We start from the raw sequence: 288358 nt of genomic DNA, 5'->3' as shown, positions 1-288358 counted from the left end.
GGGAAAGCTGACCGCTAATGTTAATACTCTGGGAGGGAGCAAATAGCCATAATGGTCCCCAGGCTATTAATATCAGCTCACGGCTGTTTGATTAGCCTTTACTGACTAGGTTACAGGGGGACCCCAGAAAAAAATTGATGTAGGGTCACCCTTTAATAACCAGCAAAGGCTAGAAAGATGTGGGCTGATAGAAATAGCTTAGGAAGGGGTCATGGATATTGGCCCCCTCCCAGATTAAAAACATCAGCTCTCAGCCACCTCAGAAATGGCGCATCAACAAGATGTGACAAATCTGGCACTTAGGCTCGCTCTTCCCACTTGCTCTGGTGCGTAAGCAAGTGGGGTAATAGTATTGGGGTTCTTGCCAGCGGTGGTGCCGTAAGCGAGATCACCGGCGCTCATCAGCTGAAGAACTCGTGCAGAGCTCTGACTGACAGTAGCAATCTTACCAGGGGAAGAGTCTTGAGGAGATCATTTGCATATTCCCAGTGCCTTCTGGGATAAGTGAAGAGTCTCCGTGAGCTCAACGATCACTGGGTTTTGGAAAAGAGGAAATCGGAAAACCTCGCGCCTAACGGCGCGCAAATTTTGGCTCATCTTTCATCGTTTTTAAGAAATCTCAAGATGGAAGAGGCCAGGAGCCATTTGGTGAGCTGCATTTCTTGCTACATGTTCACAGATTTACCAGTGGAAAAGCCAAACTTCACATGCCACAAATGCAGCTTGTGTCCCTGTTGGAGGAAAAGTTGCAAAATCTCGAAGAGAGGTTAGCTACGTTGAAGATCATTAAGGAAGGTGAAGAGTTCTTGGACAGAGCAGAATTATCTCTTCATGTTACAGAAAGAGAAGAAATTCGAAGTGCACCTGAAGAAACAGAGGAATGGAGACATGTGACCCAGAGAAGCAGGAGGATCAGGAGGCAGTCAGCACCCATACTTCTCAGGAACCAGTACCAGGCTCTCACGCAGGAAAACGATGAAGAAATACATCAGGATAAGACTTTGCCCACAAACAGCAACCTTGTACGCCCTCAGAGTCCTCCTGGATGGAGAAAGAAAAATGTTGTGAAGAAGAAACGGAGAGTGGTGGTCATGGGGGATTCCCTGTTGAGAGGAACAGAGGCCGCTATCTGCAGACCGGATATAACTTCAAGAGAAATGTGCTGTCTTCCAGGTGCAAAAATTAAAGATGTGTCTGACAGGATATCAGGACTCTTCAGACCTACAGATGACTACCCATTCCTGCTACTACATGTGGGGACAAATGACACCGCAAGAAACGACCTGGAAACCATCTGCAGAGACTTTGAAGACTTAGGCAAGAAAGTGAAAGAGCTGGGAGCGCAGGTGGTCTTCTCTTCCATCCTCCCAGTGGATGGCCATGGAACAAGGCGGTGGAATAAGATTCTGCAGGTGAACAACTGGCTACGTCGATGGTGCCGTCAGCAACGATTTGGATTTCTGGATCACGGAGTGAACTACTTATACGATGGACTACTTGCTAGAGATGGGGTGCACCTTACGAAGACTGGAAAGCAGGTATTTGGAAGTCGCCTTGCTACACTTGTAAGGAGAGCTTTAAACTAGAACAACATGGGAAGGGAAGCAAAAGACCAGAAAAAGCCATACACCTGACAAATGCTATTGAGAACTCTGCTATTAGAAGTGGAAAGGAAGAACAAAGACGAAAGAATCTAATTAATAAAAATATTGGAGAAAGAGAAACCAATCACAAACTAAAATGCTTCTATACTAATGCACAAAGCATGGGCAACAAACAAGGAGAATTGGAACTACTAACACAGGAAAAGAAATATGATGTCATTGGAATCGCTGAAACTTGGTGGGACGATACACATGATTGGAATACAAGACTAGAAGGATACAACTTGCAAGAAACAGACTTGATAAACGAGGAGGAGGTGTCGCATTGTATGTTAGAAACGCGTATATCTGCACAGAGATTGAAGCTTCAGAGACTGGGAGTTCTGTGGAAACTGTTTGGGTAAGAATACAAGGACAGAACAATGGAAAGGACACCATTGTAGGCATTTACTACAGGCCGCCTGTGCAAACTGAAGATGTGGATGAACTCTTTATGCATCAAATGGCCAAGTTCTCCAAAACATATGACATAGTTGTCATGGGAGATTTCAACTATCCAGACATTTGTTGGGAATCTCTCTCAGGCAAAACTAACAGGTCAAGGAAATTCTTATCCTCTCTTGCTGACAACTTTATCTTCCAAAAGGTAGGGGAGAAAACAAGGGGAACTGCTACCTTGGATCTAATCCTTATAAACAGGGAGGAAATGGTTGAGGAGGTAAAAGTGGCTGGGACCCTAGGAGGTAGCGACCATGCTATTTTAGAATTTCGGATAACTAGAGGCGGAAGACCTGTGAAGACTCAGACGTCAAGGTTAGATTTCAGAAAGGCAGATTTTAAGGGATTCAGAAAGAGAATTGGAGGGATCCAATGGCTGGATATCCTTAAAGACAAAAATGTCCAGGAAGGATGGGAAATCTTGAAAAATGAAATTCTCAAAGCACAGTTGTTAACAATTCCGAAAAGAGGGAAGAATAGGAGGCATTTAGGGAAACCAGGATGGATGAACACCGAACTTAAGCACATGCTAAAAAGGAAGAAAAAAAGTTTATAAAATGGAAAGAGGGAGGCATATCTAAAGAAGAATATAATGCTGTCTTCAGAACCTGCAGGGCACAAATCAGATTAGTAAAGCTGAAAATGAATTGAGGCTTGCAAGAGATGTCAAAAGCAATAATAAAGGATTTTGGGGATATGTCAAAAGTAAAAGAAAAGTCAAAGATGCTATAGGATTTTTACAGGATGAAAATAATGAAATGGTAAGACAGGATGTTGAGAAGGCTGAACTTTTAAATTCCTATTTTGCATCTGTTTTCTCTCAGAAAGGAAATGTAACATCAACTGTTCTTCACTGTCCTATTAAGGGAATAGAAGAATCCAGGATATCTATAAACAGAAAGATAGTGAGGAAACACTTAGCTAACCTAAATGAATTCAAGTCTCCAGGTCCAGATGAGTTACACCCCAGAGTACTGAAGGAGATAGCAGAAGAAATTTTTGAACCCCTCTCCATAATCTTTGAAAATTCTTGGAGAACAGGAGAAGTGCCAGAAGACTGGAGAAGAGCAAATGTTGTTCCTATCTTCAAAAAGGGGAAGAAGGTGGACCCAGGCAACTATAGGCCGGTGAGTCTGACTTCTATACCAGGAAAGATCTTTGAACAAATTATTAAACAACATGTATGTCAGTACCTGGATAAGAATGAAGTGATTAAACAGAGTCAGCATGGGTTTGTAACTAATAAGTCATGTCAGACTAACTTAATTTCCTTCTATGACGGAATCACTGATTGGGTGGATCAAGGAAATGCTGTAGATATAGTATATCTTGACTTCAGCAAAGCATTTAACAAAGTATCTCATACAATCCTTATTGAAAAAATGACTAAGTATGGAATGAACAAGGCAACTGTTAGGTGGATTCATATCTGGCTTAGTGATCGGACCCAAAGAGTGGTCGTAAATGGCTGCACATCCAGTTGGAAGAATGTCTCAAGTGGGGTACCACAGGGCTCTGTCCTGGGCCCTGTATTGTTCAACATCTTTATCAACGATTTAGATGAAGGAATTGAGGGTAAACTGATTAAATTTGATGATGACACAAAACTAGGAGGGATAGCTAATACTAGAGAAGAGAGAGAGAGGATTCAAAAAGATATAAATAAACTGGAGAAGTGGGCAGCAACTAACAGAATGGTTTTTAACAGGGAGAAATTCAAAGTACTACATCTGGGCAATAAAAATGAAAAAAGCATATGGGAGGAATAGGGCTAAGTGACAGCACATGTGAAAAAGACTTGGGTATACTAATAGATCACAGACTGAATATGAGTCAACAGTGTGATGCAGCAGTAAAAAAGGCAAATGCAATTCTAGGATGTATTAACAGAAGCATACAGTCTAGATCATGTGAAGTCATTATTTCCCTCTACTCCTCTTTGGTCAGACCTCATCTGGAATATTGTGTCCAGTTTTGGGCACTACATTTTAAAAAAGACATCAACAAACTGGAGCAAGTTCAGAAAAGAGCGACCAGAATGGTGACCGGTCAGCAAACCCTGTCTTATGAGGAAAGGTTGCAGGATTTGGGAATGTTTAGTTTGCAAAAGAGAAGACTGAGAGGAGACTTAATAGCTGTCTACAAATATCTAAAGGGCTGTCACATTGTAGAAGGATCAACTTTATTCTCATTTGCACAAGGAAAGACTAGAAGCAATGGGATGAAACTGAATGGGAGGAGACACAGATTAGATATTAGAAAAAACTTTTCGACAGTTAGAGTGATCAATGAGTGGAACAGGCTGCCACGAGAAGTGGTGAGTTCTCCTTCAATGGAAGTCTTCAAACAGAGGCTGGACAGACATCTGACTGGGATGATTTAGCAAATCCTGCTTTGAGCAGGGGGTTGGACCAGATGGCCCAGGAGGTCCCTTCCAACTCTACGATTCTATGATTCTATGATTCTATGGATATACCTTGATTACCTACCGGTGGTAACGTCACCGCCGATCAGAGCCGTCTCGCCGGTGTTTCCCACGTAGTAACACAGATGACAGGTGACAGAGTGGAAAAAACCAAAGGAAGTCCGTAAAAACACAAGCAGAAACTCAGCAAATCCACAAATATTTTTACATCTGTGTTTATGCTGCGGATTTGATGGACTCAACTGAAGTCAATGGGTGAAAAACACAAAAAATTAACACAAAGAATTGACATGCTGCAGAAAAAAAAACAGTGCAAAAACTCAAAGGAAAATTACTGATTATGTGCCCTGCACTTCATGATTGAATTAGCTGTGATAAGGATTCCCTAGTGGTATTTGCCCATTTTCGAGCCGAGAAAATGTACAGCCTAGTACACCGGTACGGAGGCCGCACATTATAACATCCAGCATGCTGGAGTAAGGAGACGCCAAATATTACAGCCAGTAGGGATAATAGGAGTATAATACACCGGAGTGGTGGCCGCACATTAAAGCACCTAGCGTGCTGGAGTCAGGAGACGCTGGATATTACAGCCGGTAGGGATAATAGGAGTATAATACACCGGAGTGGTGGCCGCACATTAAAGCACCTAGCGTGCTGGAGTAAGGAGACGCTGGATATTACAGCCAGGAGGGATAATAGGAGTAAAATACACCGGAGTAGAGGTCGCACATTATAGCACCCAGAGTGCTGGAGTCAGGAGACGCTGGATATTACAGCCAGGAGGGATAATAGGAATAAAATACACCGGAGTGGAGGTCGCACATTATAGCACCCAGAGTGCTGGAGTCAGGAGACGCTGGATATTACAGCCAGGAGGGGTAATAGGAGTATAATACACTGGAGTGGAGGCTGCACATTATAGCACCCAGTGTGCTAGAGTCAGGAGACACCAGATATTACAACCGGGAGGTATAATAGGAGTATAATACACCGGAGTGGAGGTCACACATTATAGCACCTAGCGTGCTGGAGTTAGGAGACGACGGATTTTACAGCCAGGAGGGATAATAGGAGTATAAAACATTGGAGTGGAGGCTGCACATTATTGCACCCAGCGTGCTGGAGTCAGGAGATGCCGGATATTACAGCCAGGAGGGATAATAGGAATAAAGTACACCGGAGTGGAGGTCGCACATTATAGCACCCAGAGTGCTGGAGTCAGGAGACGCTGGATATTACATCCAGGAGGGATAATAGGAGTATAATACACCGGAGTGGAGGCTGCACATTATAGCACCCAGAGTGCTGGAGTCAGGAGATGCTGGATATTACAGCCAGGAGGGGTAATAGGAGTATAATACACTGGAGTGGAGACTGCACATTATAGCACCCAGTGTGCTGGAGTCAGGAGACACCAGATATTACAACCGGGAGGTATAATAGGAGTATAATACAACGGAGTGGAGGTCACACATTATTGCACCCAGCGTGCTGGAGTCAGGAGATGCCGGATATTACAGCCGGGAGGGATAATAGGAGTATAATACACCGGAGGGGAGGTCACACATTATAGCACCCAGCGTGCTGGAGTTAGGAGACGCCGGATTTTACAGCCAGGAGGGATAATAGGAGTATAATACACTGGAGTGGAGGCCGCACATTATAGCACCCAGCGTGCTGGAGTCAGAAGATGCCGGATATTACAGCCGGGAGGGATAATAGGAGTATAAAACATTGGAGTGGAGGCTGCACATTATTGCACCCAGCGTGCTGGAGTCAGGAGATGCCGGATATTACAGCCGGGAGGGATAATAGGAGTATAATACACCGGAGTGGAGGTCACACATTATAGCACCCAGCGTGCTGGAGTTAGGAGACGCCGGATTTTACAGTCAGGAGGGATAATAGGAGTATAAAACATTGGAGTGGAGGCTGCACATTATAGCACCCAGCGTGCTGGAGTCAGGAGATGCCGGATATTACAGCCGGGAGGGATAATAGGAGTATAATACACTGGAGTGGAGGCCGCACATTATAGCACCCAGTGTGCTGGAGTCAGGAGATGCCGGATATTACAGCCGGGAGGGATAATAGGAGTATAATACACTGGAGTGGAGGCCGCACATTATAGCACCCAGTGTGCTGGAGTCAGGAGATGCCGGATATTACAGCCGGGAGGGATAATAGGAGTATAAGGCTGGAGTCACACACAACGTAGAAAAATGCGGACCGTATTGTATGTCTGTAATACGCATAAATGGTCCCTAAATAGTGCTCCGTATGTCATCCGTTGTCAGGGTGTGGCCGCGTATTTTTCTCATGTAAGCATCTGTATGTAATCCGTATGGCATCCGTATACCGTTTTTTACTCGCAGGCTTGTAAAACGGACATATAATGGAGCCCAATGACAGGTTTTAAAATCCAAACTAAAGAATAGATCTAGACACATAGAATACATATATATATATATATATATATATATATATACACATGTCATTGAGACACATATATATATATTTATATTTCACAGAGTTCTACATAGCAGAATAGCCGCAACATCAATTGCCGGTTTTTGTAAAATCATTCCCCAACCCGACATGAAATGACACATGGTTACATACAGTAAACTATTTCATTTCATGTTTGTTTTATATGTCTTTCACTAGTAATTAGATGAAGGTTTGTGTGTAAAATTTCGGAGGTGTAGGCGTTAATTCAAGGGGTTAATTCGTTGTCAAGAAATGCGTGGGCTCCTGCAGTAATTTCTCCACCAGAGAGGTAAAGCAGGTGAGTGAGGGCAGATTTTAATAGCCTTGAGAGGGACCATTGTTTTTGCCCCCCCCCGGCTACAAAAATCTGCCCCCAGACACCCCAGAAAAGGCGCATCTATAAGATGTGCCAATTCTGCCACTTATCCTCTCTATTCCCATTGCCCTGTAGTGGTGGCTAATGGGTTAATATAACAAAGGGTTAATGTCACCATTCGATTGCATGGTGACATTAAGCCGATTAATAATTGAGAGGTGTCAATAAGACACTGATCCATTATTAACCCTAGACTATGAAAGGGTTAAAAATCACACACAGACATTAATTAAAAAGTGTTTTAATGAAATTAAGACACCAAGATTTTGAAAAATTTTTATTACTCTGGTAATCCCAAAAAAACTATGACCTGCAAAAAAAAAATAACATAAAAAAATCACCAATATCCTTACCTCTCCGCTGCTCAGTCATGTCCCACGCTGTAATCCTTCACAAGGGTTTAAATAGTTTACAATGAGGTCCGGTGCTAATGCGACCAGCCCCATTGTAAACTACTGCAGAATGAATTGATTCAGCTCTGCGCAGCCTCACTGGCTGCCCGAGGATGAACTAATTACCATGGGAAAGTTTCTGACTTTTTTCCCACGCTCATTAGTTCACTTCAGGTCAGCCAGGGGACTCCCGCTGGCGTCACTGAGGCTGCGGGGAGTCCCCAACTGATCTGTGAATGAACTAATGATCGTGGGAAAAAAGTCAGAAACTTTCCCACTCTAATTAGGTCATCTCCAGGCAGCCATTGAGGCTGCGCAGAGCTGAATCAATTCATTTTGTAGTAGATTACAGTGGGGCTGGTCGCATTAGCACCGGTCCTCATTGTAAACTATTTAACCCTTTGTGAAGGATTACAGCGTGGGACATGACTGAACAGCGGAGAGGTAAGGATATTGTTGAATTTTTTATGTTTTTTTTTGCAGGTCATAGTTTTTTTCGGGATTACCAGAGTAATAAAAATTTATCAAAATCTTGGTGTCTTAATTTCATTAAAACACTTTTTAATTAATGTCTGTGTGTGTTTTTTAACCCTTTCATAGTCTAGGGTTAATAATGGATCGGTGTCTTATTGACACCTCTCAATTATTAATCGGCTTAATGTCACCTTGACATTAATGGTGACATTAACCCTTTGTTATATTAACCCATTCGTCACCACTACAGGGCAATGGGAATAGAGAGGATAAGTGCCAGAATTGGCACATCTTATAGATGCGCCTTTTCTGGGGTGTCTGGGGGCAGATTTTTGTAGCCGGGGGGGGGCAAAAACAGTGGTCCCTCTCAAGGCTATTAAAATCTGCCCTCACTCACCTGCTTTACCTCTCTGGTGGAGAAATTACTGCGGGAGCCCACGCATTTTTTGACAACGAATTAACCCCTTAAATTAAATCCTACACCTCCAAACTTTTACACAAGAACCCTCATCTAATTACTAGTGAAAGACATATAAAAAAAAACATGAAATGAAATAGTTTACTGTATGTAACCATGTGTCATTTCATGTCGGGTTGGGGAATGATTTTACAGAAGCCGGCAATTGAATTAGCGGCTATTCTGCTATGAAGAACTGTATGAAATATAAATATATATATACCTCGTATATATATATATGTATTCTATGTGTATATATCTATTCTTTCGTTTCTTTATTAAACCTGTCAGTGTGATTTTACTTTATCTCGCACTGAATTGCCGGCTTTTCTAAAGGACACCGGGCACGTATTTCTCGCTAGTCACACATCTGGTCCGTGTGTAATCCGTATTTTTTCCGCACCCATAGACTTGCATTGGCGTACTACAGTCGTAGTACGCTGACAACCGCAGCATGCTGCTATTGGCACGGACCGTAAAATATACGCAAGAAAAATATGGCTGATGGAGGCCGCACATTATACCACCCAGCGTGCTGGAATCAGAAGATGCCGGATATTACAGTCAGGAGGGATAATAGGAGTATAATACATCGGAGTGGAGGTCGCACATTATACCACCCAGCGTGCTGGAGTCAGAAGATGCCGGATATTACAGCCGGGAGGGATAATAGGAGTATAATACATCGGAGTGGAGGTCGCACATTATAGCACCCAGAGTGCTGGAGTCAGAAGATGCCGGATATTACAGCCGGGAGGGATAATAGGAGTATAATACATCGGAGTGGAGGTCGCACATTATAGCACCCAGAGTGCTGGAGTCAGAAGATGCCGGATATTACAGCCAGGAGGGATAATAGGAGTATAATACATCGGAGTGGAGGTCGCACATTATAGCACCCAGCGTGCTGGAGTCAGAAGATGCCGGATATTACAGCCAGGAGGGATAATAGGAGTATAATACATCGGAGTGGAGGTCGCACATTATAGCACCCAGCGTGCTGGAGTCAGAAGATGCCGGATATTACAGCCGGGAGGGATAATAGGAGTATAATACATCGAAGTGGAGGTCACACATTATAGCACCCAGCGTGCTGGAGTCAGAAGATGCCGGATATTACAGCCGGGAGGGATAGTAGGAGTATAATACATCGGAGTGGAGGTCGCACATTATAACACCCAGAGTGCTGGAGTCAGGAGACGCTGGAAATTACAGCCAGGAGGGATATTAGGAGTATAATATACCGGAGTGGAGGTTGCACATTATAGCACCCAGAGTGCTGGAGTCAGGAAACGCCGGATATTACAGCCAGGAGGGATAATAGGAGTATAATACACCAGAGTGGAGGCTGCAGATTATAGCACCCAGTGTGCTGGAGTCAGGAGACGCCGGATATTACAGCCGGGAGGGATAACAGGAGTATAATACACCAGAGTGGAGGCTGCAGATTATAGCACCCAGTGTGCTGGAGTCAGGAAACGCCGGATATTACAGCCAGGAGGGATAATAGGAGTATAATAAACCAGAGTGGAGGCTGTAGATTATAGCACCCAGCGTGCTGGAGTCAGGAAACGCCGGATATTACAGCCGGGAGGGATAATAGGAGTATAATACACCGGAGTGGAGGTCGCACAATATAGCACCCAGTGTGCTGGAGTTAGACGCCGGATATTACAGCCGGGAGGGATAAGAGGAGTATAATACACCAGTGTGATAAAACTGCTGGGGGGACGGAGGGGAGAGACAGTATAATACAGGCAGCTCAGTGTGGGGTAATATACAGGGGCTGCGGGTGAGAGGTGATGATATACAGGGGGCTGAGGGGGAGACACTATAATGTACAGGGGCTGAGGAGGACTCACTATAATGTACAGGGGGCTGCGGGTGAGAGGTGATGATATACAGGGGGCTGAGGGGGAGACACTATAATGTACAGGGGCTGAGGAGGACTCACTATAATGCACAGGGGGCTGAGGGGGAGACACTATAATGTACAGGGGCTGAGGAGGACTCACTATAATGCACAGGGGGCTGAGGGGGAGACACTATAATGTACAAGGGCTGAGGGGGAGACACTATAATGTACAGGGGCTGAGGAGGAGACACTATAATGTACAGGGGGCTGAGGAGGAGACGCTATAATGTACAGGGGCTGAGGGGGAGACGCTATAATGTACAGGGGCTGAGGGGGAGACGCTGTAATGTACAGGGGGCTGAGGGGGAGACACTATAATGTACAGGGGCTGAGGGGGAGACGCTGTAATGTACAGGGGGCTGAGGGGGAGACACTATAATGTACAGGGGGCTGAGGGGGAGACACTATAATGTACAAGGGCTGAGGAGGAGACACTATAATGTACAGGGGGCTGAGGAGGAGACACTATAATGTACAGGGGGCTGAGGGGGAGACGCTATAATGTACAGGGGCTGAGGAGGAGACACTATAATGTACAGGGGCTGAGGAGGACTCACTATAAAGTACAGGGGCTGAGGGGGAGACGCTATAATGTACAGGGGGCTGAGGAGGACTCACTATAATGTACAGGGGGATGAGGGGGAGACACTATAATGTACAGGGGCTGAGGAGGAGACGCTATAATGTACAGGGGCTGAGGGGGAGACACTATAATGTACAGGGGCTGAGGAGGAGACGCTATAATGTACAGGGGCTGAGGGGGAGACACTATAATGTACAGGGGCTGAGGGGGAGACACTATAATGTACAGGGGCTGAGGAGGGGACACTATAATGTACAGGGGGCTGAGGGGGAGACACTATAATGTACAGGGGCTGAGGAGGACTCACTATAATGTACAGGGGGCTGAGGAGGAGACGCTGTAATGTACAGGGGGCTGAGGGGGAGACTCTATAATGTACAGGGGCTGAGGGGGAGACTCTATAATGTACAGGGGCTGAGGAGGGGACACTATAATGTAATGGGGGCTGAGGAGGAGACGCTATAATGTACAGAGGCTGAGGAGGGGACACTATAATGTACGGGGGGCTGAGGAGGAGACGCTATAATGTACAGGGGCTGAGGAGGACTCACTATAATGTACAGGGGGCTGAGGAGGACTCACTATAATGTACAGGGGGCTGAGGAGGAGATGCTATAATGTACAGGGGCTGAGGAGGAGATGCTATAATGTACAGGGGGCTGAGGGGGAGACACTATAATGTACAGGGGCTGAGGGGGAGACACTATAATGTACAGGGGCTGAGGAGGGGACACTATAATGTACAGGGGGCTGAGGGGGAGACACTATAATGTACAGGGGCTGAGGAGGGGACACTATAATGTACAGGGGGCTGAGGGGGAGACACTATAATGTACAGGGGCTGAGGATGACTCACTATAATGTACAGGGGGCTGAGGGGGAGACGCTGTAATGTACAGGGGGCTGAGGGGGAGACTCTATAATGTACAGGGGCTGAGGAGGGGACACTATAATGTACGGGGGGCTGAGGGGGAGACGCTATAATGTACAGGGGCTGAGGAGGGGACACTATAATGTACGGGGGGCTGAGGAGGAGACGCTATAATGTACAGAGGCTGAGGAGGGGACACTATAATGTACGGGGGGCTGAGGAGGAGACGCTATAATGTACAGGGGCTGAGGAGGACTCACTATAATGTACAGGGGCTGAGGAGGGGACACTATAATGTACGGGGGGCTGAGGAGGAGACGCTATAATGTACAGAGGCTGAGGAGGGGACACTATAATGTACGGGGGGCTGAGGAGGAGACGCTATAATGTACAGGGGCTGAGGAGGACTCACTATAATGTACAGGGGCTGAGGGGGAGACACTATAATGTACAGGGGCTGAGTAGGACTCACTATAATGTACGGGGGGCTGAGGAGGGGACACTATAATGTACAGGGGGCTGAGGGGGAGACACTATAATGTACAGGGGCTGAGGAGGAGACGCTATAATGTACAGGGGCTGAGGAGGGGACACTATAATGTACAGGGGGCTGAGGGGGAGACACTATAATGTACAGGGGCTGAGGAGGACTCACTATAATGTACAGGGGGCTGAGGAGGACTCACTATAATATACAGGGGGCTGAGGGGGAGACGCTATAATGTACAGGGGCTGAGGAGGACTCACTATAATGTACAGGGGGCTGAGGGGGAGACGCTATAATGTACAGGGGGCTGAGGTGGAGACGCTATAATGTACAGGGGCTGAGGAGGACTCACTATAATGTACAGGGGGCTGAGGGGGAGACACTGTAATGTACAGGGGGCTGAGGGGGAGACTCTATAATGTACAGGGGCTGAGGGGGAGACTCTATAATGTACAGGGGCTGAGGAGGGGACACTATAATGTACGGGGGGCTGAGGGGGAGACGCTATAATGTACGGGGGCTGAGGAGGGGACACTATAATGTATGGGGGGCTGAGGAGGAGACGCTATAATGTACAGAGGCTGAGGAGGGGACACTATAATGTACGGGGGGCTGAGGAGGAGACGCTATAATGTACAGGGGCTGAGGAGGACTCACTATAATGTACAGGGGCTGAGGAGGGGACACTATAATGTACGGGGGGCTGAGGAGGAGACGCTATAATGTACAGAGGCTGAGGAGGGGACACTATAATGTACGGGGGGCTGAGGAGGAGACGCTATAATGTACAGGGGCTGAGGAGGACTCACTATAATGTACAGGGGCTGAGGGGGAGACACTATAATGTACAGGGGCTGAGGAGGACTCACTATAATGTACGGGGGGCTGAGGAGGGGACACTATAATGTACAGGGGCTGAGGGGGAGACACTATAATGTACAGGGGCTGAGGAGGGGACACTATAATGTACGGGGGGCTGAGGAGGGGACACTATAATGTACAGGGGGCTGAGGGGGAGACACTATAATGTACAGGGGCTGAGGAGGAGACGCTATAATGTACAGGGGCTGAGGAGGGGACACTATAATGTACAGGGGGCTGAGGGGGAGACACTATAATGTACAGGGGCTGAGGAGGACTCACTATAATGTACAGGGGGCTGAGGAGGACTCACTATAATATACAGGGGGCTGAGGGGAGATGCTATAATGTACAGGGGCTGAGGAGGAGACGCTATAATGTACAGGGGCTGAGGAGGACTCACTATAATATACAGGGGGCTGAGGGGGAGACGCTATAATGTACAGGGGCTGAGGAGGACTCACTATAATGTACAGGGGGCTGAGGGGGAGACGCTATAATGTACAGGGGGCTGAGGGGGAGACGCTATAATGTACAGGGGCTGAGGAGGACTCACTATAATGTACAGGGACTGAGGAGGAGACGCTATAATGTACAGGGGATGAGGAGGGGGCACTATAATGTACAGGGGGCTGAGGGGGAGACACTATAATGTACAGGGGCTGAGGAGGACTCACTATAATGTACAGGGGGCTGAGGAGGAGACACTATAATGTACAGGGGGCTGAGGAGGAGACGCTATAATGTACAGGGGGCTGAGTGGGAGACGCTATAATGTACAGGGGCTGAGGAGGGGACACTATAATGTACGGGGGGCTGAGGGGGAGACGCTATAATGTACAGGGACTGAGGAGGGGACACTATAATGTACGGGGGGCTGAGGAGGAGACGCTATAATGTACAGGGGCTGAGGAGGACTCACTATAATGTACAGGGGGCTGAGGGGGAGACGCTATAATGTACGGGGGGCTGAGGGGGAGACACTATAATGTACAGGGGCTGAGGAGGAGACGCTATAATGTACAGGGGCTGAGGAGGAGACACTATAATGTACGGGGGGCTGAGGAGGAGACGCTATAATGTACAGGGGGCTGAGGGGGAGACGCTATAATGTACAGGGGGCTGAGGGGGAGACGCTCTAATGTACAGTGGCTGAGGAGGAGACACTATAATGTACAGGGGCTGAGGGGGAGACACTATAACGTACAGGGGCTGAGGAGGACTCACTATAATATACAGGGGGCTGAGGAGGGGACACTATAATGTACAGGGGGCTGAGGGGGAGATGCTATAATGTACAGGGGCTGAGGAGGAGACGCTATAATGTACAGGGGCTGAGGAGGACTCACTATAATGTACAGGGGGCTGAGGGGGAGACGCTATAATGTACAGGGGCTGAGGGGGAGACGCTATAATGTACAGGGGGCTGAGGAGGAGACACTATAATGTACAGGGGCTGAGGGGGAGACGCTATAATGTACAGGGGGCTGAGGGGGAGACGCTATAATGTACAGGGGCTGAGGGGGAGACGCTATAATGTACAGGGGGCTGAGGGGGAGACACTATAATGTACAGGGGCTGAGGGGGAGACGCTATAATGTACAGGGGGCTGAGGAGGACTCACTATAATGTACAGGGGGCTGAGGGGGAGACACTATAATGTACAGGGGCTGAGGAGGAGACGCTATAATGTACAGGGGCTGAGGGGGAGACGCTATAATGTACAGGGGCTGAGGGGGAGACGCTATAATGTACAGGGGCTGAGGGGGAGACGCTATAATGTACAGGGGGCTGAGGGGGAGACGCTATAATGTACAGGGGCTGAGGGGGAGACGCTATAATGTACAGGGGGCTGAGGGGGAGACACTATAATGTACAGGGGCTGAGGAGGATTCACTATAATGTACAGGGGGCTGAGGGGGAGACACTATAATGTACAGGGGGCTGAGGGGGAGACACTATAATGTACAGGGGCTGAGGAGGACTCACTATAATGTACAGGGGGCTGAGGGGGAGACACTATAATGTACAGGGGCTGAGGAGGAGACGCTATAATGTACAGGGGCTGAAGAGGACTCACTATAATGTACAGGGGGCTGAGGGGGAGACACTATAATGTACAGGGGGCTGAGGGGGAGACACTATAATGTACAGGGGCTGAGGAGGACTCACTATAATGTACAGGGGCTGAGGGGGAGACACTATAATGTACAGGGGCTGAGGAGGAGACGCTATAATGTACAGGGGCTGAGGAGGATTCACTATAATGTACAGGGGGCTGAGGGGGAGACACTGTAATGTACAGGGGGCTGAGGGGGAGACACTATAATGTACAGGGGCTGAGGAGGACTCACTATAATGTACAGGGGCTGAGGGGGAGACACTATAATGTACAGGGGGCTGAAGGGGAGACACTATAATGTACAGGGGCTGAGGAGGATTCACTATAATGTACAGGGGGCTGAGGGGGAGACACTATAATGTACAGGGGCTGAGGAGGAGACGCTATAATGTACAGGGGCTGAGGGGGAGACGCTGTAATGTACAGGGGCTGAGGGGGAGACACTATAATGTACAGAGGGCTGAGGGGGAGACACTATAATGTACAGGGGCTGAGGAGGAAACGCTATAATGTACAGGGGCTGAGGGGGAGACACTATAATGTACAGGGGGATGAGGGGGAGACACTATAATGTACAGGGGCTGAGGGGGAGACACTATAATGTACAGGGGGCTGAGGGGGAGACGCTGTAATGTACAGGGGGCTGAGGGGGAGACACTATAATGTACAGGGGCTGAGGAGGAGAAACTATAATGTACAGGGGGCTGAGGGGGAGACGCTGTAATGTACAGGGGGCTGAGGGGGAGACACTATAATGTACAGGGGGCTGAGGAGGAGACGCTATAATGTACAGGGGGCTGAGGAGGAGACGCTGTAATGTACAGGGGGCTGAGGGGGAGACACTATAATGTACAGGGGGCTGAGGAGGAGACGCTATAATGTACAGGGGGCTGAGGGGGAGACGCTGTAATGTACAGGGGGCTGAGGGGGAGACACTATAATGTACAGGGGGCTGAGGAGGAGACGCTATAATGTACAGGGGGCTGAGGAGGAGACGTTATAATGTACAGGGGGCTGAGGAGGAGACGTTATAATGTACAGGGGGCTGAGGGGGAGACGCTGTAATGTACAGGGGGCTGAGGGGGAGACACTATAATGTACAGGGGGCTGAGGGGGAGACGCTATAATGTACAGGGGCTGAGGGGGAGACACTATAATGTACAGGGGGCTGAGGAGGAGACGCTATAATGTACAGGGGGCTGAGGGGGAGACACTATAATGTACAGGGGGCTGAGGGGGAGACGCTATAATGTACAGGGGCTGAGGGGGAGACACTATAATGTACAGGGGGCTGAGGGGGAGACGCTATAATGTACAGGGGCTGAGGAGGAGACACTATAATGTACAGGGGGCTGAGGAGGAGACGCTATAATGTACAGGGGGCTGAGGGGGAGACACTATAATGTACAGGGGGCTGAGGGGGAGACGCTGTAATGTACAGGGGGCTGAGGAGGAGACACTATAATGTACAGGGGGCTGAGGAGGAGACACTATAATGTACAGGGGGCTGAGGAGGAGACGCTATAATGTACAGGGGGCTGAGGAGGAGACGTTATAATGTACAGGGGGCTGAGGAGGAGACACTATAATGAACAGGGGGCTGATGAGGAGACGCTATAATGTACAGGGGGCTGAGGGGGAGACGCTATAATGTACAGGGGCTGAGGAGGAGACACTATAATGTACAGGGGGCTGAGGAGGAGACGCTATAATGTACAGGGGCTGAGGAGGGGACACTATAATGTACAGGGGGCTGAGGAGGAGACGCTATAAAGTACAGGGGGCTGAGGGGGAGACGCTATAATGTACAGGGGCTGAGGAGGGGACACTATAATGTACAGGGGGCTGAGGGGGAGACGCTATAATGTACAGGGGGCTGAGGGGGAGACACTATAATGTACAGGGGGCTTAGGAGGAGACGCTATAATGTACAGGGGACTGAGGGGGAGACGCTATAATGTACAGGGGGCTGAGGGGGAGACACTATAATGTACAGGGGCTGAGGGGGAGACACTATAATGTACAGGGGCTGAGGGGGAGACACTATAATGTACAGGGGGCTGAGGGGGAGACACTATAATGTACAGGGGCTGAGGAGGAGACGCTATAATGTACAGGGGGCTGAGGGGGAGACACTATAATGTACAGGGGCTGAGGGGGAGACACTATAATGTACAGGGGCTGAGGGGGAGACACTATAATGTACAGGGGCTGAGGGGGAGACACTATAATGTACAGGGGGCTGAGGGGGAGACACTATAATGTACAGGGGCTGAGGGGGAGACACTATAATGTACAGGGGGCTGAGGGGGAGACACTATAATGTACAGGGGCTGAGGAGGAGACGCTATAATGTACAGGGGGCTGAGGGGGAGACACTATAATGTACAGGGGCTGAGGGGGAGACACTATAATGTACAGGGGCTGAGGGGGAGACACTATAATGTACAGGGGCTGAGGAGGAGACGCTATAATGTACAGGGGCTGAGGAGGGGACACTATAATGTACAGGGGGCTGAGGAGGACTCACTATAATATACAGGGGGCTGAGGGGAGATGCTATAATGTACAGGGGCTGAGGAGGAGACGCTATAATGTACAGGGGCTGAGGAGGACTCACTATAATGTACAGGGGGCTGAGGAGGACTCACTATAATATACAGGGGGCTGAGGGGAGATGCTATAATGTACAGGGGCTGAGGAGGAGACGCTATAATGTACAGGGGCTGAGGAGGACTCACTATAATATACAGGGGGCTGAGGGGGAGACGCTATAATGTACAGGGGCTGAGGAGGACTCACTATAATATACAGGGGGCTGAGGAGGAGACGCTATAATGTACAGGGGGCTGAGGGGGAGACACTATAATGTACAGGGGCTGAGGGGGAGACACTATAATGTACAGGGGCTGAGGGGGAGACACTATAATGTACAGGGGGCTGAGGGGGAGACGCTATAATGTACAGGGGGCTGAGGGGGAGACGCTATAATGTACAGGGGCTGAGGAGGACTCACTATAATTTACAGGGGCTGAGGAGGGGACACTATAATGTACAGGGGGCTGAGGGGGAGACACTATAATGTACAGGGGGCTGAGGAGGAGACACTATAATGTACAGGGGGCTGAGGGGGAGACGCTATAATGTACAGGGGCTGAGGAGGGGACACTATAATGTACGGGGGGCTGAGGGGGAGACGCTATAATGTACAGGGACTGAGGAGGGGACACTATAATGTACGGGGGGCTGAGGAGGAGACGCTATAATGTACAGGGGCTGAGGAGGACTCACTATAATGTACAGGGGGCTGAGGGGGAGACGCTATAATGTACGGGGGGCTGAGGGGGAGACACTATAATGTACAGGGGCTGAGGAGGAGACGCTATAATGTACAGGGGCTGAGGAGGAGACACTATAATGTACGGGGGGCTGAGGAGGAGACGCTATAATGTACAGGGGGCTGAGGGGGAGACGCTCTAATGTACAGTGGCTGAGGAGGAGACACTATAATGTACAGGGGCTGAGGGGGAGACACTATAACGTACAGGGGCTGAGGAGGACTCACTATAATATACAGGGAGCTGAGGGGGAGATGCTATAATGTACAGGGGCTGAGGAGGAGACGCTATAATGTACAGGGGCTGAGGAGGACTCACTATAATATACAGGGGGCTGAGGGGGAGACGCTATAATGTACAGGGGCTGAGGAGGACTCACTATAATGTACAGGGGGCTGAGGGGGAGACGCTATAATGTACAGGGGCTGAGGGGGAGACGCTATAATGTACAGGGGGCTGAGGAGGAGACACTATAATGTACAGGGGCTGAGGGGGAGACGCTATAATGTACAGGGGCTGAGGGGGAGACTCTATAATGTACAGGGGCTGAGGGGGAGACGCTATAATGTACAGGGGGCTGAGGGGGAGACACTATAATGTACAGGGGCTGAGGGGGAGACGCTATAATGTACAGGGGGCTGAGGGGGAGACACTATAATGTACAGGGGCTGAGGAGGATTCACTATAATGTACAGGGGGCTGAGGGGGAGACACTATAATGTACAGGGGCTGAGGAGGAGACGCTATAATGTACAGGGGCTGAGGAGGGGACACTATAATGTACAGGGGGCTGAGGGGGAGACGCTGTAATGTACAGGGGCTGAGGGGGAGACACTATAATGTACAGGGGCTGAGGAGGGGACACTATAATGTACAGGGGGCTGAGGGGGAGACGCTGTAATGTACAGGGGCTGAGGAGGAGACGCTATAATATACAGGGGGCTGAGGGGGAGACGCTGTAATGTACAGGGGGCTGAGGGGGAGACGCTATAATGTACAGGGGCTGAGGGGGAGACACTATAATGAACAGGGGGCTGAGGGGGAGACACTATAATGTACAGGGGGCTGAGGGGGAGACACTATAATGTACAGGGGGCTGAGGAGGAGACGCTATAATGTACAGGGGGCTGAGGAGGAGACGTTATAATGTACAGGGGGCTGAGGAGGAGACGTTATAATGTACAGGGGGCTGAGGAGGAGACACTATAATGTACAGGGGGATGAGGAGGAGACGCTATAATGTACAGGGGCTGAGGAGGAGACACTATAATGTACAGGGGGCTGAGGAGGAGACGCTATAATGTACAGGGGCTGAGGAGGGGACACTATAATGTACAGGGGGCTGAGGAGGAGACGCTATAATGTAAAGGGGGCTGAGGGGGAGACACTATAATGTACAGGGGCTGAGGAGGGGACACTATAATGTACAGGGGCTGAGGAGGAGACGCTATAATGTACAGGGGGCTGAGGGGGAGACGCTGTAATGTACAGGGGGCTGAGGGGGAGACGCTATAATGTACAGGGGCTGAGGGGGAGACACTATAATGTACAGGGGGCTGAGGGGGAGACGCTATAATGTACAGGGGCTGAGGGGGAGACGCTATAATGTACAGGGGCTGAGGGGGAGACACTATAATGTACAGGGGCTGAGGGGGAGACGCTGTAATGTACAGGGGGCTGAGGGGGAGACGCTATAATGTACAGGGGCTGAGGGGGAGACACTATAATGTACAGGGGCTGAGGGGGAGACGCTGTAATGTACAGGGGGCTGAGGGGGAGACGCTGTAATGTACAGGGGGCTGAGGGGGAGACACTATAATGTACAGGGGGCTGAGGAGGAGACGCTATAATGTACAGGGGGCTGAGGAGGAGACGTTATAATGTACAGGGGGCTGAGGAGGAGACACTATAATGTACAGGGGACTGAGGAGGAGACGCTATAATGTACAGGGGGCTGAGGGGGAGACGTTATAATGTACAGGGGGCTGAGGGGGAGACGCTATAATGTACAGGGGGCTGAGGGGGAGACGCTATAATGTACAGGGGCTGAGGAGGAGACGCTATAATGTACAGGGGCTGAGGAGGGGACACTATAATGTACAGGGGGCTGAGGAGGAGACGCTATAATGTACAGGGGGCTGAGGGGGAGACACTATAATGTACAGGGGCTGAGGAGGGGACACTATAATGTACAGGGGGCTGAGGAGGAGACGCTATAATGTACAGGGGGCTGAGGAGGAGACGTTATAATGTACAGGGGGCTGAGGAGGAGACGTTATAATGTACAGGGGGCTGAGGAGGAGACACTATAATGTACAGGGGGCTGACGAGGAGACGCTATAATGTACAGGGGCTGAGGAGGAGACACTATAATGTACAGGGGGCTGAGGAGGAGACGCTATAATGTACAGGGGCTGAGGAGGGGACACTATAATGTACAGGGGGCTGAGGAGGAGACGCTATAATGTACAGGGGGCTGAGGGGGAGACACTATAATGTACAGGGGCTGAGGAGGGGACACTATAATGTACAGGGGGCTGAGGAGGAGACGCTATAATGTACAGGGGGCTGAGGGGGAGACGCTGTAATGTACAGGGGGCTGAGGGGGAGACGCTATAATTTACAGGGGCTGAGGGGGAGACACTATAATGTACAGGGGGCTGAGGGGGAGACGCTGTAATGTACAGGGGGCTGAGGGGGAGACACTATAATGTACAGGGGGCTGAGGAGGAGACGCTATAATGTACAGGGGGATGAGGAGGAGACGTTATAATGTACAGGGGGCTGAGGAGGAGACACTATAATGTACAGGGGACTGAGGAGGAGACGCTATAATGTACAGGGGGCTGAGGGGGAGACGTTATAATGTACAGGGGGCTGAGGGGGAGACGCTATAATGTACAGGGGGCTGAGGGGGAGACACTATAATGTACAGGGGGCTGAGGAGGAGACGCTATAATGTACAGGGGGCTGAGGAGGAGACGCTATAATGTACAGGGGGCTGAGGGGGAGACACTATAATGTACAGGGGCTGAGGAGGGGACACTATAATGTACAGGGGGCTGAGGAGGAGACGCTATAATGTACAGGGGGCTGAGGGGGAGACACTATAATGTACAGGGGCTGAGGAGGGGACACTATAATGTACAGGGGGCTGAGGAGGAGACGCTATAATGTACAGGGGGCTGAGGGGGAGACGCTGTAATGTACAGGGGGCTGAGGGGGAGACACTATAATGTACAGGGGGCTGAGGGGGAGACACTATAATGTACAGGGGGCTGAGGAGGAGACGCTATAATGTACAGGGGCTGAGGGGGAGACACTATAATGTACAGGGGGCTGAGGAGGAGACGCTATAATGTACAGAGGGCTGAGGGGGAGACACTATAATGTACAGGGGCTGAGGGGGAGACACTATAATGTACAGGGGGCTGAGGAGGAGACGCTGTAATGTACAGGGAGCTGAGGGGGAGACGCTATAATGTACAGGGGCTGAGGAGGAGACACTATAATGTACAGGGGGCTGAGGAGGAGACGCTATAATGTACAGGGGGCTGAGGGGGAGACACTATAATGTACAGGGGCTGAGGAGGAGACACTATAATGTACAGGGGGCTGAGGGGGAGACGCTGTAATGTACAGGGGGCTGAGGAGGAGACACTATAATGTACAGGGGGCTGAGGGGGAGACACTATAATGTACAGGGGCTGAGGAGGAGACGCTATTATGTACAGGGGGCTGAGGGGGAGACGCTGTAATGTACAGGGGGCTGAGGAGGAGACACTATAATGTACAGGGGGCTGAGGAGGAGACACTATAATGTACAGGGGCTGAGGAGGAGACGCTATAATGTACAGGGGGCTGAGGGGGAGACGCTGTAATGTACAGGGGGCTGAGGAGGAGACACTATAATGTACAGGGGGCTGAGGGGGAGACACTATAATGTACAGGGGGCTGAGGAGGAGACACTATAATGTACAGGGGGCTGAGGAGGAGACGCTATAATGTACAGGGGGCTGAGGAGGAGACGTTATAATGTACAGGGGGCTGAGGAGGAGACACTATAATGTACAGGGGGCTGATGAGGAGACGCTATAATGTACAGGGGGCTGAGGGGGAGACGCTATAATGTACAGGGGCTGAGGAGGGGACACTATAATGTACAGGGGGCTGAGGAGGAGACGCTATAATGTACAGGGGGCTGAGGGGGAGACGCTATAATGTACAGGGGCTGAGGAGGGGACACTATAATGTACAGGGGGCTGAGGGGGAGACGCTATAATGTACAGGGGGCTGAGGGGGAGACACTATAATGTACAGGGGGCTTAGGAGGAGACGCTATAATGTACAGGGGACTGAGGGGGAGACGCAATAATGTACAGGGGCTGAGGAGGAGACGCTATAATGTACAGGGGGCTGAGGGGGAGACGCTATAATGTACAGGGGCTGAGGAGGAGACGCTATAATGTACAGGGGGCTGAGGGGGAGACGCTATAATGTACAGGGGGCTGAGGGGGAGACACTATAATGTACAGGGGGCTTAGGAGGAGACGCTATAATGTACAGGGGACTGAGGGGGAGACGCTATAATGTACAGGGGGCTGAGGGGGAGACACTATAATGTACAGGGGCTGAGGGGGAGACACTATAATGTACAGGGGCTGAGGGGGAGACACTATAATGTACAGGGGGCTGAGGGGGAGACACTATAATGTACAGGGGCTGAGGGGGAGACACTATAATGTACAGGGGCTGAGGGGGAGACACTATAATGTACAGGGGCTGAGGGGGCGAGACTATAATGTACAGGGGCTGAGGGGGAGACACTATAATGTACAGGGGCTGAGGGGGAGACACTATAATGTACAGGGGGCTGAGGAGGAGACGCTATAATGTACAGGGGCTGAGGGGGAGACACTATAATGTACAGGGGCTGAGGGGGAGAAACTATAATGTACAGGGGCTGAGGGGGAGACACTATAATGTACAGGGGCTGAGGGGGAGACACTATAATGTACAGGGGCTGAGGGGGAGATGCTATAATGTACAGGGGGCTGAGGGGGAGACGTTATAATGTACAGGGGGCTGAGGAGGAGACACTATAATGTACAGGGGGCTGAGGAGGAGACACTATAATGTACAGGGGGCTGAGGAGGAGACGCTATAATGTACAGGGGGCTGAGGAGGGGACACTATAATGTACAGGGGGCTGAGGGGGAGACGCTGTAATGTACAGGGGGCTGAGGAGGAGACACTATAATGTACAGGGGGCTGAGGAGGAGACGTTATAATGTACAGGGGGCTGAGGAGGAGACACTATAATGTACAGGGGGCTGAGGAGGGGACACTATAATGTACAGGGGGCTGAGGGGGAGACGCTGTAATGTACAGGGGGCTGAGGAGGAGACACTATAATGTACAGGGGCTGAGGAGGAGACGCTATAATGTACAGGGGGCTGAGGAGGAGACGCTATAATGTACAGGGTCTGAGGGGGAGACACTATAATGTACAGGGGCTGAGGGGGAGACACTATAATGTACAGGGGGCTGAGGGGGAGACACTATAATGTACAGGGGCTGAGGGGGAGACACTATAATGTACAGGGGCTGAGGGGGAGACACTATAATGTACAGGGGGCTGAGGGGGAGACACTATAATGTACAGGGGCTGAGGGGGAGACACTATAATGTACAGGGGCTGAGGAGGAGACGCTATAATGTACAGGGGGCTGAGGGGGAGACACTATAATGTACAGGGGCTGAGGGGGAGACACTATAATGTACAGGGGTTAAGGGGAGACACTATAATGTACAGGGGCTGAGGGGGAGACACTATAATGTACAGGGGCTGAGGGGGAGACACTATAATGTACAGGGGCTGAGGGGGAGACACTATAATGTACAGGGGCTGAGGAGGAGACACTATAATGTACAGGGGGCTGAGGGGGAGACACTATAATGTACAGGGGGCTGAGGAGGAGACGCTATAATGTACAGGGGGCTGAGGGGGAGACGCTATAATGTACAGGGGGCTGAGGGGGAGACGCTCTAATGTACAGTGGCTGAGGAGGAGACACTATAATGTACAGGGGCTGAGGGGGAGACACTATAACGTACAGGGGCTGAGGAGGACTCACTATAATATACAGGGGGCTGAGGGGGAGATGCTATAATGTACAGGGGCTGAGGAGGAGACACTATAATGTACAGGGGCTGAGGAGGACTCACTATAATATACAGGGGGCTGAGGGGGAGACGCTATAATGTACAGGGGCTGAGGAGGAGACACTATATTGTACAGGGGCTGAGGGGGAGACGCTATAATGTACAGGGGCTGAGGGGGAGACGCTATAATGTACAGGGGCTGAGGGGGAGACGCTATAATGTACAGGGGGCTGAGGGGGAGACACTATAATGTACAGGGGCTGAGGGGGAGACGCTATAATGTACAGGGGGCTGAGGAGGACTCACTATAATGTACAGGGGGCTGAGGGGGAGACACTATAATGTACAGGGGCTGAGGAGGATTCACTATAATGTACAGGGGGCTGAGGGGGAGACACTATAATGTACAGGGGCTGAGGAGGAGACGCTATAATGTACAGGGGCTGAGGAGGGGACACTATAATGTACAGGGGCTGAGGGGGAGACGATGTAATGTACAGGGGCTGAGGGGGAGACACTATAATGTACAGGGGGCTGAGGAGGAAACGCTATAATGTACAGGGGCTGAGGGGGAGACACTATAATGTACAGGGGGATGAGGGGGAGACACTATAATGTACAGGGGCTGAGGGGGAGACACTATAATGTACAGGGGGCTGAGGGGGAGACGCTGTAATGTACAGAGGGCTGAGGGGGAGACACTATAATGTACAGGGGGCTGAGGGGGAGACACTATAATGTACAGGGGCTGAGGAGGAAACGCTATAATGTACAGGGGCTGAGGGGGAGACACTATAATGTACAGGGGGCTGAGGGGGAGACGCTGTAATGTACAGGGGGCTGAGGGGGAGACGCTATAATGTACAGGGGCTGAGGGGGAGACACTATAATGTACAGGGGGCTGAGGGGGAGACACTATAATGTACAGGGGCTGAGGGGGAGACACTATAATGTACAGGGGGCTGAGGGGGAGACGCTGTAATGTACAGGGGGCTGAGGGGGAGACACTATAATGTACAGGGGGCTGAGGAGGAGACGCTATAATGTACAGGGGGCTGAGGAGGAGACGTTATAATGTACAGGGGGCTGAGGAGGAGACGTTATAATGTACAGGGGGCTGAGGAGGAGACACTATAATGTACAGGGGGCTGAGGAGGAGACGCTATAATGTACAGGGGCTGAGGAGGAGACACTATAATGTACAGGGGCTGAGGAGGAGACGCTATAATGTACAGGGGGCTGAGGAGGAGACGCTATAATGTACAGGGGCTGAGGAGGGGACACTATAATGTACAGGGGGCTGAGGAGGAGACGCTATAATGTACAGGGGGCTGAGGAGGAGACGCTATAATGTACAGGGGGCTGAGGAGGAGACGTTATAATGTACAGGGGGCTGAGGAGGAGACGTTATAATGTACAGGGGGCTGAGGAGGAGACACTATAATGTACAGGGGGCTGAGGAGGAGACGCTATAATGTACAGGGGCTGAGGAGGAGACACTATAATGTACAGGGGCTGAGGAGGAGACACTATAATGTACAGGGGGCTGAGGAGGAGACGCTATAATGTACAGGGGCTGAGGAGGGGACACTATAATGTACAGGGGGCTGAGGAGGAGACGCTATAATGTACAGGGGGCTGAGGGGGAGACACTATAATGTACAGGGGCTGAGGAGGGGACACTATAATGTACAGGGGGCTGAGGAGGAGACGCTATAATGTACAGGGGGCTGAGGGGGAGACGCTGTAATGTACAGGGGGCTGAGGGGGAGACGTTATAATGTACAGGGGCTGAGGGGGAGACACTATAATGTACAGGGGGCTGAGGGGGAGACACTATAATGTACAGGGGGCTGAGGGGGAGACACTATAATGTACAGGGGGCTGAGGAGGAGACGCTATAATGTACAGGGGGCTGAGGAGGAGACGTTATAATGTACAGGGGGCTGAGGAGGAGACGTTATAATGTACAGGGGGCTGAGGAGGAGACACTATAATGTACAGGGGGCTGAGGAGGAGACGCTATAATGTACAGGGGCTGAGGAGGAGACACTATAATGTACAGGGGGCTGAGGAGGAGACGCTATAATGTACAGGGGCTGAGGAGGAGACGCTATAATGTACAGGGGGCTGAGGGGGAGACACTATAATGTACAGGGGCTGAGGAGGGGACACTATAATGTACAGGGGGCTGAGGAGGAGATGCTATAATGTACAGGGGGCTGAGGGGGAGACGCTGTAATGTACAGGGGGCTGAGGGGGAGACGCTATAATGTACAGGGGCTGAGGGGGAGACACTGTAATGTACAGGGGGCTGAGGGGGAGACGCTGTAATGTACAGGGGGCTGAGGGGGAGACACTATAATGTACAGGGGGCTGAGGAGGAGACGCTATAATGTACAGGGGGCTGAGGAGGAGACGTTATAATGTACAGGGGGCTGAGGAGGAGACACTATAATGTACAGGGGACTGAGGAGGAGACGCTATAATGTACAGGGGGCTGAGGGGGAGACGTTATAATGTACAGGGGGCTGAGGGGGAGACGCTATAATGTACAGGGGCTGGGGAGGAGACACTATAATGTACAGGGGGCTGAGGAGGAGACGCTATAATGTACAGGGGCTGAGGAGGGGACACTATAATGTACAGGGGGCTGAGGAGGAGACGCTATAATGTACAGGGGGCTGAGGGGGAGACACTATAATGTACAGGGGCTGAGGAGGGGACACTATAATGTACAGGGGGCTGAGGAGGAGACGCTATAATGTACAGGGGGCTGAGGGGGAGACGCTGTAATGTACAGGGGGCTGAGGGGGAGACACTATAATGTACAGGGGGCTGAGGGGGAGACGCTATAATGTACAGGGGCTGAGGGGGAGACACTATAATGTACAGGGGGCTGAGGAGGAGACGCTATAATGTACAGGGGGCTGAGGGGGAGACACTATAATGTACAGGGGGCTGAGGGGGAGACGCTATAATGTACAGGGGGCTGAGGAGGAGACGCTGTAATGTACAGGGAGCTGAGGGGGAGACGCTATAATGTACAGGGGCTGAGGAGGAGACACTATAATGTACAGGGGGCTGAGGAGGAGACGCTATAATGTACAGGGGGCTGAGGAGGAGACGCTATAATGTACAGGGGGCTGAGGGGGAGACGCTGTAATGTACAGGGGGCTGAGGGGGAGACACTATAATGTACAGGGGGCTGAGGGGGAGACGCTATAATGTACAGGGGCTGAGGAGGGGACACTATAATGTACAGGGGGCTGAGGAGGAGACGCTATAATGTACAGGGGGCTGAGGGGGAGACACTATAATGTACAGGGGCTGAGGATTGGACACTATAATGTACAGGGGGCTGAGGAGGAGACGCTATAATGTACAGGGGGCTGAGGGGGAGACGCTGTAATGTACAGGGGGCTGAGGGGGAGACGCTATAATGTACAGGGGCTGAGGGGTAGACACTATAATGTACAGGGGGCTGAGGAGGAGACGCTATAATGTACAGGGGGCTGAGGGGGAGACACTATAATGTACAGGGGGCTGAGGGGGAGACGCTATATTGTACAGGGGGCTGAGGAGGAGACGCTGTAATGTACAGGGAGCTGAGGGGGAGACACTATAATGTACAGGGGGCTGAGGGGGAGACACTATAATGTACAGGGGGCTGAGGAGGAGACGCTGTAATGTACAGGGAGCTGAGGGGGAGACGCTATAATGTACAGGGGCTGAGGAGGAGACACTATAATGTACAGGGGCTGAGGAGGAGACACTATAATGTACAGGGGGCTGAGGGGGAGACGCGGTAATGTACAGGGGGCTGAGGGGGAGACACTATAATGTACAGGGGCTGAGGAGGAGACACTATAATGTACAGGGGGCTGAGGGGGAGACGCTGTAATGTACAGGGGGCTGAGGAGGAGACACTATAATGTACAGGGGGCTGAGGGGGAGACACTATAATGTACAGGGGCTGAGGAGGAGACACTATAATGTACAGGGGGCTGAGGGGGAGACGCTGTAATGTACAGGGGGCTGAGGGGGAGACGCTGTAATGTACAGGGGGCTGAGGAGGAGACACTATAATGTACAGGGGGCTGAGGAGGAGACACTATAATGTACAGGGGGCTGAGGAGGAGACGCTATAATGTACAGGGGGCTGAGGAGGAGACGTTATAATGTACAGGGGGCTGAGGAGGAGACACTATAATGTACAGGGGGCTGATGAGGAGACGCTATAATGTACAGGGGGCTGAGGGGGAGACACTATAATGTACAGGGGGCTGAGGGGGAGACACTATAATGTACAGGGGCTGAGGAGGAGACGCTATAATGTACAGGGGCTGAGGAGGGGACACTATAATGTACAGGGGGCTGAGGAGGAGACGCTATAATGTACAGGGGGCTGAGGGGGAGACGCTATAATGTACAGGGGCTGAGGAGGGGACACTATAATGTACAGGGGGCTGAGGAGGAGACGCTATAATGTACAGGGGGCTGAGGGGGAGACGCTATAATGTACAGGGGGCTGAGGGGGAGACACTATAATGTACAGGGGCTGAGGGGGAGACACTATAATGTACAGGGGGCTGAGGGGGAAACGCTATAATGTACAGGGGCTGAGGAGGGGACACTATAATGTACAGGGGGCTGAGGAGGGGACACTATAATGTACAGGGGGCTGAGGAGGAGACGCTATAATGTACAGGGGACTGAGGGGGAGACGCTATAATGTACAGGGGGCTGAGGGGGAGACACTATAATGTACAGGGGCTGAGGGGGAGACACTATAATGTACAGGGGCTGAGGGGGAGACACTATAATGTACAGGGGGCTGAGGGGGAGACACTATAATGTACAGGGGCTGAGGAGGAGACGCTATAATGTACAGGGGGCTGAGGGGGAGACACTATAATGTACAGGGGCTGAGGGGGAGACACTATAATGTACAGGGGCTGAGGGGGAGACACTATAATGTACAGGGGGCTGAGGGGGAGACACTATAATGTACAGGGGCTGAGGAGGAGACGCTATAATGTACAGGGGACTGAGGGGGAGACGCTATAATGTACAGGGGGCTGAGGGGGAGACACTATAATGTACAGGGGCTGAGGGGGAGACACTATAATGTACAGGGGGCTGAGGGGGAGACACTATAATGTACAGGGGCTGAGGGGGAGACACTATAATGTACAGGGGCTGAGGGGGAGACACTATAATGTACAGGGGGCTGAGGGGGAGACACTATAATGTACAGGGGCTGAGGGGGAGACGCTATAATGTACAGGGGGCTGAGGAGGAGACGCTATAATGTACAGGGGGCTGAGGGGGAGACACTATAATGTACAGGGGCTGAGGGGGAGACACTATAATGTACAGGGGCTGAGGGGGAGACACTATAATGTACAGGGGCTGAGGGGGAGACACTATAATGTACAGGGGCTGAGGGGGAGACACTATAATGTACAGGGGCTGAGGGGGAGACACTATAATGTACAGGGGGCTGAGGAGGAGACGCTATAATGTACAGGGGCTGAGGGGGAGACACTATAATGTACAGGGGCTGAGGGGGAGAAACTATAATGTACAGGGGCTGAGGGGGAGACACTATAATGTACAGGGGCTGAGGGGGAGACACTATAATGTACAGGGGCTGAGGGGGAGACGCTATAATGTACAGGGGGCTGAGGGGGAGACGTTATAATGTACAGGGGGCTGAGGAGGAGACACTATAATGTACAGGGGGCTGAGGAGGAGACACTATAATGTACAGGGGGCTGAGGAGGAGACACTATAATGTACAGGGGCTGAGGGGGAGACGCTATAATGTACAGGGGCTGAGGAGGAGACGCTATAATGTACAGGGGGCTGAGGGGGAGACACTATAATGTACAGGGGCTGAGGGGGAGACACTATAATGTACAGGGGCTGAGGGGGAGACACTATAATGTACAGGGGCTGAGGGGGAGACACTATAATGTACAGGGGCTGAGGGGGAGACACTATAATGTACAGGGGCTGAGGGGGAGACACTATAATGTACAGGGGGCTGAGGAGGAGACGCTATAATGTACAGGGGCTGAGGGGGAGACACTATAATGTACAGGGGCTGAGGGGGAGAAACTATAATGTACAGGGGCTGAGGGGGAGACACTATAATGTACAGGGGCTGAGGGGGAGACACTATAATGTACAGGGGCTGAGGGGGAGACGCTATAATGTACAGGGGGCTGAGGGGGAGACGTTATAATGTACAGGGGGCTGAGGAGGAGACACTATAATGTACAGGGGGCTGAGGAGGAGACACTATAATGTACAGGGGGCTGAGGAGGAGACACTATAATGTACAGGGGGCTGAGGGGGAGACGCTGTAATGTACAGGGGCTGAGGAGGAGACACTATAATGTACAGGGGGCTGAGGAGGGGACACTATAATGTACAGGGGGCTGAGGAGGGGACACTATAATGTACAGGGGGCTGAGGAGGAGACACTATAATGTACAGGGGGCTGAGGAGGGGACACTATAATGTACAGGGGGCTGAGGAGGAGACACTATAATGTACAGGGGGCTGAGGGGGAGACGCTGTAATGTACAGGGGGCTGAGGAGGAGACACTATAATGTACAGGGGGCTGAGGAGGAGACGTTATAATGTACAGGGGGCTGAGGAGGAGACACTATAATGTACAGGGGGCTGAGGGGGAGACGCTGTAATGTACAGGGGGCTGAGGGGGAGACACTATAATGTACAGGGGGCTGAGGAGGAGACACTATAATGTACAGGGGGCTGAGGGGGAGACGCTGTAATGTACAGGGGGCTGAGGAGGAGACACTATAATGTACAGGGGGCTGAGGAGGGGACACTATAATGTACAGGGGGCTGAGGGGGAGACGCTGTAATGTACAGGGGGCTGAGGAGGAGACACTATAATGTACAGGGGGCTGAGGAGGAGACGTTATAATGTACAGGGGGCTGAGCAGGAGACACTATAATGTACAGGGGGCTGAGGAGGGGACACTATAATGTACAGGGGGCTGAGGGGGAGACGCTGTAATGTACAGGGGGCTGAGGAGGAGACACTATAATGTACAGGGGCTGAGGAGGAGACGCTATAATGTACTGGGGGCTGAGGAGGAGACACTATAATGTACAGGGGGCTGAGGAGGGGACACTATAATGTACAGGGGGCTGAGGGGGAGACGCTGTAATGTACAGGGGGCTGAGGAGGAGACACTATAATGTACAGGGGCTGAGGAGGAGACGCTATAATGTACAGGGGCTGAGGGGGAGACACTATAATGTACAGGGGCTGAGGGGGAGACACTATAATGTACAGGGGGCTGAGGGGGAGACGCTGTAATGTACAGGGGGCTGAGGGGGAGACGCTGTAATGTACAGGGGGCTGAGGAGGAGACGCTATAATGTACAGGGGGCTGAGGAGGAGACGCTATAATGTACAGGGGGCTGAGGAGGAGACACTATAATGTACAGGGGGCTGAGGGGGAGACGCTGTAATGTACAGGGGGCTGAGGAGGAGACACTATAATGTACAGGGGGCTGAGGAGGAGACACTATAATGTACAGGGGGCTGAGGGGGAGACACTATAATGTACAGGGGGCTGAGGAGGAGACACTATAATGTACAGGGGGCTGAGGAGGAGACACTATAATGTACAGGGGGCTGAGGAGGAGACACTATAATGTACAGGGGGCTGAGGGGGAGACGCTGTAATGTACAGGGGGCTGAGGAGGAGACACTATAATGTACAGGGGGCTGAGGAGGAGACGCTGTAATGTACAGGGGGCTGAGGGGGAGACGCTGTAATGTACAGGGGGCTGAGGAGGAGACACTATAATGTACAGGGGGCTGAGGAGGAGACACTATAATGTACAGGGGGCTGAAGGGGAGACACTATAATGTACAGGGGGCTGAGGAGGAGACGCTATAATGTACAGGGGGCTGAGGGGGAGACGTTATAATGTACAGGGGCTGAGGAGGAGACACTATAATGTACAGGGGGCTGAGGAGGAGACACTATAATGTACAGGGGGCTGAGGAGGAGACGCTATAATGTACAGGGGGCTGAGGAGGAGACGTTATAATGTACAGGGGGCTGAGGAGGAGACACTATAATGTACAGGGGGCTGATGAGGAGACGCTATAATGTACAGGGGGCTGAGGAGGAAACACTATAATGTACAGGGGGCTGAGGAGGAGACACTATAATGTACAGGGGGCTGAGGAGGAGACGCTATAATGTACAGGGGGCTGAGGAGGAAACACTATAATGTACAGGGGGCTGAGGAGGAGACACTATAATGTACAGGGGGCTGAGGAGGAAACACTATAATGTACAGGGGCTGAGGAGGAAACACTATAATGTACAGGGGGCTGAGGAGGAGACACTATAATGTACAGGGGGCTGAGGAGGAGACGCTATAATGTACAGGGGGCTGAGGAGGAGACGTTATAATGTACAGGGGGCTGAGGAGGAGACACTATAATGTACAGGGGGCTGATGAGGAGACGCTATAATGTACATGGGGCTGAGGGGGAGACGCTATAATGTACAGGGGCTGAGGAGGAGACACTATAATGTACAGGGGGCTGAGGAGGAGACGCTATAATGTACAGGGGCTGAGGAGGGGACACTATAATGTACAGGGGGCTGAGGAGGAGACGCTATAATGTACAGGGGCTGAGGAGGGGACACTATAATGTACAGGGGGCTGAGGAGGAGACGCTATAATGTACAGGGGCTGAGGAGGGGACACTATAATGTACAGGGGGCTGAGGGGGAGACGCTATAATGTACAGGGGGCTGAGGGGGAGACGCTATAATGTACAGGGGCTGAGGAGGGGACGCTATAATGTACAGGGGGCTGAGGAGGAGACGCTATAATGTACAGGGGCTGAGGAGGAGACACTATAATGTACAGGGGCTGAGGGGGAGACACTATAATGTACAGGGGCTGAGGGGGAGACGCTATAATGTACAGGGGGCTGAGGGGGAGACGTTATAATGTACAGGGGGCTGAGTAGGAGACACTATAATGTACAGGGGGCTGAGGAGGAGACACTATAATGTACAGGGGGCTGAGGAGGAGACGCTATAATGTACAGGGGGCTGACGAGGAGACACTATAATGTACAGGGGGCTGAGGAGGGGACACTATAATGTACAGGGGGCTGAGGGGGAGACGCTGTAATGTACAGGGGGCTGAGGAGGAGACACTATAATGTACAGGGGGCTGAGGAGGAGACGTTATAATGTACAGGGGGCTGAGGAGGAGACACTATAATGTACAGGGGGCTGAGGAGGAGACGCTGTAATGTACAGGGGGCTGAGGAGGAGACACTATAATGTACAGGGGCTGAGGAGGAGACGCTATAATGTACAGGGGGCTGAGGAGGAGACGCTATAATGTACAGGGGCTGAGGGGGAGACACTATAATGTACAGGGGCTGAGGGGGAGACACTATAATGTACAGGGGGCTGAGGGGGAGACACTATAATGTACAGGGGCTGAGGGGGAGACACTATAATGTACAGGGGCTGAGGGGGAGACACTATAATGTACAGGGGGCTGAGGGGGAGACACTATAATGTACAGGGGCTGAGGGGGAGACACTATAATGTACAGGGGCTGAGGAGGAGATGCTATAATGTACAGGGGCTGAGGGGGAGACACTATAATGTACAGGGGCTGAGGGGGAGACACTATAATGTACAGGGGGTGAGGGGGAGACACTATAATGTACAGGGGCTGAGGGGGAGACACTATAATGTACAGGGGCTGAGGGGGAGACACTATAATGTACAGGGGCTGAGGGGGAGACACTATAATGTACAGGGGGTGAGGGGGAGACACTATAATGTACAGGGGCTGAGGGGGAGACACTATAATGTACAGGGGCTGAGGGGGAGACACTATAATGTACAGGGGCTGAGGGGGAGACACTATAATGTACAGGGGCTGAGGGGGAGACACTATAATGTACAGGGGCTGAGGGGGAGACACTATAATGTACAGGGGCTGAGGAGGAGACGCTATAATGTAGAGGGGCTGAGGAGGATTCACTATAATGTACAGGGGGCTGAGGGGGAGACACTATAATGTACAGGGGCTGAGGGGGAGTCACTATAATGTACAGGGGCTGAGGGGGAGACACTATAATGTACAGGGGGCTGAGGGGGAGACACTATAATGTACAGGGGCTGAGGGGGAGAAACTATAATGTACAGGGGGCTGAGGGGGAGACACTATAATGTACAGGGGCTGAGGAGGAGACGCTATAATGTACAGGGGGCTGAGGGGGAGACACTATAATGTACAGGGGCTGAGGGGGAGACACTATAATGTACAGGGGCTGAGGGGGAGACACTATAATGTACAGGGGCTGAGGGGGAGACACTATAATGTACAGGGGCTGAGGGGGAGACACTATAATGTACAGGGGCTGAGGGGGAGACACTATAATGTACAGGGGCTGAGGAGGAGACGCTATAATGTACAGGGGGCTGAGGGGGAGACACTATAATGTACAGGGGCTGAGGGGGAGACACTATAATGTACAGGGGCTGAGGGGGAGACACTATAATGTACAGGGGCTGAGGAGGAGACGCTATAATGTACAGGGGGCTGAGGGGGAGACACTATAATGTACAGGGGCTGAGGGGGAGACACTATAATGTACAGGGGCTGAGGGGGAGACACTATAATGTACAGGGGCTGAGGGGGAGACGCTATAATGTACAGGGGGCTGAGGGGGAGACACTATAATGTACAGGGGCTGAGGGGGAGACACTATAATGTACAGGGGCTGAGGAGGAGACACTATAATGTACAGGGGGCTGAGGAGGGGACACTATAATGTACAGGGGCTGAGGGGGAGACACTATAATGTACAGGGGCTGAGGGGGAGACACTATAATGTACAGGGGGCTGAGGAGGAGACGCTATAATGTACAGGGGGCTGAGGGGGAGACACTATAATGTACAGGGGCTGAGGGGGAGACACTATAATGTACAGGGGCTGAGGGGGAGACACTATAATATACAGGGGCTGAGGGGGAGACACTATAATGTACAGGGGGCTGAGGAGGAGACGTTATAATGTACAGGGGGCTGAGGAGGAGACACTATAATGTACAGGGGGCTGATGAGGAGACACTATAATGTACAGGGGGCTGAGGAGGAGACGCTATAATGTACATGGGGCTGAGGGGGAGACGCTATAATGTACAGGGGCTGAGGAGGAGACACTATAATGTACAGGGGGCTGAGGAGGAGACGCTATAATGTACAGGGGCTGAGGAGGGGACACTATAATGTACAGGGGGCTGAGGAGGAGACGCTATAATGTACAGGGGCTGAGGAGGGGACACTATAATGTACAGGGGGCTGAGGAGGAGACGCTATAATGTACAGGGGGCTGAGGGGGAGACGCTATAATGTACAGGGGCTGAGGAGGGGACACTATAATGTACAGGGGGCTGAGGGGGAGACGCTATAATGTACAGGGGGCTGAGGGGGAGACGCTATAATGTACAGGGGCTGAGGAGGGGACGCTATAATGTACAGGGGGCTGAGGAGGAGACGCTATAATGTACAGGGGCTGAGGAGGAGACACTATAATGTACAGGGGCTGAGGGGGAGACACTATAATGTACAGGGGCTGAGGGGGAGACGCTATAATGTACAGGGGGCTGAGGGGGAGACGTTATAATGTACAGGGGGCTGAGTAGGAGACACTATAATGTACAGGGGGCTGAGGAGGAGACACTATAATGTACAGGGGGCTGAGGAGGAAACGCTATAATGTACAGGGGGCTGAGGAGGAGACACTATAATGTACAGGGGGCTGAGGAGGGGACACTATAATGTACAGGGGGCTGAGGGGGAGACGCTGTAATGTACAGGGGGCTGAGGAGGAGACACTATAATGTACAGGGGGCTGAGGAGGAGACGTTATAATGTACAGGGGGCTGAGGAGGGGACACTATAATGTACAGGGGGCTGAGGGGGAGACGCTGTAATGTACAGGGGGCTGAGGAGGAGACACTATAATGTACAGGGGCTGAGGAGGAGACGCTATAATGTACAGGGGGCTGAGGAGGAGACGCTATAATGTACAGGGGCTGAGGGGGAGACACTATAATGTACAGGGGTTGAGGGGGAGACACTATAATGTACAGGGGGCTGAGGGGGAGACGCTGTAATGTACAGGGGCTGAGGGGGAGACACTATAATGTACAGGGGGCTGAGGAGGGGACACTATAATGTACAGGGGGCTGAGGGGGAGACGCTGTAATGTACAGGGGGCTGAGGAGGAGACACTATAATGTACAGGGGCTGAGGAGGAGACGCTATAATGTACAGGGGGCTGAGGAGGAGACGCTATAATGTACAGGGGCTGAGGGGGAGACACTATAATGTACAGGGGTTGTGGGGGAGACACTATAATGTACAGGGGGCTGAGGGGGAGACACTATAATGTACAGGGGCTGAGGGGGAGACACTATAATGTACAGGGGCTGAGGGGGAGACACTATAATGTACAGGGGGCTGAGGGGGAGACACTATAATGTACAGGGGCTGAGGAGGAGATGCTATAATGTACAGGGAGCTGAGGGGGAGACACTATAATGTACAGGGGCTGAGGGGGAGACACTATAATGTACAGGGGCTGAGGGGGAGACACTATAATGTACAGGGGGTGAGGGGGAGACACTATAATGTACAGGGGCTGAGGGGGAGACACTATAATGTACAGGGGCTGAGGGGGAGACACTATAATGTACAGGGGCTGAGGGGGAGACACTATAATGTACAGGGGCTGAGGGGGAGACACTATAATGTACAGGGGCTGAGGGGGAGACACTATAATGTACAGGGGCTGAGGAGGAGACGCTATAATGTACAGGGGGCTGAGGGGGAGACACTATAATGTACAGGGGCTGAGGGGGAGACACTATAATGTACAGGGGCTGAGGGGGAGACACTATAATGTACAGGGGCTGAGGGGGAGAAACTATAATGTACAGGGGGCTGAGGGGGAGACACTATAATGTACAGGGGCTGAGGGGGAGACACTATAATGTACAGGGGCTGAGGGGGAGAAACTATAATGTACAGGGGGCTGAGGGGGAGACACTATAATGTACAGGGGCTGAGGGGGAGACACTATAATGTACAGGGGCTGAGGAGGAGACGCTATAATGTACAGGGGGCTGAGGGGGAGACACTATAATGTACAGGGGCTGAGGGGGAGACACTATAATGTACAGGGGCTGAGGGGGAGACACTATAATGTACAGGGGCTGAGGGGGAGACACTATAATGTACAGGGGCTGAGGGGGAGACACTATAATGTACAGGGGCTGAGGAGGAGACGCTATAATGTACAGGGGGCTGAGGGGGAGACACTATAATGTACAGGGGCTGAGGGGGAGACACTATAATGTACAGGGGCTGAGGGGGAGACGTTATAATGTACAGGGGGCTGAGGGGGAGACACTATAATGTACAGGGGACTGAGGAGGAGACACTATAATGTACAGGGGCTGAGGGGGAGGCGCTATAATGTACAGGGGGCTGAGGGGGAGACACTATAATGTACAGGGGCTGAGGAGGAGACGCTATAATGTACAGGGGGCTGAGGGGGAGACACTATAATGTACAGGGGCTGAGGGGGAGACACTATAATGTACAGGGGCTGAGGGGGAGACGTTATAATGTACAGGGGGCTGAGGAGGAGACGCTATAATGTACAGGGGACTGAGGAGGAGACACTATAATGTACAGGGGCTGAGGGGGAGGCGCTATAATGTACAGGGGGCTGAGGGGGAGACACTATAATGTACAGGGGCTGAGGGGGAGACACTATAATGTACAGGGGCTGAGGGGGAGACACTATAATGTACAGGGGCTGAGGGGGAGACACTATAATGTACAGGGGCTGAGGGGGAGACACTATAATGTACAGGGGCTGAGGGGGAGACACTATAATGTACAGGGGCTGAGGGGGAGACACTATAATGTACAGGGGCTGAGGGGGAGGCGCTATATTGCCTGTCTTGTAGCACGGGAAGCAGAGAGTCTGGGCGGGGAGCGGCCGCCTGTCACTGACGGACACCGAGAAGCAGCTCCATCCTTCCGTGAGGTGAATCATCCCGGAGCCGCAATGATGCTACTGGAGGTGAACAACCGCATCATCGGGGACACCCTCAAATTCGAGAACTCGGCGGCCTCGGGGTGCGGGGCAGGAGAGTCCCCTGCAGTGTGGGACCGGGTGCTGCTGTAACAATCCCCCGGTAGTGACCGGAATCAGCTCCTGGACTGTAGCAATGCGGCCATTCACTGACAGCAAGCAGAGATGTTCGGCTGATCAATACTATGGCTTAAAGTGTTTGTTTTTTTTTTTCTTCCTAACTGAAGGGTAAACTGACTAGATCAATGGATGTTTGACAGGTTATAGTTTCACTCAGCATGGTACTATGTTTAGTTTTATGGGGATATAAGCTCTCTCAGGTGTTCTGATGACAGACTGAATGAGTGGTACACGTGGATTGGCGGCATCAGGGCTCCTGCAGCAGGTCACCATCTCCTCATGGACCCATATTGCTGGTGTGAGGAGAGGGGACCCCCGGTACATCATACACTGACCCCCTGATGACTGATAGATCACTGCAGCCATCAGCCCGGCAGAACAACGCAGCAGCATGCTACAAGGGAACAGGACCTTCCCTGATGTCAGCAGCATGTGATCAGTCACATGCCTGGGAGGAGACAGGCTTTGGGTACAGGCGTTCTGCAGTTGGTAGGGGCAGCAGCATGCACATGTGAGATGCAGCAGAGCTGTGTCTATAGCCCGCTGCTGCAGCTTCCCCAGTGCTGTACACAGCAGCAACCTGGTCACATGGGCATGAGGTCACGGAAGGTCCCATAATACACCGGGTGATATTAGCTTCCATTTTGTTCTCCCATCACTACGTGTCGCTGTCCACTGTTGGCATAAAAGGAACGAGGTGAAGGTGAAGGCGTCGCCATTCTGATCACACGTGCGATGCAGTGAGGATTCGGAGCGGTGTGAGGGCAGGAAACTTGTCTGTGACGCCATTACACAGCAAAGCCAAGATAGCAGACAGCACTCCTTGCTTTAAATGGTGCTAGTGGGAATATGGTTTAGGGTTTTAGTGATGCCATGAGGTGAAATTACCTCACAAACGATGATTCCTGTGAAGAAAGCCGGGAGGCATTCTGTACTGTGGGGGGATGCTGAAGTGAGATATCTAGTGAGGGAGGTGGATGCGCATGATTATGCATGTGACGCATTTCATCCGCATCCCTTGCTCCACAAACGGGCAGTGCTAAGGCGGATCCGGAGAGGCCTCGCCGAGAAATTTGGTGTGCAGCTCTCTACGACCCAGATCCGGAAAAAGCTGGCGGACCTGCACGCATCCGGGCTCAAAGGCATGGTGGTGAGTGTTGTAGAGAGGTTCTGTTTTGTTGCTTATCACCGCCCCGGGGTGCCTGTCCTGCCTGCTGCTCTGATGTCCTCTACTCTCCCCGCCATGCTCCATAGCAGAACACATAACAGTAGCGAACGCTTAAAGTAGCCAAAGCCCCAAAAGCCCTAATCAACAAAGTTAGTTGGAGGAGTATTCCGCTCAAAAGAATTTTTTTTTCTATCCCTAGGACCACCATCTCCAGCAGCACCACCATCTCCAGCAGCACCACCACCATCTCCAGCAGCACCACCACCATCTCCAGGAGCACCACCATCTCCAGCCCCACCACCACCATCTCCAGCACCACCATCTCCAGCAGCACCACCACCATCTCCAGCAGCACCACCATCTCCAGCAGCACCACCATCTCCAGCACCACCACCACCATCTCCAGCACCACCACCACCATCTTCAGCAGCACCACCACCATCTCCAGGAGCACCACCATCTCCAGCAGCACCACCATCTCCAGCAGCACTACCATCTCCAGCAGCACCACCATCTCCAGCAGCACCACCATCTCCAGCACCACCACCACCATCTCCAGCACCACCACCACCATCTTCAGCAGCACCACCACCATCTCCAGGAGCACCACCATCTCCAGCAGCACCACCATCTCCAGCAGCACTACCATCTCCAGCAGCACCACCATCTCCAGCAGCACTACCATCTCCAGCTGATACTGCTGCTACCCCTTCGTCCTCTGCAACTCCTTCTCCAGCTGCTACCCCGCCTCCACTTGTGGGGTCATCGACGTCATCCCCCATAATGGGAATCTCTCCAGCGTCACTCCGTGACATTGGTGCAGGCTCGCCTTCCGGTAATTGAAGCACATAATATAAGCTCCATACAAGTTGGAAAAGATACTTGGGTGTTAAAAGATGGAGGGCTGTCGTGTAATTTTAAGTTTTGGGTGTTTCCCTAGCCGGTGGTGCCACAGGATCCGAGTGGGTTGTCAGCTCCCCATCAGAGCAAACAGAGGCGCCCCAAAACCGTAAGTGTTAAACATCAATCATGTACCTTTAGTTAGATGTTGCAACAGAATTAACCTGGTTAACTTTTACCATTCTCTCAACAGAAACCCCTACCTTACAGGACCTGCTGGCATCACACAGGCGGATGATGGCAGCTGTGCACCAACATGGAGTGATGCTGGAGAGGTATGTGGCGGCCCAACAGCAGAGTGGCAGACAATAATAGACAAATTTATGTTTTGTTATTTTTTAGTTTATATTGTTCACTTTTTCTAATTATATATTTTTAGTTTATATCCGCTGCTGTGTCAACTTATTTCAAAACCTTAAAAAAAAAACTTAAAAAACCCCTTCAAATATACATTTAAATAAAACTTTAAAAAAATATTAAAATAAACTAAAAAAACACACCCATTATATCTGGGCATCTGTAGCGGGAGTACTGCCCTGATGGCGGCCCTGACCTGACCTCCACCCAGCCCATTACCCCGCCTTAGTAGGCCAGCTAATAACTGTATGCAGAATTGATTAAAGCAGGCCACAAGTTTGCAGCAAAATAACATTTTTATTACAGTAAAAAATATGTAAACAATAAAATAAACACAACATGTCATAAGTAATCAGTAAACAAAAGAAAACATCACTCAAACTACAATTGTTAATAATACGAGTCGGAATCGTTAAATCGTTGCCTGGGCAGAGTGAAAAAAAGGGAAGCCTAAGGTAACATGGGATACTGTGGGGGCCCAAGGTTCAGGTTTTGCAGAGGCTCAATCCCCCTCCTCGTTGTGCTGTCAAGAGGCTCTTGCATATGTGTCCATGAGTACTGTGAACACGGATTTCGCTCAAACACAGCAGACGTGTCAGTCAGTTTCCCCACTGCCACTTTATTTAACCCCTTTACCCCCAAGGGTGGTTTGCACGTTCATGACCGGGCAAATTTTTACAATTCTGACCACTGTCCCTTTATGAGGTCATAACTCTGGAATGCTTCCATGGATCCCGGTGACTCTGACAATGTTTTCTCGTGACATATTGTACTTCATGTTAGTGGTAAAATTTCATTCATATAACTTACGTTAATTTGTGAAAAAAACGGAAATTTGGCGAAAATTTTCAAAATTTCGCAATTTTCCAAATTTGAATTTTTATGCCCTTAAATCACGGAGATACGGCACACAAAAAACTTAATAAGTAACATTTCCCACATGTTTACTTTACATCAGCACAATTTGGGAACCAAAATTTTTTTTTTGTTAGGAAGTTATAAGGGTTAAAAGTTGACCAGCGATTTCTCATTTTTACAACACCATTTTATTTTTAGGGACCACATCACATTTGAAGCCACTTTGAGGGATCTATGTACAGAAAATACCCAAAAGTGACACCATTCTAAAAACTGCCCCCCTCAAGGTTCTCAAAACCACATTCAAGAAGTTTATTAACCCTTCAGGTGCTTCACAGAAATATTTTGAATATTTAAAAAAAATGAACATTTAACTTTTTTTCACACAAAATTTACTTTACATCTAATTTTTTTTTTTTACCAAGGGTAAAAGGAGAAATTGGACTGCAAAAGTTATTGTGCAATTTGTCCTGAGTACGCTGATACCTGATATGTGTGGGGGAACCACTGTTTCGGTGCATGGCAGAGCTCAGAAGGGAAGGAGCACCGTTTTTCAATGCAAAATTGGCTGGAATTCAGATCGGACGCCATGTCACGTTTGGAGAGCCCCTGATGTACCTAAACAGTGGAAACCCCCCACAAGTTACCCCATTTTGGAAACTAGACCCCCCAAGGAACTTATCTAGATATGTGGTGAGAACTTTGAACCCACAAGGGCTTCACAGAAGTTTATAACGTACAGCCGTACAATTAAAAAATCATATTTTTTCCACAAAAATGATCTTTTCACCCTCAATTCTTACTTTCCCAAGGGTAAAAGGACCCTAAAAGTTATTGTGCAATCTGTCCTGAGTACGCTGATACCCCATATGAGGGTGTAAATGACTATTTGGGCTCATAGCAGAGCTCGGAAGGGAAGCAGCGCCATTTGACTTTTTTGGCTGGAATTGAGATCGGACACCATGTCGCATTTGGAGAGCCCCTGATTTACCTAAACAGTGGAAACCCCCCACAAATGACACCATTTTGGAAACTAGACCCCCTAAGGAACTTATCTAGATGTGTGGTGAGCACTTTGAACCCCCAAGGGCTTCACAGAAGATTATAATACCCGGGTGTGAAAATAAAAAAATCGTATTTTTTCCACAAACATGATCATTTACTACCCAATTTTTTTATTTTCCCAAGGGTACCAGGAGAAAATGGACCCCAAAAGTTGTTGTCCTGAGTGCCCTGATACCCCATATGTGGGAGAAAACTACTGTATGGGCCCACGTCGGGGCTCGGAAGGGAAGTAGTGTCGTTTTGGAATGCAGACTTTGATGGAATGCTCTGCGGGTGTCATGTTGCCTTTGGAGAGCCCCTAATGTACCTAAACACTGGAAACCCCCCACAAATGACACCATTTTGGAAACTAGACCCCCTAAGGAACTTATTTAGGTGTGTGGTGAGCACTTTGAACCCCCAAGGGCTTCACAGAAGTTTATAACGCCCGGGCGTGAAAATAAAAAAATCGTATTTTTTCCCACAAAAATGATATTTTTGCCCCCAATTTTTTATTTTCCTAAGGGCAACAGGAGAAATAGGACCCCAAAAGTTGTTTTGCAATTTGTCCTGAGTAGGCTGATACCCCATATGTGGGGGTAAAACACTGTTTGGGAGCATGGCAGAGCTTGGAAGGGAAGGAGCACCATTTGACTTTTTCAACGCAGAATTGGCTGGAATTGAGATCAGACGCAATGTTGCATTTGGAGAGCCCCTGATGTGCCCAAACAGTGGAAGCCCCCAATTATAACTCCAACCCGAACCCCAACACACCCCTAACCCTAATCTCAGCCCTAGCCCTAACCCTAGCCCTAACCCTAATGGAAAAATGGAAATAAATACATTTTTTTTTATTTTATTATTTTTCCCTAACTAAGGGGGTGATAACGGGGGGTTTGATTTACTATTTATGGCGGTTTTTATATTTGGCGGCTGTCGCACGCTAAAAGACGCTTTTTATTGTAAAAATAGTTTTTGCATCACCACATATTGAGAGCTATAATTTTTCCGTATTTTGACCCACCGAGTCATGTGAGGTCTTATTTTTTGCGGGACGAGTTGACGTTTTTATTGGTACCATTTTCGGGCACGTGACATTTTTTCATCGCTTTTTATTCCGATTTTTGGGACGCAGAATGAACAAAAACCAGCGTTTCATGAATTTCTTTTGGGGGGGTGCGTTTACACCGTTCCACGTGCGATAAAATTGATAAAGCGGTTTTATTCTTCGGGTCACTACGGTTACAGCGATACCTCATTTAGGTCTTTTTTTATGTTTTGTCGGTTTTATGCAATGAAAACTATTTTATATAAAAAATAATTATTTTTGCATCGCCTTATTCTGCGAGCTATAACTTTTTTATTTTTTCGCTGATGATGCTGTGTGGCAGCTCGTTTTTTGCGGGACAAGATGACGTTTTCAGCGGTACCATGGATATTTATATGCGTCTTTTTGATCGCGCGTTATTACACTTTTTGTTTGGCAGTATGATAATAAATCATTATTTTTTGCTTCGTTTTTTATTTTTATTTTTTAAGGGGTTCGCTAAAGGGGTTAACTAATGGGACAGTTTTATAGGGCGGGTCGTTACGGACGCGGCGATACCTAATATGTGTACTTTTATTTTTTTTTTTTATTTCCAAAAAATGGATTTATTTGGGGGAATATTTTTTTTTTTTTTCTAATTTATTTGGCGATTTTTTTTAAATTTATTTTAACACTTTTTTTTTATTTTTTTTTAACTTTATTAAATAGTCCCAGGTGGGACATCACTGTCCTGTGACAGATCGCTGATCTGTCACATCACAGATCACTGTGACAGATCAGCAATCTGTCACAGGCAGTGCAGAAGGCTTCCTCATGCCTGCGCTTTGCAGGCACTGAGGAAGCCAGCTTCCTGCAGGCCCCCGAAGGCCCCCGTCGCCATCTTGGATTCGGGGGCCTGCAGGAAAGGAGCCCCCCGCAGCAGCGCTGCACATTGCGCTGCCGTGGGGGGCTCAGGGAAGCACGGAGGGAGCCCCCTCCCTGCCGATGCTTCCCTTTAACCCCCGGTACACCGCGATCATGTTTGATCGCGGTGTGCAAGGGGTTAACGTGTCGGGTGCGGTCCGTGACCGCCCCTGACACATTGTGCAGGGTGTCAGCTGTGATAATCAGCTGACACCCGGCCGCGATCAGCGGCGCTCACCACGTGGGCGCCGCTGATCGCGGTAGACGTACTATCCCGTCCATGGGCATAGGGGCCCGGGTCCCATGGACGGGATAGTACGTCTGATGTCAGAAAGGGGTTAATTGGTAGTGATCTGCCACCTGATGAGGATAATGATTGGATCTCTGGAGTATCAGACTGGATATAAGACAGCCGACGCCCTATCCTGGTGCTGGTGATTCAGTCTGCTTCTCAGGTCTTGGACTTCAGCTCTGTTCCAGTCTTCTCAAGTTAAGTTTGTTTTTGCTTTTGTTCACACTTGCTCTTGTTGGTCAATTCAGTTTTTTGTGGTCAGCCAGCCCCTGCTGGGGTTGTGCTGAATTTCCACTCCTATTTATCTGTATTTGCCTTTTGGTCCCTTATTAGATTGGCCTCTTTTTGCTCTGTCTCAGAATATTTCAGAGTGCTGATATAGTGGGAGAAGTCTAGTGACTTCAGGGTTAATTTTGCTATCAGAAGTGTTGGACATTATTTTGGTGGGGGTTTTGGCAGATTGCAGACAGTGTCTTTCCTTCCTGTCCTTTCTAGTTAGTCGGACCCCCTCGTTTGCTCAGCCTATTTTTCTGCCTTTGTTTGTGTTTTCATCTTGTTTCACCGTCAATACATGTGGGGGGCTGTCTTTCCTTTGGGGTCTGCTCTGGGGCAGTTAGTTTTTCTCTTTTTCTGCTTTAGGCTTATGTAGCTCTCCGGTTGTGACGAGGCATCTAGGATCATCGTAGGTACGCTCGACGACTGCTGCTAGTTGTGTGGTAAGATCAGGGATCTGCAATCTGCATAGTTACCAACCTCTCTGGTTTTCTGAGACTTGGTTATTGTTGTTTTTTCCTCCTCGGTGACCCATTCATAACAGGGAGGTGTAATGGTAATGTAAAATATGACGTAAGATCCTTGGATTATCACAATCTTCTATTTACACAGTGAACTATGCTATGTCAGTGTGGGGGCGTGACCCCCTTCCTTTCCTTAGCTTGTCACACATTGCAGCCTCTGCCTGCAGCTTCATTTACAGCTTGTAACACTACCCTCGCTCTTTCCTGTCCCCCTCTCCTCCTCATTGCAAGGAATGTTAATTAGCCAGGAGAGAATTTTCCTTTGTCCTCAACATGTGTGTGGATATAAGTGTGGGAAATATTAAAGAGGCCGTAGCTCTGGCTCCATCAACGACAGAAAAATGAAACTGACGTATCTGAAACGTGTGGCGACTAAGCGTCATAGCCCATGTATTTCACAGTTCCAGTGCCAACAGAATCGGAGAAATGGATTTCTCCTGAAAGGTGTGGAATAACGAGTTCGAGTTTGGTCTTGAATTAATGCCAGCGACAAGCTGGAACAGATGATACTATGTGCGTGTCTATACGAGGTACCCTCTGCGAGATATGGTTATTATAAGATTCAGAACCGGATTATAACTAAGAGCAGGGGGAGGACTGTCACCAGACAGCCCCTTTGGTGATGTCACAAGCCCAGACTTATAAGTCGGCAACTGAGCCCCCCTTGGGTCCTTGCTGCTTGGGAGCTGTCACCAAAAGACCTCATCCATGAATTATGATGTCTGGCTCCTCCTCCACCCCCCGCATGGTTCTGCCTGAAATTATCTAAGCTATATGTAAGTTTCTCTGCTTTTAAATCCCTTTTATTTGTAATCGTATTGTACATATTTTAATTGTCTCATATTGTAGAAACCTTTTTATCTTCTGTAAACACTGCCCATCTTTTGGGAATAAACTATAACATTTATTAGTTCAGTCTCTTTGCTCTGTGACGAATTCATGTGCCTGTAAGCTAATTACGCTACTGATTTGGGTTTGCTTCGAACCCCTCTATTAATTTTAAATATTAATATGAGGAACCTGAAGCTGGTGACAGCGAAGTGTGTTCTGGCTAGGTGGGTAGCGCTGGTAGTGACTGAGCGGGTTATATAAGCTGATAGTGTGGCTGCGGCCAAACCATTTATAACTCCCTCACTGCAAGCGGGCCTAATAGCCATTGCACAACCTGTAGCTCGTCCAGCGACTAATTATCCTGGGTGTAGGTCCCTGACTGACCTGAGGGTAAGGAGGGCGCCGGAGAGCTGTGAGTTCCAAAGTGGAACTGAAAAGTGGGATATCCATAAATCCCGACAGCTTGTAACATAGTGTGGCAATGGTGGGATAACTAAAATAAACCCCCCTGCGGTAAATTGTTAGGGCAAGACTAGCTTGCTGTTTTTTATCACAAGGTGCCAGCGGAGGGATAATTAAGATAAGAGCCCGCTGTGCCTGTGATAGCCGTGTGCGGCCAAAGGTCACATCCCCGGTCCGTGACTTGTACATAACAAAAATCCAAGCTCGCTGAAACTCACTATCATAGATCACATCCGAGATTACGTGACAAATCATTATGAGAATTTAATTAGGAAAGAGAGGGGTTAAATCTTACAATTGAGAAAGCTAATTGAGGTCTGTTTTTTTTATCTTTTATGAAGCACTTTATTTATTTTTGTTTTTAAACAGTATTTATTCCGCATTTCTTAACTACATTGTGATTGCTTTTTTATCTGTCATGTAATTATTTTTATAATTTTACTTATAATAGCATGTTTTAATTGTTTGATGTAATTAATTATAATAGTAAATTATAATAAATTTTATTTCTATAGTGCCGACATCTTCCACAGCACTTTACATTTCGGAGGGGATTTGTACACACAATAGACATTACAGCATAACAATAATCACATAGATCATAACAGATACCAAGAGGAATGAGGGCCCTGCTCGCAAGCTTACAATCTATGAGGAAAAAAAAAAGGGAGGCACAGAAGGTGGGTGGTAACAGTTGCCCTGACTGTTTGGACCAGCCATAATGTTAAGTGTGTATCAGTACAGACACAGAGGGCTAATGGATGCATAAAGCATGTGGGAACATGATGTGGGGAACCTGGTTATGGTAAAACTTTTGGCTGTGCCACACAGGGATAGATTAGGTTAATGTGATGAGGCGGTAGGCCAGTCTGAATAAATGCGTTTTCAGGGCACGCTTAAAATTGTGGGAATTGTGGACTAATCGTATTGACCTGGGAAGTGCATTCCAAAGAATTGGCGCAGCACGTGTAAAGTCTTGGAGACGGGAGTAGGAGGTTCTGATTATTGAGGATACTAACCTCAGGTCATCAGCAGAACGGAGGGCGCGGGTAGGGTGGTATACTATAATTGCCTATCACTCCCCATTGGTCACTTCCCCTTTAAATACCTGCCCACTTTGTAATCTTGTATACTGCCACCTGAGGAAGACAGAATCATCTGTTGAAACACATTGTGGATTATTTGTAATAAAAAGATTTTCCAATAATTCATCTCCTGTCTTTGCGCTCCTGCTGGCCAAGTTCTACATGGCTCCGCAAATCTCCATCCCAGTCTCAGGTCTTTTGCAGACTCCAACAGGTTTTCTTCAAGAATGGTCCTGTAGTGGCTCCATCCATCTTCCCTTCAATTTTACCCATCTTCCTTGTCCCTGCTGAAGAAAAGCTGCCCGGTGTGAACACTTACTTACGGCTAATCTCTGAATGTATGGGTGAATCTAAACACCTCTTTTGGTAAAGCCTACATTTATGGGTTGGTCGGAACTTGATGTGATCAGATGTAATTTAAATCTCCGCATGGTGAAGGTGCACCTATTCAGACTAGATATATTTCTCTCTCTCTCTCTGTGTGTGTATGTGTATGTATATATATATATATATATATTAGCTTAAGAGCCCGGCGCTGCCCGGGCTTAGAATCATAGAATCATAGAATCATAGAATCGTAACTGTGGTTAGTTATAACAAATTATAATTATCCTCCATCCCATAGTCCCGTGCCCATATACCCATCATACATATCCTCCATCCCACAGGCCCGTGCCCATATACCCATCACACATCCTCCATCTCATAGTCTCATGCCCATATACCCATCACACATCCTCCATCCCATAGTCGAGTGCCCATATACCCATCACACATCCTCCATCCCATAGTCCCATGCCCATATACCCATCACACATCCTCCATCCCATAGTCCCATGCCCATATACCCATCATACATATTCGCCATCCCATAGTCCGTGCCCATATACCCATCATACATATTTGCCATCCCATAGGCCCGAGCCCATATACCCATCCTACATATCCTCCATCCCATAGGCCCGTGCCCATATACCCATCACACATCCTCCATCCCATAGTCCCATGCCCATATACCCATCACACATCCTCCATCCCATAGTCGAGTGCCCATATACCCATCACACATCCTCCATCCTATAGTCCCATGCCCATATACCCATCCCATAGTCCCATGCCCATATACCCATCATACATATTCGCCATCCCATAGTTGAGTGCCCATATACCCATCACACATCCTTCATCTCATAGTCCCATGCCCATATACCCATCATACTTATCCGCCATCCCATAGTCCCGTGCCCATATACCCATCATACTTATCCACCATCCCATAGTCCCGTGCCCATATACCCATCATACATATCCTCCATCCCATAGTCCAGTGCCAATATACCCATCATACATCCTCCATCCCATAGTCCTGTGCCCATATACCCATCATACTTATCCGCCATCCCATAGTCCCGTGCCCATATACCCATCATACTTATCCACCATCCCATAGTCCCGTGCCCATATACCCATCATACATATCCTCCATCCCATAGTCCCGTGCCCATATACCCATCATACTTATCCGCCATCCCATAGTCCCGTGCCCATATACCCATCATACTTATCCACCATCCCATAGTCCCGTGCCCATATACCCATCATACATATCCTCCATCCCATAGTCCAGTGCCAATATACCCGTCATACATCCTCCATCCCATAGTCCTGTGCCCATATACCCATCATACATCCTCCATCCCATAGTCAACCATTATGACGTCATAATGAGCAGTGGGGCTTGCAACCTATGATGACATCAGCGTATGATGGGTATATTGGCATGGGACTATGAGATGGAGGATGTGTGATGGGTATATGGGTACTCCACTAAGAGATGGCGGATATGTATGATGGGTATATGGGTATGGGACTATGGGATGGAGGATGTGTGATGGGTATATGGGCACTGGACTATGGGATGGTGGATATGTATGATGGGTATATGGGCACTCGACTATGGGATGGTGGATATGTATGATGGGTATATGGGCACGGGACTATGGGATGGATTATAATTTGCTATAGCTAACCAGTTAGTTACTATGCCAGGGCTCTTCAGCTAGTGTGTGCGTGTGTGTGTATATATATATATATATATATATATACATATATATATATATAATATGTACAGTACAAAAGTTTGGACACAGCTTCTCATTCAAAGAGTTTTCTTTATTTTCATGACTATGAAAATTGTAGATTCACTCTGAAGGCATCAACACTATGAATTACCACATGTGGAATTATATAATTAACAAAAACGTGTGAAACAACTGAAAATATGTCTTATATTCTAGGTTCTTCAAAGTAGCCACCTTTTGCTTTGATTACTGCTTTGCACACTCTTGGCATTCTCTTGATGAGCTTCAAGAGGTAGTCACCGGAAATGGTTTTCACTTCACAGGTGGGCCCTGTCAGGTTTAATAAGTGGGATTTCTTGCCTTATAAATGGGGTTGGGACCATCAGTTGTGTTGTGTAGAAGTCTGTTGGATTCACAGCTGATAGTCCTACTGAATAGACTGTTAGCTGCTTTTTTCTTGCCATAATACAAATTCTAAGTAAAGAAAAATGAGTGACCATCATTACTTTAAGAAATGAAGGTCAACCAAACAAGACAGAATACTAAATGATCTAATGCTTATGAGAATGTGTCAAGATATCCTGGGGTCAGCATAAGTGAAAAGTATGACTGGAATACCTCACATGATAATATGAAGATGGAAGGGAGAAATTTTTGTGGTCCAGGTTGAGCTACAGAAAGACTACTTACACTCCCAATCACCTAAAATAGGAAGACGTACAGTAATAAGGGATATCATCTGTGAACCATTTGGTGGTGTACAAAATACAAATTTACAGGTATATTCACCCGATCGGGTCAATATCAGACACCCCCGGGTTAGCCCCCCCTTAGTGAGAATTTGGGTAAAAAATGACTACATTCGTTAGATCTTTGTTAGATCCGGTTTGATCAACCAAAACTAACGTTAGATCACCCCTACAAAATGAGATATTTACGATCTTTTCCAGGGGGGCTAACCCGTAGCTAGCCCCCCCAACTATGAAATTTGCCGTTTTTTGGATGGATTCTGATAGATATTCGTTAGATCCGGTTTGATCAGCAAAAATTAGCGTTAGATCTCCTTTCGTTTCCGAGATATTGGGGGTGTCAGGTGGGGGGTTAGCCCCCCCTAATTTGAAATTTGCCATTTTTTGGATGGATTCTGATAGATATTCGTTAGATCCGGTTTGATCAGCAAAAATTAACGTTAGATCTCCTTTCGTTCCCGAAATATTGGGGGTGTCAGGTGGGGGGTTAGGTACGGGTTAGCCCCCCCTAATTTGAAATTTGCCGTTTTTTGGATGGATTCTGATAGATATTCGTTAGATCCGGTTTGATCAGCAAAAATTAACGTTAGATCTCCTTTCGTTCCCGAGATATTGGGGGTGTCAGGTGGGGGGTTAGGTACGGGTTAGCCCCCCCTAATTTGAAATTTGCCATTTTTTGGATGGATTCTGATAGATATTCGTTAGATCCGGTTTGATCAGCAAAAATTAACGTTAGATCTCCTTTCGTTCCCGAAATATTGGGGGTGTCAGGTGGGGGGTTAGGTACGGGTTAGCCCCCCCTAATTTGAAATTTGCCCTTTTTTGGATGGATTCTGATAGATGTTCGTTAGATCCGGTTTGATCAGCAAAAATTAACGTTAGATCTCCTTTCGTTCCCGAGATATTGGGGGTGTCAGGTGGGGGGTTAGGTACGGGTTAGCCCCCCCTAATTTGAAATTTGCCGTTTTTTGGATGGATTCTGATAGATATTCGTTAGATCCGGTTTGATCAGCAAAAATTAACGTTAGATCTCCTTTCGTTCCCGAGATATTGGGGGTGTCAGGTGCGGGGTTAGGTACGGGTTAGCCCCCCCTAATTTGAAATTTACCGTTTTTTGGATAGATTCTGATAGATATTCATTAGGTCCGGTTTGATCAGCAAAAATTAACGTTAGATCTCCTTTCGTTCCCGAGATATTGGGGGTGTCAGGTGGGGGGTTAGGTACGGGTTAGCCCCCCCTAATTTGAAATTTGCCATTTTTTGGATGGATTCTGATAGATATTCGTTAGATCCGGTTTGATCAGCAAAAATTAACGTTAGATCTCCTTTCGTTCCCGAGATATTGGGGGTGTCAGGTGGGGGGTTAGGTACGGGTTAGCCCCCCCTAATTTGAAATTTACCGTTTTTTGGATGGATTCTGATAGATATTCGTTAGATCCGGTTTGATCAGCAAAAATTAACGTTAGATCTCCTTTCGTTCCCGAGATATTGGGGGTGTCAGGTGGGGGGTTAGGTACGGGTTAGCCCCCCCTAATTTGAAATTTGCCGTTTTTTGGATGGATTCTGATAGATATTCGTTAGATCCGGTTTGATCAGCAAAAATTAACGTTAGATCTCCTTTCGTTCCCGAAATATTGGGGGTGTCAGGTGGGGGGTTAGGTACGGGTTAGCCCCCCCTAATTTGAAATTTGCCGTTTTTTGGATGGATTCTGATAGATATTCGTTAGATCCGGTTTGATCAGCAAAAATTAACGTTAGATCTCCTTTCGTTCCCGAGATATTGGGGGTGTCAGGTGGGGGGTTAGGTACGGGTTAGCCCCCCCTAATTTGAAATTTGCCGTTTTTTGGATGGATTCTGATAGATATTCGTTAGATCCGGTTTGATCAGCAAAAATTAACGTTAGATCTCCTTTCGTTCCCGAGATATTGGGGGTGTCAGGTGGGGGGTTAGGTACGGGTTAGCCCCCCCTAATTTGAAATTTGCCGTTTTTTGGATGGATTCTGATAGATATTCGTTAGATCCGGTTTGATCAGCAAAAATTAACGTTAGATCTCCTTTCGTTCCCGAGATATTGGGGGTGTCAGGTGCGGGGTTAGGTACGGGTTAGCCCCCCCTAATTTGAAATTTACCGTTTTTTGGATGGATTCTGATAGATATTCATTAGATCCGGTTTGATCAGCAAAAATTAACGTTAGATCTCCTTTCGTTCCCGAGATATTGGGGGTGTCAGGTGGGGGGTTAGGTACGGGTTAGCCCCCCCTAATTTGAAATTTGCCATTTTTTGGATGGATTCTGATAGATATTCGTTAGATCCGGTTTGATCAGCAAAAATTAACGTTAGATCTCCTTTCGTTCCCGAGATATTGGGGGTGTCAGGTGGGGGGTTAGGTACGGGTTAGCCCCCCCTAATTTGAAATTTACCGTTTTTTGGATGGATTCTGATAGATATTCGTTAGATCCGGTTTGATCAGCAAAAATTAACGTTAGATCTCCTTTCGTTCCCGAGATATTGGGGGTGTCAGGTGGGGGGTTAGGTACGGGTTAGCCCCCCCTAATTTGAAATTTGCCGTTTTTTGGATGGATTCTGATAGATATTCGTTAGATCCGGTTTGATCAGCAAAAATTAACGTTAGATCTCCTTTCGTTCCCGAAATATTGGGGGTGTCAGGTGGGGGGTTAGGTACGGGTTAGCCCCCCCTAATTTGAAATTTGCCGTTTTTTGGATGGATTCTGATAGATATTCGTTAGATCCGGTTTGATCAGCAAAAATTAACGTTAGATCTCCTTTCGTTCCCGAGATATTGGGGGTGTCAGGTGGGGGGTTAGGTACGGGTTAGCCCCCCCTAATTTGAAATTTGCCGTTTTTTGGATGGATTCTGATAGATATTCGTTAGATCCGGTTTGATCAGCAAAAATTAACGTTAGATCTCCTTTCGTTCCCGAGATATTGGGGGTGTCAGGTGGGGGGTTAGGTACGGGTTAGCCCCCCCTAATTTGAAATTTGCCGTTTTTTGGATGGATTCTGATAGATATTCGTTAGATCCGGTTTGATCAGCAAAAATTAACGTTAGATCTCCTTTCGTTCCCGAGATATTGGGGGTGTCAGGTGGGGGGTTAGGTACGGGTTAGCCCCACCCTAATTTGAAATTTGCCGTTTTTTGGATGGATTCTGATAGATATTCGTTAGATCCGGTTTGATCAGCAAAAATTAACGTTAGATCTCCTTTCGTTCCCGAGATATTGGGGGTGTCAGGTGGGGGGTTAGGTACGGGTTAGCCCCCCTAATTTGAAATTTGCCGTTTTTTGGATGGATTCTGATAGATATTCGTTAGATCCGGTTTGATCAGCAAAAATTAACTTTAGATCTCCTTTCGTTCCCGAGATATTGGGGGTGTCAGGTGGGAGGTTAGGTACGGGTTAGCCCCCCCTAATTTGAAATTTGCCGTTTTTTGGATGGATTCTGATAGATATTCGTTAGATCCGGTTTGATCAGCAAAAATTAACGTTAGATCTCCTTTCGTTCCCGAGATATTGGGGGTGTCAGGTGGGGGGTTAGGTACGGGTTAGCCCCCCCTAATTTGAAATTTGCCGTTTTTTGGATGGATTCTGATAGATATTCGTTAGATCCGGTTTGATCAGCAAAAATTAACGTTAGATCTCCTTTCGTTCCCGAAATATTGGGGGTGTCAGGTGGGGGGTTAGGTACGGGTTAGCCCCCCCTAATTTGAAATTTGCCATTTTTTGGATGGATTCTGATAGATATTCGTTAGATCCGGTTTGATCAGCAAAAATTAACGTTAGATCTCCTTTCGTTCCCGAGATATTGGGGGTGTCAGGTGGGGGGTTAGGTACGGGTTAGCCCCCCTAATTTGAAATTTGCCGTTTTTTGGATGGATTCTGATAGATATTCGTTAGATCCGGTTTGATCAGCAAAAATTAACTTTAGATCTCCTTTCGTTCCCGAGATATTGGGGGTGTCAGGTGGGAGGTTAGGTACGGGTTAGCCCCCCCTAATTTGAAATTTGCCGTTTTTTGGATGGATTCTGATAGATATTCGTTAGATCCGGTTTGATCAGCAAAAATTAACGTTAGATCTCCTTTCGTTCCCGAAATATTGGGGGTGTCAGGTGGGGGGTTAGGTACGGGTTAGCCCCCCCCTAATTTGAAATTTGCCGTTTTTTGGATGGATTCTGATAGATATTTGTTAGATCCGGTTTGATCATCAAAAATTAACGTTAGATCTCCTTTCGTTCCCGAGATATTGGGGGTGTCAGATGGGGGGTTAGGTACGGGTTAGCCCCCCCTAATTTGAAATTTGCCGTTTTTTGGATGGATTCTGATAGATATTCGTTAGATCCGGTTTGATCAGCAAAAATTAACGTTAGCTCTCCATTCGTTCCCGAGATATTGGGGGTGTCAGGTGGGGGGTTAGGTACGGGTTAGCCCCCCTAATTTGAAATTTGCCGTTTTTTGGATGGATTCTGATAGATATTCGTTAGATCCGTTTTAGCAGCGGTCCTGAGGTGTAGATGGAGAAGAGGAGGGGTCCAATTGGGGGAGAGCAACAGAGAGAGAGTGAAGTGAGGAGGTGGTGAGTGAGTGGGACAATCTGAAAGTTCGGTCAGCGAGTCAGTCATTCTCGTCCCCCATGATGCCTACAGGCTCGCCTCTTCGCAATCATCGCAGCACACTGTCCCCCTTCCTCGCCATGACACATCGCCAGTGAAGTCCTGATGCTGCCCACAACTGGCCCCCGTCGAAGTCGCCGCTGCTCAAACGGATCTAACTAATATCTATCAGAATCCATTTAAAAATCGGCAAATTTCAAAGTACAGGTGGCTTGTTTTTTGCATAGCTAGCAAGTTGTATTTTTCCTTGGCACCACTTTGGAGTGCATATAATGTTTTGTATAACTTTTATTTATTTTTTAGGAGAGGCAAAATTTTAAAAAAAATTAATTACGCTAATGTTTTTTGAGTTTTATTTTTAGTTAGTTTCCAGTGCGGTAAAAATAGCAGAATATCTTTATTCTCCGTGTCAGGTCGGACACACCGAAACCAAATTTATGTACCGTATTTTCCGCTTTGTAAGACGCACTTTTTTTCCCCCAAAATTGAGGGGAAAAAGGGGGTGCGTCTTACAAAGAGGATATACATTTGCGCTGCCACTGAGGGTACTTGCCGCGGCACTCTGTGCCCTGATGCTGCCGCTGCGCTGTCCGCCACCGCCGCGCTCCTGTCCCCCGGTGGTTTCTTCCGCCCCACCGCCGCCGCCGCGCTCTGTCCCGTTCAGCGTGGGGGGGTCTCTGTCGCTCCATGCCTGCTTTCTTCCTGGAAAATGGCCGCCGCGCATGCGCAGACGGACATCTCGGCACTGAAATCTCGGGAGATGAGATTTCAGCGCTGAAATCTCATCTCCCGAGATTTCAGTGCCGAGATGTCCGTCTGTGCATGCGCGGCGGCCATTTTCCAGGAAGAAAGCAGGCATGGAGCGACAGAGACCCCCCCACGCTGAACGGGACAGAGCGCGGCGGCGGCGGTGGGGCGGAAGAAACCACCGGGGGACAGGAGCGCGGCGGTGGCGGACAGCGCAGCGGCAGCATCAGGGCACAGAGTGCCGCGGCAAGTACCCTCAGAACGGGACAGAGCGCGGCGATGGCGGCAAACACCGGGGGGACAGAGCGCGGTGGTGGCGGTAAGAACCGGGGGAGAGCGCGGCGGTGGTGGCAAGCAGGCACCGGGGGACAGCGTGGCGGTGGTGGCAAGCACTGGGGGACAGAGTGCGGCGGTGGTGGCAAGCAGGCACCGGGGGACAGAGCGTGGCGGTGGTGGCAAGCATCAGGGGACAGAGGGCGGCAGCAGTAACAGACACCGGCAGCGGCACGCTGCACATCAAAACACCCCCTCATCCCAGCAGCAATGTTCCACTCCGGCCTCCTCCATCACCACCCCTGGAAAGCAATAAGACGCATGGATTATAAGATGCACCACCATTTTATTAAAAATAAAGTTTTTTTCCTATTTTTCTCCTCAAAATTTGGGGTGCGTCTTATAATCCGGAGCGTCTTATAAAGCGAAAAATACGGTAATTTTTTTTCTTTTTACTACTTTTAAAAAGTAAAATGTTTTTTTTTAAATAATTGGAGAGGATTTGGTCTCGCCGCATGCGCAGCCCCGTAGCGCTTTTATTTGTCTGACTACGGAGCTGTGGGATGCCTCATTTTTTGCGGGAAGAGTTGTAGTTCTTATTCGGACCATTTTGGAGTATATCCGATTTTTTAATCGCGTTTTATGCCTTTTTTTGTGACTCAAACAGTGAAAAAAATAGAAATTATGGCTTTTTTTATTTTTTATGGTGTTTACCGTGTGGAATAAATATTAAAATATTTAATTTTTGGGGGTTGGGATCCCAGCTGACAGTAGGACAGCTGGGATCCCGCGATTGCCGATGGGGCTAGCTGGGGCTGCCATTCCCCGCCCGACGTGAAAACTCTATGGCGGATGAATAAGGCCCGGCTAGCCCCGTTGGCAAAAGTCAATGGGCGGTCGTCAAGGGGTTAAAAAAGCCTGTACATAGACTAAACAAAAACTCCTCATGTGGTCTCAATTTTAATCAATTTAATTATCAAAAAAATAAATCTTATTAGTACAAAAACACAAGTAAAAGTAATACCTTACAGAAATAGATATTTAAACAGTGAAAACCTGAAAGTTTAGGACTGTAAATCCCTGTAATATAAATATAACATGTACATTTTAACATCTAGACGAAGTTCCTGAGTTATCGGTGTTTGAATTATACAAAAAACAAAGAAAATTACTAATGTGACTAGATATAATTTTATTCAAATGTTTAATCTCATAGAATACCAATAATAATTTACAATACATATTCACGAAAGATGTAGGCTGTATCTGAAGAAGAGAAGGACTGAAAATTCCCATGAGTGCAAAGTAACTCAAACAAAAGAAAGAACACTATCACCCCAACACCGGGGTGTTACTGTTCTTCTTCTTCTTTCCTTTGTTTGAGTTATTTGGCACTCATGGGAATTTTCAGTCCTTCTAATCTTTAGATACAGCCTACATCTTTCGTGAATATGTATTGTAAATTATTATTGGTATCCTATGATTAAACATATTTGAATAAATTTATCTCCATTTCCCTTATAGTTTTTCTCCACTCATACAAAAACCCTACTTAGGAATGGAGGAACAGTCTTTGGATAGAAAGAAGTGTGTGGCGGTCGGGGCGGTCCTCTGAGGCCGGCTTAGCTCCTAGTAGAGGCTGTAGCTGTGCTCAGCCTGTGAGGAGCTTGGCAAGCGCTGCTGTGTGTCACTGCCTCCTAAGCGTCCGGACCCAGACTGCAGATGTCGGATCAGCTCAGACAGCAGCAGCCCTCCTGTAGGTGATGAGCTCCATGCAGCCACTCGCTCCTGCTGCCATGTAAGCCATATTGCTGTGCAGCAGGTGGTGAGGAGTGGGACTCGGGACACACAGGAGAGCAAAACGAAGGCAACATTACTGACTTTGGGGGCATTATTGCTTAACATGGGGGTATGTGAGGGTTATTACTTGTATTACATGTATTGTCTGTAGAAATCCATGCAAATTTACATTTTTTTTGTTTCTTCTTGGTTGGTACAGTGTGGCAGTGAAAGCCACTGAGATTTGCATACTAACCTGTACTGTATTTATATGCAGAGTCTAAAGACTCTTGTAAGTGCCTTCAAATTTCCCCTTACAATTTCCACAGCTGTCCACTAGATTTCCTTTTCTTCCATGATCTGCATGATATCACGGGCACGGCTAGCACTGTGGCCAAACTCCTGATTGGCTGGCTGCTAGCTCTAACAGCAACCAGCCAATTAGGACCACGGTCACATTGCTCTCCCCTTTTCTCCCTTTTGTCAGTCAGGCTGATTAAGCCAGTCGGCTGAAGAAATAAAAATCCGGAGGATGGTTGGCGGTGTAACTTGGGGGCACTTTCAGAATCTGTAGACCCTACATCTATATAGAAGTAAATATATATGCCCCCTCCCTGCCCACTTATGAAATAGAAAAGTTTAGTTACTCTTTGAGAATTAACAGATAGTCCTCTTTTTTTTATTTTTTTTTTTTTACTTATTGCTTTTGACATATAACTAATTTTGAAATCTAGTTTGGTTTCAGTTACAGTATATGAAAATGGTCTGTAAATGCACTTAGCGTAGGCTGAGTTCACAAGGACAACGTATAGTTATATTCAGCTTCTCTGTCCAAAGGAGAGGCTGGACAGAACCAAATATAATAGTTTGCTTCCCTGTTTGCTGGAACGGGGACAGTAACTTACTGAACTGCTAGTGCTCAAAATATTAGCACTTTTTTTTCTTCCTACATGCAGGCCTTTTTTTTACCCCCCTATTTTAAAGCAGCCTTAACATTTCTAGTACGAGCAGTTCAGAAGGCTTGTATCCTTATTCAAGTTATCGGGGAAGCAAAAGTCTTTGTTTTGTTGTATTCAGCCTCTTATTTTTGACAGAGGAGCTGAATGAAACCCCCCTGACCCCCAGCCTTAGCTTTACAAGAAGTGTTTTAAAGAATAGCTAAACTTTCAAACCAGTTTAAATCAATTGGCTTCCCCACCCTCATTCTAACTTACCTTAGTCCTGCCAGTTTTGTGTTCCTACACTGTGGTATCAGCCATGGTTCTTGCCATTCACACCTGCTCTGCCTCCCTGACATCCACCCAATATTTTCTCTGGCAAGTGTCTACATGTGTAGTCACCCAAGATGGCATCAGCCCCAATCGGAGGCTTCCTTTTCCTGTGAAATCTGATTCGCAATAAGGAAAGGAAGGCTCTGATCAGTTCTGGTGCAATCTTGGGTGACTCCATATGTAGTCACCAGCAAGAGGAAATATCTGGTGGACATTGGGGAGACAGAGTGCGATGCAGCGGTCAGGAGCGCTGTACTGCTGCAGGACTAAGTAATGTCATAACAACAAGGCCCGAGGAGACAATAGAGGTAAACTTGCTTAAAAGTTTAGCTACTCTTTAAAGAGCGATTGTCTTTACTCATTTGTTATACCTGTAAACAGGAAAAGCTACATTTTAACATATATTACATCTTCTGCATTTCCACATAGTTTATGTGGGTCTACCGTTTTTACAGAGTAGCTCATGTCGTCGTAAACTTCCCAACAACTGTCCTTTCTTCTACAATATGAAATGTAGTGGTTTCCTTGAACATGCATTATAATGGCTCCTAATGTATAACGTATATCTGATATGATCACTTGAGTGGGGAATTCAGAGATTCGTTGCTTTCTCGGTAAACCAACACGTGGCTCTATTATAAGATGTGGTCCTGGTTTGTAGATAATCGTAGTACGTTGGCTGCAGTTGGGTGTACATGGTTTATTAATGACCTTAGATGAAATTTGCATAGCACGCTCAAAACCATGTTTTACATCATTAGTGTTGATTGGCCAAAAGATATTGCATCGTTCTTTGTTGTTTTTACATGTGACATTTTGACATGTAGATATTTCTGTTGAACTGGGGATGTCTTTTAAAAACAATTCTACTGTATGGCCAATGTAATCTTCTGCATCCAAACTCGTAATTCCACCTAGAAGTGTGTGGCTTGTGTAATTTTCCTGTATCAACTGAGCTCTCTTTCTGTACATGTTTTGATTTGCCCCAAATTCCACAAAATACTTAACAACACCCAAAAATGGGTTTTCTGAGTTAGTTATGAAGTTTCTGTATGAGTCATAATCAACAAACATGGTTGACAAACTATGAAGCAAAGAGTCAAATGGGCAAGTATTATTGACCTTATACACGTTATTATTTATATTAATGGTGTTCAAGAGATTCCCATTGCGCAGGATACCTAAAAGTTTTCGTGAACAAGGATCATCAATTATTTGACATATATTTGGATACGGCGTTAAATATGTTGGTCTCTTCTTGAAAGGTATGTTCAGTGGGGAAAGTAAATCCTTGGACTTCAACGATTTGTTATCACCTTCATTTTGTGCTATGGGAGTATGTACAATTTTCAATTGAGAGTTGGTTTTACCCCGCCAACATTCTTCTTCCCTAAGCTCTACCACACTCTGTTCCGTGTTCCTACTTTCTAAAACACTTGTTTCTTTCATAAATTGTTGAAGAGGCAGGAGAGTGTCTGTCAGTTTCTTTATGTGTTCACTAACAACTTCTTTTTCATTACTTTTTTCCTGCTGCCCATGTTTGTCTATGGCAGATTCATCGATGACCTCTTCCTTTTGCAATGTTACTAAACTGTTACTTTCTGTGACATGTACAGCAGCTGCCATTTTTGAGCGCCCACACAGAGCACTTAAATGCAATGCAACAAATTTGTCAACTCGCATTGGAGTTTGAATATGCTGAAGAATGGAGTTCTTCAAAAGGCCAAAATCTCCCTCAACTGATGCAGAAGAGGCTGTTTTATTTGGTGATTTAAAAACTGGTTGCATCACAGATGTCCAAATAGGAAAATACTTCAGAAGGTGAACTAGTTTATGAGAAAAATCTGGACAGAAGTAAGGGTTTGGCTGTTCCCCTTGTTCTAGACTTGCAGTTTCTGCTTCTTGCACAATGTCATTTAGCCATCCTGACAGTGGCTCACTATAGTTCTTTTCATTTTCATCACTGAGTATTTCAGTCTCCTGACAATTCTCCAGATACTCATCAATAATTCTCAAATTCCCAGTCTCAATGCAATGGCAAAGGTATGCCTTTGATGTTTTATATTTTGATGTTTCACGATCACTGATGTTACCTGTTGTCTCAGATACACAAAGAATAAAGGTACTGAGAACAAGCTGTTTAAGAATGTCAAATGATTCACACTTGACCAGAAGTCCAACACATCGTATATAGAACTTCCTCACAAGTTTTGCATTTTTTGGAAAGCACTTCCACCGACATACAGTTTTAATCAGGTGGGCAACATCTCCTCGTATATAGCATTTCGGTTTTTCACTTTTATTGCCAAGTAGGAGGAACAAGCAAGTCCTCAAGTATGTGTTAAGGCTACAGTCATTTAGAGCTCGTGACAATGCACCAAGTAATGCATGAGAAAAGTCACAGACACATTCTTTAGGCAATTTCTGCACATCCTTTATCCATTTTTCCAGCCAAAAAGTTATAGTTGGAGTATCTTGAGTTTCACTCAACATTTGAGATACACTCATTTGTGTATTCTCAAAGTTAATAACAATCTCATATAAAAAAATATGAGCAGACAATTTATTTTCTCTTTTTATTTTTAATACCAAACTCCCTGTGGCATCTACTTGAATGCGAGGGAAGCAATGCTTTGAACAATACTTCTTAAAAATATATATTTGTTCCTTTGACCAATAATGAACAAAAAAACCATCATATGAGATAGTATGAATATCTCCTGCATACTTATGAGTACTCTTCATCTGAGACAGTGATAAAACTGGATCTTTCAACTTTGGTGTACCAAACATCCTATCCATAGCTTCTTGCCTAGCATCTTGACAAATTCTTAGTGATGGTATGGTTGGTGGTTCCTTTTCTCCAAATGCTATTTCGGAATCAATTGTTTCTCGTCTCCAATTGGAGGGTAAAGTTTTTAACATTTCTTCTCCAAGTTTCCTTCTCTTCTCACCTGTCAACTGATTTTTTTTGGAGTGTGGTATGGGTCTTGTGTCAGGGGCTCGAACATGAAGAATTAAAGGGTTTCCCAGATTAGGTTCCTCTTCTGCAGAAATATACACTGCTGCTTTGCACTCTGTGCAATGCCCATTTGCAGTTAAGAACTTTCTTGCTTTGTCTTCACCCATACGAACTTTGTTCCTCCTAAAGGAGAAGGCACATGGGAGTCCATGCTGTTTATAAAGAACCTCTGTTATAATAGAAGTCCATGCGTGTTTTTTGAGCACCCTGCGCCTCTTTTTGCTGTCACCCTCATTATAGAACACTGTTTTGGGCTTGATCTCTAAGTATTGGTCATAAGGGATTAATACATGCCATAGAAGTGTTGGTTCTCGTCCCTGTGTGCGCACAAAGCCACCCTCTGAAGAGTGTTCCTCTGAAGAGTTTTCATCAGATGTGCTTGTGTCAGGCCACAACTCCTTAATTTCTGTATCTTTTGATTGAGGCAAGATGTTATGTTCCATACGTAAGAACGTCTGCAGATCATACCTATTTTGAAATACATAGTCATGTATCTGTTTGGGTTTAAATATAGCCTGGGAAGTTTCTGATTCTTCCATCAAGGAGCTATATTTCTGCAAGGAGGGGTGAGAACATACTTCCCTCCAGATAGGATCAGAGGCTGACTTTAACTCTCCATTAGCATTGAAAATGCCAGGATAAGATTTTAATGTGTTTTTTAATGTCTGACTATCAATAGAGGGTTTTCGTGGCATCTAAAAACAAAAATAGGAAAACAATTAAATGGATAAGCTAGTATGTTTTTTTCTTGTCACTAATAAGATATTAAAAGGTATATGTCTAGTTAGTGTTATGCCACCCTCACATCAGCCATAGACTCAGTCGCTCCTCTCATGCATGTTAAAGTGCGACAAACCAATAGGCAACCCTGGCACAACAACCTCACCAAAAAACTTCGACAAGCATCCAGGGTCGCAGAGTGGCGTTGGAAGAAAACACGCCTGCCAGACGACTTCACTGCTTTCAAACAAGCTACACTTGCCTTTAAATCAGCCATCACCTCTGCTAAACAGACCTATTTAACAAGCCTTGTATCTTCACTATCCCACAACCCAAAACAACTGTTCAGCACATTCGACTCTCTCCTCCGCACACCACTGCCACCTCCAACTCCCCATATCTCTGCTGAGGACTTTGCCACCTACTTCAAAAACAAGATTGACCAAATAAGGCAAACCTTCACAGTTCCACCACCCCAACCGCTCCACATACCAGACCTCTGCCCCTCCCTAATAACCTCCCTCTCCAACATCACTGAAGGAGAGCTTACTCATCTCCTTTCCAAATCACGCCTCACCACCTGTGCACTTGACCCCATCCCTTCCCATCTGCTCCCCAACCTCACTAACATGATCATTCCAGCCCTAACCCATCTCTTCAACCTATCCCTAACTTCTGGTACCTTCCCCTCTGCCTTCAAACATGCCACCATAACACCCATCCTCAAAAAAATCAAACCTTGACCCAACTGCTATGCACAGCTATCGCCCCATATCACTGATCCCATTTGCTTCCAAACTCCTTGAATAGCATGTCCATGCTCAACTTTCCTCCCACCTCTCATCTAACTCCCACCTTGACATCATGCAATCTGGCTTCCACCCCCCACCACTCCACTGAAACTGCCCTGACCAAAATTACTAATGACTTACTAACAGCCAAAGCTAACGGACAATTCTCCATCCTCCTCCTTCTTGACCTGTCCTCTGCCTTTGACACAGTTGACCACTGCCTCCTGCTATAGATTCTTTCTTCCTTTGGCATCAAAGACCTCGCCCTATCCTGGATTTTCTCATACCTTTCTGACCGCACATTCAACGTCTCCCACTCCCACAATACCTACTCATCCCGCCCCCTCTCTGTTGGAGTCCCCCAAGGCTCTGTCCTGGGGCCCCTACTTTTTTCTATCTATACTCTTGGCCTAGGATAACTCATAAAGTCCCATGGCTTCCAGTACCACCTGTATGCAGATGACATTCAGATCTACCTCTCTGGCCCAGATGTCACCTTTCTGCTGTCCAGAATCCCAGAGTGTCTATCAGCCATATCCTCATTTTTCACCTCTCGCTTCCTAAAACTCAACGTAGACAAAACTGAACTCATTATCTTTCCTCCACCTCATGTATCTTCCCTACCCGATCTATCTATTATGGTAAACAGCATCACGCTCTCTCCCACATCTGAAATCTGCTGCCTTGGAGTAACTCTCGACTCTGCCCTGTCCTTCAAACCGCACGTCCAATCTCTTGCCACCTCCTGTCGCCTGCAACTCAAAAATATTTCCAGAATCCACCACCCTCGGATCCTTCAAACAGAACCTGAAAACCCATCTTTTCAGGAAAGCTTACAGCCTGCAATAACCATTCTGCCGCCTCACCACCGCTGCCGCCTCACCACCACCAGAGCTGCTGCACCCCTGACCTTCTGTCTCTTCCCCACTATCCCGTAGAATGTAAGTCCGCAAGGACAGGGTCCTCTCCCCTCTGTACCAGTCTGTCATTGTAAATCTGTTTACTGTTAACGATATCTATAACTTTGTATGTAACCCCCCTTCTCATGTACAGCACCATGGAATTAATGGCGCTATAGAAATAAATAATAATAGTTTCAAATAAACATTACTGCATGTAACATGGAAAGTGATCCTACTTAATTGCCAATACACCATGGACATCTCAGTGTTTTGGTTGGAATTTCATTGTAAAGTTGAACTGTCATCAAAAAATAGATTTTATTTAAAGGGTACCGGCACCTTTTTTTTACACATGCGGGCCACAGCATGACAGTAAGGTATGTGCGGCAGTGCGGCGGGACATGTCCACCAATGCCGCTGCACCGGCCGGGGGCCCCCCTACCCCTGCCGAATCTGGTGAGTGGAAACCTTCAATGATCTGGTGATGAACCAGGTCTTTAGGCATAACGCCACTGCCGCTGAAGCCCACCCACCCACAGCCATTGAATGGGCCAAGAGCCAACATCACGTGACGCAGCAGTCTGCTGCATCATGTGATGTTGCAGGGGGCGTGGCCTTCATTCCAGGAAGTGACCGCATCGCAGCCACTCCTGGCCTGCCCCCGGCGCAAGGACCTTGACTCATTTAGCATTTTGCCAGATCAGTCAAGCGATTCCTGGCTCTGGTGGCGGTAGGAGGGGGGACGTTGCATTTGCAGCAGCACTGCGGGCTGCAGGAGGCCTCGGGCACAGCTGCAGCTGCACACCGTTTTCTGTCATGCTGTGGGCATCAGCCACAGCATGACAGAATGCAGAGTAAAGGTTCAGGTACTCTTTAAGGCTTTGTCCATGCTCACAATTTTTCCCCATCAATGACTGCCATCATGGCAGGAAAGAAAAAAAGGTGAGGTGACGGTCCCATTCACTTTGAATCGGACTATCATTACAATTTTTTGTTTCCCCACTACTTCACCGTCCCGTCATGTCATCGTAAGACTGGGTGGGAAAGTAGTGGGGAGAAAATGCTGCTAGCAGCCTTATTCTTGTCGTCATTCACTGATGGTCAGAGCACGGCCTGTCGTCTGCCCCTCAGAGAATTAATAATTTTCAATGCAGTTTCATTTCTCTGGCCCCTTCTCCTCTGGTTCATGAGCTGGAGGTGGTTGGATCGCTGACATCTGGCACACTCTCGTGTACTTGCAATCTGCACATGAGCCTGCATGGAAGAGAACAGTGCCACAGCAGGGGAGTTCCTCAAGTATACTGGATGATGTCCGCCATCTAAACACAGAAGCTGGAGGAGGAGACAGATAAGATAATTAGCTGCCTCAGACGGCATGCCTCTGCACACCCATCAGTCTGGGAATGCCTCTTTAGTGGTCTGTGAGTGCCTCTTTAATGGGCATCATGCTTTTCTTTTGGATTTATATATGTTGGTGTGCTTAAAGGGAATCTTCCACCTAATGCTACCCTATGCAGCTGGCAGCAGGCCTGTATTGTCCTGCAGACACACAGAATAATGACACCAGTGGCGCTCCACTCCGAGGTGCCGTCTGGGTGCTGCAGCGCCCGGAACTGGGCGCATGCCAGCTATCTAATAGCACGACTAGGCCGGTCATGTGGTCACTAGTCCCAGCTCTGCTGCCAGTTCTCAGCATTTCAGTGAAGCATTCAACACTCGTGTGAATGACTAATACCCTATATATGAATAAATTGGCCAACACAAATAACGTAATGGGGAGGCTTGAAGTAAAGGACTGGTGGCAGCTACTTGGCACATTTTCCTATTGTGCACTTATGTGCTTAAAGTGGGATTAAATTTCGTAACACACAGCTCTGTACATCCATTCTCCTGCCGCCATCCATATCTGCACACACTGACCAGCAGATCCATACACACAGCAGATCAGACCTTCCTGCATAGAAATATGCCATACATAGGACATCAATACCGACCTTCACATTTAGTGATCACACTTGTACGAGGATGTGTTTCTCTGCCTGCTCTTATGACTAAAGTGAAGCTGAACATCCAAAGGGTCACACACAGGGTCAAACAGAGGGTGGGATCAAAATCACTCAAAAGTTGATACATTGTGTTGATAAAACTACATGCAAATGTAAAAGGAGCTGAGTGGGTTTTCAAGCCATTGCCCCACCTGGTTTTTCCACATGTGGTTTTCAGTGGCATCATGCAGTGCTTAGGGAGCTGATGAGTATGTGATCGGCTCCATCATGCTCCGCTCCTCTGTTCCGCCGCTATGCCACCTGTTGCATTTCCTGCCCTGTATTTAGCTTTCAGGTAACTTTTGATAAGTCATAGACGCATATCAATGTTTATCTGCTGACGTAGGCTAAGTTCACACTGCTTAAATATGACACCTGTTTTCTCTGAGCCGGAATTAAACTCTGAATGTGGTACTGCAGGGGTTCCTTGGTGTCTCCTGCTGGCGGGGTGACGTCGCCCCTCCAGTTTCCTATGCTGGGGAAACGCCAGGGAACCACAGACAAGCCCTGCAGTACAAGACCCACAGGACAGCAAGGGAGGCCATGAGTACCGGTGCCGCTGCAGCGAAGCGGGAGGACGATGTGCAGGGGAGCACTGCTCTCCGGCATCCCTCTGTTGTGGCACTGTAAGGATTCCCTGAGCTTTCCCGCTGGGGGGGTGACGTCACCCCACCAGCGTTCTGCAGCCTGGGGAAATCCCGGGGAACCCCTTCAGCACCATACATCACATGCTCACATTGGATTACAGATCAGCTACTACCAGGGGTTAAGTTCTGGGAAAAAACTGTGGGAACGCACCAAGATTTCCTACTTGCCCCCACTCTGATGAGAGTTACACAAACGTAGTAATGAAACAATACTGCCATACTGTGACTGAATAAAACACCATGCAAAGACCAATATTACTCCTATACAGTGACCATACATAGGCAGAAACTAGCTACACGGGCGCTCTGCAGACCGCACTAGTGGTTATGTTACCTTTAGGCCTCTTTCACATGATCATATGCGTATGCGTGCGTTAAAAATGCAGCGTTGTCACTGCGCATTTCCCATCATATTTCATGCAGCCCAGTGATTTGTATTAATGGGCTAATCGTGTAATATGCTACAAAATAGAACATCCTGTAATTGTTTTTTTTTTTTTACACGCATTTGCGTATGCATGAAAATAACGCATATGAGGATAAACGCATCGGTTTCAATGGGTACATTTCATCGTGAAGTACACATGCGTGAAAAACACAGCGTATTACACGACAAAACTAAGATCATGTGAAAGAGGCCTTATATCCAGTGGTCACATGCGACGTTTGCTGGGGTCATTTGCTTTTCCTATTTCTAGTCTAGACCGCCACAATGAATTTTCCAAGCCGCTACTTGTCTCTGTAGGATTTTGCATTCAGACAGCTACGGGTTAGCCCTCCCCAGAAAATGATCGGAAATATCTCGGGAACGAAAGGAGATCTAACGTTAATTTTTGCTGATCAAACCGGATCTAACGAATATCTATCAGAATCCATCCAAAAAACGGCAAATTTCAAATTAGGGGGGGCTAACCCGTACCTAACCCCCCCCACCTGACACCCCCAATATTTCGGGAACGAAAGGAGATCTAACGTTAATTTTTGCTGATCAAACCGGATCTAACGAATATCTATCAGAATCCATCCAAAAAACGGTATATTTCAAATTAGGGGGGGCTAACCCGTACCTAACCCCCCACCTGACACCCCCAATATCTCGGGAACGAAAGGAGATCTAACGTTAATTTTTGCTGATCAAACCGGATCTAACGAATATCTATCAGAATCCATCCAAAAAACGGCAAATTTCAAATTAGGGGGGGCTAACCCGTACCTAACCCCCCACCTGACACCCCCAATATTTCGGGAACGAAAGGAGATCTAACGTTAATTTTTGCTGATCAAACCGGATCTAACGAATATCTATCAGAATCCATCCAAAAAACGGTATATTTCAAATTAGGGGGGGCTAACCCGTACCTAACCCCCCACCTGACACCCCCAATATCTCGGGAACGAAAGGAGATCTAACGTTAATTTTTGCTGATCAAACCGGATCTAACGAATATCTATCAGAATCCATCCAAAAAACGGCAAATTTCAAATTAGGGGGGGCTAACCCGTACCTAACCCCCCACCTGACACCCCCAATATCTCGGGAACGAAAGGAGATCTAACGTTAATTTTTGCTGACCAAACCGGATCTAACGAATATCTATCAGAATCCATCCAAAAAACGGCAAATTTCAAATTAGGGGGGCTAACCCGTACCTAACCTCCCACCTGACACCCCCAATATCTCAGGAACGAAAGGAGATCTAATGTTAATTTTTGCTGATCAAACCGGATCTAACGAATATCTATCAGAATCCATCCAAAAAACGGCAAATTTCAAATTAGGGGGGCTAACCCGTACCTAACCCCCCACCTGACACCCCCAATATCTCGGGAACGAAAGGAGATCTAACGTTAATTTTTGCTGATCAAACCGGATCTAACGAATATCTATCAGAATCCATCCAAAAAACGGCAAATTTCAAATTAGGGGGGCTAACCCGTACCTAACCTCCCACCTGACACCCCCAATATCTCAGGAACGAAAGGAGATCTAATGTTAATTTTTGCTGATCAAACCGGATCTAACGAATATCTATCAGAATCCATCCAAAAAACGGCAAATTTCAAATTAGGGGGGCTAACCCGTACCTAACCCCCCACCTGACACCCCCAATATCTCGGGAACGAAAGGAGATCTATCGTTAATTTTTCCTGATCAAACCGGATCTAACGAATATCTATCAGAATCCATCCAAAAAACGGCAAATTTCAAATTAGGGGGGGCTAACCCGTACCTAACGCCCCACCTGACACCCCCAATATCTCGGGAACGAAAGGAGATCTAACGTTAATTTTTGCTTATCAAACCGGATCTAACGAATATCTATCAGAATCCATCCAAAAAACGGGAAATTTCAAATTAGGGGGGGCTAACCCGTACCTAACCCCCCACCTGACACCCCCAATATCTCGGGAACGAAAGGAGATCTAACGTTAATTTTTGCTGATCAAACTGGATCTAACGAATATCTATCAGAATCCATCCAAAAAATGGCAAATTTCAAAATTAGGGGGGGCTAACCCCCCACCTGACACCCCCAATATCTCGGAAACGAAAGGAGATCTAACGCTAATTTTTGCTGATCAAACCGGATCTAACGAATATCTATCAGAATCCATCCAAAAAACGGCAAATTTCATAGTTGGGGGGGCTAGCTACGGGTTAGCCCCCCCTGGAAAAGATCGTAAATATCTCATTTTGTAGGGGTGATCTAACGTTAGTTTTTGTTGATCAAACCGGATCTAACAAAGATCTAACGAATGTAGTCATTTTTTACCCAAATTCTCACTAAGGGGGGGCTAACCCGGGGGTGGTTTTTTTTTCCCCATCTTATTTCTTTTCACAGGTTCTGTTGGACCGAATGGAGAATTTGGGGTGCTGATTTAATTGGTCTGCAAGCTGATCATACTGGCTGACGGCGAATTTGTGACTTCCAGGTTTATGGACATTGTGAGGTTTTCACAACCAAAAGACATATATAAAGTTGGGATAATGATGACCAGATGTGATGTATGTACTAGGTAGAAGACAAGATCTTCATTGAATGTTGAGGGGAGTATTTTGTGTTAAATTCAGATATCTTCCAGGGGAAAAGTATCATACATATGCTAGGTTCACATTGGGAGATATTGCTTGGGGGGATGAAGGGGGTGGGAGTAAAGTATTTTTATACCTCTCTGACATCAAAAAGGAGAGATAGAATCATAGAATCATAGAATCATAGAATCGTAGAGTTGGAAGGGACCTCCTGGGCCATCTGGTCCAACCCCCTGCTCAAAGCAGGATTCGCTAAATCATCCCAGTCAGATGTCTGTCCAGCCTCTGTTTGAAGACTTCCATTGAAGGAGAACTCACCACTTCTCGTGGCAGCCTGTTCCACTCATTGATCACTCTAACTGTCAAAAAGTTTTTTCTAATATCTAATCTGTGTCTCCTCCCATTCAGTTTCATCCCATTGCTTCTAGTCTTTCCTTGTGCAAATGAGAATAAAGTTGATCCTTCTACAATGTGACAGCCCTTTAGATATTTGTAGACAGCAATTAAGTCTCCTCTCAGTCTTCTCTTTTGCAAACTAAACATTCCCAAATCCTGCAACCTTTCCTCATAAGACAGGGTTTGCAGACCGGTCACCATTCTGGTCGCTCTTTTCTGAACTTGCTCCAGTTTGTTGATGTCTTTTTTAAAATGTGGTGCCCAAAACTGGACACAATATTCCAGATGAGGTCTGACCAAAGAGGAGTAGAGGGAAATAATGACTTCACGTGATCTAGACTGTATGCTTCTGTTAATACATCCTAGAACTGCATTTGCCTTTTTTGCTGCTGCATCACACTGTTGACTCATATTCAGTCTGTGATCTATTAGTATACCCAAGTCTTTTTCACATGTGCTGTCACTTAGCCCTATTCCTCCCATTCTATATATGCTTTTTTCATTTTTATTGCCCAGATGTAGTACTTTGCATTTCTCCCTGTTAAAAACCATTCTGTTAGTTACTGCCCACTTCTCCAGTTTATTTAAATCTTTTTGAATCCTCTCTCTCTCTTCTCTAGTATTAGCTATCCCTCCTAGCTTTGTGTCATCAGCAAATTTAATCAGTTTACCCTCAATTCCTTCATCTAAATCGTTGATAAAGATGTTGAACAATACAGGGCCCAGGACAGAGCCCTGTGGTACCCCACTTGAGACATTCTTCCAACTGGATGTGCAGCCATTTATGACCACTCTTTGGGTCCGATCACTAAGCCAGCTATGAATCCACCTAACAGTTGCCTTGTCCATTCCATACTTAGTCATTTTTTCAATAAGGATAGTATGAGAGACTTTGTCAAATGCTTTGCTGAAGTCAAGATATACTATATCTACAGCATTTCCTTGATCCACCCAATCAGTGATACCGTCATAGAAGGAAATTAAGTTAGTCTGACATGACTTATTAGTTACAAACCCATGCTGACTCTGTTTGATCACTTCATTCTTATCCAGGTATTGACTTACATGTTGTTTAATAATTTGTTCAAAGATCTTTCCTGGTATAGAAGTCAGACTCACCGGCCTATAGTTGCCTGGGTCCACCTTCTTCCCCTTTTTGAAGATAGGAACAACATTTGCTCTTCTCCAGTCTTCTGGCACTTCTCCTGTTCTCCAAGAATTTTCAAAGATTATGGACAGTGGTTCAGAAATTTCTTCTGCTATCTCCTTCAGTACTCTGGGGTGTAATTCATCTGGACCTGGAGACTTGAATTCATTTAGGTTAGCTAAGTGTTTCCTCACTATCTTTCTGTTTATAGATATCCTGGATTCTTCTATTCCCTTAATAGGACAGTGAATAACAGTTGGTGTTACATTTCCTTTCTGAGAGAAAACAGATGCAAAATAGGAATTTAAAAGTTCAGCCTTCTCAACATCCTGTCTTACCATTTCATCATTTTCATCCTGTAAAAATCCTATAGCATCTTTGACTTTTCTTTTACTTTTGACATATCCCCAAAATCCTTTATTATTGCTTTTGACATCTCTTGCAAGCCTCAATTCATTTTCAGCTTTAGCTAATCTGATTTGTGCCCTGCAGATTCTGCAGACAGCATTATATTCTTCTTTAGATATGCCTCCCTCTTTCCATTTTATAAACATTTTTTTCTTCCTTTTTAGCATGTGCTTAAGTTCTGTGTTCACCCATCCTGGTTTCCTTAAATGCTTCCTATTCTTCCCTCTTTTCGGAATTGTTAACAACTGTGCTATGAGAATTTCATTTTTCAAGATTTCCCATCCTTCCTGGACATTTTTGTCTTTAAGGATATCCAGCCATTGGATCCCTCCAATTATCTTTCTGAATCCCTTAAAATCTGCCTTTCTGAAATCTAACCTTGACGTCTGAGTCTTCACAGGTCTTCCGCCTCTAGTTATCCAAAATTCTAAAATAGCATGGTCGCTACCTCCTAGGGTTCCAGCCACTTTTACCTCCTCAACCATTTCCTCCCTGTTTATAAGGATTAGATCCAAGGTAGCAGTTCCCCTTGTTTTCTCCCCTACCTTTTGGAAGATAAAGTTGTCAGCAAGAGAGGATAAGAATTTCCTTGACCTGTTAGTTTTGCCTGAGAGAGATTCCCAACAAATGTCTGGATAGTTGAAATCTCCCATGACTACTATGTCATATTTTTTGGAGAACTTGGCCATTTGATGCATAAAGAGTTCATCCATATCTTCAGCTTGCACAGGCGGCCTGTAGTAAATGCCTACAATGGTGTCCTTTCCATTGTTCTGTCCTTGTATTCTTATCCAAACAGTTTCCACAGAACTCCCAGTCTCTGAAGCTTCAATCTCTGTGCAGATATACGCGTTTCTAACATACAATGCAACACCCCCTCCTCGTTTATCAAGTCTGTTTCTTGCAAATAAGTTGTATCCTTCTAGTCTTGTATTCCAATCATGTGTATTGTCCCACCAAGTTTCAGTGATTCCAATGACATCATATTTCTTTTCCTGTGTTAGTAGTTCCAATTCTCCTTGTTTGTTGCCCATGCTTTGTGCATTAGTATAGAAACATTTTAGTTTGTGATTGGTTTCTCTTTCTCCAATATTTTTATTAATTAGATTCTTTCGTCTTTGTTCTTCCTTTCCACTTCTATTAGCAGAGTTCTCAATAGCATTTGTCAGGTGTATGGCTTTTTCTGGTCTTTTGCTTCCCTTCCCATGTTGTTCTAGTTTAAAGCTCTCCTTACAAGTGTAGCAAGGCGACTTCCAAATACATGCTTTCCAGTCTTCGTAAGGTGCACCCCATCTCTAGCAAGTAGTCCATCGTATAAGTAGTTCACTCCGTGATCCAGAAATCCAAATCGTTGCTGACGGCACCATCGACGTAGCCAGTTGTTCACCTGCAGAATCTTATTCCACCTCCTTGTTCCATGGCCATCCACTGGGAGGATGGAAGAGAAGACCACCTGCGCTCCCAGTTCTTTCACTTTCTTGCCTAAGATGGAGAAGGACTTTAAGATAATATGGTTGTGAGTATTAAGATGTTAGGAAATTGGTATGATAAATTAAGGGAAATAGATGTTGATCTAAGATTTCGGAGTTTAAAGGTTACATGAGGGTCAGGGCGCAGATAGAGAATGGATATAAAATAGGTACAACATGATAAATATGGGATAATAGGCGGGCGGGAAATTATTTCTCTTGTTTTGGATAATGGCGGAAAAAAGAGGAGTCAACAAAGAGGTTGTTATATGGAGAGAGGGTGAGATGAGAAGGGGGGGGGAGGGAGGGAAGGTTAAAGTTCATGAGCCCACTACTATTGTACTAATTAATGAATTACTGACTGAGATGACATTGACTGGCAGTCCATACCTGAGAGGGAGAAGCTTCACTCGTCCTCGCAGAAGAAATCATTTTGCAATTAAAAATGGTTAGATCAATAACATGCAATGTAAAAGGGTTGCTCTCACCACATAAAAGGATGATGATACTTCGCCACCTGAAAAGATTGAAAGCAGATATAGCCTTGCTCCAAGAGACACACATGGGTAAAGAAGACTTTTTTAGAATGAGGAAATCATGGGTGGGAGAAGTTTATGGTTCTAGCTCGGTAGACAGGAGAGCAGGAGTCCTAATACTGATACATAAAGCATTGGCACACAGAGTTTCATCCATAGAAATGGACCAGGAGGGTAGGGTCATCTGTCTGAAATTAGAGATAAATAATGAACGTATGACCCTGTACAATATATATGCCCCGAACATAAATCAAAAGAAATTTATGTCCCTACAGAACAAAATACTGGCTGATAGTGGCAACAACATAATCATAGGAGGAGATTGTAATGAGGTGCTTAAGGAGGAAGAGGACAGGAAAGGGAGCTTAATAAGATTAAATCCAGGAGAAGGGAAGAGATATAGGGGGAAAAAGGTTATTTGGAAGATATGATATCGAATTGGCAGCTGAAAGATGCGTGGAGAACGTCACACCCTATGGATCGGGAGAGACATTTCTCTCATGCACACAAGACATGGTCGAGAATAGACATGTTCTTTGTGTCAGATAAGATACTACACAAAATGTGTGATGTCAATACTGAGGACATGGTGATATCTGATCATAGTCCTATATCTCTAGACTTAGCTGACGCACATCAGAAAGGGACGGACTATCTATGGCGATTCCCAGGAAACATGACAAAAGAGCAGGATTTTGTGAAACGGATGGGGGAATGGTGGACAGAGTTTGCAATGTATAATGAGGAGCACAAACCTAACCCGAGACTATATTGGGAAACAGCGAAGGTGGTGATAAGGGGAAACATCATTTCTTACAGAAAACGCAGAGAATAAAAAAACGAATAAAAGAGCAGTACTTAGCAGCAAGCAGCAAAGTTAGGAGCACCTATACAAAATATAAGAACTCTCTACTGGATGAGGATAAAGATAAATGGATGCGGGCCAAAAAAAATGTTGAAGAATGGGCGGAAAAAAGAGAGCAATTACATAGGAATCACTGGGAGGTAGAATTAAATAGGTATGGTGACAAAGCAGGGAGAATACTGGCTATTTTGGCTAGGGGAAGATATGTGGGTACATCTATAATGGCAATTAGAGATAAAAAAGGACAACGACTGACTAATCCCAAAGATATAAACAGAGTGCTGGGCAAATTCTATGCTAGGTTATACAACAATGAGGATCATCAAGATGTAGCGGGGTAGAGTTGATATCCCTAAACTGACGGAGGAGGAATTACAGGATTTAAATGGTTGCATCACGGAGGAAGAAATTAGTATGGCAATAAAAGGACTGGGGGCCGATGGATTTAATGGTTCATTTTATAAGGCACTGAGTGAGAAAATAGTTCCCACGCTTAAAGATTTATATAATCACATTTTGCAAGGGGAAGCTATGTCAGAAGGGATGAATACGGCCTACATAAAGCTTCTCCCGAAGGGAGGGAAGGATTTGGAAGACCCTTCGGGATATAGACCGATATCATTAATAAATCAAGATGATAAACTTCTCTCAAAGATAATGGCAGACAGGCTGGCTAGGATACTGCCTAGATTGATATCAAAGCAACAAACAGGTTTTGTGAAGGGAAGGTCGGCCATTACTAATATAAGGAAAGCCATGTTACTGCTAGACCAGATTAGAGGGAAGCATTTGGATAAGGGAGAGGATCCAGCGATGGTCACACTGGACGCAGAAAAAGCGTTCGATAATGTGAGGTGGCCATGGCTGGGTGAAGTGTTGGATAAAATAAATCTGGTAGGTCCGTTTAGACAATATTTGGCAGTACTATATCAGAATCCCAAAGCAAGGGTATACACGCAGGGGTTTCTCTCAGATGCCTTCGAGCTGAAAAAGGGAACGAGGCAGGGGTGCCCGCTGTCCCCCTTACTGTTTAATTTGGTGATAGAACCTATGTCGAGATATTTAAGTGATTGCAGTTTCTACAAAGGGATAAAGGTGGGAAATGAGACAGTCAAAAATGCCCTATTTGCAGATGACATAATTCTGTTCATGAGCAACCCAGAGGAAGATCTCCCTATGTTGCTGCTTGAAATTGAAAAGTTTGGAAAATTCTCGGGCTTTCGTTTAAATAAGTCTAAATGTGAGATTCTGTTCATGAGGAGTGAGGTTAAACGTGGCCAGGAGAGTAATATAATGGGTATCCCGAAAGCGACAACATCTATAAAGTACTTGGGAATGTATTTGGGGAGAACGCCGAAACAGATTTATGATCTCAATTATAAGCCTATCATAGACAAAATAGAGAAGGAGTCGGAGAGGTGGGAAATCTACCCCTCTGCTGGGTCGCTGCCACCTAATCAAGATGACAAGCTTTGCGAGATTACTGTTCCCAATGCAAACCATCCCAATGTTAATTTGTCACGCAGATGTTCTCAGATTAAACAGGGCCTTTTCTAAATTCATCTGGAGGGGTAAAAGAGTGAGATTGGCTATAAGAACTCTAATGCACACAAAGGAGGGAGGGGGAGTGGGATTGCCAAATATTAGGGGATATAATTTATCGTGTTTAATGAGGAATGTAATAGACTGGATTAAAATAACGGGGCGATATACTGACTACAAATTGGAAACAGAATTTTGTGGTTTGTGGGACCTGACGCGCTGCTACATACGCCGCTGTCACACATACCGCCAAACATTAAATATTCAGTAATATGTAAAGATACCATTGCCACATGGAAGGCAGTAAGAAAAAAACTAAAAATGTCGTGGAGAGTGTCGAAACATCTGAATCCTTGGGCATCTCCTGCCTTTAGATTAGGAAGAGAAAATAAATTATACACAGAGTAGTTGGGGAAAGGTATACAGACGTTAGGGGACTTACTACATCTACAAGAAGGCCGCAGGTTGACGGGATTGGAAGTGATAGACAAATTTGAGCTGCCGAGATTTCATCTGATGTTATATAGTCAATTAAAGCATTATGTATTAGACCTCCTTCAGGATGTGAGGAAGGAAATTGATTCAGAAATATGGGCGGACTTGGTTACCAAAGACAATGGAGAAATATCTATCACCTCAATATATGGGATGCTGATGGACATATTACGCCCTTCAGGGAAGGGCAAAATATTTCACAAATGGGAAAAACATATACATGATGAAGAACTTGAGCATAAGATTCTGCGGGGCTGGGAAGTGGTAAGAAAGCATATCATCAATGAACAATGGAGAGATAGTCAGTTCAGAATAATCCATAAAACAATATGTGGCTTCAATATACCTCCGACTCCGCAGAATCCTGATAGGCAGACAAGCTGCCCAAAATGTACAACGCCCAAAACAGACACAGAACATGGATTGTGGTCATGTCCCAGGACACAAGAACTCTGGCTAAAAGTCCAGGATATGTATCTGAAGATATGTGGGATATGGGTAGAAGTAGATCCACTGTGTTGGTTGTTTCACTTTACGATGGGTAAAACAAGAGGGGGACGGCTACATGACTTGTTTCACACCATTGCAATGGTGACAAAACGTCTAATTCTGCAACACTGGCTAGCTAAAACACTCCCAGGGATAAAAGAGATCAAGGAAGGTTTAACATCGGTCTTATTTTTGGAAAAAAGAGAAACAGAAAGAAATAAAGATAAAATGACGAATTTTTTTTTTTTTTAAATGGAGAATGTTTATAGAAACGTCACTGACCACCAGAGAAATTCAAGACTTAATGAGCGCCTTTGTGGATTCGGATTGGTATCTATTAGAGGATTTGAGTGGTAATTTGGGTAAACTAAAATGTGTGATATGAGCTATATGGAGGATAAGGTGGAGCTGGAGATAAGGTGTCTGATTTCAGTCAACGTAATCTATGAAAATGTGGACGTAAGGGGGTTCATAATTTTATATTTGTTAAGATTATTTTTGCTTCTATTCAGGCTTAGGTGATAAGCATGTTTAAATATGTTCTTTGTAACAATTCAATGCAATGTTTATAACTTGTAATATGCAACTTCATTACAAAATCAATAAAAATGATATTTAAGAAAAAAAAAAAAGAAATGAAGGTCAGTCAGTCCAAAAAAATTGGGAAAACTTTGAAAGTGTCCCCAAGTGCAGTGGCAAAAACTATCAAGCGCTACAAAGAAACTGGCTCACATGAGGACCGCCCCAGGAAAGGAAGACCAAGAGTCACCTCTGCTGCAGAGGATAAGTTCATCCGAGTCACCCGCCTCAGAAATCGCAGGTTAACAGCAGCTCAGATTAGAAACCAGCTCAATGCCACACAGAGTTCTAGCAGCAGACACATCTCTACCACAACTGCTAAGAGGAGACTTTGTGCAGCAGGCCTTCATGGTAAAATAGCTGCTAGGAAACCGCTATTAAGGACAGGCAACAAGCAGAAGAGACTTGTTTGGGCTAGAGAACACAAGGAATGGACATTAGACCAGTGGAATCTGTGCTTTGGTCTGATGAGTCCAAATTTGAGAACTTTGGTTCCAACCACCGTGTCTTTGTGCGATGCAGAAAAGGTGAACGGATGGACTCTACATACCTGGTTCCCACCGTGAAGCATGGAGGAGTAGGTATGATGGTGTGGGGGTGCTTTGCTGGTGACACTGTTGGGGATTTATTCAAAATTGAAGGCATACTGAACCAGCATGGCTACCACAGCATCTTGCAGCAGTATGCTATTCCATTTGGTTTGCGTTTAATTGGACCATCATTTATTTTTCAACAGGACGACTACAAATACACCTCCAGACTGTGTAAGGCCTATTTGACCAAGAAGGAGAGCGATGGGGTGCTACGCCAGATGACCTGAACTCCACAGTCACCAGACCTGAACCCAATCGAGATGGTTTGGGGTGAGCTGGACCGAAGAGTGAAGGCAAAAGGGCCAACAAGTGCTAAGCATCTCTGGGAACTCCTTCAAGACTGTTGGAAGACCATTTCCGGTGACTACCTCTTGAAGCTCATCAAGAGAATGCCAAGAGTGTGCAAAGCAGTAATCAAAGCAAAAGGTGGCTACTTTGAAGAACCTAGAATATAAGACATATTTTCAGTTGTTTCACACTTTTTTTGTTAATTATATAATTCCACATCTGTTAATTCATAGTTTTGATGCCTTCAGAGTGAATCTACAATTTTCATAGTCATGAAAATAAAGAAAACTCTTTGAAGGAGAAGGTGTGTTCAAACTTTTGGTCTGTACTGTATAAATATATATATATATATATATAGCATGATGGTCCCAGTTCCCCATATATATACTATGATGGATCCAGTTCCTCCATATAAAGCATGATGGCACCAGCCCCCATATATGCAGTATAATGGCCCCAGTTCTTACCATGTATACAGTATGATGGCCCCAGTTCCCCCTATATATAAAGTATGATGGCCCCAGCCCCCCTATATACACTATGATGACCCCAGTCCCCATATATACAGTATGATGGCCCCATCCCCCATATATACAGTATGATGGCCCCAGTTCCCCTCCATATACAGTGGGGCAAAAAAGTATTTAGTCAGTCAGCAATAGTGCAAGTTCCACCACTTAAAAAGATGAGAGGCGTCTGTAATTTACATCATAGGTAGACCTCAACTATGGGAGACAAACTGAGAAAAAAAAATCCAGAAAATCACATTGTCTGTTTTTTTTCATTTTATTTGCATATTATGGTGGAAAATAAGTATTTGGTCAGAAACAAAATTTCATCTCAATACTTTGTGATATATCCTTTGTTGGCAATGACAGAGGTCAAACGTTTTCTGTAAGTCTTCACAAGGTTGCCACACACTGTTGTTGGTATGTTGGCCCATTCCTCCATGCAGATCTCCTCTAGAGCAGTGATGTTTTTGGCTTTTCGCTTGGCAACACGGACTTTCAACTCCCTCCAAAGGTTTTCTATAGGGTTGAGATCTGGAGACTGGCTAGGCCACTCCAGGACCTTGAAATGCTTCTTACGAAGCCACTCCTTCGTTGCCCTGGCGGTGTGCTTTGGATCATTGTCATGTTGAAAGACCCAGCCACGTTTCATCTTCAATGCCCTTGCTGATGGAAGGAGGTTTGCACTCAAAATCTCACGATACATGGCCCCATTCATTCTTTCATGTACCCGGATCAGTCGTCCTGGCCCCTTTGCAGAGAAACAGCCCCAAAGCATGATGTTTCCACCACCATGCTTTACAGTAGGTATGGTGTTTGATGGATGCAACTCAGTATTCTTTTTCCTCCAAACACAACAAGTTGTGTTTCTACCAAACAGTTCCAGTTTGGTTTCATCAGACCATAGGACATTCTCCCAAAACTCCTCTGGATCATCCAAATGCTCTCTAGCAAACTTCAGACGGGCCCGGATATGTACAGGCTTAAGCAGTGGGACACGTCTGGCACTGCAGGATCTGAGTCCATGGTGGCGTAGTGTTACTTATGGTAGGCCTTGTTACATTGGTCCCAGCTCTCTGCAGTTCATTCACTAGGTCCCCCCGCGTGGTTCTGGGATTTTTGCTCACCGTTCTTGTGATCATTCTGACCCCACGGGGTGGGATTTTGCGTGGAGCACCAGATCGAGGGAGATTATCAGTGGTCTTGTATGTCTTCCATTTTCTAATTATTGCTCCCACTGTTGATTTCTTCACTCCAAGCTGGTTGGCTATTGCAGATTCAGTCTTCCCAGCCTGGTGCAGGGCTACAATTTTGTTTCTGGTGTCCTTTGACAGCTCTTTGGTCTTCACCATAGTGGAGTTTGGAGTCAGACTGTTTGAGGGTGTGCACAGGTGTCTTTTTATACTGATAACAAGTTTAAACAGGTGCCATTACTACAGGTAATGAGTGGAGGAAAGAGGAGACTCTTAAAGAAGAAGTTACAGGTCTGTGAGAGCCAGAAATCTTGATTGCTTGTTTCTGACCAAATACTTATTTTCCACCATAATATGCAAATAAAATGAAAAAAAAACAGACAATGTGATTTTCTGGATTTTTTTTTCTCAGTTTGTCTCCCATAGTTGAGGTCTACCTATGATGTAAATTACAGACGCCTCTCATCTTTTTAAGTGGTGGAACTTGCACTATTGCTGACTGACTAAATACTTTTTTGCCCCACTGTATATATTAGGATGCCTCCACAGCCTGTTCATATAAAAATAATGAAGTTTATACTCACCTTATCCTGATTCCCGGCACTGCAGCCTACGTTTTCGCTTCTGGCCTGTAGAGCGGTGAGACAATGACATCATTGCGCCCCCTGCATAAGCACACTGAGGTCTCACAAGCTGCGGTCTACGGCTTATGAGACAGACTGATGTGCATGGCCATTCTACCGCCGGCCGCAGCACAGCAGACACGGCCATGTGCAGTTTGCTGTGCGCGTCCATCAGGCGGCCGGCCCTGCACAGCTGCTGGGGTAGCGGCCCGGGCGGAATTTGCCTCTCTGCCACCTGGCCCAGTCAGTGCCTGCTTCTTGTCGTGTTTATGTTTGTTTCCTCCAGGTTCTCCCAATAATGCAACGGCGGAGCAGTTGCGTGCAGCTTCCAACAGGGGGCACTATAACGGGATAAAAGGGGTAGCACTTACTGTGTAGCACCTCGGTGCAGAAGTGCAGGCCGACACCAGGAGGTGGCAGAGTAGTCAGACAGGCCGGAGTCAGCAACAAACAGGAAGATGAAGTACCATAGGTCACAGCAATGCACAAGGTCAGAGATGAGCCAACAGTCAGAGCTAGAGGGAGCGCAGTATCCAAAACGTGAGACAAAAGGAGGAGTCAAAGTACAAGCCAGTGGGTCAAAAAGCTAGTCGGGAAATATAGTACCAGAGACAGAAAAAACGGAGGCAGCGTTCAGAGTTCAAGCCGAGTCATACACAGTAGGGAAATCACCAAACGCACACAAAGTCAGGGATAGGGAACCGGTCAGACACACACATGGGAAGTCAGAGTCAAAAGGATCACTAGGGTGTACGGATCAGCTGCACAAGCCAAGGACCAGAACTATCACTGACAAAGGCTACCAAAAAGAGCACCAATAAATAGCCACCCAAGAACCAAAGAGAGGCAGGAAAGGTTAACCCTTTTATGACCAGGACGGGGAACGAAAAGCAAGAAGCAAACCCTGACCTGGATCATGACACTCCCGTTTCCTTCCACGCTCCACAAACTGATAGGGAATCTAGATTGTGAGCCCCAATGAGGACAGTGATGATAATGTCTGTAAAGTGCTCAGGGATATGATGGAGCTATATAAGCAATGCACAATAAATCTCTCTATATATTTCTGAATGTGTGTATCACCAACCAATCACGAAGCATCTTTCATTTCACCAGAGCTGTGCAAAAGAAGACGAGCTGTGATTGGTTGCTATGATCAACAGTTTTCCTTGCAACCAATCACTAAGCATCTTTCATTTCACCAGAGCTGTTTTGGTTGCTATGAGCAACAGTTTTCCTTCTCCAGAAAACACCTCAGCAGACACTGACATGGTGGGAGAAATCTAGCATTCCCGGAAATATAAGCTCCCAGCCATTGTCTGTCCCCCAAAAAGGAGCAGAGAGCACGACAGAAATGAATCACTCCTTCCGTGCCCATATACACATCACACATCCTCCATCCTATAAGCACATCTTCCCTCTTAAAGGGATCATTGGTATGTAAGTCAGGGCAAATCCACTCAGTTCTCTGGTTCTGACCCCAGGCTGATGGGATGATGTGGGATATTAGGAGTAGTAGTCCGGTGGCTCTGGCTGACGGGATGATGTGGGATATTAGGGGTAGTAGTCCGGTGGCTCTGACGGGATGATGTGGGATATTAGGGGTAGTAGTCCGGTGGCTCTGGCTGACGGGATGATGTGGGATATTAGGGGTAGTAGTCCGGTGGCTCTGACGGGATGATGTGGGATATTAGGAGTAGTAGTCCGGTGGCTCTGGCTGACGGGATGATGTGGGATATTAGGGGTAGTAGTCCGGTGGCTCTGACGGGATGATGTGGGATATTAGGGGTAGTAGTCCGGTGGCTCTGGCTGACGGGATGATGTGGGATATTAGGGGTAGTAGTCCGGTGGCTCTGGCTGACGGGATGATGTGGGATATTAGTAGTCCGGTGGCTCTGGCTGACGGGATGATGTGGGATATTAGGGGTAGTAGTCCGGTGGCTCTGGCTGACGGGATGATGTGGGATATTAGGGGTAGTAGTCCGGTGGCTCTGGCTGACGGGATGATGTGGGATATTAGTAGTCCGGTGGCTCTGGCTGACGGGATGATGTGGGATATTAGGGGTAGTAGTCCGGTGGCTCTGGCTGACGGGATGATGTGGGATATTAGGGGTAGTAGTCCGGTGGCTCTGGCTGACGGGATGATGTGGGATATTAGTAGTCCGGTGGCTCTGGCTGAAGGGATGATGTGGGATATTAGTGGTAGTAGTCCGGTGGCTCTGGCTGAAGGGATGATGTGGGATATTAGTGGTAGTAGTCTGGTGGCTCTGGCTGACGGGATGATGTGGGATATTAGGGGTAGTAGTCCGGTGGCTGTGGCTGACGGGATGATGTGGGATATTAGGGGTAGTAGTCCGGTGGCTCTGGCTGACAGGATGATGTGGGATATTAGGGGTAGTAGTCCGGTGGCTCTGGCTGACGGGATGATGTGGGATATTAGTAGTCCGGTGGCTCTGGCTGACAGGATGATGTGGGATATTAGGGGTAGTAGTCCGGTGGCTCTGGCTGACAGGATGATGTGGGATATTAGGGGTAGTAGTCCGGTGGCTCTGGCTGACGGGATGATGTGGGATATTAGTAGTCCGGTGGCTCTGGCTGACAGGATGATGTGGGATATTAGGGGTAGTAGTCCGGTGGCTCTGGCTGACGGGATGATGTGGGATATTAGGGGTAGTAGTCTGGTGGCTCTGGCTGAAGGGATGATGTGGGATATTAGTGGTAGTAGTCTGGTGGCTCTGGCTGAAGGGATGATGTGGGATATTAGTGGTAGTAGTCTGGTGGCTCTGGCTGACGGGATGATGTGGGATATTAGGGGTAGTAGTCCGGTGGCTCTGGCTGACGGGATGATGTAGGATATTAGGGGTAGTAGTCTGGTGGCTCTGGCTGACAGGATGATGTGGGATATTAGGGGTAGTAGTCCAGTGGCTCTGGCTGACAGGATGATGTGGGATATTAGGGGTAGTAGTCCTGTGGCTCTGGCTGACGGGATGATGTGGGATATTAGGGGTAGTAGTCCGGTGGCTCTGGCTGACGGGATGATGTGGGATATTAGGGGTAGTAGTCCGGTAGCTCTGGGTGACAGGATGATGTGGGATATTATGGGGTAGTAGTCCGGTGGCTCTGGCTGACGGGATGATGTGGGATATTAGGGGTAGTAGTCCGGTGGCTCTGACGGGATGATGTGGGATATTAGGGGTAGTAGTCCGGTAGCTCTGGCTGACGGGATGATGTGGGATATTAGGGGTAGTAGTCCGGTGGCTCTGGCTGACGGGATGATGTGGGATATTAGGGGTAGTAGTCCGGTGGCTCTGGCTGACGGGATGATGTGGGATATTAGGGGTAGTAGTCCGGTGGCTCTGGCTGACGGGATGATGTGGGATATTAGTAGTCCGGTGGCTCTGGCTGACGGGATGATGTGGGATATTAGGGGTAGTAGTCCGGTGGCTCTGGCTGACGGGATGATGTGGGATATTAGGGGTAGTAGTCCGGTGGCTCTGGCTGACGGGATGATGTGGGATATTAGTAGTCCGGTGGCTCTGGCTGAAGGGATGATGTGGGATATTAGTGGTAGTAGTCCGGTGGCTCTGGCTGAAGGGATGATGTGGGATATTAGTGGTAGTAGTCTGGTGGCTCTGGCTGACGGGATGATGTGGGATATTAGGGGTAGTAGTCCGGTGGCTGTGGCTGACGGGATGATGTGGGATATTAGGGGTAGTAGTCCGGTGGCTCTGGCTGACAGGATGATGTGGGATATTAGGGGTAGTAGTCCGGTGGCTCTGGCTGACGGGATGATGTGGGATATTAGTAGTCCGGTGGCTCTGGCTGACAGGATGATGTGGGATATTAGGGGTAGTAGTCCGGTGGCTCTGGCTGACAGGATGATGTGGGATATTAGGGGTAGTAGTCCGGTGGCTCTGGCTGACGGGATGATGTGGGATATTAGTAGTCCGGTGGCTCTGGCTGACAGGATGATGTGGGATATTAGGGGTAGTAGTCCGGTGGCTCTGGCTGACGGGATGATGTGGGATATTAGGGGTAGTAGTCTGGTGGCTCTGGCTGAAGGGATGATGTGGGATATTAGTGGTAGTAGTCTGGTGGCTCTGGCTGAAGGGATGATGTGGGATATTAGTGGTAGTAGTCTGGTGGCTCTGGCTGACGGGATGATGTGGGATATTAGGGGTAGTAGTCCGGTGGCTCTGGCTGACGGGATGATGTAGGATATTAGGGGTAGTAGTCTGGTGGCTCTGGCTGACAGGATGATGTGGGATATTAGGGGTAGTAGTCCAGTGGCTCTGGCTGACAGGATGATGTGGGATATTAGGGGTAGTAGTCCTGTGGCTCTGGCTGACGGGATGATGTGGGATATTAGGGGTAGTAGTCCGGTGGCTCTGGCTGACGGGATGATGTGGGATATTAGGGGTAGTAGTCCGGTAGCTCTGGGTGACAGGATGATGTGGGATATTATGGGGTAGTAGTCCGGTGGCTCTGGCTGACGGGATGATGTGGGATATTAGGGGTAGTAGTCCGGTAGCTCTGGGTGACGGGATGATGTGGGATATTAGGGGGAGTAGTCCGGTAGCTCTGGGTGACAGGATGATGTGGGATATTAGGGGGAGTAGTCCGGTAGCTCTGGCTGATGGGATGATGTAGGATATTAGGGGGAGTAGTCCGGTAGCTCTGGGTGACAGGATGATGTGGGATATTATGGGGTAGTAGTCCGGTGGCTCTGGCTGACGGGATGATGTGGGATATTAGGGGTAGTAGTCCGGTAGCTCTGGGTGACGGGATGATGTGGGATATTATAGTGAATGTGGCTATGCGGAGTGGGCGGGGCTATACACTCAGCTTTATTTATATATAGATATAATCATTATAATTTGTTACTATGCCCAGGTAGCGCCGGGCTCTTCAGCTAGTAAATAAATAAAATAAAACTTGTGCTGCAAAAACAAAAAAACAAGCCCGTTATGCAGCTGAACTGACCAAAAATAGAAAACAAAATGCTACAGCTTTTGGAATATGATGATCAAAAAGTAAAAGAAAAAAAGAATAAAAAGGTTGCGAGGGTGCAAGATACATGGGTCCTTTAGGGGTTAATCACCGTCAGATATGCTTACATTAGATGACACATGCAGGGATTGCTTAACAAACAGGCTGTTGAACAGCAGCGGAGATTCGAACATATTTTTCGAGCACGCTGAAGACACACGGTTAGCACCCGAGCACGATAACACCGTATCCGAGCACATCGTCTCATCGCCAGTAAATACAGCAATAAAGGAACAGCAGAAGGAAAGTGAGACTCAGAACCATGACAACCAGCACAGCAGTCCTGGCACTGAGCCTCCTGGTCATGTGATCTCCTGACTCCTCCCACCCATGGTGACATCACCACAGGTCCTGTAAGCACAGATCAGCCGTATAGCCAGTGTGCGGCGCTGCAGGAGGTATGTAGAGATTCACCCCTAAGTGCGAGAACCCCTTCATGACCGGCTTATTTCTTATAGCTAAGCATTTATTGATATTTATTTATTGCTACATTCTTTGATTGGCGCCATTTTCAGGTACGTATAATGCTTATTATGAGGAGAGATCGAAAAAAACTATTCCACTGTTTTAATTGGTTTTAAATTGACACGAGTTGTGGTATAAGAAATGTGTTACTTCTCTTTTTTTTAGTTTTTTTTTGTCAGTCTGGCCATTTTCAGCTTTTGGGGGTGTGGTGCCTTTACTTTCCGAGTAACCCTTGTCAGTAGTCCCGTCTCCTGATGCCAGAACCCTGCCAACACCCCGCCTTCTGATTAGTAGGCTCGACCTGACGTCATCATTGCGGTGTTACACACACATGACTTCATACTGGGCCATCTAATCACAAGAAATAAAGAGCAAGGGAAACATTATTCATGCAGGGTAATATTGGCATATAATAATATAAGAACCCTGACATAAGTATATCACATGGACAGTCGGAAAAAAACACTAAAGAGGGGGGGCGGGGGGGGAAGGAGAACCGACCATAAAGTCCATATACACAATATAGAACAATTAGAGAAAAAGATCCATGCACAAAAGAGCGCACACCCATGAGTAAAAATATGTATAGACCATGATACGTAAGAAAGTGTATAAACCATTTTTATTAGTAGACAAAACAAACCACAATAAAATCAATTCAAAAGACAAAACACATCACATAGGTGCCATAAAGTAGCAATATAGCACACCACAATATAATATAATACGGGTGAAACAAGAATCCCCAAAACAAAGTAGTATATATATGAATCCTGAATACTTGCAGAAATAGTGCCGATCTGGGCGTCCCCAGAAGGCAAAAAGAGACAGAGGCCTGTATGAGATCAGAGTATTTGCATGAGATACGTGTAAAGATGGTGCCCCTCTGAAAAGGGAGGACCCCCTAAAGTGAAAATAACCTGCATAGAAGAAAGCACCAAGGTAAGGCTTAGGGCTAAAATAGCCAGCAAGTCACCAAGCAGGAGAGCACATGTCAGGGATGGCAAGGCAAATGGGACAGTGGTCCTAGGACCAAAGGTGATGTGGGGAGCCCCACACATGTCGCTGCTGACAGCAGCTTTGTCAGGAGGGGGAACAACAGTCATTAAATAGCCAGTCAATTAGGTAGGATAGCTAAATGGTGTGTAAAAAGCAATGCTTAGGCTAGTTTCACACTAGCGCATATTCCACGCAGCGCTCGGCGCCGCTAAGCCCCGCCCCCTGCCGACTCCCTGCCCGCCCCATCCGGTCATCGCCGCCTACTATCGCACATGGACGCATGCGATCTGCGCATCCTGTCTTTAGCATAGGGTGCGCAGATCGTGCGCTGGCCATGCGCTAGTAGGATTTTGGCGTGCGCTGTGCACTTTTGAAGGTGCGCCGAGCGCACCGAAATGCAACATGCTGCGTTCGGGTCACAACGGCGTACCTTCAAAAGTGCACAGCGCACGCTAAAATCCTACTAGCGCACGGCCAGCGCACGATCTGCGCACCCTATGCTAAAGACAGGGTGCACAGATCGCATGCGGCCGTGTGCGATAGTAGGCGACGATGACCGGATGGGGCGGGCAGGGAGCCAGCAGGGGGCGGGGCTTAGCGGCGCCGAGCGCTGCGTGGAATAAACGCTAGTGTGAAACTAGCCTTAGGCTGTGTGCACACGTAAGCGCTTTTTTCGCGTTTAAGCTTTTTTACTGGCAAAAACGCCTAAAAGACGCTTACAAGAAGCATCCCATTCATCTTAATGAATTTTGCACTTTTTGTGCATGTTGTTGCGTTATTTTTTTCCGCAAAAAAAAAACGCATCACCGTAAAAAACGCAGCATGCTCATTAATTTCGCTGAAAAATCCGCATTTCTAACTATATTCTATGAGACTGGGGATGCTCCGGAAAAAATTGTGGCAAAAACGCACAGAAAAAAATTTGCGTTTCCTGGGAAGGAGTCAGTTTTTTTTGTCAGGTACTTTCTACATAGTACGTAGCCTTTACGGTACATACCAGAGAGGTTATGCTGGCCAGGATAAACGCAGGCGCAGAAGGAGGTCACTGAAGAAAAAAGGGGTAATTAACAAGAGTCAGTGCAGGTGTGATGAGACCAGTGCAGGAAAAAAAAAAAAAAAAAGGGGGCAAAAGTAAGTGAAAACAGACACACAGCGGCGTCAGTGGACAGACCATAAAGTGACGCCTGTGCAGTATAACATAACCACGGGAGCCAGAAGATAAGGCTCCAGAGTGAGGGGCAGGCAGAGAACAGCGGCGTCACTGTGTATAGCAAGGAGAGAGCGTGGCACCTGCGCAGAAAAAACCCAGCCACAGAGACAATGCTGGCGAGAGAAAACAGGGTGACCCTGCCTCACTGCACCTGCATTGCCCTATGGCCAGTGTCATTAACTTTTATTCATGTCACACCCGTTTGCTGCGCAGTTTTCTCTCGCCAGCATTGTTTCCGTGGCTGGGTGCTTTCTGCTTGGTGACTTGCTGGCTATTTTAGCCCTAAGCCTTACCTTGGTGCTTTCTTCTATGCAGGTTATTTTCACTTTAGGGGGTCCTCCCTTTTCAGAGGGGCACCATCTTTACACGTATCTCATGCAAATACTCTGATTTCATACAGGGCTCTGTCTCTTTTTTTGCCTTCTGGGGACGCCCAGATCGGCACTATTATACTATATTGTGGTGTGCTTTATTGCAGCTTTATGGCTCCTATGTGATGTGTTTTGTCTTTTTAATTGATTTTATTGTGGTTTGTTTTGTCTACTAATGAAAATGGTTTATACACTTTCTTACGTATCATGGTATATACATATTTTTACGCATGGGAGTGCGCTTTTTTTGTGCATGGATCTTTTGCTCTAATTGTTCTATGTTTCTTTCTGTGCATTATGCAGCACCCCTGTTTATTTAATCTCTGATGTTATATGCCCTTCAGCTGTGCCCCCACCTTTTGTCCTTCTACATATACACAATTTAGTGAACCATAATAATTTATGTTTTATTATTACAGCAGGTGACAACTAAACATAAAGCAATGTAAATGATGAAAAGATCATAAACGCAGGGCTACACACCGAGATGTAAAAAATGCCATACTCAAGAAGGAGCAAATGAGAATATAATGTTAGTGCCTGATAAATCTATGTTCTTGAAACTATATAGCTGATAGTGGCAATAAATCTGTCACATACTGTATGTGGGGTATAAATTGTAGTGCAGCAGCAGCGGACTTCGGTCAGTGTGACAGACAGGGACCAAAGGAAAAGTTCACAGCAAAATGTGTTTAATTGTCCAAAACTCACGCAGTGTACACCTCACGGCATCCTCCGGATCCCAGCAGGGAATCAAGACAGTGCATGAATGTCTGGTTGCTGACGGCATCTGCATCACCTTATACAGCTGTGGGGTGCCAGGAGTTTGCTCTGCTTGGCTTTGTGTTTCCTTACACAGACGGAGCCTTTTGCAGAGCCGACTCCTCCACAGATTGCAAACTCCAAACTGACTCATCCAAACCCTTCCTAAAGGTTTTTCTTCCTGTACTTCTACTGTGTGGCCATGGGCCATTTATAAGATCCGGCCTGGAGGAAACCGACCGGCCTCACTACCTTCCTGCAGTCCATTTCTAAAATAAAAGCCCATACTGGGTTTTCCTGAACAATTCCTTGGTCAAATAACGTTACCAGGTTCAAGCTTACTTTTGTTCTGCCCTGTGACTCACAGGCATCCTGCTGTGACCACAAGGCACTCCAGTGGATCTAATACACTTCTGAGCGCATCCTGGGGCACATAGCGACCCTCGCAAATCACACCAGCTGCTGCCTCACACCCCGCAAAATTGGGTATAAACCAGCGATAGTACCCAATGATGCCTAAAAAAGCCCTCACCTGTTTGGCACTCAGCATCTTGCGCCAGTTTTAGATGGCCTCGATCTTGTTTACTTGGGGTTTGGTAACCCCGTGTCCGATCACATAACCTAAGTACCGGGCTTCCGTGAGCCCTATTGCGCATTTCTTTGGGTTTGCTGTTAAACCCGTGCTTCTTAGACTCCAGCACTGCTTGTACTTGGGACAGGTGGGTATCCCAGTTGGTATTAAAGATGATTATGTCATCCAAATAGGCAGATGTGTATTTCCGATGAGGCTCTAGCACTATGTCCAGCAGTCTCTGGATGGTGGCCAGAGCCCCATGTAACCCAAAACACAAGACCCCTGGCGTTATAAATGCGGTCTTTTTTTTTTGCCGATTCTGTTAAGCAGACATGACAGTATCCTTTGATGATATCGAGCGTGGTGAAGTACTGGACCTTCCCCAGTCTTTCAATTAGCTCGTCAACCCGGGGCATTGGATAGTCGAAGTCGTTACAGAAACGTAATGACCCCTCTGGTTTGGGTATTAGCACAGTGGGCCTATCCCACTCACTCTGGGACTCCTCGATGACTCCCAATTGAAGTATTTACTTCACTTCAGCCAGTATGGCTTGCCTTCAGGCTTCAGGCACACGGTATGGTTTTATCTGTACCACACCTGGGGCCCAGTCACAATGTCATGTTGGATCACCGAAGTTGGCCTCGGCAGCTCTGAGAATGTTTTGTGAGGACGTCTTGTACTTTTACCATACACCTGGCCGCATCCCTGCCCGGGGCCAGAGGGTTCCCCATTGGTACGCCTGGAGTCGCCTCTGTGACCAAGCACTCCCAGTTCTTCCATGCTTTAAGCAGGTTAACATGATACAGTTGCTCGGGCTTCCTTTTCCCAGATTGGTGCACCCTATAATTCATTTTGCCCACCTTCCCTAGTATCTCAAATGGCCCGTGCCACTTGGCCATGAGCTTACTCTCTGGGGTGGGCATGAGTAAAAACATGCAGTCCCCTTTTTTAAAGGTCCTGACCGTGGCCTTTTTGTTATACGTGCGGCTCTGAGCTGATTTGGCATCCAACAGAGGCTCCTTTACTATGGGCCGCATGGCCGCAATCCAATCCTGCATACTTGCCACATGCTCGTTGACACTATGTGGAGTGGGCTCCTGTTCCCAGGTCTCCTTGGCTACATCCAGCAGTCACCTCGGGTGCCTGCCATACAATAGCTCGAATGGGGAGAACCCTGTGGATGCCTGCGGTACCTCGCAGATGGCGACCATTAGATAGGGGAGTAACATGTCCCAATCCCTCCCATCCTTTGTGACCACCTTTTTGAGCATGGCCTTGAGGGTCTTATTAAACCTCTCCAACAACCCGTCGGTTTATGGATAGTACACCAACGTATGTATCTGTTTAATCTGGAGCAACTTACATAGCTCCCTGGTCACCTTGGACATAAAAGGAGTTCCCTGATCTGTCAGGATCTCCTTGGTTAGCCCAAGGCAACAAAACATGGCAAATAGTTCACGGGCTATTAGTTTGGCCGAGGTGTGACGGAGAGGTATCGCCTCTGGTACCGGGTGGCGTAGTCTACGACTACAAATGTGTTGGTGGTCCTGGGCGGATTTTAGTATCGGCCCTTCCAGGTAAATCGTAATCCGCTCGAAATGTACCTCTATAATGGGCAGAGTTACCAATGGACTCCGGTAGTTCGCGGTGGGTGAGGTTAGTTGGCACTCTGGACACGTATCACAGTACCTCTGGACATCAGCGTAGACACCAGCACAAAAAAATGCTGCAGTATGCACTCCTGTGTCTTTTTGGCCACCAAATGACCTCCCAGCATGTGAGTGTGAGCCATGTCGACGTAAGGATTGGGGCATTACGAGTTGTTCTACCCCCTCATCCCGCTCTGCAAACGAATTTCGACTAACCTCCGCACTAATCCGTACCTCCCGACTCCAAGACTTCTCCCACACTACGCCAATCCTTGGGAGTGCTCTACCCCAAGAAATTAGGACTATCCACAATTTGCATAGTTTTAGGCGCTCCCTCAAAACACATTTGTTCAGAGCGGCCTATCGCTGTTGCTAATCAAAGTAATTTTATGTGAAAGTGTGCATGTGTAGCACATTCACTATCCCCATCTATCCCCCATTCCCTCAAGATGGCTGGACCATCATTGTGAATACACACCTGTACTTTGTATCTCCTCCACCTCATTGTAGATTGTAAGCTCTCACGAGCAGGGTTGTCTAATTTTGCTTTAATTATTGTATTGTTAACGTTGTTACTTATAACTTGTGTTCTGAAACTGTTAAACTATAAAGTTCTGCGGAATATGTTGGTGCAATATAAATAAATATTATTATTATTATTATTATCAACCCTGTACAGTAACTCCTGGTTGATCGCCATCTGTCGGAACACCGTCTCTGGACCCGGTTGCTGAGCCACCCCATTTAATTTGATTACTGTTTCCCGTGCCCGGGTCAGAGTGAGATCATGGAGTTGGGCGGTCCTGAATTTACAGGGGACACTCCAGTTCGGGGATCGGTGGGGTCTCCTTGACCTCTTCTGCCAAAACCTCTAGGGAAACCTATCAGGGTTACACTATGTCCCTAGGTTGGCAACTCCTACGGAAGATATCCCTGACTCGGGATCTTCGGGTTCTGCGCCCGGAATACCATTTACCCTGGGAGGGTTAACCCTGGTCTCCCACAGGGACAGAACAGGGGTAAGTGTTTTCCCAATACAGTCCCATACGGAAGAGTCTTTACCACTCCTACCACGTGTTTTATCTCTCCACACGGGGGGGAAAACATAACGTCCGTGGTCGGGTACTCTTGGAGCTCCCTATGTATGCACACCACCCCCATCTTCCATCAATTAGTATTGTTCCCAGTAACCAGGGACCAATGTACCAGAGTCACCAAGCTCCTTGAGTCCAAGAGAGCGTCCGTCTGGTACCCATTAATGAGTACCTTGCACGCCTGGGGTTCGGTACCGGCAGGGCCTGTAGTGGCAGTGCAGTCTGGCTGGGCGTACATAGACAATCGGCGAGCATACCAGCAGTCCATGGGTTCTGTTGCTAAGGGGCAGTTGGCAACCACATGTCCTGGCCCTTGGCATCTCCAAAAATTAACAACTGCGACACGAGGGGACCTTGGGGCCAATTTAGGGGACACTGGTCTGTTGTCACTCTCTTTCCGAGATATCTCCTTAGTACGGGTACGATCTGTGTTGGCCCCGGTGGAGGGTCGTGAACTTATCCCAGGCTCCTGAGCTTGTGGGGCCTTACGTGACAGTCGAAGTGGAGCAGGATTCCGTATAAAGTCCTGAGTGGCTGTATGCCACTCAATCAGTCCTACCACCTGATCCAGAGTGACCGGGTTATCTTGCCCCACCAAACACTGTATGGCTTCTGGCAGAGCCCTCACCACCCGGTCAACCACCACCCTCTCTACCATCTGGAACGGGGTTAAGGTCTCAGGCTGGAGCTATTTTTTAACCAGTTGCAGCAAGTCATAGTCCTGAGACAAGGCAGGGTGAGACTCGGAAAAGAACCACTGGAACGCCCGCTGGGCCCGCACATACAGTGGGGCAAAAAATTATTTATTCAGTCAGCAATAGTGCAAGTTCCACCACTTAAAAAGATGAGAGGCGTCTGTAATTTACATCATAGGTAGACCTCAACTATGGGAGACAAACTGAGAAAAAAAAATCCAGAAAATCACATTGTCTGTTTTGTTTTCATTTTATTTGCATATTATGGTGGAAAATAAGTATTTGGTCAGAAACAAAATTTCATCTCAATACTTTGTGATATATCCTTTGTTGGCAATGACAGAGGTCAAACGTTTTCTGTAAGTCTTCACAAGGTTGCCACACACTGTTGTTGGTATGTTGGCCCATTCCTCCATGCAGATCTCCTCTAGATCAGTGATGTTTTTGGCTTTTCGCTTGGCAACACGGACTTTCAACTCCCTCCAAAGGTTTTCTATAGGGTTGAGATCTGGAGACTGGCTAGGCCACTCCAGGACCTTGAAATGCTTCTTACGAAGCCACTCCTTCGTTGCCCTGGCGGTGTGCTTTGGATCATTGTCATGTTGAAAGACCCAGCCACGTTTCATCTTCAATGCCCTTGCTGATGGAAGGAGGTTTGCACTCAAAATCTCACGATACATGGCCCCATTCATTCTTTCATGTACCCGGATCAGTCGTCCTGGCCCCTTTGCAGAGAAACAGCCCCAAAGCATGATGTTTCCACCACCATGCTTTACAGTAGGTATGGTGTTTGATGGATGCAACTCAGTATTCTTTCTCCTCCAAACACGACAAGTTGTGTTTCTACCAAACAGTTCCAGTTTGGTTTCATCAGACCATAGGACATTCTCCCAAAACTCCTCTGGATCATCCAAATGCTCTCTAGCAAACTTCAGATGGGCCCGGACATGTACAGGCTTAAGCAGTGGGACACGTCTGGCACTGCAGGATCTGAGTCCATGGTGGCATAGTGTGTTACTTATGGTAGGCCTTGTTACATTGGTCCTAGCTCTCTGCAGTTCATTCACTAGGTCCCCCCGCGTGGTTCTGGGATTTTTGCTCACCGTTCTTGTGATCATTCTGACCCCACGGGGTGGGATTTTGCGTGGAGCACCAGATCGAGGGAGATTATCAGTGGTCTTGTATGTCTTCCATTTTCTAATTATTGCTCCCACAGTTGATTTCTTCACTCCAAGCTGGTTGGCTATTGCAGATTCAGTCTTCCCAGCCTGGTGCAGGGCTACAATTTTGTTTCTGGTGTCCTTTGACAGCTCTTTGGTCTTCACCATAGTGGAGTTTGGAGTCAGACTGTTTGAGGGTGTGCACAGGTGTCTTTTTATACTGATAACAAGTTTAAACAGGTGCCATTACTACAGGTAATGAGTGGAGGAAAGAGGAGACTCTTAAAGAAGAAGTTACAGGTCTGTGAGAGCCAGAAATCTTGATTGCTTGTTTCTGACCAAATACTTATTTTCCACCATAATATGCAAATAAAATGAAAAAAAAAAGACAATGTGATTTTCTGGATTTTTTTTTCTCAGTTTGTCTCCCATAGTTGAGGTCTACCTATGATGTAAATTACAGACGCCTCTCATCTTTTTAAGTGGTGGAACTTGCACAATTGCTGACTGACTAAATACTTTTTTGCCCCACTGTATGTATTCACCCCTAGTCTGGTAAGGATCTCACCTTTCAGCTTCCCATAGTCCAGGGCATCATCCCGACTGAGGTCCAGGCAGGCCTTCTGGGCATCTCCTGTCAGGAAGGGGGCCACCTCTTCAGCCCACTGGGTCACCAGCAAGCTCTCCCGCTCTGCAGTGCATTCTAAGATGGTGAGGAAGGCCTCCATGTCGTCCTCAGGCACCTTCTTCCTCAGTGCTGACTGAACTTTTTTCTGGGCCTCCGAACGGAACGTGGTCGCTGGAGTGGGTGCCTCTTGTAGAGCCGCAATCTGCTGCATCAACAGATTATTTGTCTGCTGCCATTGGTTCTGCTCCTGCTGCCGTAGCTGCTGCTCCTGCTGCTGTTGCTGCTACTCTTGCTGCCTTTGCTCTTGTTGTTGCTGCTTGAGCTGCAGCAGTGCTGCTGTGTGAGGGCCAACTGCTTAAGTATTTCCTCCATCTTTCCAGCATGCCTCAGTTCACACTGCCTGCATTGTTTCCACCATGTGTAGTGCAGCTGGCTTGGGACAGGGACCACAGGAAAAGTTCACAGCAAAACGTGTTTAATTGTCCTAAACTCACGCAGTGTACAGCACATGGGCCACTTATAAGATTCGACCTGGAGGAAACAGACCAGCCCCACTACCTTCCTGCACTCCTTTTCTAAAATAAAAGCCCATATCGGGTTTTCCTGAACAATTCATTGGTCAAATAACTTGACCAGGTTCAAGCTTACTCTTAAGGGCCCGTTACACGTAGCGATATCGCTAGCAATATCGCTGTAACGTCACTGATTTTGTGACGTAGCAGCAATATTGCTAGCGATATCGCTACATGTGACACTTACCTCCGACCGGCTTCCTCGCGATGATCGCTGATCGCGCGAGAACGGCCTGGGCCATTTCTCGTTGGCCGATTCCTGCTGGGCTTCCTGTGGCGCCGACGAGCGACGCGAGGACGTGGGCGGGAGGACGTCAGGATCGCCTCATCTGACAGGTAAGTAGCGACCCCCAACCACTGCTATGTCGCTGGTGAGATCTGCCTGTGTGGCAGCTCACTAGCGACCACTTAGCGATGCACCAGCGATCCATATCATTGTCGCGATCGCTGGTGCATCGCTACGTGTAACGGTACCCTTATTCTGCCCTGTGACTCACAGGCATCCTGCTGTGACCACAAGGCACTCCAGCGGATCTAATGCGCTTCTGAGCGCATTCTGGGGGACACATAGCAACCCTCGCAAATCACACCAGCTGCTGCCTCACAGTATAAAGTTATCTAAGGTAGTAGAGGTACCTGTAAATTACTAATGCAAGATAGCTCTAGTAAGTTTATCTACCAATCCGAGATGCTAGTTCATACAGCCATAGTACTGGAGAGTGACATGAATATATAGTGTTAGGAAATATTATTGCTAACACATAATGAGCACATAATGAGCACATCAAATGGCAGCGTCCAGAAAAAAAATAGCCCACCATTTTATTAAACATAACTGGTAGTAGAAAGTGGACTTACAATTGAAAGTAAAGCTCCCTCTGGATGGCACCCACCCTGACGCGCTTTTCGACAATCTGCCTTTGTCACAAACTGTTGGAACTCTGCGTCCACTGTAGCTGTTAAAGACACCTGTCATCTGTTAAACTTAGCCATTGCCTGCCATGCATCTCTTGAGCTCCTTCCACAGCTGAGGACTCCTTTCTAGGATGTTAACAACCTAATATCCATGTAAAAAATGTTTCCTTATCCTTAGTAATTATATTTTTTTCCATGGGATTTTGTATGATTTTCCATCAGTTCATCTTCTTTCCTTTCAGATTCCAACAACAGAGGATCCTCTCGGTAGAGATCTTCTTAATAAAATACTTTTCATGACTGACCCATCGAGGATGGATAAGGACAGAGACAAGATATTACACCTCACTCTGGAGATCCTCTTCCGGCTTACTGGAGAGGTGAGAGATTCTGATGTTACATTACTTCATTATCTATGGATGGTAATAACAGATGGACATTCAGTTGTACTTGAAAGTTTATGAACCCATCAGAATTTTCCATATTTTTCATAAATTTGACCTAAAATTACATTTCACTTTCACACAAGTCCTAAAAGCAGATAAAGAACCAAATCAAACAAATAAATAGAAAAATATTGGACTTTATAATTTTTTTAAATGAGAAAATCGATCCAATGTCACATGTCTGTGAGGGGTAAAAGTATGTGAACCTTTTCTGTCAGTATCTGGTGTGACCCTTTGTGCAGCAATAACTGCATCTAAACATTTCTGGTAATTGTTGATTAGTCTTGTACATCTGATGGAGGAATTTTATCCTGTCCCTCCCTACAAAACAGCTTCACGTCTTTCATGTTGGTAATTTTCTCCAATGAGCTACTTGCTTCAGCTCCTTTCGTAACATTTCCACAGGATTAAGGTCAGGACTGTGACTTGGTCATTCCACAACATTATATTTATTCTTCTGTAACCATTCTTTTGTAGAACGACTTGTGGCTTTGGGTCATTGTTTTGCTGCATGACCCACATTTTCTTGAGATGCAGCTCATGGACGGATGTCCTGACATTTTCCTCTAGAATGTTTTGGTATAATTTAGAATTCATTGTTCTGTTAATGACAGCAGCCTTCCTGGCCAAGATGCAACAAAACAGTCCCAAACCATGATGCTACCACCACCGTGTGTCACAGATGTAAGAGGTTTTATGCTGTAATATAAATGACAAATCTCTATTTTTGTCCTATCTGTCCACAAAACATTATTCCTGTAGTCTTCTGGCTTGTCCAAGGGTTCTTCAGCACACTGCAAATGGGTATCAATATTCTATTTGGAGAGCAGTGGCTTTCTCCTTGCAGTCTTCCCATGCGCACCATTGTTTTTCAATGTTATGTGAAGCTGGACTCATGAACATCAACATTTTCTAATGTGTGAGGGGCCTTTAGTTGCTTAGAGGTTACCTTGGGTTCCTTTGAGACCTTGCATATCATTATACACCTTGCTTTTTGATAGTTTTGAATCCCCTCCAATATGCACACAATTTGTCTGACTGTGGATTGGTAGAGTCCAAACTCTTTAGCAATACTGTTGTAACCTTTTCAAGCCTGAAGAGCATGAACAACTTTTCTTCTGAGGTCATCAGAAATCTCATTTTTTCATGCCATGATACATTTCCGCAAACATATTTTGTCAAGATCAGACTTTGATAGATCCTTGCTCATTAAATAAAAAAGGCCGCCCACTCACACCTGATTGTCATCCAACTGATTAAAAACAACAGCCTCTAATTTCACCTTTAAATTATCTGTTAATCTTAAAGGTTCACTTATTTTTGCCATTCATAGACATGATATTGAATTTATTTAACTAATTTAAAAAAAATTGCAAAATCTAATATTTTTGACTCTTTTGTTTTGTTATTTGGTTATTTTTATCTACTTTTAGGACTTTTGTGAAGATCAGGTATACTTTTTGTGATGCTAGTTACTTTTCACGGCCAAGCCATGAGTCAGAATGGTCAGGGAGTCCAAGGTCAGAAGCCAGGAGAGTACGTCATAAACAGAAGGAAGAGACAAAAGCGTGGCCAGCTAACGTTCCGAGGTCAGAGTACCAGTAGTATAATGGATAAGAGCTGAAGGGGTTAAAAAACAGGTCAAGCATACAGAACTCAAGGCACAGAAGAACAAACCTCACAGGCTGAAAGTTCGTCTGGCAGAGGTCAGGGAGACACAGCTCAGTTAAGAAGCATGGCAATCACCTGAAATAATGAACACCTGGAGACAGCCAACGCCTCCCATGACAATAAAAAAAGAAGACAGCGCCCCAGACCGTGATGAAGAAATAAGTCTTACATTTATTCTGCCTCCTGTGGCGACGTTTCGGTCAAAAGACCTTTTTCAAGCACAGTGCTTGAAAAAGGTCTTTTGACCGAAACGTCGCCACAGGAGGCAGAATAAATGTAAGACTTATTTCTTCATCACGGTCTGGGGCGCTGTCTTTTTTTTTTATTGTCATGGAATTTTTCCAGGTTGGATTCCCTGGTATTTGACGTGCGCTTCAGGAATTTTGTCTATAAGATTTTGATATTTGAGAGGTGCGGTTTAACCCTTTTGTTCTAATAGCCGACGCCTCCCAGTCACAGATTGGATGGCCAAGCTGTCAAAGTACTGACAGCTTCAGCTCACCCCTATACCAGATTGGACAGCTTGGACAGCCGAGCTGTCAGTTACTGCATCCCAGACACACTGAGGGATGAAATTGTGATACTTTTAGGTCAAATTTATGTAGAAATATAGAAAAATCTGAAGGGTTTACAAATGTTTAAGCTGCACTGTAACTTGGTGGACCCTAGAATTATCTGTGGTGGTATTTCTTGCTGCATCTCCCCATATACAGGATTACATAGTGATGAAGAAGACGTCTAGTGATCGCTGTCAGGCTCCAGTGTCTGAGGGGTGGGGAGGAACCCTGAGCCCAAACCCGGGTCCTCCACCGCACCCCTGGATACATGAGGACATCAATAACCAGAAGATCCTAGAACTCGCCTACAAGATGATTGAGCTGCTGACTGGAGAGGTGACACTGCTGGGAATGCTGGGACATTATACAGTGACGCTATGGAGGGATCGGGGGGATGACGGTATCTTTGTATGTCTCAGGTTCCTATAAGGTGTCAGGACGTCACTGTCTACTTCTCCATGGAGGAGTGGGAGTATCTAGAAGAACACAAGGATCAGTACAAGGACGTCATGATGGAGATTCCCCAGCCCCGCACATCACCAGGTAACAGATAGGACTAAGTACACACATCTGTTAAAGGGGGTTGACTGCTTTAAAAAAATCTTGAAAAGGTGACCACCCACTGAAAAATTAAAATAAACAAACTTTCAGAAGAGTATAAAATAATTAAATTTCACTTTACTGAACCTCCACAGCTCGTTCCATGGTTATTTTACTCTGGCCATCAAACACTAGCAAAGGAAGCAGTGGTGATGTGTTTGTTGGTCACCACAGCAGCCAATAATGAGACGTTTTGCATACTCCATTGTAACACACAGCAACTACACTTGTGTCCTGGATGTAGAGTTACATCTCTGGTCCCTGCTTCTCCATATCATTGTTGGAAGCGGCATGTGGTCAAAAGAGACAGCTGTCGTAAGAGGGATGGAAAACAGAGCAGAACTTCTGATAAAACTTAGTAGTACATTTGTTACAATCATTGCATTTCTTAAAGAGTTTCCCGATGCGACCTACCACTAAATTACTTGTATATCACTTATGTGTTCTCTACAGTAAGAATCAGTAAGAGGACAACACCAGACAGACATCCCAGACCTCAGGTCTGTTCACAGGATCATCAGGTTGGTGGAGAGAAATATGTAGGAGACTGTGCATGTCGTGTGTTCTGCTAATCTCCATTATTATATGATTTATACAGCTGACCACATACATTAGAATCATAGAATGTTAGAGTTGAAAGGGACCTCCAGGGTCATCGTGTCCAACCCCCTGCTCAATGCAGGATTCACTAAGCCATCCCAGTCAGATGTCTGTCCAGCCTCAGTTTGAAGACTTCTATTGAAGGAGAACTCACTACCTCTCGTTGCAGCCTGTTCCACTCATTGATCACCCTCACTGTCAAAAAGTTTTTTCTAATATCTAATCTGTGTCTCCTCCCATTCATCCCAGTTGTCTGTCCAGCCTCTGATTGAAGACTTCCATTGAAGGAGACACCACCTCTCGTGGCAGCCTGTTCCACTCATTGGTCACTGTCATCTGTATCTTCTGCTTTTCAGTTTCATTTAATTGAGTTTCGTGTTTCCATGTGCAAATGAGAATTATGATCAATCTACACTGTGACTGCCCTCCAGATATTTGTAGAAATCTATTAAGTCTTTTTTTTTGAAGGCTAAACATTCCCAGATCCTTTAACCATTCCTCATAGGACATACTTTGCAGTCCGCTCACCATCCTAGTAGCACTTCTCTGCAACAAACTGGAGCAAGTTCAGAAAAGAGCGACCAGAATGGTGACTGGTCTGCAAACCCTGTCTTATGAGGAAAGGTTGCAGGATTTGGGAATGTTTAGTTTGCAAAAGAGAAGACTGAGAGGAGACTCAGGCAAAACTAACAGGTCAAGGAAATTCTTATCCTCTCTTGCTGACAACTTTATCTTCCAAAAGGTAGGGGAGAAAACAAGGGGAACTGCTACCTTGGATCTAATCCTTATAAACAGGGAGGAAATGGTTGAGGAGGTAAAAGTGGCTGGAACCCTAGGAGGTAGCGACCATGCTATTCTAGAATTTTGGATAACTAGAGGAGGAAGACCTGTGAAGACTCAGACGTCAAGGTTAGATTTCAGAAAGGCAGATTTTAAGGGATTCAGAAAGATAATTGGAGGGATCCAATGGCTGGATATCCTTAAAGACAAAAATGTCCAGGAAGGATGGGAAATCTTGAAAAATGAAATTCTCAAAGCACAGTTGTTAACAATTCCGAAAAGAGGGAAAAATAGGAAGCATTTAAGGAAACCAGGATGGGTGAACACAGAACTTAAGCACATGCTAAAAAGGAAGAAAAAAATGTTTATAAAATGGAAAGAGGGAGGCATATCTAAAGAAGAATATAATGCTGTCTGCAGAACCTGCAGGGCACAAATCAGATTATCTAAAGCTGACAATGAATTGAGGCTTGCAAGAGATGTCAAAAGCAATAATAAAGGATTTTGGGGATATGTCAAAAGTAAAAGAAAAGTCAAAGATGCTATAGGATTTTTACAGGATGAAAATGATGAAATGGTAAGACAGGATGTTGAGAAGGCTGAACTTTTAAATTCCTATTTTGCATCTGTTTTCTCTCAGAAAGGAAATGTAACACCAACTGTTATTCACTGTCCTATTAAGGGAATAGAAGAATCCAGGATATCTATAAACAGAAAGATAGTGAGGAAACACTTAGCTAACCTAAATGAATTCAAGTCTCCAGGTTCAGATGAATTACACCCCAGAGTACTGAAGGAGATAGCAGAAGAAATTTTTGAACCCCTCTCCATAATCTTTGAAAATTCTTGGAGAACAGGAGAAGTGCCAGAAGACTGGAGAAGAGCAAATGTTGTTCCTATCTTCAAAAAGGGGAAGAAGGTGGACCCAGGCAACTATAGGCCGGTGAGTCTGACTTCTATACCAGGAAAGATCTTTGAACAAATTATTAAACAACATGTATGTCAATACCTGGATAAGAATGAAGTGATTAAACAGAGTCAGCATGGGTTTGTAACTAATAAGTCATGTCAGACTAACTTAATTTCCTTCTATGACGGTATCACTGATTGGGTGGATCAAGGAAATGCTGTAGATATAGTATATCTTGACTTCAGCAAAGCATTTGACAAAGTCTCTCATACAATCCTTATTGAAAAAATGACTAAGTATGGAATGGACAAGGCAACTGTTAGGTGGATTCATAACTGGCTTAGTGATCGGACCCAAAGAGTGGTCGTAAATGGCTGCACATCCAGTTGGAAGAATGTCTCAAGTGGGGTACCACAGGGCTCTGTCCTGGGCCCTGTATTGTTCAACATCTTTATCAACGATTTAGATGAAGGAATTGAGGGTAAACTGATTAAATTTGCTGATGACACAAAGCTAGGAGGGATAGCTAATACTAGAGAAGAGAGAGAGAGGATTCAAAAAGATTTAAATAAACTGGAGAAGTGGGCAGCAACTAACAGAATGGTTTTTAACAGGGAGAAATGCAAAGTACTACATCTGGGCAATAAAAATGAAAAAAGCATATATAGAATGGGAGGAATAGGGCTAAGTGACAGCACATGTGAAAAAGACTTGGGTATACTAATAGATCACAGACTGAATATGAGTCAACAGTGTGATGCAGCAGCAAAAAAGGCAAATGCAATTCTAGGATGTATTAACAGAAGCATACAGTCTAGATCACGTGAAGTCATTATTTCCCTCTACTCCTCTTTGGTCAGACCTCATCTGGAATATTGTGTCCAGTTTTGGGCACCACATTTTAAAAAAGACATCAACAAACTGGAGCAAGTTCAGAAAAGAGCGACCAGAATGGTGACCGGTCTGCAAACCCTGTCTTATGAGGAAAGGTTGCAGGATTTGGGAATGTTTAGTTTGCAAAAGAGAAGACTGAGAGGAGACTTAATAGCTGTCTACAAATATCTAAAGGGCTGTCACATTGTAGAAGGATCAACTTTATTCTCATTTGCACAAGGAAAGACTAGAAGCAATGGGATGAAACTGAATGGGAGGAGACACAGATTAGATATTAGAAAAAACTTTTTGACAGTTAGAGTGATCAATGAGTGGAACAGGCTGCCACGAGAAGTGGTGAGTTCTCCTTCAATGGAAGTCTTCAGACAGAGGCTGGACAGACATCTGACTGGGATGATTTAGCGAATCCTGCTTTGAGCAGGGGGTTGGACCAGATGGCCCAGGAGGTCCCTTCCAACTCTACGATTCTATGATTCTATGATTCTATGACTTAATAGCTGTCTACAAATATCTAAAGGGCTGTCACATTGTAGAGGGATCATCTTTATTCTCATTTGCACAAGGAAAGACTAGAAGCAATGGGATGAAACTGAATGGGAGGAGACATAGATTAGATATTAGAAAAACATTTTTGACAGTTAGGCTATGTGCCCACGTTAGCGTTTTTAAACGCTCAGGAAACTGATCTCCTTCCCAGAAAACATGCGGTTTATTTCCGCGCGTTTCTTGCACAAAAAATGCGCGTTTTTTACACGTTTTTTTCCGTGCGTTTTCTGGGAACATTGGAAAAGGCTAAAAACACTCAGCAATGCGGAAATTAATGAGCATGCTGCGTTTTTAGCCACTAAGTGCTTCCTGAGCGTTTAAAAACACATGCATTGGCACAAAATGCCAAAAATGCATTAAATTTAATAGCAAGCTTCTTTTAAGCGTTTCTGCAGCGTCTGATCCGGCACAAACGCTGCGGAAATGCTTAAAAAAACGCAACGTGGGCACACAGCCTTAGAGTGATCAATGAGTGAAACAGGCTGCCACGAGAGGTGGTGAGTTCTCCTTCAATGGAAGTCTTCAAACAGAGGCTGGACAGACATCTGACTGGGATGATTTAGCGAATCCTGCTTTGAGCAGAGGGTTGGACCAGATGGCCCAGGAGGTCCCTTCCAACTCTACGATTCTATGATTCAGTGTTTCAAAGTCTTTTTTAAAAATGTGGTGCCCAGAACTGGACACAGTATTACAGATGAGGCCTGACCAAGAAGGAGTAGAGGGGGATAATTACTTGACGTGATGTAGACTCTGTGCATCTCTTAATACATCCCATAACTGTGTTTGCCTTTTTTTGCTGCTGCATCAAACTGTGATCTATTAGTATACCCAAGTCTTTTCAAACATGCTGTGGCTTAGTTCTATCCCTCCAATTTTGTAGACGTAATTTTAGCTTTTCTTGCACAGATGTAGAATCTTGCATTTCTTGCCATTATATTAGACGTTGCCCATTGTTCAAGCTTATCTAGATCCTTCTGAATCCTTTCTCTGTCTTCTCTAGTGTTAGCTTTCCCTACTAGCTTTGCATCATCTGCAAATTTGTTTAGTTTACCTCCAGTTCCTTTATCTAGATTTACAAAAATGTTGAACAACACTGGGGCCAGGACAGAGCCTTGTGGTGCCCCACTTGAAACACTCTTCCAGTTGATTGTGCAACCATTTAGTACCACTCTTTGGGTACGATCACTGAGCCAGTTATGAAATCATCTGTCCATAGCCTTGTCAATCCCATGCTTGATATTTTTTTTAATTTTTTCAATTTGTTAAGTATGAGATACTTTATCAAATGCATTGTTGAAGTCGAGATATACCGTATTTTCCGGCGTATAAGATGACTTTTTAACCCCTGAAAATCTCCTTAAAAGTCGTGGGTCGTGTAATATGCCGGGTGTCGTCTTATGCGCCGGGTGTCGTCTTATACGCCGAGTGCATATGGCGGGGGAGTGGTCCTGATGAAGAAGGGAGGGTGTAGGTGGTGTTATCATCCCCTTTTACCTCATTGGTGGCAGCGGTGCGGTGGCTCCTCCTTCAGCAGTGTGGTGGCTCTGTGCTGGGGGTCGGCGGCGGCGGCTCCTGTTTGTCCAACGTGGGGGCGCTGTGCTGGGGGGCGGCTGCGGTGGCTCTCTGTCCAGCGTTGGAGCTCCTCCGGCATTTCCCCATAGCCCGGAGGCCCAGGCAGCTCCATTGCTGAGATGGGATGGCCTCCGGGAAAATGGCCGCCGGAGCCCGCGCGAGCTCAGATTCAGATCTCTTCTCCCGAGATCTCGGGACGAGATCTGAATCTGAGATCCCGCCATATGAAGATTGCTCCGCACCCGGCATATAAGATGACACAATCGTATAAGAAGATCACCCCGACTATTAAGAAGATTTACTAATTTAACTGGAAAAGTTGGGGGGTCGTCTTATACGCCGGAAAATACAGTACTATATCTACCGCATTTCCCTGATTCAATCATAGAAGGAAATTAGATTAGTCTGGCATGACTTGTTTGCTACAAACCCATGCTGGCTCTGGTTAATTACTGTATTCTTATCCAAGTATGTACATACATGCTGGTTAATAATTTGATCAAATATCTTTCCTGGTACAGGAGTAAGGCTCACTTGTAAGTAATTTCCTGGCTCCATCTTCTTTCCTTTTTTGAAGATAGAGGCAAAATTTGCCCTTCTCCAATCTTCTGGGACTACTCCTGTTCTCCAGAATTTTTCAAAGATTCTGACTAGTGGTTCTGCAATTTCCTCTGTTAACTCTTTAAGCACCCTAGGATGTAATTCATCTGGACCAGGAGGTTTAAATTCATGTACATTAGCTCAGTGTTCCCTCACCATCTCTGTGTTTATATATAGTATGGATTCTTTTATTCCCTCGATTGCACCATGAAGATCAGCTGATGTTACAATTGTTTTCTTATAGAACACAGATGGAAAATAGGAATTGAAAAGTACGGCCTTCTCACCATAATTTTTGACCACTTCACCCTTTTCATCCTGTAAAAATCCTGTATCATCTTTTCATGCTTTTGGCTTACCCCCAAAATCCTTTTTTGCCGCTTTTGGTCTCCCTTACTTCATTACTGGCTTTAGCTCTTCTAACTCTTGCCCTGCATTCCCTGCAAACAGCATTATAGTCTTCTTCAGATATTTCTCCCTCTTTCCATTTAATATAAATTTATTTTTTACTTTTTAACAAGTGATTAAGTCCTGTGTTCATCCATCCTGGTCTCTTTAATTCCTTAACGACCACCAATATGCCTTTTAACGGCGGTAGTTAGGAGTACCTGTGCCTTGGCGCCGCTTTTTAACGGCGCTGAGAAATAAGTGTATAGCCCCCCCCCCACAGATTCGGAATTTTTCCGGGGTCTTGGCTAGCTGAGACCCCAGAGAACATGATTTGGGTCGGTTTTTACCGACCCCAGTGTTGCAACTGCCAATATTAACTGTATAACAGGGACAGCAAAAAAAAGTCTGATTTCCCATTTTATTTCTCTCACCTCTGATGTGATTGCACCTTAGAGGAGAGAAATGGGGTCTCCCGATACGTCTGATGTCCCTGATTCCCCCCGTGAAGTTCCCCCGGGCCACGGCATCATCTTCCGGGAAGAAAATGGCGGGCGCATGCGCAGTGCGCCCGCCAAGATCTGCCATCCAGCAACAATAGGAAATTTTTCCTATTGGTTCATTTTGCTCTCTGTGATAAACCCTATCACAGTGATCAAAATAAAAAAAAAATAGTAAATAAACCCTCCTTTATCACTTCCTTAGTTTGGGAAAAATAAATAAAAAATATGTTTATTTCCATTTTTCCATTAGAGTTAGAGTTGGGCTAAAGTGAGTTGGTTTAAACTTAGGGTTAGGGTTCGGCTAAAACTAGGGTTAAGGTTGGGCTAGGGTTAGGGTTGGGCTAAAGTTAGGGTTAGGCTAAAGATAGGGTTAGGGTTGGGCTATAGCTAGGGTCAAGGTTGAGCTAAAGCTAGGGTTAGGGTTGTTATGGTTGGGATTATGATTAGGGTTGGGATTAGGGTTAGGGGTGTGTTGGGGTTAGGGTTCGAGTTAGAATTGGGGAGGGGTCCACTGTTTAGGTACATCAGGGGGTCTCCAAACGCAACATGGCGCCACCATTGATTCCAGCCAGTTTTGCGTTCAAAATGTCAAACCGTGCTCCCTCCCTTCTGAGCCCTGCCATGCGTCCAAACAGTGGCTTTCTCCCACATACGGGGTATCGTCGTACTCAGGGAAAATTGCACAGCAAATTTTGTGGTCCATTTTCTCCTGATACGCTTGTGAAAATAAAAAAAAAAATTGGTTCCAAAGTAATTTTTTTGTGAAAAGAGTAAAATGTTCATTTTTTCCTTCCACATTGCTTTGGATCTCTTGAAGCACCTGATGGGTTAATAAACTTCTTGACTGGTTTTGCCCACCTTGAGAGGTGCAGTTTTTAGAATGGTGTCACTTTTGGGTATTTTTTGTTATACTGACCCCTGCAAACTCACTTCAAATGTGAGGAGGTCCCTAAAACAAATGGTTTTGTAAATTTTGTTGGTAAAATGAGAAATCGATGGTCAACTTTTAACCCTTATAACGTCCTAACAAAAAAAAATATGTTTCTAAAATTGTGCTGATGTAAAGTAGACATGTGGGAAATGTTATTTATTACCGTATATACTCGAGTATAAGCCGACCCGAGTATAAGCCAACCCCCCCTAATTTTGCCACAAAAAACTGGGAAAACTTATTGACTCGTGTATAAGCCTAGGGTGGAAAATGCAGCAGCTACTGGTAAATTTCAAAAATAAAAATAGATACCAATAAAGTAAAATTAATTGAGACATCAGTAGGTTAAATGTTTTTGAATATCCATATTGAATCAGGAGCCCAATATAATGCTCCATAGAGTTCATGATGGCCCCATAAGATGCTCCACACAAAGTACGCCCCATATAATGCTGCACAAAGATTATGCCCCCGTAAGATGCTCCATAGATTATGCCCCCTATATGCTGCCCCCAAAAGATGCTCTATAGATTATGCCCCCATATGCTGCCCCCATAAGTTGCTCCATAGATTATGCCCCCCATATGCTGCTCCATATATTAATCCCCCTTTATGCTGCTCCATAGATTATTCCCCCCATATGCTGCCCCTATAAAATGCTCCATATATCATGCCCCCATATGCTGCTCCATATATTATGCCCCCATATGCTGCTCCATATATTATTCACCGATATGCTGCTCCACATATTATGCCCCCATATGCTGCCCCCACATGCTGCTCCATAGATTATGCCCCCATATGCTGCTCCCATATGCTGCTCCATAGATTATGCCCCCTTTATGCTGCTCCATATATTATGCCCCCCATATGTTTCTCCATATATTATGCCCCCATATGCAGCTCCATAGATTGTGCCCCCTTTATGCTGCTTCATAGATTATGCCTCCTTTATGCTGCTCCATAGATTATGCCCCCATATGCTGCTGCATACTCACCTTTCCGTAGCTGGGGGCCAGGTGCCGGTGTCACTGCTGGCTCAGGACCAGACACCTGAGATATTCACCTGTCCCCGGTTCATCGCTGCTGTCTGCCACGTCATCTGTCAGTGACGTTCAGGCAGCAGAGGGCGGGGCGCGCACTAACCACGTCATCGCGTCCTCTGCTGTCTGAATGTCACTGACAGAGGACGCAGCAGCAAGCAGCGATGGACCGGGGGACAGGTGAATATATCCTATACTTACCCCCTCCTGGTGTGGTCTCTGCAGCCCCGTTCTCCCACGGTCTCCCTTCCTGCCTCCAGCGGTCAGGTGGTACCGCTCATTAAACTCATGAATATGCGCATACTCATGAGTTTAATGAGCGGTACCACGTGACCGCTGAAGGAAGGGAGACCATGGGACAAGCAGGGGGGCTGCAGAGACCGCACCAGGAGGGGGTAAGTATGACCTGACACCCCCGCCGACCCCCTGGCGCATATGGCTCGAGTATAAGCCGAGAGGGGGGAGACTTTCAGCCAAAAAAAGGGTTGAAAATCTCAGCTTATACTCGAGTATATAAGGTAACTATTTTGTGTGACACCACTACCTGATTTAAGGGTACAAAAATTAAAAGAGTGAAAATTGCAAATATTTCAAAATTTTTGCCAAATTTCCATATTTTTCATAAATAGACACAAGGTATATTTGAGAAATTTTACCACTAACATGAAGTACAGTATGTCACGAAAAAACATTCTCAGAATCAGTGGGATCCGTTGAAGCGTTCCAGAGCTCCAACCTCATAAACTGACAGTGGTTAGAATTGTAAAAATTGCCTTGGTCATTAAGTACCAAATTAGCTCTGTCACTAAGGGGTTAAATGCTTCAAATTCTTCTTTTTTTTCAGGAATGTTACCGATTGTGTGGTGAGTATTTCATTTAGCAAAATCTCCCATCCTTCTTGGACATTTTTGTCCTTTAGAACATCCATCCATTGGACCTTTCCTTCCCTCTTTCTGAGTCCATTAAAATCTGCCTTTATGAAGTCCAACCTTAAAGTCTGAGTCCTCGCCGGCCACCTTTACTTCCTCAACCATTTTCTCACTGTTGGTAAGGATTAGGTCTAAATTTATAGATCCTCTTGTTCTTTCTTCTACCTTTTGAAAGAAAATGTTGTCAGCAAGAGAAGATAAGAATTTCCTGGACCCAGTACTTTTGCCAGAGATATCTGGATAGTTACATGTTGTCTGGACTCACACTTTTCTGTCTATGGAAAATGTTGAGAAAAGGAACTCACAGACTGAATTTATATGGAAATGTGATTTTTGGCCATTCTGCTAATTAAAGGGTTATTCCCAAAACAACAAGCTATTCCCTATCCATGGGATAAGTAATAACTTGATCACTAAAGGTCTGTGACCACTAGGATCTACATCGATCCTAAGATTGGGGCTCCGCAACCCTGAGACTGTGGCTCTGCAACCCTGTCCTCAAAAGAGCGAAGATGCGCATGCAAAGAGCGAAGATGCGCATGCTCTACCTCGGCTTCATTCATTGTCATTGGGTCTGGGAAGTACATCGCTTAGCTATTTATGTTAGACCCATAGACAATGAATGGAAAAGAAACTGAGCATGCGCACCTTCGCTCTTTTCAGGACGGGCTTCAGAACTGCATTCATGGGAACTCTGGATCAACTGGGTATCCCAATGGATAGGGGATCACTTGTTTTTTTTTTTTTGGGGGGGGGCATGGGGTGGGGAGGGGGGCAATAACCCTTTAATGATATTTTCTGTTCATCTATCCATTCGAAGTGAAGTCTCCAAGTATTTGGTCACTTTTACCATATTTTTGTTTCACAGATTTTGAATCAGGATGAAGTTTCCAAACATCATAATATTACAGACATAATGGTAAAAGAAGAGAAATATCTGAGCAGTGATGAACAGATTAAAAAGGAGATTCCTACAGATAATGGCTCGGGTGAGTAGTAGCTAATAATTGCAGATTACAGTCACATGTTCAATTTATCAACTGAAGGCAACAATTTTATATTCAGTGTGCTAAACTGAATCTGTCACCAGGTTTCACAACATAAACTGCTTACATTATTAAATAGATCTCTTAGACCTAGGGAAGCTGGTGTATTTGTTTTGAAAACAAATATCAGAATGGCTGTAAAATTCAGTTAATAAATTGAGCATTTTCAGCTCCAGTTGGACTCTTAGGCTGTGTGCACACGCTGTGGATTTTTTGGCGGATCCAGAGGGTTTTTTCCGCACGGAATTGCATCAAATCCACAAAGGGTAGCTCAAGCAGTGTTAATCAATGGGAATCCAGAATTGTTGTGCACATGCTGCGTAAATTCCGCACTGATTCGCAGCGTTTTATTTTCCGCAGCATGTCAATTGTTTTTGTGGATCTGCAGCGTTTCGGCACCCTTTGACTAACATTGAGTCAGTCAAATCCGCAGCTAAACCGCAGGGGTAAAAAAAGTTTGCAGATTTGCTGCGGATTTTGGTGACAAAAATGCTGCGGAAGGGAAAGGAGGAAGAGTGTGTGGGTGGAGAGTGTGTTTGGGCATAGACTATGTGCGAGCCGATAATTTGTGTCACTGGAGAATATGTGCATGTCTGTGGGTGTCTGTTTGCGGGTGTATGTGTGTGTGTAGCCAGGCATCGTCTGATGGGACTACTACTCCCATCCAGCTATGTCTGCTGTCACATATAACTGTGACATCATGAGCCGATGATGGGATAGTAGTCCCATCATCCGGTGACTGTGTTCTATTGTAAAACAAAACAAAAACATTCATACTCAGCAAACACCTAATCCCCGACGCCCGCGTCTCCTGCAACAAAAATAAAATAATAAACCAACATATACTTACCTTTCTGCCGTAGTCCATTTAAAGAGTTACCCACGGCAATTTCACGTGTAGAACTGACACATCGGCAGATGAGACTGCTCTACACTGCCTCCGGTGATACACTGACAGGGGGTGATCCCTCCCGTACTGTATCACTGCGCCGCCGTGAGAGTTCACCGGAGTTCATACTGTCACTTGCGGCACTGCTGCGTGAGAACATTCTCACGCAGCGGTGCCTTAAGTGAGAGCACGAACTCCGGTAAACCCTCAGTGATACAATGCAGGAGCGATTATCTCCTCTCAGTGTATCACCGGAGGCTAAGTAGAGGATCACATCTCCCGAAGTGACTGTTCTACACGTGGAACACTCGGTAAATGGACTACGGTGGACAGGGAGTATTTATGTTGGTTTATTATTTTATTTTTGTTGCAGGAGATCGATGGATTTGGAGATTACGTGATGCAGTAAGTATGGTAAATTAAGATTAACTAAGGACTTTATTCTGGCTGTGTCTTTATTTACCATGTAACTATTAGTGATGATCGAGCATGCTCGCCACTATTCGGTGCTCGCCTGAGCATCGCAGTGCTCGCTATGCTCAAAGCACGCAAGTATTTCTGGGGTTACTCGTGTCCCCGCCCTGCATATTTGGCACTCTTTAGAGAGCCAGTGAACATGCAGGGATTGTCTGCCACACACTGTAATGCCGCAGCCATGTTGGTTGTGGCATTACAGTGATTGCCTGGCCGCACAGCGTCATCAGGTATATTTAAGACCTAGCGCTGCCATGCTCGTCACATGCTATGGCTGTGTGCAGGTGTCTGTGTGTTTGCGGGTGTCTGCGTGTGCGGTTATTCTACTGCCAGTATTGTCGGTCACAGCGTTGCAGGATCATGCTGGCAGATGTCAGCGTGATTCCGCAGCTGACTGTGACCCATAGCGGTGAAGCAGGCTTGGCCCTATGAGACTACTGCTCCCTTATCTATCTGGTGTCACTGATAACAGTGACAACAAGTGCAGCTGATGGGAGAGTATCATCATCTGCTGGCACCTGTGCTCACTGTTAATAAAAAAAAAAGAAAAAGTAAAATTACATACATGTTCTTTATTCACATAATGCATACATATTCACATAGAAATATAAACACATTATACTCACCGCACCCCAAATCCCCAACGCCCTCGTCTCCTAGAATAACGTAAAATAATAAACCAACATATACTCCCTGGCCGCCGTAGTCCAAGGTAATCCAGATTATCCCATGGCGATCTCACGTGTAGACCAGTCACATCGTGAGATGTGACCGCTTTACCCGACTGGTGATACACTGGCGGGAGATAATCGCCCCCCGCAGTGTATCAGCTGATCGGCTCCGTGCTGTCACTTACGGCACCGTTGCGTGGGAAAATTCTCACACAGCGGTACTGCCGTAAAGTTAGAGCACCGGAGTGATGAACTCCGGTGAACTCTCATGGCGGCTCAGTGATACACTGCAGGAGATATTACCTCCTGTCAGTGTATCACTGGAGACCGGGTAGAGCAGTCACATCTTCCGATGTGACTGTTCTACGTGTGAGATCTTCGTGGGAGACTCGGTAAATGGACTACGGCGGACAGGATAGTATTATATGTTGGTATAATATTTTATTTTTGTTGCAGGAGGTGAGGGAGTCGGGGATTAGGCGACGTAATAAGTATGGTTAATTAAGATTAATAAAGGATTTTATTCTGGCTGTGTCTTTATTTACCATACAACTATAGGATTAGTAATAGATAGGTGTCTTATGGACGCTTCTCCATTACTAAGCCGTGGGCTTGATGTCACCTGACAATACAAAGGTGACATCAACCCCACAAATATTACCCCACTTGCCACCACTACAGGGCAAGTGGGAAGAGCGAGGCTAAGTGCCAAAATTGGCGCATCTATAAGATGCACCATTTCTGAGGTGGCTGAGAGCTGATGTTTTTAGCCTGGGGGGGCTATATCCTTGGACCCTTCCCAGGCTATTAATACCAGCCAGCAGCTGTCTGCCAGCATGATCGCAGCCATTCAAAAACTTAAACTGTTAAACTGTAAAGCACTGCGGAATATGTTGGCGTTATATAAAGATTATTATGATTATTATTAAAACTTGCATATTTATCTCTTTATTTTTAATTTTAATTTTTTAATTTTGTTTTATGTTTGTTAAAATTAACCCTTTGACACCCAATGACGTGCAGTGTCTGTCATAGCGTGCCTCAACCTGATGAGCCTGCACCTTTTCCGGCATGACAGCTGATTTCATCAGCTGTCACGTGCCCCTAACTGTCTCTGCTGGATCGTGATTGTTAACATGTTAAATGCTGATGTCAATCTCTGAAAATGGCATTTAACATGCATGCACCGAAAGCTCATCTCAAACCACGCCCATCGGCACCCATGTCACATGACCACGGGTCGCTGATGAGTCGTCATGACTACCCAGGGTCCTCAGGAGACTCCTTTGGTTGCCATTGCGGGGTAGCTATGAGTACCACCCTGTGGTCGACGTTCATGGCAAGTGAGCATTTCTGCTGCGCAGAGCAGGGCTCCAGCACATGCGATCAGATCATTGCAGCTTCTAGTCTCCCTTGGAGACTATTGAAGCAAGTAAAAAGTGAAAAAAAGTTTTAAAAAATATTTAAAAATTGTAAAAAATGTTAAGTTTAAATTACCCCCCCCATTTGCCCCATTCAAATCAAAACAATAAAAAAACACATAATTGGTATCACCGCGTCCGTAATTGCCCGATCTATCAATATATAACCTGATCGGTAAACGGCATAACACAAAAATAAAATCAGTTACGGTTTTTTTTTTGGTTGCTGCAACAATGCATTAAAATGCAATAACGGGCGATCAAAAAAACATCGTATCTACCCCAAAACGGTATCAATAGAAACATAAGCTCAGCATGCAAAAAATAAGCCCCTGAAAAATGGAGACACAACAAGTCTCGGAAATGGCAACTTTTTATTTATTTTATTTTATTTTTTTTTAACAAACTTTGGAATTTTTTTCACCATTTAAATAAAAAGAACCTATAAATGCTTGGTATCTACAAATTCGTAATGACCTGGAGAATCATAATGATAGGACAGTTTTAGCATTTAGTGAACATGGCAAAAAAAAATAAAAATTATAGAATTGTTACTAGTCCCGCAAAAAAACAAACCATCACAAGGACATATCGACAGAAAAATAAAAAAAAAGTTGTAGCTCTGGGAAGAAGGGGATAAAAAAAAAACAGAGACGCAAAAACAGAAATACCCCTGGTCCTTAAGGGGTTAAATAACTTGACAATTTCATTTTCCGGTCGATGGAGGTGTGTGAAATCTTGTGTTTTGTTTTTTTTTTTCCTTGGCGATCTGACGTTTTTATTGAAAAAATGTTGGGGTAGATACAATATCTTTAGTGCTTTTTATTGTATTTTCTTATTGTTGCAGCAACCCAAAAAAAACTAAATTCTGGTGTCATTTTTTAATCTCTCATTACGGCAAAACAGATGAGGTGAATATTAATATTTTGATTGAACTTTTACAGATGTGGCGATACCATGCATACATGTTTATTTTTTATTGCTTTATTTTTAATGAGTGAAAATACAATTTTTTTTTTCCTCATTTTTCTCTATTATTGAATCTGCAATCGTCTGATCACTTATACTATATATTTTAATACTACAGTATTCTATGAAGTACACCCATGAGCTGGGATTCACTGGAAATCCAAGAAGGTGGTAGCGGGGGCTTTCCGCAAGGCCCCCAACTGCCATAACCATCCATTTATTCAATAGTAATAAAAAAGGCAATCAACTGATTGCCTCCCCGCGACCATGTAGCAGGGAACTGTCGAAGGCGGTGACCATGCAGATTGACAGCAGCAATTAAATGGTGAAAGTACAGGGAACCTATAGCTCTCTATGGCTACAGTAGTTACAGGCAGATGCGAAATACAGTGCCTTGAAAATGCATTCATAACGCAAGAACTTTTCCACATTTTTTTCACATTATTCTCACAAACTCAGATGAATTTTATTGAGAATTTCTGTGAAATACCAACACTAAATAGCAAGTACCGTACATACTTGTGTATAAGCCGACCCACGTATAAGCCGACCCCCTAATTTTGCCACAAAAGCTGGGAAAACTTATTGACTCATGTATAAGCCGAGGGTGGTGCTGCACAAGGGATAATGGTGGTCCAAAAAGGTGCTCCATAGATAAATACCCCCATAAAATGCTGCACAAGGGTTAATGGTGGCCCAACAAGATGCCCCAAGGATAAATACCCACCATATATTGCTGCACAAGGGTTAATGGTGTCCCAAGTAGAAGCTCCATACATAAATACCCCCTACATGCTGCACAAGGGTTAATGGTGGCCCCAAGTAGATGCTCCATACATAAATAACCCCCATATTCTGCTGCACAAGGGTTAATGGTGGCCCAAGTTGAAGCTCCATACATAAATATTCTCCATGTGCTGCACAAGGGTTAATGGTGGCCCAAGTAGAAGCTCCATACATAAATACCCCCATATATTGCTGCACAAGGGTTAATGGTGGCCCAAGTAGAAGCTCCATACATAAATACCCCCCCATGTGCTGCACAAGGGTTAATGGTGGCCCAAGTAGAAGCTCCATACATAAATACCCCCCCATGTGCTGCTGCTGCCGCTGCTGCTATATAAAAGAAAAAAAAGAAATACTCACCTCTCCGTCGCTGGGGGCCAGGTGCCGGTGTCGCCGCTGGCTCAGGCCCCCGGCACTGGCTATATTTACCGTTCCCGGTTCCATTGGTGTCTCCCGGGTCCTATGCAGTGACGTTAGCAGAGGGTGCGCACTGACTACGTCATCGCCCTCCGCTAAATGTTACAGCCAGAGGACCGGGAGACAGTGATGGAACAGGGACCGGTAAATATTGCTCTGCTCCCCGTCCTCCCCGTCATACTCACCCACCTCCTGGAGCATGGTCTCTTCAGCCCCTGCTTCCAGCATGATGTCGGCATCCCAGCTGTTCCTGCATTCAGTAGTCACGTGGTACCGCTCATTAAATATGTGCATATTCATGAGTTTAATGAGCAGTACCACGTGACTGCTGAATGCAGGAACAGCTGGGACGCTGAGATCATGGGGGGAAGCAGGGGGGCTGCAGAGTCCTTGCCAGGAGGGGGGAGTATGGTCACTGACAACCCCCACTCCCCCCTCCCCCGCCGACCCCCATATATGACTCGCGTATAAGCCGAGAATGGGACTTTCAGCCCAAAAAAATGGGCTGAAAATCTCGGCTTATACACGAGTATATACGGTATTATGAAATGTGCTACTACTACTGCAACCTCCTGCTCTGAGGCCTCCCCTCTAACACTCTCGCACCCCTCCAATCTATTCTAAACTCTGCTGCCGGACTAATCCACCTGTCCCCCTGCTATTCCCCGGCCTCTCCCCTCTGTCAATCCCTGCACTGGCTCCCCATTAAGACTCTAGTTCAAAACCCTAACCATGACATACAAAGCCATCCACAACCTGAGTCCTCCATACATCTGTGACCTCGTCTCCCGGTACTTACCTGCACGCAACCTCTGATCCTCACAAGATCTCCTCTACTCCCCTCTTATCTCCTCTTCCCACAATCGCACACAAGATTTCTCCCCCGCATCCCCTCTACTCTGGAACTCTCTACCACAACATATCAGACTCTCGCCTACCATGGAAACCTTCAAAAAGAACCTGAAGACCTACCTCTTCCGACAAGCCTACAACCTGCAGTAACCACCGATCCACCAAACCGCTGCACGACCAGCTCTACCCTTGCCTACTGTATCCTCACCCATCCCGTTGTAGACTGTGAGCCCTCGCGGGCAGGGTCGTCTCTCCTCCTGTACCAGTCGTGACTTGTATTGTTTAAGATTACTGTACTTGTATTTATTATTTATACCCCTCCTCACATGTAAAGTGCCATGGAATAAATGGCGCTATAAGAATCTACAATATAATTGTCTAATTCTGTCTGTCTGTAATGGAAATCCTGCCTTGCTGATTGGTCGCAGCTTAACTGCCGCAACCAATCAGCGACAGTTGCTTAGTCGTCGCGGCAACACGGCTGCATTGCTTATTGTACAGGCACATTACAGCCGTTAAAGGCATCACTGCTGCATCGCACATTACACAGGCACAGTCCTGTACATATTCTGGAGTACAATACATTAGGTAACAGCAGAACAATGACTGCAGCTCTGGCAGTAACTTGCGTACAATACATTAGGTAACAGCAGAAAAGTGACTGCAGCTCTGGGTGTAACTGGAGTACAATACATTAGGTAAGATCTGAACAGTGACTGCAGCTCTGGCTGTAACAGGAGTATAATACATTAGGTAAGAGCAGAACGGTGACTGCAGCTCTGGGTGTAACTGGACTACAATACATTAGGTAAAAGCAGAACAGTGACTGCAGCTCTGGGAGTAACTGGAGTACAATACATTAGATAACAGCAGAACAGTGACAGCAGCTCTGGGTGTAACTGGAGTACAATACATTAAGTAACAGCAGAACAGTGACTGCAGATCTGGGTGTAACTAGAGTACACTACATTAGGTAACAGCAGAGCAGTGACTACAGCTCTGGGTGTAACTGGAGTACAATACATTAGGTAACAGCAGAACAGTGACTGCAGCTCTGGATGTAACTGGAGTACATTAGGTAACAGCAGAACAGTGACTGCAGCTCTGGGTGTAACTTGCGTACAATACATTAGGTAAGAGCAGAACAGTGACTGCAGCTCTGGGTGTAACTTCAGTACATTACATTTGGTAAGATCTGAACAGTGACTGCAGCTCTGGCTGTAACAAGAGTATAATACATTAGGTAAGAGCAGAACGGTGACTGCTGCTCTGGGTGTAACTGGACTACAATACATTAGGTAAAAGCAGAACAGTAACTGCAGCTCTGGGAGGAACTGGAGTACAATATATTAGATAACAGCAGAACAGTGACAACAGCTCTGGGTGTAACTGGAGTACAATACATTAGGTAACAGCAGAACAGTGACAGCAGCTCTGGGTGTAACTGGAGTACAATACATTAAGTAACAGCAGAACAGTGACTGCAGATCTGGGTGTAACTAGAGTACACTACATTAGGTAACAGCAGAGCAGTGACTACAGCTCTGGGTGTAACTGGAGTACAATACATTAGGTAACAGCAGAACAGTGACTGCAGCTCTGGATGTAACTGGAGTACATTAGGTAACAGCAGAACAGTGACTGCAGCTCTGGGTGTAACTTGCGTACAATACATTAGGTAAGAGCAGAACAGTGACTGCAGCTCTGGGTTTAACTTCAGTACAATACATTTGGTAAGATCTGAACAGTGACTGCAGCTCTGGCTGTAACAAGAGTATAATACATTAGGTAAGAGCAGAACGGTGACTGCTGCTCTGGGTGTAACTGGACTACAATACATTAGGTAAAAGCAGAACAGTAACTGCAGCTCTGGGAGGAACTGGAGTACAATATATTAGATAACAGCAGAACAGTGACAACAGCTCTGGGTGTAACTGGAGTACAATACATTAGGTAACAGCATAACAGTGACAGCAGCTCGGGGTGTAACAGGAGTATAATACACTAGATGGTGGCCCGATTCTATCGCATCGGGTATTCTAGAGTCTGTTAAAATAAAAAATAGTTATATACTCACCTTCCGACGGCCCCCGGACTCTGTCCCGCCTCACACCACGCTCCCGGCATCTTCCGGCCCCAGTGATGCTTAGCGAGAAGGGCCGGAGATGACGTCACTCTCACGTGAGGGCGACGTCATCAGCAGTGTTTCGTGTAAAGCATTACTGGGACCGGAAGATGCCGGGAGCATGGAGAGGAGAGAAAGAGTCCGGGGGCCGTCGGAAGGTGAGTATATAACTATTTTTTATTTTAACAGAGACTTTAGAATACCCGATGCGATAGAATCGGGCCACCATCTAGTAAATAATAATAATGTAAAGGAAATTATACATGATTTTGTAATTATTTTGTTAGTTTTAATATTAATTTTTTTTATTCAGCCTCAATAGTCTGATACCCGTAAATATAATCCTTAGTGACAAATTTCCCCCAGAAGTCACATAATTAGAAAACTGAGTCCACCTGGGTGTGATTTCTTCTCAGTATAACTACAGCTGTCCTGTGAAGGCTTCAGAGGTTTGTGTGAGAACATTATGGATCAAACAGCAGCATGAAAACCAAGGCGCCCACCAGACAGGTCAGGGATAAAGTTGTCGAGAAGAGTAAAGCAGGGTTAGGTTATAGAAATAGCCCAAGCTCATAGCATCTCACGGAGCACTGTTCAATCCTTCTTCCAAAGATGGAAGGATTTCCTTCACACTTCACAAATACTTGCTACTTTGTGTTGGTATGTCACATAAAATCCCAATAAAATACATTTAAGTTTGTTATTGCAGCGTGGAAAAATAAAAGTTGAAAAGTTCAAGGCGTATGATTAATTTTAACAAAGAACTATATGAAAAAATGATTGCACCACAGCAACTTAGTTTTTCTAAATAGACAAATAGCTGTGAAATCTGAATTCTCAGCCCTAATTGTTTTAATTAAATTGCATATTACTCTCATTTTATATTGTGCAATATCTTAATTAATCCATTCCTTAACCCTTACTGTCACAGCACGTTTTAATTTTTGTTATTTTGTGCTTTCTTCTTATTCTTTCAGAAGCCACAATTTTTTTTATATTTTTGGGGACATAGTTGTATGAGGGCTTGTTTTTTGTGGGACAAGATGAAGTGTTAAATAATACATTACCATCAATTGCACTGGAAATGGAGGGGGGGGTCCAAATGTGGTGAACTGGAAAAAATCCCTCAACTCAGTTCCTATGGTAAAATAATTCAGTACAATTACAGTGATACCAAACCTGTATAGTTTGTAATTTATTTTAGTCATTAAAGAAAAATTCTGAAATTTGTAAAAGAAAAATTTTTTTTGTGTATCCATTTTACTTTTTTTTTTTATTTTTCTGTCTATTTTGGTGTGAGATGGCTTGTTTTTCGTGTGATGGACTGATGTTAGTAAAATAGCAATGCACTTTTTAAGTTTTATTATTCATAAATAATCAAATTTGATTAAATTTTTGGCAGATGACTTTAATCGGAGCTCAGAGGGACATCTGACATCAGATTTTAATGCTGAAAATCCTGAAATTTCACAAGCTACACATGAAGTACATGTCAATATCCCAGATACTGCCTCTTCTTCTAATTCATTTCAGACTGAAAAGAAAAGTAAAATTCACAGAAGGGATATTAAATATTCATCAGTTCTCAAAGGAGATAACATAATTTCATGTTCAGAATGTGAAAAATGTTTTAACAAGAAATCATCTCTTCTTATACATCAGAGAACACACACAGGGGTGAAGCCATATTCCTGTTCCAAATGTGAAAAATGTTATAGAAATAGTTCACATCTTGTTATACATCTAAGAAAACACACAGGGGAGAAGCCATATCCATGTTTAGAATGTGGAAAATGTTTTAGCAAGAAATCCATTCTTGTTACACATGAGAGAATTCACACAGGGGAGAAGCCATATTCATGTTTAGAATGTGGGAAATTTTTCAATCAGAGATCACATCTTGTTAGTCATCAAAGAATTCACACTGGGGAGAAGCCATATTCATGCCCAGAATGCGGGAAACGTTTTACAACTCAATCATATCTTAATAGACATCAGAGAAGTCACACAGGGGAGAGGCCATATGCATGTTCAGAATGTGGTAAATGTTTTAAGTTTCAATCAGATCTTGTTAGACATCAGAAAAGTCATACAGGTGAGAAGCCATATTCATGTTCAGAATGTGGGAAATTTTTCAATCAGAAATCACATCTTTTTAGTCATCTGAGAGTTCACACAGGGGAGAGGCTTTATTTATGCCCAGAATGTGGGAAATATTTTACAACTCAGTCATATCTTCTTACACATCAGAGAAGTCACACAGGGGAGAAACCATATGGATGTTCAGAAAGTGGTAAATCGTTATAAAATTCTGTGGAGCACCTGTAGATTCAAGGTGCTCCTCACACCTCTAAATAAATACCTTGAGGAGTGTAGTTTTCAAAATGGGGGTGTTTCCACGGTTTAGGCACATCAGAGGCTTCACAAATGCAACATGGTGTCCGCTATCTATTCCAGTTTATCTTGCACTCCAAAAGTCAAATGGCATTCCTTGCCTGATGACCTGTGCCATGCACCCAACCACTAGTTTTCACAATATATGAAGTATCGGCATACTCTGGGGAAATAACACAATGAATTGAATGGTCCATTTTTCCTATTACCCTTGTGAAAATTCAAAATTTGGGACTAAAGCAAAATATTTTGTGGGAAATATGAAAATGTTCATTTTTTTCCCTTCCACGTTGGTTACTTCCTGTGAAGAATCAAAAGGGTTAATACAATTCTTGAATGCGATTTTGAGAGGTGCAGTTTTTAAAATGGTGTCACTTATGGGGGGTTTCTGTCACATAGGTCCCTCAAAGTCACTTCAAATGTGATGTGGTCCCAAAAAAAAGTTTTGTAAGTTTTGTTGGAAAAATGAAAAATTGCCTATAAACTTTTTAAACCTTTTAACTTCCTAAGAAAAATATTAAAAATATTATGCTTCAAAAACGATGATGATGTAAAGTAGACATGTGGAAAATGTTATTTATTTATTTTGCGTGGTGTAACAATCTGGTTTAAGGGCATAAACAAGGAAAAGATGAAAATTTTCAAATTTTTTTGTAACATTTTCAATATTTTCATAAATGAACTCAAATCATATAGACCGATATTTACCACTAACATGAACTACAGCATGTCACGAAAAAACAATCTCAGAATCAGTGGGATCCGTTGAAGCGTTGTAAATTGTAAAAATTTGACCTGGTCAGGAAGATGAAATTAGGCTTGGAGGTGAAGGGATTAAAGGTTTATCATTCATAAATAGTCAAATTTTGTTCAATTTTTGGCAGATGACTGTAAGAGGAGCTCAGAGGGACAACTGACATCAGATTTTAAGAGAGAAAATCCTGATATCTCACAAGCTACACATGAAGCACATGCCATTATCCCAGATATACCCTCATGTTCTGATTCATCACAGACTAAAAGGAAAAGAAAAAATAACAGAAGGGGTATGAAATGTGCTCTCAAAGGAGATAAGCCGTTTTCATGTTCAGACTGTGAAAAATGTTTTAACAAGAAATCATCTCTTGTTACTCATCAGAGAACTCACACAGGGGAGAAGCCATTTTCATGTTCAGAATGTGGAAAATGTTTTAACAAAAAATCTATTCTTGTTATACATCAGAGAATTCACACAGGGGAGAAGCCGTTTTCATGTTCGGAATGTGGAAAATATTTCAGTCAGAGATCACATCTTGTTAGTCATCAGAAAATTCACACAGGGGACAGGCCTTATTCCTGCTTAGAGTGTGGGAAGCGTTTTATAACACAATCATATCTTCTTAGACATCACAGAAGTCACACAGGGGAGAAGCCATATACATGTTCAGAATGTGGAAAATGTTTTACGTTTAAATCAGATCTTGGTAGACATCAGAAAAGTCACACAGATTAGAAGCCATATTAATGCTTAGAGTGTGGAAAGCGGTTTACAAATCAATCATATTATGCTGCACATGTGAGAAACCACACAAAGAGGAAAACCTTTTCATGTTCAGAATGTGGGAAACATTTTAACCTTCAATCACATCTTCATAGACACCAGAGAAACCACACAGGAGAGAAGCCTTTATCATGTTGATAACGTGGGAAAGATTTCAACCAGAAATCAGATCTTATTAATAATCTGAGAATTCATACAGAGGAGAAGCCATATTTGCGTTATCAATTTGGGAATTTTTTTTCTATCTGCAAATCAGATCTTGAACATCAAAGAATTGTATATAATGTATGAATGTTTGCAATTACCAATAAACATATTTTAAGTGAATAGAATCCAGATAATATATATTACATTATTATATTTATATTAAATAGTGTTTACCCTATTTTTAATAATTGTCTTTTACAATCATGTTATAATAAACATATATTTTTATATTTATTCTGGTTACACACATTTTTTTGTAGGTTTTTAAATTCAATAAGTGTCTTATAGCCATTATAGTCTAGAGTACACTTGTTTTAGGTGTGCTGTTATATTTCTTTATATATTTCTGATACTTATCTTGATTACTTTAAGGGTATGTGCACACGATAAGTAAACGCTGCCGGTTGGACGCTGCGTACTTGCACAGCGTCCAACCTGCAGTGTCCAAATGTTACAGCATAGTGGATGGGATTTCAAGAAATCCCATGCCCACTATGCATGCACAGACGAACGTGGCTCACCCGCGGAGACAGATATGTGACTTGTCTTTCCAGACTGCAGCATGTCCATTTATACCATGCCTGATCAAGAGACATAAGTAGTCTCAAGAGCTTGCTTTGTAACATCATTTATTTGAGTTTTGTTAGCCATTAAAAGGTATCATATTTAGTTTCTCTTAATGAAAGCAATAATTTTTTCAACATGGCACCAAATGCAAGATGAGCACCAAAAACTGGTAGCTATAGCTCAAAATAAGTACAGCAACAGGCAGAAATATTGGAATACGTGTGCAGTATATGCAGGCAGGACAGGCTGTGCGACACGCACACTTGCCCACATATGCGAAAATGGAGTTTTTCATTTTATCTGTGCTGTATAAATGTTCATTTTTTTATGCCTAGTGGTTAGGTTGTTGTCCACAGTTCCGCGTGGACTACAAAGGGCTCAACATTGTCACTGTCACCAATGCGTACCCAATGCTTTGCATCGATGACTTGCTTGATCAGTTGGCCGGGGCCAATTACTTGACCATCGTGGACCTAATCCGGATATATTTGACAGCGTAGAAACCACAGCTCTCTGACCAGTGGTAATGATTTTACTGCCAATCAGAAGCAGTGTTTGCCGTGCTGTCATGCACATTATAGCGCGACAAACACCTAGTGTTCGGGGGGCCGAACCCGAACAGTAACACGGACTTCCCAGTGAAGTCCGTGTTCAGTGTCCATGCTTGAATAATAGGTGTTCGGTATGGACACTGAACATTACTGTTTGGGTTCGTCCATCTCTACTCGCCACCTCTCGAGGCAGCCTGTTCCACTCATTGATCACCCTCACTGTCAAAAAGTTTTTCTAACATCTAATCTGTATTTTCTACCTTTCAGTTTCATCCCATTGCTTCTCTTGTTTCCATGTGCAAACGAGAATAAGGATGATCCCTCTACACTGTGAAATTCTTTCAGATATTTGTAGACAGCTATTAAGTCTCCTGTTAGCCTTTTTTTTGCAAGCTAAACATTCCCAGATCCTTTAACCATTCCTCGTAGGACATACTTTGTAGTCCACTCATCATCCTGGTCGCTCTTCTCTGAACTTGCTCCAGTTTTTCAAAGTCTTTTTTAAAATGTGCTGCCCATAACTGGTCACAGTATTCCAGATGCGATCTGATCAAGGAGTTGTAGGGGATAATTACTTTATGTGATCTAAACTCTATGCATCTCTTAATACATACTAGAATTGTGTTTGCCTTTCGGCCAGAACAAACCCTTGCTGGGAACTCAAGCTGCTCAACAGCTGTTTAACGGCTTTAAAGAAACCCTCCAGAGAGGAGCCGTAATTTCATATGGATTTATTGTATGTCCTAGCCGTATACTGGTCACATTTCCAAGATCGCAGGAACAGCAAGAACACTCCTTAGTCTTGACCCATTCTAGCACCCCGGGATGGGGAGTTATGTTGAACATCTAGTAGAAGTCAGGTAGTGAAGCAGTATTTGATGTCCCAGCGTAACTTCAGCCCGTCCAAAATGGGGCCAAAACCGCCTCCCTACGACTTCCTGTTGAGAAGTTATGATCCATCATAGGTTTTGGAGTTTCAGCTACCAGACCCACGGGGAGGGAAACTATGATCATCCCAGGAATAGAAAAGGAAGTGAGTCATGACCTGCCAAGGGGTTAATTGCTTGTGCAAGGTTGTGGCCCAGCATTGTCTTCAAGGGGAGGTCACTCTGGTTTATTGTGTTGCAAGAAACCGTAAACTGCTGGCACTTCATACCTACCATGTGGCTGCACAGCACCAAAGTCTAGCATCCAACTGGTAACTGACTTTTGTATCATCTCTTCACACTTATTGTACTACCATCTGTATTTGCATACGTGATTGCATACCTGACCATTATATATGTATATCCATTGTGTATATAGAGTTTTGTCCAGTGGGCTCCTAAGGCGATTAAATATCCAATTTTACTTTGGGCTGCTCTTTTATCTTAATCCATGAATTCACACTTCTGTGTTCTCGGTTTAAATCACATGCTGCCAGGGCTGGTTTCTAGCTCAATATAGTCCCATTAATGGGCTCAGTAGAGTAGCTAGCAGGGGGGCAGAGGGGGCAGTCACCTCGGGCCCCTTGCTCTGAGGGGGCCCACCCTCACCCAGAGCTTCTGCCAGTGTTAACTATGTCAGCATGCGCAGCTCACTGATGTAGCTAAGGCCTCGTTCACACTTCTGTTTTTTTGGTCAGTTGCAATCTGTGAAAAAATGCAAAAGACGGATCCGTTTCGTTGTGACACAACGTATGCCACTGGACCGTTGTTTTGACGGATCCGCTGAAGTCGGAAATTTAAAGGAACCGCAGCCTGGAAAAGGAGAGAGAGAGAGCGAGAGAGAGAATTTTTCCTGCCGCCAGAATGGGATTTGGGGTTAAATTTCTGGACAGGAAATTCTTCCGAGCATGCTCAGTGTGAAAAAGCGGATCCGTGCAGAGAAAAAAAACGCTTCATTGTCCGATTCAAGTAAGCGGACGCCAAAATTTTGGTGGATCCGTCAAAAAACGGATCCAACGGATGACCATCCGTCAAAATCCGCCGCTAATGCAAGTCAATGGGAAAAAAACGGATTCGTTTTTTTCGCAAAACGGCGGATTTTGACTGATGGAAACAAACAGAAGTGTAAACAGGCCTAAGCTGCACTGTAGTTGCAAGGAGACCATAGCTTTAAGCATCCTCCAGCAAACTGCAGCTGACCCGCCCACACTGCTCCCTGTGTGTCTGCAGGAGAGAGGTCACCACAGAGCACCAGCTTTTTCAGGCTGGACAGGAGCAGGACAAGACAGTGCTGTGAGTAAGAACTCGGGGGCCCTGAGGTGTCTGTGCAGTGAGGAGGGGGAAGGATGCTGCTCCCCTCCTGACAAGTCCTGGATGGTTTATTTTCTTGTATCTGAGGCACACTAGATTTGTGGCGGCTGCTTGAACTTTTATACAGCTCAGAAGGCGTCTGTCAATGCAAATCAGCTGCCATAAATCTCCTTGTGCCTCAGAGCAACTGACATGAGTGGTCAGTATCATGCACTGCCCTGATAGGAGTCACCCCGGCTGCAGGACAGCACAGATGGAATATGTGACTTTCACTATATATATATATATATATATATATATATATATATATATATACACCGTATATACTCGCGTATAAGCCGAGATATTCAGCCCATTTTTTTGGGCTGAAAGTCCCCCTCTCGGCTTATACACGAGTCATATACCGGGGGTCGGCCGGGCAGAGGTGTAGGAGATCATACCTCTCCTAGCATGTCTCTTGCAGCCCCCCCCGTGCTTATTCCATCTTCTCCGCGCTGTTTTTCCTGCTTTCAGCGGTCACATGGTGCCGCTCATTACATATGCGCATATGTAATGAGCGGCACCACATGACCGCTGAAAGCAGGCCTGGATTGGCCACTTACCCAAGAAGACGTCTTAATTATGATTCCCCCTTCCAAAACCAAAAATTGCCAGCGGGGTCACGGGGCATAGGCGCGGTCACAGAATGCTGTATCTCCCAACTTTTAAAGAAAAAGTCGTTTTTCACCTATTGAACTCCCTTGGGCCTGTTTCACACTTCAGTTGTTTGACATCAGTTGCAAACCCCCAAAGTGTGAAAAAACGGATCCTTTTCCGCTATGCAAAAAAAGAATGCACCGGAAGAGAGAGAGAAGAGAGAGAGAGATTCGCCACTGCCAGAACGGAATTTGGGGTTAAAATGCATGACAGAATAAATGTTCCGGGCATGCGCAGTTTAAAATAGTGGGTCCACCCCTGAAAAAAAGGTTCCCTAGTCTGTCTACTCCAGATGGCAGATGCTAAAAAACAAACAAATCCGTCATAAAACAGATGCAACGGACGACCATCAGTCATAATCCGCCGCTAATGCAAGTCTATGGGAAAAAAAAAAAACGGATCCACCAAAAAAAAGGCGGACCCGTTTTTTTATAAACCTGGCGGATTTTGACTGACGTCAAGCAACTGAAGTGTGGAAGAGGCCTTACTGTTCTCACCTACAAGCTGTACAGAAAAGGTTGCATGGAAGATACATTTATTTACTATTTAAGAATAGCGATTTGTATGTGGGCTGCTTTGGTTTGTGTGCCAGGGCTGATTTTCAGTCCCAGTCCGGCCCTGGCTGAAAGCAGGAAGAACAGCCCTGAGAAGATGGAATAAGCACGGGGGCTGCAAGAGACATGCTAGGAGAGGTGAGTATAGCGGAGGGAGCCATATTTACCTGTCCCCTGTTCCACCGCTGCGCGTCGCTCTGCTGTCTTGCTTCCTCTGGCAGTGACGTTCAGGTCAGAGGGCGCCATGACCTAGTTAGCAGGCGCCCTCTGCCTGAACAGTCACTGTGCAGAGCCGACAACGCTGAGGAGCAGCAGCTGCAGCTGCAGAGACAAGGTGAGTATATAGGTTTTTTTTTTTTTTAATTGAGGCAGCGGCAGCAGCAGCATTATAAGGGGCCACTAATGACCGTGCATCATTGTAAGGGGCCGCTCACTGTGCAGCATTATAAGGGGCCGCTCACTGTGCAGCATTATAAGGGGCCACTAATAGCTGTGCATCATTGTAAGGGGCCGCTCACTGTGCAGCATTATAAGGGGCCACTAATAACTGTGCATCATTGTAAGGGGCCGCTCACTGTGCAGCATTATAAGGGGCCACTAATAACTGTGCATCATTGTAAGGGGCTGCTCGCTGTGCAGCATTATAAGGGGCCACTAATAGCTGTGCATCATTGTAAGGGGCCGCTCACTGTGCAGCATTATAAGGGGCCACTAATAACTGTGCATCATTGTAAGGGGCCGCTCACTGTGCAGCATTATAAGGGGCCACTAATAACTGTGCATCATTGTAAGGGGCCGCTCACTGTGCAGCATTATAAGGGGCCACTAATAGCTGTGCATCATTGTAAGGGGCCGCTCACTGTGCAGCATTATAAGGGGCCACTAATAACTGTGCATCATTGTAAGGGGCCGCTCACTGTGCAGCATTATAAGGGGCCACTAATAACTGTGCATCGTTGTAAGGGGCTGCTCGCTGTGCAGCATTATAAGGGGCCACTAATAACTGTGCATCATTGTAAGGGGCCGCTCACTGTGCAGCATTATAAGGGGCCACTAATAACTGTGCATCGTTGTAAGGGGCCGCTCGCTGTGCAGCATTATAAGGGGCCACTAATAACTGTGCATCGCTGTAAGGGGCCGCTCACTGTGCAGCATTATAAGGGGCCACTAATAACTGTGCATCATTGTAAGGGGCTGCTCGCTGTGCAGCATTATAAGGGGCCACTAATAACTGTGCATCATTGTAAGGGGCCGCTCGCTGTGCAGCATTATAAGGGGCCACTAATAACTGTGCATCATTGTAAGGGGCCGCTCGCTGTACAGCATTATAAGGGGCCACTAATAGCTGTGCATCATTGTAAGGGGCCGCTCACTGTGCAGCATTATAAGGGGCCACTAATAACTGTGCATCATTGTAAGGGGCCGCTCGCTGTGCAGCATTATAAGGGGCCACTAATAGCTGTGCATCATTGTAAGGGGCCGCTCACTGTGCAGCATTATAAGGGGCCACTAATAGCTGTGCATCATTGTAAGGGGCCGCTCACTGTGCAGCATTATAAGGGGCCACTAATAACTGTGCATCATTGTAAGGGGCCGCTCACTGTGCAGCATTATAAGGGGCTGCTCACTGTGCAGCATTATAAGGGGCCACTAATAACTGTGCATCATTGTAAGGGGCCGCTCACTGTGCAGCATTATAAGGGGCCACTAATAACTGTGCATCATTGTAAGGGGCTGCTCGCTGTGCAGCATTATAAGGGGCCACTAATAACTGTGCATCATTGTAAGGGGCCGCTCACTGTGCAGCATTATAAGGGGCCACTAATAACTGTGCATCGTTGTAAGGGGCCGCTCGCTGTGCAGCATTATAAGGGGCCACTAATAACTGTGCATCATTGTAAGGGGCTGCTCGCTGTGCAGCATTATAAGGGGCCAATAATAACTGTGCATCATTGTAAGGGGCCGCTCGCTGTGCAGCATTATAAGGGGCCACTAATAACTGTGCATCATTGTAAGGGGCCGCTCGCTGTACAGCATTATAAGGGGCCACTAATAGCTGTGCATCATTGTAAGGGGCCGCTCACTGTGCAGCATTATAAGGGGCCACTAATAACTGTGCATCATTGTAAGGGGCCGCTCACTGTGCAGCATTATAAGGGGCCACTAATAACTGTGCATCATTGTAAGGGGCCGCTCGCTGTGCAGCATTATAAGGGGCCACTAATAGCTGTGCATCATTGTAAGGGGCCGCTCACTGTGCAGCATTATAAGGGGCCACTAATAGCTGTGCATCATTGTAAGGGGCCGCTCACTGTGCAGCATTATAAGGGGCCACTAATAACTGTGCATCATTGTAAGGGGCCGCTCACTGTGCAGCATTATAAGGGGCCACTAATAACTGTGCATCGTTGTAAGGGGCTGCTCGCTGTGCAGCATTATAAGGGGCCACTAATAACTGTGCATCATTGTAAGGGGCCGCTCACTGTGCAGCATTATAAGGGGCCACTAATAACTGCATCGTTGTAAGGGGCCGCTCGCTGTGCAGCATTATAAGGGGCCACTAATAACTGTGCATCATTGTAAGGGGCTGCTCGCTGTGCAGCATTATAAGGGGCCACTAATAACTGTGCATCATTGTAAGGGGCCGCTCGCTGTGCAGCATTATAAGGGGCCACTAATAGCTGTGCATCATTGTAAGGGGCCGCTCACTGTGCAGCATTATAAGGGGCCACTAATAACTGTGCATCATTGTAAGGGGCCGCTCGCTGTGCAGCATTATAAGGGGCCACTAATAGCTGTGCATCATTGTAAGGGGCCGCTCGCTGTGCAGCATTATAAGGGGCCACTAATAGCTGTGCATCATTGTAAGGGGCCGCTCACTGTGCAGCATTATAAGGGGCCACTAATAACTGTGCATCATTGTAAGGGGCCGCTCGCTGTGCAGCATTATAAGGGGCCACTAATAACTGTGCATCATTGTAAGGGGCCGCTCGCTGTGCAGCATTATAAGGGGCCACTAATAACTGTGCATCATTGTAAGGGGCCGCTCGCTGTGCAGCATTATAAGGGGCCACTAATAACTGTGCATCATTGTAAGGGGCCGCTCGCTGTGCAGCATTATAAGGGGCCACTAATAGCTGTGCATCATTGTAAGGGGCCGCTCACTGTGCAGCATTATAAGGGGCCACTAATAACTGTGCATCATTGTAAGGGGCCGCTCGCTGTGCAGCATTATAAGGGGCCACTAATAACTGTGCATCATTGTAAGGGGCCGCTCGCTGTGCAGCATTATAAGGGGCCACTAATAACTGTGCATCATTGTAAGGGGCCGCTCACTGTGCAGCATTATAAGGGGCCACTAATAACTGTGCAGCATTATAAGGGCAGTAGCTTTGGAATTTTCCACCCTAGGCTTATACGCGAGTCAATAAGTTTTCCCGGTTTTTTGTGACAAAATTAGTGGGGTCGGCTTATACACGGGTCGGCTTATACACGAGTATATACGGTATATGGTATATAAATGTAAAAATATATAGTAGTAAAAAATTAAGGCAGCGCACTATTGACAAAATTAAAAAATAGTGTTTTGAAAGCCCATTGGGGCTCAGCAACGTTTCGGTTCACTGAGAACCTTTTTCTAGGAGAACCAAAACTCTGTTTTTTTTCATTTTGTCTAAATGGTGTGCCGCTTTCATTTTTGCTGCTATATTGAAGATCGGTAAATGCCTGGAATGTTTGGCAGCCGTATATTTCATATCTCTCTACATGTATATGTATATATACAGTATATATACACGCACATATACACACACACACCCTGTGACTTGGTCCTGTAGCCGGGGTGAGGGTCGTATCATCTCATATTGTAAATATAGGGTGGCAAGCATGAAAACCCAATTACGGTATATAACTTTTTATTGAAAAAAATAATCCCCACAAAGTTGAGGATGAATATATATATGATAAAGAGCCAAATAGAAGAAAATACAAACAGCTAGTATGTGCATATAGCTGATCACATATAGACCCCTGAACGTATACTCAGTCTGGACAAGACCCCCCCAAAGGCAGAAAAGGGAATAACAGAGACGACGTACCAAGGCACTTTCTTCTTTACATGAGTAATATTTTACCTCCTCTCTTCTAATTCCCTCTATCTTTCCAGTTCCCTCTTTGGGGTCTTGTCCAGACAAGAGTATTTCTTTTAGGGTCACCTGGGTACATTCAGGGAGCTGTACCCATATTCTGGCCTCTATACACACCACTGGCTGTTTCTATTTTCTTCTATTTAGTTCTTTGTCATATATATCAGAGCTGTGCATGTTGGAGCCGACAAACAGGGACCGACAGAGATCAGAATCAAAGGAGTGGGAGCTACAGCGGGGGCCATTATACGCAGGGCTGTGGAGTCGGTAAGCAAATCCTGCGACTCCGACGCCTCAATTTCCCTTACACCGACTCCACGACTCCCACATATATTGCTTATACTTAAGTCAAAAATTTATTGTAGTACAATGTGAACATCAGACATTTAATCATTTTTATGATACAAGAATTAAGATATTTAGATAGAACATAATATATATTTACTGGAATACAACTTTAGAACACAAAAAAACTGTAATAAATTGTAAAAATGTAATACACTATGTAATATCGATTACATATACTGTGTATATATATATTGTGTGTATACTGTATATATATATAGATATATATTATATAACACTATGTAATAAACTATGTAAATGGCAAAAACAGTTTTCAACAAAAGCATACTAAATAACATTTGTGCAGTCTATGAATTTGTTCTAAGAAATAGAATTGCCTCCATCAGATCCTCCTTCATAGATGACCTAAAATCTGACCTAATAATTTTAAGGCCAGAGAACATCCTCTCTACACTAACTTGGGTTGGAGGCAAAGCCGTAACCACATGGGCAACATCTCTAACAATTTCTGGGTATAAAGGAATTGCCTCATGCACAGTCAGTTTTGATGAACGGTTGAATTTTTCTATTTCTTTGAGAGCAAGTGAAACATTTTGCTGAAATATGGTCAATCTTCTTGCTATAGGAGACAGAGTGAAATATTTTAACTTGTGACAACGCTTTGCCTGCTCCATGTCATCCAAATACTTGTCAAAGTCAAACTCCTCATCTGATGAGGATGAAGATATGGAAGCAGTAGCACTGTCAGGACCCAAGTCCTCTTGCACCTGGTAGTCCTCCTGTAGGCCACTCATCCTAACTGCTACCTCAGTCAGAGCTTCTTTTCCTTTAGTAAGCCGTTGATCATCAAGCAATATACGATGACTTGGGTCCACAAAAACAGCTGCCAGAAAAACTTTATTTTCCAATAGCTGTGTCTCTCTCTGTTTCATTGAGCAGAAATGCCATCTGCGATTAAACCTCCTCTTTGGGACAGGCAAAATAGCAAGTTCTTCCATTCCCTTATGAAAATGCCAGGAGTTAAATCCTCAGCTTGTAATTTTTTAGTCACCGGTAAATGGGTGATTAAGCAATTCCTTCAGTTCAGCCACCTGTGTCCATTGACCTTCATTTAGGGTTACCTGAGGGTTCGCCATATCTATAAGAAATGGTTTTAGTTCAAGCAATCGCTCAATCATTAAATAAGTGCTTCCCCACCGAGTGGCTTGATCGACAATTGCCCCTTTCCCAGCACGTCTCTCAAGATGGAATCAATTTTAGGGGTTCTGGCGGCAATAACCAATTTCCTCACTTTTCCAATCAGATTTCCAGCATGTCCCTCTTGCAGACTATCTCTTATTGCCAGCTGCAGCGTGTGCACAACACAGCACATGTGATGAATAGTAAAGTGTTTTGAAGCAGCTTCAACAAGATCATCTATTTCTACAGTATAATTTTGCTGTTCTTCTGTAGTAATATCTGTTTGTTCCTCAGTTACATGAACAGCACTGTGGCCTTCCATCTCAAGCATACTGAATCCTAAATGTTCCTCTAGCTGTTGTTCATTATTCTCATTCATCAGTTTAATTGTACTTATGTTTGAAGCATTGTCCGTTACAATAGCAAGAACCTGTTCTTTTTTGAGTTCGTAATCTTGCAGAACTTTTTCCACAAAGGCCTGGAGAAACTGGCTGCTGTGATGAGCTTTAGTATCTTTTACTGCCAGTGTCTTGGTAACAATTTCTTTGTCACAAACATATCGAACATTGATGGCAAAATAGTTCTCTCTGTGATGTGTGCAGGCATCCAATTTAAGAAACATGAAGCGTCTTTTGAGAGTCTTTTTAAGATCTTCCTTTTGTTTAAGGGCTTCTTCAATCACTAATTTTCTAAAACTTTCTCTTTCCAGAGAAACATCAATGGATAGATAGAGCAGATTTCTAATCTGCTTTTGCTATTGAAAACATTATCTATGGCTCAAAAACCTTTCAGGTGATGCGGTTTTTTAAAAAGCTGATCTGCTTTTGCAGTTGAATACCGTATTCTCAAAAAACGCAGCAAAAACGCTGTGTGAATGTAGCCTTAGATCAGGAATAGAACAGCCATTTAAAGGACATTTCATAACTTTCCCAAATTCCTATGAAAAAATATTCAGCACATTCTGCATTGAACTACTCCGACTCCACCAAAAAGAGCACCGACTCCACGATTCTGGCTCCGACTCCACAGCCCTGCATTATACAGTGCTAGAGCTAATTTGGGGGTCATTGTACAATGGATGAGCTAATGCGGGGGGTCATTGTACAGCATGGGAGCAAATGTAGGGGTCATTATACAGTATAGGAGCTAATGTGGTGGCAATTATACAGTACAGTTTAAAGGCTACTGTGTGGGCTATCATACAGTATGGGGGCCTATATACAGTGTGGGAGCTACTGTGGGGGCCATCAGACAGTATGGGGGCCTATATACAGTGTGGGAGCTACTGTGGGGGCCATCAGACAGTATACGGGCCTATATACAGTGTGGGAGCTACTGTGGGGGTGATCAGACAGTATGGGGGCCTATATACAGTGTGGGAGCTACTGTGGGGGCCATCATACAGTATAGGGGCCTATATACAGTGTGGGAGCTACTGTGGGGGCTATCAGACAGTATGGGGGCCTATATACAGTGTGGGAGCTACTGTGGGGACACAAGAGACATTCTGCTATGTAAAGGGCACAATGGTGGCATTATTATGTGAGGCAGTTAGAAGATCCCTGCGCTTGTACCACGCAGCAGGTGCAGTAATAGGGACACATACGGCGGCAGCGGCTCAGTATTGGGGTATCATGTGCAGTAACAGGGACACATATGGCAGCAGCGGCTCAGTATTGGGGTATTAGGTGCAATAGTAGGGACACATATGGCAGCAGCGGCTCAGTATTGGGGTATCAGGTGCAGTAATAGGGACACATATGGCAGCAGCGGCTCAGTATTGGGGTATCATGTGCAGTAACAGACACATATGGCAGCAGCGGCTCAGTATTGGGGTATTAGGTACAATAGTAGGGACACATACGGCAGCAGCGGCTCAGTATTGGGGTATTAGGTACAATAGTAGGGACACATACGGCAGCAGCGGCTCAGTATTGGGGTATCAGGTGCAGTAATAGGGATCAGGTGCAGTAATAGGGACACATACGGCAGCAGCGTCTCAGTATTGGGGTATCAGGTGCAGTAATAGGGACACATACGGCAGCAGCGGTTCAGTATGGCGTTGAGTAGTTTGTGCACGTTGGAGATAGATGGGTACTGGGCTGGAAATGTCAGATGAGTCTTTGTTGTAATCTCTGCAGATGAGTCCTGGCTGGAGAAGTCGTCATGTCGGTCTGAGTAAGATGTAAAAGTGAACGATTATCAGAAAGAACGTGGCCTGTAAGTTATCATATGTAACTGTATAGTAAACTCTTGTATATGCTGCAGGACAGGTATCTACCACTATGAGGTCGCCATATGGCGGTAATATTAGTATTGTTTTTTGTATAGCGATTTTTTGCAGTTACAGCGCGGTCATCAGCTGAGGTTCCCCAATACTCACGACTAGAGTGTGCCAACCTGAGTTGTAATCAGGGTTACCGGTTAGGGGCCAACTCCAATTTTTCGCCCCCCCACCTAAGCTGAACCCCTAGCTACGCCTCTGACCGGGCTTATATCTAACAAGGAACTGGTAGCAGTCCTGGGCTGGGAAGGCTCTGCTTCACTGGTGCTAGTGAAAAAGGTCTATCAGCCTGTCAGAGTTTTGAGTGAGTGTTGTGCCACACTGGCGGTCACGTGGACCACCCTCTCTCACTCCCCATGTCTCCCTGTGCCTGTGTGGGCATGCGGTGTCTGTGTAAAACTCTGCCAAGCTGACATTACGTATCCCCAGGGGGTGTGGAAGGTCACGTTGGTGAAAGTAAGGAGACAATTTCATGTCAGTCCTGACTTTTCAGTGTCATCAGGTGGGGCTGCGTGGTGCATTTTTTCACATATTGGTTGCAGCGGTGGGATCAAGATAATAGTGTGTGGGACCCTTACTCCAAGACTCTAGAGACTGCAAGCAGTAGTTTTTTGCTATAGGGGTTTTAAGATAAGCTCAGCATTGGATAGTCCGAGTGCAAATATGGTAAGGTGTGTGGGTACATCAGGTTACAGCTCTGTCAATGACCAAAGGTTGCAAGGATGGCCATTGGCGCCAGGGGAAAAGTTAAGAAGATTGCCAATGCTATGGATGGTGTTGGGGGTGGAAGGCAATGTTGTTCAAGATGAGGAAGAACCCAGCCAAGGCTCCCCAAGGAACCAGTCACCTGTAGTCAGTCCCACAGTGGGCCGCTCACCACCTGCCTGTCCCCACAGTCGGGCAGGCTCGGATGCCCTCCTGCAAGCTGCCCTCGCCAGTTTCCAGGCTGGGGATCGGGCCACCTACGAGACCCTCATGACAGCATGTCACAAAGAAGCTGCATAATGTCAGTGTTAGTGAGAGCACCAGCTACAAATGCTCATGCAGCAGCCCACTGTAGCCAGTTGTGAATACCCTGAGATCCGGGTCCTAAAGCTATGGGCAGAGGACTTTTCCCTGTTGAACAAGTGAGGGGAGTTGAACACTTTCTTGCTGGCATTTGAAAAGACTTGTCATGAGTATAATTTGCCTGAGGACCAGTGGACCACCTCAGGGGTAAGGCAGAACAGTTTAACCCTTGCAACAACTGAGTATGTAAAATCTGCACAGCTTAACCCTTGCAACACCAGAGCAATGGAAATTTGCACACCAACCTGGAAGGCAAAGCAGATCCATCCAGTGCAGGTGCAAGTGAACTCGAGGAGATCATTCTCTGTCACTGTACCTCCGTGACAGGAACTGCCCAGAGGACCTCCAGCTGTATGTAGCCAAACAAGGCCTCCGCAACAGCAACTCAAGCTGACAAGTACTCAAAAAAAGGACTCCAGAGGTCAAGAAACCTGTCGGATGGAGCGAGGGGTAAGACAAACGCAATGCCTACTGTCCCTGCCCTTAAACCGAAGGGCCACCTGCCCATGCTTCCCTCTCTGTTGGTGGGGGAGCACCAACTGTGCCACCTTTGCAAACAATCGGGACACTTCAAGGCCATGTGTCCCCAGTACCAGAAGGGCCCATCCCAGAAACCATCCACAGTTGTGTGGTTGGTTGGGGATGGTGGGTGGTCCCTTGATATCTTTCAGCCCATCACCATAGGCCAGGCTGTGGCCATGGGACTGTAGGACATCGGTTCTGAGATGACTCTTGTGTGGCCTGAGCTCGTGTCTCCTCAGGATTTGGAAAACAGAAGCCGCGGAGACACCATCACATGTTTCTCAACGCAAGCAATGACCAGCCAGGTCTTTCTCCGGGAAGGAACAACCACGGGAAGGGCAGTCTCCAATGAAGGAAACCACCTATGCCAAAACATGGTATCCATCCACAGACAGCTGTTTCGGGGTATTGCCCCTCATCAGTGTGGAGTAGGAAACTGGCTGGTAGGAGCAATGCCTAGTAAAAGACTGTGAAAAATGAGGATGAATGAACTCATGGAGATCAACATCCAACACTGCGGAGACACCATCATGTGTTTCTCAACGCAGTGATTCTAGAGCACTGCCCCCATCCCTTATGGGAAATATGCAAAACATGCAAAACAGAAGCCGCGGAGACACCATCACATGTTTCTCAACGCAAGCAATGACCAGCCAGGTCTTTCCCAGGGAAGGAACAACCACGGGAAGGGCAGTCTCCAATGAAGGAAACCACCTATGCCAAAACATGGTATCCATCCACAGACAGCTGTTTCGGGGTATTGCCCCTCATCAGTGTGGAGTAGGAAACTGGCTGGTAGGAGCAATGCCTAGTAAAAAACTGTGAAAAATGAGGATGAATGAACTCATGGAGATCAACATCCAACACTGCGGAGACACCATCATGTGTTTCTCAACGCAGTGATTCTAGAGCACTGCCCCCATCCCTTATGGGAAATATGCAAAACATGCAAAACAGAAGCCGCGGAGACACCATCACATGTATCTCAACGCAAGCAATGACCAGCCAGGTCTTTCCCCGGGAAGGAACAACCACGGGAAGGGCAGTCTCCAATGAAGGAAACCACCTATGACAAAACATGGTATCCATCCACATACAGGTGTTTCGGGGTATTGCCCCTCATCAGTGTGGAGTAGGAAACTGGCTGGTAGGAGCAATGCCTAGTAAAAGACTGTGAAAAATGAGGATGAATGAACTCATGGAGATCAACATCCAACACTGCGGAGACATCATCATGTGTTTCTCAACGCAGTGATTCTAGAGCACTGCCCCCCATCCCTTATGGGAAATATGCAAAACATGGGATGGGGGCAGTGCTCTACACCCCTTCCAGGAGTTGTTCAGCAATTAGCCCATAAGGACAGAGTTGTTCATCTATCACATGGATCACCCCCTGATCTGGCACTTGGCATATTGGGTCTCCCTCGAGGGCTGCAGCACATACGCCAAGAGATTGATGAGATGCTTAAGCTTGGGGTGATCCAAACATCCAGCAGCACTTGGGCATTGCCTGTAGTCCCAATCCAAAGTAAGTAACGAATAACCCAGTTCCGCGTGGTCTACAAGGGGTTCAACGATGTCACTGTCACTGATGCGTACCCAGTGCTGAACATCGATGACCTGCTTGATCAGTTGGACGGGGCCAAGTACCTGACTATCGTGGAACTAAGCCAGTTATATTGGCACATTCCACTGACTTGCAAGGTGTGGGAATGCTCTGCCTTTATCACCCCATTTGGACTATACAGGTTCACTGTGATGCCATTCAACATGAAGAATGCCCTTGCAACTTTTCAAACTGCTCAAGGAACTTGAGGCTACATACCTGGACAACATCGCAGTCTCCAGTCCCAACTGGGAGGATCACCTAGAGCATCTAATGCAGGTGCTTGTGTGAATTTGCCAACCAAGCTTGGCTATTAAGCCAGAAAAGTGCTACCTGGGGATGCTATTGCGTTTTGGCACACCCCCAGGACCAAAAAACAGGTGATGTCCTTCTTGGGCACTGCCCGGTACTATAGAAGGTTCGATCCCCACTATAGTAGCCTGACAGACCTCAGCAAGAAGAAGCTGCACTCCAAAGTCATTGGGACAAACAACTGCGAGACGGCTTTCCAGGCGCTGAAGACCGCCCTTTCCAACTTCCCGGTACAACATACAGATGACTTCACACTATCATTTATGGTACAGACCAATGCCAGTGATTTTGGCCTCTGTGCCTTGTTCAGCAAAGTCGACTCTATGGGCCAGGAATACACCAGGCTTTGTACCTGAGCCGGAAGCACCTGCTGAGGGTAGTGGCCTATTCCATAATAGAAAAGGAAGGCCTAGCAGTGGTGTGGGCCTTGCAGCTTCTGCAGCTCTACTTGCATAAGTACCACTTCACCGTGAAGATGGACCACAACTTCATCAGCTGATTACACACCTTATATGGAATGAGTGGGAAGTTGCCATGCTGGAGCTTTGCACTCCAGCAATACACCTTCACCGTCTGCCACAAGAAAGGCCATGATCATGGTAACTCCAATGGATTATCCCGGTGAGGGGAAGTTGTGGAGGGGCGCACAAATGGACACCTGAAAGTGCCACCCCCTAGCGCCCTCCAAATGTTCCAAATGTGGGACGTGTGAAGAATATAGAGGATAAAATTTAATTTCAATCAACTGTATCATATCCGGTCTGGGATTATAGACCTCCTTCAAAATGTGAAGCTGAGACAGGACACCTGGCTCAGCAGGTGGTCCAGCTTCAAAATCTCAAAGTGGAAAAATTCACACCTCTAGCAGCCTAGCTGGGACCAAGGCCTTTTCTTTTCAGAGATTATAGATGTTCAAAATGTGAAGCTGAGATAGCACACCTGGCTCAGCCTGCGGTCCAGCTTCAAAAGCTTCAAGTGGAAAAATGTGGGAGCAGAAGCTGCTTAACTGCTTCAAAGAAATCCCCCTAGATGGATGAGAGACGTGGATGGATGGATCGTCGGAACGGGATGAACAGACCCATTCTAGCACCTTGGGGTGGGGAGAATACCTTGAATGGCTAGTAGAAGCAGGGTAGCAAAGCCATGTTTGGTCTCAAAGCATAACGGGGTTCCTGGCCGGATCCTATGGCACCAAAACTGCCTTCCTATGACCTTCTGTTGAGAAGTTATGATCCATCATAAGTTTTGAAGTGTCAGCTACTGTTATAATAATTGTAATAAAGTCCTTTCTTTTATGTGAATGTGTGTGTATATATATATATCCATATGTGTATGTGTGTGAGTATATATCTATATATAGATACACATGATTGCATATATTCCATTATTATGCTTAGACTGTAACTCTGTTCAGCTGATGTAATACATGGGTGTAATGCTTAGTTTGCTATCCTTATCTAATGTGCAAAATAAAGAGTCATACCTTTACTTCTCTGGTAACGTAGATAAGGAATGCTAACAGCTAAGCATATTGTATGTACTATTTTTGCAAACATAGTAGTTTTGAACGCCCTTTCGGCACTTCTACTTAAACTCTAAGAATCTGTATTGAGGCAGACAGATGACTGCCCAGACTTGGTGTGGTCGTCATTCTCTCTCTCCATGCCGGCATGACCAATAAAGAAACATCTTACTTATTCAGGTCTGGACGATTTCTTATTGGAAGACTGAAACTCCACTGACAGCTACCAGACCCAAGGGGAGGGAAACTAGGACCATCTCGAGGGCGCTAAAAGGAGTGACCCACGAAGGGGTTAATTGCTCATGGGAGGCTATGGCACAGTGTTTTCTTCAAAGGGAGATCATGCCGTTGTATCGTGTTGGAAGATACCGGAAACTGCTGGCACCCCATACCTCCCCATGTGGCTGCGCAGCACCAAGGTCTAGCATCCAACTGATAACTGACTTTTGTATCATCTGCTCATACTTATTGTACTACCACCTGTATTTGGATATCTGACCATCACATATGTACAGTATATCCATTGTGTATATAGTGTTTTGTCTAGTTGACCCTTAAGGTGATTAAATATCCAATTTTACCATGGGCTGCTCTTTTGTCTCAATCCATGAATCCACAGGTCTGAGTTCTCGGTTTAACATCACATTCTACCAGGGCTGTTTTCTGGTCCGATATAATCCTGTTAATGGACCGAGCTTATATCTCATGAGGAACTGGTAGCCATGCTACTGGGCTCACAAGGCTGTTTCACTGGTGCTAGTGAAAGGGGTTTCTAAGTCTATCAGGGTTGTAAGCGAGTGTTGTGCCACGCTGGTGGTCGTGTTGGCATAAAAAAAAACACGTCCTGATATTTCCATTACTGGAAAAACCAGTACCGGAGATATCCGTGTCCGTGTGTGTAATACGTGCGGCACACATGTGGCGCCCGTGTGCCACATCAGTACCACATGGACGGCCACCGGGGAAGAAACGCTACAGTAAGCAATGTTCCTCAGCGGCTGGAGCTGAAGACGGCTCTCATCATACTCTCCTGCTCTGCCGGCGATTGGCACGAGCAGAGGAGAATGATGAGAGTTATCCTAAAGTCTGAACGATGACAGCAGGAGCTGATGATAGGGGTATTCCACAGCCTCTGCCTGTGATCTAACAGAATAAATGAATGAAAAATGAAGAGGTGCGAGTGGACTGATTAACCCGAATTTTAAATGTGAACTCAGCCACGGGCAACGATGAACACCAATCATCCTGCTGGGACGTGGCAAGACACCGCAAGAACTGTTCTAGTGACTGATTGGTCCTCTCCGTTTGATCGTTGGTCTCGGGATGGTAGGCAGAGAAGAAGGTCAAGCTAATACCTTAACTCTTGCAAAACGCCCTCCAAAATTTGGACTAGAATTGCACACCTCTGTCAGACACCAAATTCAGAGGCACGCCATGGAACCGCACAACGTGCTCAATAAACAACTTAGATAGTGTTTCAGCGTAAGGTAGTCCTGCCAAAGAAACAAAATGCGCCTGTTTGCTAAATCTGTCAACTACTACCCAGACCACTGTTTTGTCATTGGAAGGAGGGAGATCAGTGACAAAATCCATGGACAAATGAGTCCAAAGTCTATCCAGAATTAGCAATGGCACCAATTCCCCTGCCGGACGGTTATGGGAGACTTTAGCACGAGCACACGTATCACAAGCAGACACAAACACGGCGATATCAGAAGACATGGAGGACCACTTAAACAGTCTAGCAATAGCTATCCGGGTGGCTGCGACTCCCGTGTGCCCACTGAGAGCAGATTCGTGGAACTGCTGGAGCACCCTCAATCGATACTGAACTGGGATAAAGAGCTTTTTATTGGGCAATGACGGAGGAGCAAGAGACTGAGCCTCATGAATTTCAAATTCCAATTTGGAGGACACACCAGCCACGACCACCCCGTGCTGGAGAATGGAGAAAGGAGGTTCAAGGGGTGATATCAGATGCAAGCTGCGAGATAAGGCATTGACATTCTTGGAACCAGGCTGAAAGGTGATAGAAAAATGAAAACGTGATAAAAAAAAAGCAACCACCTCGCCTGAGATCAGTGAGAGGCTTGACCACCTGAGAAAACCCCTTAAAAAATTTGCGATAATAATTGGCAAAACCCAAGAAATGTTGAAGACTCTTGAGGTCTCTGGGTTGCACCCAATCAACAATGGCCTGTACCTTTCCAGGGTCCATACGAAACCCATTAGCAGAAAGGAATAATACACTGAAGAATGCCCTAGATGAAGCAGCACCTTCTATACGCAGAAAGACCCGACACAGACAACGGCAGCCCTGGCACACAACGCAAACACGCTTTCTTCAGCGCTGCTCGAGGTGTGCAGAGCGGCAGTGGAGAAAATCTCTCTTAGCAGAAGACTTCATCCACTATAAGTTCATGCTCAAAACCTATAACTCTGCCCTTCATCTGGCCAAACAATCCTACTTCACCACCCTCATCACCTCACTATCCAACAACCCAAGATGACTTTTTGAAACCTTAAACTCCCTCCTGAAACCTAAAGTACAGGCCCCCATCACCAACCTCAGCGGTGAGGATCTGGCCACTTATTTCCTAGAAAAAATCAACCACATCCATCAGGATATCTCAGCCCTATCTCCTCAGTGCCTGGATCCCCTTCCCTGCCGCACCTCAAGCTCACTAGACATCTTTGAGCCTGTTTCAGAAGAAGAAGTTTCCAAGCTCCTCGCTTCTGCTCGGCCTACAACCTGCAACAGTGATCCTATTCCTTCACAGCTCCTGCAGTCTCTCTCACCAGTGGTCACCACTCACCTGACTAAAATATTTAACCTCTCTCTTTCTTCAGGTATGTTTCCCTCCTCATTTAAACATGCCATCATAACCCCTTTACTTAAAAAGCCATCCCTGGACCAGAACTGCACTGCTAACTACAGACCTGTCTCTAACCTTCCCTTCATCTCTAAACTCCTGGAACGCCTGGTCCACTCCCGTCTAATCCGCTATCTCTCGGATAACTCTCTTCTCGACCCCTTACAATCTGGTTTCCGCTCTTTACACTCTACTGAAACTGCCCTCACTAAAGTCTCTAATGATTTAATAACAGCTAAATCGAAAGGTCATTGCTCCCTGCTGATTCTCCTGGATCTCTCTGCCGCATTTGACACTGTGGATCACCAGCTCCTCCTCACTATGCTCCGCTCTATAGGCCTCAAGGACACGGCCCTCTCCTGGTTCTCCTCCTACCTCTCTGACCGCTCCTTCACTGTATCTTTTTCCGGCTCCTCTTCCTCTTCTCGTCCCCTTACTATCGGGGTCCCGCAGGGCTCAGTCCTAGGCCCCCTCCTCTTCTCTTTATACACTGCCCCTATTGGACAAACAATCAGCAGATTTGGGTTCCAGTATCATCTCTATGCTGATGACAACCAATTATACACTTCTTCCCCTGACATCACCCCTACCCTAATTCAAAATACCAAGGATTGTCTGTCTGCTGTCTCTAGCATCATGTCCTCCCTCTATCTGAAACTAAATCTCTCTAAAACTGAACTTCTTGTGTTTCTCCCCTCTACTAACCTCACTCTACCTAACATCGAAATAACCCTGGAGGGTTCAACCATAACTCCCAAGCAGCATGCCCGCTGTCTTGGGGTCATATTCGACACTGAACTTTCCTTTACTCCGTACATCCGATCACTCAGTCGCTCTTGTCACCTGCATCTTAAAAACATCTCCAGAATCCGACCTTTTCTCACCTTTGAAACTGCTAAGACTCTTACTGTCGCTCTTATTCATTCTCGCCTGGACTACTGCAACTCTCTTCTGATCGGTCTCCCTCTTACCAAACTTTCTCCTCTCCAATCCATCTTGAATGCGGCAGCCAGGGTCATATTTCTGTCCAGCCGCTTCACCGATGCCTCCATCTTGTGCCAGTCATTACACTGGCTACCTATTCGCTACAGGGTCCAGTATAAACTCATCTCTCTCACCCACAAAGCTCTCCACTGTTCTGCACCGCCTTATATCTCCTCTCTCATCTCTGTCTATCGCCCTACACGTGCCCTCCGTTCTACAAATGACTTAAGACTAACATCCCCCGTAATCCGAACCTCGCACCTCCGCCTCCAAGACTTCTCTCGTGCTGCTCCAGCTCTCTGGAATGCACTTCCCCAGGCGATCAGACTGATACCTAGCCCTGACCTATTCAAGCGCGCTTTGAAAACCCATCTCTTCAAACAAGCCTACCACATCAACTACCCAGCAAGCTAACTTTGCCCTGTTCCCTCCTTCCAAATATTATTCTGAATCTGCACCCTACTATTCATCTGTCTCCACACCCTTCATGCACATGATATCTGCACTTGATACTTGTCTATTGCACTTAAACACACGGGCTGATGACCGGATCATGCAGCTTTATATGAAAATCCCTATTATAATTGCCAGACCTGAATTAACAAGCATTTCTCACCTACTGTGTCCCCCCATTTCCTTGTAGATTGTAAGCTTGCGAGCAGGGACCTCACTCCTAATGTCACTGTTTGAATTGTCTTAACTTGTATTGAATTTATTGTCTGTACATGTCCCCGCTTAATTGTAAAGTGCTGCGGAATATGTTGGCGCTATATAAATAAAAATTATTATAATTATTATTAAAGGAAGAACCCCAGAAAGGACAGCTCTTGGACAAAAAAATGAACAATTCTCAGGTTTAGCGAACAGAGAGTGCTCCCGTAACCTATGAAGAACTGAACGTAAATGACCCATGTGAGATTCTTTCTCAGATGAAAATACTAGAATGTCATCTAGATATACCACCATAAAGTGCCCAATGAAGTCAGAAAATATATAATTAATTAAATTTTTAAAAACTGCTGGCACATTCGTGAGACCAAGGGCATGACCAAATTTTCAAACAAACCCTCAGAGGTGAGAAATGCTGTTTTCCACTAATCCCCCTCCCAAATATGGATAAGATTATACGCTCCCCTGAAATCCAACTTGGAAAACCACTTAGCCCCAGATAATTGGTTGTAAAGATCTGGAATAAGCGGGAGAGGGTAGGTATTTCTCACCGTAATTTTATTTAGTTCCCGAAAATCGAGGCAAGGGCGTAAACCACCATCTTTCTTTTTGACAAAAAAGAATCCCGCAGCCACAGGAGAGACAGAGGGACCGATGTGACCTTTACGTAAATTTTCTGAGATATAATCTTTCATAGCGGTACATTCAGGGCCAGAAAGATTGTACAAACGGGCTTTGGGCAATTTAGCATCCAGAATAAGATTAATAGTACAATCATAGGTGCGATTTGGTGGTAAGACCTCAGCCTCTTTTTCGGAAAACACGTCCTTAAAATCTTTCTGTTACTCTGGAATACCCTCCAGATTAACAGACAACACCATAACAGCAGAAAGACTCCCAGATTCCCAGTCAATAACAGGATTATGCAACTGTAACCAGGGCAATCCCAATACCATTCCCGCTGGAAGGTTATCCAGAACGTAACATGAAGTTCGTTCCTGATGCAAGGAACCCACCTTGAAAAGTAACTCCTCAGAGACAAACTTAACAATCTTTTTGACCAGTGGTGTCTTATCAATGGCAATAATATGGAGTTGGGTTTCAAGCCTAACTGTCCCTATCTTACTCTTGGACACCAGGCTCGAGTCAATGAAGTTCATGGACAACCCACAGTCCACAAAAGCTGAAGTGGGTGTGTAACCATCCCCACAACAAAGTTCTACATCCAATAAAATATTTTGAAATTATGAAAAAGGTACCTGAGAGTCTGGGTGACCTCCTCGACAATCACCCAGACTTAAGCGTTTAGTAAAGGAACTTCTCGCTGAATTACTCCTCTCTCCCGCAACCTCCGATCCATATGAATGGCCTTAGTCAGGGCCTCCTCCAAGGAGTTGGGTGGTGGATGGAATGAGAGCGTCCTTAAGGCTATGTGCACATGTAGCGGAACTCTCGCGGAATTTACCGTGAGAATTCCAGATTCCATTCCGCGAGAAAATCGCATTTTAAATTCCCGCGATTTTCCCGCAGAAAAACTAGCGTTTTGCAAGCGTAATTAGCTTGCAGAATGCTAGCGTTTTCCAAGCAATCTGTAGCATCGCTTGGAAAACTGATTGACAGGTTGGGCACACTCGTCAAACATAGTGTTTGACGAGTGTAACCAACTTTTTACTACTGATGCTGCCTAAAGATAGGATGTAAAAAATAATAAAAAAAATAAAAAATATTGTTATTCTTACCTTCCGGCATCCCACGCAGCCTTCCCGCCTCTCTCCACGCTCCCGGTCCCAGTAATCCTTAGCGAGAATGACCGCGATGGCGTCCATTCTCGCGGGATCGCGACGTCTAGTGGTCATTCGCGATGACGTCATCGCGAATGACCACGAGACGTCACGATCCCACGAGAACGTACACCATCGCGGTCATTCTCGCAAAGGATTACTGGGACCGGGAGCGTGGAGAACGGCGGGAAGGCTGCGTGGGATGCCGGAAGGTAAGAATAACAATATTTTTTATTTTAATTCTATTTTTTACAGGGATATGGTACCCAGAGCCCGGAGGACAGTCTCCTCTCCTCCGGACCGTGGGTACCATCCGCAAATGTTCTGCTTAGTTTTCACATGGTGTGCACAGCCACATGCGGAAAGTAAGCAGAACAATGCATTCCTATGGGTGCGAGGTCGCCGCAATTCTGCTAAATTAATGAGAATGCTGCGTTTTTTACCGCGAAGCGATTCCTGTTGCGGATAAAAACGCAGCATTAGCACAGCATTGCGGAATCCCATAGGAATGCATGGGATGCTTATTTTTTGCAATTTCGCGGCAAAATCGCGTGTTTAAAACCGCCGCTGAAACGCGAAAAAAACTCAATGTGTGAACTCAGCCTAAGATGATCCGACAGTCCTCTCCTGAACTGACATCTTAGCGGAGAGTCGTTCCAGGACACTTCGGTGGACCACCGTCTAAACTCTGAACAATTCGGCAGTGAGTTTACCCTGGGAGAGATCCATGATCGTGTCCTCTGACACCCTGACCCAGTGTGGTTCATCATAAATCAGTCCTAAAGCCTCAAAGAACCTATCCATAGACATACGTTCAGGGGCAGTAAGAGGTAAAGAAAAAGCCCAAGTTTGAGGACCCTCCCGGAGTAAAGAAATAAATATCACAACCCGTCGACTCTCCCTGAGGATCTGGGTCTAAGGGAAAAAAAGCAGCTTACAACTCTCCCTGAATGCACAAAACTTCTCTTTTTCTCTGAAGAAAGTATCTGGGAGCCTGACTGTAGGTTCAGGAGAGAGTAAAGAGACATCCAGGGGGTCCGAGTACTTACATGCTGATTGTGTCATAGAACCTTGAAAAGACTTAACCGTCTCAGTAAGTTCCCTCTGGAGTTGATTATGGGAAGTGGCCAGGGCTCTATGTTCCACAGACAAATCCTGCATCATTTGAGTCAAATTAGACATCTGATCCACAAGGGTACGAAGCGGATCCATAGGAAAAAAAACTGTCTAGGGCCAGTTATAATGTCACGCTGGCGCACTGCAGGGATGCAGAGTAACGCAAATTCCACAAGATGGCAGCAGAGTGGAGTGAGAGCTGAAATCCTGCTCAGAGCAGATCAGCAGAACTGCAGTGAGGCTACCACCAGATGGCAGCAGAATAGTCAGAAAAGCCGGGTCGATACCAGAGAGTTGTTTAGCACACAGGGGGATCCCAAAGACAGAGTCAGAGGAGTGCCAAAAGGTTAGTGATGGTCCGTAGCAGAAGTATCAGAAGGAAGAGACAGAATCAGGTCAGAACCAAAGCAGAGTCGAGTATCAGGGAATCTGAAAACACAGGGACAAACAGAGACGGGATGGGTAGGAGGGGAGTGCACAGACACAGACAAAGTCAGCTAAATGCAGCAGGACAAATAAGGGGTTCACCAGAGCCAGCTACATATGCCGTAGGCAGGAAATATAACTGGCACTGCCTGCAGGATGCTGTGCAGAGAAATAGCTGACCCGTCACCGGAACCAGGCAGACAAAGGTAAACCCTGACATGACCAGACCAGGAAAGGAGAGACAAGACCAAAACCCGGTCTGGATCATGACATAATCCTATAGTTATATGTTAAATAAAGACACATATAAATCCATTATTTTAAAAAATGACACAGACTCCTTTAAATTAAACCATACTTACTGCAACGCCTAATTTCCCGAAGCCCTTGATCTCTTGTAATAAAAATAAAATAAAAAAACAACAATATACCATACCTGTCCGTCGTTGTGTCCCATGCTGTAATCCAAGTCTGGGGGCTAAATAGTTTTCAACCAGGACGGTGCCAAGATGTGACCGTCCCAGCTGAAAACCACTGGTGAATGAGCTGCTGACAGCGCAGCATCATTCACTAGCGGTGACATCATCACTGGCTTTTTCCCACGGTCCTGAGGTCACCGCAGTTAAGCCCGGCCTCGATGATGTCACCGCTGGTGAATGATGCTATGCTCTCTGCTGCTCATTCACCAGTGGTTTTCAGCCGGGACGGTCGCATCTTGGCACCGTCCTGGTTGAAAACTATTTAGCCCCCAGACATGAATTACAGAGTGGGACAGAATGACGGACAGGTATGGTATATTATTATTTTTTTTTTATTTTACTTTTTTTTTACAGGAGATTGAGGGCTTCGCAGCACTTAGGCGTTGCAGTAAGTATGGTTTAATTTAAAACATTAAAGGAGTCTGCCATTTGTTTTTTCAAATAAAGGACTTTATTCTGGCTGTCTTTATTTACCATATAACTATAGGATTAGTAATGGATAGGTGTCTTATAGACGCCTCTTCATTATTAAGCCGTGGGCTTGATGTCTTCTGACATTACAGAGGTAACATCAACCCCACAAATATGAACCCCACTTGCCACCAATACAGGGCAAGTGGGAAGAGGCGGGCAGTGCGCCAGAAAAGGCGCATCTAATAGATGCACCTTTTTTGGGCAGCTGCAGGCTGCTATTTTTAGGCTGGGGGGGCCTATATCAATGGCCCTTTACCAGCCAGAGAATACCAGCCCCCATCTGTGAGTTTTAGCATGGCTGGTTGTCAAACATAGGGGGGACCCCATGTTTTTTTTTTGTTATTTATTTAAATAATAAGAAAACAGCGTGGGGACCCCTCTATTCTTGATAACCAACCTTGTAGAAGCTGACAGCTGAGGGTTGCAGCCCCCAGCTGTGAGTTTTGTTTGGTTCATTCAAGAAAATAGGGGGGACCCATGTTGGGTTTTCATTCATTTATTTAGTTAGATCACAGGCGGCGGCTGTGGAATACCCCGATCATCTGCTCCTGCTGTTACTGTTAGGCTGTGTGCACACGATGCAGATTTGCAGCGGATCCGCAGCAGATTTTACCGCGCAGAAACGTTGCATATCCGCATTGTGATGTACAGTAGCCTTAAAATCAATGTAAAAAAAACGCTGTGGAAAACCGCACAAAAACCGCATGAAAAATGGAAGAAATCCGCAGGAAAAATGCAGGTCATTTGACCTGCGGATTTCTTCCATTCTGCGCGGAAAAATCCGCAGGGTCAAAACGTACGTCTGCACTCAGCCTTATTAGTGGCAGCAGGTGTCGGATGATGGGAGTAAGAGTCCCAAAAGCTCCCACCTGCTGTCATCATTCAGACTTTAAGATAACTCTCATCATTCTCTGCTCGCGTCGATCTCCGGCAAAGCAGGGGACAATGATGAGAGCTGGCTTCCGCACCAGCCGCCGGTGAACATTGCTTACTATAACGCTTCTTCCCCGGCGGCTGTCTGTGTGGTGCTTATGCATCACACGGACGGTATCCATGTGCGGTACGTGTTTAAATGGACCCATTGACTTGAATGGGTCCGTGTGATCCATGCAGCTGCACAAAAACAGATAAGTCTACGTGTGGGTCACTTGGACACATGGACCGTGAAAAAACACAGATACTGTATGTGCACAGACCCATTCATTTGAATTGGTCTACGTGTGTCAGTGTCTCCGGTACGTGCGAAAACCGTCACCACACATACTGGAGACACTGACCTGTGTAAGAGACCTTACCTGGAGTTTGTCATATTGTCTGTGCTGTTTAAGGGTAAGTTCACATTAGGCGTTTTTCAGCATTTTTTTCTGCAGCAAAACCTGATCTCTTGGCAGGAAAGAAGCTGCAGAAAAAAGCATGTTTCCTTGTTTTTTCTTGCGTTTTTTGGGGCATTTTTTTATTTGTTTTTGAGTGTTTTTTGTGGCAGTTTTGGCATGCTAGATTTGTCTCTTGTGCATGCTGATAAACTTTAGTGTTGAAAAAAAAGTCCTATTCCATAGATTCAGGTTTTGGCACAAAAAGAAAACGCTGCAAAATATGATACCTGCGTTTTGTATGCTTTTTTCATTGTTTTTTCACCACCCATTCAAGTCAATGGGTGAAAAACGCTGCAAAAACGCTGAATGAAGTGACATGCTCTGTGTCCAAAAAAATGATGCAAAGCACAAAATACCAATGACAAAAAAAAATAACGCGTGTGCATGAGATTTCTGAAATCTCATAGGCTTTGCTAGTACTGTAAAATGCAGCTGAAAATTAGCACAAAAAAGCAGCAAAAATGCTTAGTGTGAACTTAGCCTAGCCTAACTGTTGGTGATCTCCTTTTTGCGCATACTTCTTTCCACTTGCTCTCTTTCACACGTCCGTGTCTCTGGTACGTGTGGTGAAAGTTTTCACACGTACCGGAGACACGTACACACGTAGACCCATTCAAATGAAAGGGTCTATGCACATGTCAGTGGGTTTCCACCAACCGTGTGTCCGTGGGCAAAACACGCTGACATGTCCGTTTTTTGCTGTCACCACGGACGGCAAAACATCCCGCACATGGAGAACACACATTGATGTCATTGTGTGAAACGGACGGCTGTCGGGGAAGAAGCGCTACAGTAAGCGCTGTTCCCCGGCGGCAGGTGCTGATGCCAGCTGTCATCATTCTCCCCTGCTCTGCCGGCGATCAGAGCACTGAGCGCAGCACTCGTTGTGAAGTCCTGAAGTTTAGCTGTAAATTAAGAGACTTTCTATATATACTGTTGTATTCAGATTTCAGTCACTGATCAGATGATCACCGGTCCAAGTTCCCAAAGGAGACTAAAAACAAAAACATATATACAGTATATTCATTTTTTTTTACAAGAACATAAAAAATTCAAATCACCTTCCTTTATGCCCTACAAAAATGTAGATGTAAAAAAAAAAACACTTTGCATTACCGCATCTGTAATAGAACAATCTATTAAGTATTGGACACCTAAAAAAAACACTGCAGTTTTTTAAATTAGTTGATAAAACAAAAACTGTCAGGTCGCGAGGATGCATGGTTCCTATAGGAGCTTATCACACTTTATTAACTAGTAATAAAGGAGATGTAATATGGCGCCCATGTGCGCTAGTAGGCGGTGATGACCGGATGGGGCGGGCAGGGAGCCGGCAGGGGGAGGGGTTTAGCGGCGGCCGTGCGCAAATGTGAAACTGGCCTTAGGCTGGTTTCAAACTTGCGTTTTTTTGCGCTGTTTTTTAGCGCAAAAAAACGCATGCGTTTTTTCCCCCTATACTTTAACATGGGTGCGCATACACATGCGTCTGTACGCGTTTGTATGCGCATGCGTTTTTTTGTAGTGTGCGCTCGGGCGCACAAAATGCATCCTGTTGCATTTTTTGTGCGTCCGACTTGCTGTAAAAAAACGCATGCGCACGTAATGCGGTTTTTTTTTACGGCAAAACAGCCATTATAGTCTATGGGTGCGTATACGTGCGCATTGTAATGTGCATGTATGCGCAAAAAACGCACCAAAACCCGCGAAAACCGCACACAAACGCACGATGCGTTTTTTTCATGCGTTTGTGTGCGCAAAAAACGCGCAGCAAAAAAACGCAAGTGTGAAAGTCGCCTTATCTATTGCGTTATTTCTGTGCTGTCCTGTGTATAAATATGTGATTCTTCAGATTTTGTATTAGTCCAGCCTGATGAAGAGACCTGAGTAGTCTCGAAAGCTTGCAATGTGTTACCATCTTTTCAGTTCGCCATTAAAAGGTATCAACCACTGAGGACTCTCAATTCTGAATATTTTTGTAAAGCGCTGTGGAATTAATGGCGCTATATAAGTGAGTAAAATACATAACAATAAAGAAATATATAAACAGCGGAAGGAAAGTGAGACCCAGCACCATGGCAACCAGCACAGCAGTCCTGCGCACTGAGCCTCCTGGTCATGTGATCCCTGACTCCTCCCACACATGTGACTGATCACATGACTGTGACATCACCACAGGTCCTGTGAGCACAGAACAGCCCTGTACCCAGTGTGCGGCTCTGCAGGCGGAGGAGGAGGAGGTATGTGGTGGAGATTCCCCATTTCTGGGCAGGGGGGGACTGTTAACCCCCTCATTAATGGCCTACTTCTTATAATTAAGCATTTATTTATAATTTTTGCCCTTTGTTATTGTCACAGTACAACCGTCAGACCCTTCTTACTTTCTTTCGATGTCGCTATACGAGGGCTCATGTTATTCTTTGAGGGAAAGGTTGTATTTGTGAATGGCCCCGTGTTTGAATGTATAGAATGCTTATTTTGAGGGGGGATTAGTAAAAACTAGCAAGACTTATATTGATCTTTTTTGTTTTACATTAACCCTAGTGATGAGAGAGTGTGCGCCTTACTCGAGTTTCCCGAGCATGCTCTGAGTACTTGGGCGTGCTCGGAGATTATGTTTGGGTCCCCGCAGCTGCATGATTTGCGGCTACTAGACAGCCTGAATACATGTGGGGATTTCCTAACAAACAGGCATTCATCACATGTATTCAGGCTGTCTAGGAGTCGCAAATCATGCAGCTGCGGGGACCCAAACATAATCTACGAGCACGCCAAAATACTCGGAGGACACCCGAGCATGCTCGGGAAACTAATTAACACCAATTGTGGCATAAAATATTATTACTTTATTTTAGAACTTTTCTATTTTTTCCATTTGTCTGGCTTTTTTCTTTTTTCAAAATGTTTACAGTTTGTAATTGGAGCCGTTCATTTGGATTCACGGGACCCTGCTCCAGCGATCACACCAATAGTCCATTGCTGTAGGGCCAGAGCCCTGTGAACCTCCTGCTACCCCGTATTTCCTTCTGATTAGAAGGCCAGATATAATATCATCATTGTGAAGTGACGCCCAAATGCCATCCCACAGGGCCTACTAATCAGAAGAAGAGCCGTGATACCAGGGGGTTTGCAGGGTTCTGGCCCCAAAGCATCAAACTAAAGATGTGGCGTTTCGCAAGTCTTTTTCATGTCCCTAGTTGTAACTATTGATACCTATACAGTGGATATAAGAAGTCTACACACCCCTGTTGAAAAGACAGATTTTTCTAAAGTAAAAAAAAATCCTACGAAGAAGATTAACTTCAGAACTTTTACCGCCTTTAGGACGTTTTAAATATTTGACATCAGTATCTTTTAGGCTGCGTTCACACGTAGCGTTTTTTTTTTTTGCGCTTTCACGCGCGATTTTGCCTCGAAAACGAAAAAAAAAAGCATCCCATGCAATCCTATGGCATTCCGCACATGCTGTGCTAATGCTGTGTATTTTTTCGCAGCAGAATCGCATAGCGGAAAAATACGCAGCATGCTCATTCTTTGTACGGAATCGTGGGGATTCCGCACTCATAGGAAAGCATTGTTCCTCTTACTTTCTGCATGTGGCTATGTCCACCATGCGCAAAGTAAGCGTCTCATGTGCGAATGGTACCCAAGGTCTGGCGGAGAGGAGATTCTCCTCTAGGCCCTGGGTACCATATCCCTGTAAAAAATTGTGATATTCTCACCTTCCGGCGTCCCTCGCAGTGTTCCCAGGCCTCAGCGATGCACCCAGCAACTCCCGGTCCCAGTGATGCCTTGCGGCAATGACCTTTGATGAAGTCATGGTCTCGCAATACCATAGCAGTCTCGCGAGACCGCTACGTCATCAAAGGTCATTGTCGCAAGACATCGCTGGGAACGGGACCTGCCGGGAGCATCGCGAGGATCAGGAACACTGCGCAGGACGCCGGAAGGTGAGAAGAACACCATTTTTTATTTTTTTAATTATTTTTAACTTTAGATCTTTTTTACTACTGACGCCGCAGCCTCAATAGTAAAAAGTTGGTCACACTTGTCAAACACTATGTTTGATGAGTGTGACCAACCTGTCAATCAGTTTTCTAAACCATGCTACAGATCGCTTGGAAAACGCTAGCATTCTGCAAGCTAATTACACTTGCAAAACACTAGTTAAAACGCGGGAATTACAAATGCGGAATTCTAGCGTATTTCCCGCAGCAGGGAGTTGCGGAATTCCCGCGGAAAATACCGCGAAAAATCTGCATGTGTGCACATACCCTTTAGCCAAAACCATGAGTGAGTGAAAAATACAGAAGTCATGATGTGTTTTTATTTTACTTTTCCTCTGATTGTTCCACTCCTGGTTTTAGCTTATAAATACTGATTTAAAATACTGAATGTGTGAACGTGGTCTTTATGTTGCTCATAATCTGCACAAATCCATTGAAAAATCAACTGAAATCTTTTTAGCTGGAAAAAGAAAAATAAGTAACAGAAATAATCTGTTTACATAAATCTGCATATCCCTAAACTAATACTTTGTTGAAGTCCTCATTGAATTTTTTGGCAACATTCAGCCTTTTTGGATAAAAGCCTATTAAAGCTGCATATCTAAAATTGGCAATCTTTGCCCCCTCCTTGCAATAGCTCCACATATTTCATATTGCCGGGACATCTCCTTTGCACAGCGCACTTTACCATTCACGCACAGTTTGTCACTTGGATTAAGGTCTGGTCTCTGATTAGGTTGTTTCAAAACTTTGCTCTTCTGGCTAAGCCAGGCTTTTATTGATGGCCTGAAGGTTTTGTTTAAAAATTGAATGATATTTGGACTGTTCGTAATTCTCTCGACCTTCGCAAAAACCCCAGTTCCAGCTTATGAAAAGCAACCATAAAGTATAATGGTGCTTCCACAATGCTTTAATCTGGGTATGATGTTGTTTTTGTGATATGCAGTGTTGGCTTTGTAGCAAACATTCTTTTTGGAATTGTGGCCAAAAAGTTTAATCGTCAAGTAAGGATACCAGTCCCGCCCCCGAAGCAGACGTCACTTTAGGAGGCAGGGATGGTCCATGCTCATCGCATTTTTTCCTTACAATGCGTACTGACAGTGCATTCTTTTTCAGGCTCATCACTTCTCATTAGAGCTAGCGATGGAGTGCACTGTCTGTGCATTGAAAAGAATATTGGACAATGAGAAGGGAGTTCGCACTGAGCATACTTTGTAATTGACAATTGACACATGCCTCAGTAGACTTGAAATGAATGGCACTGATGATGCTTTTTTTCAAGGTGGAGACATGTCCCCAATATGTCCATTAAAATAAAGTTTAAAATGGACAACCCCTTACTTAGTAGGTGCACAACCCCCTACTGACCCCACGAATAAGGCAGTTATAACCCTGGTGTAGTGCTGACCATAATCTTTACTGGTTTACGATCTCCAGTGTCCTGCAGTAGTCTGGTGGTTGGGAGCGCCGCTGTGCAGGGAGGAATCTTGAAGGTGACGCATCGCTGAATCAGAGTCGTGACTCTCGGGGATTAGTGGAGGATCCAGAGGTCATATCGCCACAGATAATTAAGTGACGGCATGTTCCAGTGATATTCTATCTCTTAACAAAATGTTTCTCCTTATTATCTCCAGTAGTTGTATTATTACACAGGATTCTTTAGTATTTTATATCTGCTCATCTTCTCCCCATTCAGGTCCCTACAATATCGGATCCTCTGCGCTGATATCTTCTGTATAAGAGAATTATTCTGATTTACCGGTCAAGGATGGATAGAATCAAAGATGGAAAGATGGCGCAGAATATACTAAATATCACCCTAGAAATCATCTACCAGATTACTGGAGAGGTGATGTGATGTGGTCACAGTCTCTGACATCATTTTTTATATATGGTAATAACACGTCTGTTGTGATATTTATTACTGTGTTTCCCTAAACATAGGATTACACAGTGGTAAAGAAGACCTCTGATGATCGCTGTCAGGCTCCTAGACCTAAAGGACAGAGAGGAACCCTGAGCCCAATCACAGGGTCTCCACTGCACCCCCAGATGCATGAGGACATTAATGACCAGAAGATCCTAGAACTCACCTACAAGATGATTGAGCTGCTGACTGGAGAGGTGACACTGCTGGGAATGATGGGACATTATACAGTGACGGGATGAAGGGATCGGGGGGGGATGACGGTATCATTGTGTGTGTCAGGTTCCTTTCAGATGTCAGGACGCTACCGTCTATTTCTCCATGGAGGAGTGGGAGTATCTAGAAGGACACAAAGATCGGTACAAGGACGTCATGATTGAGGCTTCCAAGCCCCGCACATCACCAGGTAATAGACAGGACTAAATGCACACATTTGTTAAAGGGGTTTGACGCTTTAGGATAATCTTAAAGGGTTGACCAGCTAGTGAAAAATTAAAAGAAAAAGGTCAGAAGGATATAAAATAAGTAAAATTAACCTTACTGAACCCCACACTCATCCCATGGTCCATTCAGACATTTCATTTTGGCCATCAAAACTGGAACAGGAGCAGTGATGTTTCATGGTCACTGCAGCACCCAATCATGGTCACATACTTCTCCATATTGATGACGGGAGCAGCGTGTGATCAGAAGATACGACTGTCATAAGAAAGAGTGAAAAAACGTATACTTTTGTCACAAGTAGTGCATTTCTTAACCAGTTCACGACTGGGTCATTTTCCCTCACTCCTGACCCTTCACATTTACGGGTTTCATCATACATGTGCTTTCAACAAGGGATGTGCGGGCCTGTGGAAGTTTGGGTTCAGCGTTTTGGGCCAAACTTGAGTCCAAAGTTCGTGTACCAGAACTTGACCCAAATGTGACTCCGGACCACATATAAGTCAATGGTGACCCAAAGTTTGGTACTATCAAATGGGCATAGTAATAGAGGTGCTGAAAAAGGAAGCAAAATGGGGGTAAGAGCAGAATAATTGCCCTGTAAACAAATGTGGATAAGAAAATGACTTAAAATAACATAGAATAAGAAATAATAATCTTGAAATAGGAGGCGGAGGTCCAAATGTAAGAGTAGAGCAGTGTGTTGCATGTGTAGTTTACCATATTTGTTAATCAATAGATGAAATACACGAAGTGAGTTCCCCGTATTTTTAATACCCAACCAAAGGAAAGCAGACAGCTGTGAGCTGGTCTTATTATGTTGGGAAGGGGCCAATATCCATGGATTTTCCCAACCTATTAATTTCAGCCCCAACTGTCTGCTTTCGTTATACCGGTTATTAATAATGTGGTCGGACCCCATGTCATTTTTTTTCATTTATTTATTAATTCTGGTGCTTAGCTACAGCTCTACCCGATTACCCTGGTACGGTGGCAATCGGGTGATGGGATTGTGGGGTTTATGTCAGCTGTGTAATGTCTGCTGAGTGCTGACATCAAGCCCACGGGTTAGTAATGGAGAGGCATCTATCAAACACCCTCATTATTAAACCAGCAAGTAAAAAGATAAACCCATGCAAAAACGGGGAGAACATACAAACTCCTTGCAGATGTTGTCCTTGGTGGGATTTGAACTTAGGACCCCAGCGCTGCAAGGCTGCAGCGCTAACCACTGAGCCAATGTGGCCCTTTACCACATTAATTTATTGATTTCTTTTTTTTTTTTTATTGCAAAAAAGGACCACCAAAAAAAATTAAAATTGTTCTTCTTTTATCAGTAGAATTTCTTTTCATATATTGGACATATTTTTTCCATGTGGGGGTCGGGCTGGAAACAGCGATTTAAACTGGTGGTTTCTTTTTTTTTTTATCTATTAATGCTTTTTATTTACCAGTTCATTTTACGCCACTGTAGGCATTGTAACATATTAAAGGGAACCGGTCAGGTCCCTCGTGCCTCCCAGAACCACCATCAGTTGTGTCTTCGTATATAAACACCCCGCCTAACAGTCCCTATAGTACATTACATACATAAACAGATTTTTAGAAAAAGTAAGTCTAAAGTCCATTTGTGATATGTAAATGATTGCTTTGACTAGCCGAGGGGGCTTTAGCCTCACCTGATTAGTCAGCCCACTTAGCATGTTATAACACCCCTGTGGGCGTGATAACATGACTTACAAGCGCCGGCGTCATCGTAAGCACTATACATACCTTGTGCATGCGCGCGGCTTCTTCCTCTCTCATCATTGATCCACTGAAGTCTGGTCGGCTTCAGAGAGATGCGCTGCGTATGATCTGAGATCTCACATGTTCACTGAATATAGGGAAGGAAGTAAGTTCTGTATACGCAAGTGATGGTTCAACACTGTGTATGTAGAGCTGGAGAAGGTATACATGGTGATAACCCATAGTTATCTTCTCTCTGGGGAGGTTGGCTGTACCTCCTGACAGCCATTTCCCCTCCCCCAAAACTACATGATGTCATGCTTGCTGTCTACACTGCATTAATGTTCTAGAATATCAGCGCAGGGTAAAGTGTGGACTGGCTGGATGTATAAAGTTTATGAGAAGTCCAAAAGTAGTTAAAGAGTTTCCCAAAGCGTCCAACTCCTAAATTACTTACAGTATAAAATAAAGAATTAATTGATTTCCTTATGTGTTCCCTACAGTAAAAACCACTAAGGAGACGACGCCAGAGAAACATCCCGGACCTCCGGACTGTTCACAGGATCATCAGGTAGGTGGAGAGAAGGTTGTAGGACTCTGATGTGTAGGAGGCTGTGCAGGCCGGGTGTTCTGCCCAATCTCCATTCTTATATGATTTATACATGGCGGAGAAGGCGGCTGACCACAGACATTGCAGGCTGTCTGGATCTTCTTGCAGTTTTCTGGCTATGGAATAGGTTGGGATAAGGAACCGACAGGTTGGATTTATACAAGAGACCTGCAGGTATTTGCCGTAATGTTATTTTTGGTCGTCCTGCAAATGAAAGGGTTTTTCTCAAAACAGCACGTTGTTTCATATAAATAGTATAGGGGATAACTTGCTGATCACTGAGGATCCGAACGCTGGGACAGGTATTGATCTTTAGGTTGAGGCTCTGTAAGCTCGAGCAGGTGACTCATCCTGAGTGGCGTGGAGGTGCTCATGCTCGGCCTCTGCCCCATTCATTGTCAATGGGAGCGCGAAGTCCAGCACTCGGCTATTTCTGGCATTTGCGGAGGCCAAGCATGCTCATCTCACAGGGCAATATACAGTAGCTGCAATCTCGGGATTACAGAGCCTAAATCTAGGGATCAGCTTGGGGTCCCAGCAGTCACATTCCCGACGATCATAGTTATCCTCTATACCTTAATAAAGGGGGTAACTTGTTTTTCTGGGTGGATAAACCCTTTAACAATCTTTTCTGATTATTCCATGTGACGTGTCCGTGTATCTGTGATTTTTACCACATTTATGTCACAGCTGTTGAATGAGGATGAAGATCTGAACAGTAGTATTGATCTATCCATAATAAAAGTAGAGGAGATCGACATCTGGGAAGATGAGCAGTGTAAAGACGACGCTTCTACAGATAACGGTGAGGACAGGTCAAATATTCGACTTCTCCACTGGATACAACAATTTAACCCCTTTACCCCAAGGGTGGTTTGCGTGTTAATGCCGGGGCCAATTTTTACAATTCTGACCACTGTCCCTTTATGAGGTAATAACTCTGGAACGCTTCCGTGGATCCCGGTGATTCTGACATTGTTTTCTCGTGACATATTGTACTTCAGGTTAGTGGTAAAATTTCTTTGATATAACTTGCGTTTATTGGTGAAAAAAATGGAAATTTGGCGAACATTTGAAAATTTCGCAATTTTCCAACTTTGAATTTTCATGCCCTTAAATCACAGAGATACGGCACACAAAAAACTTAATAAGTAACATTTCCAATATGTTTACTTTACATCAGCACAATTTTGGAACCCCAATTTTTTTTGTTAGGAAGTTATAAGGGTTAAAATTTAAACAGCGATTTCTCATTTTTACAACACCATTGTTTTTTTTTTTGGGAACCACATCACATTTGAAGTCACTTTGAGGGGTCTATATGATAGAAAATACCCAAAAGTGACACCATTATAAAAACTGTTTCCCTGAAGGTGCTCAAAACCACATTCAAGAAATGTATTAACCCTTCAGGTGCTTCATAGGAATTTTTTGAATGTTTAAAAAAAATGAACATTTAACTTTTTTTCCCAAAAAATTTACTTCAGATCTAATTTTTTTTTATTTTACCAAGGGTAACAGGAGAAATTTAACCTCCAAAGTTGTGCAATTTGTCCTGAGTACGCTGATACCCCATATATGGGGGTAAACCACTGTTTGGGCGCATGACAGAGCTCGGACGGGAAGGAGCGCCGTTTTACTTTTTCAACGCAAATTTGGCAGGAATTAAGTTTGGACGTCATGTTGCGTTTGGAGAGCCCCTGATGTGCCTAAACAGTGGGAACCCCTCAACAAGTGAAACCATTTAGGAAACTAGACCCCCCTAAGAAACTTATCTAGATGGGTAGTGAGCACTTTGAACCCTCAAGTGCTTCACAGAAGTTTATAACGTAGAGCCATAAAAATAAAAAAATCATATTTTTTTCACAAAAGTTATCTTTTCTCCCCCAATTTTTTATTTTCACAAGGGTAGCAGGAGAAATTGGACCCCAAAATTTGTTGTGCAATTTGTCCTGAGTATGCCGATACCCCATATGAGGGGGTAAATCACTGTTTGGGCGCATAGCAGAGCTCGGAAGAGAAGGAGTGCCGTTTTGTTCTGTCAGGAACACCGCAATGAGCCAGTGCGTGTGTCCAGAGTAAAGCGAACTGTGCTCAAAGATACCTGTGGAGCGGGCAGCAGCCGAGTAGGTGCGCACTTCAGAACAGCAGGAACTGAAGCACGTGACTGCTGGCGGCGTGGCCAAAACTCCAGAGAGCTAGGAGCTGCAAGAGAACTCCTAGCAGGGTAACTGCGAGACAAAGTTACCAAGGGGCATAGACAGGGAGAATAGTCAGGACGTAGCCAAAGAGTCACATACAGAGAGCTGCGAGGTACAAGAGGCGCGAGCAGAGAGTAGTCAGATCACAGGCAATGAGTCATACACAGAGAGGGAAGCGCAGTACAGAATCAACAGGCAAACTCACAACGGGGAACAGAACCGGGTCAGAACCATATAAACAAGCTATAGCAACGAACAGGCACACGGAGGTCACCACACTCGGCCAAAGGCAAAAGTATAACTGACAGGGATTGGAGCTTCCCAGGGGTTTAAGAAGCTCTCCCAGAACCAAAGAGAGGCTGCAATCATTAGGTGATGAGGTCATAGCCATCTGACCCGGTGGGCGTGGCTACGGACCATATAAGGTGGCCAGGGTAGGTCACATAGAGTGAATGCTTGGACCCGGTTGGTCCGTTGTGGAAGGTCCCGCTGGGAGATGGGGCTTCCTGCCTGACAGCACGTGAATGCTGTGAGTTATGGCTGCAAGCGTCTGACAGTTCCCAGGGAGAGGGAATGAACGTCTGCAGTGAGCTGAAGCAGCCATGAGGTAACCCTGACGGGGTGAGATATCTGGGAGGCTGAAGAGCCTGAATACTGGACATTGCGTAACCTGTGTGACCACAGGGATAACAGAGGGAAGCTCTGTCATGAACTCTATGCTGATTATATGAACTTTATATTGCTGCTGTGGGTTTATGATGCCTGAATAAACCGCATGGATTGTTATTGTTTTATGGAAAATCCGTGCCGGACGTGATTATTTGGCTGCCAAGCGAGGGTCCCCAACCTTGAATGACAGCGCTTCCTTACAACATAAATACCTTGAGGGATGTAGTTTTTAAAATGGGGTTTCCACGGTTAAGGCACATCAGAGGCTCTACAACGCAACATGGTGTCCGCTTTCTATTCCAGCTTATTTTGCACTCCAAAGGCATTCCTTGCCTGCCGAGTCATGCCATGCTGAGCACCCAACCACTGGTTTTCACCACATATGGGGTATCGGCATACTCTGGGAAAATTGCACAATGAATTGAATGGTCCATTTTTCCTTTTACCCTTGTGAAAATTAAACATTTGGGACTAAAGCAACATTTTTAGTGGAAAAAAAGAAAATGTTCATTTTTTTCCTTCCACGTTGGTTTAATTTCTGTGAAGAATCGAAAGGGTTAATACAATTCTTGAATGTGATTTTGAGCGCTTTGAGTGGTGCAGTTTTTAAAATGGTGTCACTTATGGGGGTTTTCTGTCACATGGGTCCCTCAGAGTCACGTCAAATGTAATGTGGTCCCTGAAAAAAAAATTTGTTTTGTAAATTTTGTTGGAAAAAAAAATGAAAAATTGCCGATTAAACTTTTAAACCTTTTAACTTCCTAAGAAAAATATTACGCTTCAAAAATGATGCAGACATGTGGAAAATGTTATTTATTATCTATTTTGTGTGGTGTAACAATCTGGTTTAAGGGCATAAACAAGTCAAAGTCAAATTTTTTGTAACATTTTCAATATTTTCATAAATAACGTTAAATCATATAGATTGATATTTACCACTAACATGAAGTACAATAAGTGACGAAGAAACAGTCTCAGAATCAGTGGGATCCATTTCAGAGTTATCGCCTCATTAAGTGACAGTAGTCAGAATTGTAAAATTTGGCCTGGTCAGGAAGGTGAAATCGGGCTTGGACGTGAAGGGGTTAAAGGTTTAATTATCAAATTTTGTTCAATTTTTGGCAGATGACTGTAAGAGGAGCTCAGAGGGACAACTGACGTCAGATTTTAAGAGAGAAAATCCTGATATCTCAAAAACTACACATGAAGCACATGCCATTATCCCAGATATACCCTCATCTTCTGATTCGTCACAGACTAAAAAGAAAAGAAAATATAACAAAAGGGGTGCGAAATATGCAGCAACTCTCAAAGGAGATAAGCCGTATTCATGTTCAGACTGTGAAAAATGTTTTAACAAGAGATCATCTCTTGTTATACATCAGAGAACTCACACAGGGGAGAAGCCATTTTCATGTTCAGAATGTGGGAAATGTTTTAACAAGAAATCTATTCTTGTTATACATCAGAGAATTCACACAGGAGAGAGGCCGTATTCATGTTCGGAATGTGGGAAATATTTCAGTCAGAAATCGCATCTTGTTGGTCATCAGAAAATTCACACAGGGGACAGGCCTTATTCCTGCTTAGAGTGTGGGAAGCGTTTTATAACTCAGTCATATCTTATTAGACATCACAGAAGCCACACAGGGGAGAAGCCGTATGAATGTTCAGAATGTGGAAAACGTTTTGCATCTAATTCAGATCTCGGTAGACATGAGAAAAATCACATAGCTGAGAAGTCATATTCATGCTTGGAGTGTGGGAAAGGATTTGCAAATAAATCGCGTCAAGCTGTAAACGTGAGAGGTCACACGCAGGACAAAACTTTTTCGTGTTCAGATTGTGGGAAACACTTTACCCAGAAATCCCATCTTTATGGCCATCAGAAAAGTCATACAGGAGACAAACCGCATTCATGTTGATAATGTGGGAAAGATTTTAACCAGAAATCAGATCTTGTTAGTAACCGGAGAATTCATACAGAGGAGAAGCCGTATCTGTGTTATCAATGTGGGAAATGTTTTATCCTCAAATCAGATCTTCTTGAACATCAGTATTGTATGAAATGTTTGCAATTACCAATAAACACCTTTTAAGTGACTACAATCCAGATAATATCCCGTTATATCCTGAAAACACTTTGCGTACATTTATAGGGCATTTTCTGGTTTTGAAAACTATATTTTCATATGGAATAATCCACATAGTAATCTCTTTATTAGCCATGGTGTAACGCACTGGACCATAAGATGCGCCCCAAATTTTGGGGAGGAAAAAGGAAAAAAAATTGCTTTAAATAAAATGGAGGTGCGTCTTATAGTACCATTTTACGCTAGCTTACTGGGGGTCGGCAGTGGTGGAGCAGGGGTCACATGCAGTAGGATCGCTGCTTCGGGAGGCTGACAGCGGCAGGCGTGGGACAATGCTGCTGGCCACTGGCTGGGAGGAGGGGGTGTCCTGGCGCTGCGAGGCTGTGATCACTGTGTAGGATTCTAGCAGGAACGCGGGATGCAGCAACGCACAGGAGGCAGAGCAAGGGATAACAGGCTTATTTACAGGGGAAATTAATATTATTAAGCTTATTATGGTAGCTTACTTTATGTACAGCTCTGTCCAATTATTACATAGCATTATGCCTTGATATATATAGCACCATCCCTTACATAGCGTATTCGTGTTGTTTTTGTTAATAGCATAGCTCTCTCTTTATTACATAGTCCTCTCTTATTAGATATAAAATGACTGCTGATGGAGCAGCATCTGACTAGAAGACCAGTCCATCAGGCACCTACATCAGAAGAGAAGCATTACCATGTTCCATCAGCCGTCATTGCGCTATAATATCTAACAAGAGAGCCGGTATGTAGTAAAGAACAAGGCACTATAAATAGCAAAAATAATAAGAATCCAATACTTAAGGGACGATGCTGTACATAACAAGAGAGGGCACTGTAATTAGGGAGGGCAATATACACTGAACAAAAATATAAATGCTACAATTTCGTTTTTGCTCCCATATTTCATGAGCTGAACTCAAAGATCTAAGAATTCTTCGATGGACACAAAAAGCCTTTTTCTCGCAAATATTGTTCACAAATTATCAAAGTCTGTGTTAGTGAGCACTTCTGCTTTGCCGCGATCATCCATCCACCTCCCAGGTATGGCATATCCAGATGCTGATTAGACAGCATTATTATTACACAGGTTGTCTTTAGGGTGGCCACAGTAAAAGGCCACTCTAAAATAAGCAGTTTTACAGTATTGGGTGGGTCAGAAAACCAATCCGCATCTGGTTTAGCCACCCTTTACCCCACGCAGTGCAACACATCTCCTTTGCATAGAGTTGATCAGGTTGTGGATTATGGCCTGTGTTGGTCCACTCCTCTTCAATGGCTGTGCGAACTTGCTGTATATTGGCAGGAACTTTAACACACTGTTGCGTATGCCAAGCCAGAGCATCCCAAACATGCTCAATGGGTGACGTCCGGTGAGTATGCCGCTGTAATACAAGGGGCACCGGGGTGGTAGTCAGGACCGAGCTCACCCACTGTCTTTATACACCCCGTCCCCTTGTACAAGTGAAAGGGATGCAGTGAAGAGCAGCAGGCGGAGCAAGGGTTAACCATAGCTTTATGTAGCAGTAAAAGTAAAAGATATTGTCTGTCACGATAATGTAAATATGATGTATGGCTTTCTTGTCACCACACCTTTCTGGAACATTCCATGACTGTCTGTCACACACACACGCTGCAGATGTGACCCCCCCTCACCAAGGGAAATCTTTTACTCGCTTGCCTGTAACACTACACCCCTTCCTCACCCCTCTCGAAGGAATGTGTTAACTAGCCAAGAGCAGTCCTTTGTCTCCAGACCATGTGCTGTGTCTCAGATAGCATTAATTTAGAATCTAACCATTAGGGCATAACTCGACACCAGTTGATGTTATGAATATGAAAATTACATATTTGGGACCTGCAATGTTTAAGCTACACTCCAGCACATTTTTCTAAACTCTAGCACCAGCAGAATCCGAGAAATGGATTTCTCCTGAACAGAGTTGAATAGCCACTCCATGTTTAGAGTTGATAGGAAGCTAATTCCAAAACAAGATGAGTGATGGTTCTGCTATTATTCTGCTAGGTACTCCATCCAAGTTATGTAGCTAAGAAGTTTTCTTAGCAAGTTTCAAACTCTGAGAAAAGAGGAGGGTGTCCGTAACTCAGCCTTGTTAGTGATGTCACAACCCAGAGGTATAAGTTACTGTCAGCTCAGTCTGGAGCTAGTCTTTGCCTGGAAGCTGAGATACAGGACGAATCTGTAATGAACTGCGATGTCTCATCCCTCCCCCGTACCAGCATGGTCTGCCTGAAATGATTTAAGCAAATGTAAGTGCTGCTTCTTCTTGTTTCAATCCCCGTTATTTTGTAATTGCCTTGTACATACTTTAATTCTCTCATATTGTAAAATCTTTATACCTTTTGTAAACACTGCCTACCTTTTTGGAGTAAAATATAAAATTACTAGTTTCCTTTCTCCTTGCTCTGTAACGTTCTGCACGATCTCCGAAGTGAATTAAGCTACTAATTTGGGTTGGCTTCAGACCCCTTTATTAAAAGAAATCGGAGCTGGTTGCAGAGAAGTGTGTTCTGGGCTAGTTTTGCAAAACTGACAGTGACAGAGTGGGTTTTATAAGCTTATTGTCTGGCTGCGGCTAGGAGCATTTATAATTCCCTCGCTGCAGCGTGCCTAATAGCCAGTACACATCCAAGCGGTCCGTCCAGTGACTAGTTATCCTAGGTGCAGTTCCCTGACTGACCTGAGGGTAAAGGGGGCGCCAAAGAGCTGCGAGTTCCAAAGCGGAACTGGAACGTGGGATATACATAAATCCCTGCAGTTTGTGACATATTGGTGGCCGCGGTGGGATAACTAAAATAAGCCCCCCTGCGGTAAATTGATAGGTCAATAGACTTGTTTGCTGTTTTTAATCACATTTAGTGGCAGCGGTGGGATAACTAAGATAAGCCCCCCTGTGAATGTGATAGCCGTGTGCCAAGGTTTTTGTGACATTGTCCCTCACAGGGGCACGGTAGTTAACAAAAACAGTAAAGATCACAGTATAATGGCAACAGACAATAAACACTTTGGCAAAAGAGTAAGCATGTGAACAAAACGGGCAGACTTATCGGTTTGACCTTCTGACGGGGAAAGGTTGCAAGAGTCCTGGAAGACGACATAGGTGGCGTGAAGTGGTATGGTGACGATTCAGGCTGCAATTGTCACACAGTCCAAGTCCTGTAGCGGTGCTCCTTAGTTTTTCCTGGTGACAAATCGAAGTCCTGACACACGGTGAGTCACCGCTGCAGCCCTCGGTTCCTGAGGGCAAAACGCAGGATGCAAGGGCCAAAGTCACAGATGCGTCCTTAAGTATTGCGCGGTGAAGTGGTTCTGAGGTGCGGTGCGCACAAGGGCCAGTCGGGGACGCCAGCAGGCATGGAGAGACACGGACTAAAGCCACCGGCAAAACAAAGTCTCCATGAAAACCAGCAGCAGATGTGAGTGAGACACCCCGGCGGGAAGCACTGTCCAGCGGTGTAGGGGAGCACTGTCAGGAGGCGTTGGGAAGGAGTCAACCTCCCTTTCAGTCAGCTCAGCTCCCGCCAAAAGCCCAGCAAACCCGCACTCCCCTCCTTATAATACAGGTCCGCCCCCTAGAGTCAGGTGCTCCCGTTTGTCCAGGTCATCAAGGTTTCCCCCCTGCAACGTTGTTGACAGTCCCGACAGTTCTGGCCCAGGAACGCAAGAAAAAGCCATGGCCCGGTCCATCCTCCTACACAAGTAATATGGGATGGATAGGCTCTTTCCCCCAGGAGCAGTTACCGTCACTCCTTATGCCACAGCAGTCCAGACGATAGATGATCCAGGGACACGCTGTATTCCAACGGGGAAAATAACTTTTATTGAACAGTAGTGGAATGGAGTAAATGCAAGAGTACTGGTTTTCCTATTCTTTCCCTGTTCCGTTCTCCAACCGCACCCACAGCAGTTGCAGTAGTCCAAGTTAAGAGGAATTCCACGCACCGGTCATAGTCGTACAGAAGCGGAGGCCTTCCTGGCAATCCTATTAAGGCCCGTATTGCAATTCTCACTCTAAGGCCGGGGTCACACTAACCAACGCAAAATACGGTCAGTATTTTACATGCCTAATACGAATGGCCCCTAAACAGTGCTCCGTATGTCATCCGTAATCAAGGTGTGGTCGCGTATTTTGCGCATGTAAGCATCCGTATGCAATCCGTATGGCATCTTATGATTGAGTCACCGTAGGAGGCAGACACAAAAATAGAAGCTACGTCCAGAAAACCAGAGAAGTTGGCAACTATCAGATTGCAGACCCCTGAACCTATCAAAACAACTAGCAGTAGCCGTGGGGGGTTCCTACGGTGCCCTAGACCCCTCGATCACAGCCGGAGAGCTAAATAGCCTAAAGACAGAAAAGGAAATCTAAACTGCCCCAGAGCAGACCCCAAAGTAAAAGACAGCCCCCAACATATAATGACGGTGAAGCAAGATGAAAAAACACACAGATAGAAAGGCTGAGCAAACGATGGGGCCCAAGCTAACTAAACAGAACAGGAAAGGAAGGTTGCTGTCTGCAATCTGCCAAAACCCTATCAAAGACTTAAGCCAACAAGCTGATATGGAAAAAGACCCTGAAGCAGCTAGGCTTCAAAAACTAAATCAGCACTCAGGTATTTTCAGAAGACAGAGCTAAAGGAATTCAGCTCGCCCCAGCAGGGAATGGCAGAAATCCAGAAAAACAAAGCAAAACAAAGTCAAAGCACAAATGCAAAAAGCCGAGCAGAAAACGTAGCTTTAGAAGAGCAGGAATTCAGACTGGTCTCCAAGGATCCCACAGAGAAATCACCCGCAGGGCAGAAGGGCGTCGGCAGCCTTATGTCCAGTCAGTAACTCCACTCAGCCAGTCATCATCATTAGGCTCAGATGTTTGATAATCAGGCTCACTACCCTTCTTCACCAGAAGAGGGAGTTCCTCGGGCCTCAGTAGTGAAGGGGAAAATGAACTCACAACAGGCATCCGTATGGCGAGATTTTCTCGTCACCTTGCAAAATGGACATATAATGGAGCCCTATGACAGGGTTTATAACAGAAACCAAAAATAGATATAGACACATAGAATGCATATATATATATATATATATGTGTATTCTATGTGTATATATCTATTCTTTCGTTTCTTTATTAAAACTGTCAGTGTGAGTTTACTGTATAGCGCACTGAATTGCCGGCTTTTCTAAAAGACACCGGGTGCGTATTTCTCGCAAGTCAAATGTGTGGTCCGTGTGTAATCCGTATTTTTTGCGCACCCATAGACTTGCATTGGCGTACTACGGGCGTAGTACGCTGACAATCGCAGCATGCTGCGATTGGCACGGACCGTAGAATACGGATGAGAAATATACGGCTGGTGCGAGGGACCCCATAGAGAATCATTGGTCCGTGTCTAATGCGTGCTTTTAGCGCCTCTCACTCGCCCGTATTCCTCGCCAGTGTGACTCCGGCCTAAGTGTTCAGTCCTTAGTTCAGGGCAGCAGTTCCCTGCCATTCTGGAGGCCTGGCAATGCCCTGTGTCCACAGGCCACTGTCCTGTATGAGGTCCCAGGCAGTCCTGGAGGGAAGACAGCAGCTTCCTGTTCCCTATCTGCTGCTGCTGGCCCGACCCATAATATTGACTCTTTACTGTCCCTGAACTAGCAAAAGTACTTAAAGGGGACACTCACAATACAATATATTATAATAGGAACAATACAGACATTACAATACATTACAAATACAGGGATATACAGTACAAATACAGCATCATAATACAACAACAACATGTGGGTGCATCATATGGCGGCAGAGAGTGAATAACATACATTGCAATAATGAACGAAGAACATATTTATATCAAGTGCACTGGGGTCACAAGGAAGGAGGAGAGGGCGCAACTGGGGGAGGACGTGTAAGAGGGTGAGAGAGAATTACCTCCCTGCTTCCCTTCCTCTAATCGTCTTCCATCTGTTGCTCTTTGCATATTCTAATGTTGATAATGTCTATGATAACTTTTTGCGGTACTGCTACATAGTAAGATGTATTATTGCTCATATTTATGGTACTGCCACATTCATATATGTGTTACCATTCTTTAGAGAACTGAATTATATTTTGTTGTGTTCCTTTAGTGTAATACTATATATATTATATGTGATATGTAGTAATGTTCATGTACAGTTTAGGGAAAGTAAGGTGCTTTCTTTTGGGGACATTAGAGGAGGGCACCGTAGTATATAGTTCTCATAGACAAGAGTAAATGTAGTTCATTTGTGGGCCACTAGATGGGGACATACTACTGTAGTGTGCATTGTAGGTACAGTTTATAGGATGGTTATAGAGGGTTTCAAGAGAAATGTGCTGTCTTCCAGGTGCAAAAATTAAACATGTGTCTGACAGGATATCAGGACTCTTCAGACCTACAGATGACTACCCATTCCTGCTACTACATGTGGGGACAAATGACACCGCAAGAAACGACCTGGAAACCATCTGCAGAGACTTTGAAGACTTAGGCAAGAAAGTGAAAGAACTGGGAGCGCAGGTGGTCTTCTCTTCCATCCTCCCAGTGGATGGCCATGGAACAAGGAGGTGGAATAAGATTCTGCAGGTGAACAACTGGCTACGTCGATGGTGCCGTCAGCAACGATTTGGATTTCTGGATCACGGAGCAAATTACCTATATGATTGGGTGCAGCAGGGGAGGACACTAACAGCTTGGGGCCCCTGTGCAAGAAATGTGTCTGGGCCCCCCTCCTTTTATGGCGTCAAAGCTACATGTATGTATATATATATATATATATATATATGTCATATGTTAAAAGTTTGGGCGCCCCTATTAATGTTAACCTTTTTTCTTTATAACAATTTTGCTTTTTGCAACAGCTATTTCAGTTTCATATATCTAATACCTGATGGACTCAGTTATATTTCTGGATTCAAATGAGGTTTATTGTACTAACAGAAAATGTGCAATCTGCATTTAAACAAAATTTGACCGGTGCAAAAGTATGGGCACCTCAACATAAAAGTGACATTAATATTTCGTAGATCCTCCTTTTGCAAAAATAACAGCCTCTAGTCGCTTCCTGTAGCTATTAATGAGTTCCTGGATCCTGGATGAAGGTATTTGTGACCATTCCTGTTTACAAAACAATTCCAGTTCAGTTACGTTTGATGGTCGCCGAGCATGGATAGCCCGCTTCAAATCATCCCAATCCCCCACACCCCTCATTGTCCTCCTCCCCTCGCATCACATTATTGTCCTCTCCCCTAACCCATCATTGCCCTCTTCACCACCTCCTCCACTTTCTCCCCACCATTATCTTTGCTTTCTCCCCCACCACTATGCAAGTGGGTCGCCCTCCCAGGGGTACTCTGTACCGGGCCGGTATTTCACAGGGAAGTGTCACAGCAGCAGTGACCCAATCCGTGGCCCTGGTCGCCCATGTAAAAAGGGGATTGAGTGGTGAAATAAAGTTTATGAGTGATTCGTGACGCCACCTGTGTTCGGCAATGAAGGTGTTAAGCCAATGCTGCAGACAGATCCTCTGGGACAGATAGTGTAGTGCAGCAAAGGTGTTGTAGCCCTCCACAGGCAGGGCTGTTGGTCCCAGGGCAGTGTAGATCGGTGTTGGGGAAGAGGGTCCAGTGGCTGGCACAGAGATGTAGCAGTGCTGAAGAAGATGCAGGAAGAAGGCAAGGACACAGCGGAATGTCGTTTCTTTACCTTTACTTGTAAGTGCAGTCCAGGGTCCGGGTTACAGATGGCACAGGACGTGATTAGCCTGGAAGCAACTCAGGAATCTCTCTGTCAGATAGGTTGTGTAGTCTCCTCTCTAGCGCTTACTTGAGGTACATGCAGTACTGCGTTACACTGAAGTTCCTCCTTCTTCCCTTTTGGATCTACCTCGTATGGCAGGCAGCTGTAGCCCTCTATTTCTCTTGGCTCACCCGTCGCTGTTGTGCCTCCGAGTCTTAGTTGGGAATAGAGCATTTACAGCTTCCTATTCCTCTGGTTTCTGTTGCAGGACCTTCAGTATCCATACAACCATGGAGACCAGGCTCCAGATCATGCACTATCACTGGGAGGGAGCTCTCTATCCTCAGCTCAACCTCCAGCTTTTCTCCGCACGTCTACACTCGTTACCCTCCTCACACTAGTGATGTGTCGGTCACGAACGATCTGACACAAAGAGCCGGCTCCCTGCTGTGAATGATGGGAGCCAGCACCCCAGTGAGAGCCACTAAAATCCTTGAATGGCTCTCACTGGGCATAAAATCTCGGTGTTCGGCAGACGTAACCCCGCCCACCAGAACGAAATTCCGCCCACTCAGCAATCTAATTGGTTCCTAGCAAGTGGGCGGAGTTTCGGACGCCCAAACACATATGCAATAGGGATCCATTTAGGATCCAAAAAGAACCGAAAAAGAGCTGGCTCTTTTTGGTGAGCGGAGCCATGAGAGCTGGATCACCAAAAAGAGCCGGACTGCCCATCACTACCTCACACTAACTGGCTAATTTCCCTTACTGGCCCTAAGAGAGCACTCGTCCCCCAATTCTGGTTCAGAGCTCCCTCTGCTGACCTAGAGTGGGAACTGTGTTGTATGTAGAGATTAACTGTCAGAGAGACCCTTCATTGTTTCCAAGTCTGACATCACCCTCCCAGGAGGAAGGCAATGCCAGTGTGGTGACCATACTCCTGGGGGCGCCACATTAGCACGCCTAGGATACACGGACATCACCCCAGCATGCTCAGATCACAAGTTATCCAAACATATTCATTCATCGCTAGTTGTAACTAGAGTCGATCAAAAAGTTTTGGGAAACCCTGCTCCAGCGGTCACACAAATAATCCAATGCGGTAGGGCCAGAGCCCTGCGAACCTCCTGCTACCTGCCAGCAACCCCGTATTTTCTTCGGATTTGTAGGCCAGACATAATATCATTATTGTGAAGTGACGCCCAGGTGGTGTCCCACCAGGCCTACTAATCACAAAAAGAGCTGTGATGCCCTCAGACAGGAAGAGGTTTGCAGGGCTGTGACCCCACAACGACAGGCCAAAGATGTGGTGGCTAGATCAGGGTCTGTACAAAACACTTCCATCCCCCTAGTTGTAATAATTGCTACTACACAGTAGGTATAAAATGTATACACACCACTATTGAAATGACAGGTGTTTGTTACATATTAAAAACCTTCCTTCTCGCCCCCCATTGGGGGTGTTTTTTTGTCCTTTTTCATTGTCAGGTCCTCTACCAGAGGCCTGGGTGAGGGTTCTGCGCAGGATCTTAGTTGTTCCCATGTGGGGAGGTTGACCTGACAGATGAAGAGAAAAGGGTGCTGTGCTGAGTGTGACCATTAGAGGGCAGTGAGGAGCTTAGGAGAGAGTAGTTACGTAACTGTCAGGGGTCAAGATCACTGTGATTGGTCAAAGGTCTCGGTCAGGTGATAGTGGGCGGAGCTACCAGGGCAGGGAGTATAAAGAATGAGGGAAGATTACAGAAGCTTCAGTCAGCCAGGGGAGCCCACAAGATAGGAGGGTCTGCTGTCTGTGGAGTGTAAGGCAGAAGAGTGCCCTCAGAGAGAACCTGACAGTAGAGACGGTCACGGGGGGTGACCCAAAGCACAGTAGCGTCAGACGGAGACGGTCTGAGTGGAATAAGTAACAGTGTACTTTGAACGGCGAAGCGCTATGGTGGAAGTGCCTAGGGCAGCCACAGTGAGGAGAGCCGCAGAGGACACCACGACGGTGACACAGAGAAAGCAAAGGTACCCAGGTCTGTGTAAAGAGGAAATGTGAACAGTCCTGTATTGAAGTGTGGACGTCGGCACAAAGTTGGTGAATAAATTTGGACCTGTTGAACCCCAGTACTGTCTCAGTCTGTTTGCGCTAAGGAGTGGGTCACCCCCACAGTTCAGTTGGATCAGCACACCTCCCCCGCCTATCAGCATCAACAGCACCACGACATCATCGCCTCTCCCTCAGCCTGAACACCTACATTTGGCGTAGTCGGTAGGATAGTTGCTGCCAATACAACATCTTCAGCGGCAAGCCTGCCACCAAGTAACAAAGGTCCCTCAAGCTGTGTGGGGTGAAGAATTTATTTTTGTTTGTTTTCCCTGTGGATTACAATTTGAAACTGGACTGTGTATTGCTGGTTGCCAAAAAGTACAACTGGAGCAGAAAAGTGTACTTAAAAGAAAAAATGGTTGTGGTGATTTGGCATCCAAAGAAAGAAATACAGACATTGCTGATTGGACTGGATGATCCAGGGCTATATCAAATCCGCCCCTGGGGGAGTGGTGTTCATCTGGAGAGAACTGCCCCCCCCCTTGTTGGAAGATGGGTGGAGAAGCCCACCGCCGCACCCTCCAAGAACAGGAGTGCCCCGGGTGGAGAGACCTGCTGTGGCTGTTTAGCGCCATTCAGCTACTGGACCTGTCGGGGTATCGGACGCCAGGAATAGCGGTGGCGCCAAGAATTGGAGACCTGTCGGGAGACCTGCCCAGGGAGCCTCCTCGCGGAGCTGTTGGGCCTTGAGGCCGGCCCTGTCGGACAGCGGGGTGAAAGTCAACGACCGAAAGAAGAGCAGTGGGAGAGCCTGCTGGGACCTGTGGCGGCTGGGAAGGTGAGCGTGTCCCTGGCCCCGCCGGCGACACCCCAGGCAAACCCCGTCCCCACGCACAATGCAGCGGACAGACCACGGGGCCTTGACACCGGTCCTCGGCCTCCCCGCCCACCTCTTTACGTTGTGGTGCCTCCCGCTCTGAGTGACGGCGTGGCCCCCATCAAGCTGACTGCCACCGCATCAGTCCCACTCCTGGTCACTGCTGAAATCGGGCCAGCGGCTGTAGTGCCTGACTCAATGACAATTGCAGCCGCTGCTTCATCTGTGGCCCTACCTGTTTGCTCTGCTGGAGCCCGTGGACGCCTTAGTACCAGCTGCGGCCTACCCTGCGATCGCGCTGACGTCGTCAGCTGCGGCCTACACACCTCCGGAGCCTGTGGCCGCTTCTGCCACGCCCCCAACCTCAACCGCAGCCCACCCATCGGACTCTGCGGCCTATGCCGGACCCTCCGCCTGGGTTGCGGAGGTCATCGAAGGAAAGAAGGCCAGAGAGCGGGAGATCTGGGGGCTGCTACATGAAAAAGGAGAGGCTGGAATGGCGTTTTCATGTTCCATTGGGAGGCTGGTGCACGCAAACCGGGAGAAAGGGTATGGCTTTATCCGGGATCGCAGCACTGGAGAAAAAGTTTATTTAAATGTGGCGTCCATCCGTCACAGCCGGGCTCTACAGGAAGGAGACTGGGTCTCTTATTATAAGGAGTACTGCCCCCGAGGCTACTACGCTGTGGCAGAAATTGCATGTCCTGAAGATTACGTGCCCCCGTAAAAGGGACTCCCAGAGACACCCCAAGAGTCCCAGGACTTTAAGCCCCCTTGCTGAGTTGGCGAAACATCGGCCTCAGGAGATGGCACGGAGTACCGGGAATTCGATGCACCGTTGTGCAATTCACCGGACAGTTTCACGTCCGAGTTAATATAAACTTTTCTTTGTTGTTGTTGTTCATCTCCTGACATAGTAGGGACGCATACGGGGGATGCTCAGGTCAAAGGAAGGGGGAGTATGTCAGTATGACAGTTCTTGATGTTTGAAAAAGAAAAGGGTAAAAAAAATAAAAAAAAAATATATATTTCTGTTTTGATAGAGACGTATTGCAACAAATATGAAAAAGTGTGGAGTGAAGTTGAAATGTTAAAGTGTTATGTATTAAAAAAAAATGTGTGTTCAGCAGGTCCTGGATACGAAGAGTATGACGATCATGACTTATCTAAGTTGACAAGACGACGAGACAGGAAGAAGGTAGACAGACCGGGGTACATGTGTGACAAAGGGGTCTGTGTGACCAAGGGGTCTGTGTGATCAAGGGGTCTGTGTGACAAAGGGGTCTGTGAGACCGAGACGCCGACCATGACTTGTTCTAAAGTGCCAGGTCCCTGACACCACTTATACCACAAGACGAGATTGTCGAGGGCGACAATGGTTAAAGGAAGGGAGAATGTGGGGAGGTTGACCTAACAGATGAAGAGAAAAGGGTGCTGTGCTGAGTGTGACCATTAGAGGGCAGTGAGGAGCTTAGGAGAGAGTAGTTACGTAACTGCCAGGGGTCAAGGTCACTGTGATTGGTCAGAGGTCTCGGTCAGGTGATAGTGGGTGGAGCTACCAGGGCAGGTAGTATAAAGAATGAGGGAAGATTACAGAAGCTTCAGTCAGCCAGGGGAGCCCACAAGATAGGAGGGTCTGCTGTGGAGTGTAAGGCAGAAGAGTGCCCTCAGAGAGAACCTGACAGTAGAGACGGTCACGGGGGGTGACCCAAAGCACAGTAGCATCAGACGGAGACGGTCTGAGTGGAATAAGTAACAGTGTACTTTGAACGGCGAAGCGCTATGGTGGAAGTGCCTAGGGCAGCCAGAGTGAGGAGAGCCGCAGACGACACCATGACGGTGACACAGAGAAAGCAAAGGTACCCGGGTCTGTGTAAAGAGGAAATGTGAACAGTCCTGTATTGAAGTGTGGACGTCGGCACAAAGTTGGTGAATAAATGTGGACCTGTTGAACCCCAATACTGTCTCAGTCTTCAGTCTGTTTGCGCTAAGGAGTGGGTCACCCCCCCAGTTCAGTTAGATCAGCGCACCTCCCCCGCCTATCAGCATCAGCAGCACCACCACATCATCGCCTCTCCCTCAGCCCGAACCCCTACAACCACATTGCACTTTTCTCCACAGAGTTCAGATGTTGCTCCTGGAATCTGTTGTAGCTATTTTCCCATCTTTGGGGTCACTGCTCCAAGTGCTCCTATCACCACTGGAATCACTGTTGCCTTCACCTTCCACCTCTTCTCCAGTTCTCCTTTGAGGCCCTGGTATTTCTCCAGCTTCTCATATTCCTTCTTTCTGATGTTGCTGTCACTTGGCACTGCCACATCTCATTGCTGTCTTCTGATCCTTGTCCACTATCATAATGTCTGGTTGGTTAGCCAACACCTGCTTATCCATCTGGATCTTGAAGTCCCACAGGATTTTAGCCCTTTCATTCGCCACCACTTTCTCTGGGGTCTCCCATCTGGACTTAAGGGGACTTAGCCCATATGCTGTGCAGATGTTCCTGTATACAATTCCCGCTACTTGGTTGTGGTGTTCGGTATACGCTGTTCCCGCTTGCATTTTACATCCTGCCACTATGAGTTGGACGGTTTCTGAGGTTTCTTTGCTAGTCTGCAACTTGGGTCTTGTCTTGTGTGGTAGATTCCTGCTTCTATGGACCTGGTACTTAGTTGTCACACTGTGATATGGAGGGTGAAACAGAGTACACCAACTCCTCTAGATGGCAGCAGAGCAGAGAGAGAGCGTTGCATATCAGATCACAAGCAGACCAGCAGTAACATAGCGAAACAACCACTAGGTGGCAACAGATTAGTCAGAGAGCCAAGTAGTAACCAGAGAATGCGAAGTACAAAGGGGAAATCCAAAACACTGTTGTCAGGAGAGAGCAACAAGTCGGTACCAGTCAGTAGCAGAGGTATCAGAAGGGAGAGACAAATCAATTCAGGGACGAGCCAAAGTCAAATACCGGGGAATCCAAACACACAGAGAGATAAGGAGAATGGGCGGGCAGAAGGGAGGTAAACAGACCCGGGTAGGGTCAGATGTATGCAGCAGGACAAATCAGGAACTCACCAGAGCCAGCTACACACACCAAAGGCAAGCAATATAACTGGCACTGCACACAGGCTGCAGCACATATATATAGTAAACCTGACACCGGAATGAGGAAGGGAAAATTAACCCCTGACATGACCAGACCGGGAAAGGAGAGACAAAACAAAACCCTGCCTGGATCATGACATTAGTGCTTGTTCTTGTGCTGCTTTGATTAATGCCTCTGTGCTGTCTCATAGTCCAGCTTTCTCCAGCCATTGGTAGGATTTCTCCATGTCAGCCACCTTCATTATCTGTCGATGGTACATCCCATGCAGCGGCTTGTCTTGCCATGGTGCTTCATGTTCCTGTTCTTCCTTCCAGATCTGTTGTTGCTGCCTTAGGCTTTCTCTCCGCATCTCATCTTTTGGTGCCATTTTTCTGATGTTTTCACGGATACTCCTTGTTTCATCCGTGATGGTGGCTTGGATGCTTATCAAGCCTCAACCACCCTCCTTTCTGTTGGTATACAATCTTTGGGTGCTAGACTTAGGGTGGTGACCTCCATGAATTGTAAGGAGCTTTCATGTCTTCACATCTGCAGCTTCCATCCCTTCTTTCGGGCAGCTCACTACTCCAGCAAGGTATCTGATGTCTCGCAGGGCATATGTATTGATGGCAAAATCTACAAGAGACAAAATGAGTAAAAACCCTGCTGTAATTAAATAAGTAAAAAGCAAAAATGCATTTAAATAACAGAGTTCTTAGTAATACTGTTTTTGATAACAAATAGCACAAAAGCCATCCATCCATCGACAAGGTGATTCAGATTGGGATGGTCTTACACTGTCTAATATTAAAAACCTTCCCATGTGTTAGAGTTGACCTCAATGTGTGAATAAGGGCAGACAAAAGGTCTGCGTTCCAACCAGTGAACACCAGTCTGGGGGGGGGGGTGCCTTTAAATACAATTTCCAGCTCAGGAAAGGGAGGCCACACTCCGGCTTGCACAGAATGCAAAAATACAAAGAACAAACAAAAAAATTGAGCATGGTTTGAGTTGGTATACATGCAGCACATTTGCTCATTTTGTCTCTTGTAGGTTTTGTATGTTTTATGGCCAATGTGAACATGCGTTTATGTGCTGCATGTATACCAACTGAAAACAAGCTCAATTTTTTGTTTTTTTCATATGTATTGATGGCGCAGATTTTATTCCTCCCCCTGAGCTGGCTCTTCAGGACCTGTCTTACCCTTTGATGGTATTTGGATGTTGCTGCTTTCCTTACCTCCTCATCATGATGACCATGGGATGCCGAGGTACTTGTATCATGTCTGTACATCTGGTATGTGTCCTGCTGGTAATTCCACTCCATCAGTCTTGACTACCTTGCCTCTCTTTATTACCATCCGGCCGCACTTCTCCAGTCCGAAAGACATCACGATGTCTTAACTGTAGATCCTTTTCAGGTGGATCAGTGAATCGATGTCTCGTTCGTTTTTCTCATACAGCTTGATATCATCCATGTAGAGCAGATGGCCCATGGTGCTTCCACTCTTGAACTTGCATCCATAGCCAGACTCTGTAATTATCTGACTGAGGGGGTTCAAGCCTATGCAGAACAGCAATGGTGGACAGTGCATCATCTTGGTATATGCCGCATTTGATGGTCACTTGTGCTAGTTGTCTTGAGTTGACTTCCAATGTTGTTCTTCATAGCCCCATTGAGTTTGAGGAAGGTTCTTAATTTCCTGTTGACATTGTAGAGAGCCAAGCATTCACAGATCCATGTGTGTGGCATTGAGTCATAGGCTTTCCTGTAGTCAATCCAGGCTGTGCTGAGATTGGTCTGTCTGGATCTTGAGTCTTGAGCGACTGCTCTATCTACTAGGAGATGGTGCTTAGAGCCTCTGGTGTCAGTCTCAATGCCTTTCTAAGCTGGATTTATGTACTGGTTCATATGGTTCTGTAGTTTAGTGGCTATGAAGAATGACAGGATTTTCCATGTTGTTGTAAGGCAGGTTATTGGGCGGTAGTTGGATGAAACTGTTCCTTCGTGATAATCCTTCATGATCAGCACTGTTCTTCCTTGTGTTAGCCAAGCCGGGTAGTAGCCTGCTTCTAGCAGTTGGTTCATGTGCTTTGCTGTTTGTTCATGTACAGTTGTTAATTTCTTTAGCCAGTAGGTGTGGATCATGTCTGGGCCAGGTGCTGTCCAGCTGTTCATGTTCTTGACCCGTTGCTGGATGTCTGCTACTGCGATGGTGACTGGTTCTTGCTCTAGGTGGTTTCTGTGCTTCATTCTCAGATCTCGCAGCCACATTGCACTGGTGTTGTGTGTTTTTCTTTCTCCCACACATTCCTCCAGTATTATTCAATCTCTGCTATTGGTGGAGTTGTTGCCTTTGTGCTGTTACTCTGTAGATGGGAGTACACCTTGGATGGTTCTTTGGAGAACAGGGCATTTATCTTCTTTGCCTTGGTTTCTCTAGTGTATCTCCCTAGTCTTGCAGCAAGGCACTATCAGTTTAGCATAGATCAGTTCATTAGTTTGAGTTATGGTGGTGGTAGGTATTGATGCAAGTGCTCTATTGGCATCTTCTTTGCTGAGCCTTGGCAGACGATATCTGTTATTGATGGTATTTCGTTTATCTAAGATCTTCTGTTTCAGATCAGCTACAGTGCTCTCTAGTTGCAGGATTGGATAAGGATTTTCAGGGGGTTGCACATGTTGTTTTTCCAGGTTTTCATGTTGGGTGGATCTGCAGTACATTTGATCCATCTCAAGTTGTGATAAAGCTTTCTGTTTACGACATAGAAACATTGGGTGACTAGTTGTTTCTCAGTCAGTGGACATGCAGGTCTTGTATCCATCCAGAGTTTCCTCATACGCTTCATATATGCTAACTCATTTGGTCTGCTGTTATAGTAGCATTTCATCAGATCCAGGTTATCTGGCCTTGTCCATGTATGGTTTATTCCAGTAGCCCACTTATCATCAGATTGTCCTGATCCCTCAACATCTGACCCGGACCTTGTTAATCCGGGCAAGATCCGAGCCGGCATAACTCTTTAACTCTCATGTTTATTGAGGTAGGCGCTATAGTGTAGTATGGTAGTCTTGCCCAAGGACCACTACTGGTATATTATTTCCAACAGGGTAGAGCCAGAATTTAGTATGTTTTTTGTGATGCACAGTGTTATCTTTGTGCCAAACAATCCTTTTTGTATTATGTTTGAAAAGTTCAACTGGCAAGCAAAGAGACCAGAGACCAGCCCCGTTCCTAAAAGCGATGTCACTTTAGGGGGGTGGGGCTGGTCTATGCTCCCTGCATTTTTTCCTTCCAACGAGTACTAACATTGCGCTCTCTTCCCGGCTTATCGCTTCTCACAAGCGTTAGCAAGGGAGCGCACTGTCACTGTGTATTGACAAGAATATCACACAGTAAGAATGGAGCTCATACTGAGCATATATCAGAATTGACAAATGACATATGCTCAGTTTACCAGCCCCTTATCCAGACGTCATTGATGACCCTCCGTTACAGGTCTCCAACACATCTGTTAAAATAAATATAAAATTGACAACCCCTTAAATAATTGGCGGATGTTTGACCCTGCTACTGATCCTAAGGAAAAAGGGGTTATAACTTTCACGTAGCTCTGTTTCCCACTTTACTGTTTTCCTAGCTAAAGTTTCCGCTGTGCAGGGAGAAACCTTGAAGAAGAAGCAGCACTGAATCAGAGTCGTGACTCTTGGAGATTAGTGGAGGATCCAGAGGTTATATCGCCACAAACAATTAAGTGAGAGCATGTTCCAATGATATTCTATCACTTAGTAACATAATACCCCTGTACACACATCCTCTTATTATCTCCAGTAATTGTATTATCACACAGGATTTCTTAGGATTTTATATCTGCTCATCTTCTTCCCATTCAGGTCCCTACAATATCGAATCCTCTGCGCTGATATCTTCTACATAAGAAAATTATCTTTATTCATCGGTCAAGGATGGATAGAATCAAAGATGGAAATATGGAGCAGATTATACTAAATATCACCCTCGAGATCCTCTTCTGGATAACTGGAGAGGTGATGTGACATCATCAAAAGCTCTGGCATCATTTTTATCTATGATCATAACAAGTCTGTAGTGATATTTATTACTGTGCCTTTCCATAACCAGGATTACACTGTGGTGAAGAAGAAGACCTCTAGAGATCGCTGTCAGGCCCCTGTGTCTGAAGGACAGAGAGGAACCCTGAGCCCAATCACAGGGTCTCCACGGCACCCTCCGGATACATGAGGACATCAATGACCAGAAGATCCTAGAATTCACCTACAAGATGATTTAGCTGCTGACTGGAGAGGTGACACTGCTGGGAATGCTGGGACATTATACAGTGACGCTATGGAGGGATCGGGGGGATGACAATATCATTGTATGTCTCAGGTTCCTATAAGGTGTCATGACGTCACCGTCTACTTCTCCATGGAGGAGTGGGAGTATCTAGAAGGACACAAGGATCGGTACAAGGACGTCATGATGGAGGACCACCAGCCCTTCACAGTAAGAGACATGACTAAATACACAAATCTGTTAAGGGGGTTGGCTGCTTTTGGAAAATCTTAAAGGGTCGACCAGCTACTGAAAAATAAAAAAAAAAGCCCAGAAAGGTATAAAATAAGTAAAACTAACCTTATTAACTAAACCTCACACTTGTTCCATGGTCCACTTGAACAATTGAAAGGAGAGTCCCTAAAGGCGCAAAATGCAAAAATACGCGGGTACTTTAGGGGTAAAACAATATCAGATATGATAAGGCTTCCATTAGATGACGTATAACTAGTAGTGATGGGCGAGCATGCTCGGATAAGGTGTTATTAGGCTCGGGTGCTAACAGAGTGACTTGGGCGTTCTCGAAAAATATGTTCGCGGCTGTTTGACAGTCACAACACACGCAGGGATTGCCTAGCAAAGAGAGACGAGACATGCAGCCACGGGGACTCAAATATATACTACTCAAAAAAATAAAGGGAACACTGAACCAACACAATGTACTAGGATGTGCTCCCTTTATTTTTTTGAGCAGTATATTTTTCGAGTATGCTGAAGACACTCGGTTAGCACGCGAGCATGCTCAGATAACACCTTATCCCAGCACGGTCACTCATTAGTATCTATATATATATATATAAACGCCTTATCATGTCTGTCTGTAACCGAAATCGCGGGTCGCCGATTGGTCGCGGCCGCCAGGCAGGCTCAGTCGGGCGCAGCGCTCAATCGGGCGCAGGCCTTAATCTGTAAAAAAGAGAATTAAAATAAAAAAAAGGTTATTCTCACCTTCCGACAGCCTCCTGTCTTCTTTCCACGCGCCCGGCTTCGCGTTCCCAGTAATGCTTTGCGGCTTAGACCGCTGATGACGTCACTCTTGCGAGAGCGAGAAAGAAGACCGACGTCACTCTCGCGAGAAAAAAGACCGACATCATCAGCGGTCTAAGCCGCAATGCATTACTGGGAACGCGAGGCCGGGCACGTGGAAAGAAGACAGGAGGCCGTCGGAAGGTGAGAATAACTTTTTTAAAATTTTTAATATTATTTTTTACATGCTAGAGGGCCGCGGCAGTGATTGGTCGCAGCTACAGGGCCGCGTGGCTGATTGGTCGCGGTCCGGACAGAGGGCCGTGACGCTGATTGGTCGCGGCTACACGGAAAGGGGGGTGAGGGGACCATGCATACCAGGAAAGGGGGGTGAGGGGACCATGCATACCAGGAAAGGGGGTGAGGGGACCATGCATACCAGGATTGGGGGGTGAGGGGACCATACATACCAGGAAAGGGGGGTGAGGGGACCATGCATACCAGGAAAGGGGGGTGAGGGGACCATGCATACCAGGAAAGGGGGGTGAGGGGACCATGCATACCAGGAAAGGGGGGTGAGAGGACCATGCATTCCAGGATGGGGGGGGTGAGAGGACCATGCATTCCAGGATTGGGGGGGGTCAGGGGACCATGCATACCAGGATTGGGGGGTCAGGGGACCATGCATACCAGGAAAGGGGGGTGAGGGGACCATGCATACCAGGATTGGGGGGTGAGGCGACCATGCATACCAGGAAAGGGGGTGAGGGGACCATGCATACCAGGAAAGGGGGGTGAGGGGACCATGCATACCAGGATTGGGGAGTGAGGGGACCATGCATACCAGGAAAGGGGGGTGAGAAGACCATGCATTCCAGGATTGGGGGGTGAGGGGACCATGCATACCAGGATTGGGGAGTGAGGGGACCATGCATTCCAGGATAGGGGGGGTGAGAGGACCATGCATTCCAGGATAGGGGGGGTGAGAGGACCATGCATACCAGGATTGGGGAGTGAGGGGACCATGCATTCCAGGATAGGGGGGGTGAGAGGACCATGCATACCAGGATAGGGGGGAGAGAAGCCATGCATTCCAGGATTGGGGGGTGAGGGGACCATGCATACCAGGAAAGGGGGGTGAGAGGACCATGCATTCCAGGATTGGGGGGTGAGGGGACCATGCATTCCAGGATAGGGGGGGTGAGAGGACCATGCATTCCAGGATTGGGGGGTCAGGGGACCATGCATACCAGGAAAGGGGGGTGAGAGGACCATGCATTCCAGGATAGGGGGGGTGAGAGGACCATGCATACCAGGATAGGGGGGAGAGAAGCCATGTATTCCTGGATTGGGGGGTCAGGGGACCTTGCATACCAGGATAGGGGGTTGAGGGGTAACATGCATATCGGGATTGGGGGTGAGGGGACCATACATATCAGGATTTGGGGGGTGCATTATTGCATTATTATTAAATCTTGAAAAATAAACTGCATACATATTCTAGAATACCCGATGCATTAGAATCGGGCCACCATCTAGTTACCAATAAATAGGAATAAGAGAAATAGGAACAGCGGAAGGAAAGCGAGACCCAGCACCATGGCAACCAGCACAGCAGTCCTGCGTACTGAGCCTCCTCCCACATGTGACTGATCACATGACTGTGACATCACCACAGGTCCTGTAAGCACAGAACAGCCATATACCCAGTGTGCGGCTCTGCAGGCGGAGGAGGTATGTGAGGATTCACTGTTACCAGGCGCAGGGACAGTAAACCCCTTAAGGAGCCTCCTAACCTATTTGTTTTTCCCATTTATTTATTGTTGTATTCCAAGATATTGAACTTTCTTGCTTTATGAAGGGCAGTCCAGCTCTTTTTGAGGAGTTGGATCATTTGGCTTCGCTCATCAAAAAGATCCAACTTTTTTGGATCCAAAACAGATCCCCATTTAATGTATGTTCACCTGTAGTCTGATGAACAGTGGCGTAATTACAGTCCGATGGGCCTTTGTGCAAACCTTGGTCCAATGTATGGGCCCTTGTAGCGTTCACATCCTATATGGACGTATGTGTTGCCTCCTGCTCTTCTCCCTTCTCCTCCACCATTAAGTGATAATGGTTTCCATCTTGGGCTCCATTCAGGTATATACTGTATGTCCCCCATTCTGGGCCCCTTCCAGGTACATATGTCCCCCATCCTGAGCCCTTTTATGTGTATATATATCCACTCCTAGGCCCCTTCCATGTATACATGCCCCCCCATCCTGGATCACTTCCAGGTACATATGTCCCCCATTCTGCCACTGTTTGTTAACACATTAAAAAGAAAAGGATTCTACTCACCTTTCCCCCCGCTCCCACGGGGTCCTCTTCTATAGCCCTCACAGAGGTTGGCAGCTTCCTAAGTGGACAGTTTGATTTCACAGAAGTTTAATTTACTTGGAGTTATATTCTGTTTTTTAAGTGTTCCCTTTAGCTTTTTGAGTAGTGTATATAGATTGTCACATGACATGTAGAAGCTCTGGTCTGCTCCCATATCTCTGTAGTAAGCTCTGTTCTGCTCCCTTATCTCTGTAGTAAGCTCTGTTCTGCTCCCTTATCTCTGTAGTAAGCTCCGTTCTGCTCCCATATCTCTGTAGTAAGCTCTGTTCTGCTCCCATATCTCTGTAGTAAGCTCCGTTCTGTTCCCATATCTCTGCAGTAAGCTCCGTTCTGCTCCCATATCTCTGTAGTAAGCTCTGTTCTGCTCCCATATCTCTGTAGTAAGCTCTGTTCTGCTCCCATATCTCTGGAGGAAGCTCTGTTCTGCTCCCTTATCTCTGTAGTAAGCTCTGTTCTGCTCCCTTATCTCTGTAGTAAGCTCTGTTATGAATGAGTCACCTTAGGAGGCAAAAATAGAAATACTAGCTAAGTCCAGAAAACCAGAGAAGTTGGCAGCTATCGGATTGCAGACCCCTGAACCTATCAACAACAACTAGCAGTAGCCGTGGGGGGTTCCTACGGTGCCCTAGACCCCTCGATCACAGCCGGAGAACTACATAGCCTAAAGACAGAAAGAGAAATCTAAACTGCCCCAGAGCAGACCCCAAAGCAATAGGCAGCCCCCAACATATAATGACGGTGAAGCAAGATGAAAAAACACTCACACAGATAGAAAGATAGGCTGAGCAAATGATGGGACCCAAGCTAACTAGATAGGACAGGATAGAAAAGCTGCTGTCTGTAATCCGCCAAAACCCTATCAAAACAAGAGCCAACAGCTGATAGGGAAAAAAGCCCTGAAGACGCTAGGCTTCAAAAAGACTATATCAGTACTCAGGTATTTTCTGAAGACAGAGCAAAAAGGAATTCAGCTCACCCCAGCAGGGAATGGCAGAAATCAAGGAAAACAATGCAAAACAAAACCAAAACACAAATGCAAAAAGTAGAGCAGAAAACTTAGCTTTTGAGGAGCAGGAATCAGACTGGTCTCCTAGAATCCCTCAGAGAGATCACCAGCAAGGCAGAAGGGCGTCGTCTGCCTTATATCCAGTCAGTAATTCCCGTCACCCAGTCATCATCATCCTGCCCAGGTGCTTGGTAATCAGCCTCACTACCTTCCTTCACCAAATGGAAAATGAACTCACAACAAAGCTCTGTTCTGCTCCCTTATCTCTGTAGTAAGCTCCGTTCTGCTCCCATATCTCTGTAGTAAGCTCCGTTCTGCTCCCATATCTCTGTAGTAAGCTCTGTTCTGTTCCCATATCTCTGTAGTAAGCTCTGTTCTGCTCCCATATCTCTGTAGTAAGCTCTGTTCTGCTCCCATATCTCTGTAGTAAGCTCCGTTCTTCTCCCATATCTCTGTAGTAAGCTCTGTTCTGCTCCCTTATCTCTGTAGTAAGCTCTGTTCTGTTCCCATATCTCTGTAGTGAGCTCCGTTCTGTTCACATATCTCTGTAGTAAGCTCCAATCTGTTCACATATCTCTGTAGTGAGCTCCGTTCTGCTCCCATATCTCTGTAGTGAGCTCCGTTCTGTTCCGATATCTCTGTAGTTAGCTCTGTTCTGCTCCCATATCACTGTAGTAAGCTCCGTTCTGCTCCCATATCTCTGTAGTAAGCTCCGTTCTGTTCCCATATCTCTGTAGTTAGCTCTGTTCTGCTCCCATATCACTGTAGTAAGCTCTGTTCTGCTTCCTTATCTCTGTAGTAAGCTCTGTTCTGCTCCCATATCTCTGTAGTAAGCTCCGTTCTGCTCCCTTATCTCTGGAGTAAGCGCCGTTCTGCTCCCTTATCTCTGTAGTAAACTCTGTTCTGCTCCCATATCTCTGGAGTAAGCTCTGTTCTGCTCCCTTATCTCTGTAGTAAGCTCTGTTCTGCACCCTTATCTCTGTAGTAAGCTCTGTTCTGCTCCCTTATCACTGTAGCAAGCTCTTTTCTGCTCCCATATCTCTGTAGTAAGCTCCGTTCTGTTCACATATCTCTGTAGTAAGCTCTGTTCTGCTCCCATATCTCTGTAGTAAGCTCTGTTCTGCTCCCTTATCACTGTAGTAAGCTCCGTTCTGCTCCCATATCTCTGTAGTAAGCTCCGTTCTGTTCACATATCTCTGTAGTAAGCTCGGCTCTGCTCCCATATCTCTGTAGTAAGCTCTGTTCTGCTCCCTTATCACTGTAGTAAGCTCCGTTCTGCTCCCATATCTCTGTAGTAAGCTCCGTTCTGCTCCCTTATCTCTGTAGTAAGCTCCATTCTGCTCCCATATCTCTGTAGTTAGCTCTGTTCTGCTCCCATATCTCTGTAGTAAGCTCCAGCAGTTTCCTTGTCTACGTAGCAATCTTGGTTCCGGTCTCGTGTCTATGTAGTCAGCTTGCTTCTGTTACAGTATCTATGTAGGCAGCAAACTTGGTTCTGCTCCCATATCTATGTACCAGCTTGTTATTAAAGCCTGTTATCTCTGCGACTTTAATGCAGCGGCCCGAGATAAGCAGGGCAAAATCACCGCAACTGAAGGGTCACTGGCTTGTGATTGCCCCCCAGGCTGAAAAGTGCCAGCTAGCCCCTGCGGAGAATCCCCATTGTTGGGCGCAGCCAGCAATAACCCCTTAGGTTTCTCATCTGATGGGATGGGGGGAATTAACCCTTTTTGGGAACAGCCTTTGAATAATTCAGCGCTTGGTTTTTCCTTTGCATTTCAAGAGTCATTTTTAAATGCTGCCATTTTTAGGTTAATATAATGCTTGTTTTGAGTGGACAATACCTCCATTTTTTTTTGCTAATTTGATGTCATTTCCAGTGTTTTTCATAAAAATAGGTTACTTTTATTCTAGAATTTTTTTTTTAAGTTTCTTAATTTTGCAAAGTAAAACCATTTTTTATTGAAAAAAAATTTGATGGGGTATTATTTTTTATTTTAATTTAGTTAAAGCAATGAATATCGTTATCTCCCATCCCCCGTGCAGTGTGTATTCTGCAGCCTGTGCGTGTAGTAATATACTTACCGATCGCCGCCTTCTCCGGTTATCAGCGCTGTTCCGGCCCTCCTCTGTATAACACAACTGGCGGTCTGACTACCCGGACCACCAGCATCACTTTCTCAGTGTCATCCTGACAACCTTGATGTGGGTCTCATATTCTTACGGTGAGAAGGTTTGCAGAGAAGATGCTATGTGATCTGATGGGAAGGTGATAACTTGTTCAGAATATCCAGGGATGTACATAGAAATCATGAGGCCTCACAACAAAAATCCTGATAGGGAGCCCGTCAAGAAAATATATGCTGGTGCAGGTGGGGTCACAGTACTTAGGTGCATTCACAGAAGGGCATACCTCCCAACTTTTAAACACAGGAAGAGGGGCGTGTATACAACAAAAACGTGGTAATTTGGCCCTACTTGAGGCCCCCAAAAATATAACCTCACAGTGCCAACATTGTATGATGTCCTTAAAGTGCGACCACACAGTATAATTTCCCCCCCGCACAGTATAATGGCTCCTACAGTTGCCCCACTCCTCATCACCCGCAGTATGATTACCACCATAGCTTTCCACACAGTTTGCTGCGCTGAGACGCAGATGCTCAGGCTGAATAGTGGAGCAGAAAGTCTATGGCTCCTTATTCCACCATTGTTTTCATCTGTATACACATCTTGAGAATGCAGATACTGTTGAAATTGAGACCCCTGGTTGGTGGAGGGGAGTGGTGCCTGGCCCTGTCTCCAGACTCACGAGGTTCATTGCGACTGCATGGTCCGCCACTATTAGTGGTACGTCAGTAGGAGTAACCCATCAAGGGACATGTACACGTACTGATCTGTCACTTTTTGCCACCATTCCAAAGATTTGTTAAAAAAACTTGCAGTACTGAATTACAGCGGGTACGGAAAGTATTCAGACGCCTTTAAATTTTTCACTCTTTGTTTCATTGCAGCCATTTGGTAAATTCAAAAAAGTTCATGTTTTTCTCTTTAATGTACACTCTGCACCCCATCTTGACAGAAAAAAACAGAAAGACTGAAATCTCACATGGTCATAAGTAGAGTTGAGCGACTTTTGGTTTTTTAGGGTCGCGTTTCGTTTCGTGAAACCCGACTTTTCCAAAAGTCGGGTCGAGCAAGATCGTCCGATTATAGGGAAAAGTCGGGGTCGTCCCGAAACACGAAACCCAATGTAAGTCAATGGGGAATAAAAGTCGGCAGTGAGAGGAGGACAGGAAACACACCTACAGTGCCCATTTGAATGCCAAAAGCATCAATTCTTCTTACTTAAGCTTGTCAACCTTAATTAACTTCATAATACCAGTTACGCACTGAAAAATGGGGGTTATTTGGCTAAAGTTGTGGGGGGGGAGGGCTGGCTGCAGGTTTTCATGTGCCCTGGGCGAAAGAGCGCCCCTTTAACACATACCACAACTCATCATGCTCCGATACGGCAGAGAAATAGCGGTATAGTACAATGAAAAATACCTCACTTTTTACATCTCATGATGAGGCCCATCTATTTCTCCATACAGAATCATTGGTCCCATATAATGTTTGAAACAGTATATGATGAGCTCCACATAATGCTACAGTATATGTTGGTCCCCATGGATGAAGCTCCACTGTCTTATGGGCCCAAATAATGCTCCAAACATAATGGGCCCCATTTCTAATGCTCTAGTGTATAATGGGCCCTGTAAATGCTGCTCCAGTGTCTGATGTCCACCTTTGGAATGTTCCAGTGTATGGTGGGCCCCATCTATCATTCTCCAGAGTATAGTGCTCCCCAAAAATTGCTGTCCCAACACTGAAAACAATCAAATAAGTCTGCTAGGGAATCCCTGTACTTGTCTGGACTCCTCGTCGTCCCCATCTTCCATCTCACTGCACAGTATTTCAACTTTGCAAGTGCTGTGATCCTGAGCAAGCAGGGGGGGACCACTCGTTGGGACGGCACTGGCACAGGGCCCCTGATAGTACGGTGGTGTGTCTGATGGCGGGTGGGCCGAACCTGCACTTTCATCTGCAGCTTCCTCTTTGTCACCGTGTAAGATGGAACTGTATATGGGAAGGGTAACCTGAGTTTCATCAGGGTCAGATTCAGGTCGTGTAGCGTGCGAGGGGAATGTAGTGGTCTGGGTCAATGTACCAGCAGATTCATCGAGCAGTGGCTGGGCATCAGTGCACTTGTGTGGCCCCCAGGAGTACGGTCGCCACAGTGGCATTACCTTCTTCCTAGGGAGTGTGATGTCATGCTTGGGAGCAACGAACGATCTCTCTAGCAGGTTAACTGATTGGGCGGCGTTATTCCCACGAGTCATGACCCTCCAAACAGCGTTCATGAAGGCAAAGTGTTTGTTTTACGTGGGCAGTATGGTTGCAAAGCTGAACCTTAAAGGAATGTCCAGAAGGGCACCACCAGGAGTGGAGCCTACGGTTAAATTCGACTCCACCTGGGAAACCTCAACCATGCCAGCTACAGAACAGATGCACACATTGCAAGCTTAATTCCGTTAACGAACGAGACTCCGTCATGCCCTGCGGTCCGAGTCCGGTTTACTAGAGGGACACGTGAGGCTCTGGCACATGAGATTGGCCAATAACTGGTGTGTCATGCCCTTATATGTCCGTGGCTGCATGTGCGCTACACTGAAAAGGCCAGCGTTTGTCGCTTACAGGTGCAGATAACCCGCTGAACAACGTTAGTGATGGGGATCACTGATTACAATTATTACCCGCGAACAATGATTTCCCAGTAAGTGCAGGTCAACCGCAGTTCCGGAATTAGGCCTAACCGTCATTCCTGAAAAAATGAAAAACTTACGTGTGCAAACCACAGGTGCTGTAGCTTGCTTAACAGCTCGCCAGCCGTTCTCACGCCCAGTATGGATTACACGTGATTGCACAAAGGTGAGAAAGGGTACCATATCCCCAGATAACATGTATGGATAGCGTACACATTCAAAATATATGTCTATACTTCAGGAGGCAGGCTCAGACGGTGTTAGGCCCAGTATGGATTGCACGTGATTGCACAAAGGTTAGAAAGGGTATCGTATCCCCGGATAACATGTATGGATAGCGTACACATTCAAAATATATGTCTATACATCAGGAGGCAGGCTCAGACGGTGTAAGGCCCAGTATGGCTTGCAAGTGATTGCACAAAGGTTAGAAAGGGTACCGTATCCCCAGATAACATGTATGGATAGCGTACACATTCAAAATATATGTCTATACATCAGGAGGCAGGCTCAGACGGTGTTAGGCCCAGTATGGATTGCACGTGATTGCACAAAGGTTAGAAAGGGTACCGTTTCCCCGGATAACATGTATGGATAGCGTACACATTCAAAATATATGTCTATACATCAGGAGGCAGGCTCAGACGGTGTTAGGCCCAGTATGGATTGCACGTGATTGCACAAAGGTTAGAAAGGGTACCGTATCCCCAGATAACATGTATGGATAGCGTACACATTCAAAATATATGTCTATACATCAGGAGGCAGGAAGACGGTGTTAGGCCCAGTATGGATTGCACGTGATTGCACAAAGGTTAGGGTGGTTTCACATTAGCGCTTTTTAAGCGCACGCACGGCCGGGGGTAGCTCCGCCCCCGAGCCGGCTCTCTGCCCGGCGTGCCCGCCCCTTGCTTGTAGCGCCGCCTCCTAGCGCACAGCGGCACCTGCGATCGGCGCGCCCTATCTTTAGCATAGGGTGCGCAGATCGTGCGCAGGCCGTGCGCTAGTTGCGCTTTGACCTGCGCTGCTCACTTTTGACGGTGCGCCGTGCGCGCCAAAATCCGAAAAGTTTGATTTTGGCGCGCACGGCGCACCGTCAAAAATGCTCAGCGCAGGTCAAAGCGCAACTAGCGCACGGCCTGCGCACGATCTGCGCACCCTATGCTAAAGATAGGGTGCGCCGATCGCAGGCGCCGCTGTGCGCTAGGAGGCGGCGCTACAAGCAAGGGGCGGGCACGCCGGGCAGAGAGCCGGCTCGGGGGCGGAGCTACCCCCGGCCGTGCGTGCGCTTAAAAAGCGCTAATGTGAAACCACCCTTAGAAAGGGTACCATTTCCCCGGATAACATGTATGGATAGCGTACACATTCAAAATATATGTCTATACATCAGGAGGCAGGCTCAGATGGTGTTAGGCCCAGTATGGATTGCACGTGATTGCACAAAGGTTAGAAAGGGTACCGTATCCCCAGATAACATGTATGGATAGCGTACACATTCAAAATATATGTCTATACATCAGGAGGCAGGCTCAGACGGTGTCAGGCACAGTATGGATTTGACGGCCCAGACTACACAGCGGAGGAGCAGGGAGAGGTAAAGATTGCAAATGCTGGGGCCCTGCCCAAGCAAGGGGGGCCCACTCGTGGGCGTCGGTACTGGCACTGGGCCCCTCATAGTACGGCGGTGTGTCTGACGGCGGGTGTGCACCACCACCGTCAGAGACACTTGATTGCACTATGAAGGACCCTGTGCCAGTGCCCGCGCCCAAGAGTCGGCCTACCCACCTCTCCAGGGCAACGGCACTCGCACGGTGTCGTGCGCTAGGTGGTGACCCCGGCCATGGGGGGGGGAGGCAGCACAGTTAGGGAGTTTTAGAAAGTGGCATATGTTGATGTTGGACATTCAGCTGATGCAAAAGGTGAAATAGGTCAAGTCCCAGGAAGAGGTGGACCAAAGCAAGCCATTTTTCTGTCACCCTATGTGTCATCAGGGGAAGGTGGGACAAAATCCTTGGAAACCCATGCGTGGTTCATTTTAATGAAGGTTAGATCATCCACATTTTGGGTTGACAGACGGGTCCTTTTTTCTGTCAGGATTGATCCAGCTGCACTGAAGACTCTTTCCGATAGCACACTTGCAGCTGGGCAAGCGAGCTCCTGTAAGGCATATTGTGCCAATTCAGGCCAGGTGTCCAGTTTAGCGGCCCAATAGTCAAAGGGGAATGACCTGTGTGGGAGAACATCAATATGGGAGGAAAAGTAGTTTGTAACCATAGTTGACAACTGCTGTCTCCTGTCACTTTCCATCGATGCAGTATTACCAGTTTTGTGAGCGGTACTTGAAAAATCAGTCCACAACATTGTCATGAAACCCCTGTCTCCAACGCCACTTCTGCTGTGTGCACCACGAACACCTCTGCCAAGCTGCCCCCGGCCCGTACGGCTCGTGTGAGAACCATCACTGCTGCTGTGTGCTGGGAATGCCTCAAGCATCCGATTTACCAGAGTTGCTTGTTTATTAGCCAATATTAGGTCCAGGTTCTCCTGTGGCATGATGTTTTGTAATTTGCCTTTATAGCGTGGATCTAGGATGCTGGCCAACCAGTAGTCATCATCGTTCATCATTTTGGCAATGCGTGGGTCCCTTTTTAGGATCTGCAAGGCATAATCTGACATGTGGGCCAATGTTCCCGGTGTCAATGATGCACTGCGAGTGCTGGTTGGAGGAGCACTTTCTGGCAAATCCACATCCCTCCAGTCACGCACAAACCCTGTACCAGACCTTGCCACGCCAACATTTTCACTTGCCCCACGAGATGCATCCTCCTCCCCTAAGTAATCATCCCCATCATCCTCCTCCTCCTCCTCCTCTTCTTCCTCCACCTCGTCCAGGAGAGGTCCCTGAGCAGACAATGGCTGAATGTCATCAAGGATTCCCTCCTGCTCTTCCTCCTCATCAACATTGGCTGCAGACGCCTGCTCCTTAAGGTGCGTCAAAGTTTGCATGAGCAGACGCATAAGTGGGATGCTCATGCTTAGGATGGCGTCGTCTGCGCTTACCAGCCGTGTGCATTCCTCAAAACACTGAAGGACTTTACAGAGGTCTTTCAGCTTCGACCACTGCACACCTGTCAACTCCATGTCTGCTCTCAAAGTGCCTGGCCGTGTATCCTCCCACAAATGCATTATGGCCTGCCTCTGCTCGCACAGCCGCTCCACCATGTGCAGGGTGGAGTTCCACCTTGTTGCAATGTCGATAATGAGGCGGTGGTTGGGAAGGTGGAGCAATCGCTGCAGCTTCTGCATACGAACGGAGTGTACAGGCGACCGGCGGATGTGCGCGCACAGTCTTCGCACCTTCTGGAGCAGGGCTGTTAACTCCGGATAATTTTTGAGGAAGCACTGCACCACCAGGTTCAAGGTGTGAGCCAAGCAAGGTATATGGCTGAGTTTTGAAAGGGCTATGGCTGCCACAAAATTACGGCCGTTATCACTAACTACCTTGCCTGCCTCAAGATGTACACTGCCCAGCCATGACTCAGTTTGTCGCTTCAAGTACTCGGCCAGCACCTCGGCGGTGTGTCTGTTGCCCAAACACATCATCTGCAACACAGCCTGCTGACGCTTTCCACTAGCTGCTCGATAGGGGGACACATCGTGTGCAACAGTGGCAGCTGCAGATGGAGTGCTCGTACGACTGCGCTCTGTGGACGAGCTTTCGCTTCTGGAGGAGGAGGAGGAGGAGGGTCGAACGCCTACAGCCAACTGTTTCCTATACCGTGGGCTAGGCAGCACTGTCCCACCACCGCTGTCCCCTGTGGACCCTGCATCCACCACATTAACCCAGTGCGCAGTGATGGACACGTAACGGCCCTGGCCATGCCGACTGGACCATGCATCAGTTGTGAGGTGCACCTTTCCGCTCACTGACTGCTTGAGTGCATGGACAATGCGGTCTTTCACATGATGGTGGAGGGCTGTGATGGCTTTGCGAGAGAAGAAGTGGCAACTGGGTAGGTCATAGCGTGGTACTGCATAGGCCATGAGTGTCATGATCACGTGTGTCAGGACGCAGATGTTTCCGCAAGGCGAACCCATGTGACACACGTGACCCTGGATACACCGCCTCCAGTGGGGCGCATTTAAATAATAAAACGTGCAGGTGGATACGCCGCCTCCACCTGGCGAATTTGGGAATTACACGTTATACATACAATCTGGAAACCCCGCCTCCAGAAAGGCAAATTTAAATAATAAAGGGGGAACCTGGGAAACTTTAACAATGGTGGGCCCTGCGATAGGGAATGGGGAAAAGGAGACCTCCTGCACTCCCCTGAGCCAGTGTCCCTACACTCCTCACATTCCCTAAACAGGCTCCGCACCTGTCGCCGCACGCGTACCTTAACGCCCTTGCTCGCCCTGAGCCTAAACCCTCACTAGGGAATGGGTCGGTGCGGAGACTAATCCCACCACTGCACTAATAACACACATGAGGAAAGAGACAATACAGGGGAAACACCACTTATCTTTGCTCTGTTGTGTGCGCTCCTAGCAACAGAGCCCACCACCTGTGTGCATCTTCTCCTCCACCCTGATCCATCACATAACTGGATCCGTCACCATCGTGCAGCCTGGGAGCAGAGTCCATCACCACTTGCAGCAGTCCAGTACACAGAGTCCCAAGATGAGTCCAGCCTCTGCCAAGAATCCAAGCATGCTCAAGACCAGTTCTCAGCAACCAAGTCGAACATGCTGAGTGCAACTCTCTTCCTAGTCGCCACTCCTCTAAGCCATGCCCGCACTTCCCGCCGACACCACAAACTGCGACTCCACCAAGCCATGCCAGTCCTTCCTGCAGACACCATTAGCTGGCACTCATCCTCTCTGGCTGACTGCGCAGGACTCCTATCCCGCTCCATCCTTCCACCAGGCTCTCCAACAACTCAGAAAGAAATATCACCAGCGGTGAGTGAACCCCCTAAGTACACCGTTATAGGGAGTCACACCTGATCCCTAATTAAGTGAACATTAACCTAAACCTATGGTGCGATACCGCTAACCACCACCGGGGACAGTCAAAACACCTTTGAACTCAACCAAAGTAAAAAAAGTTCACTTTGTGCTTTTAATACCGCCAGATCCAACACTGGATCATGACAGTGAGTTCGCGGAAAGCTGTGCTTTCCACCAACCGAAAGGGCATCATCTCAAACGAGATTAGTTTGGCAATGTGGGCGTTCAAACCCAGCGTACGCGGATGAGAGACTGAGTACTTTCTTGACCTACTCATAGTGTCTGGGAGGGTGAGCTGGACTTGAGAGCTGCATATGGTGGAAGTAGCGGTGGACAGGGCGGACTGAGAGAGGGTTGATGATGGTGATGGAGTTGGTGTTCTTTCTGATGGCCTAGAATCAGTCTTTCGTTGATATAACAGTGGGATTCCCTGACTGCTGTGGCCTTGCAACGACACCTCAACATTTGCTGCTGTGCTAACCGGTGGGCTTACAGTGGGGGAAACAATGTAGCGTTGCTGACTACCTTCGTTGTGATCAGTTGCACATGTGGCACTTGAGGTTTGGTGTTGTGTCCACGCTTGCAAGTCATGCTGGTTAAATGTCTAAGCATGCAACTGGTATTCAAATTTTTCAGATTTTTCCCTCGGCTAAAGGTCTTTGCGCACTTCTTACAGATAACCTTGGCCTGATCATGAGGATTTTGGTCAAAAAAGTGCCACACTGCACTCTTCCTACTTTGGCAGACATTTTGCGGCCTAGCACGCTGTGATCTTTTGACCCTCTGGACAAGCTGTCCAGCAACTCTTTTGATGTTTGGAACCTGTCTTTGGAGTGCTCCGGGCCTGCCAGATAACAGCTGTTGCGATGTCGATGTCTGCTGTGGATGCTCCTCATCTGAGCTATTGGAAGCAGCACCCTCTTCCCCCAATGGATGCCAATCTGGGTCAACAACTGGGTCATCCATCACCTCCTCTTCTATGTCATGTGCACCTTCCTCTGTGTCACCGTGTATGGTGGTATAGTGTGCGGGAAGGGGCACCTGAGTCTCATCAGGGTCAGAATCTGGCTCTGTACACTGCGAGGACAATGTAGTGCTCTGAGTGAATGTACCAGCAGAATCATCCATCAGCGGCTGTGCATCAGTGCACTCCATGTCAGATTCATCTTGGCCTGGGTAATTCACCATTTGACTTGATAATCCAGGCATGGTATGTGAAAACAGCTCCATGGAGTAATCAGTAGTATGGCCTGCGTCATCCTTCAATCTTGGTTGGGGTGAAGGACACAAGGAAAGGTGTGGTTCATGAACGAGCCTCCAATGACGACTCAGTGCTTTTACTTTTTACAACTGAAGAAGAGGAGGCGATAGAGCTGGAGGCTGAGTCAGCAATGTAAGACAAAACTTTTTCCTGATGCTCTGGCTTTAAAAGCGGTTTGCCAACTCCTAGAAAACTAAGCGTTCGAGGCCTTATGTAGCCAGACGATGACGCAGGCTCAACACCTCCTGCATTCGGTCCTATTTTGCTCTTGCCACTACCATCAGATCCACCACCAACACCATCATTACCAGCTGCCAACCCCCGCCCAATTCCACGGCCTCTTCCACCAGCCTTCCTCATTTTTGGTAGAAATGTAGACAAAATCCAACAAACTATATAGTAATGTAAAACAAGGTACAAGGTGTCTATAGGACAGGGGAGATTTTGAATTTCTGCAGACACTTGTGGACACTGGACACTTTTGGATTGTGTGAGGCCCACTGATATCTGAGCGCTATGTCACAGGCTCGATGGCACAGCTGTGACAAAAGTGACGAGAGGATAAGGGAGATTTTGAATTTCTGCAGACACTTGTGGACACTGGACACTTTTGGATTGTGTGAGGCCCACTGATATCTGAGCGCTATGTCACAGGCTCGATGGCACAGCTGTGACCAAAGTGACTAGAGGATAAGGGAGATTTTGAATTTCTGCAGACACTTGTGGACACTGGACACTTTTGGATTGTGTGAGGCCCACTGATATCTGAGCGCTATGTCACAGGCTCGATGGCACAGCTGTGACAAAAGTAACGAGAGGATAAGGGAGATTTTGAATTTCTGCACATACTTGTGGACACTGGACACTTTTGGATTGTGTGAGACCCAATGAAAATCTGAGCGCTATGTGACAGGCTCGATGGCACAGCTGTGACCAAAGTGACTAGAGGATAAGGGAGATTTTGAATTTCTGCACACACTTGTGGACACTGGACACTTTTGGATTGTGTGAGGCCCAATGAATATCTGAGCGCTATGTGACAGGCTCGATGGCACAGCTGTGACCAAAGTGACTAGAGGATAAGGGAGATTTTGAATTTCTGCACACACTTGTGGACACTGGACACTTTTGGATTGTGTGAGGCCCAATGAATATCTGAGCGCAATGTGACAGGCTCGATGGCACAGCTGTGACCAAAGTGACTAGAGGATAAGGGAGATTTTGAATTTCTGCAGACACTTGTGGACACTGGACACTTTTGGATTGTGTGAGGGCCACTGATATCTGAGCGCTATGTCACAGGCTCGATGGCACAGCTGTGACAAAAGTGACGAGAGGATAAGGGAGATTTTGAATTTCTGCACACACTTGTGGACACTGGACACTTTTGGATTGTGTGAGGCCCAATGAATATCTGAGCGCTATGTGACAGGCTCGATGGCACAGCTGTGACCAAAGTGACTAGAGGATAAGGGAGATTTTGAATTTCTGCAGACACTTGTTGACACTGGACACTTTTGGATTGTGTGAGGCCCACTGATATCTGAGCGCTATGTCACAGGCTCGATGGCACAGCTGTGACAAAAGTGACGAGAGGATAAGGGAGATTTTGAATTTCTGCACACACTAGTGGACACTGGACACTTTTGGATTGTGTGAGACCCAATGAATATCTGAGCGCTATGTGACAGGCTCGATGGCACAGCTGTGACCAAAGTGACTAGAGGATAAGGGAGATTTTGAATTTCTGCACACACTTGTGGACACTGGACACTTCTGGATTGTGTGAGGCCCACTGATATCTGAGCGCTATGTCACAGGCTCGATGGCACAGCTGTGACAAAAGTAACGAGAGGATAAGGGAGATTTTGAATTTCTGCACATACTTGTGGACACTGGACACTTTTGGATTGTGTGAGACCCAATGAAAATCTGAGCGCTATGTGACAGGCTCGATGGCACAGCTGTGACCAAAGTGACTAGAGGATAAGGGAGATTTTGAATTTCTGCACACACTTGTGGACACTGGACACTTTTGGATTGTGTGAGGCCCAATGAATATCTGAGCGCTATGTGACAGGCTCGATGGCACAGCTGTGACCAAAGTGACTAGAGGATAAGGGAGATTTTGAATTTCTGCACACACTTGTGGACACTGGACACTTTTGGATTGTGTGAGGCCCAATGAATATCTGAGCGCAATGTGACAGGCTCGATGGCACAGCTGTGACCAAAGTGACTAGAGGATAAGGGAGATTTTGAATTTCTGCAGACACTTGTGGACACTGGACACTTTTGGATTGTGTGAGGGCCACTGATATCTGAGCGCTATGTCACAGGCTCGATGGCACAGCTGTGACAAAAGTGACGAGAGGATAAGGGAGATTTTGAATTTCTGCACACACTTGTGGACACTGGACACTTTTGGATTGTGTGAGGCCCAATGAATATCTGAGCGCTATGTGACAGGCTCGATGGCACAGCTGTGACCAAAGTGACTAGAGGATAAGGGAGATTTTGAATTTCTGCAGACACTTGTTGACACTGGACACTTTTGGATTGTGTGAGACCCACTGATATCTGAGCGCTATGTCACAGGCTCGATGGCACAGCTGTGACAAAAGTGACGAGAGGATAAGGGAGATTTTGAATTTCTGCACACACTAGTGGACACTGGACACTTTTGGATTGTGTGAGACCCAATGAATATCTGAGCGCTATGTGACAGGTTCGATGGCACAGCTGTGACCAAAGTGACTAGAGGATAAGGGAGATTTTGAATTTCTGCACACACTTGTGGACACTGGACACTTTTGGATTGTGTGAGGCCCAATGAATATCTGAGCGCTATGTGACAGGCTCGATGGCACAGCTGTGACCAAAGTGACTAGAAGATAAGGGAGATTTTGAATTTCTGCACACACTTGTGGACACTGGACACTTTTGGATTGTGTGAGGCCCAATGAATATCTGAGCGCTATGTGACAGGCTCGATGGCACAGCTGTGACCAAAGTGACTAGAGGATAAGGGAGATTTTGAATTTCTGCAGACACTTGTGGACACTGGACACTTTTGGATTGTGTGAGGGCCACTGATATCTGAGCGCTATGTCACAGGCTCGATGGCACAGCTGTGACAAAAGTGACGAGAGGATAAGGGAGATTTTGAATTTCTGCAGACACTTGTGGACACTGGACACTTTTGGATTGTGTGAGGCCCACTGATATCTGAGCGCTATGTCACAGGCTCGATGGCACAGCTGTGACAAAAGTGACTAGAGGATAAGGGAGATTGGATTGCTTTTAAAAAAGCAGTTTGCAGAGCAGTGGGTAAACAGCAATGCCAGCCTGTCAGGAAGCCTTAAAAGGCAGCCCAACAACCAACACCACTGATACACCACAATATAGCCTCCCCTTGCACTGCACACACAGTGACTGGTGTGTTGTGCAGGCCAAATCGCTAGCAGCAGAAGCAGTTTTTTTTTCTTCTCAGCAGGACAAAAAAAAAAATTGGGATTGCTTTTAAAAAAGCAGTTTGCGGAGCAGTGGGTAAACAGCAATGAAGGAATGTCAGGAAGCCTTAGAAGGCAGCCCAACAACCAACACCACTGATACACCACTATATAGCCTCCCCTTGCACTGCACACACAGTGACTGGTGTGTTGTGCAGGCCAAATCGCTAGCAGCAGAAGCAGTTTTTTTGTCTTCTTCCCTGCCTAACGCTCTCCCTACAGAATCAGCAGCAACCTCTCCCTATACTGAGATCGGCAGAAGTAACATGGCGGTCGGCGTGCACGCCCTTTTATACCCCCTGTGACGCCCACCAAAGCAAGCCAATCACTTGCATGCCCTTCTGAAAGATGGTGGTGACCCCTGCCTATGTCATCACGTTGCCCACAGTGTCCGTGGATCCTGATTGGCTGAAAAAGTGCGCAAAACAAACTTTTGAAACGCGACTTTGGCGCGTAAGTCGCCGACCTCGTGGCCGACCTCATCCTAGGGTCGGGTTTCGTTTCATGAAACCCGACTTTGCCAAAAGTCGGTGACTTTTGAAATTTTTTGACCCGTTTCGCTCAACTCTAGTCATAAGTATTCAGCCCCTTTGCTCAGTACTGAGTAGAAGCACCTTTTGAGCTAGTACAGCCATGAGTCTTCTTGGGAATGATGCAAGAAGTTTTTCACCCCTGGATTTGGGGATCCACTGCCATTCTTCCTTGCAGATCCTCTCCATTTCCGTCAGGTTGGATGTTGAATGTTGGTGGACAGCCATTTTCAGGTCCCTCCAGAGATGCTCAATTGGGTTTAGGGGGTTTTACACTAAGCGATATCGCTAGCAATATCGCTAAAACGTCACTGGTTTTGTGACGCTATAGCGATATTGCTAGCGATATCGCTATGTGTGATACTTACCAGCGACCGGCTCCCCCGCTGTCCATCGCTGATCGCGCGAGAATGTCCAGCTCCATTTCTCGTCGGGCGCTTCCTGCTGAGACTTCCTGCTGTGACGACGAGCGACGCGTGGAGGCGGGCGGGAGGATCGCTGTGTGTGAATGGTAAGTATCGTGCGCTGCGTCACTGCTGAATCGCTGTGAGGTCTTTCTGTATGAAAGCTCACTAGCGATCATTTAGCGATGCACCAGCAATCCTGACCGGGTCGGATCGCTGGTCGGATCGCTGGTGCATCGCTAAATGTAAAAGGGCCTTTTAGGTCAGGGCTCTGGCTGGGCCAGTCAAGAATGGTCACAGAGTTGTTCTGAAGCCACTCCTTTGTTATTTTAGCTGTGTGCTTAGGGTCATTGTCTTGTTGGAAGGTGAACCTTCGGCCAAGTCTGAGGTCCAGAGCACTCTGGAAGAGGTTTTCATCCAGGATATCTCTGTATTTGGCAACATTCCTGTTTCCTTCAGTGGCAACCAGTTGTCCTGTCTCTGCAACTGAAAAACACCCCCATAGCATGATGCTGCCACCACCATGTTTCACTGTTAGGATTGTAGTGGACAGATGATGAGCAGTACCTGGTTTTCTCCACACATACCGCATAGAATTATCACCAAAAAAGTGTATCTTCGTCTCATTAGACCAGAGAATCTTATTTCTCATAGTCTGGGAGTCCTTCATGTGTTTTTCAGCAAATTCTATGCGGTATTTCATATGTCTTGCACTGAGAAGAGGCTTCCGTCGGGCCACTCTGCCATAAAGGCCCGACTGGTAAAGGGCTGCAGTGATAGGTCCACAAAGTCAACTTTCTCCCATCTCCCTACTGCATATGTTGAGCTCAGCCACAGTGATCTTGGGGTTCTTCTTTACCTCTTTCACCAAGGTTCTTCTCCCACAATTGCTCAGTTTGGCTGGATGGCCAGGTATAGGAAGACTTCTTGTGGTCCCAAACTTCTTCAATTTAAGGATTATGGAGTCCACTGTGCTCTTAGGAACCTTGAGTACTGCAGAAATTCTTTTGTAACCTTGGCCAGATCTGTGCCTTGCCACAATTCTGTCTCTGAGCTCCTTGGCCAGTTCCTTTGACCTCATGATTCTCATTTGGTGTGACATGCACTGTGAGCTGTGAGGTCTTATATAGACAGGTGTGCGCCTTTACAAATCAAGTCCTATCAGTTTAATTAAACACAGCTGGACTCCAATGAAGTAGAACCATCTCAAGGAGGATCACCAGGAAATGGACAGCATGTGTCTTAAATATGAGTGTCTGAGCAAAGGGTCTGAATACTTATGACCATGTGATATTTTGGTTTTTCTTTTTTAATAAATTTGCAAAAATTTCTACATTTCTGGGTTTTTTTCAGCCAAGATGGGGTGCGGAGTGTACATTAATGAGAAAAAAATGAACTTTTTTGAATTTACCAAATGGCTGCAATGAAACAAAGAGTGAAAAAGTTAAAAGGAGTGTGAATACTTTCCGTACCCACTGTATGTAACTCGTAGTTGCCATTTGTCCAAAAACATTTGACTCCTGCAAAAAGGGGAAACTCACAGGAAAGTAGGCATATCTCCGGGGTTCTGCAGTAACCTCTAATAATTCTACTCCTCCGGGTATAAATAATGAAGGAAAGGGTGCGCAGCCTGGAAGATGTCTTGGTCTGTGAAAAATTTTGTGTATTTGTGCAAAAATAATAAATGTACATTTTGCATAATGCGATCCTAGTCATCCTAGAGAACAATTTAGGACAGTTGGTAATTGTGATGTAACTAGATCCTTATGGGTCCTGACCTCAATCCTTCACCTTTTTGAAATTTTGCCTTTTTTCTTGAGTGGCTTCAGCATTTCATGTAGTGACTGTCTATATCACTGTCAATGTATACACACCAGTTTAATGGAGTAGCCAAGCCACCTTCATCCACAATAAGAAGCTCCGCCATATTATTCAGTAGACAAGCCCAATCTTGTGGAACACAGCGCACACTACACCAGGTCTGTGTGGCCTCCTAAAAACCATCTCAAAGGGGTTGTCATTTACTACAATATTGAAGATCAATCCTTGTAATAGATCATCAATAGCAGATTAAAGGAGGTTTGACACCTGATATCATACAGCTATTATTAGCGGCCTTCATTCACAGTGTTATGTGTATGCTGCTAGGTTCAGATAGGGGCGGGACAGGTCTCATGAATTCTTTGGAACTCTGGGGGAACCGTTACTCAGGGCGACCATGTTCTGCATCTTCCTCAGGCACAAGATGGATCCACTTGCTCACACAGATACAATTGATAGAGTCCTCATGAACAAATGAACAGTGTAGTTTAATGTCACAGCACATCCAGTACAATTCAAGTCTCCTAAGCACAGGCTTCATAAACAGTACAGCTGCTTCTTAGAGGCAGATTAATTAACAGTCTCTTTTGATAGCACAGTTCAGCACAGATCAAGACTACTTACATAAGGCACAGTAGTACACAGCATTCCTTCTAGCACAGTGAGATGGAGAAGGGGGGAGGGTTTGCTGAGGGAGATTATCCCTGTGACAACTTCCAGTCCTTATTTCCTGCTCCTGATAGACTTTCTCAAATAACAGTGTAATGGAATCCTGTGTCCCTATGGTTCACTTGCCTGAACTTTTGTGAGACAGATCACAGACACACACCACTCATCTCTTTGGCTGCTACCAGAACAGTAAACAAGTTTCCCACAATCCCCCTGGGGCTCTGCTAACCACTCCCTGCCTCCTGTGACTGTGTTAACCCCTCTAGTTACTGGATGCTTTTGAAGCAACAGCACTTAGCACTACTTCTGCATGTCACAAGAGTCTGGTGTCATTGTGCAGGGAAAAAACAGTGAAGGGGAAGCAGCGCGGAATCAGAAACATGACTTTCAGGATCGGTGGAGATTCCAGAGGTCAGAACCCCAATCATCAAGTGATAGCATGTCCTAGCTATAGGGTATCACATAACAAGATTATGCCCCTTTAAATGTTTTCCCTTATCCTCAGTGATTATAATTTATACAATGGATTTTGTATGATGTTACATCGGCATATCTTCCTTCTATACAGATTCTGACAATATCGGATCCTCTGCGCTGATATCTTCTGTATAAGAAAATATTCCTGATTGACATTGACCTGTCAATCATGGATAGAATCAGAGATGGAAAAGTGGCAGAGACTATACTAGATCTCACCCTAGAGATCCTCTTCCGGCTTACAGGAGAGGTGAGAGATTCTGATGATCTCACAATAAATCTTCTACGGTAATAACAGATGATATGACCGGAGAGGTGAGAACTCTGGAAATGTCTGAAGTTAAGTTAGATTTATTATTGCATCTCTCCAGGATTACACAGTGGTGAAGAAGACCTCCGATGAGCGCTGTCAGGCCCCTGTGTCTAAAGGACAGGGACGAACTCTGAGTCCAATCCTGGGGCCTCCACCGAACCCGTGGATACATGAGAATATCAATGACCAGAAGATCCTAGAACTCACCTACAAGATGATTGAGCTGCTGACTGGAGAGGTGACACTGCTGGGAATGCTGGGACTTTATACAGTGACGCTATGAAGGGGTCGGGGGATGACGGTATCATTATATGTCTCAGGTTCCTATAAGGTGTCAGGACGTCACCGTCTACTTCTCCATGGAGGAGTGGGAGTATCTAGAAGGACACAAGGATCGGTACAAGGACATCATGATGGAGGACCACCAGTCCCACTTATCACCAGGTAACATGACTAAATACACACATCTGTTAAAAGGAGTTAGCCGCTTTAAGAAAATTTTAAAGGCTTTGTTCAGCCACTTAAAAATATGAAAAAAAACTTTTAGAACGATATAAAGTAGATGATATTCACCTCAATGATCCTCACTGCTCTCATTCCAACCCTTCCTGGGTCCTTTGTTCTTCTGGTCCAGACTGACATGTGAGCTCCTGTATCAATCATTATCATTACAACAGGAGCAGTGGTCACCACAGCGGACAATGATGACACCTCTCCGCCACCTCCATTGTAACACTCAGTACCTGTATTTGTGTCTTGGATGTAGTTTTTTATATTTACTTTAAATGTCAGAATGGCCGTATAATGCTGATATTAATTATTACATTAAATTGAGCAAAATAGAATTGGAAAGGACAACTTTCATATAGGATTATATATCCATTCTGACATGGATTTTCACAGTAAGTACACCAGCCTCAGCAGGTTGAGGACATTTATTTAAAAAAAAAAAAACAATCTTTCATACACTTCTGTCTGCTGAAAAAGAGTTATTAATAAACATAACACCCAAACCCATTTCCTAAAAAATAGGATGGGTAACTACGCATAATCATTGAACATACCAATCCCATAGGTTTTAAACTATGAGCATATTCAAATAGTGTCAGACCAAGAAAATATAAAATAATTTTTATTTATTGTAAAAAACACACAATTTATACAAACATGATTAAATTTATTGGTGCCTCAATCCCGACAAAAAAAGGAGGAGTAGAATAAGCGAGGACTGACAGCCGAAATACTCAAAAGGCAAGGATAAGACAGATAATATCCACATATCAACCTCAAAACGCCCCCAGGAAGAAGCACCTGTAGTGCGAAACGCGCGTCGGGGTCTGGAGGAATAGTTTGTCACTTGACATCTAACAGGTATGGGTATCTGAATTTGGTTATTTCACTTTGTTCTGACTACTGAGCCACACTGAGCGTCCTGTTGGCTCCCATCTAGGGTTAGTGATACAGGGCACACTCTGGGTAGTCTATTTAGACGTGTTGAGGTTGATATGTGGATATTATCTGTGAACCTTGGATTATGCATATGCACTTTATTAACTATTAATTGCAGCATTAATTTACCGGATGCTGGGAATCTCCTTCAGCGCATGTAGCATATTTTTGTGTAATATTTGAAGAGCTCAGTGTACCAGGTATATGAAGTGATAAACCTTGCCTTTTGAGTATTCCGGCTGTCAGTCCTCATTTATTCTACTCCTCCTTTATTTGTCTGGTTTGAGGCACCAATAAATTTAATCATGTTTGTATAAATTGTGTGTTTTTTGCAATAAATAAAAAATATTTTATATTTTCTTGGTCTGACACTATTTGAATATGCTCATAGTTTAACACCTATGGGATTGGTATGTTCATTGAAAAAGAGTTATGTCTCGTGGAATAAGGTGAGGATCAAAATAAAACACAAAAACAGAAAGCAGCTCTTTTATGAAGCGGGTATTGTCCATGAGTTCAAAAAATTCCGTGTCTTTACCCTTGGAAATCTCTTGATTCCATTTCTTATATACTTTCATTACTGTCATAAACTGGGAAACTAAAGATAATTAATCAGTAAAGTATTGTGTAATGGAATTATCACACCTTTTTCCCCACATTCTCCCAGAAATGTTGTAATCATCCTCTTAGTGACATTTGCTTTACTTGTGTATTAAACACATATTGATTCATACTATGGGTGTATCCGTTTCCTATGAAGTCTCGACAACTATGTTCTTTATAGGCCAAACTTCATCTCAGATGTTGACTTCGCAGTCAGACTTAGAAAAGGTTAGAGAAGTCGCAAAATCATCCAAAGCATTCTAATCGGCTTTAAAAATGAAAAACATTGGACAATAAGTCAGAGCCTCCAATTTTTCTGTGATGGTATTTGAGCCCGGCTAGATTAATCATCTTATCATTGTCAGATTCAGAGCAGTCTTTGAAAGGTTGTAGGCTGAAAGGATCAATTTATTAGCCTACTGATAGCGTCCTGAAATAAGCATGACAGGTAAAATATTTATTTTATATGACTTAGTTAGGCCATCCTTGCTAGCACGAAGGAAGGATGGGAAGTGCTGAGGAGGTAATAGAGTTATGACTTGTTACACAAATCCCTAGATACTTGAGGGAGGATGGGGCCCAAATGAAGAGAAAGAAACCAGCTAGGGTTGACGTAATCAAATAGGGTAGGGAGATATTAAGCTCTTCCAATTTTTTGAAAGTTTATTTTGAAATCAAATCTATGAAGGTTTGAAATATATGGGCAGCAGATAAGGAACTGGAGATCGTCAGCATATGCGGCAACCTTACGAATTGTGGTTCTAACTAATTTCAGCTATATTAGGTAAAGTGTTTTAAAATAGCAATGCACCATTAAGGTTTTGTTATTCAAAAATAATAAAATTGGCTTTACTTTTTGGCAGATGACTGTACCAGAAGCTCAGAGAGACATGTGACGTTGGATTTTAAAGTCTATGAACCAGATATCTTACAAGCTCCACATGAAGAACATGCCGATATCCCTGAGATACCATCATCTTCTAATTCATCACACACTGATAGACAAAATAAAATTCACAGAAGGGGTACAAAACATCAAACGTCTCCTACAAGTGTGAAGCCATTTTCATGTTCAGAATGTGGAAAATGTTTTAATCAGAAGTCAGATCTTGTTATACATGAGAGAATTCACACAGGTGAGAAGCCATATTCATGTTCAGAATGTGGAAAATGTTTTAACAAGAAATCACAACTTGTCATTCATCAGCGAATTCACACTGGTGAGAAGCCATATTTATGTTCCGAATGTGGTACATATTTTAGCCAGAGATCACATCTTGTTAATCATCAGAGAATTCACACAGGTGTGAAGCCATATTTATGTTCTGAATGTGGTACATATTTTAAGCAGAAATCCCATCTTGTTAATCATCAAGCAATTCACACAGGGGAGAAGCCGTATTCTTGCCCAGAATGTGGGAAACGTTTTAAAACTCAAACATATCTTGTTAGACATGAGAGAAGTCACACACAGGTGAAGCCATATGCATGTTCAGAATGTGGGAAACGTTTTAAAAGTCAATCAAGTCTTGTTGTACATAACAGACTTCACACACAGAAGGAATTTTCATGTTTAGAATGTGGGAAATGTTTTAACTACAAATCACATCTTGTTAGACATCAGAGAATTCACTCAGGGGATAAGCCATATTCATGCCCAAAATGTGGGAAAGATTTTACACGTCAGTCAGGTCTTAACAAACATGAGAGAATGCACAGAGGGGAGAAGCCATATTCGTGTTCAGAATGTGAGAAATACTTTATCCAGAAGTCAGATCTTGTTATACACCAGAGAATTCACTCAGGTGAGAAGCCATATTCATGTTCACAATGTGGGAAATATTTTAATCAAAAATCACATCTTGTTAGTCACCAGAGAATTCACACAGGTGAGAAGCCATATTCATGTTCTGACTGTGGGAAATGTTTTACCCGCAAATCAAGTCTTCTTATACATCAAAAAACTGCATGTAGTTTATGAAATGTATGCAATTACCAATAAATGTCTTAAAAGCAAATAGAGTATAGAGAATACATATAAATCAGATGATGAGTCTAGAAATTTCTAGGACATTTTCTGTTTTTTTAAATTATATTTTCATAGGGGATAATAACACATTGTTTGTGGACCCTTTCACTTGTACCATGGTAAAGGCCATAAATTGCTCCTCAGTTAGACTCATGATGGGGAAAAATTGTAGAAGCGAAGAGGACTTCTTGTTCACTTGGCAATTGGTATACATGACTATAGCTTGCCTGAGTATATTCTTACTACATTACGTCTGATCTTGGTCTGATCATTGTACAGGTTTTTGACAATTACTTTTAACTTACTCAAATTGAATGAGTGGGATTTCTTAACCAATCCTCTTCAGTCCCCATTGATCCTATATTTAGTTTACATGATTGTCACTATAATGTGGAATATGATCCATGATTTCCCTTATTAGCACACCTTCTGGAATATTCCATTCTCTACACCCTTTCCAGAACTTTCTGCTGCACAGAGACAAGCGATCCACCTCCTTTTTCCCCTGTCAGCAACTGCAGCTGTGTGTGTTCTCCTTAGCTCTGTAACCTGAAACTACAGCTCACTCACTCCTCCCTGTTCCTCCCTCCTCCCTCAGGAATGTCTTAATTAGCAGAGAGAATTTTCTTTGTTTCAACATGTGCTTCTCATAGCCTATAATTAGAATCTATTCATTTGGTCATAAAGCGAAGTGAGTTTATGACATAAATATGAAAATGACATATTGGGACGTGCTTCGATAGAGCTTCACTACAGTGGTTTTTGCTAAACTATAGCGCCAACGGAACCCGAGAAATGGATTTCTCGTGAACAGAGGTGAATAGAACGTCCGATTTTGGACTCATTAGGAAGTTAATTTTAATATAAGATGAATGATGGTTCTGCCGATATTTTGCTAGTTTCTCAAGCACAGTTATGATCGTTATAAGTTTTCAGAACCAAATCTGTAACTCTGAGCTAGGGAGGGTGCAGGTAAACCAGCCAATTTAGTGATATCACAAGCCCAGAGGTATAAGTTACTGCACTCAGCCCAGCATTCATTCTTGCCTGGGGAGCTGCTGCAACAAGACCCTCAATGCATTGTGACGTCTGGCCCCTCCCACCTTCATGGTTGCCTGAGATGATCTAAGTAACATGTGAGTGTTCATTTCTGTTTTAATTCCCTTTTTATTTGTAATTGCTTTGTACATATTTTAATTGTCTCATATTGTAAAATCTTTTTATACCTTCTGTAAACACTGCCTACCTTCTTGGGAGTAAAAATATAAAATTACTAGTTCGTCTCCTTAACACAAGGGGGAGGACGAATCCAAAACACAACCAGCGGTCATAGTAAAATTGCTTTATTCATGTGGATAGGCAAGGCACAAATACAACGTGCTTTAAGACCATAAAATCAGCAGATAGGGACATGGAAACCCTTTAGCCAATACTGCACATAAGAGTACTGATAATTACATGGCAACTATGTATACCTAACAACTCATATTGAATAGTATAATGCCCATGGTATAATAGTAAATAGGCAAGCTGAATAACAATGAATCCAGGCATAAGTCAGAAATGCATATGCATGTAAACAATATGTAATACCTGGACACGTAAGCAGATGGCGAGCAAGGGGTCCCAGCAGGGCTGCCACTAGGAATTTCGGGGCCCCATACTGGCAAAATTTTCGGGGGCCCCTTGAGCCTCCACCCAGGCTCCACCCCTCGAACTGTCCACAGTCACCCTGCTCTCTCTTGGAAAAACTCGAACTTCGCACCTATCACACATTAACAGTTCCCATCACCAGATCACACATATAGCCGGCAGCTTTTGTTTTGGCCAAAAGATTTTTTAAGCCACCACCATAACAGGGTAGACACTTTTGGCCGGGCTCTACTCTACTGTATTAAATACTTGCTAAAATATGCAATACAATTTAGATATATTTTTATTTATTTTTCAATATTTAAAATGACCAATAATATCACATACAAGGAACAAATACCGCTACACCATGTCCAGACCACATATTACCACCACAAAGTGACCAAATAATAGCACATACAAGGGACAAATACCACCGCACCATGTCCAGACCACATATTACCACCACAGTGTGTTATGAATGAGTCACCGTAGGAGGCAAAAACAGAAATACTATCTAAGTCCAGAAAACCAGAGAAGTTGGCAGCTATCGGATTGCAGACCCCTGAACCTATCAACAACAACTAGCAGTAGCCGTGGGGGGTTCCTACGGTGCCCTAGACCCCTCGATCACAGCCGGAGAACTAAATAGCCTAAAGACAGAAAGGGAAATCTAAACTGCCCCAGAGCAGACCCCAAAGCAATAGGCAGCCCCCAACATATAATGACGGTGAAGCAAGATGAAAAAACTCTCACACAGATAGAAAGATAGGCTGAGCAAATGATGGGGCCCAAGCTAACTAGGAAAGGATAGAAAAGCTGCTGTCTGCAATCCGCCAAAACCCTATCAAAACAAGAGCCAACAGACTGAAAGGGAAAAAAGCCCTGAAGACGCTAGGCTTCAAAAAGACTATATCAGTACTCAGGTATTTTCTGAAGACAGATCAAAAAGGAATTCAGCTCACCCCAGCAGGGAATGGCAGAAATCCAGAAAAACAAGGCAAAACAAAACCAAAACACAAATGCAAAAGGCAGAGCAGAAAACTTAGCTTTTGAGGAGCAGGAATCAGACTGGTCTCCTAGAATCCCTCAGAGAGATCACCAGCAAGGCAGAAGGACGTCGGCTGCCTTATATCCAGTCAGCAATTCCAGTCATCATCATCCTGCACAGATGCTTGGTAATCAGCCTCACTACCTTCCTTCACCAGAAGAGGGAGTTCATCAGACCTCAATGGTGAAGGGGAAAATGAACTCACAACACAGTGACAAAATAATATCACATACAAGGAAAAAATACCGCCACACCATGACCAGACCACATTTTACCACCACAGTGACCGAATAATACCACATACAAGGAACAAATACCGCTACACCATGTCCAGACCACATATTACCACCACATGGTGACTGAATACTACAATACTGATCAGTAATAAAATAACACAATACTTTCACCATAAGTGCCATTATACACAGGAGACCTGTACTTAGTATGCAGTGTCTGTGTACAGGTAATACAGGTATAAGGGGTAAGGTTTCTCCTTGTGAAGAGTGACATGTCAGCTCTGGCTTGTCAAGGTAAGGAGGCTTATTCGCCGTGCAGTGCTCCTCTGGGAAAATATGCAAATTGCCTCTTCAGCAAAAAAGAGGACTTGAACTCTATAGCGCCACCTGTTAGTAGTAGCGATCCTACAAGTCACAATCAACCCTTTAACAAGTCTTGTAATATGACTTAGGATAAGTCATATGACTTATCCTAAGTCATATTACAAGACTCGTTAAAGGGTTGATTGTGACTTGTAGGATCGCTACTACCAACAGGTGGCGCTATAGAGTTCAAGTCCTCTTTTTCTCTGAAGAGGCAATTTGCATACAGGTAATGCAGCGATCCATGACATTATACACAGGAGCTCTGTATATAGTATACAGTATATAGGTAACACACTAACTCACCTGTGACGTCTCTAGGTGAAGTCCTTCATCTTCGCTTTTCATCTTTAATCCAGCACAGATCGCCATCACGTCTTCCAGCCAGGGCTCGTCTCTGCAGGAAATAACACAGTTATCTAGAGCTCCGCTTGCAGAACACATTACTTATTTTTTTCCCAACTTCTACATTATATCACATGAAGAAAAAAAGGTGACATAGTATCACTCTGCACAGTAACAGGAAAGCCCCCCATTTAAAACAGTATACTCAAAAAATAAAATAAATACATCACTGCAGTAATAATATTCTTTAATTAGCCCCTATGGTAATAATATCCCCCATCCTGACCCCCGTGTGTCTCATTCCTGGCTTCAGCCATACGTTCTCTCATCCTGCCCTCATGAGTATCCATTCTGCCCCATATGATCTCCCCATCTTGCCCCATCTTTCTCCATCGTATCCATCCTGCCCCATGATCCTGCTCCATCTTTCTCCAACCCTGCCCCATCTGTCTCCAATCCTGCCCCATCTGTCTCCAATCCTGCCCCCAGTGTATTCAATCCAACCCCGCATCTCCATTCTTCTGCCCCGTGTCTCCAATCATGCCCCGTGTCTCCAGTCATGCTCCGTATCTCCATTCTGCCCCGTATCTCCAATCATGCCCCGTATCTCCATTCTGCCCCGTATCTCCATTCTGCCCCGTGTGTCCAATCATGCCCCGTATCTCCATTCTGCCCTGCATCTCCATTTTGCCCCGTGTCTCCAATCATGCCCTGTATCTCCATTCTGCCCTATGTCTCCATTTTGCCCCGTGTCTGCAATCATGCCCCGTATCTCCATTTTGCCCCGTGTCTCCAATCATGCCCCGCATCTCCATTCTGCCCCATGTCTCTAATCATGCCCCGTGTCTCCATTCTGCCCCGTGTCTCCATTCTGCCCCGTGTCTCCAATCATGCCCCGCGTCTCCATTCTGCCCCATGTCTCTAATCATGCCCCGTGTCTCCATTCTGCCCCGTGTCTCCATTCTGCCCCGTGTCTCCAATCATGCCCCGCGTCTCCATTCTGCCCCGCGTCTCCATTCTGCCCCGTGTCTCCATTCTGCCCCGTGTCTCCATTCTGCCCCGTGTCTCCATTCTGCACCGTGTCTCCATTCTGCCCCGTGTCTCCATTCTGCCCCGTGTCTCCATTCTGCCCCGTGTCTCCAATCATGCCCCGCGTCTCCATGCTGCCCTGTCTCCAATCATGCTCCATCTCTATTCTGCCCCGTGTCTCCATTCATGCCCCGCATCTCCAGTCATGCCCCGTATCTCTAATCATGCCCCTTATCTCCATTCTTCCCCGTGTCTCCATTCTGCCCCGTGTGTCCAATCATGCCCCGTATCTTCATTCTGCCCTGCATCTCCATTTTGCCCCGTGTCTCCAATCATGCCCCGCATCTCCATTCTGCCCCATGTCTCTAATCATGCCCCGCATCTCCATTCTGCCCCGTGTCTCCATTCTGCCCCGTGTCTCCAATCATGCCCCGAATCTCCATTCTGCCCCGTGTTTCCATTCTGCCCCGTGTCTCCAATCATGCCCCGCATCTCCATTCTGCCCTGTGTCTCCAATCATGCCCCCATCTCTATTCTGCCCCGTGTCTCCATTCATGCCCCGCATCTCCATTCTGCCCCATGTCTCTAATCATGCCCCGTATCTCCATTCTGCCCCGTGTGTCCAATCATGCCCCGTATCTCCATTCTGCCCTGCATCTCTATTTTGCCCCGTGTCTCCATTTTGCCCCGTGTCTCCAATCATGCCCTGTATCTCCATTCTGCCCTGTCTCCATTTTGCCCCGTGTCTCCAATCATGCCCCGTGTCTCCATTTTGCCCCGTGTCTCCAATCATGCCCTGTATCTCCATTCTGCCCCGTGTCTCCATTCATGCCCCGCATCTCCGTTCTGCCCCATGTCTCCAATCATGCCCCGCATCTCCATTCTGCCCCGTGTCTCCAATCATGCCCCGCATCTCCATTCTGCCCCGTGTCTCCATTTTGCCCCGTGTCTCCAATCATGCCCCGTATCTCCATTCTGCCCCGTGTCCAATCATGCCCCGTATCTCCATTCTGCCCTGCATCTCCATTTTGCCCCGTGTCTCCAATCATGCACCGTGTCACCATTTTGCCCCGTATCTCCATTCTGCCCTGCATATCCATTTTCACCCGTGTCTCCAATCATGCCCTGTGTCTCCAATTTTACACCGTGTCACCAATCATGCCCCGTATCTCCATTTTGCCCCGTGTCACCAATCATGCCCTGCATCTCCATTCTGCCCCATGTCTCTAATCATGCCCCGCGTCTCCATTCTGCCCCATGTCTCTAATCATGCCCCGTGTCTCCATTCTGCCCCGTGTCTCCATTCTGCCCCGTGTCTCCAATCATGCCCCGCGTCTCCATTCTGCCCCGCGTCTCCATTCTGCCCCGTGTCTCCATTCTGCCCCGTGTCTCCATTCTGCCCCGTGTCTCCATTCTGCACCGTGTCTCCATTCTGCACCGTGTCTCCATTCTGCCCCGTGTCTCCATTCTGCCCCGTGTCTCCAATCATGCCCCGCGTCTCCATGCTGCCCTGTGTCTCCAATCATGCTCCATCTCTATTCTGCCCCGTGTCTCCATTCATGCCCCGCATCTCCAGTCATGCCCCGTATCTCTAATCATGCCCCTTATCTCCATTCTTCCCCGTGTCTCCATTCTGCCCCGTGTGTCCAATCATGCCCCGTATCTTCATTCTGCCCTGCATCTCCATTTTGCCCCGTGTCTCCAATCATGCCCCGCATCTCCATTCTGCCCCATGTCTCTAATCATGCCCCGCATCTCCATTCTGCCCCGTGTCTCCATTCTGCCCCGTGTCTCCAATCATGCCCCGAATCTCCATTCTGCCCCGTGTTTCCATTCTGCCCCGTGTCTCCAATCATGCCCCGCATCTCCATTCTGCCCTGTGTCTCCAATCATGCCCCCATCTCTATTCTGCCCCGTGTCTCCATTCATGCCCCGCATCTCCATTCTGCCCCATGTCTCTAATCATGCCCCGTATCTCCATTCTGCCCCGTGTGTCCAATCATGCCCCGTATCTCCATTCTGCCCTGCATCTCTATTTTGCCCCGTGTCTCCATTTTGCCCCGTGTCTCCAATCATGCCCTGTATCTCCATTCTGCCCTGTCTCCATTTTGCCCCGTGTCTCCAATCATGCCCCGTGTCTCCATTTTGCCCCGTGTCTCCAATCATGCCCTGTATCTCCATTCTGCCCCGTGACTCCATTCATGCCCCGCATCTCCGTTTTGCCCCATGTCTCCAATCATGCCCCGCATCTCCATTCTGCCCCGTGTCTCCAATCATGCCCCGCATCTTCATTCTGCCCCGTTTCTCCATTTTGCCCCGTGTCTCCAATCATGCCCCGTATCTCCATTCTGCCCCGTGTCCAATCATGCCCCGTATCTCCATTCTGCCCTGCATCTCCATTTTGCCCCGTGTCTCCAATCATGCACCGTGTCACCATTTTGCCCCGTGTCTCCAATCATGACCCGTATCTCCATTCTGCCCTGCATATCCATTTTCACCCGTGTCTCCAATCATGCCCTGTGTCTCCAATTTTACACCGTGTCACCAATCATGCCCCGTATCTCCATTTTGCCCCATGTCACCAATCATGCCCTGCATCTCCATTCTGCCCCATGTCTCTAATCATGCCCCGCGTCTCCATTCTGCCCCATGTCTCTAATCATGCCCCGTGTCTCCATTCTGCCCCGTGTCTCCATTATGCCCCGTGTCTCCATTCTGCCCCGTGTCTCCTTTCTGCCCCGTGTCTCCATTCTGCCCCATGTCTCCATTCTGCCCCGTGTCTCCATTCTGCCCCGTGTCTCCAATCATGCCCCGCATCTCCATTCTGCCCCGTGTCTCCAATCATGCCCCGCATCTCCATTCTGCCCCGTGTCTCCATTTTGCCCCGTGTCTCCAATCATGCCCCGTATCTCCATTCTGTCCCGTGTGTCCAATCATGCCCCGTATCTCCATTCTGCCCTGCATCTCCATTTTGCCCCGTGTCTCCAATCATGCACCGTGTCACCATTTTGCCCCGTGTCTCCAATCATGACCCGTATCTCCATTCTGCCCTGCATATCCATTTTCACCCGTGTCTCCAATCATGCCCTGTGTCTCCAATTTTACACCGTGTCACCAATCATGCCCCGTATCTCCATTTTGCCCCGTGTCACCAATCATGCCCTGCATCTCCATTCTGCCCCATGTCTCTAATCATGCCCTGCGTCTCCATTCTGCCCCATGTCTCTAATCATGCCCCGCGTCTCCATTCTGCCCCGTGTCTCCATTCTGCCCCGTGTCTCCATTCTGCCCCGTGTCTCCAATCATGCCCTGCATCTCCATTCTGCCCCGTGTCTCCAATCATGCCCCACATCTCCATTCTGCCCCGTGTCTCCAATCATGCCCCGCATCTCCATTCTGCCCTGTGTCTCCAATCATGCCCCATCTCCATTCTGCCCCGTGTCTCCATTCATGCCCCACATCTCCATTCTGCCCCATGTCTCCAATCATGCCCCGCATCTCCATTCTGCCCCGTGTCTCCAATCATGCCCCGCATCTCCATTCTGCCCGTGTCTCCAATTATGCCCCGCATATCCATTCTGCCCCGTGTCTCCATTCTGCCCCATGTCTCCAATCATGCCCCGCATATCCATTCTGCCCCATGTCTCCATTCTGCCCCGCGTCTCCAATAATGCCCCGCATATCCATTCTGCCCCGTGTCTCCAATCATGCACCGCATCTCCATTCTGCCCCATGTCTCCAATTATGCCCCGCATCTCCATTCTGCCCCGTATCTCCATTCTGCCCCCGTATCTCCATTCTTCCCCGCGTCTCCAATCATGCCTCACATCTCCATTCTGCCCCCTGTATCTCCAATCCTGCGCCGTCTCCATCCTGCCCCCAGTGTCACACTCCAATCTGCCCTGGCAGGATGGAGACACATGGTCCATGTGTCTCCATCCTGCCAGGGAAACATATTGGACGCTTTCAGTATTTAAATTAAAAAAAAAACTTTCTACTTACCCAGGGCCGCCATCAGGGCATGACAGCCCTTACTGCTGTATGGGGCCCGGTGAACAGCAGTACAGAAGGGGGGCCCGCATGTCAGGGGCCCCACTCCTGTGCTTCTAGTCATTGGGCCCCAAGTAATGTGTGCTGCGGCCGGGCCCTAAGTGCTGTGCGCTGTGGCCACGCCTGGGGTGCGGCGCGCACACATCAGGAGAGCAGCAACAGCGGCCGACGTCAGATGAGAGCTGCGCAGAAATGAAAGAGGTGAAGGACCTGTGGTGACGTCTTCAGCTCCACCCCCTGATCACATGACGATGACGTCACCACAGGTCCTTCAGCTCACAGCAGCAGCTGCATGTTCACTGCAGGAGCGCGGTCAGGTAAGTACAGGGCTGTGTTATGATTGAGTCACCGTAGGAGGCAAAAACAGAAATACTAGCTAAGTCCAGAAAACCAGAGAAGTCGGCAGCTATCGGATTGCAGACCCCTGAACCTATCAACACAACTAGCAGTAGCCATGGGGGGTTCCTACGATGCCCTAGACCCCTGGATCACAGCCGGAGAATTAAATAGGCCTAAAGAAAGAAAGGGGAAATCTAAACTGCCCCAGAGCAGACCCCAAAGCAATAGGCAGCCCCCAACATATAATGACGGTGAAGCAAGATGAAAATACTAACACAGACAGAAAGATAGACTGAGCAAAGAGGGGCCCAAGCTAACTAAATAGAAAAGGACAGGAAGGCTGCTGTCTGCAATCCGTGAAAAACCCTATGAAAATAAGAGCCAACAGACTGACAGTGAAAAAGGCCCTGAAGACGCTAGGCTTCAAAAAAGCTATGTCAGTACTCAGGAATATACTGAAGACAGAGCTACAGGCAAAAGGAGATTCAGCTCACCCCAGCAGGGAATGGCAGAATACTGAAAAGCAAGGAAAACAAAAAACAAAACAAAAAGCTAACAGGCAAAACAGAAACGTAGCTTTAGAGGAGCAGGAATCAGACTGGTGTCCTAGTAGTCCACAGAGAAATCACCCGCAGGGCAGAAGGGCGTCGGCAGCCTTATATCCAGTCTGTGACTCCACTCAGCCAGTCATCCTCATTAGACTCAGGTGCCTGATAATCAGGCTCATTACCTTCCTTTACCAGAATAGGGAGTTCACCAGACCCCAGTGACGAAGGGGAAAATGAACTCACAACAGTACCTCCCCCTTGAGGAGGGGTCACCGAACCCTCAACCACGCCACCAGGGCGATCAGGGTGAGCCCGATGAAATGCACGCACCAATCTTTTGGCATGAATATCAGAGGCAGAGACCCAGGAATTATCCTCCTGACCATAACCCTTCCACTTACCCAAATACTGGAGTCTCCGTCTAGCCAGATGGGAATCCAGTATTTTCTCTACCTCATATTCCATGTTACCTTCAACCAATACAGGGTCTGGAGGTGCCACCCCAGGAACAACTGGTTCAACAAACCTCTTCAACAAGGACTTATGGAACACATTATGGATTTTAAATGTGACAGGAAGCGCCAAACGAAAAGAGACCGGATCCAATAAATCTAGGCTTAAACTTAGGAGAAGCCACTTTCATAGCAATATTTTTTGATGATAACCACACCATATCACCAATCTTAAACTGGGGACCAATGGTCCTATGTCGATTGGAAAACCGCTGGGCCTTTTCCTGGGAGAGAGATAACTTATCCACCACTTGGTCCCAGATCTGGTGCATTCTCTCCACCACAGTGTCAACACCTGGGCAGGCAGAAGGCTCCACCTGCCCTGAAGAAAATCGAGGATGAAACCCAAAGTTACAAAAAAAAGGTGACATCAAAGTGGCAGAACTAGTTCTATTATTTAAAGCAAATTCGGCCAAGGGCAAAAACGAAACCCAATCATCCTGATCAGCGGAAATAAAACATCTCAAATACGACTCCAAGGTCTGGTTTGTTCTCTCTGTCTGCCCATTGGTCTGAGTGTGAAAAGCAGAAGAGAAGGACAACTGAATTCCCAGCTTGGAATAGAAAGTCCTCTAAAATCTAGACACAAACTGAACTCCTCTGTCAGACACAATGTTCTCAGGAATCCCGTGTAAGCGAACCATCTGTTGCAAAAACAGGGGCACCAACTCAGAGGAAGACGGCAACTTAGGGAGTGGTACAAGATGAACCATCTTAGAGAACCTATCACAAATCACCCAAATAACAGTCATTCTTTGAGAGACCGGCATAACAGAGATGAAATCCATTGAAATATGGGTCCATGGCCTTCTGGGGACCGGCAAAGGCATCAACAACCCACTAGAGCGAGAACAAGATTTAGACCGGGAGCAAGTCCCACAGGACTGCACAAAATTCCTGACATCATGAGACAAGGTGGGCCACCAAAAAGAGCGACTCACCAGATCTCTAGTACCAAAAATACCTGGATGACCAGCCAATGCAGAGCAATGAACTTCAGACATCACTCTCTTCTTCCACTGGTCAGGAACATACAACTTTCCACTGGGACAACGCTCAGGTTTGTCCTCCTGGAACTCTTGCAGAGCAAGTCTCAAACTGGCAAGATGGCAGAAAGAACTACCCCTTCGCCTAAGATGGTAGCAGGCTTGGTCACCACAGGAGAATCAGCAAAGAAAATCCTAGAGAGGGCGTCTGCCTTGACATTCTTAGTTCCAGGAAGAAAAGAGACCACAAAATCAAAACGTGTAAAAAACAAGGCCCACCTAGCCTGTCTAGGGTTCAAGCATTTAGCCGACTCTAGGTAAATCAAATTCTTGTGGTCAGTGAGGACCACAACTTGATGTTTAGCTCCCTCCAACCAATGTCTCCACTCCTCAAATGCCCATTTCATAGCCAACAGTTCCCGATTCCCCACATCATAGTTACGTTCAGATGGAGAGAACTTTCGGGAAAAGAAAGCACAGGGATTTATTTTAGATGTTAAAGGATCCTTTTGGGACAAAACAGCTCCTGCACCAATCTCAGAAGCATCCACCTCTACCTGGAACGGGAGTGAGACATCAGGTTGCCGCAAAACCGGGGCGGAGGTAAATCTTCGCTTCAGCTCCTGAAAGGAAGCAACAGCCTCAGGAGACCAATTCAACACATCAGCACCCTTCTTAGTCAGATCAGTCAATGGCTTGGCAATACTAGAAAATTTTGCTATAAATTTCCGATAAAAATTAGCAAAACCCAAAAACTTCTGGAGGGCCTTCAAAGAAGTGGGCTGAACCCAATCATAAATGGCCTGTACCTTGGCCGGGTCCATTTCAATAGTTGACGGAGACAAAATAAATCCCAAAAATGAAATCCTCTGTACTCCAAAAAGGCATTTCGATCCTTTGACATACAGGGAATTCTCCCTCAAGATCCGGAACACAGTCCGAATATGTTCCACATGAGAATCCCAATCCTTGGAGAAGATCAAAATATCATCCAGATAGATAATCAAAAATTTATCGACAAAGTCTCGGAAAATATCGTTCATGAAGCACTGGAAGACAGAAGGGGCATTAGTGAGCCCAAAAGGCATCACCAGGTACTCAAAAATGTCCCTCTGGAGTATTAAACGCCATCTTCCATTCATCCCCCTGCTTAATGCGGATAAGATTATACGCCCCCCTGAGGTCAAGCTTGGTAAACCAGCAAGCACCTCTAACTCTAGAGAATAGATCCGAAATCAGGGGTAACGGATACTGATATTTAATAGTAATTTTATTGAGGGCACGATAATCAATACAAGGCCTTAAAATACCATCCTTTTTGGCCACGAAAAAAAAACCCGGCACCTAAGGGTGAAGAGGATGGTCTAATATGACCCTTCTCCAACGCCTCCTTAATATAGGACCGCATAGCCTCGTGCTCGGGTACAGATAAACTGAAGAGCCGACCCTTGGGAAATTTACACCCCGAGCTTAGTTCAATTGCACAGTCATAACTCCTATGAGGAGGCAAGGACGCAGACTTATTCTCACTAAATACATCATAAAAGTCCTCCAAATAGTCAGGAACATCATGCGACTGAGGAGAGGTGGAAAAAACCGGAGCCTCACTAAAGGCACACCGACAACCCCAACTCACCACAGACACAGATTTCCAATCCAAAACTGGATTATGAGTTTGCAACCAGGGAAACCCCAGAACAACGGCATCATGCAGACCATGCAATACCAAAAATCTGCAATTTTCTTGATGGTCTGGGGCGACCCGCATTACCACCTGGGTCCAAAACTGAGGTTTATTTTTAGCCAAAGGAGTAGCATCAATCCCCCTCAAAGGGATAGGCGTCTGCAGAGGTGTCATCGGAAATCCACAACGTTTAGCAAAATCCAAGTCCATTAGGTTTAGCGCTGCTCCCGAATCCACAAAAGCCTTGGCGGAAAATGTGGACAGGGAGCAGATCAGAGTAATTGCCAGAAGTAACTTAGGTTGAACACCACCAACAGAAAACGTGTGTGCAAAGCGTTTCTCTCGTTTAGGACAAACAGAAATAATATGCGAGGCATCTCCACAGAAAAAACACAGCTTATTACGCCTTCTGAACTCCTGACGTTGCGCCTTAGACAAAACTCTATCACATTGCATAGGTTCAGACGTCTGTTCAACCGGTGGCAACACCTCTCGTGCAATCCTGCATTCACGTAAACGCCAATCAACCTGAATGGCTAATGACATAGAATCGTCCAGACCAGAGGGAACAGGAAATCCCACCATAGTATCTTTTACGGCTTCTAACAAACCCTTCCGAAAGAGAGCAGCCAAGGCATTATCATTCCAGGTAGTAAGGACCGCCCACTTTCGGAACTTTTGACAGTACAACTCTGCAGAATCTCGACCCTGGTTCAATGCCAACAGGGTCTTTACAGCCTGATCAATAGCATTAGGTTCGTCATACAACAACCCCAACGCTTGAAAGAATGCGTTCACATTAGTCAGAATAGGATCATCTGGTTTCAAAGAAAACGCCCAATCCTGGGGATCGCCACGCAGCAAAGAGATGACAATTTTAACCTGCTGCGCGGAGCTCCCTGACGAGTTAGGCTTCAAGGCAAAAAATAATTTACAATTATTTTTGAAACTCAAAAAATTAGATCGATCCCCAAAAAATACATCAGGTGTAGGGATCTTTGGTTCAACAGCATGTGAACGAGCAAGGTAGGCGGAAATTCCCCGCACTTCCGCAGCGAGCTGCTCCACACGATCAGACAATTGCTTTATCTCCATTGAGAGAGAAAAAAAAATTCCCCCCTACGGCCTCAGAGATATAGAGGAAAGAATATACACACTTTTTTTTTTTTTTTTTTTAAACACAATTCTATCCTGCTATTGAGTACCCTAGGATCTGCGGTATGGCGGGTGATTCTGTTATGATTGAGTCACCGTAGGAGGCAAAAACAGAAATACTAGCTAAGTCCAGAAAACCAGAGAAGTTGGCAGCTATCGGATTGCAGACCCCTGAACCTATCAACACAACTAACAGTAGCCGTGGGGGGTTCCTACAATGCCCTAAACCCCTCGATCACAGCCGGAGAATTAAATAGGCCTAAAGAAAGAAAGGGGAAATCTAAACTGCCCCAGAGCAGACCCCAAAGCAAGAGGCAGCCCCCAACATACAGTCATGGCCAAAAGTATTGACACCCCTGCAATTCTGTCAGATAATACTCAGTTTCTTCCTGAAAATGATTGCAAACACAAATTCTTTGGTATTATTATCTTCATTTAATTTGTCTTAAATGAAAAAACACAAAAAGAATTGTCCTAAAGCCAAATTGGATATAATTCCACACCAAACATAACAAAGAGGGTGGACAAAAGTATTGGCACTGTTCGAAAAATCATGTGATGCTTCTCTAATTTGTGTAATTAACAGCACCTATAACTTACCTGTGGCACCTAACAGGTGTTGGCAATAACTAAATCACACTTGCAGCCAGTTGACATGGATTAAAGTTGACTCAACCTCTGTCCTGTGTCCTTGTGTGTACCACATTGAGCATGGAGAAAAGAAAGAAGACCAAAGAACTGTCTGAGGACTTGAGAAACCAAATTGTGAGGAAGCATGAGCAATATCAAGGCTACAAGTCCATCTCCAAAGACCTGAATGTTCCTGTGTCTACCGTGCGCAGTGTCATCAAGAAGTTTAAAGCCCATGGCACTGTGGCTAACCTCTCTAGATGTGGCCAGAAAAGAAAAATTGACAAGAGATTTCAATGCAAGATTGTGCGGATGTTGGATAAAGAACCTCCACTAACATCCAAACAAGTTCAAGCTGCCCTGCAGTCCGAGGGTACAACGGTGTCAACCCGTACTATCCGTCGGCATCTGAATGAAAAGGGACTGTATGGTAGGAGACCCAGGAAGACTCCACTTCTTACCCCGAGACATAAAAAAGCCAGGCTGGAGTTTGCCAAAACTTACTGAAAAAACCTAAAACATTTTGGAAGAATGTTCTCTGGTCAGATGAGACAAAAGTAGAGCTTTTAGGGCAAAAGCATCAACATAGAGTTTACAGGAGAAAAAAGAGGCATTCAAAGAAAAGTACACGGTCCCTACAGTCAAACATGGCGGAAGTTCCCTGATGTTTTGGGGTTGCTTTGCTGCCTCTGGCACTGGACTGCTTGACCGTGTGCTTGGCATTATGAAGTCAGAAGACTACCAACAAATTTTGCAGCATAATATAGGGCCCAGTGTGAGAAAGCTGGGTCTACCTCAGAGGTCATGGGTCTTCCAGCAGGACAATAACCCAAAACACACTTCAAAAAGCACTAGAAAATGGTTTGAGAGAAAGCACTGGAGACTTCTAAGGTGGCCAGCAATGAGTCCAGACCTGAATCCCATAGAACACCTGTGGAGAGATCTAAAAATGGCAGTTTGGAGAAGGCACCCTTCAAATATCAGGGACCTGGAGCAGTTTGACAAAGAAGAATGGTCTAAAATTCCAGCAGAGCATTGTAAGAAACTCATTGATGGTTACCGGAAGCAGTTGGTCGCAGTTATTTTGGCTAAAGGTTGTGCAACCAAGTATTAGGCTGAGGGTGCCAATACTTTTGTCCGGCCCATTTTTGGAGTTTTGTGTGAAATGATCAATGTTTTGCTTTTTGCTTCATTCTCTTTTGTGTTTTTTCATTTAAGACAAATTAAATGAAGATAATAATACCAAAGAATTTGTGTTTGCAATCATTTTCAGGAAGAAACTGAATATTATCTGAAAGAATTGCAGGGGTGTCAATACTTTTGGCCATGACTGTATAATGACGGTGAAGCAAGATGAAAATACTAACACAGACAGAAAGATAGACTGAGCAAAGAGGGGCCCAAGCTAACTAAATAGAAAAGGACAGGAAGGCTGCTGTCTGCAATCCGTGAAAAACCCTATGAAAATAAGAGCCAACAGACTGACAGTGAAAAAGACCCTGAAGACGCTAGGCTTCAAAAAAGCTATGTCAGTACTCAGGAATATACTGAAGACAGAGCTACAGGCAAAAGGAGATTCAGCTCACCCCAGCAGGGAATGGCAGAATACTGAAAAGCAAGGAAAACAAAAAACAAAACAAAAAGCTAACAGGCAAAACAGAAACGTAGCTTTAGAGGAGCAGGAATCAGACTGGTGTCCTAGAAGTCCACAGAGAAATCACCCGCAGGGCAGAAGGGCGTCGGCAGCCTTATATCCAGTCCATGACTCCACTCAGCCAGTCATCCTCATTAGACTCAGGTGCCTGATAATCAGGCTCATTACCTTCCTTTACCAGAATAGGGAGTTCACCAGACCCCAGTGACGAAGGGGAAAATGAACTCACATGCACCACCAGCAATTTGGACGAGTGTGAGTTGAGTTTGTACACAAGCAGTTTACTGGAAATGTTTTATTTCCTATTCATATGAAAAGCTGACAATGAAAAGGAACAAGAGGATGAGAAGAAGGACAAGCAGATAACAATGATGATGAAAATGGCCAGGATGCAGCATAAGATGGCAAGGAGGGGATGGAACATGTTAGCTGTTGATACCACTTCAGTGTAGTGATAGCGACTGGTAAAGTTTCTAGCTGATATATGCAGGAACATCCAAAGCCTATTTTGTGTCTGCAAAGTCTACAACAAATTAGTACTGTGGAAAATGCGAACAAAAATCTTAGACCACCCAGTCACTACCACCATGCCCACAGGCAGAGTAATCAGAAGATGCAGATCTACTCCAGGAAGGTCTTGATCTTTTTGCCTAGGTCAGCTCTGCTACTTACGATGCCACCACTTTCCTCCTCTGATGTAATTTCCTCCTTATCCCTATGATCTTTCCAGGACGTGTCCACCACAGAATCACCGTTATTCCTGCAAGTTTTTTCACACTTGGAATTGTCACCTCTAAAATTCTGAATAATACAGATTTTTTGAAAAATTCCCGTTTTAGGTCAATTAGGATTACTATAATTATTAATATTTGCCAAATGCCAGAATAATGAGAGAGAAAAAGAGAATGTTTTAAGGCATTTTTATTACTTATTGCAAAGCCAAAACTTTACATACACTAAGATTACTATGCCTTTAAACAATTATGGACTGCCCATATGATGAGGTCATGTATTTGGTAGATTCTGATTTTTGGCAACATCTGAGTTAATTAGAGACACACGTGGATCTATTTTAATGCACACATGAAACACACTGCTTCTTTGTGTAGCATCATGGCAAAGTCTCAAGAAATCAGCTAAGGTATCAGAAAGAGAATTGTGGACTTACCCAAGTCTGGCTCATCGTTGGGTACAATTTCAAGATACCTGAAGGTGCCTCGTTCATCTGTACAAACAATTATACGCAAGTACAAGCAAGATGGGAATGTCCAGTCATTATACCGCTCAGGAAGGAGACGGGTTCTTTGTCCCAGAGATGAACGTGTTTTGGTCCATCATGTGCATGTCAACCCAAGGACAAAAGCAAAAAGACCTTGTGAAGATGATGGCAGAAGCTGGTAAGACTGTGTCAATATCCACAGTGAAACGAGTACTGTATCATCATGGGCAGAAAGGCCAATCTGCCAGGAAGAAGCCATTACTCCAAAAGAAACATCAAAAAAGCCAGATTAATGTTTGCAAATGTTCACAGCAACAAATACCTTAATTTTTGGAGACATGTCCTGTGGTCTGATGAAACTAAAATTTAATGTTTTGGGCATAATGATCATCGTTATGTTTGGAGAAAAAAGGGAGAGGCTTGGAAGCCTAAGAACACGATCCTTACTGTGAAACATGGTGGAGGCAGCACCATGTTGTGGGGTTGTTTTACTGCAGGAGGGAATGGTGCATTTCACAAAATAGATGGCATCATCAGAAAAGAAGATTATGTGGCAATACTGAAATAACATCATAGTAACATAGTAACATAGTTAGCAAGGCCGAAAAAAGACATTTCTCCATCTAGTTCAGCCTATATTCCGTCAGAATAAATCCCCAGATCTACGTCCTTCTAAAGAACCTAACAACTGTAAGATACAATATTGATGATATTGATGATTCTTGCCATCCTCAACATGTGATAAAAAATATCCCCATAGGAGAGCTCATAAGGTATAAACGAAACTCGACTGATCCAAAAACATATAAAAATGCACAGGAATTAGTTAATACGAGACTAAAAAATAGAGGATATCCAAATTGGATGTTACAGAGAGCAACCAAAATAGTCAAAGATATTGATAGAAAGGATTTAATAATAAACAAAAAAACAACAAAAAAATCACAATCTCCAAATAATAAAAAAAAAATTTTCTCTACTCCATATAGTCTTCAGTACAACAACATAGTTTCTATTATAAAGAAATATATTCCTGTGTTAAGCCAGGATCCAAAACTAAAACAAATTATTGCAGAAAACCAAATCACTTATGTAGCAAAAAAAGCACCTACTTTGCAGGATAAACTATCGCCCAGTCTGTATTTGAATTCCTCGCTGGAAACCAGTGACACCTGGCTGAATTTAAAGGGGGTTTTTAAATGTGGAAATAAGAGATGTACTTGTTGTCAATATGCACATAAAATCAACAAATTTTTCTCATTCCATAGCAACAAAGAATATTCTATTAACAGTTTTTTGAACTGTAATTCCACCTACGTAGTATATTTGATTGACTGTACATCATGTTGTAAACAGTACATAGGTTGTACAACGGGAAAATTGAGGAAAAGAATTAGAAGACACATCTCTGATGCTATTAACCCCTTCAGCTTCAATCCATCAGCGGTCTCCAGGCATTTTTCACAACATCATTCTGGCAATTTTGATAGCTTCAGGTTTAAAGCAATAGAGTTAGTAACACGGTCTACCAGAGGGGGCGATAGAAAACGCAAACTACTTAACAGAGAATCTGCTTGGATTTTTACCTCGGAAACTAGGATACCAATAGGTTTAAATAATAGACAAGATTTAATTAGAATATATTAAAAATCCTAAAATTATGATTCTTATGCTAACAATTATAACCTGCTCTGTCTGAAGTTCTTAAATATATGTTTTTTTTGAGTAAAAATTATATTATGGAAGTATTGTGGAGGATAACACGAAAAAAATCTATGTATATATATTCTGTTATATCATGTATTGTAAAATATTTGTAAAATGTTTGGAAAAATTACTGCTAGCGTATTAGCTTCAGTTAGGGTTAACACTTGTTTTTAAATATTTAATCTTATAGGTGGATGCTCACAAGTGTGATCTATTAACGCTTAATCAACTATAGCACCACCTATCTTAGGATCTTTTCCTTCATATATCCCAGAAAAATAGCAATGTGTATTATGGCAATGATAAAGGTTTAGCCGAAATACGTCTTGCCGTGCGCTTTACAGCAGTAATTTTTCCCATCTCTGCCTATATTCATAATATGCTGCTATGGATAAATATTTTTAATCTACGTTTGAAATAAAGAAAAAGATTTTTTACGTACTTCAAACTTGGCTTGCTGGATTCATCTCCTTTTCGCATCTATTGTTGGCAAGAGCTCCTGTCATTTATCCGCTGCTGAGAGCCTATACAGTATAGCAGCTTATGGTTTGAACCAACTGGGTAAGCTGGCATTTTTTCCTTTTTTTTTTAAGATACAATATTGTTACGCTCCAGGAAGACATCTAGGCCTCTTTTGAAACCCTCGACTGAGTTCGCCATCACCACCTCCTCAGGCAGGGAATTCCAGATTCTCACTGCCCTAACAGTAAAGAATCCTCTTCTATGTTGGTGGATAAACCTTCTCTCCTCCAGACGCAGAGAATGTCCCCTTGTGACCGTCACCTTCCTTGGTATAAACAGATCCTCAGGGAGATATTTGTATTGTCCCCTTATATACTTATACATGTTTATTAGATCACCCCTCAGTCGTCTTTATTCTCGACTAAATAACCCTAATTTTGCTAATCTCTCTGGGTATTGTAGTTCCCCCATCCCCTTTATTAATTTTGTCACCCTCGTTTGTACTCGCTCTAGTTCCATTATATCCTTCCTGAGCACCGGTGCCCAAAACTGTACACAGTACTCCATGTGCGGTCTCACCAGGGATTTGTACAGAGGAAGTATAATGCTCTCATCATGTATATCCAGACCTCTTTTAATGCACCCCATGATCCTCTTGGCCTTGGCAGCCGCTGCCTGGCACTGGCTGCTCCAGGTAAGTTTATCATTAACTAGGATCTCCAAGTCCTTCTCCATGTCAGATTTACCCAGTGGTTTCCCGTTCAGTGTGTAATGGCGATATTGATTCCTTCTTACCATGTGTATAACCTTACATTGATCATTGATAAACTGCATCTGCCACCTTTCAGCCCAAATTTCCAACTTATCCAGATTAGTGATGAGCGAACGTGCTCGCCACTACTCGTTACTCGCCCGAGTATCACAGTACTCGGTGTACTCGGCGCATTTCCGGGATTACTCGGCGGGAACTCGAGTCTCCACCCAACATTTTCGGTGGACTTTTGAGACCCAATCACGCTGCAGGGATTGTTTGCCAGGCAATGAAACGCCGCAGCCATCTTTGTTGTGGTTGTGCAGTGATTGGCTGGCCGCACAGCATCATCAGAGGTGTAAGAGACCAGACGCCGCCCTGCTCGGCACATTCAGCTCCAGATTGGGATAGTGTAGGGAGAGCTGCTGCTGATATAGGGTCAGAATTGGGGATTTATTAGTTAGTGTGGGTTCTACCATCCTAAACTACTCACATCCAGCTAAACCAACAGTCCTTCTAAGGACTAATTCCGGAGTATATAGGTTCCAGTGTTAGATAGGCAGGGTAGTGTACGTCGCTCTATACACATCAGTGCAAGGCCTGCAGGCACTGTATGTGTGTATATAGATCATTGCATACATAAAGAGGGTCCATTCCCTTCCTGTGTTCTGGTGCTGCTGCTGCTGCTACCTGTAGGATATATTGGTCATATATAACCAGCCCCAGGTGTAATTGGAATACAGGCCACACATTTTTAGTGTGGTATCTGAGTGGCAGCTCATATCTGTGCATGCTCAAAGTTTGGCCAGTTTATGGCATTTTTTTGTGGCCTGGCTGCCACTGTAGTTACATACAGCAGTATTTAGCCAAAAAAATACAGGCCACACATTTGTCGTAGTGGTATCTCCGTGGCAGCTCCTATCTGTGTGTGCTCAAAGTTAGGCCAACTTACAGCGTTTTTCTTTTTTTTTCCCCGGGTGAAACTGTTCTTATATACAGCACTACTTAGCCATAAAAAAAAACAAAAAAACACATTTGTCGTCATGGTATCTCCGTGCCAGCTCATATCTGTGCGTGCTCAAAGTTTGGCCAGTTTATGACAGTTTTTTTTGTCCCGGGTGTCACAGTACTTATATAGAGTACTATAAAAAGAGGCCAAATTTTACAGTGGGGTCTATCTATGACACGCCTCATACATCCGTGTGATAATTTTTGGATTGTAGGCTGGTACTCCAGTGTTTTCTGTCTGGTACTCAAGTTATATACAGCGCTATGTTACATTATTTTGAAAAACAGGCCACATTTTACTATGGGGTCTATCTGTGAAATGCCTCATACATCCGTGTGCCAAAAATTGAGGCATTTTAGGCCTAAATTCCCTTTTTTGGGCAGTCTATCACTCTCGCTATACCCAGCAGTCTTTTATATCTAAAAAATAAAAAAAATCATACAGTTTGTTATCTTAGGCTGAAACCTGCGGTATCTGTGGTGTAAAAATCTTTGCTTCGCAGGCATACATTGCACAGTTCTGTCTGCTAGCCTTGCTCTACTCATTATTTTGAATATTCAAAAATTAACACAAAACCTAAAAAAACTAATACAGTCTGTTATCTCAGGCTGAGGCCTGGTGTATCTGTGGTGGAAAAATCTTTGCTTCGCAGACATACTGATCACATATTTTTTTCCAAATAAATCCATTTGCATTGAGCTTTTCAAATATTTCAGTAGTCCATTTAAAATGGGCAAGGCAAGGGGCAAGGGACGGGGAAGTGGACGTGATGCTGATGGTGCATGCAGAGGAAAAGGCCGTGGCCAAGCTGAAAGTGGGCCACAGCAAAGACTCACATCTTCGCGCTCGACCTTCCTGTCCCAGTTTCTAGGGGATCGCAGCACACCACTATTGAAGCCAGAGCAGTGTGAAACAGTTGTTGGTTGGATAGAGGATAATGCTTCCAGGCACTTAGCCACCACCACCATGTCTTTCACACGGTCAAGTCTGAGTAGCCGTGAGTGTGGACCGGATATTACTCACCCTGATCCTTCTTCCTCCCACCATGCCGAGTGCCCTGAGACAACTGATCCCACACTCGGACACTCCGAAGAGCTATTCAGTTTTCCATTTGGAGATTCGTGCCTCTCGCCCGGTCCACTTGAAGCAGGGCAAGATGATATTTCATTTATTGATGCACAAACCTTTGAGCAGCCACGGTCACGAGAGGTGGACGATGATGAGACACAATTGCCGGAAAGTCAGGAAGAGGGGCAGGGTGCGGATGTGGAAGATGAGGTGGTGGATGACATAGTGACTGACCCAACCTGGGAGGAGAACATGCAGAGCAAGGACAGCAGCACACATGGGGAAGGAGGCATATCACCCCAACAGGCAGAAAGAAGCAGTGTGGTGGCCGCAGACAGAAGGCATGCATCCGTTTCCCGTAACACCAATATGACGAAAGTTGCCATTCCAACTGTTAGATCTTCCCAAGTCTTGTTATTTTTTAAAGACTCTGCCGATAACCCCATACAGGCCATTTTCAGCACTTGCCATGCCCGCATCAGCAGGGGTAACAAAACTACCAGCCTGACCACCACCAGCATGATTAGGCACATGGCAGCAAAGAACTCGACTTTGTGGGCTGAACCCCAGGCTCCAGGAACACTGACTGCAGGTGACAACACTGTTTCTTCCACTGTTTTGCTTACAAGCCAATCCCCAGTTCACCGTACCTGTGAAGACGCCCAGGGCCCTGATCCTGTTGTTGCCCACAGTCAACCAATACCATCATCAAGCCCATTCATGTCCTTGTCCCAGCCCAGCCTTCAATTGTCTATACCCCAGTCATTGGAACGCAAGCGGAAATACCCAGCCAATGCCCCACAGGCCACAGTACTTAATTCGAACATTTCTCATCTGCTTGCGCTCAAAATGTTGCTTTAGGCTTGTTGAGACAGAAGCTTTCCACAACCTGATGGCTGTGGCTGTACCAAGGTACTCGGTCCCCAGTCGCCACTATTTCTCCCGTTGTGCCATACCGGCATTACACCAGCATGTGTCCCACATCATTACCCATGCCCTCAACAATGCTGTTACTGGGAAAGTCCACCTAACCACGGACACATGGACAAGTGCTTGTGGACAGGGATGGTACATCTCACTGACGGCACACTGGGTTAACAAAGGGGAAGCCGGGACCCAGTCGGACCTTGGGATGGAACACATCCTCCGCACGTCGAGGATTGCGGGCCCTAAGTCAATCAGGGATGCCCTCACAGTCTACAGCTCCTGCACCTCCTCCTCCTCTTCAGCCTCCAAATCTGAAATGAACACATCAGCCAGAAGCTGGAAGCACTGCCGCACTGCCTCAGCCAAGCGGCAACAGGTTTTGCTAAAGTTAATCTGCATAGGTGACAAACCGCACAATGCAGAAGAGTTGTGGACAGCACTGAAAGAGCAGTCAGATATTTGGATGACACCGCTGAACCTACAGCCAGGCATGGTCGTGTGTGACAATGGCCAGAACCTGGTGGCGGCTCTGATGCAAGGTGAGTTCACACACGTACCTTGCCTGGCCCATGTGCTTAACCTCGTGGTTCAACGTTTTCTCAAAAGCTACCCAGAGCTGCCGGATCTGCTAGTGAAAGTATGCCATCTGTCTGCCCATTTTAGAAAGTCATCTACAGCTATAGCCACCCTTGCCGTGCTTCAGAACCGTTTGCAGCTTCCGGCTCACCGACTAGTGTGTGATGTCCCCACACATTGGAACTCTACACTACACTGAGGAAGAACAGGAGCTACTTTCATGTGTTATAGACGGTACGACAAACACAGCTGTCATACCATCTGTTCAGCGGGGATGGCCTGAGGATAGGGAGGAGGAGGATTAGGAGGAGGACAGCATGGTCAGTCGTCCTATTGGTGAGGACACGGATGTCTTGCCTGTTAGCAGTCTGGCACACATGGCTGACTATGTTGCTCTGCATTTCCCGTGACCCTTGCATTATAAAAATTTTCGGGGACACTCATTACTGGTTGGAGACACTTCTAGACCCATGCTACAAGGAGAACTTTCAATCTCTTCTTCCAGAGGCAGAGAGATGTACAAAAATGTTGCTGTACCAGAGGGCCCTTGTAGCGGAATTACTGAAAAACTTCCCATGTGAGAACGCTGGCAGCAGACGTCAGAGTTTGTTGTACAGCCAAGGAGTCCAAGCAAGAGAGACAGAAGTACAATCCAGCTCAGGCAGGGGAACAATGGCAAAGTTCTGGGACAGTTTTCTCAGACCCTTCCATCATGCTGGCACAGAGGCAAGGGGTGCTGGCACAAGAAGTGCAATGTTTGGGAAGATGCTGAGGGACTACCTTGGAGATCGTACAAACATCCTCCAGGATTCCTCTGTGCCTTTTAATTATTGGGTATCCAAGCTGGACACGTGGCATTAACTGACTCTCTACGCCTTGGAGGTCCTGGCCTGCCCTGCTGCTAGCGTTCTGTCAGAGCGGGTTTTTAGTGCCGCTGGTGAAATTATAACAGATAAGCGCATCCACCTGTCAACTGACAATGCTGACAGGCTGACTTTTTTAAAAATGAACAGGGGCTGGACTGGGCAAGACTTCTGTACACCACCGAATGAAAACAGCGAAACATAACCTTAAATACATTGTCTATTTTTTAGGAGGTGTATTCTCACGCACCTCTTCACAACCACACATGGGTATCCGCTTCCTGATTTGGTCTGTTTGGTGTTATCCTCCTCCTTATCCCCATCCTCATCATCCACAACCAGTAGAACACAAGGGTGAACGCATTCAGTGATGCAAAAGTCACTTAATTTTTGTGCGAGGGTGTTTTTAAGATGCCTGTTACTAATTTGAAACCAAACCAAATGTTACTCCCCCCCAGGGGAAACTGTCATAAAATGAGACGTACGTATATTCTTCCCATTTATTCTTATATTTTCCAGTTTTACTATCTCTGGACCATCCTCTTAGGACCTAGTGTATACCTCTACAATAGAAAAATATTGAAATACTATTATATTATTTTAATTTATATCCCTGTCTCTGAACTGTTGCTAGGGACAAACATATCTCGATGGACACATTCTGGCTTCATATCTATGAACCTCTGTTCACCCCTCCCTTTTGTTATTTTCTTTCTTAGGTGGATTCACATTTTTTATTTATTTGTTTGATTTCTGTATGATTTATCATTATGTCTCCTCATTCTCCGCCACTAGATCACCAGGGTTAACGTGTTCTGTGCTGCTATAGGCAGTCCAATTTTTGGCAAGGGGGTCTAAGATGCCAATAGTAAATTTATTAAAAATGTACCCCCCATGGGGAAATGTTTGTCAGCCCAGGCACTGCGTGTATGGGCATTACAAGTCTAGGAGACACGATCCTTTACATTGTGCCTAGGTTTTAATGAGACCTTCATCAATGTCTCCTCACTCTCCACCACTAGATCACCAGGATTAACGTGTTCTGTGCTGCTACAGGCAGTCCAATTTTTGGCAAGGGTGTCTATGATGCCCAAAGTATAATTTTTAAAAATGTACCCCCCCATGGGGAAATGTTTGTCAGCCCAGGCACTGCGTGTATGGGCATTGCAAGTCTAGGAGACCCGATTCTTTACATTGGGTCTAGTTTTTAATGAGGCCTTATCAATGTCTCCTCATTCGCCGCCACTAGATCACCAGGGTTAACGTGTTCCGTGCTGCTACAGCCAGTCCAATTTTTGGCAAGGGTGTCTATGATGCCCATAAAATATTTTTAACAATTTTACTCCCCCAGGGGGAAATATTTGTCAGCCCATGCACTTAGTGTATGGGCATTACGAGTCTAGGAGACCCGCTCCTTTAAATTGGGCCTAGTTTTTAATGAGGTTTTCCTGAACGTCTCATCGTCCACCGCCACTAGATCACCAGGGTTAACGTGTTCTGTGCTGCTATAGGCAGTCCAATTTTTGGCAAGGAGGTCCAAGATCCCCATAGTAAATTTATTAAAAATGTACCCCCCCCCCATGGGGAAATGTTTGTCAGCCCAGGCACTGCGTGTATGGGCATTACAAGTCTAGGAGACCAGATCCTTTACATTAAAACCTAGGCACAATGAGGCCTTCATCAATGTCTCCTCACTCTCCACCACTAGATCACCAGGATTAACGTGTTCTGTGCTGCTACAGGCAGTCGAATTTTTGGCAATGGTGTCTATGATGCACATAGTATATTTTTTAAAAAAGTACCTCCATGGGGAAATGTTTGTCAGTCCATACACTTAGTGTATGGGCATTACGAGTCTAGGAGACCGGCTCCTTTGTAATGGGACATTTTTTTAGGATGCCCCCCTCCATGTTTCTTCCAAGGGGGATTGGGGTGCGTGCAAATTTGGGTCAAGGTGGCCCTTGCATTCAATACATAAGGAAACAGTATGCCAGGACCAACTGAAAACTGTGAAGTGGGTTTTCATGTGGCCTTCCAGTATCTGGGTTCAAAGGCACATTGGGGTGCATATGACTTGATAGCAGGGCAAGCCTTACATTCAATGCAACATTTTTTCAGGAGGCCCTCCTGTACCTCTCGTGAAAGGGGTATTGGGGTGCGTTGTAATTCTTGGCAGCCCAGCCACTCACTGCATAGGCAATAACAGCATAGGAGACCCACTGCTTAATAATGGCCCTTTAAAAATATTAATGCCACCTGATGCCCCTCTAAAAATAGGCTTTGTGACTTTAAGAGTCCTTCCTTCAGAAATGAAACAAGATGTGTCTCCTTATGTGTCACATGCCACATGGCCAGCTAGGGTTTTTAAATGTTACAATGACATTTCCCAGTGAACTCATTAGTATTGGTTGAAAGCAATGTTAAAGTTTGCCTTATATACAACTCATTAACCTTACTGGCCTATAATTTCCAGGTTCACTTTTAGAGCCCTTTTTGAATATTGGTACCAGTGTGGAACAGACCCCATCGCTATAGAGTCCCTAAATATAAGAAATAATGGATTGTCATTACTTAGTTTTCTTAGTACTCGTGGGTGTATGCCATCCGGACCCGGAGATTTTTCTATTTTAATCTTATTTAGCTGGTTTCGCACCTCTTCTTGGGTTACATTGGTGACCCTTAATATACGGTTTTCTATGTCTCTCGGCATTTCACCTAGTATTTTCTTTTCCACCATGAATACCATGGAGAAGAAGGTGTTTAATATATTAGCTTTTTCCTCGTCATCTACAACCATTCTTTCCTCACAATTTTTTAAGGGGCCTACACTTTCACTATTGATTCTTTTACTATTGATATAGTTGAAGAACAGCTTGGGATTAGTTTTCCTCTCCTTAGCAATATGCTTCTCTGTTTCCTTTTTGGCAGCTTTAATTAGTTTTTTAGATAAAGAATTTTTCTCCTTATAGTTTTTTAGAGCTTCAACGGTGCCATCCCGGTTTAGTAGTTTAAATGCTTTCTTTTTACTGTTAATTGCCCCTCTTCTTTATTTAGCCACATTGGGTTTTTCCTATTGCTTGTCCTTTTATTCCCACAAGGTATAACCCGCTTGCCGTGCCTATTTAGGATGTTCTTAAACATTTCCCATTTATTATCTGTATTCTTATTCCTGAGGACACTGTCCCAGTCACCCAGATTAAGGGCATCTCTAAGCTGGTCAGACTTTGCCTTCCTAAAGTTCAGTGTTTTTGTGACTCCCTGACATGTCCCCCTAGCGAAAGACAAGTGAAACTGTACAATATTGTTGTCGCTATTTCCTAGATGCCCGACAACCTGCAGATTTGTTATTCTGTCAGTTCTATTAGATAGTATTAGGTGTAAAGTGCTGCTCCTCTGGTTGGATTCTGCACCAATTGTGAAAGATAATTTTTCTTGGTTATTGCCTTTATGGGTTTCGCAGGTCTCAGTTTCCCAGTTAATATCCGGGTAGTTAAAGTCCCCCATAACAAGGACCTCATTATGGGTTGCAGCTTCATCTATCTGCCTTAGTAGTAAACTTTCCATGATTTCTGTTATTTGGGGGTTATGTAACAGACCCCAATGAGAATTTTGCTACTATTTTTCCCTCCATGTATTTCGACCCATATGTACACGACATCCTCATTCCCTTCGCTAATATCTTCCCTTAAAGTGGACTTTAGACAAGACTTTACATAAAGACAAACCCCTCCTCCTCTCCGATTTTACGATCCTTTCTAAACAGACTGTAACCCTGAAAGTTAACTGCCCAGTCATAGCTTTCATCTCACCATGTCTCGGTTATTTCCACAATGTCATAGTTACCTGTAGATATTTCTGCTTCTAGTTCTTCCCTCTTGTTTGTCAGGCTTCTGGCGTTTGTGAGCATTTAGTTTAGAGGATTTTGTTTTGTTCCGATCTCCCCCTGTGGACTGTTTTAGAAATGTTCTTACCTCCCTTCCGAGTATGTTGCATTGGGTCTTTTCTGGCTTCATGTTCGAGTCTAATGTTTTTCTTCCTGTCCCCTCTTGTTCTAGTTTAACACCCTACTGATGAGTGTAGCGAGTCTTCTCGCGAATGTGTTTTTCCCAGGTTTGTTGAGGTGTGGTCCGTCTCTGGCGAGGAGTCCGTCTCAAGACATCAGCCAGGAAGTTAAAGTTTGGGTATAAATAGGTCTTCCAAATGGACAATGACCCAAAGCATATTGCCAAAATGGTAAAGTGGCTGAAGGATAACAAAGTCAATATTTTGGAGGGGCCCTCAAAAAGCCGTGATCTCAATCCCATTGAAAATTTATGGGCAAAGCTGAAAAGTCCAGTGCGAGCAAGGTGACCTACAGACCTGGATCAACTACACCAGTTTTGTCAGGAGGAATGGACCCAAATTCTGATCAACTATTGTGAGAAGCTTGTGGATGAAGATCCCAAACGTCTGACCCAAGTCATTCAGTATAAGGACAATGGTACCAAATACTAATGGAATGGATGTAAACTTTTGACTTTGCAGTAAGTAATAAAAATGCCTTAAAACATTCTCTCTCTCATTCTGGCATTTGGCAAATATTAATAACCAGCTGAAGAGCCCGGCGCTGCCCGGGCATAGTAACTAACTGTGGTTAGTTATATCAAATTATGATTATATTGCACTTAAAAACATTTGATCCTGAGAGAAATTGCACTAATTGCAATAAAAAAGAAAAATACTGAGGTAACATACTGAACAAACACTGAGATAAAATACTGAGGTAAAATACTAAAACACTGAGATAAAGTACTTATTAAACACTGAGGTAAAATACCAACCAAACATTGAGGTAAAATACCAATCAAACACTAAGGTAACATGACCAAATATTGAAGTAAAATACTGATCAAACACTGAGATAAAATACTGACCAAATACTGAGGTAAAATAATGACCAAATACTGAGGTAAAATACTGACCAAACACGGAGATAAAATACTGACCAAATACTGAGGTAAAATACTGATTAAATACTGATGTAAAATACTGACCAAATACTGAAGTAAAATACTGACCAAACACTAAGGTAAAATACTGATGAAATACTGAAGTAAAATAATGACCAAATACTGAGGTAAAATACTGATCAAACACTGAGGTAAAATACTGACCAAATACTGAGGTAAAATACTGACCAAACACGGAGATAAAATACTGACCAAATACTGAGGTAAAATACTGATTAAATACTGATGTAAAATACTGACCAAATACTGAAGTAAAATACTGACCAAACACTGAGGTAAAATACTGATGAAATACTGAAGTAAAATAATGACCAAATACTGAGGTAAAATACTGATCAAACACTGAGGTAAAATACTGACCAAATACTGAGGTAAAATAATGACCAAATATTGAGGTAATATACTGACCAAATACTGAAGTAAAATACTAAAAGGCCGGGGTCACACTAACCGACGAGCATGATGTTCATGATGTCTCGCACAAAGTATGTTTCTTTTCCTCTGTTTAACATTTGTTGGCCTCATCTTTGCCCAGATATATTGTAACTTACATACCAGAATATTATGTGTAGTATTAACTGTATATCACACAGGCATTATTCTTTGAAAAAGGTGTGTGTTTGTAGATATTTAAAATTATACTGTGTTCTATTGATGTAGCTGTTATTTAGATTATTTTTGTAAAAATCATTTTCCAATTTTTTGGTTCTCCAGCTTCCTGTCCACTGGCCTGTCGTATTCCGCACTCCATCATGAGTTTCTAATTGGAAGATCTACTATTTCTGGCATAGTCAGGTCTACATGTAGTGAAATCTGGTCAAGACTACATCAACTCGTCATGCCCGAGCCCAGGATGGAAGACTGGTTGAAGATCTCAAGGGACTTTGAGGAGGAATGCCAGTTTCCAAATTGTATTGGTGCCCTGGATGGGAAACATATCCGGGTGTGTAAGCCGTCAAACTCAGGCTCACAATTCTACAATTATAAATAATACTTTTCTGTTGTTTTGTTGGCTCTGGCCGACCCTCAATACAAGTTTATAATTGTAGACATTGGGGCCTATGGAAGGACGGGAGACTCTAGAGTCTTCAATACTTCCATTATGGGTCGGCGGCTACGCAACAACCACGCCAGCTACCCCCACCACGCCAGCTACCAGGCTCCACTCAAGAATCAGTCCCTTATGTCCTTGTGGCAGATGAGGCGTTTCAGTTAACGCGCAATGTCATGAGGCCATATCCCCGTCGCTACCTGGACCACCAGCGTAGAATATTTAACTTGTCGCCTATGGCGACTGGTGGAGTGTGCCTTTGGTATTTTGTGCCAAATGGCGGGTCCTCCAGTCTGCCATTCAGCTGAGTGAACAAAATGTCAATGAGGTTATCAAAGCATGTGTCGTCCTACATAACTTCAACAGGATACATGATTGTTCAGTCTCTGATGGTGTTGTGCGTGTGACGGACAATGTGCGTAGGGCGAGACCACATGTCAACCCTCACTGTCGTCCGCTCTCTGGTCTCAAAGTGTGTGATAATTACACTAATTATTTTCTGTCACCTGAGGGGGAAACTTCATGGCAAGAGCATGCTGTGTCTATGTTGTGTGTTTTTTTCTTTGTAAATATATATATATTTCAACCCCTTATGTTTTTCTCTGTTTGTAAGTCAATTGTTAAGCATATGGCAGCATGTCATGATGTAAGTTCATCATTGATAAAGAGACAAAAAAATAGAATTTTGTAACTTTTTATGTAGCCAATTCTTTTTTGTTTGAGTTGTGAACCCATATTCTTGCCATATGGTTTTTGGCTAAATGGCCCAAAGTGGCCTTTTTACAAACAAATCAGTATAAATGTAATATTTGAGCATTACACAGAAAAACAGCAAAAACGAACAAAACAAAACATTAAAACTAAATTATAAATTGTGGTATGTAGGGGGTGGAGAAGGTGCCAGCCCAGCCTGTGTTGCCTGCTGGCTAGTTTGACCAACTTGTCCCTCGGCCTGTGTGGGGGCATACTCTTGCCCATGATGGAGGTAATGCGCCGGCTCATGGGATTGTGGTGGAAACTGGGTAGTCTGATATTGGAGACGACTCTCCTGTTGGGGCTGGTAGGGCCGTGACTCATACCCCCCAAAATGGCCATGTCGTACCCAACCAGATTGGGACCAGCCTCCAACACTGGCTGGGAACAAGTGGGCATATTGGTGAGGTGGGTTATACCCAGACATTTGTGGATGATGTTGCCAAGTTTGGGTGGGGGGGAGGTGTAGGTCCACGTGTAGGAAGATCCTCAGACCCTGATTGAGCAAGCACTTGGGGGTGGGGGTTAAGATGTATAAGATTCCTGGGTGACAGCTGCCACCTCTCCAGAAACTCAAACACCTCATATGGGGTATTGGGGGGGTGTACTTGCGTCAATGAGGATCTGAATGGATCCTTGCATATGTAGCCTCACCTCACAGGGAAGGGAATGAAGATAACAGGCAAGGCTGCTTGAGTACGCCTCCTCCCCATCATCATTGGCAACTCGTGAAAGATAATTTAGGACCCTTGTGTCCACATTGGTCTGGGTATCTGTGGCAGGGATATGGCGCCTTTGTCTACCTCGCCGGGATGGTACAGCATGCTGGGGGGGAGACCTCTAGGCGAACAGTTGGATTGCTGCTGTTGCCCTGTTCATCCTGGATGGCGGGTGGTGCTGCAGCTGATGGTCCTTGTAGTGGCTCTGGTCCTGGTGGTGGTGTTTCTGGTGCAGGTCCAGGTCCTAGGGCAGGCTCAGGTAGAGAAGGAGAGTTCACTTGGGCCATGCTCCTTGGAGGGTCACAAGATGGGCCAGACACCTCAACCCCTCCACCCACAGGATCGAGGATGGCCTCAGAATCAGACCCAGTCTCCCTATCAGTGAGGTTAGACTGAGTTCTGTTTTGAAATTTAAAATGTCAAAAAACAAAAATTGGGATCTAAAGCATATGTGTAATGTGATGTGAGTTTTCTTCTTACGGTCTGAGATCCAAAATTGGACCGAGGAAGGAGAGGCGGTCATAATACACATATCTGCGCTTGGTGTGGGCCGCATCACCACTTCTTGCACGCTGCTGGCGCTCACGGCGATACTAGTTGCGGATGCTGCACCAGCGTCTCATCACATCTTCGACTGCAATGTGACATAAAATAATCTTGATTAAAAATTATGATCAAAAAAGTTTTTTAAAAAGTATCATAGTTATGTGGCCTACTAGGGTGTGAGTTCTACCCAGGGTGACATATATCATTGGTGCAACCAGGCCAGATGCACAGGGTCACACTAGCTCAGGGGGCAAGTACCAACTCTTAAACTGGTTTGCCTAGGCATTATGAGGAGCTTGTGGACAGGGTCCAATTCTGTCTGGCAGGGCTGTGGAGTCGGTAAGCCAAACCTGCGACTCCGACTCCGACTCCTCAATTTCCCTTACACCGACTCCAACTCCGACTCCGACTCCACGACTCCGACTCCCACATATATTGCTTATATTTAAGTGAAAAATGTATTGTAGTACAATGTGAACCTCAGACATTTAATCATTTTTATGATCCAATAATCAAGATATTTAGATAGAGCAGAATATATATTGGTGTACTACCCGGTTTTCATTCTTTTTGGTACAGATACGATATGGATAGACAGATATGGATAAATGGATAGATAGAGCAGATTTCTAATCTGCTTTTGCTATTGAAAACATTATCTATGAGCTCAAAAACCTTTCAGGTGATGCAGTTTTTTAAAAAGATGATCAGCTTTTGCAGCTGAAAAACGTATCCTCAAAAAACACAGGAAAAACGCTGTGTGTGAATGTAGCCTTAGATCAGGACTATAACAGCCATTTATAGGACATTTCATAACTTTCCCAAACTCCTATGAAAAAATATTCAGCACATCCTGCATTGAACTACTGTGCCCAATTTATTATATATTTTAGGAGTCGGAGTCGGTCCATTTTATACCGACTCCAACTCCACCAAAATGAGCACCGACTCCGACTCCACGACTCCGACTCCACAGCCCTGCTGTCTGGGTCAAACAGTGTGTCCAAACAGAATGTACAGGCCACAAGAGGCCAATATGACAAGCACAGGATGAGGGGCCTACTTGTAAAATCATTTTTTGATGGCAGGTAATTTTCTATACATGATTTCTTTGCACTTACTCATGTGCTGCTGCTTCTCATGTGGCCGATCACCAAAATCTGGAAACATTTGGCGACATATGCGCTTCTGGGTCGCCTTCCCAGGGCCGTGGGGTACTCGGTACCGGGCCGGTGTCAGCGGGATGTGTCACAGTAGCAGTGACCCGGTCCGTGGCCCTGGGCGCCCAATTAACAGGGGAAGTTTGAATGGTGGAATGTAATTAATGGAATAGTTTGTGATGCCACCTGTGGTGTTCGGCAAGTGAGCCAACGCTGCGTGCAGATCCTCTGGAGCTGGTGGTGTGTTGCAGCCAAGATATGAAGCTCCCCACAGGTGGAGCTGTAGCCCCAGGGAAGTGTAGATGTCGGGGTAGAGGAGAGGCACAAGCGGTGTAGAAGCTGATACACAGATGTAGCAGTGCTGGGTGTGTTGGCGCAAGAATCAATGGAGGACACCAGGGCTTGTAGTTCCAAAGCTTTACTCACAGTCTGTAGTACACGTACAGGTGCCTGCCTCCGTGCTGTGTCCTCTGGGTCAGAGACTCAATGAACCTCCAGGCCAGATGGAATGCTCCCTTCCAACACTCCACCAACATGTGCCTTTCTGAACGTCTCCTCTTATAGTGCCTTTAAGTGTGAAGTACTCCTAGTACTGAGTTACACTGGAGTGCCTCCTGACAGATGTTCCCAAGAACTCTACTTGTACGGCAGACAGCTGTAGCCTGCTTCGGGGACTCCTTACTCCTGAGTCCCTCACTATCAAGGTTGCTGTTGTGCTCCCAAGTCTTAGATGGGAGTAGTGCATTTACAGCCCACTACTCCACCGGTGTCTGCTGTAGAACCATTAGTATCTATACAACCTCAGGGACCGGGCCCCGGCCTTGCGCTTAGAACTTCTAGGCAGGGTTCTCTCCTAACCCACGTCCTCTGCTCCCTTTTACTCCTTCGTCCCGGACTAGTCTTACCTTCTTATGGAAGATAAGGTTTCAGTTCAATGTCTTTCTCCTTCTTTCCTTTCCCGTGCCAGCAGACCCAGGTCAATGAGATCTGCTGCAGCACCTCCTTCCTCCATCCCTCTCTCTCTCTCAGGGATCCTCTTTCCTCACTCCTCTCTGAGTGACTCTCCATCTGACTGACTCTCAAATCCTAACCCTTCCCGCTCTTTTATGTATTCTAACACCACCCACCTCCCAGCACGTTTCGTGTTCCAAGCAGGGAGCCACCAAAGGTGCTCTGCTACACTCCAAGCAGGGAGCCGCAATGTGGCTTTGCTGAACTACCGTGTTGTGTGGGATGCAGGTGTTGGAGCGTGGTCAGGAGCCTCCAACTTACCTGGATGGTGGGGTACCACACCCCAGGAGGAGGTGCAGTACCTCTGTGGCGACTGAGCCTTAGGGGCGCCACACCACCATGCAGCCTCCTTTCTGGCCCAGTCTGCATAATATGCATACCGTTGGTCCCATAATTCCGGGCCATCCTGCACAAGTACAATTAGCATCTCCACATTAAGGTAGGGTGCCATGATGCTGGACTCCGTGGAGTCTGACTTCCTGGATGTCTGGAGCGCCTTTTGAGCTAATTAGCATGTCTAAGCTTCCTGATAATTGCTTGGACCATTTCCTGTCACCTGCCACAGTCGTGCGTATTTATCGCAAGTCACACGTGTGGTCCGTGTGTAATGCGTTTTTTTGCGCACCCGTAGACTTGCATTGGCATATTTCGGGCGGAATACGCTGACAGCATGCTGCGATTGTCTCGGCCCGTAAAATACGGGCGAGAAATATACGGCTGATGGGTGCTGCCCCATAGAGAATCATTGGTCCGTGTGCAATGTGTGGTTTTTACATCTCTCACTCGTCCGTATTTCTCTCTAGTGTGACCTCGGCCAAACTAGGGCTGTGGAGTCGGAGTTAGTTTTGGTTGGAGTCGGAGTCGGTAGAAATGTACCGACTCCGACTCCAGCTTTAAAAAAAATGTATTAATATTTCATAATTGAACTTTCATATGAATTTTATAAATGTTACTCAAATATATATGTTCTATCAAACTATGAACAACAGTGATAAGCAGTTCTGCTGGAGATAGAGACATTTCTTACTTCTTGTGTGTCACTGTTCTTCACTGCCCTTATCTAATCTTATACTTGGTTAACCTCATGCTGCCCCAACCCCCCTACTTACAATGTATGAAACTGAAAGTGAAAATGTGTTGCAAATTCTTAGTAGTAAAGCTCCTCCTCTAGACTAGATCATACTAGGTGTGCGTCTTCCAAGCATCTCACAGCAGCTGCCTGCTACTCAGAAGAGGAAGACTGTAAGAAGTATTATCCTTTCAACAAACTTTGCATCAGTTAACGGTGAGTACATGAGGAATAATAACAGTATTACTGACCACTATATCAGTTGTACGACCTGGCAATAATTTTGTACAATTGTTTTTAGGAAAAACAATTGTCATTTGGATTGTGAATGCAGAATTAAAAACCTGAGAATGTCAAAGAAGCATCACATTAAATCAGCTGTATTTGAACATTTCACCATCACTCAAGATAGAAAACATTATGTCTGTCAGTGTGTGATAAATGATCCAGATGAAAACAAATGCTGTGAAGCCAAGATGAGTGCATATTCAGGCAAAGATAAAAATGCTCCTACCAGAGCTTCTAATCTAAAGAGACATTTACAACGCTTTCATCCAGAAGTACTGAAAGCAGTGGATGAGAAAGACTGCATCCAAACCAATGAACCAGTGCCCAGTCTTCCAGCCAAACAAAGGAGCAGAGAACTTTGCAGCCATCAGTTGCAAGATATTTTGTCAGTGACAAAGTTACTGTGACAATGACAGTAGATACATTTAAAAAACAGATCATAGAGCTTGTTGTAAAGGATAGTGTGCCTATTTCATTATTTTCACGACCAGCTTTTATGTGTCTGAATGGGGAAATGGCCCGCAAGCTTGGTGTTTCTCTGGAGAGAGAGAGTATTAGAAAATTAGTAATCGAAGAAGCTTTTAAACAAAAGGAAGAACTTAAAAAAACTCTCAAGGGACGCTTTCTGTTTCTTAAAATGGATGCCTGCACACGTCACAGAGTGAACTATTTTGCCATCACTGTCCGATTTGTTTGTGACAAAAATGAAATAGTTACCAAGACATTGGCAGTAAAAGACACCAAAGCTCATCACACCAGTGAGTTTCTCCAGGTCTTGGTGGAAAAGGTTCTGCAAGACTATGAACTTAAAAAAGAGCAAGTTCTTTCTGTCGTAACTGACAATGCTTCAAATATGATAAGTACTATTAAGCTAATGAATGAGAGTAATGATGGTGACCAGCAGCTAGAAGAACATTCTGGGTCCACAGACACAAATGTTTGAAATAGAGGAACACAGTATTGTAACTGAGGAGCAAACTGAAGTTGCTTCAGATGAACAGCAACATGATAGTTTAGATGATCTTGTTGAAACTGTGTCAATATGTTCTTTCATTCATCACATGCGCTGTGTTGTGCATACGCTACAGCTGGCTATAAGAGACAGTCTGCAAGAAGGACATGCTGCTGCACTGATTGGCAAGGTGAGAAAATTGGCTACTGTTGCCAGAACCCCTAAAGTTGACTCAATTTTGAAGAGACGTGCTGGAAAAGGGGCAATTATTGATCAAGCCTCACGATGGGGCAGTACTTACTTAATGATTCAGCGCTTGGTTGAACTGAAAACCTTTCTTGTAGACATGGCTAACCCTCAACTGACGCTAAATGAAAGTCAGTGGAATCAGGTGACTGAGCTGGAAAAATTGCTAGAGCACCCATTTACAGTGACTAAAAAATTACAAGCAGAGGACTTAACTCCAGGTATTTTCTTAAAGGAGTGGAAGAACCTGATGTTTCGCCTGTCCCAAAGAGGAGGGTTAATTGCAAGTGGCATTGCTACATCAATGAAATGGAGAGAGGAGCTACTATTATAAAATAACATTCCTTTGGCAGCTGTTTATGTAGACCCAATGCATCGGATTCTTCTAGATGATCAACAGCTAAGTAAAGGAAAAGAAGCTCTGTTTGAAATAGCAGTAAGGATGAAAGGGTTGCAGAACAGTCAGGAGGAACAAGAAGAATTTGGTCGTCCTGCCACATCTTCACACTCATCATCAACTGATGAAGAATTTAATTTCGAAAAATATTTGGATCACAAGGACCGTGCAAAGCGTTCCCGCATAGAAGAAGAGTCATCCCCATCAAGGAACACAGCCAGTACATTTCAGCAGAATTTTTCATGTGCACTAAAAGAAATTAAGAAATTTGACCGTTCATCAAAAATAACAGTGCAACAAGCGATTCCTCTGTATCCTGACATTGTCAGAGGTGTTGCCCGAGTGGTTACTGCTTTGCCACCAACACAAGTTAGTGTAGAGAGGTTGTTCTCTGCTCTCAAAATAATTAGATCAGATTTGAGGGCATCCATGAAGGAGGATCTGACAGAGGCAATACTTTTTCTGAGGACAAATTTATAGATTTCTTCTTATTAACTGCATAAAAGTGTTTATTGCATATTTACTTACAGTTTAGAAAAGTTTATAAAAGTTATTTGCTATATTCTAATTGTATTCTAATAAATGTAGTTTTTGCTCTAAGTGGTCTGATTACTTATATGATGGTGAGAAACTGAATAAGCACGATGTTTAATATTTTACTACAGTAAATTTGTTGTTATGAATTGGCCATTTATGAAGGAGTCGGAGCCGGAGTCGGAGTCGGAGCCTGATAAAATCCAGGAGTCGGAGTCGCAACTGTGGCTTACCGACTCCACAACTGGGCCAAACACGGTAAAACACTGACCAAATACTGAGGTAAAATAATGACCAAATATTGAGGTGAAATACTGACCAAATACTGAGGCAAAAGCTGACCAAACAATGAGGTAAAATACTGATCAAACACTGAGATAAAATACTGATCAAACACTGAGGTAAAATACTGATAAAATACTGAGGTGAAATACTGACCAAACATTGAGGTACAATGCTGTTTAAATACTGAGATAAAATACTGATCAAACAGGTAAAATACTGATCAAATACTGAGGTAAAATACTGACCAAACACTGAGGTAAAATGCTGATTAAATACTGAGGAAAAATTCTTAAATAAAATACTGATCAAACAATGAGGTAAAATACTAAAACACTGAGGTAAAATAATGACCAAATACTAAGGTATAATGCAGACCAAACACTGAGGTATAATAGTGACCAAACACTGAAGTAAACCACTGACTAAATACTGAGGTAAAATGCTGAAGTAAAACACTGAGATAAAATACTGAACAAATACTGAGGTAAAATACTAACCAAATACTGAGGTAAAATAATGACCAAATACTGAGATAAACCACTGACCAAATACTGAAGTAAAATACTGACCAAACACTGAGGTAAAATACTGATGTAAAATAGTGACCAAATATTGAGATAAAATACTGATCAAACACTGAGGTGAAATACTGACCAAATCCAGAAGTAAAATGCCGACCAAACACTGAGCTAAACCACTGACTAAATACTGATTAAATACTGAGGTAAAATACTCTAACTCTATTGCCAGTTCAGGGGGACATACTGAGCCTGCTGTCCAGGTAGGGAGGACATCAGTGCTGGGCTGCCTGCACCTACACACACAGACTACATCTGCCTGCTACAATTTCCTCTTGCAGTGAGGAATCCAGGTCCTCATTTCCGGTCAGCTTCTAGCACGTCACTTCCGGTGGAACGTCACGTGCAAATTTTAAAGTGTTCCTTGGGGCTCCGCCGTGTACTCCTGTATCTGCAAGGAAAAGTAAGCTCCCGGCCAGGACAGACGCTCTCTCAAAATCGGGACTGTCCCGCTGGATCCGGGATGGTATGAATGCTCCCCACCATACACCTCATACACACACGGTTCCGCTTTGTATGTCTCGTACACACACGGGTCCGCTCCGTACACCTCGCACACACGTCTCTATTCAGTACACACATGGCTCCACTCCGTTAACCTCGTACACATGCGGCCACGCTCTGTACAGCTTGTACACAAATGGCTCCACTCCTTAAACCTTGTACACACATGACTCTGCTCCGCTCTGTAAACACACGGCTCAGCTTCATACACTTTGTACACACAGGGCTCCGTTCCATACACCTCGTACATACATGGCTTTGCTCCGTACACCTCATACACACACGTGGCTGCGCTCCATACACACGGCTCCGCTCTGCATACCCCATACACACACAGCTCGGCTACATCCACCCTGTAAACCCCTCCTGACCCCACACAGAAACTTCTTCTCACCAGCATCATGACAACCAGCACAGCAGAGTACTGCACACACCAAGCCCCTGATCATGTGACCCCTGACTCCTCCCCTCCTGTGACCTCATCACAGGTCCTGTGCCGCACAGAAGCAACTAGCAAGTCATCGCAGGCTGTGGGGGGCAGTGGGGGGGGGGTTTCTCTGAGCGTGAGGATGGGGTCGGTGCATGGGGGGGAATGGCGGCTCAGTGCAGTGCGGGGGGGGGGAAGAGTCTCACTCAGGACAGCGGGACAAGCAGTCAAAAACGAGACTGTCCTGCCATATCCGGGTTGCTTGGGAGCTACGAGATAGAGGGGGGGAGAGGTTGTGAGATTAGATAGGGAACAGAGGTGAAGATTAGGTCTAATGTATGTCCATCTGTGTGGGTGGGTGTGGAGGACCACTGAGTAAATCCAAAGGATGAGGTAAGTGACAGGAGTTTGGAGGCCGCTGGCTGGCGGGTGTCAGCAGGGATATTAAAGTCCCCCATGATGATGGTGGGGATGTCTGCAGAGAGAAAGTGAAGAAGCCAGGTGGAGAATTGGTCGATGAAGGCAGTGGCTGAGCCCGGTGGTCGGTATATAACAGCCAGCTCTTCTTGTCCATAGCGAGGCTGGAGTGGGCAGAGCAGGCACTACACCTGCAGCACCACAGTCAGTGGACAGATCCGCTCTGCAGCAACATGACCTAGGTAACTGGCGCCCTGCTTGTGCCATAGCCCCCCTCCAGACATCGTCCTCCCCTCATGTCATCTGGTGCATGATTGCAGATCACGAGCTGCAGGGATCGATCCACACACAGCATCAATCCCAGAAAGGCTGCAAGCAGCGTTCTGCGCTAACAACGTGGGCCGTGTGGAAGGGGGTTTGCATGTGGAGTGAGTGTGGCTATATTGAGTGGGCGGGGGCTATGTGGAGTGAGCGTGGCTTGATACATACACACACATACATACACTCAGCTTTATGTTGTGAGTTCATTTTCCCCTCCGTCACTGAGGCCTGGTGAACTCCCTATTCTAGTGAAGGAAGGTAGTGAGCCTGATTATCAGGCACCTGGGACTAATGAAGACGATTGGCTGAGTGGAGTCACTGACTGGATTTAAGGCAGCCTACGCCATTTCTGCCCTGCGGGTGATTTCTCTGTGGACTCTTGGACACCAGTCTGATTCCTGCTCTCCTAAAGCGAAGTTTTCTGTTTTGCCTTTTTGCTTCTAAGATTTGTTTTTGTTTTTCTTGCTTTTTGGATTCTGCCACTCCCTGCTGGAGTGTGCAGTGTTCCTTGAGCTCTGTCTTTCTTCTGAAAGTACCTGAGTGCTGATTTAGTTTTTGAAGCTTAGTTGCTTCAGGGCCATTTTTATATCAGCTTGTTGGCTTTTGTCTCTGATAGGGTTTTGGCAGATTGCAGACAGCAGCCTTCCTATCCGTTCCTATCTAGGTAGTTTTTGGGCCCCGTCTTTGCTCAGCCTGTCTTTCTGTCTGTGTAAGTGTTTTCATCTTGCTTCACCGTCATTATATGTTGGGGGCTGCCTATTGCTTTGGGGTCTGCTCTGGGGCAGTTAGATTTCTCCTTTCCTTCTTTAGGCCTATGTATCTCTCCGGCTGTGATCGAGGGGTCTAGGTCATCGTAGGAACCCCCCACGGCTACTGCTAGTTGTGTTGATAGGTTCAGGGGTCTGCAATCTGATAGTTGCCAACTTCTCTGGTTTTCAGGACTTAGCTAGCATTTCTGTTTTTGCCTCCTACGGTGACTCAATCATAACAGAATCACCCACCCAAACTGCAGATTCTGGGGTACTCAATAGCAGGAAAGAATTGTGTTTAAAAAAAAAAAAAAAGAGTGTGTATATTCTTTCCTCTATATCTCTGAGGCCGTAGGGGGAATTTTTTTTTTTTTTTCTCTCAATGGAGATAAAGCAAGTGTCTGATCGAGTGGAGCAGCTCGCTGCTGAAGTGCGAGGAATTTCCGCCTATCTTGCTCGTTCACATGCTGTTGAACCAAAGATCCCCACACCTGATGTATTTTTTGGGGATCGATCTAAATTTTTGAGTTTCAAAAATAATTGTAAATTATTTTTTGCTTTGAAGCCTAACTCATCAGGGAGCCCCGCGCAGCAGGTTAAAATTGTCATCTCTTTGCTGCGCGGCGATCCCCAGGATTGGGCGTTTTCTTTGAAACCAGATGACCTTATTCTGACTAATGTGAACGCATTTTTTCAAGCCTTGGGGTTGCTGTACGACGAACCTAATGCTATTGATCATAGAAATCATAGAAATCATAGAATCGTAGAGTTGGAAGGGACCTCCTGGGCCATCTGGTCCAACCCCCTGCTCAAAGCAGGATTCGCTAAATCATCCCAGTCAGATGTCTGTCCAGCCTCTGTTTGAAGACTTCCATTGAAGGAGAACTCACAACTTCTCGTGGCAGCCTGTTCCACTCATTGATCACTCTAACTGTCAAAAAGTTTTTTCTAATATCTAATCTGTGTCTCCTCCCATTCAGTTTCATCCCATTGCTTCTAGTCTTTCCTTGTGCAAATGAGAATAAAGTTGATCCTTCTACAATGTGACAGCCCTTTAGATATTTGTAGACAGCTATTAAGTCTCCTCTCAGTCTTCTCTTTTGCAAACTAAACATTCCCAAATCCTGCAACCTTTCCTCATAAGACAGGGTTTGCAGACCGGTCACCATTCTGGTCGCTCTTTTCTGAACTTGCTCCAGTTTGTTGATGTCTTTTTTAAAATGTGGTGCCCAAAACTGGACACAATATTCCAGATGAGGTCTGACCAAAGAGGAGTAGAGGGAAATAATGACTTCACGTGATCTAGACTGTATGCTTCTGTTAATACATCCTAGAATTGCATTTGCCTTTTTTGCTGCTGCATCACACTGTTGACTCATATTCAGTCTGTGATCTATTAGTATACCCAAGTCTTTTTCACATGTGCTGTCACTTAGCCTTATTCCACCCATTCTATATATGCTTTTTTCATTTTTATTGCCCAGATGTAGTACTTTGCATTTCTCCCTGTTAAAAACCATTCTGTTAGTTGCTGCCCACTTCTCCAGTTTATTTAAATCTTTTTGAATCCTCTCTCTCTCTTCTCTAGTATTAGCTATCCCTCCTAGCTTTGTGTCATCAGCAAATTTAATCAGTTTACCCTCAATTCCTTCATCTAAATCGTTGATAAAGATGTTGAACAATACAGGGCCCAGGATCAGGCTGAAAAGACCCTGTTAGCATTGAACCAGGGTCGAGAATCTGCAGAGTTGTACTGTCAAAAGTTCCGAAAGTGGGCGGTCCTTACTACCTGGAATGATAGTGCCTTGGCTGCTCTCTTTCGGAAGGGTTTGTCAGAAGCCGTAAAAGATACTATGGTGGGATTTCCTGTCCCCTCTGGTCTGGACGATTCTATGTCTTTAGCCATTCAGGTTGATCGGCGTTTACGTGAACGCAGGATTACACGAGAGGTGTTGCCACCGGTTGAACAGACGTCTGAACCTATGCAATGTGATAGTTTTGTCTAAGGCGCAACGTCAGGAATTCAGAAGGCGTAATAAGCTGTGTTTTTTCTGTGGAGATGCCTCACATGTTATTTCTGTTTGTCCTAAACGTGAGAAACGCTTTGCACACACGTTTTCTGTTGGTGGGGTTCAGCCTAAGTTTCTTTTGGCGATTACTCTGATCTGTTCCCTGTCCACATTTTCCGCCAAGGCTTTTGTGGATTCGGGAGCAGCGCTAAACCTAATGGACTTGGATTTTGCTAAACGTTGTGGATTTACGTTGACACCTCTGCAGACGCCTATCCCTTTGAGGGGGATTGATGCTACCCCTCTGGCTAAAAATAAACCTCAGTTTTGGACCCAGTTGGTCATGCGGGTCGCCCCAGACCACCAAGAAAATTGCAGATTTTTGGTGTTGCATGGTCTGCATGATGCCATTGTTCTGGGGATTCCCTGGTTGCAGATTCATAATCCAGTTTTGGATTGGAAGTCTGTGTCTGTGGTGAGTTGGGGTTGCCGGTGTACCTTTAGTGAGGCTCCGGTTTTTTCAACCTCTCCTTAGTCGCATGAGGTTCCTGACTATTTGGCGGACTACTATGATGTATTTAGTGAGAATGAGTCTGCGTCCTTGCCTCCTCATAGGAATTATGACTGTGCAATTGAACTAAACCCGGGGTGTAAATTTCCTAAGGGTCGGCTCTTCAATTTATCTGTACCCGAGCACGAGGCTATGCGATCCTATATTAAGGAGGCGTTGGAGAAGGGTCATATTAGACCATCCTCTTCACCCTTAGGTGCCGGTTTTTTTTTGTGGCCAAGAAGGAGGGTTCTTTAAGGCCTTGTATTGATTATCGTGCCCTCAATAAAATTACTATTAAATATCAGTATCCGTTACCCCTGATTTCGGATCTATTCTCTAGAGTCAGAGGTGCTTGCTGGTTTACCAAGCTTGACCTCAGGGGGCGTATAATCTTATCCGCATTAAGCAGGGGGATGAATGGAAGACGGCGTTTAATACTCCGGAGGGACATTTTGAGTACCTGGTGATGCCTTTTGGGCTCACTAATGCCCCTTCTGTCTTCCAGTGCTTCATGAACGATATTTTCCGAGACTTTGTCGATAAATTTTTGATTATCTATCTGGATGATATTTTGATCTTCTCCAAGGATTGGGATTCTCATGTGGAACATATTCGGACTGTGTTCCGGATCTTGAGAGAGAATTCTCTGTATGTCAAAGGATCAAAATGCCTTTTTGGAGTACAGAGAATTTCTTTTTTGGGATTTATTTTGTCTCCGTCAACTATTGAAATGGACCCGGCCAAGGTACAGGCCATTTATGATTGGGTTCAGCCCACTTCTTTGAAGGCCCTCCAGAAGTTTTTGGGTTTTGCTAATTTTTATCGGAAATTTATAGCAAAATTTTCTAGTATTGGCAAACCATTGACTGACCTGACCAGGAAGGGTGCGGATGTGTTGAATTGGTCTCCTGAGGCGGTTGCTTCCTTTCAGGAGCTGAAGCGTAGATTTACCTCCACCCCGGTTCTGCGGCAACCTGATGTCTCACTCCCGTTCCAGGTAGAGGTGGATGCTTCTGAGATTGGTGCAGGAGCGGTGTTGTCCCAAAAGGATCCGGTAACATCTAAAATGAATCCCTGTGCTTTCTTTTCCCGTGAGTTCTCTTCATCTGAACGTAACTATGATGTGGGGAATCGGGAACTGTTGGCCATGAAATGGGCATTTGAGGAGTGGAGACATTGGTTGGAGGGAGCTAAACATCAAGTTGTGGTCCTCACTGACCACAAAAATTTGATTTACCTAGAGTCGGCTAAACGCTTGAACCCTAGACAGGCTAGGTGGGCCTTGTTTTTTACACGTTTTGATTTTGTGGTCTCTTTCCTTCCTGGAACTAAGAATGTCAAGGCAGACGCCCTCTCTAGGAGTTTCTTTGCTGATTCTCCTGTAGTGACCAAGCCTGCCACCATCTTAGGCGAAGGGGTAGTTCTTTCTGCCATCTCGCCCGATTTGAGACTTGCTCTGCAAGAGTTCCAGGAGGACAAACCTGAGCGTTGCCCTAGTGGAAAGTTGTATGTTCCTGACCAGTGGAAGAAGAGAGTGATGTCTGAAGTTCATTGCTCTGCATTGGCTGGTCATCCAGGTATTTTTGGTACTAGAGATCTGGTGAGTCGCTCTTTTTGGTGGCCCACCTTGTCTCATGATGTCAGGAATTTTGTGCAGTCCTGTGGGACTTGCTCCCGGTCTAAATCTTGTTCTCGCTCTAGTGGGTTGTTGATGCCTTTGCCGGTCCCCAGGAGGCCATGGACCCATATTTCAATGGATTTCATTTCTGATATGCCGGTCTCTCAAAGAATGACTGTTATTTGGGTGATTTGTGATAGGTTCTCTAAGATGGTTCATCTTGTACCACTCCCTAAGTTGCCATCTTCCTCTGAGTTGGTGCCTCTGTTTTTGCAACAGGTGGTTCGCTTGCACGGGATTCCTGAGAACATTGTATCTGACAGAGGAGTTCAATTTGTGTCTAAATTTTGGAGGACGTTCTGTTCCAAGTTGGGAATTCAGTTGTCCTTCTCCTCTGCTTTTCACCCTCAGACCAATGGGCAGACAGAGAGAACAAACCAGACCTTGGAGTCGTATTTGAGATGTTTTATTTCCGCTGATCAGGATGATTGGGTTTCATTTTTGCCCTTGGCTGAATTTACTTTAAATAATAGAGCTAGTTCTGCCACTTTGATGTCACCTTTTTTTTGTAACTTTGGTTTTCACCCTCGATTTTCTTCAGGGCAGGTGGAGCCTTCTGCCTGCCCAGGTGTTGACACTGTGGTGGAGAGAATGCACCAGATCTGGGACCAAGTGGTGGATAAGTTATCTCTCTCCCAGGAAAAGGCCCAGCGGTTTTCCAATCGACATAGGACCATTGGTCCCCAGTTTGGGATTGGTGATATGGTGTGGTTATCATCAAAAAATATTGCTATGAAGGTGGCTTCTCCTAAGTTTAAGCCTAGATTTATTGGACCTTACAAGATTTTGGAGATTATTAATCCGGTCTCTTTTTGTTTGGCTCTTCCTGTCACATTTAAGATCCATAATGTGTTCCATAAGTCCTTGTTGAAGAGGTTTGTTGAGCCAGTTGTGCCTGAGGTGGCACCTCCGGACCCTGTATTGGTTGAAGGTAACTTGGAATATGAGGTAGAGAAAATTCTGGATTCCCGTCTGGCTAGACGGAGACTCCAGTATTTGGTTAAGTGGAAGGGTTATGGTCAGGAGGATAATTCCTGGGTCTCTGCCTCTGATATTCATGCCAAAAGATTGGTGCGTGCCTTTCATCGGGCTCACCCAGATCGCCCTGGTAGCGTTGTTGAGGGTTCGGTGACCCCTACTCAAGGGGGGGTACTGTTGTGAGTTCATTTTCCCCTCCGTCACTGAGGCCTGGTGAACTCCCTATTCTAGTGAAGGAAGGTAGTGAGCCTGATTATCAGGCACCTGGGACTAATGAAGACGATTGGCTGAGTGGAGTGCTGCTGGAGTGTGCAGTGTTCCTTGAGCTCTGTCTTTCTTCTGAAAGTACCTGAGTGCTGATTTAGTTTTTGAAGCTTAGTTGCTTCATGGCCATTTTTATATCAGCTTGTTGGCTTTTGTCTCTGATAGGGTTTTGGCAGATTGCAGACAGCAGCCTTCCTATCCGTTCCTATCTAGGTAGTTTTTGGGCCCCGTCTTTGCTCAGCCTGTCTTTCTGTCTGTGTAAGTGTTTTCATCTTGCTTCACCGTCATTATATGTTGGGGGCTGCCTATTGCTTTGGGGTCTGCTCTGGGGCAGTTAGATTTCCCCTTTCCTTCTTTAGGCCTATGTATCTCTCCCGCTGTGATCGAGGGGTCTAGGTCATCGTAGGAACCCCCCCCACAGCTACTGCTAGTTGTGTTGATAGGTTCAGGGGTCTGCAATCTGATAGTTGCCAACTTCTCTGGTTTTCAGGACTTAGCTAGCATTTCTGTTTTTGCCTCCTATGGTGACTCAATCATAACAGCTTTATATATAGATTGTGGTAATCCTAATTGGGATAAAACGGGAAAGGTTTATTCCGATTATTTCATGTCAGATAGAGAAAAACTTTCAGGTGTGTCTTTTTATATAGTGGATGGAAACTTCGGGTTTCAACTGTATATAATCCAAAACAGCCTCATAAAAAAATTCAACTTGTGTCACAATAAGGCTAGGTTCACATTGCGTTAGGGGCATCCGTCTAACGCAGATGTCATTTTTTTACATCATTTGTGACCATAGTGCTAGCATATGCTCTAACGCATGGTAGCAGTTCCTTACCATGCGCTACCATGTGTTAGACCATGCAGGTCTATGCACAGCTAACGCGTCCGTTCACTGTGCGCTAGATCCGATGCACCCTCGAACACTGTAGACTGCGTTAGAGGGTGCGTCATGAAGTAACGCATCATCGCTAACGCATGCCGATTTTGGCATGTGTTAGGATGAGTTCTTGTGGGCAATGCGTGCATTAACGCATCCATTACATAACGTTAGTGCCACTATGTAACGGATGCCGTCAGCGCATTGCCCACAACGCAATGTAAACTGTCGGGATCCCTCAGATATCTCTTTGATCTGAAGGACCGATGTTCTTGGGTGTAAGGCACCATATGTCTCTAATTGATTGCTCCGTCGAGAAGGATAACACAGACACAAGCTGTATAATACCACTCGGGATGCCTGCCAAGACGCCTCTGGCTTATCAGTTAGGCTTCCGTCTTTTATAGTAAAGAATTTAGACATTTACAGACATGCGCAGTACAAATGATTTTACAACTTGTTTTCTACAAAGAAAGTCACTTAGGCGAAAAAGCAGAGGTATTTGACCTTGGTTCACAAGGGAGATGTCTGAGACATCTCCTCGAAGAACAGATAAGGTTTTAAACAAGAGAATGCAACATAGACAGAACTCAATTTAACTCCTTCAGTTCCTATCATTCCCCCCTTTGACATCTTCATTTTCCACAATCTGGAACACTGGATCCTGCAACAACAGCGGATAGTGGCTCGTTCACCAGGTACTATCCCAGGCCGACGGGTTGCCCAAGGGAGACAGGTCTTCTACCTTCTCCATCCCCCAGATACTGAAGCCACGTCCATCATTGCAAGAGTACGCTCCTTCATGCCAGAAATGAGATGTCAATCTAGGACTCAAAGGAATAATAGTTAAATTCTTGTTGTTTACAGTCAAACTTCCTTATCTATTTCTACATCTTTTCTTGCATACAGAGATACACCAAAAAACAAGTTTAAAAAAATACATATATTACGAAGATACAAACAACAATACGTAATAGACTTAGTATAATCCCAGCTATCCAGCCTCCAATACCCTTAAACCAATTAGCTGGATTAAGAAAGGAGAATGTATCTGACCACCAACTATCCTTAGTACGATCATTGTCTTTATCGTACTGATCTCTAAGTTTTTGAACATCCTCTATTTTCAATTTTAACTTTAAACTACTGTTGGGATCTATATAATGACAGCAAGCTGGTCCGATGACTTGACACATACCTCCTTGCGCTGCAGTTAAATAATCTAATACTATGGTATGCTGATTAGTGGCTATGATGAGCTGATTTTGGACAGCAACGGTGGTGTTCAATATATCCAATATATCCCATATTTGGTCATCTAAGTAATCTGTAGCCCTGACTAATTTATCCCACATTTGAGTAATCATAGGATAAATAAAAATAGAACTGACAATTTTATTAGCCACACTCATCTGCACTATATGTGGTCTCCCAGAGAGGCGAGGTGTATTGTCAGCAGCTCTTTTGTACAACGTGTGTTTAGGTATGCTCTGAGTATTCAACTGGTCATTCGGAATAACAAAGGTAGCTGGAGTCAAACGACCCAGAGTACAAGCACCTTTTACCCCTACTGGCAACCATTTATATGCATTGTCTCCACATATCCAGTACATGTCACTAGGTAGGTCCCATAGGGCTGAATGTTGTAATACCAGTCTATGAACTAAATCTATGAACGCAGATACATTCTGAAGCATACACCAATTTGGAAGTTGTCCTAAAGGGCTACAATACCCTACATCGGGATTTCTACAGGTGGGAGTTCCTTTCTCATATCCAGATGACTCGTTGCAAGGTATATTACCTGAAATATTAAAACAAGTTTCATTATTGCCCTGGGGAAATAAATTGGAATACTCCCAGGATGTGTTATGCAACCTTCTTTCTAGCAGTATTGGTTTGAAGGCATCAGTAGAGTGGGAAGTTACATTAAAACTAACTTGTAGGCCATACATTGGAATTTGCCCCAGGTAGGTTAATCGAGTTCTATTCCTGGGTACCCAAGCCCCCCCTTTATATGCCAGATATTGAAGGTATGTATTACTTCCTGAAAGATTACCCTGCCACCAAGGGTATCCTACCCATCCCACAATAGGTATTCCAACAGTTGTGTTCCATAACTTCACATTATTTGTGGCATTATTAGCAAGTGTATCAGAACAACTGGTCCAGGCAAATAATTCCTCGGGTGGCATAGGAATAACAAGGAACGGAATACTAGTGGCTGATACTGGTGAATGTGTGCAGATCCAGCAAATGATTTGACCAATCATTCAGTAATTTTTCATGATGTTGTATAAACTTATTATTCAAGGACATTGGAGAATTTAGATTGTCCCACGCAGCTACCATTATTACAGATAATGCAACAAAACCAAACCAAAACATTATGCACTCTTATGCTTTGTTAATTCCTGTGGCTAGTTTGCAATGCGATGCGTGGATCCAGGTTGGTCGTCCTTCCAACTTAACAGAAGTAGGCGTTGTTAGGAGTACTTGGTAAGGTCCTTGATATCGGGGTTCAAGGGTCTTTCTGGATTGTTTCTTGACATATACGTAATCACCAGGTTGTAGACAGTGAGTTCCTTCCACACTATCTGGATCTGGAATGGAAGAGAAAACTAGAGAATGCATTTGAGTTAAATGCTTTTGCAACTGGATTACATAACTTGTCAAATTATCCACATTGAGTGTTAAGACCTGTGGGTAGTACAACCCTGTGTTCGGTGGTCTTCCAAACAGTATCTCGAAGGGTGACAGTTTAGTTTTCCCCGTGGGTGTGTACCTTACTGAGAATAATGCTAATGGGAGACACTCTGGCCATGGTTTATGGGTTTGTTCCATGGTTTTCTGTATTTTCAATTTTAGTGTCCCGTTCATTCTCTCTACCTTCCCTGAACTCTGTGGGTGGTAGGGTGTATGAAATGCTTGTTCTACACCTATCATTTGCATTACATTTTGCATTACCTCAGCAGTAAAGTGTGTACCTCTGTCTGATTCAATTGTTTCAGGGACACCGAATCGTGGTACTAGTTCCATCACCAGTTTCTTTGCAGTGGCTCGAGCTGTAGCCGTTTTCACCGGGTAGGCCTCTGGCCATCCAGAGAAGAGATCTACACATACTAGGATATTTGCATACACTCCTACCTTGGTAGCTGTATGTCGTCAATCTGCCGTCTCTGAAACGGGTAGAGAGGCCTAGGTGTCGCTTTCTTAGGGACTTTTACTGTTTTACCTGGGTTGTGCTGTGCACAGATGAGGCATGATTGTACAAGTTTCGCGGCTGCGCAACTGAAGCCAGGAGCGATCCAGAAGGCATCTACCATGGCACACATGTGACTTTTTGAGGTGTGATTGGGGCCATGTGCTGCTTGCGCCATGATTGGGAACAGGGACTTTGGTGGGCACATTTTATCCTTATTCTCCCATACTCCATTTGAGTTCAGCTTAGCTCCCAGTCTCCCCCGGTGTACCTTCTCTGTTTGGGCAGCCTTTTGCTGGAGGGATTTCAGGACATCTAGACCCAATGTGGCTGGAATACGCTGACTCCCCGCCACCGTCCACTGCTCTCTCTAGGCCGCCTTGTGCTATTTTAGCAGCCTCGTTCGCCCTTCTATTGCCCTCTACCTCCACGGAGTCACCTTTGTGTGTGCTTTTACCTTGACAATGCCAACCTGGACTGGTAACATCAATGCCTCCATCAATTGTTTCACCAGCTCTGCATTTTTAATGGGCTTCGAATCTGTGAAAATATTAGCGACTTTACCTGCAGCGGCTCTACACGCCTCAGTGAGTGCCTTCAACTCTGCCTCCTGCGCCGACATGTGAGGAGAGAGTGGTTCCGCTCGGATTACCTCATGTGAGGATACTACTGCATATCCAGTGTAGAATCGTCCATCCTGGTGGTATCTGGGGCCATCTACAAAAAAGAAACTCAAAGTCTGCATTAGAAACAGGTTTTTCATGAATGTGTGCAAACCCAACTGTCTCCTGACTCATCAGTTCTATGCAGACATGTTCATGCGTCATGTCAAAGTCTCCTTCCTCACTCGCTAATACGGTCACCAATTCCCCCTTTTCTGAATCCACAGGCAGGAGGGTGGCTGGATTCAGAACGTTACATCTTTTGAGGAGTGACATACTCAGGAATTAGTAGAGCACACTCAAGTTGGAGCTATCTGGCCATAGACAGATGTTTTGGTTGAACTTGTAGGAGTATGGCATGGATGTCATGTGGGGAATAGATTGTCAAAAGAAACGTCAGTGTCATCTCACATGCCTTCCCTATTACGTCTCCACTTTTTTCCTTGTGCTCCAGCATACATGACAGGTCGTTTTATTGTCCTTGTTTGCTCAATTTCTTTAGCTACCTTAAGGAGGTCTTTCGGATCTACATGTCTCCATTCAGGTCTGGCTGTCTGTACTGCGTCTCGTAAGTCTTTGTTCATACCGTCAATGAATGCATCCACCAGTATTCTAACATCAAGTGGGTTTATGCAAATGTACCCCATGTCTGCCCATTTCAGCTGTAACCGTCCAAGGTATATCTCTACTCTCTCTCCTCTTTGCTGTGTCACATTAGTCAGGAGTACAGACTGCTCTGATTGTTCCACTGCAGCCCATTGTCTTAGTGACTCACAGTACGTCTCCCCAGATTGTGCAGATTTATCATCCATGCCCCAAGCCTGATTCTTTGTCACATCTGTGTGTCTTAATTATATGATCTAGTGCGTCACCTGCCTTTAAACTCACCAACCTCTCTAGGTCTGCCCAGGTACACTTATATGTCTGCTGTACTTCCTTTATGTGTCTGTAAAACGGGAATGGTTGGTCTTCAGGGGCAGGCAGCTGCTTCAGCAAAGCTAGCTGGTCAGAGGGGCTCCAGGGATAATACACCTGCATCTTTCTTATTCTAGTCACACTTCTAGGTCCTGATGGGGTTGGTCGTCTGAAGTCTACTGTCAGCTTACTCCTCAAGGGCCAATGTCCCCACTACCCACTATCCACACTATTATGTCAGCTTCTTATGATCTTGTCTGGATAGGATTTAGTGCAATTCTCTTAGGTCAGTAGCACAGGTCACACAAGTAGCTATTCAGTCTGGATTTGTCTGAGTCTGACCACAGTGTTTACAAGTCCATCTGTTTTGTCTGGGTCTCTGGTTACACTTTGTCAATCAAACATTCATAATACACCTTCCACACTGCTGCACATTCTCAAGCATCATTTATTCACTTGCTATTTTCTTCCCTTGTCTGTGCCTTTTTGTACATCCAAACATTCACACTCTGGTATTTTTGCCTTTTTCAATATTTGTCCCACTTGTTTTACTGCTTCCTTCCTTCTCTGTCTCTTGTAATTTGACACAATTTGCTATACAAATCAATCACACAACTAGAAGCAGGTTCAAACACATTAATGACCAAGCAATCACTTACAATTCCCTTCTAAATTAGGCACCATATCTTACTTTTAACTTCCAATCTTCAATTAAGTACTGTTGCTTTAAAATGCACAAATCTTTCAGCGCGTACCTTACGGATAGAATTACAGAGAATTTTGAGCACAGCTCACACTCAGCAGAGATAAGAGCGAAGGGAGAAGAAAAACTGCGCAGCGGTATCATTCCCCCCTCCCATCAGAATGCAGCGTCGTCCTTCACAGAATTCTGTAGTTCTTTAGACTTATCAAAATCAATTTCTACAAAGAAACTCAAAATCACGGGATTTCACTGTAAGGGCAGATAACTGTATAATGAGATTAACCATGCCTTGCCCTTTTTCTGGCCAAATGCATTCAGGAAACTTTACAATGTAATGCCACATATAACACGAACTATATCATTACTCAATTCATTCAGTCTCAGATGTAGATTTGAAATATCTATAACGCATCTGTCCGGGATTCCACCACAACTAGAAAGGTCACAAATCTCTTGACACAAAAATGATGTGTGATGATTCATTCATACGTGCTCATTCACTGATTTTTTTTTTTTTATTTTTTTTTATACTCAATTACTCATCTCTCATCTTATTCAGAGGTTCTCATAGACATATATACAAGGATTCACACAGCCTGCCTATCTTGCACTTTGGATTTGATTAATACTTTTTCCAGGTTCTTTGCTGCACTACTTCCATATCTATCCTCAATTATATCACATAACCGATTTCCTTCTTCAGGTGTCTTTCCCTGACTGTTCCCCATTTTATCTTTTATTCTTATCCTGTTTCTCTTGTTGTCTTCCTGTTAGTCCCCTGCCTTAGGTGGTGTATTGGGTAAGCTCAAGACTAGGCTCTACTATACCTCGTTACCTTCTTCCTAAGGTGCTAACAGGCTAAATGGAGTGTCTGTTCCTCGGTGTACTACGTGTTTCGTGTACTTATATGCTATGTAGCATCCGAACAGAAATACTCCCACAACACACAGGATTGTAAACAAAGTGTCCATCTACTGGGGTTCTTCAGTCATATCCTGTCACAGGCTCATTTCACGGTCCTGTGCTCATTCGGTCACACTCTTATCTGTCACAAGGTTTATTCGTAAAGGGTGTTGATTTAAGCTTAGGCGGTGACCTCCCCGAAAGGACGCTGTCACATGACCCAGTTAGGCAATATCACCACTCTTTGAACGAATACCTACTGTGCAGCTTATTTGTCTACTTTTCACAGTCCTTCAAATCAAGGCAGTCACTCAACAACCTCCTCTATTTCTAGTGCGGAATCGTCTATTGTGAAAAACTTGTGCGTCCGGGCTGCGCAGTATGAACTGTTCACCCAGCCTTATATTCCGTAATGTCAGACCTCTCCCATTTTGATTTGCATCAGCTCTTTTTCTAAAAATAGCTGTGCACAGACAGAACCTACAGTAACCTCTCATTCGAGCAGAAATTACATATGCGTGTCACACCCGATTTCCTCAGAGTTCTTATATGGACCTGATTTTACGGCCCCCTCCTCTACTAGATTCCCCTTTATACGGACCTTAGGCTGGTTTCACATTTGCATTTTTTAGCGCTGGAAAAAAACGCATATGTGCGCATGCGTTTTTTCCCCTATATTTAACATGGGTGCGCATACCTGCGCGCTTGTAAGCGCATGTATGCGATTTTCATGTGCTGCGTTTTTTTGGGGTGTGCGTTTGTATTTTCCAGATGCAGCATGTTGCATTTTTTGGCCCTGCAAAAAAGCGCATGCGCACATATGCGCACGTTTTGCGCTAAAAATGGCCATTATAGCCTATGGATGCGCATATGTGCGCACTGGCATGCTCATGTATGCGTTTTTTTGCATATGCGTTTTTTTTTTTTAACCATGGAATTTAGGGGTTTGGGTTAGAGTTAGGGTTAGTTAAGGGGGTTTAGGGTTAGGGTTAGGGTCAGGGTCAGGGTTAGGGTTGGGGTTTGGGTCAGGGTTAGGGTTAAGTATGGTTTGGTTAAGGGTCAGGGTTAGGGTCAGGATTAGGGTTAAGTATGGTTTGGTTAAGGGTTAGGGTCAGGGTTAGGGTCAGGGTTAGGGTTAAGTATGGTTTTGTTAAGGGTTAGGGTCAGGGTTAGGGTCAGGATTAGGGTTAAGTATGGTTTGGTTAAGGGTTAGGGTCAGGGTCAGGGTTAGGGTTAGGGTCAGGGTTAAGTATGGTTTTGTTAAGGGTTAGGGTCAGGGTTAGGGTTAAGTATGGTTTGGTTAAGGGTTAGGGTCAGGGTTAGGGTTATGGTCAGGGTTAGGGTCAGGGTTAGGGTTAAGTATGGTTTTGTTAAGGGTTAGGGTCAGGGTTAGGGTTAGGGTCAGGGTTAGGGTCAGGGTTAGGGTTAGTTAGGGTTTAGGGTTTGGGTTAGGGTTAAGTATGATTTGGTTAAGGGTTAGGGTCAGGGTTAGGGTTAGGGTCAGGGTTAGGGTTAGTAAAGTCATGGTTTGGGTTAGTGTGAGGGGCCACCTAATGTTGGAAAAAACCGCAAACGCGGTAAAAACGCACTAAAAACGCATACAAACGCATAAAAACGCTGCGTTTTTTTCATGCATGCTCATAAAAATGCTTGAAAAAAACGCAGCAGTTGTATGCTTTTGTATGCGTTTTTTCAATGCGTTTTTTTGCGGGAAAAACGCGCTGCAAAAAAAAGCAAGTGTGAAACTAGCCTTAGTTATAATGATAGATTATGAAGAGCAGAGAAGAGAAAAATTGATCTCTTACCTGGCCAGGTGTTTAGGTCTGCTGTTCACAATTTCATCAGTAACTGGAGTGGTCTGTAGATCGGGTAGTCTTGGAGAGATGCCTATATCAGGTCCCTGTTTCGGGCGCCAGGAAACTGTCGGGATCCCTCAGATATCTCTTTGATCTGAAGGACCGATGTTCTTGGGTGTAAGGCACCATATGTCTCTAATTGATTGCTCCGTCGAGAAGGATAACACAGACACAAGCTGTATAATACCACTCGGGATGCCTGCCAAGACGCCTCTGGCTTATCAGTTAGGCTTCCGTCTTTTATAGTAAAGAATTTAGACATTTACAGACATGCGCAGTACAAATGATTTTACAACTTGTTTTCTACAAAGAAAGTCACTTAGGTGAAAAAGCAGAGGTATTTGACCTTGGTTCACAAGGGAGATGTCTGAGACATCTCCTCGAAGAACAGATAAGGTTTTAAACAAGAGAATGCAACATAGGCCGGTTTCACATTAGCGCTTTTTAAGCGCACGCACGGCCGGGGGTAGCTCCGCCCCCGAGCCGGCTCTCTGCCCGGCGTGCCCGCCCCTTGCTTGTATCGCCGCCTACTAGCGGACAGCGGCGCCTGCGATCGGCGCACCCTATCTTTAGCATAGGGTGCGCAGATCGTGCACAGGCCGTGCGCTAGTTGCGCTTTGACCTGCGCTGCGCACTTTTGACGGTGCGCCGTGCGCGCCAAAATCAAACTTTTCGGATTTTGGCGCGCACGGCGCACCGTCAAAAGTGCGCAGCGCAGGTCAAAGCGCAACTAGCGCACGGCCTGCGCACGATCTGCGCAAACTATGCTAAAGATAGGGTGCGCCGATCGCAGGCGCCGCTGTCCGCTAGTAGGCGGCGATACAAGCAAGGGGCGGGCACGCCGGGCAGAGAGCCGGCTCGGGGGCGGAGCTACCCCCGGCCGTGCGTGCGCTTAAAAAGCGCTAATGTGAAACCGGCCATAGACAGAACTCAATTTAACTCCTTCAGTTCCTATCAGAACCCAGCCCAATATAAGCTCTTATATGACCACATTGACCAAAGGAATGTGATAATGAAAAAGAAAAAAAACTGATAAGGATTCCAATATCTATATATGTATATAAAAATGAGTGTATGTATGTGTGTGTGTCTGTGTACCAGCCACGCCCACTCCACATAGCAACCAATCACCAAGCATCTTTCATTTCACCAGAACTCTTTAAAGGAAGCTGAGCTGTGATTGGTTGCTATCAGCAACACTTTTCCTTGTAGACAGTTGTGGTAACTGAGGCCTATTATTCTTATCATTTCTATGGTGTTATCGTCCTTCTGTAAAGCTGGAAATAACACAATTTATTACCGTGCCAAGACAGACCACCCTCTGACACAGACTGCAGGGGGACCCCAGTATCACACAGGAGAGGATTAGATACACGGCTCAGCAGACAGTATCACACAGGAGAGGATTAGATACACGGCTCAGCAGTCAGTATCACACAGGATAAGATTACATACACAGCTCAGCAGTCAGTATCACACAGGAGAGGATTAGATACACAGCTCAGCAGTCAGTATCACACAGGATAGGATTAGATACACAGCTCAGCAGTCAGTAACACAGGATAGGATAAGATACACGGCTCAGCAGACTGTATCACACAGGATAGGATTAGATACACGGCTCAGCAGACTGTATCACAGGTGAGGATTAGATAAACAGCCCAGTATCACACAGGATAGGATTAGATACACAGCTCAGCAGTCAGTATCACACAGGATGGGATTAGATACACGGCTTAGCAGTCAGTAACACAGGATAGGATTAGATACACAGCTCAGCAGACAGTATCACACAGGATACTATTAGATACACGGCTCAGCAGACAGTATCACACGGGACAGGATTAGATGCACAGCCCTCTATCACACAGGATAGGATTAGATACAGACTTCAGCAGACAGTATCACCCAGGATAGGATTAGATACACAGCTCAGCAGTCAGTAACACAGGATAGGATTAGATACACAGCTCAGCAGTCAGTATCACACAGGATAGGATTAGATACATGGCTCATCAGACAGTATCACACAGGATAGGATTAGATACACTGCTCAGTATCACACAGGATAGGATTAGATACACAGCCCTCTATCGCACAGGATAGGATTAGATACACACCTTAGCAGACAGTATCACACAGGATAGAATTAGATACACAGCTCAGCAGTCAGTAACAGCATAGGTTTAGATACACAGCTCAGTATCACACAGGATAGGATTAAATACATAGCTTAGCAGACAGTATCACACAGGATAGGATTAGATACACGGCTCAGCAGTCAGTATCACACAGGATAGGATTAGATACACGGCTCAGCAGTCAGTATCACAAAGGATAGGATTAGATACACAGGTCAGCTGACAGTATCACACAGGATAGGATTAGATACACAGCTCAGCAGACAGAATCACACAGAATAGTATTAGATGCACGGCTCAGCAGACAGTATCACACAGGATAGGATTAGATACACAGATCAGCAGTCAGTATCACACAGGATAGGATTAGATACACAGCTCAGCAGTCAGTAACACATGATAGGATTATACACGGCTCAGCAGACTGTATCACACAGGATAGGATTAGATACATGGCTCAGCAGACTGTATCACACAGGTGAGGATTAGATAAACAGCCCAGTATCACACAGGATAGGATTAGATACACAGCTCAGCAGTCAGTATCACACAGGATGGGATTAGATACATGGCTCAGCAGTCAGTAACACAGGATAGGATTAGATACACAGCTCAGCAGACAGTATCACACAGCATAATATTAGATACACGGCTCAGCAGACATTATCACACGGGATAGGATTAGTTACACAGCTCAGCTGTCAGTAACACAGGATAAGGTTAGATACACGGCTCAGCAGACAGTATAACACAGGATAGGATTAGATACACGGCTCAGCAGTCAGTATCACACAGGATAGGATTAGATACACGGCTCAGCAGTCAATATCACAGGATAGGATTAGATACACAGGTCAGCAGACAGTATCACAAAGGATAGGATTAGATACACAGGTCAGCTGACAGTATCACACAGGATAGGATTAGATACACAGCTCAGCAGACAGAATCACACAGAATAGTATTATATGCACGGCTCAGCAGACAGTATCACACAGGATAGGATTAGATACACAGCCCCACAGTCAGTATCACAGAGGATAGGATTAGATACACAGCTCAGCAGTCAGTAACAAAGGATAGGATTATACACTGCTCAGCAGACTGTATCACACAGGATAGGATTAGATACACGGCTCAGCAGACTGTATCACACAGGTGAGGATTAGATAAACAGCCCAGTATCACACAGGATAGGATTAGATACACAGCTCAGCAGTCAGTGTCACACAGTATGGGATTAGATACATGGCTCAGCAGTCAGTAACACAGGATAGGATTAGATACACAGCTCAGCAGACAGTATCACACAGCATAATATTAGAAACACGGCTCAGCAGACAGTATCACACGGGATAGGATTAGTTACACAGCTCAGCTGTCAGTAACACAGGATAGGATTAGATACACAGCTCAGCAGTCAGTATCCCACAGGATAGGATTAGATACATGGCTCATCAGACAGTATCACACAGGATAGGATTAGATACTCTGCTCAGTATCACACAGGATAGGATTAGATACACAGCCCTCTATCACACAGGTGAGGATTAGATACACAGCCCAGTATCACACAGGATAGGATTAGATACACAGCTCAGCAGACAGTATCACACAGGATAGTATTAGATACACGGCTCAGCAGACAGTATCACACGGGATAAGATTAGATACACAGCTCAGCAGTCAATATCACACAGGATAGGATTAGATACATGGCTCATCAGACAGTATCACACAGGATAGGATTAGATACACAGCTCAGCAGTCAGTAACAGGATAGGATTAGATACAAGGCTCAGTATCACACAGGATAGGATTAGATACACAAATTAGCAGACAGTATCACACAGGATAGGATTAGATACACGGCTCAGCAGTCAGTATCACACTGGTTAAGATTAGATACACGGCTCAGCAGTCAGTATCACACAGGATAGGATTAGATACACAGGTCAGCAGACAGTATCGCAAAGGATAGGATTAGATACACAGCTCAGCAGACAGAATCACACAGAATAGTATTAGATACACGGCTCAGCAGACAGTATCACACAGGATAGGATTAGATACACAGCTCAGCAGTCAGTATCACACAGGATAGGATTAGATACACATGTCAGCAGACAGTATCACAAAGGATAGGATTAGATACACAGGTCAGCTGACAGTATCACACAAGATAGGATTAGATACACAGCTCAGCAGACAGAATCACACAGAATAGTATTAGATGCACGGCTCAGCAGACAGTATCACACAGGATAGGATTAGATACACAGCTCAGCAGCCAGTATCACACAGGATAGGATTAGATACACAGCTCAGCAGTCAGTAACACAGAATAGGATTATACACTGCTCAGCAGACTGTATCACACAGGATAGGATTAGATACACGGCTCAGCAGACTGTATCACACAGGTGAGGATTAGATAAACAGCCCAGTATCACACAGGATAGGATTAGATACAGAGCTCAGCAGTCAGTATCACACAGTATGGGATTAGATACATGGCTGAGCAGTCAGTAACACAGGATAGGATTAGATACACAGCTCAGCAGACAGTATCACACAGCATAATATTAGATACACGGCTCAGCAGACAGTATCACATGGGATAGGATTAGTTACACAGCTCAGCTGTCAGTAACACAGGATAGGATTAGATACACAGCTCAGCAGTCAGTATCACACAGGATAGGATTAGATACATGGCTCATCAGACAGTATCACACAGGATAGGATTAGATACCCTGCTCAGTATCACACATGATAGGATTAGATACACAGCCCTCTATGACACAGGATAGGATTAGATACACACCTTAGCAGATGTATCACACAGGATAGGATTAGATACACAGCTCAGCAGTCAGTAACACAGGATAGGATTATACACGGCTCAACAGACTGTATCACACAGGATAGGATTAGATACACGGCTCAGCAGACTGTATCACACAGGTGAGGATTAGATACACAGCCCAGTATCACACAGGATAGGATTAGATACACAGCTCAGCAGACAGTATCACACAGGATAGGATTAGATACATGGCTCATCAGACAGTATCACACAGGATAGGATTAGATACATGGCTCAGCAGACTGTATCACACAGGTGAGGATTAGATACACAGCCCAGTATCACACAGGATAGGATTAGATACACAGCTCAGCAGACAGTATCACACAGGATAGGATTAGATACACAGCTCAGCAGTCAGTATCACACAGGATAGGATTAGATACACAGTTCAGCAGTCAGTAACACAGGATAGGATTATACACGGCTCAGCAGACTGTATCACACAGGATAGGATTTGATACACGGCTCAGCAGACTGTATCACACAGGTGAGGATTAGATACACAGCCCATATCACACAGGATAGAATTAGATACACAGCTCAGCAGTCAGTATCACACAGGATGGGATTAGACACACGGCTCAGCAGTCAGTATCACACAGGAGAGGATTAGATACAGGGCTCAGCAGTCAGTATCACACAGGATAGGGTTAGATACACAGCTCATCAGACAGTATGGCACAGGATAGGATTAGATACACAGCTCAACAGCCAGAATCACACAGGATAGGATTAGATACATGGCTCAACAGCCAGAATCACACAAAATAGGATTAGATACACGGCTCAGCAGTCAGTATCCCCCTTAATAGGGTTAGATACCCAACCCACTATCACACAGGATAGGATTAGATGCACAGCTCAGCAGTGAGTATCTCACAGGATGGAATTAGATACACCGCTCAGCAGACAGTAACACACAGGATAGGATTAGATACACAGCTCAGCAGTCAGTAACACAGGATAGGATTAGATACACAGCTCAGCAGTCAGTATCACACAGGATAGGATTAGATACATGGCTCATCAGACAGTATCACACAGGATAGGATTAGATACACTGCTCAGTATCACACAGGATAGGATTAGATACACAGCCCTCTATCGCACAGGATAGGATTAGATACACACCTTAGCAGACAGTATCACACAGGATAGAATTAGATACACAGCTCAGCAGTCAGTAACAGCATAGGATTAGATACACAGCACAGTATCACACAGGATAGGATTAGATACCCTGCTCAGTATCACACATGATAGGATTAGATACACAGCCCTCTATGACACAGGATAGGATTAGATACACACCTTAGCAGATGTATCACACAGGATAGGATTAGATACACAGCTCAGCAGTCAGTAACACAGGATAGGATTATACACGGCTCAACAGACTGTATCACACAGGATAGGATTAGATACACGGCTCAGCAGACTGTATCACACAGGTGAGGATTAGATACACAGCCCAGTATCACACAGGATAGGATTAGATACACAGCTCAGCAGACAGTATCACACAGGATAGGATTAGATACATGGCTCATCAGACAGTATCACACAGGATAGGATTAGATACACGGCTCAGCAGACTGTATCACACAGGTGAGGATTAGATACACAGCCCAGTATCACACAGGATAGGATTAGATACACAGCTCAGCAGACAGTATCACACAGGATAGGATTAGATACATGGCTCAGCAGACTGTATCACACAGGTGAGGATTAGATACACAGCCCAGTATCACACAGGATAGGATTAGATACACAGCTCAGCAGACAGTATCACACAGGATAGGATTAGATACACAGCTCAGCAGTCAGTATCACACAGGATAGGATTAGATACACAGTTCAGCAGTCAGTAACACAGGATATGATTATACACGGCTCAGCAGACTGTATCACACAGGATAGGATTAGATACACGGCTCAGCAGACTGTATCACACAGGTGAGGATTAGATACACAGCCCATATCACACAGGATAGAATTAGATACACAGCTCAGCAGTCAGTATCACACATGATGGGATTAGACACACGGCTCAGCAGTCAGTATCACACAGGAGAGGATTAGATACAGGGCTCAGCAGTCAGTATCACACAGGATAGGGTTAGATACACAGCTCATCAGACAGTATGGCACAGGATAGGATTAGATACACAGCTCAACAGCCAGAATCACACAGGATAGGATTAGATACATGGCTCAACAGCCAGAATCACACAGAATAGGATTAGATACACGGCTCAGCAGTCAGTATCCCCCTTAATAGGGTTAGATACCCAACCCACTATCACACAGGATAGGATTAGATGCACAGCTCAGCAGTGAGTATCTCACAGGATGGAATTAGATACACCGCTCAGCAGACAGTAACACACAGGATAGGATTAGATACACAGCTCAGCAGTCAGTATCACACAGGATAGGATTAGATACATGGCTCATCAGACAGTATCACACAGGATAGGATTAGATACACTGCTCAGTATCACACAGGATAGGATTAGATACACAGCCCTCTATCGCACAGGATAGGATTAGATACACACCTTAGCAGACAGTATCACACAGGATAGAATTAGATACACAGCTCAGCAGTCAGTAACAGCATAGGATTAGATACACAGCTCAGTATCACACACAATAGGATTAGATACATAGCTTAGCAGACAGTATCACACAGGATAGGGTTAGATACATGGCTCAGCAGACAGTATCACACAGGATAGGATTAGATACATGGCTCAGCAGTCAGTATCACACAGGATAGGATTAGATACACGGCTCAGCAGTCAGTATCACACAGGATAGGATTAGATACACAGGTCAGCAGACAGTATCACAAAGGATAGGATTAGATACACAGGTCAGCTGACAGTATCACACAGGATAGGATTAGATACACAGCTCAGCAGACAGAATCACACAGAATAGTATTAGATGCACGGCTCAGCAGACAGTATCACACAGGATAGGATTAGATACACAGATCAGCAGTCAGTATCACACAGGATAGGATTAGATACACAGCTCAGCAGTCAGTAACACATGATAGGATTATACACGGCTCAGCAGACTGTATCACACAGGATAGGATTAGATACATGGCTCAGCAGACTGTATCACACAGGTGAGGATTAGATAAACAGCCCAGTATCACACAGGATAGGATTAGATACACAGCTCAGCAGTCAGTATCACACAGGATGGGATTAGATACATGGCTGAGCAGTCAGTAACACAGGATAGGATTAGATACACAGCTCAGCAGACAGTATCACACAGCATAATATTAGATACACGGCTCAGCAGACATTATCACACGGGATAGGATTAGTTACACAGCTCAGCTGTCAGTAACACAGGATAAGGTTAGATACACGGCTCAGCAGACAGTATAACACAGGATAGGATTAGATACACGGCTCAGCAGTCAGTAACAGGATAGGATTAGATACACGGCTCAGTATCACACAGGATAGGATTAGATACACAAATTAGCAGACAGTATCACACAGGAAAGGATTAGATACACGGCTCAGCAGTCAGTATCACACAGGATAAGATTAGATACACGGCTCAGCAGTCAGTATCACACAGGATAGGATTAGATACACAGGTCAGCAGACAGTATCGCAAAGGATAGGATTAGATACACAGCTCAGCAGACAGAATCACACAGAATAGTATTGGCAGGCACTGTACTGAATAAGGATGGTGCCTCTGACTGTAGAGCCCCCATGGATTTGATGATAAGTAAACTCTGTGCAGTGCCTCCTCCTCTCACACTAATCCCCCTCCCCAGGTGATTAGGACGCCCCACGGACCAATGGAAAGTGAATGGAAGGGGCGTCCGGCCATACCCCCAGGGGTTAAATTCAGATGCTGAGTGGGGGTCTCTCTCTTTCCTCCCCGGCTGATACCTAGAAGCTTGTATAGATACATATTTACATAACTTCCCCTATACAACATAGATAAAATATTGGATTATTATGGCTGACACTGCTGTGTAATATATAGCAGATGTATCACAAATATTACTGGGCAGATATACATTTTGTATTTTCACTATCATATATAGTGGTCTGGGTTTATATATTTATATATATATATGTGTATATCAATATTACTATCTATTACTATCTTGGTATGTTATTATCATATATTATAGACACTATGTATAATACACAGTGGTATATACATATTGCTGTAGCATTCATGGCTGATATATTGAAATTCCATTATGTAGATATTTCTGGATCATTCATGGCCAATTGTGGGACACGGCCAGTATATATAATATACATTCATAGACTTTTGTAAAATATGTGTGGCAGACCTACAGATATGTTACATAATGCATTGCTGATGTTTGATAACTCAATATAGCGTATGGGGTACAGTTATGTATATACTATAATATAGCGCCATTTCTGTGGAGACGATATTACTTTTACGCTAGTATATAGTTTAAAGGTACAAAGAGATTGCCAACCATGGTTTCATGATCCCCATTACACCAGGCTGTATGCGGGGGATGGGGGATTACACACACATTCCTGGGGGAGGTGTGAAACTATAGAATGACACAGTGCTAGCAGAAACAGGAGGAGCAGCAGTTCCTGCAGGTGGGGAAGCTGTAAAGGGTGATTTGTAGATGCAAAAAAAAAAAAAAACATACGCCAAGCCAACATATAATTGGCGGTCGTAGTTCCATACGCCGCTGATCTTTAACCCCCTCCTCAGGGTATTCCTACAGCCATTCTTGCTGTCCCTTTGTCTGTCGTTGTTCCCTTTACAGGCAAAGGTGCAGTCCACAGGTCACGCTCCTCAAGATGGCGCTCACCCTCTACATCGGGACGGTCCGATGCATCCGAAGATCACAGCAGGCGTTCTTGGGCATCCAGAAGACAGCACACGAGATCTCCATCCCAGACTTCCAGCCGGAGGGTCACCTCAACACCACTTGAGGCCTCCAGCCAGATCATCGTTGGAGCCGGAGCGCCGCTATCATCGGCAACATATCCGCCTCGGGCACACGCCAGCCATCGGCTGCCACGTGCTCCATCATTGTCCACAAGCTGAGAACCATCACATCGACCCACTTCTTTCACAGAAGCAGGAGTTCCGCTTAGCTCCACTGGTCCGGGGACACGCTCAGCCATCAGATCCACCGCGGGCAGACAGCAGTCATCGGCTGCCACATGCTCCACCATCATATCCACCACGGGCAGACAGCAGTCATCGGCTGCCACATGCTCCACCATCATATCCACCACGGGCAGACAGCAGTCATCGGCTGCCACATGCTCCACCATCATATCCACCACGGGCAGACAGCAGTCATCGGCTGCCACATGCTCCACCATCATATCCACCACGGGCAGACAGCAGTCATCGGCTGCCACATGCTCCACCATCATATCCACCACGGGCAGACAGCAGTCATCGGCTGCCACATGCTCCACCATCATATCCACCACGGGCAGACAGCAGTCATCGGCTGCCACATGCTCCACCATCATATCCACCACGGGCAGACAGCAGTCATCGGCTGCCACATGCTCCACCATCATCCACCACGGGCAGACAGCAGTCATCGGCTGCCACATGCTCCACCATCACATCCACCACGGGCAGACAGCAGTCATCGGCTGCCACATGCTCCACCATTGTCCACAAACCGGGAAGAACTATCACATCAACCCATTTCAGGTTCCGTTTCTGAGATGGAAGTCCCGCAACATTCAACGGGTCTTGGGAGCGCAGAGTCGTCAAAGGTCACCAGTCATGAGCAGGACATCGCCACCGCCGGAGTCGGGGTACCTCCATCTCCTGGAGACTCTCGATCAGCGAGGAACAGTGGTGAGTTTGGCGTAATCAACACATCTAATAATACACATGACGCAGTGGAAAACGGCCTGGTATCTGCTATCAGGGCGTTAGTTGACCACTTACACCAGCCGGGTGGTCAAACCATTACTAGGAATATACCTCAATTAGCTAGTTTACACAAAGATGCTTTTTTCTGTGGAATTAGTCCGCTAGGTACACACATAGACCAAGATACAAAAGAAAAAATTTGGAATAATGATTATGTAGACATATGGTCACTGTTATCAGCAGACCAGCAGTCAGTAGATAAGGAAAGGAGGACTGGCGAATGGTCATACGATAGAAATAGAGGTAAAATAGCGCATACCATGAACAACTGGCTGCAGGCCTTCGCAGTCCTAGGATGTATTATGGGTCAAAAACACCCAGAACGTTGCTCTGAGTTATTTATATACCAGGATTTGATATATAACTCCTATAAGTCTCATGGCGGTGTTGCTTGGAGGTGCTATGACGAGGAGTTCCGCAGGTGGCTGGCCCTGCAACCTGATCTAGGATGGGGAGTAAAAGCCACATATGTATGGCTACGATTAATGCTTACACAAAAACACCCTCCCTTTTCATCATCGGCCACTAGTTTGTCAGCAGCCGCAGGCCAGTACTCAGTGGTCGTACGGAGACCAGGGGCCTGCTTGTTATACAATGAAGGAAACTGTCGCTTTCAGGCGGCATGCAGATATAGACATCATTGCGCAACCTGCGGTGGCGGACACCCTGCATCAAGGTGTACACGCTTCGCAAACGCAAATTCTACGAGGCAAAACCCCGGTGAGCGTAGCCGCCATGGGCCCTTGGCTAAGCCTTTACCCCAATAAAGAAGCTGCTCAGCAATTATCTGACGGTTTTAGGTCCGGTTTTTTCATCCCCTTTAAATTTAACCAAGCACCAACATCAGCTAAGAATCTAAAATCAGCTCGGGAGTTCCCGGAGGTCTTACAGCAAAAAATCATAAAAGAGGTCGAACTCGGCAGGATGGCGGGCCCATTTCAATCATTGCCATTTAAAAATTTCAGGATTTCGCCCTTAGGTATTGTGCCCAAAAAAGAACCTGGTAAATATCGGCTAATTCACCATCTATCTTACCCTAAAGGCGATTCGGTCAACGACGCAATTCCCCCCGAAGACTCGTCGGTAACTTACGCGTCGTTCGACAGAGCAATTGAGCTTGTGCGAGCAGCGGGGCCCGGTGCCCTGTTGGCAAAGACCGATATAGAATCAGCTTTCCGTCTATTACCCGTGCACCCTGAATGCTTTCATTTGTTGGGTTGTAAGGTGAACCAGCTTTTTTATTTTGACATATGCCTGCCCATGGGCTGCTCCATTTCCTGTCACTATTTCGAACTTTTCAGCACCTTCTTAGACTGGGCAATACGTCACGAAACAGGCAGCAATTCCACAATCCACTACCTCGATGATTTTTTGTTTGTGGGTCCCAAGGAATCTAAACTCTGTTCTTCTTCAAAAGTTTAAATTTATTTCTAGGCTTTTCGGTGTCCCACTATCGCCGGAGAAAACGCTCGGTCCGTGTAATGTTCTCCCTTTCCTTGGTATTGAAATAGACACAAACGAAATGATTTTGCGTTTACCGGCGGATAAAATCGAAAAAACACTCCAAATGGTTAAAAGTTTCCTCGTTGTAAAGAAAGTCACCCTCCAGCAGATGCAGTCCTTACTAGGTCTACTCAACTTTGCTTGTCGCGTTATGCCGGTCGGCAGGGCTTTCTCACGCAGGTTATCATTAGCTACAAAGGGCATCGCCCAGCCGGGCCACAGAATCAGAATTAATCGCTCAATGAGAGCGGATTTGTCCGTGTGGAATGCATTCTTGGAAAACTACAATGGGCATACATGTGTCATGTCTCAGGAAACGCTAAACGGCGCCCTAGGTCTACTGGTGGGCGCAGATCTCACAAATGGTTTTGTTGCAATCTACCGCAACCAATGGTGCAAAAGCAGATGGCCGGACATATGGACCTCTGCCAACTGGGGCTGCAACCCTGTCTTGTGGGAGATGTTTGCTATAGTTACATCAGTCGAAATATGGGGTGATAAACTAAAAAATGTAAATCTCAGATTTCTAATCAAAAATCCGGGAACCGCCAAATGCTTGAACAGTATGTCTTCCTCATCACCACCGATTCTTGCGCTGTTGCGCCGCCTTGCACTATTATGCCTTAGACACAACATCTGGTGCCGAGCCAGAGTGACGTCTACTGTGGATGATAAAATGGTTAACTCTCTGTTGTCTTCCGATTGGCAGGCCTTCAAAGTCTTCCTTCCCAGCGCAGAACCAACGGGCCTACTGTGTCCTCCCTCTCTCTGGGACACAGTGGCCAATCACTGATGCCCTTGATCCGCGCCTCAGTGACACCGGCTACCTGGGAGGTCTATGGTAAGGCATGGGAAGAGTGGTGCTCGCTAGTAAAAGGGAGGCCAGTTGATACGTGTGTTCGGACGAGATGCGACGTGGTGGTAGAACTCCTGAATCTGCTCAAGAGTAGAGGTGCGTCGGGTACATTAGCGCAGCGTAATTTAACAGGAGTAGCCTTTTTCTTTCAGCTAATGGGATGGGCCGACGTAACTAAATATTTTTTTATAAAGCAAGCCGTTAAAGGCTGGAGAAGGCTCCAACCCAGTCAGGAATGTCGTCGCCCCATTTCTTTAAGGCTGTTGCACGATATTATAACAAAATCTGAAACGGTGTGCAAGTCTCAATACGAATCTGCCCTAATATCTACAGCGTTTGCAATCGCATTCTTCGGGGCGCTGAGGATTAGTGAACTGGTGCCGCATTCTAAAACAGCACTAATAGGCGGGTTAATTAATGAGGATCTTGTAATATGCAGCGACGCTCTGCGCATTAGAGTGCGGAAATCCAAATGCGATCCCACCGGTAGAGGGTCGTGGGTCCTGGTCAAGGCTCTAGAAGGCCCCATATGCCCTGTTAAAATAGTAAGACACTACGCGGTTATAAGACACGAAAGTCGTTTTTTCCTCTCACACACCGACGGGTCCCCACTTACTAAAGATCAATTTCACACAATTTTTCAAAAATGTCTACAAGCTGTCGGTGTAGACTCCAAAGAATACGGAATGCATTCTTTTAGAATCGGAGCGGCCACTGAAGCAGCTAGGGCCGGTGTAGCTGAAGCTGAAGTACAGAGATTGGGTCGTTGGAAATCCGCATGCTTTGCGAGATACATAAGACCAGACCTGCTATAACACATCTTGTTTCTTACAGGAGATTATAAGCCCGCTGTTTGGGTGTTGGGACATTCTTTTATTTATTGGGCGTGCAAAAGAGCCGAGATACGCCCCGGTGGAAAGAATTTTTACTTCCCACAACTAGAGGTCAACTGGAGAGGCATCCGAGGGCTCCAGTGGGAGCAGATTTTCCCGGAGTTGGTTAAAATTTCTAAATCGGCTAAAGGGCCGCTGATATTGGTGTTACATGCTGGTGGAAATGATTTGTGCAAGACAACAGGTGCGGAGCTCTTCACGACAATGAAAACCGACATAAAGCGGGCTGTTTGTCTTATACCAGATATGGTGGTGGTGTGGTCTGATATAATATCACGAACAGTCTGGCACGGAGCTAAAGACCCTAAAGCCATTGACAAGTTAAGGATAAAGATAAACTCGAAAATGGCAAAGTTTGTCAAAGAGAACTTCGGCATCGTGGTTCACCACCACAATCTGGAAGAAAACATCTCACCCCTCCTGAGACCGGACGGCGTTCATCTAACAGATATCGGGCTAGATATGTTTTTATTAATCTTGCAGGACGGGGTTGAACAGGCCTTAATGATGTTGTGTGGGGGTCGGAGTCCTGTGTAGGTCATACACATGATCCTCCGTGGCGGTAGTGTAGAGGGGGGCAAGGTTCGTAACCTCTCATCAGCCGACGTGCCCAGCGGTCGCGGGCCTACAGCTGTGAGTCCGTTGCGAATTGTACTTGCCTCACTCTGCTTATTAATAAACTGTGACCGACCTGTTCAACCCATCCATGCTTGTCGGTGTTTTGTTATTACGGGATTGGTGGGAGGCGGGATGGCACTGCATATGGCACACAGGTCTCTGCAGTCTGGCAGGCACTGTACTGAATAAGGATGGTGCCTCTGACTGTAGAGCCCCCATGGATTTGATGATAAGTAAACTCTGTGCAGTGCCTCCTCTCTCACACTAATCCCCCTCCCCAGGTGATTAGGACGCCCCACGGACCAATGGAAAGTGAATGGAAGGGGCGTCCGGCCATACCCCCAGGGGTTAAATTCAGATGCTGGGTGGGGGTCTCTCTCTTTCCTCCCCGGCTGATACCTAGAAGCTTTTGTCCCACCCTCCCTCCCTTATAGATTAGAAGATATGCGGTGGTTTTGTATTAAAATCTATAATTTCAACAAAAAAAAAAAACAACACAATGTATATATATTTTTACATAATTGGTTGTGCACATATATTATTCATGTTATCTGGTTACTATGTCACAGCGGTAGTGTAGAGGGGGGCAAGGTTCGTAACCTCTCATCAGCCGACGTGCCCAGCGGTCGCGGGCCTACAGCTGTGAGTCCGTTGCGAATTGTACTTGCCTCACTCTGCTTATTAATAAACTGTGACCGACCTGTTCAACCCATCCATGCTTGTCGGTGTTTTGTTATTACGGGATTGGTGGGAGGCGGGATGGCACTGCATATGGCACACAGGTCTCTGCAGTCTAGATACACGGCTCAGCAGACAGTATCACACAGGATAGGATTAGATACACAGCTCAGCAGTCAGTATCACACAGGATAGGATTAGATACACAGGTCAGCAGACAGTATCACAAAGGATAGGATTAGATACACAGGTCAGCTGACAGTATCACACAGGATAGGATTAGATACACAGCTCAGCAGACAGAATCACACAGAATAGTATTAGATGCACGGCTCAGCAGACAGTATCACACAGGATAGGATTAGATACACAGCTCAGCAGTCAGTATCACAGAGGATAGGATTAGATACACAGCTCAGCAGTCAGTAACAAAGGATAGGATTATACACTGCTCAGCAGACTGTATCACACAGGATAGGATTAGATACACGGCTCAGCAGACTGTATCACACAGGTGAGGATTAGATAAACAGCCCAGTATCACACAGGATAGGATTAGATACACAGCTCAGCAGTCAGTATCACACAGTATGGGATTAGATACATGGCTCAGCAGTCAGTAACACAGGATAGGATTAGATACACAGCTCAGCAGACAGTATCACACAGCATAATATTAGAAACACGGCTCAGCAGACAGTATCACACGGGATAGGATTAGATACATGGCTCATCAGACAGTATCACACAGGATAGGATTAGATACTCTGCTCAGTATCACACAGGATAGGATTAGATACACAGCTCAGCAGACAGTATCACACAGGATAGTATTAGATACACGGCTCAGCAGACAGTATCACACGGGATAAGATTAGATACACAGCCCTCTATCACACAGGATAGGATTAGATACACACCTCAGCAGACAGTATCACCCAGGATAGGATTAGATACACAGCTCAGCAGTCAGTATCACACAGGATAGGATTAGATACATGGCTTATCAGACAGTATCACACAGGATAGGATTAGATACACAGCTCAGCAGTCAGTAACAGGATAGGATTAGATACACGGCTCAGTATCACACAGGATAGGATTAGATACACAAATTAGCAGACAGTATCACACAGGATAGGATTAGATACACGGCTCAGCAGTCAGTATCACACAGGATAAGATTAGATACACGGCTCAGCAGTCAGTATCACACAGGATAGGATTAGATACACAGGTCAGCAGACAGTATCGCAAAGGATAGGATTAGATACACAGCTCAGCAGACAGAATCACACAGAATAGTATTAGATACACGGCTCAGCAGACAGTATCACACAGGATAGGATTAGATACACAGCTCAGCAGTCAGAATCACACAGGATAGGATTAGATACACAGTTCAGCAGTCAGTAACACAGGATAGGATTATACATGGCTCAGCAGACTGTATCACACAGGATAGGATTAGATACACGGCTCAGCAGACTGTATCACACAGGTGAGGATTAGATACACAGCCCAGTATCACACAGGATAGAATTAGATACACAGCTCAGCAGTCAGTATCACACAGGATGGGATTAGATACACGGCTCAGCAGTCAGTATCACACAGAATAGGATTAGATACACGGCTCAGCAGTCAGTATCACACAGGATAGGATTAGATACACAGGTCAGCAGACAGTATCACAAATGATAGGATTAGATGCACAGGTCAGCTGACAGTATCACACAGGATAGGCTTAGATGCACAGCTCAGCAGACAGAATCACACAGAATAGTATTAGATACACGGCTCAGCAGATAGTATCACACAGGATAGGATTAGATACATGGCTCGGCAGACAGTATCACACAGGAGAGGATTAGATACAGGCCTCAGCAGTCAGTATCACACAGGATAGGATCAGATACACAGCTCAGCAGTCAGTATCACAAAAAATAGGATTAGATACACAGGTCAGCAGACAGTATCACACAGGATAGGATTAGACACACAGCTCAGCAGTCAGTATCACACAGGATAGGATTAGATACACAGGTCAGCAGTTAGTATCACAAAGGATAGGATTAGATACACGGCTCAACAGCCAGAATCACACAGGATAGGATTAGATACATGGCTCAACAGCGAGAATCACACAGAATAGGATTAGATACACGGCTCAGCAGTCAGTATCACACAGGATAGGCTTAGATGCACAGCTCAGCAGACAGAATCACACAGAATAGTATTAGATACACGGCTCAGCAGATAGTATCACACAGGATAGGATTAGATACATGGCTTGGCAGACAGTATCACACAGGAGAGGATTAGATACAGGCCTCAGCAGTCAGTATCACACAGGATAGGGTTAGATACACAGCTCATCAGACAGTATGGCACAGGATAGGATTAGATACATGGCTCAACAGCCAGAATCACACAGAATAGGATTAGATACACGGCTCAGCAGTCAGTATCCCCCTTAATAGGGTTAGATACCCAACCCACTATCACACAGGATAGGATTAGATGCACAGCTCAGCAGTGAGTATCTCACAGGATGGAATTAGATACACCGCTCAGCAGACAGTAACACACAGGATAGGATTAGATACACGGCTCAGCAGTCAGTATCACACAGGATAGGATCAGATACATGGCTCAGTAGACAGTATCACACAGGATAGGATTAGATACACGGCTCAGCAGTCAGTATCACACAGGATAGGATTAGATACATGGCTCAGCAGTCAGTATCACACAGGATAGGATTAGATACACAGATCAGCAGACAGTATCACACAGGATAGGATCAGATACACAGCTCAGCAGTCAGTATCACAAAAAATAGGATTAGATACACAGGTCAGCAGACAGTATCACACAGGATAGGATTAGACACACAGCTCAGCAGTCAGTATCACACAGGATAGGATTAGATACACAGGTCAGCAGTCAGTATCACAAAGGATAGGATTAGATACACGGCTCAACAGCCAGAATCACACAGGATAGGATTAGATACATGGCTCAACAGCGAGAATCACACAGAATAGGATTAGATACACGGCTCAGCAGTCAGTATCACACAGGATAGGGTTAGATACACAACCCACTCTCACACTGGATAGGATTAGATGCACAGCAGTGAGTATCTCACAGGATGGAATTAGATACATGGCTCAGCAGATAGTAACACACAGGATAGGATTAGATACATGGCTCAGCAGACAGTATCACACAGGATAGGATTAGATACACGGCTCAGCAGACAGTATCACACAGGATAGGATTAGATACATGGCTCAGCAGATAGTAACACACAGGAGAGGATTAGATACATGGCTCAGCAGACAGTATCACACAGGATAGGATCAGATACATGGCTCAGCAGACAGTATCACACAGGATAGGATTAGATACACGGCTCAGCAGACAGTATCACACAGGATAGGATTAGATACACGGCTCAGCAGTCAGTATCACACAGGATAGGATTAGATACACGGCTCAGCAGTCAGTATCACACAGGATAGGATTAGATACACAGGTCAGCAGACAGTATCACAAAGGATAGGATTAGATACACAGGTCAGCTGACAGTATCACACAGGATAGGATTAGATACACAGCTCAGCAGACAGAATCACACAGAATAGTATTAGATGCACGGCTCAGCAGACAGTATCACACAGGATAGGATTAGATACACAGCTCAGCAGTCAGTAACACAGAATAGGATTATACACTGCTCAGCAGACTGTATCACACAGGATAGGATTAGATAC

At 45.8% G+C, this 288358-nt stretch overlaps 3 protein-coding genes and 1 long non-coding RNA gene across 4 annotated transcripts; all 4 read left to right on the top strand.

Annotated features, from left to right (window-relative positions):
- Nucleotides 1-40782: 40782 nt before the first annotated feature.
- On the top strand, nt 40783-41826 carry LOC141056304 (uncharacterized). The gene is made up of 3 exons (XR_012221606.1): nt 40783-41403; nt 41509-41577; nt 41662-41826. It is a non-coding gene; the product is annotated as an uncharacterized lncRNA (long non-coding RNA).
- Nucleotides 41827-88279: 46453 nt separating this feature from the next.
- Nucleotides 88280-126105, top strand: LOC141056301 (uncharacterized). Its single transcript, XM_073553043.1, is given in 8 exon segments — nt 88280-88414; nt 99354-99491; nt 101942-102121; nt 102205-102328; nt 102839-102906; nt 112949-113069; nt 123133-124030; nt 125166-126105. Coding segments are annotated over 7 exon segments (2112 nt in total). The 5' UTR covers nt 88280-88414; nt 99354-99407; the 3' UTR covers nt 125803-126105.
- A 29592-nt stretch (nt 126106-155697) lies between these two features.
- On the top strand, nt 155698-212631 carry LOC141056297 (uncharacterized). Its single transcript, XM_073553041.1, is given in 9 exon segments — nt 155698-155832; nt 159037-159148; nt 159296-159448; nt 159544-159723; nt 159809-159932; nt 162199-162266; nt 162996-163110; nt 166301-167227; nt 211648-212631. Coding segments are annotated over 7 exon segments (2442 nt in total). The 5' UTR covers nt 155698-155832; nt 159037-159148; nt 159296-159367; the 3' UTR covers nt 212595-212631.
- A 57336-nt stretch (nt 212632-269967) lies between these two features.
- Nucleotides 269968-284610, top strand: LOC141056292 (uncharacterized). The gene is made up of 2 exons (XM_073553031.1): nt 269968-279950; nt 282241-284610. The coding sequence occupies exons 1-2, from the start codon at nt 279290-279292 to the stop codon at nt 283200-283202; spliced, it is 1623 nt and encodes a 540-aa protein (XP_073409132.1). The 5' UTR covers nt 269968-279289; the 3' UTR covers nt 283203-284610.
- The last annotated feature ends 3748 nt before the right edge of the window (nt 284611-288358 follow it).

Source organism: Dendrobates tinctorius, unplaced genomic scaffold, assembly GCF_039654945.1.
Source record: "Dendrobates tinctorius isolate UK_male_01 unplaced genomic scaffold, ASM3965494v1 ptg000196l, whole genome shotgun sequence".
Taxonomy (NCBI): Eukaryota; Metazoa; Chordata; class Amphibia; order Anura; family Dendrobatidae; genus Dendrobates; species Dendrobates tinctorius.
This window is presented reverse-complemented; position numbering and strand designations above follow the sequence as displayed.

Coding starts and splice junctions, on each gene's coding strand:
- LOC141056292 (XM_073553031.1), top strand. CDS start 279,290: ATGCTCCACCATCATATCCACCACGGGCAGACAGCAGTCATCGGCTGC. Junction 279,951..282,240: donor TCGATCAGCGAGGAACAGTG/GTGAGTTTGGCG, acceptor TCCGATTGGCAG/GCCTTCAAAGTCTTCCTTCC.